General features: G+C 42.9%; 1 protein-coding gene, 1 long non-coding RNA gene and 1 other non-coding gene across 9 annotated transcripts; 2 read left to right on the forward strand and 1 right to left on the reverse strand.

Annotated features, from left to right (window-relative positions):
- The first annotated feature begins 34921 nt into the window (after positions 1-34921).
- LOC123726804 (U7 small nuclear RNA) lies at positions 34922-34974 on the forward strand. The gene has a single exon (XR_006758952.1). It is a non-coding gene; the product is annotated as a U7 small nuclear RNA (small nuclear RNA).
- Positions 34975-61478: 26504 nt separating this feature from the next.
- LOC123724448 (uncharacterized) lies at positions 61479-64396 on the reverse strand. The gene is made up of 2 exons (XR_006756998.2): positions 64136-64396; positions 61479-63108 (listed from the first exon to the last, which is right to left on the reverse strand). It is a non-coding gene; the product is annotated as an uncharacterized LOC123724448 (long non-coding RNA).
- A 20446-nt stretch (positions 64397-84842) lies between these two features.
- LOC106561224 (CBP80/20-dependent translation initiation factor) lies at positions 84843-243489 on the forward strand. Of its 7 annotated transcripts, none has more exons than XM_014124945.3 (14): positions 84843-84977; positions 104368-104594; positions 107229-107300; positions 112138-112266; positions 117858-117940; positions 120048-120152; positions 120299-120391; positions 120712-120787; positions 143812-143888; positions 188155-188659; positions 193471-193770; positions 209193-209348; positions 238397-238450; positions 239047-243489. In XM_014124945.3, exons 2-14 carry the CDS (start codon positions 104412-104414, stop codon positions 239263-239265), a joined length of 2052 nt encoding a protein of 683 aa, XP_013980420.1. In that variant the 5' UTR covers positions 84843-84977; positions 104368-104411; the 3' UTR covers positions 239266-243489. The 7 variants fall into 7 exon arrangements, with proteins under 7 accessions (XP_013980420.1, XP_013980426.1, XP_013980452.1 ...); XM_014124951.3 differs by having other exon boundaries at positions 117858-117931; XM_014124977.3 differs by lacking the exon at positions 120299-120391.
- Positions 243490-259267: the final 15778 nt, after the last annotated feature.

Here is a 259267-nt window from a genome sequence, read left to right on the forward strand (position 1 = left end):
GACTGTAACTAGCTGCTCATTCTGAAAATCCTGTTGTACCTATTAGCTGCCTGTCGGATGCCCATCCTGCCTGTGCAGGCACAGAGTAGACTAACATGCCAAACTCAACTCACCCACTCTCTCTCACACAATGACACACTTACATAATGGTATGTTGTGTTTGAGAATTATATTGAGATTCCTGGAAATAAGAACCCAACACACATTATGGACTACCTTCATGTTAATTTCCCTCCCCCCAAAATATGAATATTGAACCAAATTGTTTATGCATCCAGTCCATATCATTTCTAGTTAGGGGGGTATCTCCAAATGCCTATACACATCTATAACAGTGTATTCTGCATTGCAAATCATTTTGCAGGTAATGAAGCTTGTTGCATTGGGATGTCTGATTAACTATTCAACCCTGGCAGAGCGCAGAACACTCTGATTGGGCTCCCTCCAGGCTACACACACAGACCCTGTAAACACCTCATCAGCTGATGAGACCGACACACTGCTGCTCCTACCTGCCTCTCAAAGCATTACTAACATAGTAACACACACACGGACATATGCGGGCATGCGGACACATGCACACACACACTACAGACACACACACTACACACACACACACGCACACACACACACACACACACACACACACACACACACACACACACACACACACACACACACACACACACACACACACACACACACACACACACAAACACAAATGTGGCACAAACACAAATGGCTACAAGGCTTCCACGTAGGCAGAGTTCTAGCTTAACAGTTGGGGATGGAACTTTTGAAATATTGAGACATCTGCTGAGACAGAAAGCAGCAGAAGAGGAGAGAAGCACGCCACAGTGCACCTCTGTCACCAGTGGCCTGGCTGGAGACACAGTGAAGGAGGTGAAAATTAAACCATGCGGGCGATGTCTCTCACCTCCTCCTCTCTTGTACCCCCCTTGAGGGTGAGCTGAGGGGGTGGGTTGGTTTAACAGATGACGGCCATCCAAGGGGCGAGGACACACACGCAGGGCGCGGACACACACACACACACACACAGAGGCCCGCACACACACGCAAGAAAGGGTGTGTATACACACACGCTGGTAGAATGGAGATGATCGGCTGGCTCCACACACACCTGCATACACACTTTCATATTTAAGTCGCCTCACCACGGGGTGGAGGGGCTCAGGTCTGGGCGCAACGGTAAGAACTGTGGTTGGATGTAAAACCATTAGGACGAAACATGTTGGTTGGAGGGTGTGGTCTGTAACATTAAGCTCTGATGGATGTAAAAACAAGAGGTAAATAAATACACATGTTTAAGAACATAATAAAGAGAGCATGTTGTTACCCATAGAAAGCAACCTGCCAGTTAGTCAGGGGTCATTGATAGTAATTACAGAAAACACTGTGTGTATGTGTGTGTGTGTGTGTGTGTGTGTGTGTGTGGTGTGTGTGTGTGTGTGTGTGTGTGTGTGTGTGTGTGTGTGTGTGTGTGTGTGTGTGTGTGTGTGTGTGTGTGTGTGTTGCCGTTCGTGTGTGTGTGTGTTTGTGTGTGTGTTGCCGTTCGTGTGTGTGTGTGTGTGTGTGTGTACTTGTGTTTTGTGTGTGTGCATGCATGCATGTGCATGGGTGCCTGCATCTATGTGCGTGTGTGCATGTGTGTGCATGTGTGTGTTCAGCCTGTCAATATTCTGACATCCCTATGACTCAGAGTGGTCTCTGTGGTTGTATTATCGGGATGCCATGGCAAAGGAACCATAATCATCTTCAATTCCATCTCTCAACATTAAAGTTTAAACATTTAAAGTTTCAAAGTTTATTCGCCACATACAACGGTGTAAAACAGTATAGTGTAACTCTTACCTTGAGAGCTCTTTCCTAACAACGCAGTGACAATAATAATATAGATAATAGAAAATAGAATACAAATAAAAGTATGAATAAAAACTCCTCAAGAACTATGATAAGAGTTAAAGAAACACGAGAATGCAAGTACAGTATATACTGGTCAGTGTCAGTACCTTATTCAATGTGCAGGGATACTGATTGAGGTGGGTTTATACAATGCATTTGGGAAAGTATTTAGACCCCTTTCCTTTATCCACATTTATTTAACGTTACAGCCTTATTCTAAAATTGATCAAATCATTTTTTCCCCCTCAATCTACACACAATACCCCACTACGACAAGGCGAAAACAGGTTTTTAGAAATTTAGCAAATGTATTAAAAATATAAAACATAAATACCTTTTTTACATAAGTATTCAGGCCCTTTGCTATGAGACCCAAAATTGAGCTCAGGTGTATCCTGTTTCCATTGATCACCCTTGAGATGTTTCTACAACTTGATTGGAGTCCACCTGTGGTACATTTTATTGATTGGACATGATTTGGAAAGGCACACAGCTGTCTATATAAGATCCCACAGTTGATAATGCATGTCAGAGCAAAAACCATGCCATGAGGTCGAAGGAAATTTCTGTAGAGCTCCGAGACATTTTTGTGTTGAGGCACAGATCTGGGGAAGGGTACCAAAACATTTCTGCAGCATTGAAGGTCACCAAGAACAGTGGCCTCTATCATTCTTAAATGGGAGAAGTTTAAATCCACCAAGACTCTTCCTAGTGCTGGTCGACCGGCCAAACTGAGCAATCGGGGAGAAGGTCCTTGGTTAGGGAATAGACCAAGAACCCAATGGTCACTCTGACAGAACTCCAGAGTTCCTCTGGGGAGATGGGAGAACCTTCCAGAAGGACAACCATCTCTGCAACACTCCACCAATGAGGCATTTACGGTAGAGTGGCCAGACGGAAGCCACTCCTCAGAAAAAGGCATATGACAGCTAATAATCAAGGAGCGGGACACTAATCCGGACGCTTATAAGAAATCCCGCTATGCCCTCAGACGAACCATCAAACAGGCAAAGCGTCAATACAGGACGAACATTGAATCCTACTACACCAGCTCTGATGCACGTCAGATGTGGCAGGGCTTGAAAACTATTACGGACTACAAAGGAAAACCCAGCCGGGAGCTGCCCAGTGACGCGAGCCTACCAGACGAGCTAAATGCCTTTTATGCTCACTTTGAGGCAAGAAACACTGAAGAATGCATGAAAGCACCAGCTGTTCTGGACGACTATGTGATCACGCTCTCCGTAGCCGATGTGAGCAAGACCTTTAAACAAGTCAACATTCACAAAGCCACAGGGCCAGATGGATTACCAGGACATGTACTTTGCCAAAAGGCACCTAAAGGACTCTCAGATCATGAGAAACAAGATTCTCTGGTGTGATGAAACCAAGGTTGAACTCTTTGGGCTGAATGCCAAGCATCATTTCTGAAAGAAACCTGGCACCATCCCTACGGTGAAGCATGGTGGCTGCAGCATCATGCTGTGGGGATGTTTTTCAATGGACTGGGAGACTAGTCAGGATCAAGGGAAAGATGAACGGAGAAATGTACAGCGAGTTCCTTGATGAGACCTGCTCCAGAGTGCTCAGGACCTCAGACTGGGGCAAAGGTTCACCTTCCAACAGGACAACGACCCTAAGCACACAGCCAAGAAAATGCAGGAGTGGCTTCGGATAAGTCTCTGAATGTCCTTGAGTGGCCCAGCCAGATTCCAGACTTGAACCCGATCGAACATCTCTGGAGAGACCTGGAAATAGCTGTGCAGCAATGCTACCCATCCAACCTGACAGAGCTTGAGAGGATCTGCAGAGAAAAATACAGGTGTGCCTAGCTTGTAGCATCATATCCAAGAAGACTCGAGGCTGTAATCGCTGCCAAAGGTGCTTCAACAAAGTACTGAGTAAAGGGTCTAAAATACTTATGTAAATGTAATATTTCAGTTTTTATTTGTAATAAATTTGCCCCAAAAATATTTTACCTGTTTTTGCTTTGTCATTATGGGGTATTGTGTGTAGATTGATGAGGAAAAAATAACCATTGTAATACATTTTAGAATAAGGCTGTAACGTAACAAAACATTCAAAAAGTCAAGGGTTCTGAATACTTTCCAGTCACATAAGGCGGTGCACAATTGACCCAGCTTCGTCCGGGTTTGGCCGGGATAGGCTGTCATTGTAAATAAGAATTTACAAAGAGAAATAGTTAACTATAGATTACATTTTTAAAATGTAAAGGAATAATAATATTCATCACAGGAGGTTGGTGGAACCTTAATTGGGAAGGAAACGCTTGTGGTAATGGCTGGAGCAGAATCAGTGGAATGGTATAAAATAAATCAAACACATGGGTTCCATGTGTTTGATGCCATTCCATTCACTCCTTTGTTTAACATTTGTATGCTTACTACATGATTCCGTATGTGTTATTTCATGGTTTTCAGTGAACGGGAGTGAACGTTATTTACAATAAAAGTTACATAGAGAAAATCTGACCTCTCTGAAATGAAAATGGATGGCCCTCCCTTCAGCAAAATTAAACACTTTTTGAACGCTTGAAAAAAAGTGACCCTCCCCCATACCCCAAATAATGATTAAAACAAATCAGATAGCAGATAACATGTCTGCCATTTACCCTCACTTCTTGGACAGACCAGAGCCTTCGATATGCAGTTTTAGAAACTGTTCTTTGTCCTGTAAGCATTACATGGTAACGCAAGAATTTTGATAGTGCACAGGGCTGCGAGCCAGGAGGTTGTGTGTTCGCAGACCACCATTGACAAGAGTAGGGGTGGAAAGATCTCCTTTATAGTAAAATCTTTGCATGAATCTATCATCGTATTTTCAGGTCTTAGAAAAAAATGCCTTTTATAAACATTTCATGAAGTTCTACATAATTTTACCTATTAGCAGAATCTTTTTTAATACCACACAAATGATCTAAATGACAGGCTAAGAATGGACAGAGAGATAGGCCTATGTGTTCATCTTATCATATTTTTCCAATGCATAATCAGTGTGTCTTGTTTACAATGAAACTGTCCCTGTTTGCAAGTTAAATCTGAGACATCATAAGGAATCTGAGCATGGTAATTTCAAAAGTTAGGCCTACCTTTCCACCACAGGCAGAGTAGGCCTACAAACTCAGAAAAATGTAAGCTATAACTGCTGGCTACTCTTCTTCAGTAGGTTAACCCAACGAGAGAAAGTCACAAGTGTTTCCATAAAAGATGTCTGGGTTTAAACATCCTCTATTGTACAAAAAGTGAATAGCCTAAATCAATTGACAGTGACTAACACAATTACAGTGTAATTACAAAGTAATTGTTTTGTCTCCTCGGCTGTAGAAGGTTGTAGCTCAGCCTCTGAATGCCAAAGAAACTAAACAATGACATCCCCATATGCATATCGGAGTCACGTCTTTCACTGGTATTTTACAGCTTGTTTCTAGCATAAAGCATTGTGGACCAAAGCGCTGTTCTAGATCTCTTCATATAATCGGGTCATTTTTATTTTCTTCAAAATCTTAAGCTAACAATGAGCTAATTATGGTGTTTATTATAATTTCCCATCATAAAAATGTATCACCATTCTCCAGTCAAATACCTCAAATACCCCGATCAAATACCTTCGATACAACAACAACAAAAAATCTATCTTGCCTTGTGTAAAAATGTATTATGAAAGAAATGGTGTAATCTGTGCTCCACAAAATATGAAATGCGTTATGAAGAGAGTTGTGTAGGCCTACATGATTAAAGGGCCTTTCTGACAACAAGTGCACCACTATCCCAAAGTATTTAACTAGGCAAGTCAGTTAAGAACAAATTCTTATTGACAGTGACAGCCTAGGAACAGTGGGTTAACTGCCTTGTTCAGGGGCAGAACAACAGACTTTTACCTTGTCAGCTCAGGGATTTGATCTAGCAACCTTTCAGTTACTGGCCCAACACTCTATCCACTAGGGTACCTGCCGCACCAATAAGCAAAATTAAGCTAAATCAAGTATAGAAAACAGTATTGGCATTAATAAATAAAAAAACTATGTTATATCATAATTATATAACTATTTCGATGACAACCTGGTTGATGAACAATATTGGGTTGTTAAAACGTTTGTTTTTTATATATAAATAAATGTGGGACACTTAAAAAAGGTAGTGTAGAACACCATTGCCCATCATGCATTGCTCTAATAACTTTCAAAAGATTGTTCCGAAGTTTGCCCCCCACCAAATACATTTTCCTATGAATGAAGTCACCCAAAAATGTGTATTTTCCTACGAATTGAGTCACACAAATGTTTTGTATTTTCACACTAATTAAACCACACAAAAACTCACTAAATCTTTTTGTACATATTTGCATGAATTGCGTGTGAGATTGTGTTGAAAACAAAAGTGTCATGTTACGCTGATGATTCATATTTTATTTTATATCCACAATTTGGATCCCTCCATAGCCTAATAGACTCTAACGTCAAAAGGTTGGACATCGGAAAATTAATTTCTGACATACAAATGTTAAGAATTGTCCAGGGGGGTCTAAAGAACAATTATTTTGTGATGTCATTAATGATGGTATATCAAGGTAACGGTAACTCTGAAAGTGTACACGTCCTATGCATTAGGTTTACATCTAAAAGTTGTAAAAATTACATGATTAAATATGAGAATACTTTTGTGAAGATAGCAATGTGATTTTAGCCTTCTAAATTAGAATTGTTTTCGTATAAACTTGTGCCCAGTCAGTAGCCACACCCAAGTGAGCTCAGAGTTCGTGTCAGCATGACGAAATGCCCCTTTGGCCAGAGTGCTTAAAAGGACTCGCTAAGAATTAACATACAGGCCCATATGTTTGAAATTGTGAAACTCCAAATAAAGGTTCAATTAAAAAAAATAACTCTGAAACTCTCAATCTCTACAGAAGAAGATGTATTTATTTAACCTTTATTTAACTAGGCAAGTCGGTTAAGAACAAATTATTATTTACAATGATGGCCTACTAAAAGGCAAAAGGCCTCCTGCTGGGACGGGGTCTGGGATAAAAAAAAAAAAAGTAAATTAAATATAAGACAAAACACACATCACGACAATAGAGACAACACTACATAAAGAGAGACATAAAACAAATAAATAGCATGGCAGCAACACATGACAACAACATGTTAGCAACACAACATGGCAGCAGAACAGCATGGTAGCAGCACAAAACATGGTACAAACATTATTGGGCACAGACAACAGCACAAAGGGCAAGAAAGTAGAGACAGCAATACAAAATAACCTCACCTTGGAGACCAAGCAGACGGACGGTGTAAACCAGACAACACGAATGGTTAAAACTACAAGACCAAAAATATGTGAGGCCTTGGTCCACAAGTTGAAATGGTTAGAAACTTTGTACTGAGACCAGACAGCGTGGAGCGGTGGCTACATGGCTGAAAATGGTTTAAACTCTACAGACTAGCCGATATACAGTGGGGGGGGAAAGTATTTGATCCCATGCTGATTTTGTACGTTTGCCCACTTACAAAGAAATGATCAGTCTATAATTTTAATAGTAGGTTTATTTGAACAGTAAGAGAGAATAACAACAAAAAATCCAGAAAAACACATGTCAAAAATGTTATAAAATGATTTGCATTTTAATGAGGGAAATAAGTATTTGACCCCTCTGCAAAACATGACTTAGTACTTGGTGGCAAAACCCTTGTTGGCAATCACAGAGGTCAGACGTTTCTTGTAGTTGGCCACCAGGTTTGCACACATCTCAGGAGGGATTTTGTCCCACTCCTCTTTGCAGATCTTCTCCAAGTCATTAAGGTTTCGAGGCTGACGTTTGGCAACTCGAACCTTCAGCTCCCTCCACAGATTTTCTATGGGATTAAGGTCTGGAGACTGGCTAGGCCACTCCAGGACCTTAATGTGCTTCTTCTTGAGCCACTCCTTTGCTGCCTTGGCCGTGTGTTTTGGGTCATTGTCATGCTGGAATACCCATCCACGACCCATTTTCAATGCCCTGGCTGAGGGAAGGAGGTTCTCACCCAAGATTTGACGGTACATGGCCCCGTCCATCGTCCCTTTGATGCGGTGAAGTTGTCCTGTTCCCTTAGCAGAAAAACACCCCCAAAGCATAATGTTTCCACCTCCATGTTTGACGGTGGAGATGGTGTTCTTGGGGTCATAGGCAGCATTCCTCCTCCTCCAAACACGGCGAGTTGAGTTGATGTCAAAGAGCTCCATTTTGGTCTCATCTGACCACAACACTTTCACCAGTTGTCCTCTGAGTCATTTATATGTTCAATGGCAAACTTCAGACGGGCATGTATATGTATTCTTGAGCAGGGGGACCTTGCGGGCGCTGCAGGATTTCAGTCCTTCACGGCGTAGTGTGTTACCAATTGTTTTCTTGTTGACTATGGTCCCAGCTGCCTTGAGATCATTGACAAGATCCTCCCGTGTAGTTCTGGGCTGATTCCTCACCGTTCTCATGATCAATGCAACTCCACGAGGTGAGATCTTGCATGGAGCCCCAGGCCGAGGCATATTGACAGTTCTTTTGTTTTTCTTCCATTTGTGAATAATCGCACCAAATGTTGTCACCTTCTCACCAAGCTGCTTGGCGATGGTCTTGTAGCCCATTCCAGCCTTGTGTAGGTCTATAATCTTGTCCCTGACATCCTTGGAGAGCTCTTTGGTCTTGGCCATGGTGGAGAGCTTGGAATCTGATTGATTGATTGCTTCTACATTTACATTTACATTTAAGTCATTTAGCAGACGCTATTATCCAGAGCGACTTACAAATTGGTGGATTCACCTTATGATATCCAGTGGAACAACCACTTTACAATAGTGCATCTAAATATTTTAAGGGGGGGGGGGGGTTAGAAGGGTTAGAAGGATTACTTTATCCTATCCTAGGTATTTATCCTATCCTAGGCTTCTGTGGACAGGTGTCTTTTTTACAGGTAACAAGCTGCGGATAGCAGCACTCCCTTTAAGAGTGTGCTCCTAATCTCAGCTCGATACCTGTATAAAAGACACCTGGGAGCCAGAAATCTTTCTGATTGAGAGGGGGTCAAATACATATTTCCCTCATTAAAATGCAAATCAATTTATAACATTTCTGACATGTGTTTTTCTGGATATTTTTGTTGTTATTCTGTCTCACTGTTCAAATAAACCTACCATTAAAATTATAGACTGATCCTTTCTTTGTCAGTGGGCAAACGTACAAAATCAGCAGGGGGTCAAATAATTTTTTCCCCCACTGTGTATATATATATATATATATATATATATATATATATATATATATATATATATATATACAGTGGGGAAAAAAAATTATATTCATTTTGACCGTTCATAGCGGACCCTATTCCTTTGTTCCATGGGCTACCAAAACGATCAAGTGTAGTCCTGGTGAAATTGAGGCGAAGAGAAAACCGAACGGTGCACCCCTCTGTTCTATTGGCAAATGTCCAGTCACTTGAGAATAAGATGGAGGCGCTTCGTTCGAGTCTCCCATAAGAGAGACTTGAAAAGTTGCAATATTATATGTCAGTAACAACGACGCTGGGAGTCAGGAAACGGGTACATTTGGTGAGTTTAATAATAAAGAATATAGAGTAGTACAAAACAAGAGAAGCGTCTGGACATGAACACAGAACCAATACTGCCTGAAGCGTGATGCAAGGTGCTAGATAAATAGGGAGTAGTCAGAGTAGTAGAAGTCCAGGTGTGTCTAATGAGGGGGCACAGGTGTGCGTAATGATGGGTGGCCAGACTAGCTGGATCGCCAGCCGCAGGATGACGCCAGCCAGGAGGATGGACCCAATGACTAGGAGCAGGTCTTAGGCACTCTCCAGCCAGTGTCTCCACCCCTCTAATGCCAACATCACCGACAGGAGCTTCCGATCGCCAACGTCATAGTTCCTCTCTGCAGGAGACAGTTTCTTTTGAAGCGTCCACCTCCACCACGAAGGGTAACGTAGGATCTGGGTGTTTGAGCAACGGGGCGGAGGTGAAATATCCCTTCAGTAGGCAGAAGGTTTCATTGGCTGCAGGACTCCACCACAACCCTTGAGGAGAGAGGTGAGAGGAGAGGCGATAGAGACAAAGTTCTTGATGAAACAGAGGTAGAAGATGGCAAACCCCTGGCCATTACCTTACAGCATCGACCTTCTTACCATCCATCATCACTCCTTGCGGGCCGATCTGGTAACCCAGAAAGGAGACAGCTTCCTGATGGAATTGGTACTTCTCCGCTTTGACATAAAAGGTGGTTAGCCTGGAGGCGTTCCAGGACTAATGAGCGATGTGATCATCCAAGGTAACCAAGTAGACCAGGATGTTGTCGATATACACGACCACCTGGCGTCCTATCATGTTCTGGAACACCTCGTTAACAAATGCCTTGAATGCTGACGGAGCATTGGCTAATCCATAGGCATAACAAGTACTCGTAGTGACCGAGGACCGTGCTGAAAGCTGTCTTCCATTCATCCTCCTCCCGGATGGGGATCATTTTATTTAACCTTTATTTAAACAGGGATTTACATGGAGATGAAAAATATTTTTTACAAGAGAGCCCTGTACACATTACAATAAAAACTGAATATTAAAACAACATACATGTGTATAAAACAATATAATTCAGCACAATAAACAAAAATAAACATGTAATAAAAGCAATCACATTCAACTACATAGAGGTCCTCAATCAATAATTTCAACTGCCAGAGTGGCACTAGCACATCTAACTGCAGTGGAGACTGGAGGGATCTCTACTGTCATTCATTCCTGTGAACGGGTTTGGTAACTTATGATTCTTATGTTAATTAATGATGTTACATATAGAGGGAGTTTCTGTAAGATTGCTTTGTAACTAATTAAAAAAGAATGCAGCTCTCTTCTTACAGAGAGAGGTCCATCCCACATTTTTATACAGACTACAGTGATGTCCCCTGTGATAAAACAATTCTAAGGGTTTTAAAACAGAGGTTGCCGCATGCATGTAAACAACATCACCAAAGTCCAATACAGGGAGAAAGGCATGATTTATTTCAATACAAAAAAACTATCTTGGATCTTAGCTTTAGTCAGATTTTTTTTATATGCGTTACGAAGGACAACTTGTCATCAATCCAGACACCCAGGTACTTACATTGAGAAACATGCTCAATTTGGGCTCCATTTATAGCGTAAATATGTAGGTCCTCAGGGTCAACATTTTGTGACCTAGAGAACAGCATGAGCTTGGTTTTACTTGTATTTAACACTAATTTAAGTGATTTCTGAACTGAATCAAAGTCATGCTGAAGTTCACGAGGTGGCACAGGAATACAGAACTTAATGTTAAAACTATTAACAGTGTTTTCTATGTCATTAATATACAAAGTGAACAATAATGGACCCACAATCGAACCCTGAGGAACAACTTTTTGAATCTCAAGAAACTCAGATTTCATCTATCAAAATGGCCTGAGTTCTGTCACTAAGATAATTCTGAAACCATAAACAGGCTGTATATCCCAAGCCTATTCTTGATCATTTCTTCAGCAAAACATAATGCTCAACAGTGTCAAATGCCTTTGACAGGTCAATGAACAAGGCAACAGAGAAGAGGAGACACAACCTTTCAGTGATCTAACAGCTTTCCAACATTTTGCTGGGTTCCTTGTATTCAGATGGTGAATTAACTTAATAATCTGATTTAGCTTTTTTTTTAGCTAGTTTTACAGACAGATTTCTCAATCGCCTAAAAGACTGCCAGTCTGGGATGGAGTCTGTGAATCTAGCTTTGGCCCAGGCAGCATCTCTGTTGTGTATGACTTCAGATACCACTGGACTGAACCAAGGGCAAGCATGTGTATCTACAATACAACTGAAAACATTTGTGAGCCAACTCTGGGTAAGGTATAGATGCAATACAATCAAAGTCACCAAAATAAAAGCTCATTGAAATTTAAATAATTCCTCGTTGATAAAACGAGGTTTGGATTGAGGCATCCGTATATCCCTGACACATACAATGGGACAGTGGTCATTAATATCCAAAGCAAATACCCCACTCTCAGCATATTTCTCTGGAGTATTCGTAAATAGGAGGTCAATCAAAGTCGATTTCGTAGAGTCCTTTAAGTTTGGGCTTTGTAATCAACTGGGTCAAATTTAGATTAGTGCAAAAATCATTTAAACAGTCAGCATCCTGCAAGATTAAAATCTCTGGCAATCAACACCTCTGGGGTTGTAAAAATGGCAATTAAATCAGTGAGTTCGTTTAGTGCACCAAAATATATATTTTTTAATAAGATTGTAGGTACTCCGCAGGTTCAATTTGGTAAAGAACTGGGCCCCGCGGAGCTGTTCGATTGCTGCCAGCACCAACAGGAGAGGGTAACGGTATGCAGTGGTGATGGCATTTAGACCTCTGTAATGCACCGGCGTAAGTAACCCTCCATCCTTCTTTGCCACAAAGAATAAGCAGGGGAGGTGGACGTGCAGATGAAACCTTGTTTGAGCGCCTCATCCTCCATAGCCTTGGTTTCAGCCACCACCAGAAGGTAGATGCGGCTGTGCGGAGGAGCAGAGCTTGCAAGCAGGTCGATGGCACAATCTACCTCCAGATGTTGGGCTGAAGGGCAACCATAGGACTCTCAAACGACGTGGAATCACAGGGGAAGGGAAAGCAGGTCATCCGGTAACTGAACTAAATGACAATCAACCAGCAGCACTCATTTATGTCATATGAAGTGCTTTGAGAGACTAGTCAAGGATCATATCACCCCCACCTTACCTGTCACCCTAGACGCACTTCAATTTGCTTACTGCCCCAATAGGTCCACAGAAAATGCAATTGCCATCACACTGCACACTGCCCTATCCCATCTGGACAAGAGGAATACCTATGTAAGAATGCTGTTCATTGACTATAGCTCAGCATTCAACACCATAGTACCCTCCAAGCTCATCATTAAGCTTGGGGCCCTGGATCGGAACCCCACCCTGTGCAACTGGGTCCTGGACTTTCTGACAAGCCGTCCGCAGGTGGTGAAGGTAGGAAACAACATCTCCACTTCGCTGATCCTCAATACTGGGGCCCCACAAGGGTGCATGCTCAGGCTCCTCCTGTACTCTCTGTTCACCCATGACTGCATGGCCATGCACACCTCCAACTCAATCATCAAGTTTGCAGACAACACATCAGTAGTAGGCTTGATTACCAACAACGACGAGACAGCCTACAGGTAGGAGGTGAGGGCACTCGGAGTGTTGTGTCAGGAAAACAACCTCTTACTCAACATCAACAAAACAATAGGAGATGATCGTGGACTTCAGGAAACAGCAAAGGGAGCAACCCCGTATCCAAATAAATGGTACAGCAGTGGAGAAGGTGGAAAGTTTTAAGTTCCTCAGCATACACATCACGGACAAACTGAAATGGTCCACCCACACAGACAATGTGGTAAAGAATGCGCAATAGCCATAGCGCCTCTTCAACCTGAGGCTGAAGAAATGTGGTTTGTCACCTAAAACCCTCACAAACTTTTACAGATGCACAATTGAGAGCATCCTGTCGGTCTGTATCATCGCCTGGTACGGCAACTGCACCGCCCACAACTGCAAGGCTCTCCAGAGGATGGTGCGGTATGCACAAAGCGTCACCGGGGGCAAACTACCTGCCCTCCAGGACACCTAAAGCCACTTCCTATTCACCCCGCTACCATCCAGAAGGCGAGGTCAGTACAGGTGCATCAACGCTGGGACCGAGAGACTGAAAAACTATCTCAAGGCTATCAGAGTGTTAACTTCTCTAGGGTAGGGGGCAGTATTTTGACGTCCAGATGAAGAAGGTGCCCAAAGTAAACTGCCAGCTACTCAGTCCCAGAAGATATGCATATTATTAGTAGATTTGGATAGAAAACACTCTGAAGTTTCTAAAACTGTTTGAATGATGTCTGTGAGTATAACAGAACTCATATGGCAGGCAAAAAACTGAGAAGAAATCCAACCAGGAAGTGTGGAAATCTGAGGTTTGTAGTTTTTCAAGTGATTCCCTATCCAGTATACAATGTCAATGGGGTCATTTTGCACTTCCTAAGGCTTCCACTAGATGTCAACAGTCTTTAGAACGTTGTTTCATGCTACTACTGTGAATGGGGAGAGAATAAGAGCATATGGAGTCAGATGACTGAGAAAATGACATGAGCTCAGTGGCGCGCACTCACGTGAGAGTTAGCTGTGTTTTCTTTTTTGAAGACAAAGGAATCGTCCAGTTGGAATATTATGGAATATTTATGATTAAAACATCCTAAAGATTGATTCTATACATCGTTTGACATGTTTCACGAACTGTAATATAACTTTTTTGACTATTCGTCTGAACTAACTGCGCGAGCACAGTGGATTTGGATAACTCGACTGAACGCGCAAACAAAAAGGAGGTATTTGAACATAAATATGGACTTTATTCGAAACAAATGAACATTTATTGTGGAACTGGGATTCCTGGGAGTGCATTCCGATGAAGATCATCAAAGGTAAATTAATATTTATAATGCTATTTCTGAGTTTTGTTGACTCCACAAAATGGCGGCTTGGCTTTGTGACTGGGCGCCGTACTCAGATTATTTCAAAGTGTGCTGTCGCTGTAAAGCTTTTTTGAAATCTGACACAGCGGTTGCATTAAGGAGAAGTGTATCTATAATTCTTTGAATAACTGTTGAATATTTTATCAACGTTTATGATGAGTATTTCTGTAAATTGATGTGCTCATTCACCGGAAGTTTTGGGAGGCAAAACATTACACGCCAATGTAAAATGGGGTTTTTGGATATAAATATAAACTTTATCGAGCAAAACATACATGTATTGTGTAACATGAAGTCCTATGAGTGCCATCGCATGAAGATCATCAAAGGTTAGTGATTAATTTTAGCTGTATTTCTGGTTTTTGTGACGCCTCTCCTTGCTTGGAAAATGGCTGTGTGGTTTTTCTTGTCTCGGCGCTGTCCTAACATAATCTAATGTTATTCTTTCGCTGTAAAGCCTTTTTGAAATCGGACAATGTGGTTGGATTAATGAGAAGTGTATCTTTAAAATGGGATATAATAGTTGTATGTTTGAGAAATTTGAATTATGAGATTTTTGTTGTTTTGAATTTGGCGCCCTGCTATTTCACTGGCTGTTGAATGGTGTGTCCCGCAGGTGTGTCCCACATACCCCAGAGAGGTTAAACAGCCATCACTAACACAGAGAGGCTGCTGCCTACACACAGATGTGAAATCATTGGCCACTATTAACCTGTTAGGGCTAGGGGTCAGTATTGACACGGCCGGATAAAAAACGTACCCGATTTAATCTGGTTACTACTCCTGCCCAGTAACTAGAATATGCATATAATTATTGGCTTTGGATAGAAAACACCCTAAAGTTTCTAAAACTGTTTGAATGGTGTCTGTGAGTATAACAGAACTCAAATGGCAGGCCAAAACCTGAGAAGATTCCATGCAGGAAGTGGCCTGTCTGACAAGTTGTGTTTCATCTTGGCTCTTTTTATTGAAGACTGAGGATCTTTGCTCTAACGTGACACTTCCTACGGCTCCCATAGGCTCTCAGAGCCCGGGAAAAGCTGAACGATATCGAGGCAGCCTCTGGCTGAAAAACATTATCGCTTTTGGCAAGTGGCCGATCAGAGTACTATGGGCTTAGGCGTGTGCACGAGTCGACCGAATGCTTTATTTTCTTTCGTCTGTTTACCTAAACGCAGATTCCCGGTCGGAATATTATCGCTTTTTTATGAGAAAAATGGCATAAAAATTGATTTTAAACAGCGGTTGACATGCTTCGAAGTACGGTAATGGAATATTTAGAATTTTTTTGTCACGAATTGCGCCATGCTCGTCACCCTTATTTACCCTTTCAGATAGTGTCTTGAACGCACGAACAAAACGCCGCTGTTTGGATATAACTATGGATTATTTTGAACCAAACCAACATTTGTTATTGAAGTAGAAGTCCTGGGAGTGCATTCTGACGAAGACAGCAAAGGTAATAACATTTTTCTTATAGTAAATCTGACTTTGGTGAGTGCTAAACTTGCTGGGTGTCTAAATAGCTAGCCCTGTGATGCCGGGCTATCTACTGAGAATATTGCAAAATGTGCTTTCACCGAAAAGCTATTTTAAAATCGGACATATCGAGTGCATAGAGGAGTTCTGTATCTATAATTCTTAAAATAATTGTTATGCTTTTTGTGAACGTTTATCGTGAGTAATTTAGTAAATTCACCGGCAGTGTTCGGTGGGAATGCTAGTCACATGCTAGTCACATGCTAATGTAAAAAGCTGGTTTTTGATATAAATATGAACTTGATTGAACAAAACATGCATGTATTGTATAACATAATGTCCTAGGGTTGTCATCTGATGAAGATCATCAAAGGTTAGTGCTGCATTTAGCTGTGGTTTGGGTTTATGTGACATTATATGCTAGCTTGAAAAATGGGTGTCTGATTATTTCTGGCTGGGTACTCTGCTGACATAATCTAATGTTTTGCTTTCGTTGTAAAGCCTTTTTGAAATCGGACAGTGTGGTTAGATTAACGAGAGTCTTGTCTTTAAAATGGTGTAAAATAGTCATATGTTTGAAAAATTGAAGTTTTTGCATTTTTGAGGTTTTTGAATTACGCGCCACGGGATTACACTGGCTGTTACGTAGGTGGGACGATTTGGTGCCACCTACCCTAGAGAGGTTAATAAATGGATCACTAGTCACTTTAATAATGGCACTTTAATAATGCTTACATATATTGCATTACTCATCTCATATGTACATACTGTATATTATGCCATCTTGCCTATGCCGCTCTGTCATTGCTCATCCATATATTTATATGTATATATTCTTACTCCATTCCTTTACTTTGATTTGTGTGTATTAGGTAGTTGTTGGGGAATTGTCAGTTTACATGTTAGATATTGCTGCACTGTCGGAACTAGAAGCACAAGCATTTCGCTACACTCAAAATAACACCTGCTAACCATGTGTATGTGACCAGTAAAATTTGATTTGATTTAATTCCCAGTCCGTGATGATAAAGAAGGAAAGGCTTTCCTGATGTATGGACTCCACGGTGAGGGTGAGTGGTGGTGTTGTGATGTGTGTAATAGTCAGATCCCAGTGGTCGATTATCTAGCGCTTGTACTAGAAATGAAGAGGAGAGCGGGTATGACGTAATATTCAGGCAGGAGGCAAGGGCCTGGTCAATAAGCAAGCGTCCCACCCCTGGTACACCCTATCAACAGCAGGTGAAATATCAAGGGCGCCAAATTTGAAAACCATTAAATGTCATAATTCAAATTTCTCAAACATACAACTATCTTACACCCTTTGAAAGATAAACATCTCCTTAATCTAACCACGTTGTCCGATTTCAAAAAGGCTTTACGGCGAAAGCATAAAGTTAGATTATGTTAGGACAGTACTTTGAAAATAGCTGTGTAACCTTTGACAATCTTCATCAGATGACACTCCTAGGACATTATGTTAGACAATACATGCATTTTTTGTTCTATCAAGTTCATATTTATATCCAAAAACAGCATTTTACAATGGTGTTGATGTTGAGAAAATATTTTCCCTCCAATACCACCAGTCAATCAGCACAACAAATTAAATAATTACTATTCGAAACCATTGGTAAAATATTATATTGTCATTCAAAGAATTATAGATTAACATCTCGTGAACGCAACCGCATTGCCAGATTTAAAAATAACTTTACTGGGAAATCACACTTTGCAATAATCTGAGTACTGCGCTCAGAAAAATAGGCTTGGCGATACAGACTAGGCGCCATGTTGGAGAGATCTAAAATCAAAAATACTACGTAAATATTCCCTTACCTTTGATTATCTTCATCAGAAGGCACTTCCAGGAATCCCAGGTCCATAACAAATGTAGTTTTGTTCGAAAAAGCTCATAATTTATGTCCAAAAAGCTCCGTGTTGTTAGCGCGTCCTGTAGGCTACTTAAAAACATGAACGTCGCCCACCGGACTTGTCTTCACCAAAGAGGAAAAAATATATATTTACATTCGTTCAAACATGTCAAACCTTGTATAGCATAAATCATTAGGGCCTTTTTCAATCAGAACTTCAATAATATTCAAGGCCGTCGATTGCATTCTCTTTTAAAACGTATTGGAACGAGAGTACCCAAACATGCAGTCGCGCGCCAGAACAGTATAGGCCATCCACTTATGACCAACATTCCAAGCCTCTCGTTCGGTCAGTTTTCACAGTAGAAGACTCAAACCACTTTGTAAAGACTGTTGACATCTAGTGGATGGCGTAGGAAGTGCTCAATGATTAATAAGTCCCTGTGTGTTTCAATGGCATAGGCTTAAAAGTAATTCAACACATCAGATATCCACTTCCTGTTAGAATTTGTCTCAGGGTTTTGACTGATATATGAGTTCTGTTATACTTACAGACACCATTCAAACAGTTTTAGAAAATTCAGAGTGTTTTCTATCCAAATATGTTAATAATATGCATATCCTAGCTTTTTTTCAAAATTCTCAATACTGCCCCCTAGCCCCAAGCGGTTTTAAGACGGTGACGAATATGTGATTGTTGTTATAGTTTAAAGATAATGGTAATGTGATCCTGTGTCTTCTAAAGAAGAAGATGTATGTTGTTCCTTTGGAGATTCTCATTGACTGTGTTGGAGTGTTTGTATTGTCAGAAATCCCTCAATAGAGAACGGTGTTGAATCAAGAAAACCTACTCTGGACTCGTTTATTCCACCTTTCCACTTTAGAGTGACACCAAATGACTTGGTCCACTCACATTGGTGGAGAATGTGGGCACTAGGTGGACGAGTGACACAAGGATAAGTGAGTAAATCAAGATTCTTCCAGTAGACACAGAGTAACCATTCAAGAACGATGGACAACGCCCTACTACAACAGTTGATCACGGCACAGCAGACAACCATAGAACTCCTGCAACGACAGCTGAGTGAGCGAGAAGAACCTAGAGTGAAGCCTAGAGCGGCTGCTCACGCCATCTTACCTCGTCTCTCCAAGGAGGATGATATCGAGGCCTTCCTCATGACCTTCGAAAGGACGGCCACCTTGGAAGAGTGGCCGCCCACAGAATGGGCGAGCGCATTAGCCCCTCTTTTGACCGGGGTGGCCCAGGAAGCCTATTTTGACCTGGATTCCCGTGAAGCTGCGGACTATGGGCGACTAAAAACCGAGATCCTGTCCCGGTACCAGCTGACTGCCAGAGATAGAGATGTAAAGTTCCATCAGTGGACCTATATGGCTGACCAACCCATCCGTGCCCAGATCTTCGCTCTAATACGACTGATGAAACAGTGGCTGGAACCCGGAAAGGGAGTAGGACATGTAATTGAGACCCTCGTTGTGGACAAGATTTTGAGGGAATTACCCAGTGACCTCTCTGGGCTAGGCGGGACGAATTCGTCCCACCTACGTAACAGCCACTTTAAGCCTGTGGCGCGATTTTCAAAACCTTAAAAATCCTATTACTTCAATTTCTCAAACATATGACTATTTTACAGCTATTTAAAGACAAGACTCTCGTTAATCTAACCACACTGTCCGATTTCAAAAAGGCTTTACAACGAAAGCAAAACATTAGATTATGTCAGCAGAGTACCAAGCCAGAAATAATCAGACACCCATTTTTCAAGCCAGCATATAATGTCACCAAAACCCAGAAGACAGCTAAATGCAGCACTCACCTTTGATGATCTTCATCAGATGACAACCCTAGGACATTATGTTATACAATACATGCATGTTTTGTTCAATCAAGTTCATATTTATATCAAAAACCAGCTTTTTACATTAGCATGTGACGTTCAGAACTAGCATACCCCCCGCAAACTTCCGGGGAATTCGCTAACATTTTACTAAATTACTCACGATAAACGTTCACAAAAAGCATAACAATTATTTTAAGAATTATAGATACAGACCTCCTCTATGCACTCGATATGTCCGATTTTAAAATAGCTTTTTGGTGAAAGCACATTTTGCAATATTCTAAGTACATAGCCCAGGCATCACGGGCTAGCTATTTAGACACCCGGCAAGTTTAGCACTCACCATAATCATATTTACTATTATAAAAGTTTGATTACCTTTTGTTGTCTTCGTCAGAATGCACTCCCAGGACTGCTACTTCAATAACAAATGTTGGTTTGGTCCAAAATAATCCATCGTTATATCCGAATAGCGGCGTTTTGTTTGTGCGTTCCAGACACTATCCGAAATGGTAAAGAAAGGTCGCGCGCATGGCGCAATTCGTGACAAAAAAATTCTAAATATTCCATTACCGTACTTCGAAGCATGTCAACCGCTGTTTAAAATCAATTTTTACGACATTTTTCTCGTAGAAAAGCAATAATATTCTGACCGGGAATCTCCTTTTCGGCAAACAGAGGAAAAAATCACAAAGGCGGGGGCAGTCGGGTCATGCGCATAAGCCCAGAGTCCCTTGATCGGCCACTTGAGAAAGGCGATAATGTGTTTCAGCCTGGGGCTGGGATGACGACATTCTGTTTTTTTCCGGGCTCTGAGCGCCTATGGAAGACGTGGGAAGTGTCACGTTAGAGCAGAGATCCTTAGTAAAAGATAGAGATGGAAAAGAAGTTCAAGAAATGGTCAGACAGGCCACTTCCTGTAAAGGAATCTCTCAGGTTTTGACCTGCCATTTGAGTTCTGTTATACTCACAGACACCATTCAAACAGTTTTATAAACTTTAGGGTGTTTTCTATCCATATGTAATAAGTATATGCATATTCTAGTTACTGGGTAGGAGTGGTAACCAGATTAAATCGGGTATGTTTTTTATCCAGCCGTGTCAATACTGCCCCCTAGCCCTAACAGGTTAAAAAGGGTTGTGGGTCAAACCAACCCGTTGTCAGCCGACGACATAGCCCAGGCAGTGGAAACATACCGATCTACAGGGGAGTTGTTAAAAAGGGACAAGAAGGAACGGAAGGATTCTGCAAATCCCGTACCACGACTCACCCCGGCACGTCCGCCACCGAAACCTCCAAACCCCCTCCGGAGGTGGGAGAAGTCATTCCCCACACAGCAGGGTTGGTGTTATAAATGTCAGTCTCCAGACCATTATGCCTCACAATGTCCTAGCAATTACAAGTCCATGGTCACGGAGTCATCGCTGCCCATCCCCACGCATCCCGGTTCGAGAGGGCATGATCAACACTGTTGGTTAACAGAAATAGCCCCAGCACCAGAGATTCCGGTTCGAGTAGAAGGACAAGATGTGGTAGCCATTCTCGACTCGGGAAGTATGGTTACGTTTGTAGAGGAGCGGATGGTGACCTCAGCAACACTGCTACCAGACAAAGTAGCCGTGTCCTGTATCCATGGAGACACCCACTATTACCCCACCGTGAATCTGTCTATTCTCACTCCGAAAGGAAGGTGTATAGTCAGGGCAGGGAAAGTACCCCAGCTGAAGGTGCCTAGATCATACAGGGATACAGTCCTACAGTTAACCCATTCCCACATCCTAGGAGGACACCTGGCACGGGACAAGACTATCGACAGAATCATGCAGAGATTCTATTGGCCCCGTGTCACCCGGGATGTGGCCAGGTATTGTAGGACGTGGGATCAATGTCAGCGTACAGCTCCACGGCCACACCTACGTAACCCTTTGATTCCTCTCCCCATCATAGAGACTCCCTTTGAACGCATAGCTATGGACCTCGTGGGACCCCTCCCAAAATCTTCCAGAGGACACGAGTACATCCTAGTGGTCGTAGATTACGCTACCCAGTTCCCAGAGGCCATACCCCTGCGTAACATGTTGTCCAAGGGAATTGCCAAGGAATTGTTCATGATGTTCTCTCGGGTTGGCCTCCCCAAGACGATCCTAACCGATCAGGGAACCCCGTTCATGTCCCGGTTGATGAAGGACTTGTGTCGGTTATATCAGGTTCAACAGATACGTACAAGCATATTCCACCCTCAAACAGACGGGTTGTGCGAACGCTTGAACAAAACGATTAAAAGCATGTTGAGAAGAGTGGTGTCCAGAGACGGGAAAAACTGGGACATGCTTCTTCCACACTTAATGTTTGCCCTGCGAGAAGTACCCCAGGCGTCCACTGGATTCTCCCCGTTTGAATTCCTCTTCGGCAGACCCTTTCGAGGGATCCTCGACTTAGCCAAGGAGACCTGGGAGACCCAACCATGTCCCTTTCGATCCACAATAGAACATGTTACCCTGATGAGAGACCGCCTGTCGGCAGTGTGGCCCATAGTAAAGGAGCATATGGAGAAGGCGCAAAGGACCCAAGGCTGGGCCTACGATAAGTCCGCGACATCCTGTGAGTTCTCCGTGGGAGAGAAAGTGATGGTGCTCGTACCCACAGCTGAACACCGCTTGCTGGCGCAGTGGAGGGGGCCCTACGAGGTAATGAAAAGGGTCTCACCGGTCAATTACTTAATCAAACAACCCGACAGGAGGAAGAAGGTCCAACTCTATCACATAAACCTGTTGAAGAAGTACCATGGAAGAGAGGAGGAGGTGGCTTTGATGGCCATGGAGGGCCAAGGAAAAGAGGAGGTTCTACCACAGGTGCGCCATGGCCAAACTCTCTTGCCGGAACAGTCGAGACAGCTAGACAAGCTGATTATTCACTTCGGCCGGGTATTCTCTCCATTCCCAGGACAAACAGATGTCTTGTTCCACCACATCCATACTGAACCCGGCAAGAAGGTGCATATCCATCCTTACAGGATTCCTGAGGCCCGCCGAGTCATCACCAAGAACGAGGTAAGGGAGATGCTGAGGATGGGTGTGATCGAGCCATCGACGAGTGAGTGGTCCAATCCCATAGTCCTGGTCCCCAAACCCGATGGTAGTATGAGACTCTGCAATGACTTTAGGAGCGTGAATGCAATCTCTACATTCGACGCGTATCCCATGCCCCACGTGGATGAATTCTTGGAGCGCTTAGGAAAGGCCAAGTTCATCACCACCCTGGATTTGACGAAGGGATATTGGCAAGTGCCGGTGGCTCCAGAGGACCGCCCAAAGACCGCCTTCGCCACACTGGAGGGGCTTTTTCAGTATGTGAGGATGCTCTTCGGACTGCATGGTGCTGCTGCAACTTTCCAACGCCTCATGGATGCCATTCTACGGCCCCATCAAGAGTACGCAGCGGCGTACATAGACGATGTGGTCATCCACAGCGAGGAATGGGATAGTCACCTCCTACGACTATGGGCGGTGCTCATGAGTCTGGAAGCCAAAGGGTTGACGGGCAATCCAAAAAAATGCTGCCTGGGTCTGTCCGAAGCGGAATACCTGGGGTACACCGTGGGGAATGGGAAAATACGCCCACAGGCAGAGAAGACCAGGGCAATTCGGGACTGGCCTCGACCCCAGACCAAGCGGGACGTTCGGGCCTTCTTAGGGATAACGGGATATTATCGCTGTTTTATCCCTGGATATGCAACCATTGCCAACCCCCTCACAAACCTCATCAAGAAAAACTTGCCAAACCGGGTAGAGTGGAAAGATGAGGCGGAGGAGGCCTTTCAGTTGCTAAAAGAGGGCCTGTGTTCTGATCCCGTCCTACAGGCTCCGGACTTGCTAGTTCTGAACGTCACATGCTAATGTAAAAAGCTGTTTTTTAATATAAATATGAACTTGATTGAACAAAACATGCATGTATTGTATAACATAATGTCCTAGGTGTGTCATCTGATGAAGATCATCAAAGGTTAGTGCTGCATTTAGCTGTCTTCTGGGTTTTTGTGACATTATATGCTAGCTTGAAAAATGGGTGTCTGATTATTTCTGGCTGGGTACTCTGCTGACATAATCTAATGTTTTGCTTTCGCTGTAAAGCCTTTTTGAAATCGGACAGTGTGGTTAGATTAACGAGAGTCTTGTCTTTAAAATGCTGTGAAATAGTCATATGTTTGAAAAATGGAAGTTTTCGGATTTTAGAGGAATTTGTATTTCAAGCCACGCCCATCATTGGATATTGGAGCAGGTGTTCCGCTAGCGGAACGTCTAGATGTAAGAGGTTTTAAGCACAGCTGACGGTACTAATGATATATTCTCTTTCCCCTACAAGAGAGATGATTGAACCAGCAAGAAAGGGGGAAGATAAACTATCTTTGGAGAATGGCTACGTAGAGAGAGGTGCTATCCAAGAAGATCCATTAAGACGGTGACGAATATGTGATTGTTGTTATAGTTTGAAGATAATCGTAATGTGATCCTGTGTCATCTAAAGAAGAAGATGTATGTTGTTCCTTTGGAGATTCTCATTGACTGTGTTGGAGTGTTTGTATTGTCAGAAATCCCTCAATAGAGAACTGTGTTGAATCAAGAAAACCTACTCTGGACTCGTTTATTCCACCTTTCCACTTTAGAGTGACACCAAATAACTTGGTCCGCTCACATGACGCTATGCACGTAGCACTGAGTGGATTCTCCATGCAAAGGCAGGATCGTACAGTGACTTTGGAGAACTGGTGTGCTGCTTCAAGTATAAAGGAAATCTCTAGCTTTTTTTCACCTGATATAGAACACCTCATGGTAAGCAGCAGACCCTTTTATCTACATAGAGAGTTCTCATCCGTAATTATCACGGTTGTCTACATCCCTCCCCAAGCCAACACCCTCTGGCACTCAATGAACTGTAAACAAACAAGAAACCACTCACCCAGAGGGTGCCTTTCTGGTGGGCGGAGACTTTAATGCAAGAAGACTTAAAACTGTCCTACCTCACTTCTACCAACACTAGGGGTGCTAAAAACTCTAGATCCCTTTTATTCTACCCACAGAAACGCATACAAGGCCCTCCCTCTCACTCCCTTTGGCAAATCTGACCATGACTCTATTCTCCTGCTTCCTGTTTACCTACAAAAGCTTAAACAGTACCAGTGATGCGCTCAATATGGAAGTTGTTGAATGAAGCAGATTACATTTTACATTTACATTTAAGTCATTTAGCAGACACTCTTATCCAGAGCGACTTACAAATTGGTGCATTCACCTTATGATATCCAGTGGAACAACTACTTTACAATAGTGCATCTAAATCTTTTAGAGGGGGGGGGGTTAGAAGGGTTACTTTATCCTATCCTAGGTATTCCTTAAAGAGGTGGGGTTTCAGGTGTCTCCGGAAGGTGGTGATTGACTCCGCTGTCCTGGCGTCGTGAGGGAGCTTGTTCCACCATTGGGGTGCCAGAGCAGCGAACAGTTTTGACTGGTGCGAGGCTACAAGACTGTTTTGTTAGGACAGACTGGCATATGTTCTGGGATTCATCCAATAGCATTGAAGAGTTTATCACAACAGTCACAGGCTTCATCAATAACTGCATAGACGATGTGCTCCCCACAGTGACTATAAGAACGTATCCAAAACAAAAACCATGGATTAGAGGCAATATCCATGCTGGCTAAAGGCTGGAGCTACCGCTCACAAGGTACAGGACACAGACATGGATGCATGCAATGATGACTCCAGAGAGAATGGCTGCTGTTTTACTGTCTCCTAACCAATTGTGCTATTGTATGTGTTTTTTCCGTGTTACTTGTAACTTATTTTGTACATAATGTTTCTGCCACCATCTCTTATAACCAAAATGAGCTTCTAGAAATCAGGACAGCGATTACTCATCTCGTATTGAATGACAATTTTTCTTTAACATTTTAGGCAAGAGGGATTTACTCCAGACACCCGACAAGGCCCTCATCCCCGGAGATATCGGGGACGAAGGTCGGGGTGCCTTGTAAGGATCCGGCGACGAGTGGTTAATTTGCCTTTACCATCGGTCCAATTAGCAGACGTACAATCATTGGTATTGTGTGTAGATTGAGGGAAAACATGATTTAATCAATTTTAGAATAAGGCTGTGACCTAACAAAATGTGGAAAAAGTCCAGGGGTCTGAATACTTTTCGAAGGCACTGTACATACAGTACATAACTTGAGTTAGGTTAAGTAAGGCTATATTTGAACAGTACATAACGTGTACATTCTCATGAGTCCTTACACTACCTGACATCATGTAGGTCAGGTAAGGAGATTATTTGAACTGCTCATTCACGTGATTTATATCCTGCTTTAAAACCCAGAATCAGTATGGGTCCCAATTCAGTGAGGGTCCAGCATCAGAGCTAGTAGATGCAGAAATGGAGAAGTGGGAGGCCAAACTAGACCAGACGTGTAGGCTGACTGGGGGCCAGAGGTGGAGGCCGGGGCCCTCCTCCCCCCTCTTTGCTGGGCAGCCTGTGGAGGGAGAATGGTGGTGAGCGTTGAGTGTTAGGTGCCGTGGTGTTCAGGCAGTAGGCCTGGCTCACTCTGTGCTGTGGGGGAGAGAGAGAGAGAGAGAGAGAGAGAGAGTAAATCAGGCGGGGGAGGGAGGAGCAATCTGGCCTCAAGTAGAGGATGGGGAGCTAGCTAGCTGGCCTGACTGCGCACAATCGCTCTGTTTCCATGCAAACAACATGGGCCTGGTGGTTAGGTTATGGGGGAGGATGTTTAAAAGCAGGCAACACCCTTGTGTGAAGCTTTGTTGTGTGACACATACGCAGCCCACCCTATATTGGGCCCTGGATACAATTGCAGGTTTGAGAGTGACAAATCGTACTGGGTCAGGCTCAGCTGAGGACAAGGGCAGGGAGGGAATGAGATATACAGTATATATGTACTTTAGCATTATATACTGTAGGATAGAAGCCATTATTGCAGAAAGATGACTCCTTTACACTATGATTATTATAGATTCATATTATAAAATATTTGTATTTGATGTTAATAGTTACAGTAAATGGGAATGTGTATTATTGTGGGGGCAATAACACAATAGTATGGCATTCGTTGAAGCATCATATCTAAGCCAATATGACACCAATCGCGATGAACATTCACAAATCAACTTGATTTGAGATACACAACACACTCCCCGCATCTGGTCATGAGCCATCAGCCCTTTACCGAGAAACACATACCGAATTTTTTAAAAGGGTCATTAGCAATTGAGTTTTCAGAGTATTTTCTGTGCCTACCTAGCTCAAATTCCATAAAGTGAACATTGGACTTAAAACATGTAGGTGCAACAGTTTTTATTACATTCAGAATTTATCGCTCTCACGTGCCAATTTCTGTCCATTAAGAACCAACCATGTGCTACCTTTCTGTAGCATTTCTGACAATGATAACGTCTTTTTCAGCTGAATCTCAGAGTTCTATAACCGGGACCGGCAACTCGGTTGCTGTGCAACAGCAGCAACTAGCTAGTAGCAGGCTAGCAGCTGTAGCTAGCTAACACTAGTCGGATGATAAACAGGGCTAGACATTAGTGCACATCACCTGCGTGTCCGCTTGCCCGGTGCAAGTAAAAATAATTGTTGGACAAGCAGATTAGAGATTTAAGATATCTGAATGAACAAGTCAAACAAAATCACACAGAAATCACTATATAAAAAAATGTGGCTACTCTGATCAGAATAGGATCAGAATTGAATCAAAGTGTCCTTCGGATTTGCTCACTGTCCTCACCAATCTCTGAAGAGCGCATCTGAGTATAATTATTGTACGCCTGCATTGACAAGCACAAGCATTTTTTTAGATAAAAGTTTGCACATTTGTTGATAATAATTGCTAGTTAATAATAATTTGCCCAGTTATAGCACATTTTTGTCAGCAATCCTGGAAAGGTCATGGTGTGCGCATCACCTGCGTGTGCGCCAATAGGCCATTGCCAGAGAAAAGACAGAGAGAGACATTTGTGCTGCAGGTAAAATAATGAAATACAACAGACTAGATAGCCAATTCAAAACATATAGTGTCGTTTGGCTGGTTATCTCGCTAGTTAACTATTTAGCTATTAGCATGCATTAATGTCATTGTCATGTCCAATGAAGGTTATTTTGTGAAGTGGTTCATACAACACAATTTCTGTCACTTTAAATTTTTATATATATATTTACATTTTAAACCTTTTTCTCCACAAGTTCGTGGTATCCAATTGGTAGTTGCAGTCTTGTCTCATCGCTGCAACTCCCGTACGGACTCGGGAGAGGCGAAGGTCGAGAGCCGTGTGTCCTCCGAAACACAACCCAACCAAGCCGCACTGCTTCTTGACACAATGCCCACTTAACCCGGAAGCCAGCTGCACCAATGTGATGGAGGAAACACTATACACCTGGCAACCGTCAGTGTGCAATGCGCCCGGCCTGCCACAGTAGTCGCTAGTGCGCAATGGGACAAGGACATCGCTGCCGGCCAAACCCTCCCCTAAGCCGGATGTCGCTGGGCCATTGGTCTCCCGGTCGCGGCCGGCTGCGTTCAAGTCACCTTTTTGCCCCATGACCTTTTTTTGTGACTTGAGCTTTCGGACAAGTAAAAAAATAAAAAATCTGTCCTAGAAAGATTTACATGGTTATCGAATTAAAGGCAGCGCTGCTCTCGGATCAGCGTTCTCCATTCAAGTCTTGCCCTTACCATTAGAACACTGACGACGGATAGGCTCCTAGAAATAAAATGGCACATATGGCTGCAAATATTGAGGCTGCTTATTCTAATGCTTGGGCTATGCACTAAATTGAATATTCGGCACGTTAGATCTACACATCATTAAATTGAGCAAAAAATGTAAGATAGTAGCCTACAATTAGCAAAATAGAACTCAATTGATTGAACATGAAATTGATTTCAATATGATTGAAATATATAGGCCTATGTAGCCTACTGCATTTATCTTTTAATGCAGTCATCTCGGTTTCATTTGAAGCATCTTTTTACCCTTTGCTTGTTTATAACAATTGCAAAGACATTGGCAACTTTGCATTATAGTCAACTTCATTCTGAAGTTATTGTTGGTCACAGAGAGACAGATAAACATCTTGATTCTATATTTAGCGGAGATCTTCCGTGTATAAAGTGATGCGCAAGGGCAAAAAAAAATCTACTGACAGCTATTTTACGAGTGGTCTGAGGCAGGTGGTAAAATGCAAGTGTTTTCAAGTGCATCTTTAGTAACGATGGTTTTGAGAAACAGCTCTGAGATTTGACTATGTGCCTACTAAAGTTCTAATGATGAACTTAGCCTTAAGATGATTTTGGGAATCCGGGCGCTGGACAATAAATTACTGTGCATTCAGAAAGTTTTCAGACCCTTTGACTTTTTCCACATTTTGTTATGTTACAGCCTTATCCTTATCAATCTACACACAATACCTCATAATGATAAAGCAAAAACAGGTTTTTAGAAATTTTTGCAAATGTATTAAAATAAAAACTGTGCACCTTATTTACATAAGTAATCAGACCCTTGCTATGAGACTCAAAATTGAGCTCAAGTGCATCCTGTTTCCATTGATCATCCTTGAGATGTTTCTACAACTTCATTGGAGTCCACCTGTGGTAAATTCAATTGATTGGACATGATTTGGAAAGGTACAGACCTGTCTATATAAGGTCCCACAGTTGACAGTGCATGTCAGAGCAAAAACCAAGCCATGAGGTCAAAGGAATTTTCTGTAGAGCTCCGAGACAGGATTGTGTCGAGACACAGATCTGGGGAAGGGTACCAAAACATTTCTGCAGAATTGAAGGTCCCCAAGAACACAGTGGCCTCCATCATTCTTAAATGGAAGAAGCTTGGACCCAACAAGACTCTTCCTAGAGCTGGCCGCCCAGCAAACTGAGCAATCGGGGGAGAAGGGCCTTGGTCAGGGAGGTGACCAAGAACCCGATGGTCACTCTGACAGAGCTCCAGAATTCCTCTGTGGAGATGGGAGAACCTTCCAGAAGGACATCCATCTCTGCATCACTCCACCAATCAAGCCTTTATGGTTGAGTGTCCAGACGAAAGCCACTCCACAATAAAATGCACATGACAGCCCACTTGGAGTTTGATTCTCTGGTCTCATGAAACCAAGATTGAACTATTTGGCCTGAATGCCAGCGTCACATCCGGAGGAAACCTGGCACCATCCCTATGGTGAAGCATAGTGGTGGCAGCATCATGCTGTGGGGATGTTTTTCAGTGGCAGGGACTGGGAGACTAGTCAGGATCGAGGGAAATAACCTCTCACTCAATGTCAACAAAACAAAGGAGAAGGTGGAAAGCTTCAAGTTCCTCAGCGTATGCATCACTGACAAACTGAAATGATCCACCCATACAGACAGTGTGGTGAAGAAGATGCAACAACTCAAGAAATTTGGCTTGGCACCTAAAACCCTCACAAACTTTTACAGATGCACAATTGAGAGCATCCTGTCGGGCGGTATCACCCCCTGGTATGGCAACTGCACCGCCCGGAACCGCAGGGCTCTCCAGATGGTGGTGCGGTCTGCCCAACACATCACCGGGGGAAAACTACCTGCCCTCCATGACACCTATAGCACCCAATGTCACAGGAAGGCCAACAAAATCATCAAAACAACAACCACCCGAGCCACTGCCACTTCACCCCGCTATCATCTAGAAGGCGAGGTCAGTTCCTGGTGCATCAAAGCTGGGACCGAGATACTGAAAAACAGCTTCTATCTCAAGGCCATCAGACTGTTAAATAGCCATCACTGGCACATTAGTGGCTGCTGCCTATACACATAGATTTGAAATCACTGGCCACTTTAATAATTTTCACATATTTTGCATTACTCATGTCATATGTATATTCCGTATTCTATTTTACTCTTAGTCTATACCGCTCTGACATTGCTCGTCCATATATTTATATATTCTTAATTCCATTCCTTTACTTAGATTTGTGTGTATTGGGTGTATGCAATAAGGGGTGCTGCACACTTAAGCAGACCAGGCTCCAAATATTAGCCCTGGTGGATTTTCTTTTTGTCTAATGTTAACCAAGCATCCAGGACTTCTGACCAGCATTTTCAGTATCATTCAATAGATTTTCACCATCTACATCCAAACTACTCTTTCAAGAGCTGGCTTCCTCAGAAATTGCAGCCTAATAAAAATCATTGCATGCATATCATCACATTTGGGTAGTGGCATAGAGCAGTAGAGTAGGAGCACTTACAAAAGTTGCACACATGGGGAACATTTTTAGTAGCCTAGAGCCCGGGAAAACATTACCTTTTATAAATGTATTTCATGCAATTCTACCTCATTTTACACAACTGGAGACTTTGGCAGAATCTTTTTTAATACCACACAAATGATTGTCATGACAGGCTACTTTACATTTACATTACATTTTAGTCATTTAGCAGACGCTCTTATCCAGTGACTTACAGTAGTGAATGCATACATTTCATACATTTTTTTTCTCCGTACTGGTCCCCCGTGGGAATCGAACCCACAACCCTGGCGTTGCAAACACCATGCTCTACCAACTTTGACACTGATAAACTGAGATCAATAAAAACGACCTTGTCTTGAATCCATCTAGCCTTTGTTTGTATTTATTTTACCTTTATTTAACAAGGCAAGTCAGTTAACAACAAATTGTTATTTACAATGACGGCCTACCCCGGCCAAACCCTAACCCAGACAATGCTGGGCCAATTGTGCGCCACCCTATGGGACTCCCAATCACGGCCGGCTTGTGATACAGCCTGGAATCAAACCAGGGTCTGTAGTGACGCCTCTAGCACTGAGATGCAGTGCCTTAGACTGCTGCACCACTCGGGAGCAGCCTAGGCCTAGGTGTGTGGAGACATATCGAATGCTACAATATGAGGAGAAAATTATAGTCTTAGAAATGCTTTCCAGTTTCACTGACTCACCGAATGATCTGCAGCTCACTCCTTGATGATGGCCCAGGTGGAGCTCATGCCAAAAGCCTCTCTCTCTGTTGCTTTACTTTGTAAAACAATATTTAGAAGCTGATCAAATATTTTGTTAGCCTACAGCAGACAGATTAGTCTTCTCTTTTAATCAGGAGCCATTTGCCTTCCAACCTGTGTTTTCTCGCTATTGTATTTGAAATATTGCAAAAGCCCTGTTGTCTGCATGCTGTTGTTTACTGATAGATTTGCAGAGTGTTCCCGACTGTAGACTATGCCTGGTTATTGGGCTACATTCACAGCTAGGCTATTTAAAACAAATAAGCTATTGATCTTCTGTGGCTAATTATCTTCTTCGGAATTGGTGTCCCTTCCACTGCACGATTGAGCTAACGTAGCCTAATGCGATTAGCATGAGGTTGTAAGTAACAAGAACATTTCCCTGGGCATAGACATATCTGATATTGGCAGAAAGCTTAAATTCTTGTTAATCTAACTGCACTGTACAATTTACAGTAGCTATTACAGAGACCATTCCTCCATATAGAATCTTTTCTAGATCCTTTATCTTTTGTCTGCGCTTATGGACTGCGATCTTCAATTCAAACCACAGCTTTGCAAAATTGATTTTTCTTTTGGTATGGGGGTACTTTTCTACGTATCACATCTTTCTTTCGATCCCAAACCCACCACTGGTGTGCATGGCCAAAGAGCTCTATTTTGATGTCATCCAAAAAATGGAAACGCGTGGAGTTTGATAAACGTGCTGTGGTCAGATGACATGAAAATAGAGCTCTTTGGCCACACACACCAATGGTGGGTTTGGCATTGAAAGAAGGAAGTGACAAGCAGAAAATAACCCCATACCTACTTTAATATAGGGTGGTGGATCTTTGATGTTATGCGGCTATTTTTCTTCCGCTGGTCCTGGGGCCCTTGTTATGGTCAACGGCATCATGAACTTGACCAAGTAGCAGGATATTTTATCCAAAAACCTGGTTGGCCCTGCAGCAGGCTGAACATTTGCTGCAAGTGGATCTTCCAGCAGGACAATAACCCAAAGCACACATCAAATTCCACAAAGAAAGGGTTAATTGACCACAAAATCAACATTTTGTAATAGCCATCTCAGTTTCAGGACTTGAACCCCATTGAAAACCTGTGGTTTGAATTGAAGAGGGCAGTTCATAAGAGCAGACGAAAGATATCAAGGATCTGGAGAGATTCTGTATGGAGGAATGGTCTAAGATCCCTCCCACTGTGTTCTCCAATCTAATAAAACATTTTAGAAAAAGGCTCAATGCCGTTTTCCTCGCAAGGGAGGGTGTCGGAGTATTGAAAACTGGGGTGCCAATCATTTGTAAACCCGTCTTTAAAAAAAAATGCTCTACTAACTGAGCCACAAAGGATTCATCTTTATCAAGGGTGCCAATAATTTCAGTCATGACTGTATGTCTGCCTGTATCTCTATGGATGCATGTTCATTGAAAATAGAAATAGGATGTGTGTGTGTGTGTGTGTGTGTGTGTGTGTGTGTGTGTGTGTGTGTGTGTGTGTGTCTGTGTTGGATAATTACATAGCAGGACCCACTGGCAAAGCAACAGTATAATGATCTTGGGGTAAGTCCCAATTTTCTCTACATAGTGCACTACTACTGACCAGAGCCAATAGTAGTATGGGCCCTGGTCAAAAGTAGTGCACTACATAGGGAATAGGGTGCCATTTGGGACACCGATGTGTACTACCCTGCTGGCAGAGTTCCTCACCAAAACGAGATGTCTGAGGGAGGGAGGGAGAAACGGACAGGGAAACTGCCCCAAGTCAACTGCTGCCTTCTGGCCACACTGGCCACTAGCTCTGCCTTCCTTCTCTCACTGTTATTAAAAAGACCATCCCACAAAACCAATAAAAAACTCAACTTCTCTCTCTTTAGTACGTCATTCTCAATCCAAAAGCATTTCTGTCATTTTTATTTGATGCCCCCATCTCGTAAAGTAAATCTATATTATCTTCTTCTTCTCTTTGGCTTGGCACATGAACTCACTCAACTTCAGTTGTACACGTGAATGCGCGCACACACACACACACACACACACACACACACACACACACACACACACACACACACACACACACACACACACAAAGAAAGAAAGAAAACATGTTTTAAGTGAAAAGTATGCATTGGTAAAAGGTAAAGGGAAGAATCCTTATGAAACAAACTATCAATTAAGTAGAACAATATTAGACTGACACACAGTCCAGTAAATGTTTTTCCTCAGCCATCTGGTTGTCATCGTGAGAGGAGCCCCTTTCCCACCGTCCCACCCACACCCACTAAGCACCCACCCCAGCCCAACCCCACCTCAGGCGACCCTGTAGGGAGGCCCTGCTGGTCCAAACAGAGAGCTGTACTTCAGAACACACCCTAACCCTTCCTTCACCATAACCCCACTGGTGATGACATGGAGCTGTGGGGCAACCTCAGAAAGGCTGAGGGAGGGAGCCAGCCAGCCAGTCAGTCAGTCAGCCTTTCTTCACAATCCATCCAGCTCTCCGCCAGCCAGCCGCCAGCCAGCCCTACTCCTCAACTCACCCAGCCATCCCAACCCACACAGCCCTCCCCAACCAACCAATCAGCCAGCCAGTTAGTCAGCCCTCCCCAGCCAGACCTCCCCCAGTCAGACAGCAAGCCCTCCAGCCCCGACCCACCAAGCCCTCAACCCTCCCTGCATAAAAAAATATAGTTTACGATATAATACTACAGTACTTACTATAGAATTCTGTAGTAAACTGTAGTATACTGTGCAATACTATACTACACACTGTAGTATCCCTCGACCATGTGTAGTACTTAGTATAGAATGTTGTAGTATACTATCGAAAAATATAGTAAATACTACAGTATTATCCACAAAGAAACACTATAGTAAATACAACAGAAATGTCTGCAAAAACACTACAGTCTGCAAAAACACAACTTTTTGTTACTACAGTAAATACTACAGTATTTAGTTTGCATATACCCTGCCCCCGCATCCCCCATATCCCAGTGTGTGCCACTCGTAAGTGAGAAACCTACATGTCTACAAGTATCAACCATACATTGTGTCCCCTACAGGTTATTAAAAAGAACAGACGCTCTGAACTCTCTGTTCAGAACCTAGTCCTACCTACCTACAGGTTATGGAAAATGCGCTCTTTTAGTATTTCTCCAGTAGGTTTCCTCAAGAAGAAAGCCTACGCCTCTATATCAAAGATAATAAAACAAAAATACCACAGTAAATGCTACAGTATACTACGGTCTCCAAAAACACTACAGTAATTGCTATAATACAGTCAGTATATACATATATTTTTTAAATAGTACAGTATTTATACTATAGTAAGCTGTAAATACTACAGTGAGTAGTCTGCAAAAACACTACAGTTAATACTATAGTATTTCTACCATAGTATACACTAGGGCTCCCGAGTGGCGCAGCGGTCTAAGGCACTGCATCTCAGTGCAAGAGATGTCACTACAGTCTCTGGTTCGAATCCAGGCTATTTCACATCTGGCTGTGATTAGAAGTCCCATAGGGCAGTGGACAATTGGCCCAGGTTTGGCCGGGGTAGGCCGTCATTGTAAATAAGAATTTGTTCTTAACTGACTTGCCTAGTTAAATAAAAATACACTGTTAGTATTTTCTCATGGTGTTCCACCCCCAGGTGCACCCTGAGGCTCAGCTAAGGCTCTAACATTAACACAGGGTTGTCACCAGCTTAAAAACAACATGTTTTTACTGCAGCACCGCCACATTACACAACTAGTCGTTGAGTAAATGTGTACACATTTAAAATCTAATGAGACTCTCTTAGGTTGTAGAGCCCCTTGTTTTCTTGGACACTAATCGAAATGTATAAATACTTCTTCACTTTGCGAGCACTGAAAATACAGTATAGCTGTGAATATTCTTAATACCATGGCAACTTAAGTACATTCATGAATCCTACAGCCAGCTGTGATGATATGTGACAACATGAAACAATTATGGCAACAATAGACACAATCAACCATCCATGTCCGCAGACAGAAATACATACACACGCCTATAGCTAGCAGAGAAAAACATCTTAACATCTGTAATTACACAGAGAGGGTTTCAGTCCAAGCCTCAAGATGGGTATGATCAAATGGAATATGACTACACTGAGTCCATGAAACATATGAAGGGGGTTATGTTAGGGGAAGTTAGAATTTTTTGGTTCAACATTATCCTGCTAACCCAAGTGTCTCTCAGCTCTGTGTGGGCTGTCATTTGGCCGGAGATGAATCCAACACATCAGGAGACACAACTTTTATTTTTGCCTCTCAGACAAGTGGTGGGGCACACGTTTTAAAAACATTACATTGAGATTTAGAACACTTGTGTCAATGGAAATAAAGTCACTCAGATGTAGTTGGATTGGTTGTTTTAACACCCTAGGTCTGAGCCCCCACCTTCGCCCCCATCCCCTGGCTCAAAGCCTCCAACACTCAACCTGGTCTCAGACTCAGCACCACTCCCCTTACATGACTGGCCTGGACCACAGAAAACAGTACACACGGTCAGACAGCATGGGTCTACTCTATGAAGATCTAGTCACTGCAATGGTCTATATACAGGATCTTAAACAAAAATATATTTGTGTACATGTCAATATATACCTCACTTCAATTGTGTGTATTGATTGTATTGTTTACATTATTTTGTGTGGTATTTGTGTTAAAGTGACCTCTATTTTTGTCTCTTCTGAATAAATAAATAAACTATACTGAACAAAAATAAACATGTAAAGTGTTGGTCACATTTTTCATGAGCTGAAAAAAAAGATCCCATAAATTGCTGAGGAGTATTTATGTCTGTAATAAAGCCCTTCTATGGGGGGAAAAAAATCATATTCTTAATGGCTGGACCTGGCTCCCCAGTGGGTGGACCTGCCTCCCAAGGGAGTGGGCTTATGATTATTTGGGGGACTATGCCTTATTTACATACGTTTTCAGACCTTTGCTATGAGACTCGAAATTGAGCTCAGGTGCATCCTGTTTCCATTGATCATCCTTGAGATGTATCTACAGCTTGATTGGAGTCCACCTGTGGTAAATTCAATGGATTGGACATGATTTGGAAAGGTACACACCTGTCTATATCAGGTCCCACAGTTGACAGTGCATGTCAGTGCAAAAACCAAGCCATAAGGTCGAAGGAATTGTCCGTAGAGCTCCAAGACAGGATTTTGTCAAGGCACAGATCTGGGGAAGGGTACCAAAACATTTCTGCAGCATTGAAGGTCCCCAAGAACACAGTATCCTCCATCATTCTTAAATGGAAGAAGCTTGGAACCAACAAGACTCTTCCTAGAGCTGGCTGCTCAGCCAAACTGAGCAATTGGGGGAGAAGGGACTTGGTCAGGGAGGTAACCAAGAACCTGATGGTCACTCTGACAGAATTCCAGAATTCCACTGTGGAGATGGGAGAAACTTCCAGAAGGAGAACCATCTCTGCAGCACTCCACCAATCAGGCCTTTATGGTATAGTGGCCAGACGGAAGCCACTCCTCAGTAAAAGGCACATGACAGCCCTCTTGGAGTTTGCCAAAAGGCACCTAAATGGCTCTCAGACCATGAGAAACAAGATTCTTTGGTCTGATGAAACCAAGATGGAACTATTTGGCCTGAATGCCAAGCGTCACGTCAGGAGGAAACCTGGGCGATCCCTACGGTGAAGCAAGGTGGTGGCAGCATCATGCTGTGGGGATGTTTTTCAGTGGCAGGGAGACTAGTCACAATTGAGGGAAAGATGAACAGAGCAAAGTACAGAGAGATCCTTGATGAATACCTGAAAATAGCTGTGCAGCAAAACGTCCCATCCAACCTGACAGAATTTGAGAGAATCTGTAGAAACTCCCCAAATACAGGTGTGCCAAGCTTGTAGCGTCATACCCAAGAAGACTTGAGGTATGTAATTGCTGCCAAATGTGTTTCAACAAAGAATTGAGTAAAGGGTCTGAATACTTATGTAAATGTTTGTTATTTTCATACATTTGGGGAATTGTGTGTAGATTTATGAGGGGGAGGAAACTGTTTAATCCATTTAACAATAAGGCTGTAACGTAACAAAATGTGGAAAACGTCAAGGGGTCTGAATACTTTTCGAATGCACAGTATTTACAAAAAAGGGATTTCTCTTGTATTTCATGGGGGTTATTGTGTTCCCTTTTGTTGTCCTCTATGTAATCCCTAATACAGATGTGACAGTAACAGACAATGAGGTATGGAGTCATAGACCTAGTCTTGATGAAGTGTCCAGACAGCATAAGTGATGAATAACCTGTAAAGTTTGTATATCCTGCAAAGCTAGACGCTTAATAAACTAGTAACAAATGGGCATGTTTTATTGACAAAATGCACTGACATAAAGTGTCGCTTTTCAAGAAATGTGTCATCAACATCTGTCATGAACATTTTGAGTGAATAACAAAAAAATTACAAAATATGTAGTTTTACTCTCAGAATAATTTGTAAGAGGAATATGATACATTTGTTACAGAGCCATATTGAAAAGGTCTCACTTCCCTGTCCTTTTGTGCTCTCGAACATTGTGCTCTGGTGAGTAACATTTTCCAATATTTTTATTACATTCAATATGGCAAATAAACATAAAACTTGACCAGCCCTCCTTGCCCCTATAGTCCAGAGCACAACCCTGTATTTAACCTACATTAAGTGCTTTTCCAGACTGTTTTACAAAGAAATCCAGAATGAGTCTAGGGTGACTGTGACATGGAGGTGTTTGGATAAGAGGTATGAACCCTGGAAAGGCAACAAATCTTAGAAGTGGAGCTAAGGAGCTGACCCTTCTCCAGCCAGCCAGGTTCAGATGATATAACAACCCTTCAAGGTCAAACTATACCCCTCCCTCCATATCTCCCTCACTCCCCACCACCCTCTCTTCCCTTCTCCCCAGTACATGACACCCTGTCCCTTTCCTTCCCTTCCCACCCAAGCACCTGACACCCTTCCTACCCCCTCCCTCCCTTGTACCTTACACCCTGCCTCCCTCCATCCCTCCTTTGTACCTCTCTAACCCTCCCTCCACTCTTTCTGACACCCTGGCTGATTCCCAATTTTCCACCCTAATTCCGAAGTGTGCACCTGCACACTTTCGTGCACCAATTTAGCAATGGTGGAAACTCCCTCCTGCTAATCCTTACACTAAACCTTTTCTTTTAAATCTATGACAGGGAGTGTGCAAGTGCATACTTCACGAGAAGGGTGGAGAATTGGGACATAGCCCCTCTCTGTCCCTCCTGAACTTCCTTCTGCAGGCCATCTGCCCCCCTTGCCACCTCTCCCACTCCCGTCCAGCTCTCCCACCTACTCAACGGGTGCTCACACACACCCAGGCACGTACACACACACACTCCACACAGCTCAGCACTGTCAACGCACTCCACAGGGGTCCCACAGCAATACCACAGATCAACACCAGGGGGAGTCTCACCATCTCAGGCTGCACCTGGAACAGAACACAGAGGAGAAGTTAAAAGTGACATTTGAAACACTATGTAAATCTATGTAAATGACCATTCACGATACAGTGCCTAGTGAAAGTCTACACATCCCGTGCACACTGTCTTCACATTTTGCTGCCTTAAAATTACATCTAAAAAGGATCACAGATTTACACAACCTATTTCACATTTTCACAAGTGAAAGACATTTTCAAAATTCATAGAACAAAAAAACGAAGATTCATAACCAAATTTACTGAGCGTGAGCAATTTTGACAAAAACAATGGATATATGTTGCCCTTAGAGTTGTGCAAGGTTGGTAGAATCTTATTTAAAATTATTCACAGCTGTCGTGGCTGCCAAGGGTGCTTCCACCAGTGGCAGTTGGTGCCATTTAAGATGAGGGAGGCCACATTTTTTTCTTGGTATGTTTATTCCCGTTTCGTTCCGTTTGCTTCAGTTTAATAAAGTTTTTCAACAGGATCGGCGAAATTAATACACCCCTGATCACACGTAAACACAGTTCACATTCATAGCAACCACATACAAACAGCATGATCACTTTGATCATTGTAGCTATAATTCCTTCTCGCATCTACGCGCTCTCCTTCTTTCACCTTTTCCCTTCACTTGTGGACTTCAGTGCACAACACATCAGCTGTCTGTGACCAGGCGAAAAAAATCTTTCCAAGCCAAACCTTCATATCATAACTGCTAACTGCTACACACAGCCTACATCATTGTTACCATTATTAGCTAACATCATAAACAAGATATCTATTGCCATATCTATGAATCAAATCAAATAAAATAAAAATGTATTTGTCACATGTGACGAATACAACAGGTGTAGACCTTACAGTGAAATGCTTACTTACAAGCCCTTAACCAACAATACTTTAAGAAGTTAAGAAGATACATCTGTTAAGTAAAAAATAGATAAGAGATATAGGAAATAAAAGTAACAAATAATAAATGCAACAAATAATTAACCATGTGACAATAAGACATGGTGGTCTGTGATTAGAGTTTGATCCCCTGTTTCAGGTTAATATCTATGCACGGCAGCACCACAGAGGGATGTCACGACATACTGTTGCATTATTATAGTCAGAACAATGCTTTGATCTGTGTATTGCCCCCACCTGCTGGTAGGAAAGATATATTGTAATATTCCTCTTCCACCTGACTCGTGCATGTGTGACAGAAAACTACCTTGGCATGTTATAGAAGAGTCCATACAATTTTTCCATTATTTTTGATTAACTTACCCCAACCAGCGATTTACTTCCTCATTCTCTTTGTGCAGTATGGGGGCTCTGAATAAACATGAACAAATTTTCCAAAAACACATAAATACCTCATTTTTATTATTCCATTTTGTGTGATTCGAGCAGTTTCCCCATCCAGCTGTTTCATTTTCCGTGTATATAACATTGCGGATAAAATTCGTAATGACACAATTTCATGTGTACAGCATCTAAAGACCTGCATAACTATGCTTTTCAATTTCTAAAAGCACTTATTTGAGTGTTTTAGCAGAATTTGTTCATGTTTTTTCAGAGTCCTTGTACTGCACAATGAGGATGAGGAAGTGAATTGCTGTTTGGGGTAAGTGAAATCGCAAAAAAAGTATCTGGGCCCTTTTACATAAAAAATTTAGATTTGGTTGTAAAAAAGCTAAATTCCCCTTTGACATACCTATATCTACATATAGGTCACTAATTCACTAGTCTTTAAAAGCAGTCATAATGACAGCTTGGTAGTGAACGTTGTTTATGTTGCACCATTGCACATCAGGGCCGCAGGGTGGAAGGTCTGTGCTGTACTGTCTAATTCCATGTTTATGGTCTGCCTTTTATAACACAGAGAGAGAGAACAGATTGGGCTGGGGCTGCTGCTGCCCTGGCCACAGGCACACGGAAATATCATCATGCACCCTCCTCCCTCACTCCTAGTCCTAACCGTCCTCCCTCACTCCTGACCCTAACTCTCCTCACTCTGCTAATTAATGCCTTGTATACCATCCACTCATCTGGCAGCCCTATATTTCTGTACAGCTAGAGCGACATCACAATGTTGTTCTTATTTACTTTTATTGACTAATCAGCTGTAAAGCAAATTGCCCATTGACGATAATAAATATCCTCTACTCTACTGCCATAACACAGAAGGTTATAACTTAAACCCAAATCATGTGCTCCCAGCCATACTCACTCCTCCTGTTAATTGATGCTTTAGTACCAGCTACCCATCTGGCAATTCCTCAGTTCTGTTCAGCTAGGGCAACATCGGCACAGACCTACTCTAGAACTCCTTTACCTTAAAGGTGAATACAAGCTTAATGAATGTAGTTGTACGCATGTGCATGCGCTTGGGTGGAGTAAGATTTTTTTAAGTATATTGGCTAGTGCAGTTGTTCCCACATTTTTTCTAGTCCCATACCCCTTCAAACATTCAACCTCCAGCTGCGTACCCCCTCTAGCACCAGGGTCAGCGCATTCTCAAATGTTGTTTTTTGCCATCATTGTAAGCCTGCCACACACACACTATACGATACATTTATTAAACATAAGAATGAGTGTGAGTTTTTGTCACAACCCGGCTCGTGGGAAGTGACAAAGAGCTCTTATAGGACCAGGGCACAAATAATAATATAATAATCAATAATTTTGCTATTTATTTAGCCATCTTACGTATAAAACCTTATTTTAGTTCAAAAATTGTGAATAACTCACCACAGGTTAATGAGAAGGGTCTGCTTGAAAGGATGCACATAACTCTGCAATGTCGGGTGGAATTGGAGAGAGACTCAGTCTTAAATCATTTTCCACACACAGTCTGTTCCTGTATTTAGTTTTCATGCTAGTGAGGGCCGAGAATCCACTCTCACATAGGTACTAGTTGCAAAGGGCATCAGTGTCTTAAAAGCGCAATTTGCCAAGACAGGATACTCTGAGCGCAGCCCAATCCAGAAATCTGGCAGTGGCTTCTGATTAAATTACATTTTCACAAAAATGCTTGTTGCAATTTCGATGAGGCTCTCTTGTTTTGATATCGGTAAGTGGACTGGAGGCAGGGTATGAAATTGATAACGACTCCAGTTGTTTGTGTCGTCCGTTTTGGGAAAATATCTGCGTAATTGCGCACCCTGCTCACTCAGGGGCCTTGCTTTAACAAAGTTAACCATTTTTACTGTAGTGTCCAAAATGTCTTTCAAGCTGTCAGGCATTCCCTTGGCAGCAAGAGCTTCTCAGTGGATGCTGCAGTGTACCCAAGTGGCGTCGGGAGCAACTGCTTGCACGCGCGTTACCACTCCACTATGTCTCCCTGTCATGGCTTTTGTGCCATCAGTACAGATACCAACACATCTTGACCACCAAAGTCCATTTGATGTCACAAAGCTGTCCTGTTGTCCTGGTTTCCAGTGGTTTGCAGAAGAGGGTGTCTTCCTTAATTGACCCCCCATAAACGTAACGGACATATACCAGGAGCTGTGCCAGGCCCGCCACGTCTGTTGACTCATCCAGCTGTAACACATAGAATTCACTGGCTTGTATGCGAAGCAGTAATTGTTTCAAAAAGCCTCCTGGTATGTCACTGATGCGTCGTGAAATAGTGTTGTTTGATGAAGACATTGTCTGAATAGTTTTTTGGGCCTTTTCCCCCAGCATTGTCCCAGCCATATCCGCGGCAGCGGGAAGAATTAAGTCCTCCACAATAGTATGGGGTTAGCCTGTCCTTGCCACTCGGTAGCTCAACATATAAGACACTTCTAGCCCCTCCTTATTAATGGTATCTGTTGCTTTTATACATGACTTACTACTCAAAGGTCGTCTTAATTATCGCTCAAAAAACTCCCATGGCTTATTTTTCAAATTGGCATGTTTCGTTTCTAAATGTCTGCGCAAGAGTGAAGGTTTCCCGTGGGAGAGTAACAGTTAATGTGATTGGATGTTAATTATTTGACTAGGCTACCTGTATTTGACATTGTGTTGTTATTTCGCTGAACACAAGATGGTTTAATTTAATTTTTGGCAGTGAAATAAGGCTACTCAGGTGAGAAAAAAATATCACCCAAATGTATAGCCATGTTGGAAAATTTAAGTGGACCGTTTGAAAATGTGAATCACATTTTTATTTGGCGTACACCCGACGGCATTACGCGTTCCTCAGTTTGGGAACAGCCGGGCTAGTGGCTACATACTGGTAAGTAACTCTTCACCCAATATTTTAAAACTTTTATTGACTGCCAGATGTAATGCAAAGTGACGCTCTGAGATAACAAATATAATCTATTCTACTCTATCAAACTTTTAGTGTAAACAAAAATAACCTTCTTAGCGCCATAACACAGATGGTTATAACGTTAACCCAAATCCAGTACTGCACAACTAGACATTACACTGTGCAATTTATTCAACATGCCTCAAACGTAAACAGTAGCACATACTCACACCAGCTACTACACTTACTTTTTCGAATGACTCACAAAATTCCAAAACCTTGATGGTACATTGAAGATAATACACTGAATGTAATACAGTTACAAATCTGTGTTGTAATTGCACAATTTCAGGTAGTACCCAGTTCAAAGTGTTTTCTCTCCCTACAAATTTTTGATGGAGGTTCTAGTTCAGGGGAAATGTGTGTAGCCTGGTGCAAGGGCTGCTGCTGGTGGGTGCTGGGAGGCAGGGAAGGAGGGAAGGTAGGAGGCAGGGAAGGAGGGACTGTGGGAGGCAGGGAGGGAGGGAAAGTGTTACGCAGGGATGGGTGGGTTGCAGAGAGAATAAGAGGGCAGGTGGTGGGTGGCTACTGGTGGGTGCTGCATGCAGCCTGCTGGAGTAGGGTGGGAGGCTACTGGTGGGCGAGCATGGATCACACCAAGAAGATTAATTAGCCTCTGACAGTGAGAGCTAACATGGCAGGGCCATCTGGAGTGTGTGGAACTTTAGGAGACTCTAGAATCGTGCTGTGTTCTTATTGATGAAACACTGTCCCCCAGACACCATGCAAACGACAGACTGGAGGGCAGTGGAGCAGGACATATATCAACACAGGGTGCGACCTTATTATAATCAGAGAAAGGTCATGCAGTGGTCATTTACAGAGTATCACATTGAACGTCGGATGTTTTTGTAACTGTGAAAATAGACCTTTCTTTGTTTGCAAAAATTGCCGCATGAGGGCGGTGCGCACAATTTGGTTGCAGAATCAAATCAAATTTATTTATATAGCCCTTCTTACATCAGCTGATATCTCAAAGTGCTGTACAGAAACCCAGCCTAAAACCCCAAACAGCAAGCAATGCAGGTGTAGAAGCACGGTGGCTAGGAAAATCTCCCTAGAAAGGCCAAAACCTAGGAAGAAACCTAGAGAGGAACCAGGCTATGAGGGGTGGCCAGTCCTCTTCTGGCTGTGCCGGGTGGAGATTATAACAGCACATGGCCTAGATGTTCAAATGTTCATAAATGACCAGCATGGTCAAATAATAATAATCATAGTAGTTCTCGAGGGTGCAACAAGTCAGTAACACAAGAGTAAGTGTCAGTTGGCTTTTTCATAGCCGATCTTTGAGAGTATCTCTACCGCTCCTGCTGTCTCTAGAGAGTTGAAAACAGCAGGTCTGGGACAGGTAGCAAGTCCGGTGAATAGGTCAGGGTTCCAGCAGGTGTGGGACAGCAGGTCTGGGACAGGTAGCACGTCCGGTGAACAGGTCAGGGTTCCATAGCTGCGGGCAGAACAGTTGGAACTGGAGAAGCAGCACGGCCAGGTGAACTGGGGACAGCAAGGAGTCATCAAGCCAGGTAGTCCTGAGGCATGGTCTTAGGGGTCAGGTCCTCCGAGAGAGAGAAAGAAAGAAAGAGAGAATTAGAGAGAGCATATTTAACCTCTCTAGGGAAGGTGGGACGAAATCGTCCCACCTACGTAACAGCCAGTGGAATCCTGTGGCGCGTTATTCAAATACCTTAGAAATGCTATTACTTCAATTTCTCAAACATATGACTATTTTACACCATTTTAAAGACAAGACTCTCGCTAATCTAACCACACTGTCCGATTTCAAAAAGGCTTTACAACGAAAGCAAAACATTACATTATGTCAGCAGAGTACCCAGCCAGAAATAATCAGACACCCATTTTTCAAGCTAGCATATAATGTCACATAAACCCAAACCACAGCTAAATGCAGCACTAACCTTTGATGATCTTCATCAGATGACAACCCTAGGACATTATGTTATACAATACATGCATGTTTTGTTCAATCAAGTTCATATTTATATCAAAAACCAGCTTTTTACATTAGCATGTGACGTTCAGAACTAGCATACTTCCGGTGAATTTACTAAATTACTCACGATAAACGTTCACAAAAAACATAACAATTATTTTAAGAATTATAGATACAGAACTCCTCTATGCACTCGCTATGTCCGATTTTAAAATAGCTTTTCGGTGAAAACACATTTTGCAATATTCTGAGTAGATAGCCCGGCATCACAGGGCTAGCTATTTAGACACCCAGCAAGTTTAGCCCTCACCAAAGTCAGATTTACTATAAGAAAAATGTTATTACATTTGCTGTTCTTCGTCAGAATGCACTCCCAGGACTTCTACTTCAATAACAAATGTTGGTTTGGTTCAAAATAATCCATAGTTATGTTCAAATATCCTCTGTTTTGTTTGTGCGTTCAAGACACTATCCGAAGGGTAAAGAAGGGTGACGCGCCCGACGCGTTTCGTGACAAAAAAATTCTAAATATTCCATTACCGTACTTCGAAGCATGTCAACCGCTGTTTAACCTGTTAGGGCTAGGGGGCAGTATTGACACGGCCGGATAAAAAACGTACCCGATTTAATCTGGTTATTACTACTTCCCAGAAACTAGAATATGCATATAATTATTGGCTTTGGATAGAAAACACCCTAAAGTTTCTAAAACTGTTTGAATGGTGACTGTGAGTATAACAGAACTCATATGGCAGGCAAAAACCTGAGAAGATTCTGTACAGGAAGTGCCCTCTCTGACCATTCCTTGGGCTTCTTGACTCTTTTTATTGAAAACTTAGGATCTTTGCTGTAACGTGACACTTCCTACAGCTCCCATAGGCTCTCAGAACCCGGGAAAAAGCTGAATGATGTCGAGGCAGCCCCTGACCCCCCGACACATAAACTACAGCAGCATAAATACTGGAGGCTGAGACAGGAGGGGTCAGGAGACACTGTGGCCCCATCCGATGAAACCCCCGGACAGGGCCAAACAGGTAGGATATAACCCCACCCACTTTGCCAAAGCACAGCCTCCACACCACTGGAGGGATATCTCCAACCACCAACATACCACCCCGGGACAAGGCCGAGTATAGCCCACAAAGATCTCCGCCACGGCACAGCCCAAGGGGGGGGCGCCAACCCAAACAGGAAGACCACGTCAGTGACTCAACCCACTCAAGTGATGCACCCCTCCCAGGGACGGCATGGATGGACACCAGCAAGCCAGTGACTCAGCCCCCATAATAGGTAAAGGCAGAGAATCCCAGTGGAAAGAGGGGAAACCGGCCAGGCAGAGACAGCAAGGGCGGTTCATTGCTCCAGCCTTTCCGTTCACCTTCACACCCCTGGGCCAGACTACACTTAATCATAGGACCCACTGAAGAGATATGTCTTCAGTAAAGACTTAAAGGTTGAGACTGAGTCTGCGTCTCTCACATGGGTAGGCAGACTATTCCATAAAAATTGAGTTCTATAGGAGAAAGCCCTGCCTCCAGCTGTTTGCTTAGAAATTCTAGGAACAATTAGGATGCCTGCGTCTTGTGACCGTAGCGTACGTGTAGGTATGTACGGCAGGACCAAATTGGAAAGATAGGTAGGAGCAAGCCCATGTAATGCTTTGTAGGTTAGCAGTAAAACCTTGAAATCAGCCCTTGCCTTAACAGGAAGCCAGTGTAGGGAGGCTAGCACTGGAGTAATATGATCAAATTTTGGGGTTCTAGTCAGGATCCTAGCAGCCGTATTTAGCACTAACTGAAGTTTATTTAGTGCTTTATCCGGGTAGCCGGAAAGTAGAGCATTGCAGTAGTCCAACCTAGAAGTAACAAAGGCATGGATTAATTTTTCTGCGTCATTTTTGGACAGAAAGTTTCTGATTTTTGCAATGCTACGTAGATGGAAAAAAGCTGTCCTTGAAACAGTCTTGATATGTTCTTCAAAAGAGAGATCAGGGTCCAGAGTAACGCCGAGGTCCTTCACAGTTTTATTTGAGACGACTGTACAACCATCCAGATTAATTGTCAGATTCAACAGAAGATCTCTTTGTTTCTTGGGACCTAGAACAAGCATCTCTGTTTTGTCTGAGTTTAAGAGTAGAAAGTTTGCAGCCATCCACTTCCTTATGTCTGAGACACAGGCTTCTAGTGAGGGCAATTTTGGGGCTTCACCATGTTTCATTGAAATGTACAGCTGTGTGTCATCCGCATAGCAGTGAAATTTAACATTATGTTTTCGAATGACATCCCCAAGAGGTAAAATATATAGTGAAAACAATAGTGGTCCTAAAACGGAACCTTGAGGAACACCGAAATTTACAGTTGATTTGTCAGAGGACAAACCATTCACAGAGACAAACTGATATCTTTCCCGACAGACAAGACCTAAACCAGGCCAGAACTTGTCCATGTAGACCAATTTGGGTTTCCAATCTCTCCAAAAGAATGTGGTGACCGATGGTATCAAAAGCAGCACTAAGATCTAGGAGCACGAGGACAGACGCAGAGCCTCGGTCTGACGTCATTAAAAGGTCATTTACCACCTTCACAAGTGCAGTCTCAGTGCTATGATGGGGTCTAAAACCAGACTGAAGCATTTCGTATACATTGTTTGTCTTCAGGAAGACAGTGAGTTGCTGCGCAACAACTTTTTCAAAATTTTTTGAGAGGAATGGAAGATTCGATATAGGCCGATAGTTTTTTATAATTTCTGGGTCAAGATTTGGCTTTTTCAAGAGAGGCTTTATTACAGACACTTTTAGTGAGTTTGGTACACATCCAGTGGATAGAGAGCCGTTTATTATGTTCAACATAGGAGGGCCAAGCACAGAAAGCAGCTCTTTCAGTAGTTTAGTTGGAATAGGGTTCAGTATGCAGCTTGAAGGTTTAGAGACCATGATTATTTTCATCATTGTGTCAAGAGATATAGTACTAAAACACTTTAGTGTCTCCCTTGATCCTAGGTCCTGGCAGGGTTGTGCAGACTCAGGACAACGGAGCTTTGGAGGAATACGTAGATTTAAAGAGGAGTCCGTAATTTGCTTTCTAATGATCATGATCTTTTCTTCAAAGAAGTTCATGAATTCATTACTGCTGAAGTGAGAGCCATCCTCTCTTGGGGAATGCTGCTTTTTAGTTAACTTTGCGACAGTATCAAAAATAAATTTCGGATTGTTCTTATTTTCCTCAATTAAGTTGGAAAAATAGGATGATCGAGCAGCAGTGAGGGCTCTTCGATACTGCACGGTACTGTCTTTCCAAGCTAGTCGGAAGACTTCCAGTTTGGTGTGGTGCTATTTCCGTTCCAATTTTCTGGAAGCTTGCTTCAGACCTCGTGTATTTTCTGTATACCAGGGAGGTAGTTTCTTATGACAAATGTTTTTAGTTTTTAGGGGTGCAACTGCATCTAGGGTTTTGCGCAAGGTTAAATTGAGTTCCTCGGTTAGGTGGTTAACTGATTTTTGTCCTCTGATGTCCTTGGGTAGGCAGAGGGAGTCTGGAAGGGCATCAAGGAATCTTTGGGTTGTCTGAGAATTTATAGCCCGACTTTTAATGCTTCTTGGTTGGGGTCTGAGCAGATTATTTGTTGCGATTGCAAACGTAATAAAATGGTGGTCCGATAGTCCAGGATTATGAGGAAAAACATTAAGATCCACAACATTTATTCCATGTGACAAAACTAGGTCCAGAGTCTGTGGACTTTTCCATGTGAATATTAAAGTCACCAAAAATTTGAATATTATCTGCGATGACTACAAGGTCCGATAGGAATTCAGGGAACTCAGTGAGGAACGCTGCATATGGCCCAGAAGGCCTGTAACAGTAGCTATAAAAAGTGATTGAGTATGCTGCATAGATTTCATGACTAGAAGCTCAAAAGACGAAAACGTCATTGTTTTTTTTTTGTTGGTAAATTTAAATTTGCTATCATAAATGTTAGCAACACCTCCGCCTTTGCAGGATGCGCGGGGGATATGGTCACTAGTGTAACCAGGGGGTGAGGCCTCATTTAACACAGTAAATTCATCAGGCTTAAGCCATGTTTCAGTCAGGCCAATCACATCAAGATTATGATCAGTGATTAGTTCATTGACTATAACGGCCTTTGAAGTGAGGGATCTAACATTAAGTAGTCCTATTTTGAGATGTGAGGTATCACAATCTCTTTCAATAATGGCAGGGATGGAGGACGTCTTTATACTAGTGAGATTGCTAAAGCGAACACCGCCATCTTTAATTTTGCCCAAACTAGGTCGAGGCACAGACACGGTCTCAATGGGGATAGCTGAGCTGACTACACTGACTGTGCTAGTGGCAGACTCCACTAAGCTGGCAGGCTGGCTAACAGCCTGCTGCCTGGCCTGCACCCTATTTCATTGTGGAGCTAGAGGAGTTAGAGCCCTGTCTATGTTAGTAGATAAGATGAGAGCACCCCTCCAGCTAGGATGGAGTCCGTCACTCCTCAACAGGCCAGGCTTGGTCCTGTTTGTGGGTGAGTCCCAGAAAGTGGGCCAATTATCTACAAATTATATCTTTTGGGAGGGGCAGAAAACAGTTTTCAACCAGCGATTGAGTTGTGAGACTCTGCTGTAGAGCTCATCACTCCCCCTAACTGGGAGGGGGCCAGAGACAATTAGTCGATGCCGACACATCTTTCTAGCTGATTTACACGCTGAAGCTATGTTGCGCTTGGTGACCTCTGTTTCATCCTAACATCGTTGGTGCCGACGTGGATAACAATATCTCTATACTCTCTACACTCGCCAGTTTTAGCTTTAGCCAGCACCGTCTTTAGATTAGCCTTAATGTCGGTAGCCCTGCCCCCTGGTAAACAGTGTATGATCGCTGGATGATTCGTTTTTAGTCTAATACTGTGGGTAATGGAGTCGCCAATGACTAGGGTTTTCAATTTGTCAGAGCTAATGGTGGGAGGCTTCGGCGTCTCAGACCCCATAATGGGAGGAGCAGAGACCAGAGAAGTCTCGGCCTCTGACTCCGACTCGCTTAATGGGGAGAACCGGTTGAAAGTTTCTGTCGGCTGAATAAGCGACACCGGTTGAGCATTCCTACAGCGTTTCCCTCCAGAAGCCATGAGAAAGTTGTCCGGCTGCGGGGACCGTGCGAGGGGGTTTATACTAACGTTACTATCTGTACTTACTGGTGGCACAGACGCTGTTTCATCCTTTCCTACACTGAAATTTCCCTTGCCTAACGATTGCGTCTGAAGCTGGGCTTGCAGCACAGCTATCCTCGCCGTAAGGCGATCGTTCTCCTGTATATTATAAGTACAACGACTGCAATTAGAAGGCATCATGTTAATGTTACTTAGCTTCGGCTGTTTGAAGTCCTGACGAACCATGTCCAGATAAAACCTCCGGGGTGAAAAAGTTGAACGAAAAAAGTTGAGTGAGGGAAAAACTAAAAATATACGGTAATGAAAAAGTAAAAACCGTGAAGTAGTCAGGTAGCAAAGTAAGATTGGCAACAAAACGCACAGCAGCATGTAAACAAGTCTGCAAGTTGTGACCGGAAACAGGAAATTAGCAAATGTTGGGTTAAACCATTCGCTCAACACAAACACATGTGGTATCTGAACACGGGAGAGTGAGTCCTTGCTGGCGTCCTCATAGAACGCCAGCAAAAAAAAGTTTCCATTTACATGTTGCTAATGAGTGCATTTCACAATACTTTTAGATGATAATTGGATTTTAAGAATCGTATGAAAGGCCTGATATAAGGTCCTGATATAATGTTTGAGTCATCATAACAAATCAACTGCATTATACTTAAAAAACAATAACTTCAACCAGTAAAATGGCTTTTGGCTAGCTTTGTAATCCAGCCTATGTCAATGAGCGTTAGCATTCTAATTAACTGCTGCACCCAAAATAGGTATTTTGCAAAGATCACAACCAAATCTAATCTTAGCGACTGTTTAAACAATAATCAAAACAACATTGTAAGTGTATGAGAACCCAAAAAGATTTTGGGGTTTAGAAGTTTAAAAAAAAGTTTTTTTACAGTCAAAAGACTACAATAGCCACAAGGCTGTTCACAACCTAATCAACCATTACTGCAGTTGATTAAATATAGCAGTCATCCTATTTCCTGTCATCTCAAAATGATTAAACGTTTTGTTTCATGTAATAACGTTTATTTTAAATGTCTACTTCAAATGGAGTACACTTTGTTAATAAAATGTATTAAAGCATATGAAATAATGTCATTAAAATAAGCTGACTCACCCACATACGTAAAATTCCTGGATGCCCACGTGTTCATTTTGAAGCATGGGCCGTGTTTGACAGCATCAAAACCATGATGCATCATGGGTAAATTGTGACCTACTGACTGATCTACAAATAATATTGAATCGTTATTTATGATTCAAAGTGATTTGTAGATTAGTCAGTCTTGCCTTTAAAGTCGGCTGCAATGTTGAACACACCCATTGTTTAATTTAGTTGTGTTTTTCTGGTCGGCAAGACGACGCAACAACCAATGGGTGAATTCCTGTCGGGTTCACGCTTGGTTCACCCACATGAAAATAATACTATAGTGTATAATATGGTAGGAATACTATATACAGTGGGGGAAAAAAGTATTTGATCCCCTGCTGATTTTGTACGCTTGCCCACCGATAAAGAAAGGATCAGTCTATAATTTTAATGGTAGGTTTATTTGAACAATGAGAGACAGAATAACAACAAAAATATCCAGAAAAACGCATATAAAAAATGTTATGAAATGATTTGCATTTTAATGAGGGAAATAAGTATTTGACCCCCTCTCAATCAGAAAGATTTCTGGCTCCCAGGTGTCTTTTATACAGGTAACGAGCTGAGATTAGGAGCACACTCTTAAAGGGAGTGCTCCTAACCGCAGCTTGTTACCTGTAAAAAAGACACCTGTCCACAGAAGCAATCAATCAATCAGATTCCAAACTCTCCACCATGGCCAAGACCAAAGAGCTCTCCAATGATGTCAGGGACAAGATTGTAGACCTACACAAGGCTGGAATGGGCTACAAGACCATCGCCAAGCAGCTTGGTGAGAAAGTGACAACATTTGGTGCGATTATTCGCAAATGGAAGAAACACAAAAGAACTGTCAATATGCCTCAGCCTGGGGCTCCATGCAAGATCTCACCTCGTGGAGTTGCAATGATCATGAGAACGGTGAGTAATCAGTCCAGAACTACACGGGAGGATCTTGTCAATGATCTCAAGGCAGCTGGGACCATAGTCACTAAGAAAACAATTGGTAACACACTACGCCGTGAAGGACTGAAATCCTGCAGCGCCCGCAAGGTCCCCCTGCTCAAGAATACATATACATGCCCGTCTGAAGTTTGCCAATGAACATCTGAATGACTCAGAGGACAACTGGTGAAAGTGTTGTGGTCAGATGAGACCAAAATGGAGCTCTTTGACATCAACTCAACTCGCCGTGTTTGGAGGAGGAGGAATGCTGCCTATGACCCCAAGAACACCATCTCCACCGTCAAACATGGAGGTGGAAACATTATGCTTTGGGGGTGTTTTTCTGCTAAGGGGACAGGACAACTTCACCGCATCAAAGGGACGATGGACGGGGCCATGTACCGTCAAATCTTGGGTGACAACCTCCTTCCCTCAGCCAGGGCATTGAAAATGGGTCGTGGATGGGTATTCCAGCATGACAATGACCCAAAACACAAGGCCAAGGCAACAAAGGAGTGGCTCAAGACGAAGCACATTAAGGTCATGGAGTGGCCTAGCCAGTCTCCAGACCTTAATCCCATAGAAAATCTGTAGAGGGAGTTGAAGGTTCGAGTTGCCAAACGTCAGCCTCGAAACCTTAATGACTTGGAGAAGATTTGCAAAGAGGAGTGGGACAAAATCCCTCCTGAGATGTGTGCAAACCTGGTGGCCAACTACAAGAAACGTCTGACCTCTGTGATTGCCAACAAGGGTTTTGCCACCAAGTACTAAGTCATGTTTTGCAGAGGGGTCAAATACTTATTTCCCTCATTAAAATGCAAATCACTTTATAACATTTTTGACATGCGTTTTTCTGGATTTTTTTGTTGTTATACTGTCTCTCACTGTTCAAATAAACCTACTATTAAAATTATAGACGTTTGCCCACTGTAAGTGGGCAAACGTACAAAATCAGCAGGGGTTCAAATACTTTTTTCCCCCCACTGTAATTCACTGTAGTATATTTGCAGACTTTACTGTAGTATTCCCCCGTAGCGGTGCATGGATAAAATGCAGTAGAGGTGCGTAGGTAAAATGACTGAGGAAGCAAAGCCATTAAAAAAAATCCATATAACAACCTGTTGTGATAATTGCGTTGTTTGCTCTATAGTCAATTTGTTTATACGTCACCAATATCTACAATAAGGCCTTGACAACAGTCACACAGTGGCATAATAAATTCAACTACACATACAGTTGAAGTCGGAAGTTTACATACATCTTAGCCAAATACATTTAAACTCAGTTTTACACAATTCCTGCCATTTAATCCAAGTAAAAATTCCCTGTTTTAGGTCAGTTAGGATCAACACTTTATTTTTAGAATGTGAAATGTCAGAATAATAGTAGAGAGAATGATTTAATTCAGCTTTAATTTCTTTCATCACAATCCCAGTGGGTCTGAAGTTTCATACACAATTAGTATTTGGTAGCATTGCCTTTAAATTGTTTAACTTGTGTCAAACATTTCAGGTTTCGGGTAAATAAAATCCATTCTTACTTTATCAAATGCCTTTTCAAAATCCACTATAAATACCACGCCTGGCTTCTTAGATGTGTCATGATGTTCTATTATTTCTAGTAGTTGTCAAATATTATCTCCAATGTATCGTCCATGTAAAAAACCTGTCTGATCAGGATGAACAATACCTGGTAAAACCCTTTTAATTCTGAGTGCTATGCATTTCACTAGTATTTTTGCATCACAACTGTAACGGGTGTCGTCGTTATGAGACCAAGGTGCAGCGGAGGATGTGTGTTCATCTTAGAAATTTTATTGAAAAAAAGAGAACACTTTACAAAAATAAACCAAAGACGACAGCAAAAACAGTCCTGTCAGGAAAAACAGAAAACAATCACCCACAAACCCCAAAGGAAAAACAGGCTGCCTATGTATGACTCCCAATCAGCAACAACGAACTACAGCAACAACGAACTACTGATTGGGAGCCACACACGGCCAACCAAAGAAACAAACCAACATAGAAAAATAAACATAGAACGCCCACCCATGTAACACCCTGGCCTAACCAAAATAGATAACAAAAAAAAAAACTCTATGGCCAGGGCGTTATAACAACATTGAAGTGCAAGGGGCCTCCGGTTTTTTAGACAGACTGGGTCTTTATATTTTCCATCTGGGTCTTGTTTTATTAATAGAGAAATCAGACCTTCTAGCTGAGTACCTGACAGACGACCATTTCTATAGGAGTAGTAAAAACAATCTACCAATGGAGCTTTTAGTATATCAAAAAAGGCTTGATATACCTCTACCGGTATGCCATCAAGCCCTGGGGTTTTCCAGACTGAAAGGATTTAATAGCCTCAAAAAGTTCTTCCACTGTAATTTGGCCTTCGCACTGATCTTTCTGAAAATTTGTTAATTTTCAATATTTTATATTATTTGGAAAAGAATCCTTACTGTAATCTTCATTCAGTGGGAGAGGATGAGACAGAAAAGAGAACATCTGCCTAAAATAATTAGCTTCCTCTTTTAAAATATCATTCGGGGAATCATAGATGACTCCGTCTTCAGTAACGAGTTTCTTTTTGTTAGCATTCCTGTATTGGAGATTCAGGAAGAATTTTGTGCATTTTTCTCCATATTCCATTCAGCTTGCTTTATTTTTTGTAATAGATTACATTAAAACGTTCTTGAATAAGTTCCTCAAGTTCTTTTTGTTTTTCGTCTAACTTATTTTGTATCTCTGTAGTATCATTTTTATTGCTATCTACCTGTACTATTAGTTCATGGATTTCCCTTATTAGTCTTGTCTCTTTAGCCAGAAACTGCTTTTTTATTCTTGATGAATATTGAATGACCCCTGAAGGTACATTTAAAGGTATCCCAAACAATGAGGGTATTTGCAGAACCTATATTATATTGGAAAAATTCTGTTATAAATTCTTTTGTCTTTATTAAAAATAAGTTGTCCTCCAGTAAATTTCCAATATCCCTGTCCACGTGGAAAATCTATAAGAGTTATGTGAATGCCAATTAGATGATGATCCCATCGCATTCTGTCTCCTATTAAAACTTTTAAAGAGACAAGAAAGTAATCAAGACGACTAGCTTGATTAAGTCTCCTCCATGTATATCTCACTAGGTTGGGATTTTTTAGGTCTCCAAATATCCACTATTTCTAATATGTCCATAATATTTGTGATTCCTTAAGGGCACGGTGATGATAGTTTGTAGAGTGATTACCTTTACAGTCCATTGAGTTACTTAACACTGTGTTATAGTCTCCTACCATAATGATTAGATCATTTGTTGCCTGTTAGTTCAATAAATTGGTATAAATGTTTTCGCAGAAGTGTGGATCATCCTGATTTGGACCATATAGATTAACGAGCCAAATCTCTTTTTCGTCCACTTTCATATTCAAAAGGATCCACCTTCCTTGCGAATCATTCCTGGCTATTTGCACATTCAGATGGACATTTTTGTTCATTAATATCATCACACCCTTTGAGTTCCTTTGTCCATGACAGAAAATTATTTCACCACCCCATTCCCTTTTCCATGCAACTTCATCTAAAGATGTAGAGCGAGTTTCTTGTAAACAGTATATGTTATATTCCTTTTCATTTAGCCATGTAAAGACTGATATTCTTTTTTTATAATCTGCTAAACCATTACAATTATAACAGGCTATACTTATTTCACCCCTTACCATAACTAGATACTATTCTCAGTCTAAATGGACCATAATTAGTGCTTGTAAAGTTACTGCCATCAGAGGTATTATATGAAGGTCAAAACTAGAGATTGCAAATGTCTGATATTTAGAATTCAAGAAATAGGTTCTAGCAATATTTGTTTTGTTCCCTTGTCTGTTTGCCTGTGAGCCAGTGCCACAGATGTTACAAAATTGAGACAAGATATTATGTGTGTAGCAAATCTGAGTAGGTTGATGTGTATGATATTGGATGTGATATAGTGAGTGTGTACGATGTCTGTATAAGAGTAAGACTATAATGTGTGATTTCCAAATAAATAATAACTCTTCCAATTTGCATTGTTGAGTGTCTATGTGTGTAACATGTAGTGCGTATAGCCTTAATATTCATGATGATAATTGTAATCCATATTGTATCACTATTATAGTTGCATCATAATTACCTTTAACATAATTGAAAAACACATCCCAGCATTTCCATAGCAATTGACGTTTCACATGATCATGAAAGAGACCTTGCATTACTCTAGAGACGGCTGCACTACAGTACAAACGTATTCCGTACAATATGTTATTATTCCCCAATGCCCCTATTCTGATATCTTCTCCTTGCTTGTTGTAAACATATATAAACTTGTAGACAAATACATAAAAAAAGATAGACAAACACATGAAATTATAAAACAGTTTGGCAATAGAGAGAGAGAAGAAAAGAGGAGAAAGAGAGAGAGAGAAGAGCGCGAGATCAGGTGTGTGTGTGTATGTATAAGTCCGTATGTGTAAGCAAGCATGTAATTGAGTACGTGTGTTCATATCCACTTCATAATGTTCAGATACTTTTACAGTTCCCATACCTTCTTTTTTTTGTAACCTGAAGTCCCTGTCGAATTTAGTACTGCCACGGTGTTATGGAGCTGTCTTGGAATAGCTGTCCATCTATAAAGAGTTTGTCCACAATGATAAAGGCACGCTTACCGTTCTCCCTTTGTTGTCTTTGTGCCTGATACAGTCTCTTACGACGTTCATTTATCTCCCTTGGAAATTGGTCATTGAGACTGAATTTGGTCCCTTTAAGCTCCCTTACCCTGTTTTTGATCAGCTCCTTTTGTTGGTAGTTTTCAAATTTTGCGATGATCGGTCGGGGACCCTTGGTCTTGACGCTCCGAGCTCCAAGTCTGTGTACTTGATGGAAAGCCACCTTGTTTACAGTCTCTATAGGAAGTTTCAAGGCGGATTCCATGAATTTTCTGATTGCGCCCTCTGGATTATTGGATGCGTCCTCAGGAATCCCAGAAAAAAAAAACATTTTCACGTATGCTACGACTTTGTATGTCTAGTAGCGACTCCTTCATCACCCTGTTTTCCCTGAGTAGACAATCCATGTTGGAATCAAGGATTTTTACATTGGCTGTGAGTGTATTGTTTTCTCTTTGGAGCGTGAGAATTTCACTCTGGCTGAACTCCAAACTCCCCCTCAGCCCTGCTACCTCTTCACACAACTTTTCCAGTGCTGCATGGATTCCAGCCAGAGCACTAGCATCTACCTCAATGGTAAGTAAATTGTCCGTGTCTTTAGATGAATCTGTTTTCTTTTTTTTGTTGGGTTAAAGTTATTTTGTGAGATGGTCGGATCTTTCCATGATGGAGTATGTTGTTCCTCCATAGCGTAAAACTGTTGGTACTCGTCGATTTCCCTCAGGATCGCCTTGGTATCCAGATTGGCTCTTTACTGCAACCAGTTGTTTTACAAAAAGATAACAATGAGTCCCACGACGACTACAGGTGTCTGTAGTACAGCCAGCTAGCACTCACAGAATCCACGCAACAAAAGGAACACAAACTTGCAGTCCCAGATGTAAAGGCTAACCACCGTGGAACCCTTAGCAACAAAACTTTAGTTCGGATTAAAATCGATTAAATGAAAATGTTTTAATATAAACAACAAATCGAGTGTAGACAGTACAATGTTCTGTTGCACGCTCTAATGACGTATCTGATGACGTATATCTAGTCCTCATCCCCATGTTTGGCAGTGAGTGGAAATACCAAACTGATGTTTCACTTTTATACATCCGAGGAAATATCTGGCTCATTGTTTTAAACAGTTGAAGTCGGAAGTTTACATACACCTTAGCCAAATACATTTAAACTCAGTTTTTCACAATTCCTGACATTTAATCAGAGTAAAAATTCCCTGTCTTAGGTCAGTTAGGATCACCACTTTATTTTAAGAAGTTGGGTCAGAAATGTACATACACTCAATTAGTATTTGATAGCATTGCCTTTAAGTTGTTTTACTTGGGTCAAACGTTTCGGGTAGCCTTCCACAAGCTTCCCACAATAAGTTGGGTGATTTTTGGCCCATTCCTCCTGACAGAGCTGGTGTAACTGAGTCAGGTTTGTAGGCCTCCTTGCTCGCACATGCTTTTTCAGTTCTGCCCACATATCTTCTATGGGATTGAGGTCAGGGCTTTGTGATGGCCACTCCAATACCTTGACTGTTGTCCTTCAGCCATTTTGCCACAGGTTTGGAAGTATGCTTGGGGTCATTGTCCATTTGGAAGACCCATTTGCAAACAAGCTTTAACTTCCTGACTGATGTCTTGAGATGTTGCTTCAATATATCCACAACATTTTCTTTCCTCATGGTGCCATCTATTTTGTGAAGTGCACCAGTCCCTCCTGCAGCAAAGCACACCCACAACATGATGCTGCCACCCCCGTGCTTCACGGTTTGGATGGTGTTCTTCGGCTTGCAAGCCTCCCCCTTTTTCTAACAAACACAACGATGGTCATTATGGCCAAACAGTTCTATTTTTGTTTCATCAGACAAGAGGACATTTCTTCAAAAAGTACGATCTTTGTCCCCATGTGCAGTTGCAAAGTGTAGTCTGACTTTTTATGGCGGTTTTGGAGCAGTGGCTTCTTCCTTGCTGAGCGAACATTCAGGTTATGTCGATACAGGACTCATTTTACTTTGGATATAGATATTGATACCCGTTTCCTCCAGCATCTTCACAAGGTCCTTTGCTGTTGTTCTGGGATTGATTTGCACTTTTCACACAAAAGTACATTCATATCTAGGAGACAGAACGCATCTCCTTCCTGAGCGGTATGCGTGGTCCCATGGTGGTCCCATGGTGTTTATACTTCCATACTATTGTTTGTACAGATGAACGTGGTACCTTCAGGCATTTGGAAATTGCACCCAATGATGAACCAGACTTGTGGAAGTCTACAATTTATTTTTGAGGTCTTGGCTGATTTATTTTGATTTTCCCATGATGTCAAGCAAAAGGCACTGAGTTTGAAGGTAGGCCTTGAAATATATCCACAGGTAAACCTCCAATTGACTGAAATGATTTCAATTAGCCCATCAGAAGCTTCTAAAGCCATGACATAATTTTCTGGAATTTTACAAGCTGTTTCAAGGCACAGTCAACTTAGTGTATGTAAACTTCTGACCCACTGGAATTGTGATACAATTAATTATAAGTGAAATAATATGTCTGTAAACAATTGTTGAAAAAATGACTTCTGTCATGCACAAAGTAGATGTCCTAACCGACTTGCCAAAACTATAGTTTGTTAACAAGAAATTTGTGGAGTGGTTGAAAAACTAGTTTTAATGACTCCAACCTAAGTGTATGTAAACTTCTGACTTCAACTGTATGTAGTGCTTATGAAGGATTTATGAAGTCTTTTTAAACTGAATGTAATTTAAAGCGGGACCAGTTCTTTAGAAATGTCTAAATAAAAAATGTTGTACCCCCATATCATACACTCACAAACTGAAAACAAAACATGTGTACAATTAATTGGTTGGAAAGTTGTCTCAAACATCACTTTCATTTGTATCCCCTGTAGCTTTAAAATCATAGCAAAGTTGATTCCTATTTCAGTCACGTCTTTGGCCACATTCACATGGGTCAAACATAAACAACCTAATGATTGGTTGACAAATATTGGCTCCACAATGCAGGTGATGGCTGCATTTTGCAGTTCGTGAGAAGCAACTGCATTGACTTGAAGGCGACTTAATCAAAAACTGCATGATCTTTGATCACAAGATTATTTTTAAAGTTCATGCAGTCGACATGTAGTCGCAAGTCGGACAATTTTTATACCCAAAATGCAACAAACGTTGAAAGTTTGATGGTCACCAACTTGACAAAAGTGATCACCTCGAACGCGCCCACTCTTTTGACTGCCCCTAAAAAGCTACTAATTCCTTTGAAAAATGGCCTGTGGCATCGATATACTAAACGTCACAACTACTAAACGAAGGTTGGGTTTCAACTACAATTATGTCAAGAAATCATGCCCCCTCCACGTGCAATTCGCCTCTCCACCCACTTCACTACCCTTCATTGAATGGGGTCCGTTGTTTCATCGCGTTAAAGGGACAACTGGCCTTATACAGGTTGACAATGCCTCACAGCGAAAGTTCTATGGTTTGCATGCCCTGCAAAAGGACCCTAGTATGCGGAATAGGTCCTTGGAGTTTGTCGGTCACCAAATCTGCACCAGTAAAGCTAGCTGATTAACGTTATACTCAGCACCGGTAACGGCATCACCGGCCTGAATCTAATCTAATCTGGAGCTAAAGTCAGTAAACTAGCTAGCTACATCTGTAAAGTGCAGAATTAGGGTTTACACTAGTTACTACAGCCACAAAGTAAAAATTGTCTATATCGTAAAAATATGATTTTTTTTGTCTTAATTTAAGGTTAGGCATAACGTTAGCAGTGTGGTTAGGTTTAAAAATCACATTTTTAAAAGAGAAATTTAAGAAATAGGTGGGCTTTTTGACTTTGTGGCTGTGGTAACTAGTGACCCGTGTTACTGCCCTGATGACACAGACGGGCTTCATCAACAACAGTAATGTGTGTTATGTGATTTCCGCCTAAATAGACATACCCAAAAGTAACTGCTATTCATGTGTAATTAAATGATTCTTACATGCAAAAACTTGGTATATTTGGAAAGACGACATCTGGAAAATTATGAGGAAATTATCAGAAAAAGTCTTATTTTATTGACAAGCTATTAGTGAATTATTGATGACTAGAGCTGGGAACACATCAAATGCCTTTCTACAACATGTGAATATCAGAAAAAAACAGGATTGATATACCTAACAACTATAAATGGGAAGATGTTTTAGTAAGTGGTGTCAGGTGAGGTCACAGGAGTTTCCAAGTGTCCATAAACCTCTCTAAAGTGGCATGTCTGTAAATTAGATAATTCCAGTGCTATTACATATTTGCAATCCCTAAAATGCTATTTGTTCAGTATAAAAACACAATTTCTACCATATCAACCTCACTCAAACATTGTGGTGGTGTTATGGTGTATCGAGGGTACATTCAAGTGTCCTTTCAACCTCTCCAAAGTGTCAGAATGTGGTAATTGGACTGTTTTTGTAAACTGGATATGCCTAAAAGTTATTGTTGACTATAAAACAACATTTCTACGACACTAACCTCTCTCAAACATTGTGGTGGTGTCAGGGGACAAGTGTTTTTTCAACCTCTCCAAAGTGCCTGAATGTTTAGGCTAGGCATATCCAATGTATTGGTCCCACATACAAATTAACTGTTTACAAAAGCAATATAAAAGCAACAGAGATAAATAAAAAATATATATAAAAGTGTCTTATCAAACACAAACTTGGTTACACACGTGTCTTTCACTAAAAAAGGCGCAAAAATAGAAATAAGCTGAGCTATTTACAAATGCCATTTGTGTTCATTTTACATCCAAGGTGTAGATTATTCGATTTCACCACAGCTTGTGCATGTCGTGATAGTCTTTGAAGCAGTACCTCTCTGCCAAGAAACAAAAAGTGTGGTATTTCACCCTTTTCACCCCTGTGTTTTGTGCAATGCATGCAGTTCCTCCTTTTGTTTTTTGGCATGTGTGTTGGATAGTGGCTCTCACCTTGAGTGGGGGGTCTTGTGATGGTTGTAAAGTTCCTTTGGGCCCCCATTTTAGCCATTTCCAACACCAGCTGCTCTTGGAAGGCCAACTGGGAGAGAGGGGTATGAACTTTTGCTTTGGCCATCTGCTTGTGGAGAATTAAATAATTAAAGTAATGTCCACTCCCTCTGCCTCTCCCTCTTTGTTGAGGCCTAGATCTCCTCCCTGCCCCACACCTCCAGATTAACTTGCAGAGAGGGCCTGCAGTGGGGGTGGTTGAAGAGGAGTGGGGTCTTTGTCGAATGGTGTATTTTTTTAATTTAAACTTTATTTACAACTAATTCTTATTTACAATAACCGGCCAAACCCGGACGACATTGGGACAATTGTGCGCCGCCCTATGGGACTCCCAATCATGGCCGGTTGTGATACAGCCTGGATTCAAACCAGGGTGTCTGTAGTGATGCCTCTAGCACTGAGATGCAGTTCCTTAGACCGCTGCGCCACTCGGGAGCCCTGATGGATGTAGAACCATCAGACGGGGTGATTGAAACTGCAGTGGGGGTGGTTGAAGAGTAGTGGGGCCTTTGTCAAGTGGTGGATGTAGAGTCATCAGATGGGATGATTGACATAGCAGTGGGGAGTGAAGACTTTGACCAGCGGGGCGCTTGCTGTGGAGGGGTGGCTCTTGAACGTCATCATCAAAATCCTCTGCATCCTCCACTCTGTGGTGAATAAAATAAAGGGATATATTGTTGTAAGACACACAGAATTACAGTTGTAAAGTAAAAACACCAAGCCTAAACTTTATCTGTACAGTGACTCACATAGAAAGTGTGAAACACACACACAATGCAAACAGTAACACTTTGGAGACAGGCAGAGGTAAGAACAACAAGTAAACAATGGCCATGAGAGTTTAGTGGCCTCTCCAAAGTTACAAGTATGAAACTTAGAACAGAAAACAGTTAACTAATATGAAACATAGACAATAACTACTTTGGAATTATATAACATTGAAATGACTTGTTACATAGGCCTATGTAAACTAAATCCAAAGCACAAAAATCAGACGACTTATAAAAGCTAAATACATTTAGTAAATTAGCTATATAAAGTCATGAAAATTATTTACTTACAGATCTAAAAGTAGATCCAATCCTTCTAGAAATAAATCTTTGTCGGCCGAGTCGAAATCCTTGTTGTCCAATTCGCTCCCCTGATCAGAGTCCGACTACAGTATTTTATTCAAAGCTTCTATGTCCGTATACTTATTCATAGCTGCCTTCTTTTTTAGCTTACTGTTCAACATTCCGTTTTTACCTTTTTTTCCACCCTTAAGAAGCCATCTTTTATGCTAAAGCGATTAAATCTGTTTACAATGTAATGTAGCATGCTCGGTGCTTCTTGTCTCTGAGCCAGATAGCAATAGTTCGCATTATACATAAAAGATTCTAGGCCTTTCTTTGTCAACCCAGGTCAACTGCATATCCCTGGAAAGCTTATCTCATTGGGTTCAAGACTGCCAATGTGCCATAGTAGCCAATCCCCTGTGTAATGGATGCCTACAGCGCGTAAGCAGGCAACATCATATTTGTGATGCACAAATATAGTAACTTGGTGGACATTCAATGTTGCCATTAAGTCATACTTCAGCAGATAACATTGGCAATATGCTAGATTTGTTCCTAACGATTCATTTCATACCCCCCATGTAGCTATAGCTCAAACACAGACCAAATTGAAGCTTACCTTGTAAGATTTTTGCTGTTTGGTGAAAACATTGTGTAAAATAAACAGTTTGACTCTCGGGGCAGGTGATCAATAATGGTAGGTAACAGGCAGACAAATAAGATATCCTCATGATCTGTGGAGTCCCGGCTTTCGGTGTGTATCAATGTATTCCGTGTTTATTTAATTTATGATTTTTTAAAAATGTTTTTATTGTATTTATTTCATTTATGCTTCACAACGCTAACCCGGAATGTAGGTAGCAGCCATCTTGAAATGAGGTCATCTGCGTGGCCTGCCCTTATAAATTTGTGTACCCATATAGGGTAGTAAGTCACACCAAAGATTTGAAGGCACCGATCAATAGCCAAGATACTCAGATTTCCGCAGACTAAATTAAATAAAACAAATTAAATAGGGTCCCCAAATATGGGGACTTTACATTTAAGATGAAAAAATACCCAGTTTGATAAACTAGTAGATTAATTACCCAGCCAAGCCAAGCAGATACAAGTAGTAGAATAATTTTGGTTGTGAAGTGCATTATGAGTTTATTGTGAGTTTATTTTATTTTTACAGAGACAGTGCACATTAATCAACGTTTCAGTAAAAGTGCCGGTTTTAGCCAGCCGGCTAATTTTCAACCGCAGTCTAGGGGCAGGTTATTATCAAAAAGCTTTGTCCTAACAAAATGCAATTTACAACTTGGCTGTCTATTGTATCACCCTGTCACAGGCCCTACCAGTCAACACCACCTCATCAGATGAGGAAGTACATTATTTATCAGGATTGCCTGCTGCAGTTGTTCGAGAGATGTCCAGTTTGCAGCCAAATATGCAACATAGAGAAGACCAGCAAGGTCGCCCTCAGCATCACGCAGACATGCCCTCGCTGTTTTGACCTTTGATCTGGTCAAAGGTCAAACTGTTTCGAGTTTTGTCCCAATCCACCTTCATAACCTAGCCTGGTGGAACAAGCCTGATCGCTGCGTTTTCCATTCTATTTTACTTCACATATTATGTGCAATCAGGTTGGTTCCACCATGCTAATCATAACCACCATTGATAATGTAATTAGTGCTTTGTGTGTGTGTGTGTGTTTGTGTGTGACCAACCAGTATCTTTGATGAGGGGCCAGGAGCTGATCTACGCTGCCATGCATCAATGGGGCACTGACAAAGACCTTACCTCCAGCCTCGTCTCTTGCCTGCTCACCAACGGTCATTGATGGGGAGACCAGAATTAGGTAGGTTCAGTCTAACCTGTTGAAATTTCAACATAGTATGTTTGTTTATCAGATATCACCTATCCTAACTGCCATTGGTATTACAACAAATCAACATGTATTTGTCACATGCGCCGAATACAACTGGTGTAGACTTTACCGTGAAATGCTTGCTTACGAGCCCTTCCCAACAATGCAGCTATATACAGGGAGTACCAGTACCAGATCAATGTGACTAGGCATCAGGATAGATAATACAAGTAAAAACAAAAGAACAGAGCAACAGCAGCAAATGATGAGTGCAAAAGTGTGTGTGTGTAATGTGTATGTACAGTGTGTGTGTGTGTGTGTGTGTGTGTGTGTGTGTGTGTGTGTGTGTGTGTGTGTGTGTGTGTGTGTGTGTGTGTGTGTGTGTGTGTGCGCGCACGTGTGTGCATATGTAGTGTATGTCAATGTGTTTGGGTTTTGTGTGGGAGTGTCAATGTAGTGTGTGATTGAGTGTTATATGGCTTGTATATATAGTCTAGTGAGTGTGCGTATAGTGACTGTGTATGTGTTCACAGATGCATCTATTGAGCCAGCACTTGGAGACTTGCAAGATGATGTTATGGAGTCAGAGGAATGCCCTAAAAATGGTAAAAGACACCAGCCACCCAAGTCATAGACTGTTCTCTCTGCTACCGCACAGCAAGTGGTACCGATGCACCAAGGCTGGAACCAATAGGACCCTGAACAGCTTCTACCCCCAAGCCATAAGACTGCTGAATAGTTAGTTAACCAAATAGTTACCCGGACTATCTGCATTGACCTCTTTTTTGACTCATCATATACGCTGCTGCTACTGTTTACTATCTGTCACTTTATTCCTACATATCTACCTCAATTACTTCATACCCCTGCACATCGACTCGGTACTGATATCCGTTGTATAAAGCCAAGTTATTGTTACTCATTGTGTATCTATTATTAATTGTATTATTAGGTGTTTTACTTTTCTATTATTTCTCAAATTTATCTCTGCATTGTTGGGAAGGGCCCGTAAGTAAGCATTTCACTATTAGTCCACACCTATTGTTTACGAAGCATGTGACTAATAAGATTTGATTTGACCGACAGATAGGCTTGATACTGACGTCTCTGAATGGAGAGAGACCTAGCACTCAACACATCCACAATGTGGGACTGAAGGAGATTACTTGTAAATAATACAGCACGTCACATCATCCATTACAAAATGGCGCCGACAGAGATGGTCGCCTCGCTTTGAGTTCTTAGGAAACTATGCAGTATTTTGTTTTTTTTATGTATTATTTCTTACATTGTTACCCCAGGAAATCTTAAGTCTTATTACCTACAGCCGGGAAGAACTATTGGATATAAGAGCAATGTCAACTTACCAACATTACGACCAGGAATACAACTTTCCCGAAGCAGATCCTCTGTTCAGACCACCACCTAAGACAATGGATCTAATCTCAGTAGCCACCCAAAGCAACGGAGCCGCAGAAGGGGCAGACGGAGCGGCCTCCTGGTCAGGCTCCGTAGACGTGCACATCGCTCACCGCTCCCGAGTATACTACTCGTCAATGTCCAGTACCTTGACAATAAGGTAGACGAGATTCGAGCAAGGGTTGCCTTCCAGAGAAACATCAGATATTGTAACATTCTCTGTTTCACAGAAACATGGCTCTCTCGGAATATATTGTCGGAATCGGTTCAGCCACCGGGCTGCTCCATGCCGACAGAGATAAACACCTCTCTGGGAAGAGGAAGGGCAGGGGTGTATGCTTTATGATTAACGACTCATGGTGTAATCATAACAACATACAGGATCTCAAGTCCTTCTGCTCACCCGACCTAGAATTCCTTACAATCAAATCCCGGCCATTTTACCTACCAAGAGAATTCTTGTCAGTTATAGTCACAGCTGTGTACATTCCCCCTCAAGCGAACACCAAGATGGCCCTCAAGGAACTTCACTGGACTCCATGTAAACTGGAAACTATATATCCGGAGGCTGCATTTATTGTAGCTGGGGATTTTAACAAAGGAAATTTGAGAACAAGGCTACCTAAATTCTATCAGCATATTGATTGCACGACACGCAGGGCTAATACTCTCCACCACTGCTACTCTAACTTCCACGATAGATATAAAGCCCTCCCACAACCTCCCTTCAGCAAATCCGACCACGACGCCATCTTGCTTGTACCGTCTTATAGGCAGGAACTCATACAGGATGTACCAGTGACGAGAACCATTCAACGCTGGTCTGACCAATCGGAAGCCACGCTTCAAGATTGTTTTGATCACACGGACTGGAATATGTTCCGGTCAGCCTCAGAGAACAACATTGACCGATACGCTGACTCGGTGAGTGCCTTTATAAATAAGTGCATTGGAAATGTTGTACCGTCTTTGACTATTAAAACCTACCCTAACCAGAAACCGTGGATGGTGGCGGCATTCGTGCAAAACTGAAAGCCCGATCCACTGCATTTAACCACGGAAAGAGGTCTGGAAATATGTCTGAATATAAACCAGTGTAGTTATTCCCTCCACAAGGCAATCAAACAAGCAAAATACCGGTACTGGGACAAGGTGGAGTTGCAATTCAACGGCTCAGACACGAGACGTAGGTGGCAGGGTCTACAGGAAGTCACGAACTACAAAAACAAACAACAGCCACGTTACGGACACCGGTGTCACGCTTCCAAACAAACTCAACACCTTCTTTGCCCGCTTTGAGGATAATACAGTGCAATACTATTGTTCCTGTACCCAAGAAGACAAAGATAACTGAACTAAATGACTACCGCCCTGTAGCACTCACTTCTGTCATCATGAAGTACTTTGAGAGGCTAGTCAAGGATCATATCACCACCACCTTACCAGCCACCCTAGAGCCACTTTAGTTTGCATACCGCCCCAACAGGTCCACAGATGACGCAATCGCCATCACACTGCACACTGCCCTATCCCATCTGGGCAAAAATAATACCTATGTAAGAATTCTGTTCATTGACTATAGCTCACCATTCAAAACCATACTCATCATCAAGCTGGAGGCCCTGGGTCTCAACCCTGTGTAACTGGGTCCTGGACTTTCTGATGGGCCGCCCCCAGGTGGCCCTCAACACTGGGGCCCCACAAGGGTGTGTGCTCAGCCCTCTCCTGTTCTCCCTGTTCACCCACGACTGCATGGCCATGCACGCCTCCAACTCAATCATCAAGTTTGCAGACGACACAACAGCAGTGGGTTTGATCATCAACAATGATGAGACAGCCTACAGGGACTCCTCCCTATAGGCACTTGGAGTGTGGTGTCAGGAAGACAACCTCTCACTCAACGTCAACAAAACAAAGGAGATGATCGTGGACTTCAGGAAAACACAGAGGGAGCACCCCCCTATCCACACCGAAGGGACAGCAGTGGAGAAGATGGAAAGTTTTAAGTTCCTCAGCGTACACATCACAGACAAACTGAAATGGTCCACCGACACAGACAGTGGGGGGAAGGCGCAACAGCGCCTCTTCAACCTCAGGAGACTGAAGAAATTTGGCTTGTCACCCAAAACCCTGACAAACTTTTACAGATACACAATCGAGAGCATCCTGTCGGGCTGTATCACAGCCTGGTACGGCAACTGCACCGCCCTCAACCGCAAGGGTCTCCAGAGTGTGGTGCGGTCTGTACGACGCATCACCGGCAAACTACCTGCCCTCCATGACACCTACAGCACCCAATGACACAGGAATGCCAAAAAGATCATCAAGGACAACAACCATCCAAACCACTGCCTGTTCACACCGCTATCATCCAGAAGGCGAGGGCAGTACAGATGCATCAAAGCTGTGACAGAGAGATTGAAAAACAGCTTCTATCTCAAGGCCATCAGACTGCTAAACAGCCATCACTAACTCGGAGAGGCTGCTGCCTACATTGAGACCACTTTAATAATGTTTACATATCTTACATTACTCACATGTATATACTGTATTTTATACCATCTATTGCACCTTGCCTATGTCGCTCGGCCGTCACTCATCCATGTACTTATATGTACATATTCTCATTCACCCCTTTAGATTTGTGTGTATTAGGTAGTTGATGGGGAATTGTTAGATTACTTTTTAGATATTACTGCACTGTCGGAACTAGAAGCACAAGCATTTCGCTACACTCGCATTAACATCTGCTAACCATGTGTATGTGACCAATAACATTTTATTTTATTTTATCTTGCAAGTCTTGCATGGAGATGAGGTGATGAAGTCCAGACTTACAGATGGGCTTGATAGTGATGCCTCTAAAGTGGAGAGAGACCTGGTACTCTGCATTAATTTTACTAGACACAACTTTTACTTGTATTGTCTTTTTTTATTATGGAATTGAATGATATCAGTCAATATGGGGAGGGAGAAACCCTGTGTATTCTACAGCAGGATCATGGAACTCCTGTTGTATATGGGACACCACAATGGAATGTATGACCACTCTGGCATGTTTGCCAAGGTAGCCCCATTACCTCCAGACAAAAAGATGATAGGCACAGCATCTGTATCAGCTGGGAATGACAATGAAAGGTAACAGTGCACATTGTTATATTATGCATCTATTGTGTTATGTAAAGGGTTGTTTATTCTACATGGACCTTTTACTACATTGGAAAGTTATCATAACACTTAGTTTAGAATATCTACATAAATTCAGCGATTGCATTCTTCTCATATTACTCTGTGGGCTACTGACCTATTCAAAGCTTATTCCGGCATCTCATCATACATCTGCCGGTAGTTATTGAACTCAACCTGCAGGAAGTTTGTTTATTGTGATTGAGTGGGGGGGGGGGGAAATAGCTGCGGGTAAGGTTCTTGATGGTGGCAAGGACACACCCAAGAAACACCCACATAAAACCACGCCCCCAAGCCAACTCATGTTTGGCTTATGTCATGGCTGCCAGCATTTCTTGAGGAGCGAGCCAGAAAACGAGGCCAAATCAGCGGGTGCAGTTCCTCTTTAAAATGGCAGGCAATGATATGGAATAATTTACTCTTTATTGCATTGATATGACATTGACATTCTCTACGGAATCCTTTGTATGTGTTTAAATAAATGTTTCTTTGTATTTTAAGCAGTAGCTTTTCGTTTTATTATTGTAGCTGTTTGTATTATTGTTATTGTAGAATGGAAGCAATGAATAATATCATAGGCTAATTTAAGAAATAATTTGTTAAACCATAAAGTGTTCAAAAGAACCATAATCTGACAATTTCACAAATGGCCGTGGGCACACAAATTGGTTCAAACAGGTACGCTCATTTACAAAATGAGTTATAGCCTACAATTTAAGAGTGATTGTTGTAATCTAATTGTTATATACAGGCAATTCTGTTTTAGATGCTTCCCAATCTGGATAGGCCCCGTTTTCTCCATTTCCTGCCTGAATGACGTGCCCAAAGTAAACTGCCTGTAGCTCAGGCCCAGAAGCCAAGATATGCATATAATTGGTACCATTGGAAAGAAAACACTTTGAAGTTTGTATAAATGTTAAAATAATGTAGGAGAATAAAACACAATATATATGGTAGGAGAAAATCCAAAGAAAAACCAACTGGAAATATTTTTTTTGTTGAGAGACCATGCTCTTAGAAATGCAAGAGAAAGGTCATATTGTAAATTAGCAGGATGTTGTCTCTGGTTTTGATCCTGAATTTCTAGAACTGAATAAAAAAACTGAATCTCAATGCATCTGAGAAGTTGAAAAAATGAAACTTTGGTAAACTTTAAATTATAGTTTGTAAACATGATACACAGACAATGAATGCAATATCAACCATATTGAAGCTGAATATATAAATATTTAATTAGAAAATTTAATTACATTGAAATTGAATCTTAAAACTGAATATTCCTTCAATTCCGTTTCAATTCATGAATTTAATTAGTCAATTTACAGTATGCATTACAAATAAACAGATATACAAATTCAAAACTACAGTTGAAGTTGGAAGTTTACATAGACTTAGGTTGTAGTCATTAAAACTAGTTTTTCAACCACTCCACAAATTTCTTGTTAACAAACTATAGTTTTGGCAAGTCGATTAGGACATCTACTTTGTGCATGACAGAAGTAATTTTTTCAACAATTGTTTACAGACATATTAATTCACTTATAATTCATTGTATCACAATTCCAGTGGGTCAGAGGTTTACATACACTAAGTTGACTGTGCCTTTAAACAGCTTGTAAAATTCCCAAAAATTATGTCATGGCTTTAGAAGCTTCTGATGGGCTAATTGACATCATTTCAGTCAATTGGAGGTGTAACGGTGGATGTATTTCAAGGCCTACCTTCAAACTCAGTGCCTCTTTGCTTGACATCATGGGAAAATCAAAAGAAATCAGCCAAGACCTCAGAAAAAAAATTGTAGACCTCCACAAGTCTGGTTCATCCTTGGGAGCAATTTCCAAATGCCTGAAGGCACTACGTTCATCTGTACAAACAATAGTATGCAAGTATAAACACCATGGGACCACGCTGCTGTCATACCACTCAGGAAGGAGACACGTTCCGTCTCCTAGAGATGAACGTACTTTGGTGCGAAAAGTACAAATCAATCCCAGAACAACAGCAAAGTACCTTGTGAAGATGCTGGAGGAAACAGGTACAATAGTGTGTATATCCACAGTAAAACAAGTCCTATATCGACATAACCTGAAAGGCCGCTCAGCAAGGAAGAAGCCACTGCTCCAAAACAGCCATAAAAAGCCAGACTACGGTTTGCAACTGCACATGGGGACAAAGATCGTACTTTTTCGAGAAATGTCCTCTGGTCTGATAGAACTGTTTGGCCATAATGACCATCGTTATGTTTTGAGGAAAAAGGGGGAGGCTTGCAAGCCGAAGAACATCATCCCAACCGTGAAGCACGAGGGTGGCAGCATCATGTTGTGGGGGCGCTTAGCTGCAGGAGGGACTGGTGCACTTCACAAAATAGATGGCATCATGAGAAAGGAAAATGATGTGGATATATTGAAGCAACATCTCAAGACATCAGTTAAAGCTTGGTCGCAAATGGGTCTTCCATATGGACAATGACCCCAAGCATACTTCCAAAGTTGTGGCAAAATGGCTTAAGGACAACAAAGTCAAGGTATTGGAGTTGCCATCACAAAGCCCTGACCTCAATCCCATAGAACATTTGTGGGCAGAACTGAAAAAAAACGTGTACGAGCAAGGAGGCTTACAAACCTGACTCAGTTACACCAGCTCTGTCAGGAGGAATGGGCCAAAAATTCACCCAACTTATTGTGAGAAGCTTGTGGAAGGCTACCCTAAATGTTTGACCCAAGTTAAACAATTTAAAGGCAATGCTACCAAATACTAATTGAGTGTATGTAAACTTCTGACCCTCTGGGAATGTGATGAAAGAAGTAAAAGCTGAAATAAATCATTTTCTCTACTATTATTCGGACATTTCACGTTCTTAAAATAAAGTGGTGATCCAAAACTGACCTAAGATAGGGAATTTTTACTCTGATTAAATATCAGGAATTGCGAAAAACTGAGTTTAAATATATTTGGCTATGGTGTATGTAAACTTCCGACATCAACTCTATATATTGACAAGATATTGGACTGTCTGCTCTAACACTGGGAGTGTTTGAGTGGTAAGGCGAAAGCAACCTACTGTAGACGAAAGTCGAGGAGTGAAATCGGGGAGGTGAATCTCCAACAGCCGAAAGTCTTCGGACAATAATGTGGTTTACCTGCAGAAAGGCTCCGATCAACATGGCAGTGTTGCTATTATTTACAAAAGTTTTTCTTTATGATGTCGAAATAAACATGGCTCCAACCCCCATATCACACACAAACTGTGTAGGCCTACAGTGTACAATCAACCACTGAGAGAGAGAGTAAAATATCTCATGAATGTCCAGTGTATACATGAATAGCGGCAAAGTTGGTTCCTGTTTCAGTCATGTCTTTGGTCATGTTCGCGTGGTGAAACAAAAACACCCTCCTGAAGGAGGGAAATGAGATACAACATCACTATGGGGAGTTTGGGCTCTCACGACTTCGAGTGAAGAACTACATTCACGTCTGACAAAGCCACTGAAAAACTGCACCTCGCTGGAAGCCCTGCCTTCCACAGGGGCTAAGACTGAGACTCAGATTCATTCCCTCAATTCTTTACTGCTCTTCACCAAGCCCACTAATGGGCGTTGTGTGGCCAAACAAGGGTTCTACCTCATTTCCTTCCTTCAGGGAACATTAGTTCTAGTCATTTGGAAATTTTATTAGGATTTTTAAAATATTTTTTATTTCACCTTTTATTTAAACACGTAGGCTAGTTGAGAACAAGTTCTCATTTAGAACTGCGACCTGGCCAAGGATCCTCATTAGCGGTTGCAAAAGCAGAAGCTACTCTTCCTGGGGTCCACACAAAACATGAAACATAATACAGAATGACATAATACAGAACATCAATAGACAAGGACAGTTCAAGGACAGAACTACATACATTTAAAAAAAGGCACATGTAGCCTACATATCAATGCATACACACAAACTATCTAGGTCAAATAGGGGAGAGGCGTTGTGCCACAAGGTGTTGCTCTATCTGTTTTTTAAAACCAATTTTGCTGTTTATTTGAGCAATGTGAGATGGAAGGAAGTTCCATGCAATACGATGATTTGAAGTAATGATTTGTACCAAATATAATGCTCTTAGTTTTAGAGGTGTTCAGGACAAGTTTATTACTGGCCACCCATTCCAAAACAGACTGCAACACTTTATTGAGGGTTTCAGTGAATTTGTTAGCTGTGGTTGCTGATGCATATATAGTTGAATCATCAGCATACATGGACACACATGCTTTGTTTAATGCCAGTGGCAGGTCATTGGTAAAAATAAAAAAGAGTAGAGGGCCTAGAGAGCTGCCCTGCGGTGCACCACACTTTACATGTTTAACATTAGCGAAGCTTCCATTAAAGAAAACACTTTGAGTTCTATTAGATAGATAGCGCTGAATCCACATTATGACAGAGGTTGAAAAGCCATAGCACATAAGTTTTCTCAACAACAGATTATGGTCAATAATATCAAACGCTGCACTGAAATCTATCAATACAGCTCCCACAATCTTATTATTATTGATTTCTTTCAACCAATCAGTAATTTGTGTCAGTGAAGTATATTATTGAGTGCCCTTCACCATAAGCATGCTGAAAGTCTGTTGTTAGTTTGTTTACAGAGAAATAGCATTGTATTTGGTCAAACACTATTTTTTTCCAACAGTTTGCTAAGAGCTGGCAGCAAGCTTATAGGTCTGCTGTTAGAACCAGTAAAGGCTGCTTTACCACTCTTGGGTAGCGGAATTACTTTGGCTTCCCTCCAGGCCTGAAGACAAAGACTTTCCTCTAGGCTCAGATTAAAAATATGACAGATAGGAGTGGCAATAGAGTCAGCTATCATCCTCAGTAGCTTTCCATCTAAGTTGGCAATGCCAGGAGGTTTGTCATTATTGACCGATAACAATTTTTCCACCTCTCCCACACTAACTTTACAAAATTCAAACTTGCAATGCTTTTCTTTCATTATTTGTTTTTTTATGCATGAATACAATTGCTCACTGTTCGTTGTTGGCATTTCATGCCTAAGTTTGCCCACTTTGCCAATTTGCCCACCCCAATAATTGTCCACCCCAATTTGCCCACCCCAATAATTGGCAACATCAAATGGTATTGTGATGAATAAGCCATCTGATTCAATGAAAGTTGTCTTTCTGCCCATAATTTCATTTATTAAAGTACTCCAAAGTTTTTTTCCATAATTCTTTGTCATTGATCTTGGCTTCATAATAAAGTTTCTTATTTTTGTTGAGTTTAGTCACATAATTTCTCAATTTACAGTAAGTAAGCCAGTCAGATGTGCAGCCAGACTTATTATCCACTCCTTTTGCCCCATCTCTTTCAACCATACAGTTTTTCAATTCCTCATCAATCCATGGAGCCTTAACAGTTCTAACAGTCAATTTCTTAACAGGTGCATGTTTATCAATAATTGGAAGAAGCAATTTCATAAATTCATCAAGTGCAGTGTCTGGATGCTCACATTAATCACATCAGACCAACAAATATTTTTAACATCATCCAAATAAGAGTCACAGCAAAATATTTTGTATGATCTCTTATACACTAAGATGTTGGAACTTTGGCTTTCCTGGATATAGACACTATAATGTGATCACTGCATTCAATGGGTACGGATACAGCTTTAGAACAAAGTTCTACAGCATTAGTAAAAAGGTGATCGATACCTGTGGATGATCTTGTTCCTGTAGTGTTTGTAAACACCCTGGTAGGTTGATTAATAACCTGAACCAGATTACAGGTCCTGATTACAGTAAGAAGCTTCCTCTTGAGCTTGATGAAAACAGGTCAATATTCAGGTCCGCAAGAAAGTTAACCTCTCTGTTTACATCCCATACACTATCAACCATTTCACACATATTATTTAGATACTGACTGTTAGCACTTGGTGGCCTGTAGCAACACCCCAAAATGAAATGCTTTAGATGTGCCAAGTGAACCTGCAACCACAACACTTCAATAACACTTGACATAAGATCTTCTCTAAGCATTACAGGGATATGGCTCTGAATATATACAGCAACACCTCCCCCATAAGCATTTCTGTCTCTTCTATAGATGTCACATCCTTGTATTGCTACCGATGTATCATCAAATTCATTATTTAAGTGAGTCTCGGAAATGGCTAATATATGAATGTTATCTGATGTTAGCAAGTTATTGATTTCATGAACCTTATTTCTACGGCTACATTTATTAATATGGGCTATTTTCATCCCTTTCCTGGGTAGCTTATCAGAGATAGACATAAAAGAGCAAACAAAACAAGATAAAAAAAAGACATTCAACAGTCCATTAAATCAAATGGCGTGTGTCACTACCTGTCCCTCAGAGTCAGGACAGGGTCAGAACCAGGAGGACAAGAAAAAGCGAGACTGGGCCAAAACAGACGCTCAGAGAAAACCGCTGGTTGACTTGGCATACAAGACAAACTGGCACAGACAGACAGAAAACACAGGTATAAATACAAAAGGGATAATGGGGAAGATGAGCGACACCTCGAGGGAGGTGGAGACAAGCACAAGGACAGGTGAAACAGATCAGGGTGTGACACTCCAGGCTTCTGGGAGGGAGGGTGGACAATGAGAGGAATATAAAGTCATAACTTTACATTCCCTTTCAGTCGGTACTCTCGGTACAACATCCATAAGGGACAAGGTTTTTTTAAAGGAAATATTGTTCCACTGCTTGTCCTCAAGTCAAATAATGCATATGTGATGAAGTAGATCAATATAACAATGCATATACAATGATGTAGGCCAAGGTGTACACATCCATGCAATATATATAACATAATATGATTATTAGGCTCTAGGAGTGTCTTTGTGAACAAGGCTGAAGAAATACATGTTTCCTTATGAAATTCATTCTTAATCTTAATTTTCAAGGTGATGTCTACTCTTTTCTTCTCAACATAATACCACAATGAATGTCCACATTTCACAGAAAAAAATGTATTTGATTATCAGAACATGCCAGAGGACTTCTGGTAAGGATGCTTTATTGAACAAGTGTTAGGATCAGGTCCAACAACATGGAAGATTTAAATTGGCTGAGTGAACGGATATAATTATCTGCTCAGCTGGTTGGCCCCAGCATCATGGCTAATTTTGCCAGTTGGCCTATGAGAACAGCTAGCAGCTAGCCTTCTAAGACCAATCGTTTACTGCTACACAGTAGCTGACCAGCAGAGCTCCGGACCTCACGCTCCAGACTGGACACTGAGGGCCTGGTATGCCCCCCATGTGACTGGGGTATACGGGGCACATGAAAGTAAGTACTCAGTGTTTCGTGAGCGTTATGAATTTGTAGACTCTGAGGTGCCTGTTTAGGGCATGCACTGTTCACATCATAGAGGGCGCCATTGGTCGGAGCAGGCTGTGAGTGTTCCATATAATGCCATCTGAAGTGGCATGATGGGCTCTCATACTGGGAGAGATTGGTTATTTTTCCATATATATATATTTTTTTACTCTCGACAACCGTATGAATGTGGAGGAGGGACACAACACTATTGAAACCCATGAACACTGTTGTACTTGAGGTTGAAACAATGTGTTTAAGTGCAAATGTTTGCCTGAAGCCCAGTCCACTCTGGGTTCGGGGGTTTTGGCTGTCACTTGGGGGTACTGTTGTCACAACAATCGTTTGTGGAGTTGGGCAAGGGGAGGCTAGGTGTGCGGAGACTGCCTCCTTCCCTTCGCCGGGCCGGGACCAGCCCTCACTTCTCCTTTGGTTGTGACGCAGCGCCTGTGCCAGGCAGACTGGCATTGTCCCTGGGAAGCCGGGCGGGGCTGACCTGGAGCCAGGCCCGGTCCCTGGGGAAGCCCACTTTGACCGCGGGTCTCCACCGGCAGGTCTTCAGGAAGGTGCTTTGCCGTCAGCCCCGAAGTGCCTACGAGGGAGAAAAGCGTCCAGAGCATTTTCCTGCTTCTTTTTTGCCTCAAAAACGAGCCTGCATGCCCTCCAAGGCCAAGCTGAACAAGCTTGTAGGAGAAATCAGCTCATCGAGGTACATCTGCCGGTCCCTCTCAGGCACCTGCGAGAGCGTCATCCAAAGGTGATGCTGTGCCACCACAGTAGCTCCCATGCTTTTCCCGAGCGCCAGCATGGTACACCGGGACACGTGCAAGATGAAATCCGCCATAGCCCAAATCTCATCCAGGAGCTCTGTGTGGGGCTCCCCAGCAGCCATGCTCAGCTCAGCCAGCAGCTCAGTCTGATAGACCTGCAGCATAGTGACTGATGGCAGCCACACCCTCCGGACAATACACCTTATCCAGCTGAGCGGTTGAAGGCCCCGGTCGGACTTTAACTTGAGTTACTCAATGAGAGGGAGCAGCACTGAGCTAGCCTGCCACATCACTTCCTGGAGCAGCTCAAACTGCGCATGTTATGTATCCATGAGATGCCATCTTAACCTGATGAGGTGTAGGGGGCAGTATTTTCACGGCCGGATGAAAAACGTACCCAAATTAAACTGGTTACTACTCTGGCCCAGAAACTAGAATATGCATAACATTAGTAGATTTGAATAGAAAACACGCTGAAGTTTCTAAAACTGTTTGAATGGTGTCTGTGAGTATAACAGAACTCATATGGCAGGCAAAAACCTGAGAAAAATCCAACCAGGAAGTGGAAAGTCTGTGAATTGTAGATCTTCTTTTGATTCTCGATCGAAACTACAGTTTCTGTGGGGTCACGTTGCACTTCCTAAGGCTTCCATTGGCTGTCAACAGCCTTCAGAAAGTTTTTTCAGCATTCTCCGGTCACCCGGCAGATAATAGGAGCTCAGTCACTGAGTGGACTGCCTGGAGACAAAGGGATTGGATATGCGCAATCCCGCGAGCGCGCCGTTCCTTCTTTTTCTTCTTGAATGAATATGCTATTGTCCGGTTGGAATATTATCGCAATTTTACGTTAAAAATACCATAAAGATTGATTTTAAACAGCGTTTGACATGCTTCTAAGTACGGTAGAGGGACCAACAAGGAGAGGGACCAAATTCGGCGGAAGTCGTGACAGCTGTCCCACACTAGTATGTCGAAAACCCCCAATCGACAATGGAAAGATGTTGTATCTTGTTGGGTTTCTACTCGAACGATACAAAAAAGGAACCTATTCCCACCGAAAGTATGATGGTCATGTCCCGAGATGACTCCCACATACCATGACTGGATGAAGTGCCAGCTCTAGGCTGTCTCCAAGACCGATATTGGGAAGATGAGAGGTGCCACTCTGGGGAAAGTTGTCACAAAGAATAATCATAGACCATATAAAGCTCAGTGCCCTCATAGCAAAGAAGCAGAAAAGGGTATTATTCCCATCCATCAGGCCCTGGTTGAAAATGGGGCTTTGATCCCATGCCCACATTTTCCCTGTAACACCCATATTTGACCTGTTAGGAAGCCATCTGGTGAATATCGTTTTGTACAAGATCTTAGAATAGTTAATGATGCTGTTTACGCAAGAGCACCCCTGTTGCCGAACACAGTTACTAGTCTTTCCCAAGTTTCCCCATGGAGATGTTGTTTTTTGGTTATTGATTTGGCTAATGCATTTTTCAGCATCCCTGTTGACCCCGGGTCACAGGATTGGTTCTCTTTTACGTTTCTTGGGAAAAATGGACTTGGACGGTGATGCAATAAGGCTACGTTGAATCAACTGTAATTTTTCCCAGGAAATGGCGAGGAACCTGGAAGGTTTGGTTCCCCCTGGAGGTAGCACTGTGGTTCAATACTTTGATGACCTGTTGGTCTGTTCCTTGTCGGAGGAGATCTGTCACGAAGATACTAAGGCATTGTTGATTTTCTTAGTTGATTTCTTAGTTGATTTTCATAGTAAATGGTCAGAAAGTTTCCCCCTCTAAGATGCAGTTGTCTAGAAGTACAGTAAAAAATGTGGGTCATGACATTACTTCTGAGGGTCACCCCCTCTCTAAAGAGAGTCCCTGCCTAAACCTGTTACTAGGCAGCACATGATGTGACTGTTGGGAGTGGCTAGCTACTGTCGCCCATGGTTGAAAGACTATTCAGAGTCAATACAGCCTCAGCAGGATTGTATTTATGGCAGAAAGATGGAAGTGTCTGAAGTGGTGGAATGGACACCTGAGGCTGAATTAGCCTTGATTAAGTTAAAGCAGGCTCTAATGTCAACCCCCTGTTTGGGTTTGCCTGACCATACCAAACCATTCCATATTTTTGTCTCAGAGAATCATGGGTTTATGGCTGCTGTGTTGACACAGTACCACAGAGATGGCTATAGGCCTGTTGGGGTACTACTCTAAGCATGTAGACACTTATCTGAGGCATGGTTTCCTGCCTCTGCTCTGTTGCTGTAGCAACTGCTGCGGTTTTAGCATGTTCTGATATTGTAGCAATGACTGTGCTGATGGTGCATGATCCCCATGCGGTTCATGCCATTACTACACAGGCTAAAACTGCCCATCTTACACCTGTCATATTGCTGGATTATCAGAACATTCTGTTGATATTGTCTCACGTTAACCTGAAAAGATGTACTGTGCTTAACCCATCTACTTTCCTTCCTACAGCTGATGACGGTGAAGAACATAACTGTGAATTGACCATTGAGATTGACTATGGCCATAGGCTTGACCTAAAAGATGTTCCTCTTTTGAATTCGGACTATGAGTTTTTTTGTGGGTGGCTCTGCTCAGCGAATCGACAAGGGTGAACCTTTAGTAGGCTATGCTGTTGTCAACGCTGTTTAAACAGTGGAAAGTGCTAGACTTACTCCTCACAAGTTATTTGGTTTAAACAGAGCATGTATTTTGGGTAAGGATTGCTCTGTTAATATCTACACTGATAGTAGATATGCATTTGGTGCTGTGCATGATTTTGGCACATTGTGGAAGAAGAGAGGATTTTTAACTTTGTCTGGAAAAACTATTGCTCACAGTGATCTTGTCTCCTCTTTGCTGATGGCCTTTCAGCTCCCCTCATCTATTGCAGTGGTCAAATGCCAAGCACAAACTTCTGCAAAGGACAGTGTTTCTCAACGGAATGCTAAAGCTGATTTTGCGGCCAAGCTGGCTGCTTACTCTTCTGTTTCCCCCCTTCTACAGATGACAGCAGTTCCTGTTCCCACTAACCCCTTTTCTCCTAATGATGTTGTTTTGCAGGCAGCAGCTGATGCGACTGAGAAAAGGAGGTGGGCTGAACACTGTCACAAGGACACCTCGGGTGTATGGTTTGAGGATTCTAATAGACCTGCCATGCCCCATTGTAATTTCCAGTACCTTGCTAAGTTGTCACATGGTCAAGACCATGTGTTAAAAAGAGGGATGGTGGATCTTGTAAATAAATATTGGAGTACAGTAGGATTTACTGTGTTTGCTGAATATTTTTGTAAAAAGTGTGTGATCTGTATGATTAATAATGTTGGACGCGGTATTTCAGTATCCCCCGTGTCCCATCGTAGGCAAGAGGGCCTCTTTGAGCACTTGATGATGGACTTCATTGAGTTGACCCCTTGTGAGGGGAACAAGTATTGTTTGGTGATTGTTGACATATTTTCCAAATGGATTGAAGCTTTTCCTTGAAGGAGAGCTACAGCAGAGAGATCAGAGAGATCACACCAAGGTGGGGTCTGCCGTAAAAAGTCTCATGGTCGACATTTTATGAATGAGACTGTTCAGTCCGTGTCAGAGGCTTTACAGATTTAGTTGAGAACCCATTGTGCCTATCATCCTCAATCTGGGGGTGCAGTAGAACTCGGCAAACCAAACCCTAAAAAATGTATTGATTAAGCTGATTGGCAAAACAAGTCTTACATGGGTGAAGGTGCTTCAATTGGTAATAATGAGCATGCAAGGCAGATCCCACACAGTGACTGGTCTCTCCCCCCATGAGGTGCTGCAAGGACGACCCATGAGAATGACTAACATGCTATTTCTTCAAAACAGGTTGACATTGCAGGGAATGGAAGAAGACATGGTAGAATACTGTGTCTCACTTAACAATGTTAAGATTGTCTTTTCACAGGTGAAGGCTTCTCTGCCAACCTATCAGGAGGAACTGAGCATTGTCTGCGCACTGGAGACTTCATGGTGGTAAAAGACTACAGAAGGAAGAGCTGGAAGGAACCTCATTGGAGAGGACCATATCAGGTTTTATTGACCACCCGACTGAGGTAAAGGTAGCTGAGAGGGACACCTGGATTCAGGTCTCACACTGCAGACGAATTCCTGTCCCTGAGGAGGATGGCGGGAGTCCCATCCCTTAGGCTGTGTGGCCTTACTGTCTGGATCTGCACCATTGTGTTGATTGGAACAGTTGGTTGCCCTCCAGTGGGTGACCATTCAGGTGAAGATGAAAGTCCTGAGCCAAAGGAACCACCACACACCCAGAGTAGTGGTCCAGAAGGAGAAGTCAGCCGAAGGAAATGAGAAGTAAAAATTCAAGATGAGGGAGGGAATCTGTTTCTCTCTCAAGCTGAAATGGTGGGAAATGTCACCTCATATAAGACTTATTGTTGGGTATGTGGGTTGGGTCCTGTGGGAGTAGGATAGGCTCTCCCATATGTAGGGGTTCCCTTGGGGATGAACTTAACTATTCAATTGTCCTCAATATTATCATTGGCCAATTTCCCCCCAAAGAATCCCGACCCCATTACTTATTTTGCGATGTACAATGCTGTTGACCACTTACAAACTCTGCTCCTATACTTTGCCCAGAGACAGCAGACACCCCATTCCACTTTCTGGCGGCTTTAGAGAGCCAATGGAAGCCTTAGAAAGTGTCACGTAACAGCTCAGATGCTTGGGGCTCTCAGATAGCTCAGTGGGTGATATCTGGAATATTTTGTTTAATGTGTTAAAACATTTTGCTTTGTTGTTGTAAGGCCATTTGTGCTTCCCTGGCAGCTCAAGTCTCAGCAACTATCACGTTCAGTGCTACTAAAGAAGGTGATACTGATAACTTACTGTCTCTCCAGAAACTCCCCTTTCCCCCTATAATGGATGATAATATGCAATAATGAGTTAGTATCCATGCTTGATTATGTACCTGAAGGTTTTAAGTTAGGTTGTTAAACAACAGCAACCTTCTAATGTAAAGGTTAATGGAAAAAGGATAAAATATGAAGATTAATTTTTGTCTATTGTTATGCCTATTGCATGTAAGAATCAGTATTTACTAAATGCACTGATGATGATGATAGACTGAATGTATGTTAAGAAGTCAAAGAAAAATGTGTTATCGCATATAAACACAGCCCTTATTTTAAGTGTTTCTAAAATCCCCTATGGGATTTCAATGGTGGAAAAACGGTTGGAACCATTTCCCTGTTTGACCACTAGGTTTTATGGGTATTATGACACCTCCACTGTGGGGTTCAATAGACCTAAACCTAATAGCTGTAGTTCTCTCTAAAAGTGTTTGATAGACAGATTTATATATAGCTTTTGTATTTTTTTTCTGGATCCATTTGTATATTAAAATCGACTACTGACCACTGAACACCTTGCTGTAAATTAAACACCTGACTTCCCCGTAAAGACAGTTGTCCAGCAGCACCTTCCACCATCTCCCTTGGCTATAAGACATGTTACTTGTATATTTTTTTACACAAATTGTCTTCCTCTCATCTGGAAGCATAAGGTGCTGTCTACACACTAAATATGGTAATGTCCCAAATTCAAAGGTTCATGAAAATATGTGATGACCAGTCAACCTGTCAATTTAATCTGTTTCAGTTTTCTATAAAAGCAGTTGGGTTGAATGATTACAGAAGCTACATTGCAGCGGGACATATAGGTAATTGCCAAAATAAAGGAAAAGCCAACATAACATTTCTAAATAGGGCATTGGGCCACCACGAGCAGCCAGAACAGCTTCAATGAACCTTGCCATAGATTTTACAAGTGTCTGGAATTCTATTGGAGGGATACAACACCATTCTTCCACGAGAAATGTAATTATTTGGTGATTTGTTGATGGTGGTGGAACACGTTGTCTCAGGCACCACTCCAGAATCTCTCCTAAGTGATCAATTGGGTTGAGATCTAGTGACTGAGGCACCCACTCACTCGCACACCCTACACACACACACTTTAAACCCCCTATGCTCCTTTGAGACCCCTTCTAGCCATGGTAAGTCACTGAGATCTCTTCTTCAAGCCATGGTATCCAAATGGGCCTGGTTAAAATGTCATTGCACAATCATGATTGCAAAAGTTGTATGTCATCCAGTACCCACAAGGGGTCACTTGTGGACTTAAGTAAAAATACAATACAGGCCATCAGCTACATACACCACAAAGAGATCTTCTCTGCTTGAGTTACTTCGTTGGACACACAGATAATAACGCATCACTGCGCTCAAATCAATTAACACCATAACAAAGCAAAAACTCCTTGTCTTAAAACATGATCGTTGTTTGATTTTATTTATAGATAACAATAAATGGTACAGTCTATTGTATAACAATGCAGGCTGTTGCATGAGAAGGTCCGTACCTTCGAATCTATTTAAACACAAAAATATAAATTGTATGAAATAAAATTTAAATAAAAAATTCGAACAGTGGATCATTTGTACCGTAATAGCATTAGAATAGGCCTAGATAAAACACAGCACAGGGACAATAAAAAACATCAATAAACTGAAATTGACTTCAGAAATAATTAAACACATCAAATGTCCCCCAATAACATCATAGATCCTTCTAAAATGTCTATATAAGTATGTATCATTACAAGATATATACATTTCAACTACACTGCGATGTCTCACTAGAACTCCAGCTCCCAGAATCCAAGCCTCCACGTACACACGTCCTGCGAGCAAACCGGACTAAACGTCACATTCATGCGTTTCCCCCTGCTTGTGTGTCGGGGAACGTAATCTTTTCCTTCCGAATACGTTTCTCTCCCGAGAAATATACCCATGACACAGTGGGTTTAATATCAGGAGGTGATCCCGGATTTCCCAGCCGTCCGAATCCAATATTTGGGTGAGGATATTGTTTTCTGTAAATGGTTTAGCTTCGCTATCTAGCTGGAATAATGTTTGCCAGTTGAGTGTTGATCTAACGCTAGCTACGGTGTGTGACCAGATCCAATGTTGTGCATGTTTTCGCTGCCTGAGACCTGGTGTGCCTAAATGATGATGATGAAAGACATTTCAACTGATTGTGGCTCGACAGAAAGCTGTGACTGGCTTGTAACTTTATAGATATGACAGTAGGCAACGTTGGGATTTGAGTTTGAGTATGAATTAAACTAACGTAGGTACCGTTAACTAGCGTGACAGCGCCCGAGGCCGGACAGATGTGTGGTCATTCTTTTTTTATGATAGTCAACATGTTTTTCAGGCACGCGCCTGGTAAAATAAAACGCACTGAAAAAGATTCCATATCTAAAATACGTTTTTTGTTCTTGTTATTATTAGCTAGCGAGCATGTGTTACTCTCAAACCATCCGCTAAGTGTTGTCCCAGCTGAGACGTTAGTAGTTGCTAACTAGCTAGCTACACAGCTAGTCGATTCTTATGGTCGCTGCAGTATGAACTTTTTGGTTCAACCCGAGCAAATTCACGTATAAATGTAGTTCTAGATCTGTGTCATTGAAAGCAAGTCTAAGATCTGTTGTGTGCGCCATTTTCGACACTTCTCCTTCTTAAGTTTAGTTGTTGCTTTTGATGTTGTACACCAGCTTCGAACAGATGAAAATACTATATTTTTGGTTATTGATAATATATTTCAGTGGTTTAGATTGTACACTGATTATCTACACTGCTTGTTTTGTCACAAACTGAAAATAGGCTTAGAATTTTAGCTATTTAGCTAAATATAAAAAAAGGAAAAAAAGATTGCTCAATATTTATTTGGCCTTACTGGTATTAGCCCATACAAACGCGCTGAATAACAGATTCACTACATGGAACAACAGGTAGCCCCCCAAAAAATCTAAAGGAAGTTTGTTCTGAAGTGTCTGTCCTATGTATGTATGTATGTATGTATGTATGTATGTATGTATGTATGTATGTATGTATTATTATTTTTTTTACATGTTCCCTTAACAGTCTTATGCAAATTCGATTTCCACTGAGGTGTGGACATCGACCTTAGTGGTTTGCACACTAGGACAATAAACTGAAAATTAACCTACTGACATTGCCCTCCTCTTACCGAAGTATTTTGCTTAGCTAATAATTTTCGGTGATTTTGTTTTGTTTGTTCGAAAACCATTATTTGGTCAACAGTAATAACCTATGCATTATGATTCCTGCTATAAAATTATCTTTCGATCCCTGTTTTACTGTCGGCTGCTGTGTGTGCAAGCCACTCTTCACTCCCTCTCCCCACTGTGCATACAGAGGAGGGATAGATATGTTATAAGCAAAAGCATATGACAATTGTTCAAAATGCAATTGTGGAAAAATAACGTTTTGAAAGCAACTACTGTTCTAGTTACGGACAGAATTCACAGCTTTCTGTGAGTATTTAATATATATTGGGTTCATGGCACCACTTTACAACCAGAGTAGGCTATGTAGTATGGTTTTGAAGTGCCCACCATTTGCACTTAATAGGCCTACATCAAGTAGCCTAGACCTAGCACTGTAAAGTTCTGTAGGGTATTACATTTACTGATAGCCATGTAGACTAATTGATGAATCTATCTAGTAACAATATCATATTTAGTTGGCATACCTGCTAAGTGTTTTGAGTTCACACTTCCTCAGGTGGTGAATAGGCTAATAATATAGCCTAGGCCTATGCACAAAGATGTCGGCAAATCCATCTCTGAAGAGCCCAAAATAAATCTGAACATTCTGGATTCTATAGGTTGCACATCAAAATATCGATCTTGAATTACCTGCATATGTTAGATTAAATAACTTTTTTAATCATAGGCAATGCCATCTCAGTTGTACTTGGCACAAAAAAAATCTACCTTTAATGGAAAGTAAGCCTAACTGTCCATAAATGTTTATCGTTGTATTTATCGTTATCGAGCAAAATAGTTCGATTTATTGTCATGTCTTTTTTGTCTATATCGCCCAGCTCTAACATAACAACCCTAGTCACATACTAGTAGTGTTGTACGGTATACCAAAACTTCAGTACTTTTTCAATACTAAAACATTAAAAACTGATAGGTACTAGAATTTGTGTTACCTTTGGTACGTCTGTCAAATGTGTGTCATGAATCAAGCCTGTCTATCAGCACAGCCCACCCCTTGTTATAGTGCACACTAGAGGTCGACCGATTAATTAAGGCCGATTTTAACGTTTTCATAACAATTGGTAATCTGCCTTTTTGGACGTCAATTATGGCCGATTACATTGCAATCCACGAGGAAACTGCGTGGCAGGCTGACCACCTGTTATGCGAGTGCAGCGTCAAAAGGACCTTGTGGCTGCAATGAGCCAAGGTAAGTTGCTAGCTAGCGTTAAACTTATCTTATAAAAAACAATCAATCTTCACATAATCACTAGTTAACTACACATGGTTGATGATATTACTAGGTTAACTAGCTTGTCCTGCGTTGCATATAATCAATGCGGTGCCTGTTAATTTATCATCGAATCACAGCCTAATTCAACTTTGCCGAACGGGTGATGATTTAACAAAAGTGCTTTCGCGAAAAAAGCACTTTCGTTGCACAAATGTACCTAACCATAAACATGGCCTTTCTTAAAAGGGTATATGTAACAGTTTGGGCTGCCTGGCTCGTTGTGAACTGTGTTTCTTCCTAACAAAGACCGTAATTAATTAGCCAGAATTGTACATAATTATGACAACATTGAAGGTTGTGCAATGTAACAGCAATATTTAGACTTATGGATGCCACCCGTTAGACAAAATACGTAATGGTTCCGTATTTCACTGAAAGAATAAACGTTTTGTTTTCAAAATGATAGTTTCTGGATTTGACCATATTAATGGACCAAAGGCTCGTAATTCTGTGTGTTTATTATAATTAAGTCTATGATTTGATATTTGATAGAGCGGTCTGACTGAGTGGTGGTAGGCATCAGCAGGCTCGTAAGCATTCATTCAAATAGCACTTTACTGCATTTGCGAGCAGCTCTTAGCCATGAATGATGCTCAGCGCTGTTTATGACTTCAAGCCTATCAACTCCAGAGATTAGCCTGGCAATACTAAAGTGCCTATAAGAAGTTCCAACAGTCAAAGGTATATGAAATACAAATGGTATAGAGAGATAGTTGACACGTCATAATTCCGATAATAACTACAACCTAAAACTTCTTAACTGGGAATATTGAAGAACTGGGAATATTGAACCACCAGCTTTCATTTGTTCTCATGTTCTGAGCAAGGAACTTAAACGTTAGCACTTTTACATGGCACATATTGCGCTGTCTTCTCCAACACTGTGTTTTTGCATTATTTAAACCAAATTGAACATGTTTCATTATTTATTTAAGACTAAATAGATTTTATTTATGTATTATATTAATTTAAAATAAAAGGTTTTTTGTTCACTCAGTATTGTTGTAATTGTCATTATCACAAATATACATAAACATCGGCCGATTTAATCGGCATCAGCTTTTTTTGGTCCTCCAATAATCGGTATCAGCGTTGAAAAATCATAGTCGGTCAACCTCTAGTGCACACCATGCCTGCTCCCCTTACTCATTGCTAGCCTGCACTGGACTCCCCACTAATGCTGCACAGAAGTTAATACACTTGAATAATGCGACATGCCATGTAGAATTTTTAAAACTGTTTTGCAAACAGTAATTTACAATGTCCGTAGAGGCTAGAGCACTTTACAATGCAAAAGGTAACGGTAGCTTCCAGCTTTGTAGGCTAACATTCCTTGTTAGCTGACAGCTAAAGCTAACATAAATTCACTAACCTAGTACTTCGTTTGTTATAATATACAAACCATAATGCAAAAATATTGCTGATTTCATAGCTGATTGCCACCAAACACTTTATTAATTCACTTTGTCTCCCCCGCCTCACATCTCTCCCAGTCAAGATAATCTTTGCACAGCCTTGAAATGCGTGTGTGAACGACATCATGGGTCCTAGATACAGCGTGCGCACTTTTATAAAAGAGATTACTTCGGCCTCCCGAGTAGTGCAGCAGTCTAAGGCACAGCATCGCAGTGCTTGATTCATCAGTACAGACCCAGGTTCGATCCCAGGCTGTGTCACAACCGGCTGTGACCGGGAGTCCCATAGGGCGGCGCACAATTGGCCCAGCATCGTTTGGCCGGGGGGGCTTTACTTGGCTCATCGCACTTTAGCGATTACTTGTGGTGGGCCGGGCGCCTGCAGGCTGACTTCGGTCCAACTGACGGTGTTTCCTCTGACACATTGGTGCAGCTGGCTTCCGGGTTAAGCAGGCAGGTGTTAAGAAGCGCGGTTTGGTGGGTCATGTTTCAGGGGACGCATGACTCGACCTTCGCCTCTCCCGAGCCCGTTGGGTAGTTGCAGCGATGAGACAATATCGTAATTGGATTGCAACTGGATGTCATGAAATTGATGAGAAAAAGGGGGTAAAAAAAGAAGCAATTACTTCTATACAAATGTTGATCAGTACAATAAAATAAGTCCCAAATGGAAAAGAAACAGATTGTTTTTCATCTGAAGCCCCATGAAATCAGCTCAATAACTCAATGCATGCACACACTCCTATTGAATATGCATGCACCTGTATTGTGACTTAGTGATGCACGCTATACTGAAACTTACTTCCCCCCCCAAAAAAACGTTTCTACTAGAATTTCTGTTGTTGTGTTCAGTACTTCAGTCAAATGTGTCTTGCGTGATTTGGAGGATCAAGTCTGTATCAGCACAGCCCCTTTATAGCTTACACTTACTAATTAATTGCTAGAGTTGTCTGTGCTGCATTGTTAGCGCCCCACTCATGCTGCACAGAAGTTAACGCACTTGAATAATGCAACACGGCATGTAGAAATGTTGAAACTGTTTGCACAAAAATGTCGATAGTTTAGAACACTTTTACAATGCAAGACGATACCAGTACTTTCCAGCTTTAATTGTAGGGCTAACTTTCCTTGCAAGCTTACAGCTGACTTCACTACCCCAGTACTTTTTTGGTGATAATATGAAAACCATAATGCAAAAAAAGTCCTATTTTCAAAGCTGACTGCCACAAAACACGTTATTAATTCACATCGTCTCCCTCACCAGCAAAAACAAATTCACTTCTTTGTCTCCACAGCCACATTCTGCCTCATGAATGACATTACTTTCTTAAAGATACAGCGCACTCTTTTATAAAAGAGATTGTTTCTTCAATGCAAATGTTGTTGATCAGTGCAATTTAACCTGTTGGGGCTTGGGGGCAGTATTTTCATGGCTGGATAAAAAACGTACCCGATTTAAACTGGTTACTACTCTTGCCCAGAAACGAGAATATGCATATAATTAGTAGATTTGGATAGAAATCACTCTAAAGTTTCTAAAACTGTTTGAATGGTGTCTGTGAGTATAACAGAACTCATATGGCAGGCCAAAACCTGAGAAGATTCCATACAGGAAGTGCCCTGTCTGACAATTTGTTGTCCTTCTGTTGCATCTCTATCGAAAATATAGCATCTGTGCTGTTACGTGACACTTTATAAGGCTTCTATTGGCTCTCTAAAGCCGCCAGAAAGTGGAATGGGGTGTCTGCTGTCTCTGGGCAAAGTACAACAGCAGAGTTTGTAAGTGGTCAGCCTGGGGACAGTGAGACTGAGATGCGCGTTCACGAGACTTCTCCATTTTTTTTCTTTCAGCCTTTGAATGAATACAACGTTTCTCGGTTGGAATATTATCGCTATTTTACGAGAAAAATTGCATAAAAATTGATTTTAAACAGCGTTTGACATGCTTCTAAGTACGGTAATGGAATATTTAGATTTTTTTTGTCACGAAATGCGCTCGCGCGTTACCCTTCGGATAGTGACCTGAACGCACAAGCAAAATGGAGGTATTTGGATATAACTATGGATTATTTGGAACCAAAACAACATTTGTTGTTGAAGTAGAAGTCCTGGGAGTGCATTCTGATGAAGAACAGCAAAGGTAATCCAATTTTTCTAATAGTAATTCTGAGTTTAGTGAGTACCAAACTTGGTGGGTGTCAAATTAGCTAGCCTGTGATGGCCTGGCTATGTACTCAGAATATTGCAAAATGTGCTTTCGCCGAAAAGCTATTTTAAAATCTGACACCGCGATTGCATAAAGGAGTTCTGTATCTATAATTCTTAAAATAATTATGTTTTTTGTGAACGTTTATCATGAGTAATTTAGTAAATTCACCGGAAGTTTTCGGTGGGTATGCTAGTTCTGAACATCACATGCTAATGTAAAAAGCTGGTTTTTGATATAAATATGAACTTGATTGAACAAAACATGTATGTATTGTATAACATAATGTCCTAGGAGTGTCATCTGATGATGATCATCAAAGGTTAGTGCTGCATTTAGCTGTGGTTTTGGTTTTTGTGACATATGCTTGCTTTGAAAATGGCTTTGTGATTATTTTTGGCAGGGTACTCTCCTGACATAATCTAATGTTTTGCTTTCGCTGTAAAGCCTTTTTGAAATCGGACAATGTGGTTAGATTAACGAGAGTCTTGTCTTTAAAATGGTGTAAAATAGTCATATGTTTGAGAAATTGAAGTTATAGCATTTTTGAAGTATTTGTATTCCGCGCCACGCGATTCCACTGGCTGTTGACTAGAGTGGGATGCAAACGTCCCACCTTGCCCATAGGAGAACATATACTTTAACTTCTAACAGTTGCCACAATAAACTAAGTCCTAAATGGAAGGGATTGTTTGTCATCTGTAGCCCCATGAAATCAGCTAAAACAAGCTCAGTAACTCAATGCACGCACACATTCCTATTGAATAATGTGCATTTACCTGTATTGTGAATAGATCTAGGCTACATATTGATTTACCCAGTTTATCAATAGAGATTTACCTTTCAAATAAATGACCATTATGTTGTTTTCTAGGTATGTTGTTTTTACCAAAGTCAAATTGATTCATTAATGCATACACGGCAGTCTCTAAAAAATGGACATACGCATTTCGTAATGTAATGATATTGAACAAAAAAATGCCCACCTATTGAACAGAGCAGAAGCTGATTTTATCTGTCTGGATCAAGCACCATTCTGAGACTTTGGGTAATATGCCTTCTTTGTTTTGTCGTAGTATCTTTTTGGTATCGAATATCGTAATGGTGCTAAATCTAGTATCGAAGTAGAAATTACTTAAAGAATAACACTTGACAACACTATGAGCTCCACTTAGTTTCTGCCATATTGCTCTCACATATCCAGTCATCTCAGATCTGTGAAGGGAAGTGATGGGAACATCTGCTCTGTGAGGTGCAGAGGGAAGGAAACATGTTGAGTGAGACACAGCCCAAGCTTCATTTATCAGGTCTTCAGCAGTGTTGTGTCAACCTAGGCTGCAGTGTTTTGTGTCGGGTCAGTTTAGGCTGCAGCACAGCAGCCAGGCAGTTCTCTAACCTAAGCGCTCTGCATTGATTTCTGTAGCCTACTAATGCAGTCCTGGGGGTCATAGCCTCTGGCCCTGTGTGTCTCTACAGTGATGAGATTATGATGACCTGGATGGAAATCATCATGAGTCCTCGAATGCGCTACTGTTACTGATGCACAAAACAAAGTAAAGCTAGGCTAATGTCATAGATGAAGGATGAGCCCTCACTTAAATGTTGTATAGAGACTTTTTGAGGCAATATTTTTGGTGTTATTGGATGTGGTGTGGGCAGCCATAGATGAGAGGATGTCTGAATGATTTGCTTAGTCTTTAAGGAGTTATAAATCACCCACATAGTTTTATTATAGTAAGCAGGGAACTGCGCTAGATATAATAGGCTTTTAGTGTATTAGAAGCAGTGAGTACATTCTTCTGCTCTGTATCTATCACCCAGCTTTACGGTTTAAAGCTGCCTGAGAATCCAAGGATTTAGTCCAGTATGGGAATATATTAAAGCTGGGTGATATAGACAAAAATACATTTTGCGATTAAATTGATGCGATAACGATACATAGAACGATACGTTTATAACATTAATGTCCACCACAGTTGGAACCGGTTCAGGGAACAGATCCAAAAAACAGAAAAGAGCAAAATTGTTCATGGAACAGAATCAGAACCGGGAACGAAAGTGATCTATACTGTGATCTATACTATACCGGCGCAGAACTGTTATAAAATTCATGGGAACCGGTTAATAACGCTATTTTACATTCCAGGCAGGTTCTTTCAGTCCCACAAAAAAATACAACAAAGCGCCAATGCAAAGCCCTCCCCTGTCAATCAGAAATCTCTCCAGTGTGTAGGCTACCTGCCCCTCCCCCTCTAAAGCTAAACTGTAGCTTACTGACGTGACAAGTGTGATTCAGATGATAGGGAGAGAGATTTTTTATTAGAGAGCAACGGATTAACTTTTTCGATGATAGTTAGAAATACTATAGTTATCATATTTCACATTGGATTGGATTAACTACAAAAAGGTAACACGTGTTTTTAATTCTAGTGCTGCTCTGCACACACAAGCTTGTTAGCTAGCTACCTATCTCTGGTCCAACGTTAAGCCAACTCTGACATTCAAAGTTCCTCCGTAGAAGCCGCTCCTCTGTAGGTATAATTCTGTGGGCCTAATTCAGATAATGTTTGTCATCACAAGATGCCCAGTTCTTCAAGCCAAGCCTCCTCCACCGTCTTTCTCTTTCTCTCTCCCCACCCTCAAAATTTCAGTTGCATCTTGTGTTTCCATTACGCATGTAAACAACTCACTGATCTATAGCTTGCCTGCTCCATAGCAAGCTGCTCTATCTGCACTGCATGATTGGTGTAACTTAATGGTGAGCTAAACGTACCAAAAAAAGGAACAGAAAATAACAAAATATTCCGGTACTTTTGACATTCGATCCGGTTCAGAACTTTATTTTGCTGGTCGGAACAGTGGAACTGAATTTTTTTTTTTCTGTTCAGAACGAAACGATTGGAAAATTATTTAGGTTCCAACCCCTGCTTTAAACTACTACTACTACTGGTTTAATGGTTGTAGCCATCAATTGTCTCATTAACAATCATCCATATTCGCAAACTTATTCCATTTTAAACTTCACATTTCTCTAGTATAGGCTGCTTACTGTAATGAACGATATCAGCAAAATGATCGGTATGGTCGGTGTCGTTAGTATTTGCTTTATCGTCCCAGCTCAAGAATATATATACGTTGGGCCCTTTTTGAGAGGAGAGGGGCGTTTGGTTTGAAACACGCCACCATGTGTGCACCGATATGTAACTCTGTGACACTGGCTGTGTCCGAAATCTGACTTGCCTACTACTTAATTAACGTGCTTACTGTGTACTAATTGTATCACATACTATTTAGAACATACTGTTTTAGTAAAAACGAACGCAGTAAGCAACAAATATCAGCATACTAGGCTCATCCTACTGAGAATGTGTCATGCGCAATTTCGTTAATTCATTTTGGTACAGAGCATCCCGTTTGATTATCAGCTGTCGTCAAACACACGTCTCAAGATGATTCTCTTTCTCAATAGTGTGCAGCGAATTCTATTAGATGAAAAGCTGAAATGAGTAGTCCTGGCATTTTAAAGCATACAACATTTTTGGTATTTCACATACTTTTTTTGCATTTGCAACATGCCTACTATTTAGAATGCAAGTATGATTTTTCGGACACGGCCACAGGCGCTCAGTTACCACACGTAGTTGATTCTGTTATTTGATCAGTATTTGCCTTGGAATATACACTACATGACCAAAAGTATGTGAACACCTGCTCGTCGAAAATCTCATTCCAAAATCATGGGCATTAATATGGAGGTGGTCCCCCCTTTGTTGCTATAACAGCCTCCACTCTTCTGGGAAGGCTTTCCACTAGATGTTGGAACATTGCTGCAGGGACTTGCTTCCATTCAGCTTCAAGATCGTTAGTGAGGTTGGGCACTGATGTTGGGCGACTAGGCCTGGCTTGCAGTTGGTGTTCCAATTCATCCCAAAGGTATTAGATCAAATCAAAGTTTATTTGTCACGTGCACCGAATACAACACCTTACAGTGAAATGCTTACTTACAGGCTCTAGCCAATAGTGCGAAAAAAAAGGTTGTGTGTGTGTGTTGTGGTGGCTAATTTCTGCATTACCAAATGAGGAGAGTTACAAACTTCACACACCAGTCAGAGTTATACTTAAAACTACATCTTTAATAATTAAGATGCTTTTGCAAAAGCATTTTACTTTCAATGATGCTCTATCTCTAATGAACCATTGAAAAAGTGATTACACAAAAGTACAAAGATCTTTTATACCCAAGATCCACCCCTCTCAACGTACATGACGAACAACAGATCTTAGGAACAGTTCACAAAGGTTAAGTTTTGTATGAAAGATATCTATAAAACATAGCAGACAGCAACTGCTGTATCAACAGTGTTCATCGTATAGACCAGTATCTGGTCCTCCTACCCCAAACTGGAACCGTCTCTCCCTGGTACGGTATAGAACAGAACCATTAGCTCATCCAATGGCACAAATCAATTGACAGCTCTAGATACTCCCATCTCAAGTAAACCCCCTCTTGACTCCACTCCTGGACAAGCTCATTGAGGGGAGTGACTTGCCCACAGACATTGTGGAGACAAATAATTGGTTCCCCATTAATCACGCCATCCCTTCACATGGTTTAACAGATACATTCACATAGAAGTATCTCACATAAGCATATTATGCAAATAAAACATCTTAATTATCTATGTTACCCAACTAATTCTGATTCATCCACCACAGTGTGTAGATAAGTAAAGAAATAAAACAACAGTAAAAATACATTTGAAAATAAGAGTAGCAAGGCTATATTCAGACACTGGTTAGTCAGGCTTATTGAGGTAGTATGTACATGTAGGTATGGTTAAAGTGACTATGCATATATGATGAACAGAGAGTAGCAGTAGCGTAAAAAGATGGGTTGGTGGGTGGTGGGACACAATGACAATAGCCCGGTTAGCTAATGTGCGGGAGTACTGGTTGGTCGGGCCAATTGAGGTATCATGTACATGAATGTATAGTTATAGTGACTATGCGTATAAGATCAACAGAGTAGCGGCAGTGTAAAAGAGGGGTGGGGGGGCACACAATGCAAATAGTCTGGGTTCAGGAGTCTTATGGCTTGGGAGTAAAAGCTGTTGAGAAGCCTTTTTGTCCTAGACTTGGCACTCCGGTACCGCTTGCCATGCGGTAGTAGAGAGAACAGTCTATGACTGGGGTGGCACACCAAGGAACTTGAAGCTCTCAACCTGCTCCACTACAGCTCCGTCTATGAGAATGGGGGCGTGCTCGGTGCTCCTTTTCCTGTAGCCCGAACCATGTTAAACTGCCCCAGACCATTATCCCTCCACCAAACTTTATAGTTGGCACCATGCAGTGGGTTAGGTAGCGTTCTCCTGGCATCCGCCAAACACAGATTTGTCCGTCGGACTGCCAGATGGTGAAGCATGATTAATCCCTCCAAAGAAAGCGTTTCCAATGCTCCAGAGTCCAATGGTGGCGAGCATTACACCACTCAAGCCGACGCTTGGCATTGCGCATGGACTTGTGCTTGTGTGCGGATGCTCAGCCATGGACACCCATTTCATGAAGCGCTCGACGAACAGTTCTTGTGCAGACGTTGCTTAGAGACGCAGTTTGGAACTCGGTAGTGAGTGCCTGTCCTCGGTTGCAACAATCTTTACGAGCTTAAACACTCCGTGGTCCCATTCTGAGAGCTTGTGTGGCCTACCGCTTCACGGCTGAGCCGTTGTTGCTCCTAGACGTTTCCACTTCACAATAATAGCACTTACAGTTGACCGGGGAAGCTCTAGCAGGGCATAAATTTGACTGACTTGTTGGAAAGGTGTTATCCTATGACGGTGCCACGTTGAAAGTCACTGAGCTCTTAAGGACATTCTCCTACCAATGTTTGTCTATGGAGATGCATGGCTATGTGCTCGGAATTATAAACCTGTCATCAACAGGTGTGGCTGAAATAGCCGAATCCACTAATTGGGGTGTCAACATACAGTACCAGTCAAAAGTTTGGACAGCTACTCATTCCAGGGTTTTTCTTTATTTTTACTATTTTCTACATTTATTTTCTACATTAATAGTGAACACATCAAACTATGGAATCATGTAGTAACCAAAAGTGTTAATAAACAAATCAAAATATATTTTAGATTCTTCAAAGTAGCCACCCTTTGCCTTAATGACAACTTTGAACACTCTTTGCGTTCTCTCAACCAGCTTCATGGGGAATGCTTTTCCAACAGTCTTGAAGGAGTTCCCACATATGCTGAGCACTTGTTGGCTGCTTTTACTTCACTCTGCGGTCCAACTCATCCCAAACCATCACAATTGGGTTGAGGTCGGGTGATTGTAGAGGCCAGGTCTTGTGATGAAGCACTCCATCACTCTCCTTGGTCAAATAGCCCTTACAAAGCCTGGAGCTGTGTTTTGGTTCATTGTCCTGTTGGGAAAACCAATGATAGTCCCACTAAGCGCAAACCAGATTGGATGGCGCATCGCTGCAGAATGCCGTGGTAGCCATGCTGGTTAAGTGTGCCTTGAAATCTAAATAAATCATTGACAGTGTCACCAGCAAAGCATCCCCACACCATCCCACCGCCACCTCCGTGTTTCACGGTGGGAGCCACACATGCGGAGTTCATCCGTTCACCTACTGTGTGTCTCACAAAGACACGATGGTTGGAACAAAAAATATAAAATTTGGACTCACCAGACCAAAGGACAGATTTCCACATGTCTAATGTCCATTGCTTGTGTTTCTTAGCCCAAGCAAGTCTTATTGGTGGCCTTTTAGTAGTGGTTTCTTTACAGCAATTCAACCATGAAGGCCTGATTCACGCAGTCTCCTCTGAACTGTTGCTGTTGAGATGTGTCTGTTACTTGAACTCTGAAGCATTTATTTGGGCTGCAATCAGCTGCAGTTAACTCTATTGAACTTATCCTCTGCAGCAGAGTTAACTCTGGGTCTTCCTTTCCTGTGGCGATTTCATTATAACGCTTGATAGTTTTTGTGACTGCACTTGAAGAAACTTTCAAAGTTCTTGAAATGTTCCACATTGACTGACCTTCGTGTCTTAACCTCTATGGGCTAGGTGGGACGCTAGCGTCCCCCCCGTGGTGCACTCCATCAACAGCAGGTGCATTTCAAGAGCGGCAAATTTGAAACCAAATAAATGTCAAAATTCACATTTTTCAAACATACAACTATCTTACACCCTTTGAAAGATAAACATCTCCTTAATCTAACCACGTTGTCCGATTTCAAAAAGGTTTTACGGCGAAAGCATAAAGTTAGATTATGTTAGGAGAGTACATTGACAATAGCTGTGTGTAATGTTTTGTCAATTCAAAGACAGGGTCACCAAAACCATAAAACCAGCTAAAATGATGCACTAACCTTTTACAATCTCCATCAGATGACACTCCTAGGACATTATGTTAGACAATGCATGCATTTTTAGTTCTATCAAGTTCATATTTATATCCAAAAACAGCGTTTTACTATGGCATTGATGTTGAGGAAATCGTTTCCCTCCAATAACCGGCAGTCAAGTCAGCATCACAAATTAAATAATTAAAATTAGAAAACATTGGTAAAATATTATATTGTCATTTAAAGAATTATAGATTTACATCTCTTGAACGCAATCAACTTGCCAGATTTAAAAATAACCTTACTGGGAAATCACACTTTGCAATAATCTGAGCACTGCGCCCAGAAAAATACGCGTTGCGATACAGACTAGCCACCATGTTGGGGAGATCTAAAATCGAAAATACTATGTAAATAACAATTACCTTTGATTCTCTTCATCAGATGTCACTTCCAGGTATCACAGGTCCATAACGAATGTAGTTTTGTTCAAAAAAGCTCATCATTTATGTCCAAAAATCTCCGTCTTGTTAACACATGATCTAAGCCCGCCGGACTTCACTTCATGAACGAGGGGAAAAAATATATTTACGTTCGTTCAAACATGTCAAACGTTGTATAGCATAAATCATTAGGGCCTTTTTTAACCAGAACATGAATAATATTCAAGGTGGACGAATGCATTCTCTTTTATAACGTATTGGAACGAGGGTACTCAACATGAACTCGCGCGCCAGAGTCTAATCGGCCATCACCGTTCCATGGCTCTTGTTCGGTCAGATCTCACAGTAAAAGACTCAAAACACTTTGTAAAGGCTGGTGACATCTAGTGGAAGCAATAGGAAGTGCCAAAATATTCCTCAGCCCCTGTGTTTTTCAATGGCATAGGTTTAAAGGTAATACAACACATCAGATATCCACTTCCTGTCAGAATCTGTCTCAGGGTTTTGCCTGCCAAATGAGTTCTGTTATACTCACAGACACCATTCAAACAGTTTTAGAAACTTTAGGGTGTTTTCTATCCGTATATAATAAGTATATGCATATTCTAGTTACTGGGTAGGATTAGTAACCAGATTAAATCGGGTACGTTTTTTTATCCAGCCGTGAAAATACTGCCCCCTAGCCCCAACAGGTTAAAGTAAGGATGGACTGTCGCTTCTCTTTGATTATTTGAACTGTTCTTGCCATAATATGGGCTTGGTCTTTTACTAAATAGGGCTATCTTCTATTTACCACCCCTACCTTGTCACAACACAACTGACTAGCTCAAACGCATTAAGATGGAAAGAAATTACACATCAACTTTTAACAAAGCACACCTGTTAATTTAAATGCATTCCATTTGACTACCTCATGAAGCTGGTTTAGAGAATGCCAAGAGTGTGCAAATCTGTCAAGGCAAAGGGTGGCTACTTTGAAGAATCTCAAATATAAAATATATTTAAACATAAGTATAGAACTCTTTTTTTGTTACTACATAATTCCATATGTTTTATTTCATTAGTTTTTCTACAATGTAGAAAATAGTAACCATTAGGAAAAACCCTTGAATGAGTCGGTGTGTCCAAACTTTTGACTGGTAGTGTACTTTCATATACATCGTGTATCTTTCAGCAGCTTTGTGTGGTTTTAATTAGCCTAATAGCTGCTCCCTGGCTTAAAAGTAATGGTTACACTAATTCCACCAAAGACCTTTGTTTATTCCTCCTTTGCTCCCTGACCACTGTGGCTAGGCTGGGATAGCCTACTACCTAGGACCTTCCTGTGTCAAAGTTTGTGATCTCATCCTCCTTTGTTGACATATAGCTTAAGCTAGCTTTTAAAAAAAAAATGTTTTAACCTTTATTTAACTAGGCAAGTCAGTTAACCTCTCTGGGCCAGTGGGACGTTAGCGTCCCACTCTATTCAACAGCCAGTGGAATTGCATGGCGCGAAATACAAAATGTGTGTGTGTGTGTGTGTGTGTGTGTATACATATATACATACACGTGTGTGTGTATGTATGTATGTATTGGATTTCGACTCATTGTTTCCACATATGTGGGAAGCAAATTCACTCACATTATGGGACATACAAATTCATGCTCTCTTCCTGCGTGTAGAGAAATTTGACTGCAACAACCGCACACACAACACACACACACACACACCCAGGTACCGAGAGGCGGGACCTACAGCGCGCTGTCAAACCAGCAGTCTTTCCCTGTCATCGCTCACTTTGTGACTGACACGCGCCTGTCCTATCAATAGATCACTAGAAGATGCATAACGTTCATTCTAGCGGGAGGAGGCTTGGCAGACTTTTTTCTGGCTAGTGAATTGAAAATTAGCCTAGTTAATTTAAGTGGGAAAGTGCCTGGCTGAAAATGAGTCTGTAATCGGATGTATAGCCGACAGCCGGCGCTAGTTGAAAACAAGAATTATAATTTCATCCTACCTGCAGCAGCAGGGTGTGTGTGCATGTCTGAATAGAGTGCTTCTAGGAAGCATTCATAAATGTGATTTATCGATCTGTCATTCTTATTGAAAGCAAGTCTAAGAAGTGGTAGATCTGTTTATAAACTCAGCAAAAAAACAAACGTGCTCTCACTGACAACTGCGTTTATTTTCAGCAAACTTAACATGTGTAAATACTTGTATGAACATAACAAGATTCAACAACTGAGACATAAACTGAACAAGTTCCACAGACATGTGACTAACAGAAATGGAATAATGTGCCCCTGAACAAAGGGGTGGTCAAAATCAAAAGTAACAGTCAGTATCTGTTGTGGCCACCAGCTGCATTAAGTACTGCAGTGCATCTCCTCCTTGTGGACTGCATCAGATTTGCCAGTTCTTGCTGTGAGATGTTACCCCACTCTTCCACCAAGGCACCTGCAAGTTCCCAGACATTTCTGGGGGGAATGTCCCTAGCCCTATCCCTCACCCTCCGATCCAGCAGGTCCCAGAGGTGCTCAATGGGATTGAGATCTGGGCTCTTGCTGGTCATGGCAGAACACTGACATTCCTGTCTTGCAGGAAATCACGCACAGAACAAGCAGTATAGCTGGTGGCATTGTCATGCTGGAGGGTCATATCAGGATGAGCCTGTAGGAAGGGTACCACATGAGGGAGCCGACCGCATTATCTACCAAGAGAATTCTCTTCGATTATAATCACAGCGGTGTATATCCCCCCCAAGCAGACACCTCGACGTCCCTGAAAGAACTTCATTGGACTCTATGTAAACTGAAAACCACATATCCTGAGGCTGCATTTATTGTAGCTGGGGATTTTAACAAAGCTAATCTGAAAACAAGGCTCCCTAAATTTTATCAGCATATCACGTGGACTGGCCAATATCCAGCAACTTTGCACAGCTATTGAAGAGGAGTGGGACAACATTCCACAGGCTGCAATCAACAGCCTGATCGACTTTATGCGAAGATGTGTCGCGCTGCATGAGGCAAATTGTGGTCACACCACTGACTCATGCCCTTACTTTTTTTAAGGTATCTGTGACCAACAGATTTATGTATTCCCATTCATTTGAAATCCATAGATTAGGGCCTAATGAATTTATTTATATTGACTGATTTCCTTATGTAACTCTAAAATCTTTGCATGTTGCATTTTTATATTTGTAAGTGTAATTAGGGTCACCGGGAAACACTGACCAACACTTTGATCCTAATTAGGGCTGGGAATTGCTGGGGATCTCACGATACGATATCATCACGATACTTCGGTGCCGATATGATATGTATTGCGGTTCTTAAGATTCTATATCCCCCTCAAACTCAACTCGGGACCTCGAAGCCAGTTCCACTGCTTTTTTTTCTTCATTTTTTCTTAAACGGGCACTTTTTAGACCTGTGTCACCAGGTGAGTGTAATTAATTCAGGTATAACAGAAAACCAGCAGGCTCTGGACCACGTAGGGCAAGAGTTGAATGCCTCTGCTATATGCATTGCAATTCGATACTGTGATTTTGAGATTCGATGTTCCAAAAAAACATTGCTCACCATTTTTCTGCTGCAGATGGACAAGACAGAGCCATGACAAAACATGTTTTGATCAGTCATGGAAATAAAAGTGCTGAAAAATAAATGGGCTCCCTATTTACAAAGATGGAGTACAAACTATGGAGGAAAAATACTGTTGCATGTACAGCTGTCTAGCGGCAAAATTATTTTGCGATATTGTCAATACAATAAGATATTTCATCCAAAATAATATCCCTATATTTAACTATACACCCCCTTCCCATCACTTGCGAATACTGCGCTAACGGACTCCTGTTCAGACCAGTGTGTCACAGCTCTCCCTCGCTGTGGACCACGTGAGTCGCTTCAGCCAGGCTACTTTTAATGTGGTCAACTGGTGAATGTGTAGCCATCAGTGAAGTTAGCATTAGCCTCATTAGCTAGGCTAATCAGGCCTCCGATTAGTGGATCATATCTACACAGTGAGATTAAAACCTAAAGGTATAGCAGCAATAAAATGAGGATCAGAGCATTAGTACGTACATTTACAGGAACAAGAAGCGTTAATCAGTCTGCGTAGTGGACTAATGTCCTTTGTAAAGAAGAAAATTTGTCTGCATTTACCCCCCCCCCATTAATTGGTTGAGAGTAGCCTACATACAACTGCCTCAGGCAGGCTTCATCACAGGCCTACTACTATACCACTATTCAGGCTGCTCTGCTCCCATAGTAAATCCTCTTGCATGGCATGGCCAGTGCTCAGGCAGGGCAGTGGTGTAAAGAAGCTTAGCAGCAGGCCTTAGTCATGTGACCACCAACATAGGCACTTCACTGTCAGATAAAACACAGGGAAGGAGAGGTAGAGTTGGGAAGAGGGAGAGAAAGAAAGTGAAGGAAAGATGGATTTTTTTTTTATATATAATTGTATTTATTTTTTTTTTTTTTACCTTTTATTTAACTAGGCAAGTCAGTTAATAATAAATTATTATTTATAATGACGATAATACCAAAAGGCAAAAGACTTCCTACGGGGGCTGGGATAAAAAATAAATAACATTTAAATATAGGACAAAACACGCATCACGACAAGAGAGACAACACAAGCAGGGTGCATAGATCTCGCCATCTTATAGTCCTAAAAAACTGAAATGAGTTACCTTTGGTTCGTTCAGCCATTCCTATGAGGGAAATGAATAGGGAAAATAAGGTCTGAGGCTTATAGGAGATCTTTAAACGTGTTGTTCTATGAGATAATATCAGTGTGTATGAATATGAAGCCTTTATGTGCTTGTTTGGATTACATAAATGCTTCCAAATTCACAAAAAGGGATGTTAGCTGAAGATTTTCATAGAACAAAACGTGTAAGATCTGCTAAGCCTGTGTTTACTACATACCTTATTTGGGCGTTTGATATCCCCATAGGCTTCGGCCAACGAGCCATGGCTGAGTTAGTGCCTAGTAAAACCCCTGCAGAGAGACAAAGCTGTCCTGTTTCATAACTGACTGTGTCTGGCTCTGGTCTGGGGACAAGGTTAGGAGGTGAGACAGACCGGCTGTGACTAGACTGTTGTTCTGCTGGGCATGGGCGTAGCAGTAGGACTGAAAGCCAACTCTGTCTGGGACGTAAACACACTATGCCTCCCCTGCGGCTGGAGTAGTGTTATTACTGCTCTTCCCTGAATGGGGGGGTGGTTTGGATTTGGTGTTCAGTCTTCTGAGAAGTCTGACAGTGTCTATTTGACATTTTCTTAATGGATGTTTTTGAATGAACTTTAGTTGAATGAAAATGATTGAAATATCCGTCTGAATGACACACTTATAGCTTCTTGACTCAATCAACATGGTTGTTTTAAGTGGATATGCTGCAGTCATGTTTTTGTTTTGATCTCTATTAACCAGCCATTTCTCCCACACCTCTCTGCAGGTCCTCTCCTCCCTCCCCTGCCGGCGGGCAGGCAGCAGGTTGCCATGGAAAACTCGTCGGTGGCGTCCGCATCCTCAGAGGCTGGCAGCACGCGCTCGCAGGAGATTGAGGAGCTGGAGCGCTTCATCGACAGCTACGTGCTGGAGTACCAGGTGCAAGGCCTTCTGGGAGACAAAAACGAGACGTACCTGGACGGAGACAACAAGCCCCAGTCCCACAATTCACAGGTTAGCTAAGGCTAATGCTAAACGGGACCAGAATGGCTACATTGATGCTGATACAAGTAGTCTAGGCTTGTCACGATACCAACATTTTAACAAACGATACGATATCAGACGAAGTATCATGATACCAAATAGTATCACGATACCATGGTGGGAAAAAATCAGTGGCCGAGCATCCTGTTCGCTCCGTCCCCCGTTCTCCAAAAACCTGTCACTGAAATTCACACTTCTACTTAATACAACACATTACATTTAACTTCACACTGTTCAGTGTATAGTAGAATACTGCATAGAACGGCTGATTTGCTCATATTGGTTGGAGGAATGGTAGAAAGGAATATGCATCAGTGTAGGCTGCTGAAGGGAGGACGGCTCATAATGGAGCAAATGGAATCAAACGCATAGAAACCATGTGTTTGATACCATTCCGCTACAGCCATTACCACGAGCCAGTCCTCCCTAATTAAGGTGCCACGACCTCCTGTGATATACATGTCATGATACACATGTCATGATATTCACTACACTACACACACACCCACACACTCCCTTCCTCACTCTCTCTCCCTCCCTCGCTCACTCTCATAAACACACACCACTCTCTCGCTCTCCCACAAACACACCCACTGCTCCCAACTTTTAAAACGTTAGGCACCAAACAATTTAAGAAGCACCAGAAATAGATTTTTGATATAGTTTAGGTTTGCATTAGGCCTATATAAATTCTACCATTTGAAGCACATCTCATGAGTATCAGACCCTTTTCCTTTCTTCCTGTGCCTAAACCTACTGTCAAGTTAACAGGTTGTTAGCTAGCTAGGTAACATGACTGAACATCGTTGTTTGTTATTAAACCAATAATTAGCGACCTGGGATTAGTTTAAAATAATTGATTCAATTGTTTTTATTCCCCCTAATCAATCTACACAAAATACACCATAATGACAAAGCAAAAACATGTTTTTTGAAATTTTGCACATTTATAAAAAAAAAAAAAAAGGAAATATCACATTTACGTAAGTATTCAGACCCTTTACTCAGTACTTAGTTGAAGCACCTTTGGCAGCGATTACAGCTTTGAGTCTTCTTGGGTATGACGCTACAAGCTTGGCACACCTGTATTTGGGGAGTTTCTGCCCATTCCTCTCTGTAGATCCTCTCGAGCTCTGTCAGGTTGGATGGTGAGCGTTGCTGCACAGCTATTTTCAGGTCTCTCCAGAGATGTTAGATCGTGTTCAAGTCCGGGCTCGGGCTGGGCTGCTCAAGGACATTCAAAGACTTGTCCCGAAGCCAATCTTGCGTTGTCTTGGCTGTGTGCTAAGGCTCATTGTCCTGTTGGAAGGTTAACATTCGCCCCAGTCTGAGGACCTAAGTGCTCTGGAGCAGGTTTTCATCAAGGATCTCTCTGTACTTTGCTCCGTTCATCTTTGCCTTGAGCGGAGCAAAATAACTGTGATGCTGCCACCACCATGCTTCACCGTAGTGATGATGCCAGGTTTCCTCCAGACGTGACACTTGGCATTCAGGCCTGAGAGTTCACTCTTGGTTTCATCAGACCAGAGAATCTTATTTCACATAGTCTGTGGGTCTTTAGGTGCCTTTTGGCAACTCCAAGCGGGCTGTCATGTGCCTTTTACTGAGGAGTGTCTTCCGTCTGGCCACTCTACCCTAAAGGCCTGATTTGGTGGAGTGCTGCAGAGATGGTTGTCCTTCTGGAAGGTTCTCCACTGTCCACAGAGGAACTCAAGAGCTCTGTCAGAGTGACCATCGGGTTCTTGGTCACCTCCCTGACCAAGTTCCTTCTCCCCGATTGCTGAGTTTGGCCAGGCGGCCAGATCTAGGAAGAGTCTTGGTGGTTCCAAACTACTTCCATTTTAAGAATGATGAAGGCCAATGTGTTCTTGGGGACCTTCAATTCTGCAGAAATGTTTTTGTACCCTTCCCCAGATCTGTGCCTCGACACAATCATGTCTTTGAGCTCTACGGACAATTCCTTTGACCTCACGGCTTGGTTTTTGCTCTGACATGCACTTTCAACTGTGGGACTTTAGATGTGTGTGTCTTTCCAAATCATGTCCAATCAATTGAATTTACCACAGTTGGACTCCAATCAAATTGTAGAAACATCTCAAGGATGATCAATGGAAAACAGGATGCACCTGAGCTCAATTTTGAGTCTCATAGCAAAGGGCCTGAACACTTATGTAAATAAGATATTTCTGTTTTTTTATTTTTAATACATTTGGAAAAATATCTAAACCTGTTTTTGCTTTGTCATTATTGGGTATTGTGTGTAGATTGCTTTATTTTGGAATTAAGTTCGAATAAGGCTGTAACGTGACTGTGGAAAAAGTCAAAGGGTGTGAATACTTCCCGAAAGCACTAACTCTAAAACCCAAACCTGGTGGCTCTCGTATGTGCACAGAAAACATGCTAGTTTACCTCATGGGATGCATTGCCAGCTGAGCAGCATTCACAAAATAGCCAAGCAAAAATTAGGGGACAACATTGACCAGCTGGCAGAGAGTAGAGAAGGAGAGATTTGTAAACTTCTTTCTTTCCACCATCATCACAAAATAGTGATGAGTAATTGTCATTTCAATGAATTTTCCCCCTCTCTCTCTCCCTCTGACCTAGTGGACAGAGGACTGCAATGACAAGAAAGACGGGAGTTGGTCACCCTCGTGGGGGAGGGGCTCCACCAAACCAGTGAGTGTTTGGACTGTGTATGATGTGTCTGAATTCTGGAGGAAATGCTGGCTGGCTGAAGGTCTACACACAACACACAGCTGTGCTGAACCTCTATGTACGATCATTGATTAGAGGGAAACGAGATCTCAATGACAGCCAAGATTACTAACATTTGGCTCCAGTCAGACATGCATAGATACAGCACATTACTGCTGTTTCATTGGGTTACTATTTTGGTCACATAGAAATGCCCTTAGGACACAACCGTCATTAGCAAGCTCCATGCTAAAAGAGACCAGATGCATTTTGAATTCAATTTATTTAATCTCTGATGATGGCAGCTTTGCTTACGATGTATATCAGTTTGAGGCTCTGCTGAAGTGTAGGATGGATGAAGACAAGTGTTCATCACTTGCAAAATGTAGGCATAAGTAAGTTTCTACCGGGCATGCTGGCAGCTGGGCTGATAACATATCCAGACTGGCTGGTCATAAATTGAGACCTCTCTCACTAATCCTCCTCCAATTTGCATGGGCTTTATGGTGCTAGTGTGTTTGCATAGCTAACTACCCTGTGATATCATGGTACAGTAGGTGTTGTTCTGTCAGTGGTGGAATATAGGGGGTTGTAGCCGTGTTCAGTTATGTTTCTGAATGCTGACGTCATAGTCCGGTGGATGGGGGTTCCCCCATGTGCCGCCTCCGGCTTTGTGTTTGTCTGTGCCTGTTGGCAACGACGACGTGGCAGAGTGCGTTTGCCCGTGTCTGCTAGCACAGGGTGCAGGGAGACACACACATGTCTCTGGCTCTCTCTGTCTCCTCCTGTTTCAACCAATGATGTGTGGTAGAGGTCTACCGATTATGATTTTTCAACGCCGATTCCGATTAATCGGCCGATTTTAAATAAATAAAGTAAAAATGTTTTAAATATTTTTTTATATATATTTGTAATAATGACAATTACAACAATACTGAATGATCAATTAACACTTTTATTTTAACTTAATATAATACATCAATAAAATCAATTTAGTCTCAAATAAATAATGAAACATGTTCAATTTGGTTTAAATAATGCAATAACAGTGTTGGAGAAGAAAGTAAAAGTGCAATATGTGCCATGTTAAAAAGCTAACGTTTAAGTTCCTTGCTCAGAACATGAGAACATATGAAAGCTGGTGGTACCTTTTAACATGAGTCTTCAATATTCCCAGGTAAGAAGTTTTAGGTTGTAGTTATTATAGGACTATTTCTCTCTATACCATTTGTATTTCATATACCTTTGACTATTGGATGTTCTAATAGGTACTTTAGTATTGCCAGCCAAATCTCGGGAGTTGATAGGCTTGAAGTCATAAACAGCGCAATGCTTGAAGCACAGCGAAGGGCTGCTGGCAAATGCAGGAAAGTGCTGTTTGAATGAATGCTTACGAGCCTGCTGCTGCCTACCACCACTCAGTCAGACTGCTCTATCAATTCATAGACTTAATTATAATAACACACAGAAATACGAGCCTTAGGTCATTAATATGGTCAAATCCGGAAACTATCATTTTGAAAACAAAACGTTTATTCTTTCAGTGAAATACGGAACCGTTCCATATTTTATCTAACGGGTGGCATCTATAAGTCTAAATATTGCTGTTACATTGCACAACCTTCAATGTTATGTCATAATTATGTGAAATTCTGGCAAATTAGTTCGCAACGAGCCAGGTGGCCCAAACTGTGGCATATACCCTGACTCTGCGTGCAATGAACGCAAGAGAAGTGACACAATTTCCCTAATTAATATTGCCTGCTAACATGAATTTCTTTGAACTAAATATGCAGGTGTAAGAAAATATACTTCTGTGTATTGATTTTAAGAAAGGCATTGATGTTTATGGTTAGGTACATTTGTGCAACGATTGTGCTTTTTTCGCAAATGCGCTTTTGTTAAATCATCCCTCGTTTGGCGAAGTTGGCTGTCTTTGTTAGGAAGAAATGGTCTTCACACAGTTCGCAACGAGCCAGGTGGCCCAAACTGCTGCCTATACCCTAACTCTGTAGCACAGAACGCAAGAGAAGTGACACAATTTCCCTAGTTAAAAGAAATTCATGTTAGCAGGCAATATTAACTAAATATGCAGGTTTAAAAATATATACTTGTGTATTGATTTTAAGAAAGGTGTTGATGTTTATGGTTAGGTACACATTGGTGCAACGACAGTGCTTTTTTCGCGAATGCGCTTGTTAAATCACCCGTTTGGCGAAGTAGGCTATGATTCAATGATAAATTAACAGGCGGCACCGCATCGATTATATGCAGCGCAGGACAAGCTATATCAACTAGTAATATCATCAACCATGTGTAGTTAACTAGTGATTATGTTAAGATTGATTGTTTTTTATAAGATAAGTTTAATGCTAGCCAGCACCTTACCTTGGCTCCTTGCTGCACTTGCATAACAGGTAGTCAGCCTGCCACGCAGTGTCCTCGTGGAGTGCAATGTAATCAGCCATAATCGGTGTCCAAAAATGCCGATTACCAATTGTTATGAAAACTTGAAATCGTCCCTAATTAATCGGTCGACCTCTAATGTGTGGTAGTGTTCCATTGTTAGTGTCGGTTTGATTGTGTTGGACCGACCACGGCTTGCCCAGGGTGAGCCCTCTTGGGGGGTGAGCCCTCTTGAGGAGGCTCGCCCTAGAGCATTTTATGGGGCCATTTTATGGGGCCTGCTATGCCAAATACTGTTTATTAACCACTATTTTACTGGGTATATTGACAGAAACACATTTCTTTTACACCAAGAGCCCGGGGACACATTGCAGGGTAGAGGAGAAGATTGTGCTTATTTCTTTATTTAAAAGTAGCTCTCATGCTAGAAAAGGTTGGAGACCCTTGCCTTAGGGGCTCCCCATAACCAGGAATGCTGTTTCAGCTACATACAAGCTACCTCAAGCTCTGATACTTACATAAACTGCAATGGCTTTGAGTAAGGTAAGGTTTTGATTTTGCTCCAGTCGATGACCTGACATGGTTAGTATGTGCATGTAAAAATTATTCTATAGTTCGGCCTATAGGTTGTGTATGGTAACAATACATTGATACTGTATGGTGAGGTGACCTGAGGTTGAAAGAAAGATTTATTTTTGGGTCCGTATTAATAGTTTGTACCTTAGGTCATAAAGGCATAGGTAGATAGTATGGTCAGGTATGTTAGGTGTTTGTGTTGCTGGAGAGAGAGTGACGCAGGGCTGCTGCTGCAGCCTGCCCTCTGGTCTTCTGGGCACTGATTCAGTCATCTGCCACCTGCTTCTTTGCTTCACTTTCATTTGAACTAAGCAGTTGGAGCCCTTTCTAAGCCCTTCTTTGCACACAGAGTGACTTGAGGCTGTCTTGTGGACAGTTGGGTTGGTTGTAGTCAGGTAAAGACTGAGGGTTAGAGGTTAGTGTCTGGGGTGTGTCGGTTTCTGACGAAGAGATTTGAGGACAGCAGTTTCAGGATAGCAGTGTAACTGAATCTCTTGACTTCTCTGGGATCACAGAGGACCTAGTTTTCACTTTCATCTCAATCTGCACAGTCATGACTCATGTTGCTCCCATATCGATCCCAGAAACAGAGAGCTATTCAGATGCTGATCAGGCCCTTGTGAGGATGTATTGATTTTAGCCTAGGCTGCAGCCCAAATGCTACCCTAATCGCTATAAATGCACTACTTTTGACCAGGGCCGATAGAGAGATGCAGCTTTAGTCTTTCTCCCTTTCAGCTGTTACTGTGGGCTAAGGAAAAGAAAATAGAGAGAGAGGAAAAGGGGAGACATATTATTCTTTGTATCATCGCCTGATATATTTTTTTCCTTTCCCAAGCACTAGGCTGTTATCTGGTGGGATAAGGCGGCTGCGTTACGTCTGACAAATGACTTTGTGAGAGGCACTGATGAAATAATCAAATTACATGAAATTGAATTAACAGAGAACATGACCTTCTGGCTTGGCCTATTGAGTCTCTCTGTGTGGTATCTGCGTACAGTGTTGTGGGTCTGGGTTGTGTGCATTAGAAAACGTTACATTTTTTTTGGGTGAAACTGGGAGGTACCTGAACTTGTCTCAAACTGCTCTGAGGAATGTAAACACATGGACAGAAACCACTAGGGTCACCAGGGGTTAGCGGAATACCCCAGCCAGTCAGGCAGGCAGTCTGTAGTAGGGTTAAGAGGTGTGTGTGTGTGTGTCCGTCCGTCCACTGAACCAAGGCACTGACTGGCTGCTCTATTTGTCAACCTGTATGCATGCAGCCAGCCTGTACTAGGGTATGGGGCCAGACTGACAATTGGGACAAAACAGTCACTGGCTGCTGCAACCTTTATTCAGCCAGCAGCAGTCAGTTGTGCTTAGCAGCACCGAGTCAGAATGGCCATGGGGAGCTGTGGTTGCTCGGGGTTACCAGCCCTGTCAGCATTCTGGTTCTCCCTTGGTACCCAACATGACCATCGCCCCTCCCTCCACCCACACCTCTCTCTCCCTCGCTTTTATCCTCCCTTCCTCCCTCCCTCAGTGCTCATGGTAACATTCATCATGTAAATGGTCTTCAGACTCAGCAGCAGACACAGACCTGCCTGATAGACAATTACAGACATATCTCAATTTATTACCCCACACCGCTGCTATCCACGAACTGTGGATGGGAACATATTGGATCCTTACTCTCCTCCCTCATAGATAATACAAATGTGTCTTATTGATAATACAATCAGCATTGCATATCACATTTCTGCAAAGGAGGATTTGATATGGTATTGATCTTAATCCCTCTCTTCCTCCCACTGTCTATCTCTGTCTGTCTGTCTCTAACCCCCCCCCACGCAGGATGAGTGGGACCACAGTAGTAATGGCAGTACAGGGTCCAGGCCCAGCTCTGGCTCTAGACCTGGTTCAGGCTCCAGGTCTGGTAGCAGAGGGAGGAACAACCAATTCAGAGGGCCAGCCAAGGTACAGGTAACTAACCATACTACTGCTTTAACATTAGACCACCACGTCCCCGGACATTTAGCTCGATCATCAGTTACAGCAAAAAAAACTGCGTGCCTTTCATGATCAGGAAAGATCAATTCCTGTATTTTCAGATACTTGAGGGAGGGTGGCCTATCTATTTGGCATGTAGCTAGCTAAGCAAACAACTTGTCATTTATCTTGCTTGTTGAGAGACTAGGCTTTTTTGGAAAGAGCTTGACATTTGCAAGTATTTGCATTTAACTCGTCCTGGTAAAGTTATGTTACCAAATCAAGCAATATTTGGAAATAACTTTCTAGTTTATCCCCTGACAGTTAGCTCGTTAACTAGCCAAATTGATGTGCTCTGTCATTAGCTACTGTAACTAGCTAGCCAATTTGCCGTGGTCCATCAATTCATCTTGTAGCCCAAGGGTCTCCTACAGGTCCATTGTGAGCTACCAGTAGCTCAGAGCCCACCTATGAGTAGCTCGCCAAACAATTCTGAATGTATTTTTCACGTTTTCCACTGCAAACTGTCATGAACAAATCTCACAAGTATCAGACACCTCAAGCTCCCGACTACTATCCAATCCACGTTGACATTATCCCACCCCTAGTTTATCACAATTGGCTTAAAAAGCCAAAGGTAAGACAATATCTACCAATTCATTTCCAGCAATATTGCCTGTGAGGATCTGCCTTTTTACTGAAGTTGCTGGGAAATGACTAACAACACAGCTCTTAGCTCCCTCTGTAGATGCCTACTGGACAACTTATTTGTATTGCTCTTAAATCTTTTTAATGAATTTTAATCTTATTAACACTTTGTTTTAGCTAGCTATTTGTGTAGGTAGCTATCAAGTAAACACAATGATATGTTTGTCTATCATTTACTTTATGTAGCCAGTTAGCGATGATGATGATGATAACTGTCTTCTGGGTAGACAAACTTTCCCCCAAAACTTATCAATTTAATGTTAACTGCAAAGTAAATGTGGGAAAAAACACATTTGTATAAAAAAAAAAGTCCCTCATAGCTGTTGTGATGGGATGATCGTCTTTCCACTGAATGGTGCATTTAAAGGATGTATATGAAACAAGGGGTCATGGAGAAGGAAACACTTCACCAATCACCGTAGTATTATTTGTCATTCTATATACAGTGCATTTGGAATGTATTCAGACCCCTTTACCTTTTCCACATTTTGTTACGTTAGTCTTATTCTAAAATTGATTAAATTGTTTTTTCCCCCTCATCAATCTACACACAATACTCCTTAATTACAAAGCAAAAACAGATTATTAGAAAATGTTGCTAAAAATATATATAAATAAATCACTATCACATTTACACAAGTATTCACATCTTTTACTCAGTACTTTGTTGAAGCACCTTTAGCAGCGATTACAGCCTTGAGTCTTGGGTATGACGCTAAAAGCTTGGCACACCTGTATCTGGGGAGTTTCTCCCATTCCGCTCTGTCGGGTTGGATGGGGAGCATCGCTGCACAGCTATTTTCAGGTCTCTCCAGAGATGTTAGATCGGGTTCAAGCCCGGGCTCTGGCTGGGCCACTCAATGACATTCAGAGACTCCTGCGTTGTCTTGGCTCTGCTTAGGGTTGTTGTCCTATTGGACGGTGAACCTTTGCCCCAGTCTGAGGTCCTGAGCGCTCTGGAGCAGGTTTTCATAAAGGATCTCTCTGTACTTTGCTCCGTTCATCTTTCCCTCAATCCTGACTAGTCTCCCAGTCCCTGCCGCTGAAAAAAAAAAACATTCCCACAGCATGATGCTGCCACCACCATGCTTCACCTTAGGGATGGTGCCAGGATTCCTCCAGACGTGACACTTGGCATTCAGGCCAAAGAGTTCAATCTTGGTTTCATCAGACCAGAGAATCTTGTTTTTCATGGTCTGATAATCTTTAGGTGCCTTTTGGCAAACTCCAAGTGGGCTGTCGTGCCTTTTTCTGAGGAATGGCTTCCGTCTGGCCACTCTAACATAAAAGCCTGATTGGTGGTGCTGCAGAGATGGTTGTCTTTCTGGAAGGTTCTCCTATCTCCACAGAGGAGCTCTGTCAGAGTGACCATTGGGTTCTTGGTCACCTCCCTGAGCAAGGCTTTTCTCCCCCAATTGCTCAGTTTGGCCAGGCGGCCAGCTTTAGGAAGAGTCTTGGCGGTTCCAAACTTCTTCCATTTAAGAATGATCGAGGCCAATGTGTTCTTGGGGACCTTCAATGCTGCAGAAATGTTTTGGTACTCTTCCCCAGATCAGTGCCTCGACACAATCCTGTCTCGGAGCTCTACGGACAATTTCTCTACAGACCTCATGGCTTGGTTTTGCTCTGACATGCACTGTCAACTGTGGGACCTTTTATAAAGACAGGTGTGTGCCTCTCCAAATCATGTCCAATCAATTGAATTTACCACAAGTGGGCTCCAATCAAGTTGTAGAAACATCTCGGATGATCAATTAAAACAGTATGCACCTGAGCTCAATTTCGAGTCTCATAGCAAAGGGTCTGAATACTTATGCAAATAAGGTATTTCTGTTTTCTATTTTTAATAAATCTGCCCCAAAATGTAAAAACCTGTTTTTTGCTTTGTCGTTGTGGGGTATTGTGTGTAGATTGAGAAATACTACTTTAAAAAAAATCAATTTTAGAATAACGCTGTAAAGTAACAAATAATGTGGAAAATCAAGGGGTCTGAATACTTTCCCGACTGCACTGTACACTGAACAAAAATATAAACATAACATGCAACAATTTCAGAGATTTTTTTGAGTTACTGTTCGTAGAAGGAAATCATTCAATCAAAATAAATTCAGTAGGCCCTAATCTGTGGATTTCACATGACTGGCCAGGGGCTGGGGAGCCAGGCCCAGGCCCAGCCAATCAGAATTAGTTTTTCCCCCACAATGGGGCTTTATTACAGACAGATATACTCCTCAGCACTCGACAACCCCCTGCAGGTGAAGAAGTCGGATGTGGAGGTCCTGAGCTGGCGTGGTTACACGTGGTCTGCCTTTGTGAGGCATGTTGGACGTACTGCCAAATTCTCTAAAACGACGTTGGAGACATGAACATTAAATTCTCTGGTAGTCAGCATGCCAATTGCACACTCCCTCAACTTGACATTTGTGGCATTGTGTTGAGTGACAAAACTGCACATTTTAGTGGTGTTATTGTCCCCAGCACAAGGTGCACCTGTGTAATGAGCATGCTGTTTAAACAGCTTCTTGATTTGCCACACCTGTCAGGTGGATAGGGTTATCTTAGCAAAGGAGAAATGCTCACTTACAGAGATGTAAACAAATGTTTGCCCAAAATTTGAGACATAAGGTTTTTTGTGCGTATGGAACATTTCTGGGATCTTTTATTTCAGCTCATGAAACATGGGACCAACACTTTGCTTGTTGCATTTTATATTTTTGTTGAGTATATTAACATTTCATCCCTAAAAAATAAACAATATGAAATTTAAACCAACAGTTTGCAAAATACTTTTGAACGTTCTGAAATAATGGACTTTAACATCACTCAAGGAACTAATTTTCAACCCAGGGACTGCGGTTGAAAATTAGCTGGCTGGCTAAAACCGGCACTTTTACTGAAACGTTGATTAATGTGCACTGTCCCTGTAAAAAATAAAATAAACTCAAACTCAAACCAGTCAATCAACTGCAGCATATTACTATAGCAGTGGCCATGGATGTAACCTGGAAAAGGATGAATATTTTTGTTGAAATCGATAGGCCATTGCCTAATACCAGAATTAAGATGGACCTGCCTATTCATTCATATAGATATCTGATTTTATAAATATAAATACATCTATTTTGAGCATCCAGATATGTGACAAGCCTATATGATCAATGGCTTGCGCTTCACATTTGCAACATGGATCATGCAATGCAGGCATGCACAGTCAGGATCTAATTTTGTGGCCATAACCTTAACTACTTTGTTGGATAATTATCACTGTTAAAAAATTCATCAGACTCATTTTGGCTTACTGGAACATGACAGCCAGCCAAAGGTAGCCTACCTCTTTTTGAACCACTTTATAGATTTATTCAAATGACTAGCATTTCTGTTGTCAATACTTCAACCTCAATAGAGTAGCCTAGTAGCTTAGTAATAGTTGAAAGTTGGCTGTGGCGCTGTAATGTGGAGACAAGTTTATTACAAGTGGCGCCTGGCCCATCAATGATGAGAATGGCGTATTTGATTTACATATCCACCAGCTTTGCACAGTTTCTGTAATCAATATATCTGCATCTAGCTACTCATAAAAGTAGCTAGACTAGTGAGTGCAATGTTAACTTTATTAGAAGTAGCCTACGTTTTGAAATGTGCCCACCTATAGTCCCGGTGCCCAGTGGTCCTGCGGGCTGCCAACTCTCTGTCCTGTCTGTCCTGTCTGTCTGTCTGTCTGTCTGTCTGTCTGTCTGTCTGTCTGTCTGTCCTCGTCGAATAGTGGAGTTTTCTAGGCAGATACCATGGTGTGTTTTCTAGGCAGATACCATGGTGTGTTTTCTAGGCAGATATCATGGTGTGTTTTCTAGGCAGATACCATGGTGTGTTTTCTAGGCAGATACCATGGTGTGTTTTCTAGGCAGATACCATGGTGTGTTTTCTAGGCAGATACCATGGTGTGTTTTTTAGGCAGATACCATGGTGTGTTTTCTAGGCAGATACCATGGTGTGTTTTCTAGGCAGATACCATGGTGTGTTTTCTAGGCAGATACCATGGTGTGTTTTCTAAGATGAGACCGTGGCAGCTAACATTCAGACCTAATGACTACACTCCCAGTCAGTAGCCTTTTGGACGTGTGTGTAGACTACTCCCCTTGATAGGCATTGAGTTGGACAGTTAACGGGTTGTTTGTTTAATGAAAATTCCTTTGATCCCTGCGTCTCATATTTTACATTACAAAATGACTGTGTTATTATGATGATATTACAGATGTTATGATCGGCACATTGCAGTGATGAATAGGCCTATCTATACCTTGCAAATCGCCTTGTCATCTATTTATCGCTCGATCAACATGGACTTCTGTAAATTATCCAAAACCTTGCGACATGTAGTTTGACTACTGGGCTATTGTCAGAACATTTTGTTGCAAAATAATTTCATAGAATAGCTATATGATGTGAAATGCTGAACACGTGCACAATGTTTGCAGTGCCACGCATTGATTCCTATGCCACCAGTTTAGTGAGTGGTTCCCCCAGTGATGTCACAAAGCAATTGACAACTGTTTTTCAGAATCTCTGCAAATGCACATGAAGTAGTTCTCTTTTATTTTTTTTAAATTAGGTTATTATTGGTTGTGAATAGGCTACTGGGTGGTTGTTGGGTTGATTTGTAACAGTTGTTTACCCTGTTCAAATTTTTCATTATACACCCTTTAACTAGTGTCACTACATCAATGACTGTTAGTATTCAAGTTAAGTATTAGTTTAATGAAGCACTGTGACAATGGACACCAAGATGCCCCTTTTTGATTAATATTAAGCTGTAGTAGTAGATGTGTTCTGTAAAGTGATATATAGATAATACACTGTTGTAACATGTTGTCTTTCAGAATGGGAACAGGGAAGGATCCTTTGACATCCTGGGTACTGACATCTGGGCTGCTAACACCATGGACTCTCATGGGTATGTCATGTATGTACTATTTACTCATTCATTACTCACCACCCCACAGCTCCCCATCACCACACACTCCACATTAACACCATGGACTCATGGGTATGTCATGTATTGACCAACACATTCCCTACCCATCAATGGGTAGGAAAAATATGCAGTATTACAAGCTTCTACAGATGTATAGCTTGTAGTCTGTTTACATTCATAGGCTTCATTGTCTTTATGGGTGGTTGGATGGGTAGTCCAGGTTAGCCTGACTACACATCCACATCACTCCTGCCAAACACCACACTCACTGAGTGTGGATTTGCATTCCTCCCTGACGTCTTGTAGAATGCAAACACGTTCTGATTGGTCCCAGAAACTGATGGGTTGAGCAAGAGCAGGCCTACACTAATCAAGTCATTGGCTTTGATACTCTGATTGGTTGGAGACTATCCAAATCGCTGAATAATTTGTTTTATAACCCCCTCATTTTGACATCGGCACAAATGACTTCTAGGATGGCAGTTTCAGAATGAATGTATAGACTGATCGATAGAGCAGCGGAATTAACTTCAGGATGAGTCGTCAGGCAGTGGGTTGGTGTCTTCAGCTTTTGAAACTGTACAGTCTCTTGTCCTCATATAGTGGTGGCTACCCTCTCCAGACCATACAAGCTGATGCTAGGAAAACATTACCTGCTTTGGTGTTGTCAGACTGGAGAGCCACAGGGGCCCGACTGTGCTAACAAAATAACTACATTAGCAACGGCTTAGCCTCAGGCTAAATTAAATACATTTACAGCCACACCTTCTTTCAGCATCAGCAAGCTGTTTTTTAATTGCTGATGATTTCTGCCCCCTAACAGCTTAAACAAGGGAAAATGTGGTTTGTTCTGATTAACAATTCATATCAGCATTTGTTTTATGAATCCCAGAGTTTTTTTTTAAATTATTATTATTTTTTTGCTACAAGCTTAATTAGCCCGAGTTTCTCTATTTATTGGAGTCATGACGACAATGTCACCTTTCTGAGTATGCACCCAAAATGGAACCCTATTATCTATACTGTGCACTTCTTTTGACCAGAGCCCTATTGGCCCTGGTCAAAAGTTTGGCTCTATGTAGGCAATATGGTACCATTTGGGATGTAGCCTAAGATTCAGCTCTGGGCCTGTTTGTGATGCCTTCTAGAGGGGTAGACTCACTCTGTAATCACAAATACGTGCTTCAAAGATGAACACCTATACAAAACAAACTCTTCTGGGATGAGATGACCAGCTGCCACGCACACACGATGGAAGCCCACCCTGTTACTACGACAAAGCTGTAATTGGATTAGTCAGAAACCCAACCCCCCTTTTCTGTGACCAGGGGCTGTATTTGCTTACCAACAAGCTGTTATATTCTGTATCAGATTCATGATAGATTCATGTAATGGCTGGATTAAAACTGCCACTCTTTCAATTTTGTGATTTACGTTTTAATCGGCACACTGAAACATATGGTAACATCATTTGACTGAGAGTTTTAAAGGAGCTATTAGCTGGGCATCATCAGGGGGTCATTTAAAGTAGTTAGGATGACCAGGCATCTTCAAGGGGTGTTCCTAAAGTAGCTAGGCTGCCTATAGGCATCATTAAGGGGCAGCTAGGCATCAGGGGTGTTTTGGGTGATTAAATTGATGATCACATGTCTTGTTTTGGTGGCTTAGAGAAGTGGGCAGATGGAGTTGGTGATGGACTTCACAGTTTATGCTCTGAGTGGATGCTCTAAGAACAATGGGTGTCTTTCCTGCTATTAACAGACCTCGTCCTGTCCTGTTTTGTAGTTGGGCATCCAGCCTGAGTGTATTAACTGTCATGTCATTGTAACAGTGTAGGTTCCGTCCCTCTCTTCGCCCCAACCCGGGCTCGAACCAGGGACCCTTGCACACATCAACAACTGACACCCACGAAGCAACGTTACCCATCGCGCCACAAAAGCCGCGGCCCTTGCAACGCAAGGGGAAACCCTACTTCAAGTCTCAGAGCGAGTGACGTCACTGATCGAAACGCTATTAGCGCGCACCACCGCTAACTAACTAGCCATTTCACATCGGTTACATCATCTTCCTCACCTATGTTGTGTTGTTTTTGTAGGGGGGCAACGTGGGACCTCCAGCCTGAAAAGCTGGACTTCAGCCAGTTCCACAGGAAACCCTTCCGGGGAACACCAAAGCACCTTCCACACATCGACAGAGAGGGGTCAGTGCATCTTCAGCCTCAATTAAATAAAAAAAAGGCTCCTGTCCAAAGGCTCCTTGACTTGAACATAGAGGAACATGGTCACTCCTAATTCACTCGCTACCATTTTCCCTTGGCCCTAACCCTTCAATGTTTCCTCTTTGCAGATCTGAAAGCCCATACATCCCTCCCATTGATCCTCTTCCATGGGATAAACATGACAATGATGATGCTGGTCCATTCCATTACTACTTAGAACTGTAGGTGTCTGTAGCCTCTGCTAGACTCTTCCTGCCCCAGTTCTCTCAGCCTCAGTACTGGGTTATCATATAGGCTCAATCTCAATTAGTCTTTCCACGATTCCTCACAACCTGTCCTCACATCGTTCTCAACCATATTGGAGAAGGTCCATGGTCCCGCCCCTCAAACCACCTTCTCCAATGAGTTTTGAGAAGGAGGTGAGGAAAGAGGATGTGAGGAATTGAGAATGAGCCACAGCCCACTGTATAAGGAAGTCCCTATCAGAGCCCAATCTACTACACCTGTTCATCCTGTCTCCATCTCTGTTTCTGTCTTTCAGGATGATGAAAGGCAAGTTTGAATATGATGATGGGATCAACTTGAACGACATGGAGCAGTTCCTGCCAGGCCTTACCGTAAGTTACCGATCTTCTATCTCTGTCCTCTTCTGTAGATCAAGTCTTCTATCTTTATCTCTATCCTCTATAGGGGCGGCAGGTAGCCTAGTGGTTAGAGCGTTGGGCCAGTAACCGAAAGGTTGCTGGATCGAATCCCCGAGCTGACAAAGTAAAAATCTGTCGTTCTGCCCCTGAACAAGGCAGTTAACCCACTGTTCCCCAGTAGGCCGTCACTGACTTGCCTAGTTAAATAAAGGTTAAAAAAATAAATAAATAAAAATCCTCTTTCTGCTTTCTATCAAGACCATAAACCTACTTGTTGGCAGGGAGCTCCACCTGATGGCTAGAAGATAGAACAACGGTACTTTAGTGAAAGAAAGGTATTGAGTATTCTTGTGTGAGTGTTGTCCTTTTACTGCCACCCTGTGGTAGTTTCAAGGTAAGTTCCATCCATCCTCATCATAAAGCACTGTAGTGCTGATGAGACTTAACCTTTGCTGGATCTCTGTATCTATCTTGAAAACCCTAAATGGAACACATCCCTACGACCAACTTTCTTTAGCTCTGTAGCCAAGATAACTGTAAAACAATGCAATTCAGTAAACTTTAATCATCCCAAGGGGTAATTATTGCTGTCAGGAATAAGATACAGATACAACTAGGTTGGGTCTTGCATGTCTACAGTACTGCGTCACTGTGTGCCAGTCGGGTTTGTCTGCTCTGCAGTGGTCTGCTGACGGGCAGGATGTTGGCACAGGGGCACTGGAGGGTCATGAGGACAGGGCAGGACACACACACACACACCCCCCCCCACCCCTGCCCACATCACAGCCATGACGCCATCCCACGCCAGGCCAAGCCAGTCTCCAGGCTATTGTTATCGTTTCATTGTGACCACCGTCTCCTTTGCCTGACTGCATTCTAAAATACACAGACGCCCCACAACAACGTAAGGAAGGAACTGTGACTGCAAGGATACAGATGACCCTGAAAGTAAAACTCAAATCATAGCCAAAAAAGTAGAAAATAGACCAAAGACAGTAACTCCTCAAGATGACTGAATATTAGTGTTTATGATCATGCTTCCTCTACTCTGCAGTGCCTGATACTATTTATCATGAGACCTGGCAATGCCAGTCCTGTTTCCCTCAGTGTTTGTCAATAGTGACATTCAGTGGGTCTGATGCCAATTGCCCTCTGTTGGTCTTAGTAACTCAGCCACATAGAGCTCTCTATTGTCCCCTGCTACGATCCTGTGACCAGGACCAGCCAGTCAGTCCCTGGGTTTACCTCACTGATAACCTGACTAAATATAGCAGCAGACCACGCCAGGCCGCTAAGCCTCTGTGATTGACTGGAGCTCTGTGTGTACAATGCCTTGAAAAGATATTTCTACCTTTCTGTTTTTCTCTGCATATTTTTGTTCAATCAAAACCTAATATTAGATGAAGGGAACCTGAGTGAACAAATAACATTTAGATAATTATTTTATTAACTAAGTTATGCAACATCAAATGCCCCTGTGTGAACAAGTAATTGCCCCCTTACACTCAATAACTGGTTGTGCCACCTTTAGCTGTAATGCCTGCAACCGAACACTTCCTGTATGGAAGAATTTTGGCCCACTCTTCCATGCAGAACTGCTTTAACTATGTGACATTTGTGGGGTTTTGAGCATGAACTGCTCATTTCAGGTCCTGTCACATCTCAATCGGGTTTAGGTCTGGACATTGACTAGGCCATTCCAAAACTGTAAATGTGCTTCTTTTCAGTCATTCGGATGTACTTTCATGTGTGTTTTGGATCGTTGTCTTGCTGCATGACCCAGCTGCGCTTCAGCTTATGGACGGATGGCCTGACATTCTCCTTTTAGAATGATCTCATGCAGAGCAGAATTCATGGTTTCTTTGATGATGGCAAGTCGTCCAGGCAGCAAAGCTTCCCCAAACCCTCACAATACCACCACCATGCTTGACTGTTGGTATGACGTTCTAAATGTGGAATGTAGTGTTTGGTTTTCGGCAGGAATAATGGGACCCATGTCGTCCAAAAAGTTCCACTTTTGACTTGCATGTCCATAGAACATTCTTCCTGGAGTCTTGACGATCATCCAGGTGCTAGTTTTGGCAAACTAGAGTTTACTTTTTGGACAATATGGGTGCTGTTATTTCTGGCAAAAACCAAACACTGCATTCCACAGTAAGAACCTCATACCAACGGTCAAGCATGGTGGTGGTAGCTGAAGCGCAGCTGGGTCATGCAGTAAGACAATGATCCAAAACACACAAGTCTAAATCAGAATGGCTGGAAAGCAACAAATCTATTGTCTTGGAATGAGACTGACGTGCTGCTGCCGTGGGAAGGAAGCTTACTGTATGTTTGTTCCACTCTGTCTCCCTGATGGTGAAGGGTAGTCGGTGTCATGTTTGTGTGTGTGGCTAGAAATTGTGTACATCCTGCGAATCAGAATCATGAATAGGAGTAGGGCTATTCATATGTGCAGCTTTGGGCAGTCTTCAGTAGGGATAAACTGTTAAATGTTTTGGAACAGTGAGGTACTACCTGAAATCATCCAATAACAACACAGATTTTGGTCTGTTGCGAAACGTTTTTGCTACAGTGTGCCCTACTGAACACAGCCCTGATGTAGGCATAATGTCTGAAACTGGCCCTGAGTGCAATGCAATGGGGAACAGGGACACAATGTGCAGACAGAACTCTCTGTGTTAATGTAACACTGACTAGACCAGTTAGTCAACAGTGACCTGCCACTTCCACAGTCTTCACCCTTTAGACTCTAGGGGGGTAGTCTGGGCCAAGAGACTACGTAACCTACAACCCCCCCCCCCCTCCTCCACCACTTCCTCAGTCACTTCCGAGAGAGGGGCAAGAGGGAGAACATCTCTGCAAAACATGTCCCTCGGGAGCCCTGCTAGCTTCCCTGGAATGCAGCTGATTGCACCACATACACACCCCTCCCGACCCTAGCGCCTGTGTTACGATGACATTGTAGACAGGTTAGATTCTTGCAGGATGAATCCCTGGTGCTGGAGTGAGACGTGCTTCATTAAAGATGAGTCAAGCCCTTCCCGCTCCTCATTCCCACTCCTGACATAGTTTACACTGGGAGTGGGTGTGTGTCATGTGGTCCCACCCACCCTTACCCTAGCAGAGATGGTTTACATCAGGTCAGCTTTAAGAGCAGGGCATGGCAGGGACCCCTCATGTTCCCATAGTTTATAGTGGCAGACAGACGGACAGCTCAGTCATTGGGCAGATGATGTCAACAGAAGACGTGCTGTTGTGACATACACAACTATGTGTGCATTTGGCGGCTGATGTCAACAGGAGATGTGTTATTGTGACAGGCCTATACATCTGTGTGTTCTGGGGCATTCTGAGCATGCATGTCCACAAACAACCCATCCACACAACTGAATTTGGTGTGATGTGTTGTCATGCATGGGTCTGTCTGTGAAATGAAACCATGTCTGTGTGTGTGTGTGGTACTGGGTAGGACAGATGATTGTGTCTGTAAATATGTACTTTTTTTAGTACCCTAACAACATCTAGTTGCCCTGTTCAGGGTTCGTAAGGTCATAAATCCTGGAAAAATCATGGCAATTTGGAAATTGTGTATTCCAGGCCTCGAAAAATAATACAATCAGAAAAGTCATGGAAATATGTTTTAAAATTGGTTCATGTAATTCATTTAGGCAAACTTTTTAAATAGTGTGTCTATCATGTAAAAATCTACATATCAGCCATGATCAGAATGACCCTTCAGAGCATGCCTCTGTGTGTACTGTATGTGCATCACCTGCATATAGTATGTGTGCCAATGCGAATGGGCAGTTGGTGACGGAGAGCAAGGGAGACATTGCAGTAGCAGGTAGTCTATAAAATAATTATAGACAACAGACTCTAACTAGATAACTAGCCAGGATACAAGCTATTTCGCTCTCCGACTATTTAGCTATTATTAGCATGTGTTAATGTCATCGCTATGTCCTGAAAACTTTCCGCTGGCACTCGTTAATAACCTCAAATGGCCGACGTGCAGAAGATGAACGGGACAGGTGCTACATATTTCGGGTGTAAAACAATGTCTCAAGCACTGAATATTAGGAGATGAGAAGTACAAAGCTGGGGTTCCCCTCTATTCAACAGTAGCCATGTTATTCTGACAACGTTAAATAAATATTTTTAGAATTGCCTAATTGACAAACTCCCATGCTGTCAATTCATTGAAAGAGGGAATTATTTTAAAAAGACAATATTTTATATAAGGGTGGCCTACCATCCCCCAGGAGAGCGACTGGATGTGCAGGCTTTTGTTCCATCCATGCGATAACACAACACATTCTAAAAATCATCTGCTCAGCAGGACCTTGATAAGCTGACTCGGGTGTGTTTGAGCAGGGCTGGATCAAAAGCCTGCACTGCACACCAATTAACTTTCCAGATGGAGTGTTGTTCAACTTTGTGGGTCCTTAAGTGACTTGCTGAAGGGAGCAACGCCAGGAGATGATACGTGGGATCAGAGACCACATTTATGCTTACTTTTTCATGTATGCATAGACGCAACAAATTATTGGTCATGGAAATTTGGTTAAAAGTCATGGAAATTTGTCAAAGTGTATGAACCCTGCTTGTTTGTGCGACTGCGACTTGTGTGCAGAAGTCCTCTGGCACCATTTTTATTTCAATGGGTATTACTCGCATTTGATCATATTCTCTCTTTTCCTATGGCTTAAAGGGCTCTGTTTTTGCATTGACATTAGAGCCGGCTTGTCTGTTTCCGTGTACTTGCGTGGAAGCGTGCTTGTGCTTATGTCCTGTGTGCGCTCATGTCCGTCGCTCCATTTGTTCTCATTCATTAACTCTCAATGGTCTTGACCCCTGATGAGGACTAAACTAATGTTGGTCAACATCAGGGTGATTTTTATTTAACCTTTATTTAACTAGGCAAGTCATTTTAAGAACACATTCTTATTTACAATGACGGCCTACCCCGGCCAAACCTGGACGACGCTGGACCAATTGTGCGCCGCCCTATGGGACTCCCAATCACGGCCGGATGTGATGCAGCCTGGATTCGACCAGGGACTACAGTGACGCCTCTTGCACTGAGATGCAGTGGGAGCTTATAGTAGATTATAATAGATTAACTGTAGTTTTCCTCCCCTGTCTTCTGCCTCTGTCTCAGTGGGGCTGGTTGTTTTCCCAGGAAGGAGGAAGGCTGATAGCCTTGTCCCAGATGATTTTTTTTCTGTTTTGCCACTTCCTATCGTCATTGTCATGTCAATGACCATAGGAGTTGACAAAACCACACAAACTAATCTGGCACCAGGCTGAGGTTTACCCTCCTGTACATTCTTCTCTTTCTGGTGGTGCTTTGGTACTGAGCCAGTCAGTATGGGCCTGGCGGGCTGACCGGTGGTGGCCGAGCCGGGACCACAGAGTTACTGAGGACACATCCGCTCCGTCCGCTCTGGTTCCTTCCTGCTGAACAAAGCGACCAGAGGGCCAGACCAAAGACGTCTCCTCAGACTGGCTGGCCCCCCCCGGTCTACGTGCACCGGAGCAGGAGTCTTCGGTGCAGCCAGCTAGCCCTCATGACTCTAACTGGGGACAGTATGTAACACAGGCCTGCCTGGGTCTGCTCCCTCCTCCATTCTTGTCCTCCTCCTTCTCCCTCCTTCACGTCCACAGTAGAACAATGTGGAGGTCAGTGCGGCGAGCAGCCCCGTCCTACTCCCTTTTCCTGCCATTGTCAGTCAGAGAGGAGAGCAGAGAGCCTCCGCTCTGCTCCCAGTGACCGACCACAGAAGAACACACACAATGTATTTGGCACTCAAACTCAATCACTGTTGTTTTCCCCGCTGCCATTTTTGCGTGTGAATGGATTCATTTATTAGTTCTTTATTTATTATGTCTTTATACTCCAAACCTCAATATTATATACATCAAAATTCTTTGACATTTAACAACACATCCAAGTTCATGAATGAATGTAAGACATCTGGGACTTTGAGTATCAACACTTTCCACTCCATAATCATCACTTCTGGTGGTCTGATCCTGAGCATCTTATTGGTTGGCCAGACCGAGGACGATTGCATCATAATAGTCAGTGGCTGTTGGAGGTACCTCCCCTATGGGAGTGGGAGCTAGGCCTGGGCTGTGTCCCAAAGGGCACCCTATTCCCTTTTTACTGCACTACATTTGACCAGAGCCCTATGGAGCCTGGTCAGAAGTAGTGCACTAAAGGGAATAGTTTGCCATTTGGGACGCATCACTGGATATCCTGCACGCCATGGCTCCCCGATCCCCATTTTGGGTCATCCTCCTTCCCCTGTATTTATGAGACTGGAAACCAGACAAACCACACTGGCCTGATTTGAGATGGGAGAGAGAGAGAAAGAGATGGGAGGAATGGAGAGAGACGAGAGGTGCTGCGTGGATGGGATGGGACACGGAGGGGAAAGAAGGAGAGAAGGACTTGACGGGTGGATGGTAGAGGTAAACATAGTGTCTGTGTGGGCCACACCCGCCCGCCCGCTATAGAGGCCCCTCTCTGTGCCCCTGCCAAACCAGACGAGCAGACTATACTGTGTGTCTCTGTGATTATATGCCAGTCAGATATGGGCCCATTAGGCAGTGTCTTGTTCTCTCTCTCTCCCTCCCAGGCTGATCAATAAGATATCCAACAACACAATACAATTTAATCAATCATTAAACATCATCCATTAATAGAATTCAAGTGTATTAGTTATAACCATTAGTTATGGGGCCTCCCTAGTGGCGCAGTGGTCTAAGGCACTGCATCGCAGTTGCTAGCTGTGCCACTAGAGATCCTGGTTCGAGTCCAAGCTCTGTCTCGGCCGGTTGCGACCGGGAGTCCCATGGGGCACAATTGGCCCAGCGTCGTCCAGGTTACGGGAGGGTTTGGCCGGCGAGATGTCCTTGTCCCATCGCGCTCTAGCGACTCCGGCGGCGGGCCTAGCGCATGCACGCTGACACGGTCGCCAGTTCTACGGTATTTCCTCCGACTCATTGGTGTGGCTGGCTTCCGAGTTAAACGGGCATTGTGTCAAGAAGCAGTGTTTGGGTCGTGTTTCGTAGGACGCATGGCTCTCGACCTTCGCCTCTCCCGAGTCCGTACGGGAGTTGCAGTGATGGGACAAGACAGCCTGATCCCGGCCTGACTGACTGAACTGAAGAACAGCAAAACAAAGCACTGCTCGACTCCCTCTTCAAAAGTATCAATCCTCCAGCAGTCTCTCTCCCCATTGTCTTTAATCGAAGGATCGCTGCCTGAGTCCTGACACTAAACTGGCTGCTCCACTCATAATGGCTTCTTATGCATCCAGTGACCATTGGCCAGAGAACAAAATAGAGAACTGCCTGTGAATAATAAGCCATTTGACTAAACTAGATCCTGAATAATAAGCCATTAGACTACTAGACTAGATCCTGAACATTCAAGCCTGGGAATAATAAGCCATTACATTTACATTTTACATTTTAGTAATTTAGCAGACGCTCTTATCCAGAGCGACTTACAGTAGTGAATGCATACATTTTCATACATTTCATACTTTTTTTTTTTTTCTCGTACTGGTCCCCCATTAGACTACAACCTGAGAATAATAAGCCATTAGACTAGAGCCTGAGAATAATAAGCTATTAGATTTTTCTCAGTCCTGACTCCAGAGTTGAGTTTTTATAACAGACCTTTTGGAAAGGAATCAAGACAGACAACGTTATGTATAGAAATGTAATATCCCTCTAGGAGAGATGAGGCAGTGGAGTTTTAGATTTCACATTTTTATGTTATCCTTATTTCTGACTCATCCATCCAGCAGGCCTATCTGATGGGACAGACTAGTGCTGATTGGAGAGGTGATTGGCTGGCTGTGTTGCAGGGCTTTGGATCCATGCTTTTAGAATATAATGACTCTTACTGGTGTGTTGTAATGCTTGATTATTCCACCAGTTCTAAGCATGCCTCATCTTCTCACCCATCTCAAGTTCTGTGGTCAGTTGTTATTTGCGGGATCCTGAGTAAAAGTAGAACTTAGCTGGTGTTGCTAGGTGGTGGCTGTTTTGCAAAACTGTCATATTTTTGGGGGTCTTTGAGGTGGCCAGAGTGTGGCGTTTATAGCTGAGGCATTGTAATCCCTTCACTGCCCACACACAATCACGCACGCAATGAGGTTGTACGGGTGTGATGTTTGTGTGTTTGCATCCCTGTGTGTCTGTGCATCCCTATGTGTCCACCCGCTCCCCCAGTTGATCCAGGGTTTGGATTGAGACACAGAGAGCGGGTAGCCTATTGGAGGACTTGCCTGGCCTGTGGTGGAAAGACATTCCACAGCGCTTCCTGTTTGGTTTGAGCAACGACGCTTCTCTTTCCCTTGTACGCCTCCATTCGCCTGCCTGCCTTCTCAGCTCCGGAATACCTCACTTAATGAAATAATGTGAGCTGTGAGGTCAGAGAGGAAACTTGGACCGATGTCTGTACTCGGAGAAGGAACGTCCGTAGAGTACAGGACCCTGTGTAGTTCTGTGCTGCCTGTGTGGAGGACGCCAGTTGGCTAGCACCAGTTGGATAACATGGGCCATTCACTTTAGTGATGTGTCAAGTTACAGTGCTAGTTCCACATGCATTACACATGAAAGACTAGAGCGGGTTTGAAATGGGCAAGACAAGCAAAAAGGTATCTGTAATAGTGTAGTGTACACTTCATGTGACAGAAGAAATTAAAGGATCTGTGACCTATTTTTAGCCAATATGAATGACTTCTTGGCAGTTTTGCATTTCAAGACTTTGGCCTTACAATGGCTTGGGAAAGATGAGGGGGGGGGGAATGTCTAAGACTTGGGCCTGGCCTGGGTAGAGAGGAGAGATATGTAAACAAGCGATGCCCTCAGAGCTGAGGAACTCACCGTGGCAGGCAGTGATGAAAAGTAGTTCTGTTTGCGTCAGCACTGTGGTTACAAGCAACATGGTCCAACTGTACACATGCCATGTGTAGAGTCAGGACCAGGGAGGGGGTAATGGTGAGGCAGTGAGATGAGAGTCATAGTATAACATTACCAAACTGGGAGAGAGGTCACCCTATTCCCTATATAGTGCACTACTTTTGGCCAGAGCCCAGGTCAAATCTCAAAACGCCTAATCTCAAAACGCATAAAAAAGAAATAGTCACAGTGCTGTAGTAACAAAGCTTGTTTGGCTCTATGCCTTTGTAGCCCAAAGCCCTGAAGAAAGAGTTAAAGAACTGGTTCATTTCTTTCACTTTCCCTTTTGTGTTGACAACCCCTATGCATATTTTCATTACATGTGTCTTTCATTTAAACAATAATTTATTTACACTACTGGTCAAAACGTTTTTAGAAAACCTACTCATTCAAGGGTTTTTCTGTATTTTGACTATTTTCTACATTGTAGAATAATAGCGACGACATCAAAACTATAAAATAACACATATGGAATCATGCAGTAACCAGTGTTAAACAAATCAAAATATATTTTATATTTGAGATTCTTCAAAGTAGCCACCCTTTGCTTTGATGACAGCTTTGCACACTCTTGGCATTCTCTCAACCAGCTTCATGAGGTAGTCACCTCGATTTTGTTTCAATTAACAGGTGTGCCTTTTAAAAGTTAATTTGTGGAATTTCTTTCCTTCTTAATGCGTTTGAGCCAATCAGTTGTGTTCTGACAAGGTAGGGGGTATACAGAATACCCTATTTGGTAAAAGACCAAGTCCATATTATGGCAAGAACAGCTCAAATAATCAGAAATGACAGTCCATCATGACTTTAAGACATGAAGGTCTTAAAGTCATGAACATTTTTGCAGTCGCAAAAACCATCAACCGCTATGATGAAACTGGCTCTCATGAGGACCGCCACAGGAATGGAAGACCGAGAGTTACCTCTGCTGCAAAGGATAAGTTCATTAGTTACCAGCCATGCTTCACAGAGTTCAAGTAACAGACACATCTCAACGTCAACTGTTCAAAGGAGACTGCCTGAATCAGGCCTTCATGGTTGAATTGCTGCAAAGAAACCACTACTAAAGGACATCAATAAGAAGAAGAGACTTGCTTGGGCCAAGAAACACGAGCAATGGACAATAGACCGGTGGAAATTTGTCTTTTTTGTTCTGGAGTGTAATTGGAGATTTTTGGTTCCAACTGCTGGGTCTTTGTGAGACATGGAGGAGGAGGAGCATGGAGGTGTTATGGTGTGGGGGTGCTTTGCTGGTGACACGATCTGTGATTTATTTAGAATTCAATTCACACTTAACCAGCATGGCTACCACAGCATTCTGCAGTGATACGCCATCCCATCTGGTTTGCGCTTAGTGGTACTATCATTTGTTTTTCAACAGAACAATGTCCCAACACATTTCCGGGCTATTTTATCAAGCAGGAGAGTGATGGAGTGCTGCATCAGATGACAACCCCCCGACCTCAACCCAATTTTAGATGGCTTGGGATGAGTCGAACCGCAGAGTGATGGAAAAGTAGCTAACAAGTCCTCAGCATATGTGGGAACTCCTTCAACACTGTTGGAAGAGCATTCCAGGTGAAGCTGGTTGAAAGAATGCCAAGAGTGTGCAAAGCTGTCAAGGCAAAATATATTTGGATTTGTTTAACACTTTTTTGGTTACTAAGTGATTCCATATGTGTTATTTCATATACTCAGCAAAAAAATAAACGTCCCCTTTTCAGGACCCTGTCTTTCAAAGATAATTTGTAAAAATCAAAATAACTTCACAGATCTTAATTGTAAAGGGTTTAAACACTGTTTCCCATGCTTGTTCAATGACCCATAAACAATTAATGAACATGCACCTGTGGAACGGTCGTTAAGACACTAACAGCTTACAGACAGTAGGCAATTAAGGTCACAATTATGAAAACTTAAGACACTAAAGAGGACTTTCTACTGACTCTCTGAAAAACACCAAAAGAAAGATGCCCAGGGTCCCTGCTCATCTGCGTGAATGTGCCTTAGGCATGCTGCAAGGAGGCATGAGGACTGCAGATGTGGCCAGGGCCTAAGGGAGACAGGACGGACAGCTGGCAGACCACGTGTAACAACACCTGCACAGGATCGGTACATCCGAACATCACACCTGCGGGACAGGTACAGGATGGCAACAACTGCCCGAGTTACACCAGGAACGCACAATCCCTCCATAAGTGCTCAGACTGTCCGCAATAGGCTGAGAGAGGCTGGACTGAGGGCTTGTAGGCCTGTTGTAAGGCAGGTCCTCACCAGACATTACCGGCAACAACGTCGCCTATGGGCACAAACCCACCGTTGCTGGACCCACAGGACTGGCAAAAAGTGCTCTTCACTGACAAGTCGCGGTTTTGTCTCACCAGGGGTGATGGTCAAATTCACGTTCGTCATATGGAGTGAGTGTTACACCGAGGCTTGTACTCTGGAGCGGGATCGATTTGGAGGTGGAGGGTCCATCATGGTCTGGGGCGGTGTGTCACAGCTTCATCGGACTGAGCTTGTCATTGCAGGCAATCTCAACGCTATGCGTTACAGGGAAGACATCCTCCTCCCTCATGTGGTACCCTTCCTGCAGGCTCATCCTGACATGACCCTCCAGCATGACAATGCCACCAGCCGTACTGCTCGTTCTGTGCGTGATTTCCTTGCAAGACAGGAATGTCAGTGTTCTACCATGGCCAGCGAAGAGCCCGGCTCTCAATCCCATTGAGTACCTCTTGGACCTGTTGGATCGGAGGGTGAGGGCTTGGGCCATTCCCCCCAGAAATGTTCAGGAACTTGCAGGTGCCTTGGTGGAAGAGTGGGGTAACATCTCACAGCAAGAACTGTGCAATTCTGGTGCAGTCCATGAGGAGGAGATGCACTGCAGTACTTAATGCAGCTGGTGGCCACACCAGATACTGACTGTTACTTTTGATTTTGACCCCCCCCCCCCCCCCCCCCCTTCAGGGACACATTCAATTTCTGTTAGTCACATGTCTGTGGACCTTGTTCAGTTTGTCTCAGTTGAATCTTGTTATGTTCATACGTATATTAAGTTTGCTGAAAATAAACGCAGTTGACAGTGAGGACGCTTCTTTTTTTGCTGAGTTTAGTTTTGATGTCTTCACTATTATTCTATAATGTAGAAAATAGTAAAAAATAAAGAAAAACCCTTGAATGTGTTCTAAAACTTTTGACCAGTAGTGTATGACTTCATACTTGTTAGCATATCATGCATTGTATTTGCGGTGTTGGAATATGTCATTGTTTCTCATTGAACAACAGTAATTTAATGCAGACATAAAGGACAGGGCAGTAATTGCAAGATAATGTTTTCTAATTCACATATTCCCCTCAGTCCCCTTTGTAATTGATTATAGGTCCCCTGAAGAGGAAAGTCTGCAAAGATAGATTACAAAATGGCTGCCGCCTGAGGTACAAGATGCAGCAGTAAATGGAATATAGCTGCTTGGCTGGCTGCTGCGACACTCTCTCACACACACAGTAAAAACATTTTTTTCAGAAGGTCTGTTATCAGACGGCCCTGACTCTGCTCCCCTTCCTTCCTCCCTCCCAGTAGCAGCTCTCTTTCCAGTGGCTGTGGCTAAGAATCTCTCTCGCTCTGTCAATCTCTCGCTCTCTCTTTCCCCCTCTTTTCGCTCTCTTCTTTTCTCCCTCTCTCCCTCCTCGCTCTCTGCACTCTATGGACAAATTCCCGTGTGTCAGACATGGTCGTCAATCAGTTCCAGTTGTCCCCAATAACAATTGAAGACACTGTTTGTGCTGAGGAAAACATGGCCTATCGCGGATCTCAGCTTTAAGAAGCAACATGTTTTTTATTTTATTTTATTTTTAAAAAATGTACTGTTTTCCTTCCTGTCCAGAGAGGAAGGCATATCCGTATCACATTTTTCACCGCGAGGCGGCAGAAAGAAAGTTAATTTGTATAGCCCATAGTCTAGAAATAATACATGCTGTAATGACATTGAGTCATTTTTTTTCTCCTTAATTTATTGCTTTTGTAGGGAGGCCAAACAAGCATAAATAAGCAGAGATTGAACAATGGAGTGTAGGCTTTGTGAATGAAGCTTAATCTAACAGGGTAATTACACAGTAAGGGGTTAGAGGAAGTCACCTCAACCAGACTGACTTCCATTCCATCAACTATGTTATAACAGACTTTCTTGCTCTCGGTGGCATATGACTTGTTATGGCTTCTCTTCCACAACAGTCGTCATGGATAATCATGAGGTTATACATTCAATGTTCTGAAGGTTTGTTACTGTCTGAGGTTGGAGCCCCCCTCTTGACCCCTGAACCCCAGCCCCTGGAATGTGGTGCTGTACGTGCGCTACCTGGTGATGTTTCCATACTACACACACACAAGCCCATGGCCCGTCGTCACGTCCACAGAGCCCTCCAAGGCTCCTTCTCCATGTCTGCTGCTAGGTCAAAGGTCATACTGCCTGGCTGGGGAAGGGGATGTGCTGAGCACACACCTCCTCTTTGATCAATCTGGTCCTTTGTCTGCACTGATGAAAGACACCCAAATGCAATCGGCATAGTCTAAAAGACGCTTAAGGAGTACAGACAGGACACGGTCTGAAGACAATAGTCTTGACGTCCATGTCTGAGTTTGCATATTTCAAATGGGCTTTTTATTTGTTTACAGCACTTACAAATCTAAGTTATGATGGAATGAGTCACAGCAGATTCCCATGCAAACCCCAAATCTCCCTTGCTAACATTTCTCTAAATATTAGCATTTTTTCTTCAGCTTTGATGACTGCGTAAGTGTACTGGAGTTGAGATAGTCATCTGGTAACCATTTGGAAGCAGGATTACAGCTAATGATATCCTACAGGAAAACAACAGTAGCTAAACATGCAACTCTGCCTCTCTCCCTCCCACTTTTTCTCCTAGGCCTTTCCCCATCTTTTATCTGTCTCCCTGGCTCAGAGCGTTCTCTGAAGTTAACCAGTTAAATGCTGAATGAAGCAGACTTATTATGAATTAATATTATTGGCGCTAATCAGTGTTTATTTTCCGTAGAAGGATAACTACACTGGTATCTCCTCTGCTTACCCACCAGAATGTACTTGTGTACACCTCTAACTGACCTGGGATCAGGGATACTCCATCATTTATTTTAAACTAGATGGTTGTGTTGGCTGTCTGATAGTGTTGTCATACCGGTGCTGTGTAGACCCAGGAGTGTGGGCTAGCAAGACTCTCTCTTTGTGTGTCCCTTCATCTTGACCACCCCAGTGTGGTGGCGCTCTTTCCTTCTGAATCCCCTCTCCTCCTGCCTTACTCCCCGGGGCAAGACTCTCTGGCCGGGGCTAGCTGCTTGGGGCTGGGCCTCTGTTCCTGTGGTTCTCTGCTGCGTGTCTCAGGCTCGTATTACCACCATGCCACACTACAAAGGCCTTCCCCTGCCTCCAGCCTCCGCACACATCTGTATCCAATCAGCCTCCAATCAGAGCCCAGCACCACCACAGCAGCTTAGTTAGACAGAGGAAGAAAACTGGATAGAGGGAGAGGAAAGAAAAGTACATTCGAAAGAACAGCAACATTAATTTCTTTGGTTAACTTCTCCCAGACTATGTCTGAAATGTGTAACCTAAAGTCGAGTTATGAAGGTGTTGCAGTGTAAGTGAATGGCTCAGTGCTGTGTGCGTGTCTTTGTTAAGCCAGGTATGATCCTCTTATTGCTCTGGGGTTTCATACTGCTGGCCTGGCTTGGGGACTCTGGGTAGGAGACTGACTGGGAAGGAACCCCACCCTCCTGCGGTCTGGGCTCTGGAAAGTTTCACTTCTTCTGAATGAGCTACATCTGAACAGACCAGGGTTCAAATACTATTTGAAATAATTTCAGACAATTTAACTGGGCTTGATCGAGCTTGCCTGGTGCAATGGAACCAATAGAATGGTCTCAGAATAGTATGAAATCCTGGCCCATCAGGCACTTCAGGCAGGCTGAAGCAAACACTAATAATATTTGAACATAGACTACCGTTCAAAAGTTTGGGTTCACTAAGAAATGTCTTTGTTTTTGATAGAAAAGCAATTTTTTTTAACATTAAAATAACATAAAATTGATCAGAAATAGTGTAGACGTTGTTTATGTTGTAAATGACTATTGTAGCAAGACACGGCAGATTTTTTTTTTTTTAACCTCTATGGGCTAGGTGGGACGCTTGCGTCCCACCTACACAACAGCCAGTGGAATCCCGTGGCGCGATATTCAAATACCTTAGAAATGCTATTACTTCAATTTCTCAAACATATGACTATTTTACACCATTTTAAAGACAAGACTCTCGTTAATCTAACCACACTGTCCGATTTCAAAAAGGCTTTACAACGAAAGCAAAACATTAGATTATGTCAGCAGAGTACCCAGCCAGAAATAATCAGACACCCATTTTTCAAGCTAGCATATAATGTCACATAAACCCAAACCACAGCTAAATGCAGCACTAACCTTTGATGATCTTCATCAGATGACACCCCTAGGACATTATGTTATACAATACATGCATGTTTTGTTCAATCAAGTTCATATTTATATCAAAAAACAGCTTTTTACATTAGCATGTGACTAGCATGTGACTAGCATTCCCACCGAACACTGCCGGTGAATTTACTAAATTACTCACGATAAACGTTCACAAAAAACACAATTATTTTAAGAATTATAGATACAGAACTCCTTTATGCAATCGCGGTGTCCGATTTCAAAATAGCTTTTCGGTGAAAGCACATTTTGCAATATTCTGAGTAGATAGCCCGGCCATCACAGGCTAGCTATTTTGACACCCACCAAGTGTGGTACTCACCAAACTCAGATTTACTATAAGAAAAATTGGATTACCTTTGCTGTTCTTCGTCAGAATGCACTCCCAGGACTTCTACTTCAGTAACAAATGTTGGTTTGGTTCCAAATAATCCATAGTTATATCCAAATAGCGGCGTTTTGTTCGTGCGTTCAAGACACTATCCGAAGGGTAAAGAAGGGTGACGCGCCCGGCGCGTTTCGTGACAAAAAAATTCAAAATATTCCATTACCGTGCTTCGAGCCCCCAGTCTCATTGTTCTCAGATCGACCACTATCCAAATGCGCTACTGTTTTTCAGCCATGGCCTGCAAAGTCATCATTCAACGTTCTGGCGCCTTCTGAGAGCCTATGGGAGCGTTAGAAAATGTCACGTTATGCCAGAGATCCCCTGTTTTGGATAGAGATGATCAAGAAGGCCAAGAAATAGTCAGAGAGGGCACTTCCTGTTTGGAATCTTCTCAGGTTTTGGCCTGCCAAATGAGTTCTGTTATACTCACAGACACCATTCAAACAGTTTTAGAAACTTTAGGGTGTTTTCTATCCAAATCAAACAATTATATGCATATTCTAGTTACTGGGCAGGAGTAGTAACCAGATTAAATCGGGTACGTTTTTTATCCGGCCGTGCAAATACTGCCCCCTATCCCCAACAGGTTAATGGAATATCTACATAGGCGTACAGAGGCACATGATCAGCAACTATCACTCCTGTGTTCCAACGGCACGTTGTGTTAGCTAATCCAAGTTGATCATTTGAAAGGCTAATTGATCATTAGAAACCCCTTTTGCAATTATGTTAGCACAGCTGAAAACTGTTGTCCTGGGTAGTGGCTGGCGTTTGGGTAGTGGCTGGTTACAGTACTGTGAGACTCAGGCTCGTGCCCGCGTCGACCGAAAGCTTTGTTTTCTTTCCTCTGTTTACCTAAACGGAGATTCCCGGTCGGAATATTATCGCTTTTTACGAGAAAAAATGCATAAAAATTGATTTTAAACAGCGGTTGACATGCTTCGAAGTACGGTAATGGAATATTTAGATTTTTTTTGTCACGAATTGCGCCATGCTCGTAACCCTGATTTACCATTTCGGATAATGTCTGGAACGCACGAACAAAACGCCGCTATTTGGATATAACGATGGATTATTTTGGACCAAACCAACATTTGTTATTGAAGTAGCAGTCCTGGGAGTGCATTCTGACGAAGACAACAAAGGTAATCAAACTTTTGTAATAGTAAATCTGACTTTGGTCAGGGCTAAACTTGGTCGGTGTCTAAATGGCTAGCCGTGATGGCTGGGCTATCTACTGAGAATATTGCAAAATGTGCTTTCACCGAAAAGCTATTTTAAAATCGGACACCTCGATTGCACAAAGGAGTTCTGTATCTATAATTCTTAAAATAATTGTTATGTTTTTTGTGAACGTTTATCGTGAGTAATTTAGTAAATTGTTAGTAAATTCCCCGGAAGTTTGCGGGGGGTATGCTAGTTCTGAACGTCACATGCTAATGTAAAAAGCTGGTTTTTGATATAAATATGAACTTGATTGAACAAAACATGCATGTATTGTATAACATAATGTCCTAGGATTGTCATCTGATGAAGATCATCAAAGGTTAGTGCTGCATTTAGCTGTGGTTTGGGTTTATGTGACATTATATGCTAGCTTGAAAAATGGGTGTATGATTATTTCTGGCTGGGTACTCTGCTGACATAATCTAATGTTTTGCTTTCGTTGTAAAGCCTTTTTGAAATCGGACAGTGTGGTTAGATTAACGAGAGTCTTGTCTTTAAAATGCTGTAAAATAGTCATATGTTTGAGAAATTGAAGTAATAGCATTTCTAAGGTATTTGAAAATCGCGCCACGGGATTCAACTGGCTGTTGCGTAGGTGGGACGAATTCGTCCCGCCTAGCCCAGAGAGGCTAAGGCACTGCATCTCAGTGCTAGAGGCATCACTACAGACCCTGGTTCTATTCCAGGCTGTATCACAACCGGCCGTGTTTGGGAGTCCCATTGGCCCAGCATTGTTAGGGTTTGGCCGGGGTAGTCCGTCATTGTAAATAAGAATTTGTTCTTAACTGACTTGCCTAGTTAAATAAAAACCAGAGGGGAAAAAAACTCTACACACATACAAAGCTCTCCCTCGCCCTCCATTTGGCAAACCTGACCATAATTCTATCCTCCTGATTTCTGCTTACAAGCAAAAACTAAAGCAGGAAATACCAGTGATTCGCTCAATACGGAAGTGGTCAGATGATGTGGATAATACGCTACAGGACTGTTTTGCTAGCACAGACTGGAATATGTTCCGGGATTCATTCAATGACATTGAGGAGTATACCACCTCAGTCACCGGCTTCATCAATAAGTGCATCGACGACGTCGTCCCCACAGTGACCGTACGTACATATCCCAACCAGAAGCCATGGATTACAGGCAACATCCGCCTCAACCTACGGCTAGCGCTGCCGCTTTCAACGAGCGGGACATCCGGACACTTATAAGAAATCCCGCTACGCCCTCAGATGAACCATCAAACAGGCAAAGCGTCAATGCTGGATTAACCTCTCTGGGCAAGTGGGACGTCACCGTCCCACTCTATTCAACAGCCAGTGGAACAGCGTGGCGCGAAATACAAAAACCTCAAATGCAATAATTTCAATTTTTCAAACATATGACTATTTTACACCATTTTACAGATAAGACTCTCGTTAATCTATCCACATTGTCCAATTTCAAGAAGGCTTTACAGCAAAAGCAAAACATTAGATTATGTTAGAGTACACAGCCAAAAATAATCACACAGCCATTTTCCAAGCAAGCATATGTCACAAAAACCCAAAACACAGCTAAATGAATCATTAAACTTTGATGACCTTCATCAGATGACACTCCTAGGACATTATGTTATACAATACATACATGTTTTGTTCAATCAAGTTCATATTTGTATCCAAAAACAGCTTTTTACATTGGTGTGTTATGTTCAGAACATGTATTCCCACCAAAAACTTCCGGTGAATTTACTAAATTACTCATCATAAACGTTGACAAAATACATAACAATTATTTTAAGAATTATAGATGCAGAACTCCTTTATGCAATCGCTGTGTCAGATTTTAAAATAGCTTTTCGGAGAAAGCACATTTTGTAATATTCTGAGTACATAGCTCAGCCATCACGGCTAGCTAATTTGACACCCGCCAAGTTCGGGCAACACTAAACTCAGAATTAGTATTAGAAAGATTGTATTTCCTTTGCTGTTCTTCGTCAGAATGCACTCCCAGGACTGCTACTTCCACAAGAAATGTTGTTTTTGTTCCAAATAATCCATAGTTATGTCCAAATACCTCCATTTTGTTTGTGCGTTCAGGTCACTATCCAAAGGGTAACGCGCGAGCGCATATCGAGACAAAACAATTCTAAATGTTCCTTTACCGTACTTAGAAGCATGTCAAACGCTGTTTAAGCGGGTCGAGAGTTTCAAGTTCCTTGGTGTCCACATCACCAATGAACTATCATGGTCCAAACACATCAAGACAGTCGTGAAGAGGGCACGACAACACCTTTTCCCTCTCAGGAGACTGAAAAGATTTGGCTTGGGTCCCCAGATCCTCAAAAGGTTCTACGGCTGCACCATCGAGAGCATCCTGACCGGTTGCATCACCGCCTGGTATGGCATCTTCTCGGCATCTGACTGTAAGGCGCTACAGAGGGTAGTGCGTACATCCCAGTACATCACCGGGGCCAAGCTTCCTGCCATCCAGGACCTATATACTAGGTGTGTCAGAGGAAAGTCCAAAGAATTGCCAGACTCCAGTCACCCAAGTCATGGACTGTTTTCTCTGCTACCGCACGGCAAGCGGTACCGGAGCGCAAAGTCTAGGACCAAAAGGCTCGTTAACATCTTCTACCCCCAAGCCATAAGACTGCTGATCGGCTATTTACGTTGACCCTCCCCCCATTTTTTTATTATTTTATTTTGCTCCTTTGCACCCCATTATCTCTATTTATACTTTGCACTTTCTTCTACTACAAATCTACCATTCCAGTGTTTTACTTGCTATATTGTATTTACTTTTCCACCATGGACTTTTTTGCCTTTTCCTCCCTTATCTCACCTCATTTGCTCACATTTTATATAGACTTATTTTTCCACTGTACTATTGACTGTATATTTGTTTTACTCCATGTGTAACTCTGTGTTGTTGTATGTTGTCGAACTGCTTTGCTTTATCTTGGCCAGGTCGCAATTGTAAATGAGAACTTGTTCTCAACTTGCCTACCTGGTTAAATAAAGGTGAAATAAAAATAAATAAATAAATAAAATAAAATGATGTTTTTACACTGCTACTACTCACTGTTTATTATCTATGCATAGTCACTTTACCCCTACCTACATGAACAAATTACCTCGACTAACCCCACATTGACTCGGTACCAGTACCCCCTGTATATAGCCTTGTTATTGCTACACACGATAGCCCATGATGACAAAGCAAAAACAGGTTTTTAGATTTTTGGGGGGCAAAAATAATTACAACTAAAATATTACATTTACTCAAGGACATTGAGACTTGTCCCGAACCCACTCCTGCGATGTCTTGGCTGTGTGTTTAGGGTTGTTGTCCTGTTGGAAAGTGAACCTTCGCCCCAGTCTGAGGTCCTAACCTGCTCCAGAGCGCTTTTCATCAAGGATGTCTCTGTACTTTGTTTCATCTTTGCTTCGATCCAGACTAGTCTCCCAGTCCCTGCCACTGAAAAACATCCCCACAGCATGGTGCTTCCACCACCATGCTTCACTTTAGGGATGGTGCAAGATTTCCTCCAGACATGACGCTTGGCATTCAGGCCAAAGAGTACAATCTTGGTTTCATTAAACCAGAGAATCTTGTGTCTCATGGTCTGAGAGTCTTTAGGTGCCTATTGGCAAAATTCAAGCAGGCTTTCATGTGCCTTCTACTGAGGAGTGGCTTCCGTCTAGCCACTCTACCATAAAGACCTAATTGGTGGAGTGCTTTAAAGATGGTTGTCCTTCTGGAAGGTTCTGCCATCTCCACAGAGGAGCTCTGTCAGACTGACCATCGGGTTCTTGGCCCCCTCCCTGACCAAGGCCCTTCTCCCCCAATTGCTCAGTTTGGCCGGGCGGCCAGCTCTAGGAAGAGTCTTAGTGGTTCCAAACTTCTTCCATTTAAGAATGATGGAGACCACATTGTTCGTGGGGACCTTCAATGCTGCATACTTGTTTTGGGTACCTTTCCCCAGATTTGTGCCTCGGCACAATCCTGTTTCGGAGCTCTACGGACAATTCCTTCGACCTCATGGCTTGGTTTTTGCTTTGACATGCACTGTCAACTGTGGACCTTTTATAAACATCTCAAGCATCATCAATGGAAACAGGATGCACTTGAGCTCAATTTCGAGTCTCATAGCAAGATATTTCTGTTATATATATTTTTATATATATATATATAAATTTACCCTAAAAATCTAAAAATATGTTTTCACTTTGTCATTATGGGGTATTGTGTGTAGATTTAAGAGGGGAAAAACATGATTTTATCCATTTTAGAATTAGGCTATAACTTAACAGAATGTGGAAAAAGTCAAAGGGTCTGATAATCGTACAATATGTGCAGCTAGCTACATAGCCTATTGGATATGGTTTCTTATGAGATTAAGGGTTGAGGATGGGTTAGTGTTAGGAGGGTTGGAGGTAAGGGTTGTGCCTGGCTCTTCCCTACCCTGGCTTGCTCTGCGGCACGCCTGATTTCTGTTGACTGAAGTGCAATTAAAGTGCGGGGGTTTAGAGTGAGGGTGTCTGCCCAAAAGTGGGTGTTTCCACTGCTTCCTGTGCAGACACTGCTGATGGGGAGATAACAGGGTTGGAACCTGGGCTGGAGCCACACACTGCCATACCACATCACCGCAGAGGGGCAGAATGGAGAGAAGCTGTAAACACACACACTACATGTCAAGCAGAAAATACGAACCCACCCCAGAAATTTACAACAGATCTTGTTAGAGACATTACGCACATAAACTGTGCACAAACATTATCAGCACTTTAACACGCACACACTGACACATGTTTGAACACCCTTCCCCCAGTCATCCTCCTCCTCAAACTTGTAGTTGACCATCTGTAACCATGACAACACCAGACACTGGTTCCATCCCAGACAAACCAGTTTTGACTGAAAACAACCAAACCACTATGTTTAAGTGATGAAGTTGTTCCTTTAGAGCGCGCACACACAGGGGTGGCATGTAACCAGGCGGTTAGTGTTGGGCCAGTGACTGAAAGGTCGCTAGTTCGAATCCCCAAGCGACAAAGTGAAAATCTGTCTGTGCCCTTAAGCAAAGTGCTTAACCCTGATTGCGCCACGGTCACTGTTGATCATGGCTGACCCCTGCTGTGACCCCACTCCCCGAGGGTGACTCGGGGAGAGTTGGGATATGCAAAAAAATTAAAATATATATATATTAAAAAAAACACATTACCAATTCCAAATTGTACAAATAGGCCAAACATAAGCACCCACCAAATTATTATTATTATTGCACACACACTCCAACACACACATCCACCGACACACACAACATATGGAATATAGCTGTCTTGACTTGGAGCCGGTTCCCCGCTGCTTCTAAGTGCTCCCCCCCCCACCTTCTCCCCTCTTTCAGAGCTTGTCTGGGGAAATTGTAGGCTGCCAACATTCCTGTGAGAAGTTAAGGGTCTGAAAAGAGAAGAGAGGAGCTCTGCATTGGCTGTGTGGCTCTGCCTTCCTTCCTTCCTTAATGGAGGTTGTGAGGTGGACCTATAATTTGTAGTGGGTTCCATGCGTCGCTCAATGCCTGCATGGGCGTAGACTGAACTGTTGGAGGGGCAGGGAAGGCGGTAACTAGACATGGGGGAGGGGGGTGCTGGATTCCTCTCTGTCTTGGGAGAAAAGACACCAAAATTACGACGATTTGTGCGTCACTTCCATCCGTAGCTGTAATACCATCTAACGATAACCCTTTATGTACAGTATCCATGTTAGCTAAAGAAAAGATCACTCAGAAATTCAGTTTGTGCATACAATGACCATACAATCTCTGCACACACTGTAACTCGCTTTGGATGAAAGTGTTTGCTAAGTCTCTCCCTCTCTCTCGCTCTGCAGGGTTTCCCGCCCCTGCCTAACGAAGCTGAGATCGCACAAACCAAAAAGCTTTTCCGTCGCAGGAGAAACGACCGACGGTAAGCACACAAACACACACACTTTCTCCCCTCCTGGAACGTTGTTGCAACGCTGATGAAACACTAGGCCAGGCCAGAACGTTTTAACTCTTCTCTCCAGTCAAAGCAGGAATGCTCCTGGCCCCAGACTCACTTACACACAGACAGAAAAGGCAGATTGTTTTTTACAAATCTTACTGAAGTCTATTTCTTCATGTATCTGGTCTGTGTAATGATACTGGCTGTGTCCTAAATGGCATCCTATTGCCTTTCTATAGGGCACTACTTTTGACCAGAGCCCTATAGGCCCGCTATAGGGTGCCATTTGGGATGCAGACACTGTCATCTCCAATCACACTTGACTGTAGATATGAACCTCTGTCTCTCAGTTCTTTTGCTCACTGCAGCGTTCAACGTTCCTTAACTCAATGAAATTAGTTTAATCGCAGTTTAATCTTCTGAAAATGTTTCCGCATGACGTCATTGGAAAGTTCTCCCCGGTTGCTAAGAAACAACTGAGAAAGAAAATATTTGCCTCTCTGACTGAAAGGAGGAAAGTTGAGCCAGAGAGTGAAATGTTAACTTATTTTATATTCTCTTCTATTTATTCCTCTCTTTCTTTATACTATTTTAAAACCAGTGTTAGATAATTGATTCACAGTGATTGTGTGGTTAAATAGCTGTGGTTAGATTATAATATTGCTGATGCCAGATCACAGTATACTAGTATAGACTACAGAGAAACTGGCTGGAAGATATCACAGGTAATGGCTTTGACTTGGGGCCCTGCCTGCCTGCCTGGCTGGCTGCCGGGCTGGCTGTGTTTTTGTATTGTTAATATTTACTGAGAGAAAATAATGTTGCCTCTGGCTACAGGAGGAAGGATCAGTTTCTTGTGTGGTTTGCCTTTTATGTCAGTAAGGTACTGCAATTGCATGGTTGTATGGGTTGGAGTATGACAACCAAAGGCTATGATTACATTTAGAAGTTTCAGAGAGTAAATAATAAAAAATCAAGCAGTTCTATTGCTCTATGCTGGACCATATGTGCATACTGGACCTTACTTTCTGCAGTGCTGTGGCTTTCAGAGCAGGACTGTAATTACCCTCAGCCAGCTCCAGCCCCGACCACAGAGCAGCACAGAGCCAGGAGTGAATGGAGGTTCAGCCAAGGGGTGGGCCCCATCGCCCCAACCAAGCATTTCCACACACTTGTGTTCATGCACACACGAAAACACACACACTCAGGCCTGCACTGCCCCAACACTTCTATACACACACACACATCCAACGCCTGGCCCAGTTCTCTCTACCGCTCTCCTTATTTCCTCCCTTTTTCCTTTCTTTTCTCTCACTCACTTCTTTTTCTGGAATGATACAGTCCCTCTACATTTTCAGCTATTACATTCTTCCTTCTGCCTGCTGTCTCTAGAAACACACCCACAATGCATCTCCCTCAGGGCGGGGCCAGAGACACTTTCTCCCCTCACAGAGCTCGTCGTCAGGTCCAGCTAACGTGCGGTAATAGCGGTGTGTGTGTGTGACAGTGAATCATATTGTGAAAAATGCATCAGTCCCACGCCAGTCCTGCTATTAAAGTAATGCTCTACCATTCATTCCATAAATTAACACATCTATTTCTTGCATTGCTTTCCACCCCCGGGATAGGTAGAGGGAGCGGTACACGCCATATAGGAAGAAAAAAGAGAAAGAAGACTAAAGTGTCATATCCTTATTAACCCTTGTGAGTGGGAGCAGTGCAATAAGCTCAGAGGCAAGCAGAGCGAGAGGGAGGCGGAGAGGGAGACTGGGTATAGGTACTAGTGACTGAACATAGAGGTATCATCATTTAATCATTCCAGTCATTTTCTGTTGTCCTCTCCTCCCTCTCTGTGGGGAGCCTGACCTTTTGTAAGAGACGGAATGAGAAACGGCAGGAGAGAGAAGCAAAGAGTGGGACAGAAAGAGCGTAAGGGATACAGAGGAAAAGGGAGTCTCCTGTACCTAGAAAAGATTACTGTATAGATTTTGGACATGCCTGTTGTGGTGGCGCTAGCTGACTTACTGACTTTTCCCTGGGGTGGCGCTCTTTATTTACTCACTCTACCTCTTTTCTCCTTTTGTCTGTGGCCCTTCTCCTTCCTTCACCCTCTCTCTGACCCTGACTCCCCCTCATCACTTCTCTCCCCTCACTTTCATCTCTTTCTCACTTGCTCTTCTCTCCCTCTCCCTCACTCTCTTGCTCTCCCTCTCTCCCGCCTCTGTCTCTCTCCCCCTCTCTCGCTGTGATGGATGTGTACTCAGCGTTCTGTACACGGTCTGACAGAACCCACTGGGCACACAATGTAATTTCAACATGGATAATTGGGCAATATTTGGTTGAGACGTTGCTCAATGAGATTACAACCTATATTCACCCACTCAGCCAAAAGTTAGTTGAATTTCCAATGTGTTATCACTATACTTTCTAAAATCACAACCAAATTCCAAGGTCAAATACGATATTTTGTTTATTTACTGTATACAACAGATTAATCTAATAGCAGAACAAAATCACCTGGATTGTAGTTGAGATTACATTAAAAGTACATGGTGCAAGTGATCAATGCCGTTCAAGATTCTGCGCAGGTGATTGCAGTAATTGTGAAGATATCAATTGCTGCAGGTCTGTACCCTCAAAATCCGTGAATCTTGCTTCCATTCAGCCACGAGCATTAGTGAGGTCAGGCACTGATGTTGGGCGATTAGGCCCGCAGTTGGCGTTCCAATTCATCCCAAAGGTGTTCGATGGGGTTGAGGTCAGGGCTCTGTGCAGGCCAGTCAAGTTCTTCCATACCGATCTCGGCAAACCATTTCTGTATGGACTTTGCTTTGCGAGGAGGCATTGTCATGCTGAAACAGGAAAGGGCCATTCACAAACTGTTGCCACAAAGTTGGAAGCACAGAATCGTCTAGAATGTCATTGTATGCTGTAGAGATAATATTTCCCTTCCCTGGAACTAAGGTGCCTTGCCGGAACCATGAAAAACAGCCCCAGACCATTATTCCTCTTCCACCAAACTTTTCAGTTGGCACTATGCATTTGGGCAAGTAGCGTTCTTCTGGCATCCGCCAAACCCAGATTCGTCTGACGGACTGCCAGATAGTGAAGCATGATTAATCACTCCAGAGAACGCGTTTCCACTGCTCCAGAGTCCAATGGCGTCAGGCTTTACATCATTCCAGCCGAAGCTTGACGTTGCGCATGGTGATCTTAGGCTTGTGTGTGGCTGCTCGGCCATGGAAACCCATTTCATGAAGCTCCCTACGAACAGTTATTGTGCTGACGTTGCTTCCAGAGGCAGTTTGGAACTGGTAGTGAGTGTTGCAACCGAGGACAGACAATTTTTTTATTTATTTATTCTTTTTTTTTTTTATATATACGCGCTAGGCACTTAAGCACTCTGTGGTCCCATTCTGTGAGCTTGTGTGGCCTACCACTTTGCGGCTGAGCCGTTGCTACTCCTAGTCGTTTCCACTTCACAATAAGAGCACGTACAATTGACCGGGGCAGTTCTAGGGCCGAAATTTTACAAACTGATTTGTTGGAAAGGTGGCAACCTATGACAGTGCCATGTTGAAAGTCACTGAGCTCTTCAGTAAGGACATTATACTGCCAATGTGTGTCTATGGAGATTGCATGGCTGTGTGCTCGATGTCTTACACCTGTCAGCAACGGGTGTGGCTGAAATAGCTGAATCCACTAATTTGAAGTGGTGTCCACATACTTTTCCGTGTGTATAGGCCTATATAGCATCATTGATACAGTATATGATTGATATAGTATGGTCACATTTAATTTGCTCTGTAAAACCTACCCTTTGGAATGACTGATAGCGATAGTGTTTTTTGTTGTTTATACTGAACAAATTTGTTTACATCCCTATTAGTGAGCATTTCTCCTTTGCCAAGTTAACCCATCCACCTGACAGGTGTGGCATATCAAGAAGCTGCTTAAACAGCACGATCATTACACAGGTTCACCTTGTGCTGGGTACAATAAAAGGCCACTCTAAAATGTGCAGTTTTCTTATACACAATGCCACAGATGTCTCAAGTTTTTATGGAGTGTGCAATTGGCATGTTGACTGCAGGACAAATTAGCTAGCAAGTGCAAGCTAGCTATAAAATTGCTATACATGTTTAATGCTTTTCGACCTGTCCCCAAATTAATATAATTGGTTCAGAGTTTGTTTTGATATTTTAACCTGTGTGTTGTGATTGCGTTTGGTGTGGGGGGACAAAATACATTTATGCACGATGGCGCACGCACGCACGCACGCATCCAGTTTGGGTTCTGTGTAAGCCAAAGGGTAGCCCTAGATCAGTTGTTCCCAAACTTTTTATAGTCCCGTACCCCTTCAAACATTCAACCTCCAGCTGTACCCCCTCTAGCACCAGGGTCAGCGCACACTCAAATGTTGTTTTTTTGCCATAATTGTAAGCCTGCCACACACACACTATACGATACATTTATTAAACATAAGAATGAATGTGAGTTTTTGTCACAACCCGGCTCCTGGGAAGTGACAAAGAACTCTTATAGGACCAGGGCACAAATAATAATATAATAATCAATCATTTTTCTCTTTATTTAGCCATGTTACATATAAAACCTTATTTGTTAACTTCTATGGGCTAGCGTCCCACCTACTCAACAGCCAGTGTAATCCCATGGCGCGATATTCAAATACCTCAAAAATGCAAAAACTTCAATTTTTCAAACATATGACTATTTTACACCATTTTAAAGACAAGACTCTCGTTAATCTAACCACACTGTCCGATTTCAAAAAGGCTTTACAACGAAAGCAAAACATTAGATTATGTCAGCAGAGTACCCAGCCAGAAATAATCAGACACCCATTTTTCAAGCTAGCATATAATGTCACATAAACCCAAACCACAGCTAAATGCAGCACTAACCTTTGATGATCTTCATCAGATGACAACCCTAGGACATTATGTTATACAATACATGCATGTTTTGTTCAATCAAGTTCATATTTATATCAAAAACCAGCTTTTTACATTAGCATGTGACTAGCATGTGACTAGCATTCCCACCGAACACTGCCGGTGAATTTACTAAATTACTCACGATAAACGTTCACAAAAAACATAACAATTATTTTAAGAATTATAGATACAGAACTCCTCTATGCACTCTATGTCCGATTTTAAAATAGCTTTTCGGTGAAAGCACATTTTGCAATATTCTCAGTAGATAGCCCGGCATCACAGGGCTAGCTATTTAGACACCCAGCAAGTTTAGCACTCACCAAAGTCAGATTTACTATAAGAAAAATGTTATTACCTTTGCTGTTCTTCGTCAGAATGCACTCCCAGGACTTCTACTTCAATAACAAATGTTGGTTTGGTCCCAAATAATCCATTGTTATATCCAAATAGCGGTGTTTTGTTCGTGCGTTCAAGACACTATCCGAAAGGGTAAATAAGGGTGACGAGCATGGCGCATTTCGTGACAAAACATTTCTAAATATTCCATTACCGTACTTCGAAGCATGTCAACCGCTGTTTAAAATCAATTTTTATGCCATTTTTCTCGTAAAAAAGCGATAATATTCCGACCGGGAAAGCCTGTATACGTACAAAGAGAGAGAAAATAAATACATCTCGTGCCCTCGTGCACGAGCGTGAGTCTCAGAGTACCCTGACCAGCCACTATCCAAACGCGATAATGTGTTTCAGCCAGAGGCTGCCTCGATATCATTCAGCTTTTTCCCGTGTTCTGAGAGCCTATGGGAGCCGTTGGAAGTGTCACGTTACGGCAAAGATCCTCAGTCTTCAATAAAAAGAGCCAAGATGAACAACAACTTGTCAGAGAGGGCGCTTCCTGTTTGGAATCTTCTCAGGTTTTTGCCTGCCATATGAGTTCTGTTATACTCACAGACACTATTCAAACAGTTTTAGAAACTTTAGGGTGTTTTCTATCCAAAGCCAATAATTATATGCATATTCTAGTTACTGGGCAGGAGTAGTAACCAGATTAAATCGGGTACGTTTTTTATCCGGCCGTGTCAATACTGCCCCCTAGCCCTAACAGGTTAATGAGAAAGGTGTGCTTGAAAGGATGCACATAACTCTGCAATGTTGGGTTGTATTGGAGAGAGTCTCAGTCTTAAATCATTTTCCACACAGTCTGTGCCTGTATTTCGTTTTCATGCTAGTGAGGGCCGAGAATCCACTCTCACATAGGTACGTGGTTGCAAAGGGCATCAGTGTCTTAACAGCGCGATTTGCCAAGGCAGGATACTCTGAGCGCAGCCCAATCCAGAAATCTGGCAGTGGCTTCTGATTAAATGTAATTTTCACAGCACAGCTTGTTGCAATTTCGATGAGCCTCTCTTTTTCAAATATCGCTAAGTGGACTGGAGGCAGGGCATGAAAGGGATAATGAATCCAGTTTGTCATCCGTTTCGGGAAAGTACCTGCATAATTGCGCACCCAACTCTTCGCTATATCACATTTGACATTGTCCGTAAGCTTGAGTTCATTTGCTCACAAAAAAGCATACAATGATGGAAAGGCCTGTGTGTTGTCCTTGTTAATGCAGACAGAGAAGAGCTCCAACTTCTTAGCCTCAATTTTGTCCCACACATTGAATATAGTTGCGGAGAGTCCCTGTAATCCTAGATTCAGATCATTCAGGGGAGAAAAAACATCACCCAGATAGGTTAGTCGTGTGAGAAACTCGTCATCATGCAAGCAGTCAGACAAGTGAAAATTATGGTAAGTAAAGAGTACTTTAAGCTTCTCTCAAAAAATAAAAATAAAAAACGCGTCAATACTTTGCCCCTTGATAACCACCGCACTCTGTATGTTGTAAAAGCGTTACATGGTCATTGCCAATATCATTGCATAGTGCAGAAAATACACGAGAGTTCAGGGGCCTTGCTTTAACAAAGTTACCATTTTCACTGTAGTGTCCAAAACGTCTTTCAAGCTGTCAGGCATTCCCTTGGCAGCAAGAGCCTCTCGGTGGATGCTGCAGTGTACCCAAGTGGCGTTGGGAGCAACTGCTTGCACGCGCGTTACCACTCCACTGTCTCCCTGTCATGGCTTTTGCACCATCAGTACAAATACCTACACATCTTGACCACCAAAGTCCATTTGATGTCACAAAGCTGTCCTGGTTTCCAGTGGTTTGCAGAAGAGGGTGTCTTCCTTAATTGACCCCTCTTAAAATTAACGGACATATACCAGGAGCTGTGCCAGGCCCGCCACGTCTGTTGACTCATATCAAATCAATTTATTTATATAGCCCTTCTTACATCAGCTGATATCTCAAAGTGCTGTACAGAAACCCAGCCTAAAACCCCAAACAGCAAGCAATGCAGGTGTAGAAGCACGGTGGCTAGGAAAAACTCCCTAGAAAGGCCAAAACCTAAGAAGAAACCTAGAGAGGAGCCAGGCTATGAGGGGTGGCCAGTCCTCTTCTGGCTGTGCCGGGTGGAGATTATAACAGCACATGGCCAAGATGTTCAAATGTTCATAAATGACCAGCATGGTCAAATAATAATATTCACAGTTGTCGAGGGTGCAACAAGTCAGCACCTCAAGAGTAAATTTCAGTTGGCTTTTCATAGCCAATCATTGAGAGTATCTCGACCGCTCCTGCTGTCTCTAGAGAGTTGAAAACAGCAGGTCTGGGACAGGTAGCACGTCCGGTGAACAGGTCAGGGTTCCATAGCGCAGGCAGAACAGTTGAAAATGGAGCAGCAGCACAGCCAGGTGGACTGGGGACAGCAAGGAGTCATCATGCCAGGTAGTCCTGAGGCATGGTCCTAGGGCTCAGGTCCTCAGAGAAAGACAGATAAGATCTAAACCAGGCCAGAACTTGTCCGTGTAGACCAATTTGGGTTTCCAATCTCTCCAAAAGAATGTGGTGATAGATGGTATCAAAAGCAGCACTAAGATCTAGGAGCACGAGGACAGATGCAGAGCCTCGGTCTGACATCATTAAAAGGTCATTTACCACCTTGACAAGTGCAGTCTCAGTGCTATGATGGGGTCTAAAACTAGACTGAAGCATTTCGTATACATTGTTTGTCTTCAGGAAGGCAGTGAGTTGCTGCGCAACAACTTTTTCTGAAATTTTTGAGGGGAATCGAAGATTCGATATAGGCCGATTTTAGTTTTTTATATTTTCTGGGTCAAGGTTTGGCTTTTTCAAGAGAGGCTTTATTACTGCCACTTTTAGTGAGTTTGGTACACATCCGGTGGATAGAGAGCCGTTTATTATGTTCAACATAGGAGGGCCCACCACAGGAAGCAGCTTTTTCAGTAGTTTAGTTGGAATAGGGTCCAGTATGCAGCTTGAAGGTTTAGAGGCCATGATTATTTTCATCATTGTGTCAAGAGATATAGTACTAAAACACTTGAGTGTCTCCCTAGGTCCTGGCAGAGTTGTGCAGACTCAGGACAACGGAGCTTTGGAGGAATACGCAGATTTAAAGAGGAGTCCGTAATTTGCTTTCTAATGATCATGATCTTTTCCTCAAAGAAGTTCATGAATTTATTACTGCTGAAGTGAAAGCCATCCTCTCTTGGGGAATGCTGCTTTTTAGTTAGCTTTGCGACAGTATCAAAAATAAATTTCGGATTGTTCTTATTTTCCTCAATTTAGTTGGAAAAATAGGATGATCGAGCAGCAGTGAGGGCTCTTCGATACTGCACAGTACTGTCTTTCCAAGCTAATCGGAAGACTTCCAGTTTGGTGTGGCGCCATTTCCGTTCCAATTTTCTGGAAGCTTGCTTCAGAGCTCGTGTATTTTCTGTATACCAGGGAGCTAGTTTCTTATGACAAATGTTTTTAGGGGTGCAACTGCATCTAGGGTATTGCGCGAAGTTAAATTGAGTTCATCAGTTAGGTGGTTAACTGATTTTTGTCCTCTGATGTCCTTGGGTAGGCAGAGGGAGTCTGGAAGGGCATCAAGGAATCTTTGGGTTGTCTGAGAATTTATAGCACGACTTTTGATGCTCCTTGGTTGGGGTCTGAGCAGATTATTTGTTGCGATTGCAAACGTAATAAAATGGTGGTCCGATAGTCCAGGATTATGAGGAAAAACATTAAGATCCACAACATTTATTCCACGGGACAAAACTAGATCCAGAGTATGGCTGTGGCAGTGAGTAGGTCCAGAGATGTGGACAAAACCCACTGAGTCTGATGGCTCCGAAAGCCTTTTGGAGTGGGTCTGTGGTCTTTTCCATGTGAATATTAAAGTCACCAAAAATTAGAATATTATCTGCTGTGACTACAATGTCCGATAGGAATTCGGGGAACTCAGTGAGGAACGCTGTATATAGCCCAGGAGGCCTGTAAACAGTAGCTATAAAAAGTGATTGAGTAGGCTGCATAGATTTCATGACTAGAAGCTCAAAAGACGAAAACGTTGTTTTTTGGGGGGGTAAATTGAAATTTGCTATCGTAAATGTTAGCAACACCTACACCTTTGCGGGATGCACAGGTGATATGGTCACTAGTGTAAACAGGAAGTGAGGCCTCATTTAACACAGTAAATTCATCAGGCTTAAGCCATGTTTTAGTCAAGCCAATCACATCAAGATTATGATCAGTGATTAGTTCATTGACTATAACTGCCTTTGAAGTGAGGGATCTAACATTAAGTAGCCCTATTTTGAGATGTGAGATATAACGATCTCTTTCAATAATGGCAGGAATGGAGGAGGTCTTTATTCTAGTGAGATTGCTAAGGCGAACACCGCCATGTTTAGTTTTGCCCAACCTAGGTCGAGGCACAGACATGGTCTCAATGGGGATAGCTGAGCTGACTACACTGACTGTGCTAGTGGCAGACTTCACTAAGCTGGCAGGCTGGCTAACAGCCTGCTGCCTGGCCTGCACCCTATTTCATTGTGGAGCTAGAGGAGTTAGAGCCCTGTCTATGTTCGTAGATAAGATGAGAGCACCCCTCCAGCTAGGATGGAGTCCGTCACTCCTCAACAGGCCAGGCTTGGTGCTGTTTGTGGGTGAGTCCCAGAAAGAGGGCCAATTATCTACAAATTCTATCTTTTGGGAGGGGCAGAAAACAGTTTTCAACCAGCGATTGAGTTGTGAGACTCTGCTGTAGAGCTCATCACTCCCCCTAACTGGGAGGGGGCCAGAGACAATTAATTGATGCCGACACATCTTTCTAGCTGATTTACAAGCTGAAGCTATGTTGCGCTTGGTGACCTCTGACTGTTTCATCCTAACATCGTTGGTGCCTACGTGGATAACAATATCTCTATACTCTCTACACTCGCCAGTTTTAGCTTTAGCCAGCACCATCTTCAGATTAGCCTTAACGTCGGTAGCCCTGCCCCCTGGTCAACAGTGTATGATCGCTGGATGATTCGTTTTAAGTCTAATACTGTGGGTAATGGAGTCAGCAATGACTAGGGTTTTCAATTTGTCAGAGCTAACGGTGGGAAGCTTTGGCATCTCAGACCCCGGAACGGGAGGAGTAGAGACCAGAGAAGGCTCGGCCTCTGACTCCGACTCGCTGCTTAATGGGGAGAACCGGTTGAAAGTTTCTGTCGGCTGAATGAGCGACACCGGTTGAGCATTCCTACAGCATTTCCCTCCAGAAGCCATGAGAAAGTTGTCCGGCTGCGGGGACCGTGCGAGGGGATTTATACTGTCTGTACTTACTGGTGGCACAGACACTGTTTCATCCTTTCCTACACTGAAATTACCCTTGCCTAACGATTGCGTCTGAAGCTGGGCTTGCAACACAGCTATCCTTTCCGTAAGGCGATCGTTCTCCTGTATATTATGAGTACAACGACTGCAATTAGTAGGCATCATGTTAATGTTACTTAGCTTCGGCTGTTGGAGGTCCTGACGAACCATGTCAAGATAAAACGTCCGGAGTGAAAAAGTTGAAATGCATAGAATTCACTGGCTTGTATGCGAAGCAGTAATTGTTTCAAAACATCTCCTGCCATGTCACTGATGTGTCGTGAAACAGTGTTGTTTGATGAAGACATTGTCTGTGTAGTTATTTGGGCCTTTTCCCCCAGTGTTGTCCCAGCCATATCTGCGGCAGCAGGAATAATTAAGTATTCCACAATAGGATGAGGCTCACTTGTCCTAGCCAATCAGTAGCTCACCATATAAGATGCTTCTAGCCCCTTCTTATTAATGGTATCTGTTGCATTTATACATGTCTTCCTACTTGAAAGTCATCTTAATTCTAAATCAAACTCCCGTGGCTTATTTTTCAAATTGGCATGTTTTGTTTCTAAATGTCTGCAGAGAGTGAAGGTTTCATCGAGTTGTGCGATATTAATTTTGCACATACACTACCGTTCAAAAGTTTGGTGTCACTTAGAAATGTCCTTGTTTTTGAAAGAAAAGCACATCCCGGAGTCGACTCTTCACTGTTGACGTTGAGACTGGTGTTTTGCGGGTACTATTTAATGAAGCTGCCAGTTGAGGACTTGTGAGGCGTCTGTTTCTCAAACTAGGCACTCTAATGTACATGTCCTCATGCTCAGTTGTGCACCGGGGTCTCCCACGCCTCTGTCTATTCTGGTTAATGCCAGTTTGCACTGTTCTGTGATGGAAGTAGTGCACAGCGTATGAGATCTTCAGTTTCTTGGCAATTTCTCGCATGGAATAGCCTTCATTTCTCAGAACAAGAATAGACGGACGAGTTTCAGAAGAAAGTCCTTTTTCTGGCCATTTTGAGCCTGTAATCGAACCCACAAATGCTGATGCTCCAGATACTCAACTAGTCTAAAGGTGGACAGTTTTATTGCTTCTTTAATCAGCTGTGCTAACATACTTGCCAACGGGTTTTCTAATGATCAATTAGCCTTTTAAAATGATACATCTTGGATTAGCTAACACAACGTGCCATTGGAACACAGGAGTGATGGTTGCTCATAATGGGCCTCTGTACGCCTATGTAGATATTCCATAAATAAATCTGCCGTTTCAAGCTACAATAGTCATTTACCACATTACCAATGTCAACACTGTATTTCTGATAAAATGTTGTTATTTTAATGGACAAAAAATTAGCTTTTCTTTCAAAAACTGTGACCCCAAACTTTTGAACGGTAGTGTATAACACGCTGTGGCTGAAAGGCACAACTTCCGATATTAGTGAATGACAAATCAATGTTGTTCTCATCATATTTGCGCCTCTTTGATGGTCCAACATCGCTGTCTGTTCGGTGCTTTCCCGGGTTAGGGGGCAGTAGCGCATCGGCTGCATCAGATTCACAACTGTCAGTGTCCGTGCTAGCTGGGCTAACAACAAATGTAGAATTACGGATGTTAGCATTGGATGTACTCATGGAAGCAGAACAACTTGTGTCGTCCACAGGTGCAGGTGTAGTACTGCTGGTAGTAGAAGTACTACCAGTAGAGCTGGTATGTGTCTCTCTGGATGTGGGCCTTACTTTTTTAACCATTTATCCATTTTCGAGCAAATGGAATGAGCAGCAGCTACGTTTGGCTACATACGGACTGTTAGTGGATTTTCCGCGAGAGAGTTGTGTTGTTATTTCGCTGAACACTAGATGGTTTAATTTTATTTTTGGCAGTAAAACGAGGCTACTTAGGCGTGGGAAAAAAACTCACCCAAATGTACAGCCCCGTTGGACAATAGTAATGGACTGTTTGAAAATGTGAAGAAATATTATATATTTTTTTTTAAATGTGAATCATGTTTTTATTTGGCGTACCCCCGACGGCATTGCACGTACTTGGGAATACCAGCTCTAGATACAGTTGATGTCGGAAGTTTACATACACTTAGGTTGGAGTAATTAAAACTTGTTTTTCAACCACTCCACAAATTTCTTGTTAACCTCTTACATCTAGACGTTCCGCTAGCGGAACACCTGCTCCAATATCCAATGATGGGCGTGGCGCGAAATACAAACTCCTCTAAAATCCGAAAACGTAAATTTTTCAAACATATGACTATTTTACAGCATTTTAAAGACAAGACTCTCGTTAATCTAACCACACTGTCCGATTTCAAAAAGGCTTTACAGCGAAAACAAAACATTAGATTATGTCAGCAGAGTACCCAGCCAGAAATAATCAGACACCCATTTTTCAAGCTAGCATATAATGTCACAAAAAACAAAACCACAGCTAAATGCAGCACTAACCTTTGATGATCTTCATCAGATGACAACACTAGGACATTACGTTATACAATACATGCATGTTTTGTTCAATCAAGTTCATATTTATATCAAAAACCAGCTTTTTTACATTAGTATGTGACGTTCAGAACTAGCATACCCCCCGCAAACATCCGGTGAATTTACTAAATTACTCACGATAAACGTTCACAAAAAACATAACAATTATTTTAAGAATTATAGATACAGAACTCCTCTATGCACTCGATATGTCCGATTTTAAAATAGCTTTTCGGTGAAAGCACATTTTGCAATATTCTCAGTAGATAGCCCAGCCATCACGGCTAGCCATTTAGACACCGACCAAGTTTAGCCCTGACCAAACTCCGATTTACTATTACAAAAGTTTGATTACCTTTGTTGTCTTCGTCAGAATGCACTCCCAGGACTGCTACTTCAATAACAAATGTTGGTTTGGTCCAAAATAATCCATCGTTATATCCAAATAGCGGCGTTTTGTTCGTGCGTTCAAGACACTATCCGAAGTGTAAATAAGGGTCACGAGCATGGCGCAATTCGTGACAAAAGATTTCTAAATATTCCATTACCGTACTTCGAAGCATGTCAACCGCTGTTTAAAATCAATATTTATGCCATTTTTCTCGTAAAAAGCGATAATATTCCGACCGGGAATCTGCGTTTAGGTAAACAGACGAAAGAAAACAAAGCATTCTGTCGACGCGGGCACGAGCCTGAGTCTCACAGTACTGTAACCAGCCACTACCCAAACGCGCTACTTTTTTTCAGCCAGAGCCTGCAAAGCCACGATTCAGCTTTTTGCCGCCTTCTGAGAGACTATGGGAGCCGTAGGAAGTGTCACGTAACAACAGAGATCCTCTGTAATGGACAGAGATAATCAAGAAGGGCAAGAAATTGTCAGACAGGCCACTTCCTGCATGGAATCTTCTCAGGTTTTGGCCTGCCAAATGAGTTCTGTTATACTCACAGACACCATTCAAACAGTTTTAGAAACTTTGGAGTGTTTTCTATCCAAAGCTAATAATTATATGCATATTCTAGTTTCTGGGCAGGAGTAATAATCAGATTAAATCGGGTACGTTTTTTATCCGGCTGTGAAAATACTGCCCCCTAGCCATAACAGGTTAACAAGCTATAGTTTTGGCAAGTCGGTTAGGACATCTACTGTTTGCATGACACAAGTCATTTTTCCAACAATTGTTTGGAGCCACTGCTCCAAAACCACCATAAAAAGCCAGACTACGGTTTGCAACTGCACATGGGGACAAAGATCGTACATTTTGGAGTAATGTCCTCTGGTCTGATGAAAAAAATAGAACTATTTGGCCATAATGACCATCATTATGTTTGGAGGAAAAAGGGGGAGGCTTGCAAGCCGAAGAACACCATCCCAAGCACGGGGGTGGCAGCATAATGTTTTGGGGGTGCTTTGCCTCAGGAGGGACTGCTGCACTTCACAAAATAGATGGCATCATGAGGGAGGAAAATTATGTGTATATCTCAAGACATCAGTCAGGAAGTTTAAGCTTGATCGCAAATGGGTCTTCCAAATGGACAATGACTCCAAGCATACTTCCAATGTTGTGGCAAAATGGCTTAAGGACAACAAAGTCAAGATATTGGAGTGGCCATCACAAAGCCCTGACCTCGATCCTATTGAACATTTGTGGGCAGAACTGAAAAAGCGTATGCGAGCAAGGAGGCCTATAAACCTGACTCAGTTCCACCAGCTCTGTCAGGAGGAATGGGCCAAAATTCACCCAACTTATTGTGGGAAGCTTTTGGAAGGCTACCCGAAACGTTTGACCCAAGTTAAACAATTTAAAGGCAATGCTACCAAATACTAATTGAGTGTATGTAAACTTCTGACCCACTGGGAATGTGATGAAAGAAATAAAAGCTGAAATAAATCATTCTCTCTACTATTATTCTGACATTTCACATTCTTAAAATAAAGTAGTGATCCTAACTGACCTAACACAGGGAATTTTTACTAGGATTAAATGTCAGGAATTGTGAAAAACTGAGTTTAAATGTATTTTGCTAAGGTGTATGTAAACGTCCTACTTCAACTGTAGATCAATTTTCCAGTAGGATGTACTGCCCAGCTTATTGTTCTTTTTTCTGATAGTGGATATAACGTTGAACATCTGCAGTTGTTTTAAAGGTACAAATTCAACATATTTTATACAAGGTTTGTCTATGTTGAAATTTGCTTACCATGATAACATAACTTGTGGTTGAAATTTCAACCTCAAAACAAAAGTTTAGTACTTTTTTCAAATCCAATGTATTTTCCAGAGATTCCACATCACAATACTTTAACAAATGACATTAAAACAATGTTGATTCAACCAGTTTGTGCCCAGTGGGAAAGAGCTCTGCTCTGTTTTCTCTGCACTGCTGTGTGTTTGTGTGTGTGACCGCGCGCGCCTGCGCTGCTGGCACGGAGGACACTGCGGTCTTGTTTGTCAGAGTTTTCTGGCTTAAGGACAAATCTTTCCCCTGGCAGGAACACCTTGCTGCAGAATCACATGAGGCAATACTCCAGCTAGAGTTACACACACCGCATACACACCACACACACACACACACACACACACACACACACACACACACACACACACACACACACACATCTCCTGTATAAATACTGTATAGGTGATCACAGCCAATAAGGGAAACATAAATCATTACAAATCTGGGAATATACCAGCCTGAGAAATGGCCATAATTGGCCATTAAACCAATAGATCAGTGTTTATATCAGTAGTCTATTTCCCCCGCAGCATCTCTCTGTATTTGTCCCAAATAGCTCCCTATTTGATGCACTACCATAGAGCTCTGGTATAGGGAATAGGGTAGCGTTTGTCACATGCGCCGAATTCAACGGGTGTAGACCTTACAGTGAAATGCTTACTTAACCAACAATGCAGTTTTAAAAAATATACAAAAAAAAAAGATGAATAAGAAATAAAAGTAACAAATAATTAAAGAGCAGCAGTAAAATAACGATAGCGAGGCTATATACAGGGGGTACCGGTACAGAGTCAATGGTTAGTCGAGGTAATTGAGGTAATATGTACATGTAGGTAGAGTTATTTAAAGTGACTATGCATGGATAATAACAGAGAGTAGCAGCAGGACAAAAGACAGGGAGGGGCAATGCAAATAGTCTAGGTGGCCATTTGATTAGATGTTCAGGAGTTTTATGGCTTGGGGGTAGAAGGTGTTTAGAAGCCTCTTGGACCTAGACTTGGCGCTACGGTACTGCTTGCCGTGTGGTAGCAAAGAGAACAGTCCATGACTAGGGTGGCTGGAGTATTTGACCATTTTTAGGGCCTTCCTCTGACACCGCCTGGTATAGAGGTCCTGGATGGCAGTGATGCAACCAGTCAAGATGCTCTCGATGGTGCAGCTGTGGAACCTTTTGAGGATCTGGGGACCCATGCCAAATGTTTTCAATCTCCTGAGGGGGATCGGTTTTGTTGTGCCCTCTTCACGATTGTCTTGGTGTGCTTGGACCATGTTTGTTTGTTTGTTTGTTTGTTTGTTTGTTGGTGATGTGGACGCCAAAGAACTTGAAGCTGTCAACCTGCTCCACTACAGCCCCGTCAATGAGAATAGGGGTGTGCTTGGTCTTCCTTTTCCTGTAGTCCACAATCATTTCCTTTGTCTTGATCACGTTGAGGGAGAGGTTGTTGTCCTGTCACCACACAGCCTGGTCTCTGACCACCTCCCTATAGGTTGTCTCGTCGTTGTCGGTGATCAGGCCTACCACTGTTGTGTCATCTGCAAACGTAATGATGGTGTTGGAGTCGTGCCTGGCTGTGCAGTCATGAGTGAACAGGGAGTAATGTAGGTGGACTGAGCACGCACCCGTGTTGAGGATCAGCGTGGCGGATGTGTTATCTACCCTTACCACCTTGGGGTGTCCCGTCAGGAAGCCCAGGATCCATTTGCCAAAGGAGGTGTTTAGACCCAGGGTCCTTAGCTTAGTGAAGAGCTTTGAGGGCACTATGGTTTTGAAAGCGGAGCTGTAGTCAATGAATAGCATTCTCACAAAGGTGTTCCTTTTGTCCAGGTGGGAAATGGCAGTGTGGAGTGCAATAGAGATTGCAACATCTGTGGATCTGTTGGGGCGGTATGCAAATTGGAGTGGGTCTAGGGTTTCTGGGATAATGGTGTTGATGTGAGCCAAGACCAGCCTTTCAAAGCACTCCATGGCTATAGACGTGAGTGCTACGGGTCGGTAGTCATTTAAGCTGGTTACCTTAGTGTTCTTGGGCACAGTGTTACTTGCCTCGAAGCGAGCATAGAAGTAATTTAGCTCGTCTAGTAGGCTCGTGTCACTGGGCAGCTCTCGGCTGTGCTTCCGTTTGTAGTCTGTAATAGTTTGCAAGCCCTGCCACATCCGACGCACGTCGGAGCCGGTGTCGTACGATTCAATCTTATTCCTGTATTGACGCTTTGCCTGTTTGATGGCTCGTCGGAGGGCATAGCAGGATTTCTTATAAGCTTCCGGGTTAGAGTCCTGTTCCTTGAAAGCGGCAGCTCTACCCTTTAGCTCAGTGCGGATGTTGCCTGTAATCCATGGCTTCTGGTTGGGGTATGTATGTACAGTCACTGTGGGTACGATGTCATCAATGCACTTATTGATGAAGCCAGTGACTGATGTGGTGTACTCCTCATTGCCATCGGAAGAATCCCGGAACATATTCCAGTCTGTATTAGCAAAACAGTCCTGTTGCTTAGCATCTGCTTCATCTGACTACTTTTTATTGACTGAGTCACTGGTGCTTCCTGCTTAAATGTTTTTATTGTAAGCAGGAATCAGGAGGATAGAATTATGGTCAGATTTGCAAAATGGAGGGTGAGGGAGAGCTTTGTACGCGTCTCTGTGTGTGGAGTAAAGGTGGTCTAGAGTTATTATATATATATATATTAATTTTTTTCCTCCTCTGGTTGCACATTTAACATGCTTGTATAAATTTGGTTAAATGGATTAAAGTTTTCCTGCATTGAAGTCCCCGGCCACTAGGAGCGCCGCCTCTGGATGAGTTTTTTCCTGTTTGCTTATGATGCGGTCTTAGTGCCAGCATTGGTCTGTGGTGGTATGTAGACAGCTATGAAAAATACAGATAAACTCTCTAGGTGTGGTCTACAGCTTATCATGAGATACTCTACTTCAGGCAAGCAAAACCTTGAGACTTCCTTAGATATCTTGCACCAGCTGTTTACAAATATACATAGACCGGCACCGCTTGTCTTACCAGAGGCTGCTGTTCTATCCTGCCAATACAGTGTAAAACCCAGCAGCTATATGTTATTCATGTCTTCGTTCAGCCACGACGCCGTGAAATATAAGATATTACAGTTTTTAATGTCCCGTTTAATCTTAATCTTGCTCGTAGGTCATCGATTTTATTTTCATGTGACACCATTCTTTCCTATGAGAAGCTCAATAGCGCATTAAAACTAAATTAAGTCTGTTCAGATGCCGTCTCATGGAGACATAACGTGCAGTTTTGGCTACTCCAGGAAGTGACGTTGCAGGCTTGCTCGGTGCTGCCTCCTCTCATTGAGTAACTCAAGTTGAAGGTCAACCAGGGTATTGTAGGCTGCCATTAGCAACCAAATTATCCTTATAACTTCTTATGAGTGTGAATTTTTTTATAATCGGTTCAAGGACATACGTCTGGTGTATTAGAAGCAGTTATTGGTACCACCAAACATTTTATTTATTTACATGAAGATTGACCACAAAGACCGCCAGTTTTCCGTTCAATATAATGGGGATCCTGTTTTCTGCTAACAATGCCTGGAGTACCGCGTTCAGCCTTGAACTTCAGCGGCTTCAATGAGAGCGGGCAGTGGTTCTCCCCTGTATCAAACACGCTAATCCTCATCACTACACATAAACGTGTATGTAGTGTGTACTATCCATGATTGTATCCACCCCAATGTGATAAGGTATATTCATCTCCCATTCAGGATGGCTTATGTCTCAAGTCAAGGGTGGTTATGTTATGTTAAGTGGTTAAGGGTGGTGGGAATGCAGATTATTTATTTTAATTTATAGGATTTGTTGTTGTGCTTTTGAAGGAGAAAGGAGTGCCAATCTTCTCTCTCACACACGCACAGATACACACTGCCTGTCTACTCTATTTTTAATGTCTCTGCTATAGCTTCTGTCACCTCTCAGACATGTCAAGTTATTTGGCTCTGAAACATTCAGTGTGCAGTCCTAGGCCTAGCTAGTTAGACATCCATCACTTAACCATACCCTCCAGATGAGGAACATGCACACAATCCATTTACTCAAATGCTTATAACGAGAGATCTCATTGCTAATTCACACTATTAAGAAGTGGATTTTATAGACGGCATAAAACAATCATTGTCTATTTGCACACAGCAAACAGTAAACACACAGACATGCATCTGTATTGAACAAAAATATAAACGCAACATGCAAAAGGCAACAATTTTCAATGATTTTACTGAGTTACAGTTCATATAAAGAAAATCAGTTAATTGAAATAAATAAATTAAGCCCTAATCTATGGATTTCACATGACTGGGCAGGGGTGCAGCCATTGGTGGGCCTGGGAGTGCATCGGCCCACCTATTTGGGAGTCAGGCCCACCCACTGGGGAGCCAGGACCTTCTCCCCACAAAAGGGCTTTATTACAGACTGATTTCAGGGCTAGTCTCAGACAATCCCGCCAGTTTGACGTGCTTCCAAATTCTCTAAAACAACGTTGGAGGCGACTTAACATTAAATTCTCTGGCAACAGCTATGTTAGAAATTCCTGCATTCAGCATGCAAATTGCACGCTCCCTCAAAACTTGAGACATCTGTGGCATTGTGTTGTGTGAGAAAACGGCACATTTTGGTGTGGCCTTTTATTGTCCCCAGCACAAGGTGAACCTTTGTAGTGATCGTGCTGTTTAATCAACTTCTTGATATGCCACACCTGTCAGGTGGATGGATTATCTTAGCAAAAGAGAAATGCTCACTAACGGATGTGAACAGGTTTGTGCACAACATTTGAGAAAAATAAGCTTTTTGTGCATATGGGACATTTCTGTTATCTTTTATTTCAATTCATGAAACATGGAAACGATACTTTACATGTTGTGTTTATATTTTTGTTCAGTATAGATATACAGATGTAATTTGTACCTGATTTGTTGCAAGAACGAAACAACTCATGCGTACATGAACACACTACTGTATATTTCAATATGAATCACATGTAACAGGACATTAACATGGAAACATGCAAGCTCACACACACCCTGTTCTTAACAATGGCTCTGCAGAAAAGCTTTATTTTCTTGCTTGTTGTCAGTGGAAGGAAGCTGCCATGGATTGCAGGGGGGGGGGGGCTACTAAGGCTGCTAAGGCTGCTGTCTGAAAGGAGGGAGAAACACACACACGTTTTGAATTTAGCCAACACGGCAACTGGGTAGAAATTAGACCTGATTTACAGGAATGTGCTTCTTACTGCCTCGATTCAGGGAACATGTTTAATCTTTCCCCCTGGAACGTTTCAGAATGGTTCAGAGAGCCAATACTCCTGAGGGCTTCTGCCTAACCTCTCACTGACTACAGGGAAGGCCTTTCTATATGGACTGATTACTTGGGATGGGTTAGCTGGAAGGTGATATTCTCTTGACAATCTAAGTCATATAGTAGATTGAGAAAAACAGCAAGGCTGGCTTTGGAGTGTAGTCATTTTTTCTCAAATTAGCAATTTGCCAAGCAAGCACACTTCTTATAAACCCCGGCCTGCCTTTGCCCAAGACACAAACCAAGTCTTTGACTGCTGTGGTGGCTTTCTTGATAGCACCAATCTGCCAACTGTAAGCTCATATCCACACACCAAAGCCACTATCAGCCACTTGCTTACTTTGTAGAGTGGGGAAACACTACTGTGTTACTATGTAGTTTTATGGGCTTAAGATGAAGGAATCCCACTTTTGACATCCTCTACGTCTAAATGTGTTGAACATAGAATCTGTGTGCGCTCAAGTTGTCAATGAGTAGAGCTGGCTACCACATGCCAGTCTTGTCTCGCCACCTGGTTTGAATCTTCTGCCTTTCCTCAACTACCAACCAACCGGAATGACCTGAAATGTTTTCTATATAGACACAGATGAGGGCAGATGAACGCACGCAGACGCACACACACAGATAAATAGACATGCTTGCTGTATTCTGTCTGGAGCCTATGGTCTTTCTAAAAACTAGTGTACCAGTAAGGATTTCCTTCGCTGGACAACTGGTTACAGCTGTTGATAAGTCATTGATAAATATCTGCAAATGTTTTTTCACATCATTACATTAAGATAGCTACAGTACCAGTCAAAAGTTTGGACACACCTAATTGTTCAATGGTTTTTCTTTATTTTTACTATTTTCTACATTGTAGAATAATAGTGAAGACATCAAAACTATGAAATAGCACATATGGAATCATGTAGTAACCAAAAAAGTGTTAAACAAATCTAAATATTTTATATTTGAGATTCTTCAAAGTAGCCACCCTTTGCCTTGATGACAGCTTTGCACACTCTTGGCATTCTCTCAACCATGCATTTCAATGAATAGGTGTGCCTTGTTAAAAGTTAATTTGTGGAATTTCTTTCACTCTTAATGTGTTTGAGCCAATCAGTTGTGCTGTGACAAGCTAGGGGTGGTCTACAGATGATAGCCCTATTTGGTAAGACCAAGTCCAGATTATGGCAAGAACAGCTCAAATAAGCAAAGAGAAACAACAGACATCATTACTTTGCGGTCCAACTCATCCCAAACCATCTCAATTGGGTTGAGGTCGGGTGATTGTGGAGGCCAGGTCATCTGATGCAGCAATCCATCACTCTCCTTGGTCAAATAGCCCTTACACAGCCTGGAGGTGTGTTGGGTCATTGTCCTGTTTAAAAACAAATGATGGTCCCACTAAGCGCAAACCAGATGGGATGGCGTATCGCTGCAGAATTTTGTGGTTACAATGCTGGTTAATTGTGCCTTGAATTCTAAATAAATCACTGACAGTGTCACCAGGAAAGCACCCCAACACCATCACATCACCTCCTCCATGCTTCACGGTGGGAACCACACATGCGGAGATCATCCGTTCACCTACTCTGCGTCTCTCAAAGACACGGCGGTTGGAACCAATAACTCAAATATGGACTCATCAGACCAAAGAACAGATTTCCACCAGTCTAATGTCCATTGCTCATGTTTCTTGTCCCAAGCAAGTCTCTTCTTATTGGTGTCCATTTGATGTGGTTTCTTTGCAGGAATTTGACCATGAAGGTCTCCTCTGAACAGTTGATGTTGAGATGTGTCTGTTACTTGAACTCTGAAGCATTTATTTGGGCTGGAATCTGAGGTGAAGTTAACTCTAATGAACTTATCCTCAGCAGCAGATGTAACTCTGGGTCTTCCTTTCCTGTGGCGGTCCTCATGAGTGCCAGTTTCATCATAGCGCTTGATGGTATTTGTGACTACACTTGAAATGTTCCGCATTGACTGACCATGTCTTAAAGTAATTGTGGACTGTTGTTTCTCTTTGCTTACTTGAGCTGTTCTTGCCATAATATGGACTTAGCCCTATTTGATGTAAGACTATCTTTTGTATACCACCCCTACCTTGTCACAACACAACTGATTGGCCTAAATGCATTAAGAAGGAAATAAATTCCACAAATTAACTTTTAACAAGGCACACCTGTTAATTGAAATGCATTCCAGGTGACTACCTCATGAAGCTGGTTGAGCTGTCATCAAGGCAAAGGGTGGTTACTTTGAAGAATCTCAAATATAAAATATATTTTTGATTTGCTTAACACTTTTTTGGGGGGGGGTTACTACACGATTCCATATGTTATTTCATCGTTTTGATGTCTTTGCTATTATTCTACAATGTAAAAATAAAGAAAAAAATTACAATTAAATGTTTCAAATACAGTAGTCCCTTGAAGTCCTTGAATTTGACATGTTAATGTCTGTATGAACCCTGCTTAAATTATGTATAGTCGTAACCCTATGTTGTATAGATATTTACACTGAGTAAACAAACATTAAGAGCACCTTCCTAATATTGAGTTGCACCCCGTTGGAGCATGGACTTTACAAGGTGTCGAAATCATTTAAAAAAATGTTTAAATGTAACCTTTATTTAACTAGGCAAGACAGTTAAGAACAAATTCTTATTTACAATGACGGCCTAACCCGGCCAAACCCTAACCTGGATGACGCTGGGCCAATTGTGCGCGGCCCTATGGGACTCCCAATCACGGCCCGTTGTGATACAGCCTGGAACCAAACCAGGGTCTGTAGTGACGCCTCTAGCACTGAGATGCAGTGCCTTAGACTACTGCACCACTCAGGAGCACTTAAACCTTTTGTTTTGCCCATTCACCCTCTGAATGGTGCACACACAATCCATGTCTCAATTGTCTCAAGGCTTGCAAATATTTGTTTTGGCTGTCTCCTAACCTTCATAACCACTGATTTGAAGTGGATTTAACAAGTGACTTCAATAAGGGAGCATAGCTATCACCTGGATTCACCTGGGCAGTCTGTCATGAAAAGAGCAGGTGTTCTTAATGTGTTGTACACTCAGTATATATTCCTTGAAGTACACATGTGGAGCTGCATTTTTTATTTATTTTTTCAAACCATATTGAAATGTTGATCCTAATGTCACACATTGGCACCAGTTATTTATAGAAAGACCCCTATACACCCTGGGTCGTAGTACTGAACCAGGAATAGGTAAGACTTCTGTGCTGCTACTGCTAATTCAATCTAGTGATGCCTCACAACACTTGATAAAGAATCTGTCTGGAACATAATGAAATATTTGAACCTTGGAAGTGCTTATATTGAGTGTTTCCTCTCAGCTGTCTGGCTGGCTGGCTGGATCGATGTGCTGGTCTGGGTCAGAGAAGGCTACCTGCAAAATGGCAAGCCACTACTTTTGCTCTTGTCAAAGGTAGTGGACTACGTCAGGAAGAGGGTGCCATTTGGGGCACATCTGAAGTGTTTCTAAATCAAAGGTTCTCAAATCAAATCACATTTTTTTGTGACACGCTTCTAAAACCACAGGTGTAGACAAACAGTGAATAACAATAATGAGTAAAAATAACATGGCTAAATATAGGGGGTACCAGTACCAAGTTGATGTATAGGGGTGTGAGGTAATTGGGGTAGCTACTGTATGTACATATAAGTAGGGTTAAAGTCAGTAGGCAACAGGATAAATAATAGACATTAGCAGCAGCAGGTAGCCATTTGATTAGCTATTTAGCAGTCTTGTTTAGAAATTTTATGGCTTGGGGTAGAAGCTGTTCAGGATCCTGTTGGTTCCAGACTTAGTGCACTGGGACTGTTTGCCATGCTGTAGCATAGAGAACATTCTATGGCTTGGGTGGCTGGATGCTGACAATTTGTTGTGCCTTCCTCTGACACCGCTTGGTATAGATGTTCTGGATGGCAGGGACATCGGCCCCAGTGGGCCATACACCACCCTTAGTAGCGCCTTCCGGTCGGGTGCCTTGCAGTTGCCATACCAAGCAGTGACGCAGCCAGTCAAGATGCTCTCAATGGTGCAGCTGTAGAACTTTGTTAGGATCTGAGGGCCCATGCGAAATCTTTTCAGCCTCTTGCGGGAGAAGACTCTGACATGAAACATGACATACATAATACAGGACATTCACAACAAGACATCAATAGACAAGAACAACTCAAGGACAGAACTACATAAACGTTCGTCGCACATAGCTAGCATTTCAGTACATACACACATCTACACTGAGTGTACAAAACATTAGGAACAAAACATTATTTCCATGACATACCAGGTGAAAGCTATAATCCCTTATTGATGTTACTTGTTAAATCCACTTCAATCAGGGTAGATGAAGTGTAGGAGACTGTTTTTTAAGCCTAGAGACAAATAAGACATGGATTGTGTATGTGTGCCATTCAGAGGGTGAATGGGCAAGACAAAAGATTTAAGTGCCTTTGAACAGGGTATGGTAGTAGGTGCCAGGCGCACCGGTTTGAGTGTGTCAAGAACTGCAGCTGTTGGGTTTTTCACTCTCAACAGTTTCCCTTGTGAATCAAGAGTGGTCCACCACCCAAAGCCCATCCAGCATTGACACAACTGTGGGGAAGCATTGGAGTCAACATGGGCCAGCATCCCTGTGGAACGCTTTCGACAGCTTGTAGTCCATGCCCCGACAAATTCAGGCTGTTCAGGGGGAAAAGGGGGTGCAGCTCAATATTAGGATGGTGTTCCTAATGTTTTGTACACTCGGTGTACGTCTCAACCAAAAATGTAAGTTAAACAATAGGACTAAATCAAATCAAACATTTATTTAAAATGCATTTAAGGTTTGATTTGATTTAATCCTATTCTTTAAATATGACTGACCGGTTAGATGTAGCAAAATTTGAAATTGTGTTTTTTATATTGGATAAAAGTAGAGTACACTACAGTTGAGGAACAATGGGACAGTCTGCTTTGAAAGTTAATAAACTTGTAACCCCACTTTTGAGAAAATAGCGCTTGAATGTTTTGGTACACCTACTGGAGAGCTCTTCTTTGCCTAAACCCATTCAGCTTTGTTCACACCCTCTTAAGCCTTAGCCCCACCCATCTCTTTAAGGATTCACAGGCCATGTGCTAAACAGAGTGAGTACAGTAGTGTACTAAACAACCAAAGATTTCAAGACTAAAGGCTGGTTTATACTACGTCTTATCGACATGTCTGTAGACCAGGGGTGGGCAATTCCAGTCCTCGAGGGCCTGATTGGTGTCACAGTTCTACCCCAGCTAACACACCTGACTCCAGTAAGCACCTAATCAGCTGTGTTTGCTAGGGATGGAGAAAAAGTGTGACACCAATCAGGACCTCGAAGGACTGGAGTTGCCCACCCCTGCTGTAGACAGTTGTCGCAATGACATCATGAACATTCTATTGTCGTCCAACATCAAACTTGTCGTTATGAAACAGTATAAACACAAAAACGACAAGCTGTAAGACATCAGCAGCCCGGTGGTCCAAAATAGCATATCTGGTGTATTATAACACCAATAAACCGATCTGTTAAAAAATTAATTTAGTATATGTCAATCTAGAAAACCATACAACTTTCTAAACAATGTTTTGGTTCATTTCTAGCTTGTTAGCTATCTAACATTAAGTTAGCTGGCTAGCCAATTCAAATAATGACCATATCATATAGCTGACAACATCTTAACTTTAGCTAATTTGTATTCATTATTACAGGAAAATAAACTCACGACAAGATCATTATTTACAAGTAAATGAGCTAATTACAGAAAATAGCTTGCGACTGTGTGAATAAAAGCAGGGCATTCTACCGGAGAATTTTAGAACTTGGACACTGTCTCGTTGGCCTAACCTTATATAAAACCTAATGGACTTTGGTGCAGGTCATGTTGTTCTTCACATTACCGTCTCTGGTAAACACACATTATGTCAAATAAAATCGAAGTTTATTTGTCACATGTACAGAAGGTGTAAACGGTACAGTAAAATGGTTACTTGCATAGTGGAGTCTTTTGTTTAGACGTAGTTAGCTAGCTAGCTAAACCATTAACCATAATCCCAACTCAACATTACTACCTTGGTTCAATGTTAGCTAGCTAGTTAACAGCTAATATTAGGCTACAACTAGTAATGCAAATGTCTCTGTGGTACGAATAATATTACTACACAGATCATACATGTAATGTTAGCTAGCAAGCCAGCCAGCTAATGTTAGCTAACAGTACACTTTAACTTGCAATGAAAACAACTTGATGACAAATTTAGAAAAAGTATAATATCTGAAAATGTAGCTAGCTAGACTCTTACCTGAATACATAGAACAACGCTACTCCCTCTCTGTCACGATGCCATGGTTGCCCTTAATTTGAAGATGCAATCTGGAGACAGGTGTTTTATACAACAGCCTTTTTTTTGTGTTCTCTTTTCGACTCCCACCGCATATGTGTAATCAAACGTTAATCTCCTTAGCTATCATACTCTGCTTCCACTGGACATTCCACTGATTTCAAAACTAGGTCCTCCAGAAAGTGGAGAGCATTTGCAACACATTTGCAATTCTTTGTAATATCTTTCAAAAAATCTGCATAAGAAAGGATTACCTACACATACTGAGCAGCTCATGTTACAGACAGAAGCGTTCCACATGGCAGACCAATCCGAACTCATCTCTCGGCATGTCCAGCCCATCCATTTTCTCAGCCAATCATGGCTAGTAGGAACATCATCTAGGACCACATCATCCAGGACCATTGTGCTGCTGGCGCCCAGTGGGAAACGACAAGTCAGTGTCAGGTAAAGTAGTGCCTAGGGTTGCACGTTTTGGGGAATTTTCAGAGGTGGAAACTTTCCGTGGGAATTAACAGGAATATATTGGAATTACGGGGAATATATGGGAATTAACGGAAATATATGCAAATTAATATTAATATGATTTAAATGTAGATTTTTTTTTGCATTGGCTATATTTACCATATCATATGGAGACAGAAACATAAACCTTTTACCTTATCATAAATAGACATAATTGCAAATGATTAAATCCTTCCAATGGAAATTAAAAAAAGCTATTTAATTATTATGGCATTGTCTCCCTCAATCTGTGCAATGGCTACTACTATAGGTTTCAGGCTGCTTACCACTCTCTCCCAAAATACATCATCTAGGAGGATCCTCTTGATGGGGCTGTCCATATCGGCAGACTGTAAAATGGCCATTTCTTGGAGAGACTCCTTTCCCTCCAGGAGACTGTCAAACATGATGACAACACCACCCCAACGGGTGTTGCTGGGCAGCTTCAATGTAGTGCTCTTATTCTTCTCACTTTGCTTGGTGAGGTAGATTACTGCTGTAATTTGATGACCCTTCTCATACCTAACCATTTCCTTGGCTCTCTTGTTGAGTGTATCCATTGTTTTCTGTGCCATGATGTTCTTGAGGAGCAGATTCAATGCATGAGCAGCACAGCCAATGGGTGTGATGTGCATTGTCTGTCACCAGTGCAAATACCTTCTGTCGTCCAAGGTCATTGGTGACTGCCTTCAGCTCATCTGTAATGTAGAGATCGGTGTGCCTGTTGTCCCTTGTGTCTTTGCTGTTGTAGAATACTGGTTGAGGGGTGGCGATGATGTAGTTAATTATTCTTTGCCCACGAACATTCGACCACCCATCAGAGATGATTGCAATACAGTCTGCTTTCTCTATGATTTGCTTGACCTTCACTTGAACTCTGTTGAACTCTGCATCCAGCAAATGAGTATATAAAGCATGGCATTTGAAGATATTTCTGAATGTTCTTCGACCAGCACACACCCCTGTATGCTGGGCAAAGAACATTCAGAAATCTCTTCCAATGCACATTGCCTGTGAGCATCAGAGGTGAACCAGTTTCATACACAGTTTGAGCAAGACATTCATCAGAATTTCTCTGACTACATTCCTCCATTAAGTAAAAAAAACATCTGATTCCAGGAGGACCATGAGCTGTTGCTATCAATAAGGTGTCTGATTCATCATTTTCTCATCGAGTAGAGGGAGTTTTGTCAGAGGTTGCTTGTTGTGATCGCTGAGGTTACTTTATGCACTTTGCCAGATGATTCTGCATCTTTGTTGCATTCTTCACATATGATTTGGCATAGTATTTGCAAATGTACACAGCTTTTTTACAAATGTACACATCAGATAGTGCCCGTGGCATTTTCCTGTGAAGATTAGACAAAAATTAGTAAAAAAACAAATACAATTCTATGTGCAGATAAATGGTTAAGCAGTTAGATTAAACATCTCCTTTGTAAGATAAATGTTTTAAAATGTAACATGTATGGAAACAGGTGAATTAACACTCTACAGTTAGCAGGCTCAAGCAAGCTAAAACCCACATGGTAGCAAAACTAACTAGCAGAAATTGCAAGTTAGAAATTATTTAAATACACTTTCCTGTAGGCTACTATTTACTAGTTAACAAAAAATCATGTATGTCATATAAAATATACTGCTCAAAAAAATAAAGGGAACACTTAAACAACACATCCTAGATCTGAATGAAAGAAATAATCTTATTAAATACTTTTTTCTTTACATAGTTGAATGTGCTGACAACAAAATCACACAAAAATAATCAATGGAAATCCAATTTATCAACCCATGGAGGTCTGGATTTGGAGTCACACTCAAAATTAAAGTGGAAAACCACACTACAGGCTGATCCAACTTTGATGTAATGTCCTTAAAACAAGTCAAAATGAGGCTCAGTAGTGTGTGTGGCCTCCACTCCCTACAACGCCTGGGCATGCTCCTGATGAGGTGGCGGATGGTCTCCTGAGGGATCGCCTCCTAGACCTGGACTAGAGCATCCGCCAACTCCTGGACAGTCTGTGGTGCAACGTGGCGTTGGTGGATGGAGTGAGACATGATGTCCCAGATGTGCTCAATTGGATTCAGGTCTGGGGAACGGGCGGGCCAGTCCATAGCATCAATGCCTTCCTCTTGCAGGAACTGCTGACACACTCCAGCCACATGAGGTCTAGCATTGTCTTGCATTAGGAGGAACCCAGGGCCAACCGCACCAGCATATGGTCTCACAAGGGGTCTGAGGATCTCATCTCGGTACCTAATGGCAGTCAGGCTACCTCTGGCGAGCACATGGAGGGCTGTGCGGCCCCCCAAAGAAATGCCACCCCACACCATGACTGACCCACCGCCAAACCCGTCATGCTGGAGGATGTTGCAGGCAGCAGAACGTTCTCCACGGCGTCTCCAGACTCTGTCACGTCTGTCACGTGCTCAGTGTGAACCTGCTTTCATCTGTGAAGAGCACAGGGCGCCAGTGGCGAATTTGCCAATCTTGGTGTTCTCTGGCAAATGCCAAACGTCCTGCACGGTGTTGGGCTGTAAGCACAACCCCCACCTGTGGATGTCGGGCCCTCATACCACCCTCATGGAGTTTGTTTCTGACTGTTTGAGCAGACACATGCACATTTGTGGCCTGCTGGAGGTCATTTTGCAGGGCTCTGGCAGTGCTTCTCCTGCTCCTCCTTGCACAAAGGCGGAGGTAGCGGTCCTGCTGCTGGGTTGTTGCCCTCCTACGGCCTCCTCCACGTCTCCTGATGTACTGGCCTGTCTCCTGGTAGTGCCTCCATGCTCTGGACACTACGCTGCTAATTGCCTATAATTTCCACCTGTTGTCTATTCCATTTGCACAACAGCATGTGAAATTTATTGTCAATCAGTGTTGCTTCCTAAGTGGACAGTTTGATTTCACAGAAGTGTGATTGACTTGGAGTTACATTGTGTTGTTTAAGTGTTCCCTTTATTTTTTTGAGCAGTGTATATTCACCCCACCCAGTATTGTAATCAAAACTTAACAGAAAGCATGTAGTCCTTGGCTCAGACAGTGTAGTAGTGTGGGCTCGATAGCATCTCATTAGTGCGTAAGATCTTGAGAGTCAGCTGTACATGTGATGGAAGAATGCACTGTGCATGCAAAGGGTTGCAATTCCATTGAATTGGGGATAGTTTAACCAAAATATGCCATAAGACCTAGAATTGCCTTATGTTTATCCTATAAAAAAGGTTCACTGTTATGAACAATTTCTTTTTTAATTTAAGCAAAATTCCCCAAATTCCAGGGCTCAACTTCCCTTTGAAATGTCTGGAAAAATTTGAAAAATATAGGAGCACAATGGAAAATATTGCAAGTAACAAGCCATTTTCTTTATAGTAATGGTGCTCAGTGTATTCCCCATGGCACTCGGGCTGCGGTACAGTGAAGTAATCATTGCAACAATTATCATCTGGGTGATTTTTTTTCTAGGTGCTCTGGTGCTCCTAAATCTTAATTCCAGGTCGCACAGCAAAATATTTAGGCGCATATGCAAGTAAGAAGGTTGCACTGTAGAGTCCTGGTGTGGTACATGTTCAGAATGTGCAGGATCAAATAACACCTCCATTCAGATAAATAATTAGCAGCCTATCTGTTGATTATTAGTCATTGTGGCATATCCTTCTCATTTAGGGACCCCTTGGGGATAGAATCCTACTGACGGGATTGCTAGCATGGCGGGAAATTCAAAACAGCAAAAATCTAAATCAAAGACTGTTGACATCTAGTGGAAGCCATAGGAAGTGCAAAATGAATCCTTTGTCACTGTGTGTTTTATTGGCAATGACTTGAAAATAGTACAGCCACAAGATTTTCATTTCCTGCTTGTATTTTTTCTCAGGTTTCTGCCTGCCATATGAGTTCTGTTATACTTAGAGACACCATTCAAACAGTTTTAGAAACTTCAGAGTGTTTTCTATCCAAATCTTCTATTATTCTATTTTCTGGGCCAGAGTAGTAACCTGTTTAAATTGGGTACGTTTTTCATCCGGCCGTGAAAATACTGCCCCCTAGCCCCTAGAGGTTAACAATTTTATTTCCACTTTCCATTTATTTTGATAATCTCCTAACTTGCTTTGGTGCACACGGAGGCTCTATGACTAGTTGATGACTTGTGATTGGCCGACAAAAATAAGTTACATGCGCCACTCTGCATAGGCTATTTAATCTAATTGAGCAGTGGCGACATACAGTTAACGTTTCACCCACAACTCTCTGTCCATTGCTGTAAAGCCAAAAATGTTACCACCAGACGCCTCACAAGTCCTCAACTGGCAGCTTCATTAAAAAGTACCCGCAAAACACCAGTCTCAATGTCAACAGCAAAGAGGTGACTCCGGGATGCTGGCCTTCCTCTGTCCAGTGTCTGTGTTCTTTTGCCCATCTTAATCTTTTCTTTTTATTGGCCAGTCTTTATTGGCCAGTATGGCTTTTTTTTAACAACTCTGCCCAGAAGGCCAGCATCCCGGAGTCGCATCTTCACTGTTGACGTTGAGACTGGTGTTTTGCGGGTACTATTTAATGAAGCTGCCAGTTGAGGACTTGTAAGGCGTCTGTTTCTCAAACTAGACACTAATGTACTTGTCCTCTTTCTCAGTTGTTCACCGGGGCCTCCCACTTCTCTTCCTATTCTGGTTAGAGCCAGTTTGCACTGTTCTGTGAAGGGAGCAGTGCACAGCGTTGTACGCGATCTTCAGTTTCTTGGCAATTTCTCACATGGAATAGCCTTCATTTCTCAGAACAAGAATAGACTGACGAGTTTCAGAAGAAAGTTCTTTGTTTCTGGACATTTTGAGCCTGTAATCGAACCCACAAATGCTGATGCTCCAGATACTCAACTAGCCTAAAGAAAGCCAGTTTTATTGTTTCTTTAATCAACAGTTTTCAGCTGTGCTAACATAATTGCAAACGGGTTTTCTAATGATCAATTAGCCTTTTAAAATGATCAACTTGGATTAGCTAACACAATGTGCCATTGGAACACAGGAGTGATGGTTGCTGATAATGAGCCTCTGTACGCCTATGTATAATTTCCATTAAAGAAATCTGCTGTTTCCAGCTATTTAAACATTAACAATGTCTGCACTGCATTTCTGATCTATTTGATGTAATTTTAATGGACAAAAAGTGTTTTTCTTTCAAAAACTTGGACTTTTCTAAGTGACCACAAACTTTTGAACGGTAGTGTATATGCACACAGTACCAGTCAAAAGTTTGGATACACCTACTCATTCAAGTTTTAAAAAAAACTAAAAATTTCAATATTTTTTTAAAACTATTTTCTACATTGTAGGACAATAGTGAACACATCAAAACTATGAAATAACATATATGGAATCATGTAGTAACCAAAAAAGTGTGAACAAATCAAAATATATTTTAGATTCTTCAAAGTAGCCACCCTTTGCCTTGATGACAGCTTTGCACACTCTTGGCATTCTCTCAACCAGTTTATGAGGAATGCTTTTCAAACAGTCTTGAAGGAGTTCCCACATGCTGAGCACTTGTTGGCTGCTTTTCCTTCACTCTGCGGTCCAACTCATCCCAAACCATCTCAATTAGGTTGAGGTCTGGTGATTGTGGAGACCAGGGCACCTGATGCAGCACTCAATCACTCTCCTTTTTGGTCAAATACCCCTTACACAGCCTGGAGGTGTGTTTTGGGTCATTGTCCTTGTCCATGATAGTCCCACTAAGCGCAAACCAAATAGGATGGGGCATCGCTTCAGAATGCTGTGGTAGCCATTCTGGTTTAGTGTGCCTTGAATTCTAAAAAAATCACTGACCATGTCACCAGCAAAGCACCCCCACACCATCACACCACCTCCATGCTTTCTGGTGGGAACCACACGTGCAGAGATAATCTGTTCACATTTGGACAGATTTCCACCGGTCTAATGTCCATTGCTCCTGTTTCTTGGCCCAAGTAAGTCTCTTCTTCTTATTGGTGTCCTTTAGTAGTGGTTTCTTTGCAGTAATTCGACCACACCGTCACCTCTGAACAGTTGATGTTGAGATGTGTCTGTTACTTGATCTCTGAAGCATTTATTCAGGCTGCAATCTGAGGTGCAGTTAACTCTAATGAACTTATCCCTCTGCAGCAGAGGTATCTCTGGGTCTTCCTTTCCTGTGGCGGTCCTCATGAGAGCCAGTTTCATCATAGCGCTTGATGGTTTTTGCGACTGGACTTGAAGAAACGTTCAGTTCTTGAAATTTTCCACATTGACTGACCTTCATGTCTTAAAGTATTGATGGACTGTCGTTTCTCTTTGCTTATTTCAGCTGTTCTTGCCATAATATGGACTTGGTCTTTTACCAAATAGGGCCATCTTCTGTATACCACCCCTACCTTGTCACAACACAACTGATTGGCTCAAGAAGGAATGAAATTCAACAAATTATCTTTTAACAAATGCACACCTGTTATTTGAAATGTATTCCAGGGTCCTCATTTATCAATGTTGCATACGAACAGAAATGTTCGTAAACCATGCGTGCGATCATTTATAAGCAAAGTGTGGGATTTATCAATTTGTACTTCTACTTGAGAATGTGCGTAAATGTAAGCACACCTCTGACCCTGCGTACACACAGCACCTTGTGGTAGAAAAGTCAAACTGCTAATGAAATACCATCCACCAAATGGAGAAAGGACTGACATACAGTACTGGACCAAATCATAAACTATGATGAAAAAAGATAATACATGAATAGTTTATTCATGCGTTTTCTTTTATAGACACTTAAGCTACTCATAGTTTTCTCAGAGTGCTATCGAATTCATAAACATGAAACCATTTAAGCCTAATTGAATAATAAAGTAAATTAGAGAGTGGAATGTAAGGTTGGAGGCAATTTAGTTAAACCAGTTAAAGGATAAAGGCAACACTGAGGTATTGTGACTTGTCCAAAATGGCAAATCTTGCATTGCTGGAGGATCTTGTTTTGCTTCCACTTCGGTGATCAAAAGTTATATTTCTGCGTCCAAAACGTTTTTTTCTTTGTCTTTCATTTCTCCATGTTGGCGGACAGAAATTAGAGACATTTCTTGCAGCTTTAAAGGGAAGGTTTGTGACCATAAATGGTCATATAGGGCAGTTCTTTATGTAAATGAGACTTCACCTGCACAGTGTTTTAGAACGTGTCTGATTTATCAAGGCAAAATACTTACTGGTGTGTGTACATCAAGCGTACGAGCAATTGATAAATACAAACTTTTTTTTACTTGCGAAAATTCTACAGTTTCTTCATGCGAGTTAATTTAGAAGCTTTTCTATGCAACATTGATAAAAGAGGGCCCAGGTGACTACCTCATGAAGCTGGTTGAGAGAATTCCAAGTGTGCAAAGATGTCATCAAGGCAAAGGGTGGCTGTTTGAAGAATCTCATATTTTGATTTGTTTAACACTTTTTTGGTTACGTCATGATTCCATGTGTAATTTCATAGTTTTGATGTCTTCACTATTATTCTTCAGTGTAAAAAATTAAGAAAAACCCTTGAATTAGTCGGTGTGTCCAAACTGTGTGTGTGAGAGGGAGAACGGTTCGGTACAAATACGTGTACCGTTACACCCCTGAATAGATCATTGGCTCCATGTCATTTTCTGCTGATCAATTATGCATGGTTCTATGCTTTCCTTCTTTTAACTAGACCAGCCCAGAACAAAACAGGTCCCTGCTGAGTTTTTTTTTCCATGACAGGGTCTTTGACCATGGCTGGTAAAATAAGGGTTAAATAAAAATGAATACATTTGACAAAGAACCTGGCTGCTAATAGTAAAGAAAGAAAGGAGTGAATTTCAGTATCCTAATTGGTATGTGTAAGCTACTTTTAGTAGCTAAGTGGGAGAGAGAAGTGTCTGCTCGTCCTAGTAGAGAGGGGAAGGAGTGAGGATTAGTATCCTGATTAGTATTGTACTGTAGTAGGTAGAAGTTGAGGAGAAAACCATGAGGGAGATTGTGATGTCTGCTCTGCTTAGTATTGTTTAGTAGGTAGGGACTAGTAGAAAGCCATGTGGGAGATGTGACGTTTGCTCGTCCTATTAAAAAGAGAAGTAAGGAGAAGCATCCTGAATAATAAGTGTATTATAGGTAGGAGATGTGAAGTCGGCTCGTATTAGTATTGTATTAGCTAAGTAGGAGAACCATGAGGGAGATGTGTGGAGTCTGTTCCTCTTAGATTGAGGATTTGTTGTATAGTAAGTGTATAGTATGAATTTAAGTAGGAAGAGAAACCCATGAGGGAGATTTGTGGAGTCTGCTATTATTAGGTTGAGATAGCGTTGATCTCATTCAGGTTGAGTGGTACTATAGTCTAACTCGGGTCTTCCACCTGTTCTTGCCTAGGGACCCCCGCCAAGGCAAACCGGGAACCCAGGAACGTCCATCATATGTTAAAAAAAAATGGCCCACTTGTCTTATCATCGGGTGAAGGATAATCGCAAGAAGTAAACAACAATTTAAAATGAATAGATTTGTTAGATACACTACATGACTAAAAGAATTTGGACATCTGCTCGTCCAGCGTCTCATTCCAATATCATGGGTATTAATATGGAGTTGGTCCCACCTTTGTTGCCGTAACAGCCTCCACTTTTCTGGGAAGGCTTTTCTCTACATGTTGGAACATTTCTGCTGGAACTTGCTTCCGTTCAGCCACAAGGGCATTAGCGATGTCGGGCACTGATGTTGGTCGATTAGGCCTGACTCGCAGTTGGCGTTCCAATTCATCCCAAAGGTGTTCGATGGGGTTGAGGTCAGGGCTCTGTGCAGGCCAGTCAAGTTCTTCCACACCGATCTCAACAAGCCATTTCTGTATTGACTTCGCTTTGTGAACGGGGGCATTGTCATGCTGAAACAGGAAAGGGCCTTCCCCAAACTGTTGCCACAAAGTTGGAAGCATAGAATCATCTAGAATGTCATTGTATGCTGTAACGTTAAGATTTCCCTTCACTAGAACTAAGGGGCCTAGCCCGAACCATGAAGAATATCCCCAGACCATTATTCCTCCTCCACCAAACTTTACAGTGCTAGATGGTAAAGCGTGATTCATCACTTCAGAGAACGCATTTCCACTGCTCCAGAGTCCAATGATGGCGAGATTTACACCACTCCAGCTGATGCTTGGTATTGCACATGGTGATCTTTGGCTTGTGTGCAGCTGCTCGGCTAATAGAAGCTGTTTAGCTGGTTAAACAAAGGTATTTGTATTTATTATGGATCTCCATTAGCTGCTGCCAAAGCAGCAGCTACTCTTCCTGGGGTCCAGCAAAATGAAGGCAGTTTATACAATTTTAAAACATTACAATACATTCACAGATTTCACAACACACTGTGTGCCCTCAGGCCCCTACACTACCACATAGCTACAGTACTAAATCCGTGTGTGTGTGTGTGTGTGCGCATGGCGTTAGCCATGTGTTGGAAAAAATGTATGTCCAAGCCAAGAAAGCTTGCCTCGTCTGTGGTCCCCTTTAGCTCAGTTGGTAGACCATGGCAGTTGCAACACCAGGATAATGGTTTCGATTCCCGGGACCACCCATATGTAAAAAAAAATAATAATTATGCAAGCATGACTGAAAGTCGCTTTGGATAAAAGCGTCTGGTGAATGGCCTAAGTTACTGGTACTCGGGTGCTTTTTCAAAGCCTATGTCAGATGCACCAGTGAGTGTAATTATCTGCAATAAGTGTAATTTGCTTGAGAGAGAAATAAAGTTGACATTAGGAAGAAGATATTCTCATCTTTTCTGCTGTAGGTATGTAATTACAAATCTGTTCATTATTTTGTTGCTAGCAATATTCATAAAAACATGGAAATATTTTTTTTTTTCTCCCACTTTTGAAAAATATTATCGTAGATCCCCTCCTGTACTCTGGTCTAACTCTAACAGGTCTTTATGGGGATGGTGTGGAGTCATGTAGAGGACATGGCAGTGTGAGAGATCTGGTGTGATGGCGTGGAGGTAGGGAAGGCCGACAGACACTGAAATGACCCCCTACCTCCCTGAGAGAGGGGACCAGGGAGGCCAAGCAGAGAGGCTGATGGGTAGACAAGACACACACACCCCCCACAAACAGCCAGCTAGAGTGCAAGACGGGGTCACAGGCGTCTTCTTACAACACTTCACTATGCCCATCCGTATCCACCCGAGGTTCAAACTACATTATTTCCAGCCCCACCTCCCTTAAGAGAGTACCACCCAGATTGCAGAGAGTGCTTTCTCCTCTCCAGTCACCTTGACTTCTATCTCCTGCACTCTTCTGTCTCAGCATGCTTAGTGCCTCATGGTGCACAGAGAACCATGTACACACACAACCACAAAGTTCAAATATACATAGCATAGTCAACATCCGGGTACCTGTAGGCCTATTGTTACTATATTATGTATTCAAAGTTTACTTTTATTTATAATGTTTTGTAAATGCTGCTGCATTTCAGCCCAATTAATTTTCAACAAAATTATTTAGCATTTTATTTGATCTCTTGCTAGATAGATAATTACTTTTCAGACAGCCATAAACTACACGTCAAAGTGATGCTGTTTTATTCCGCTTGGGATAACATATTCAAGGTCTATTATGAAAATCTCACTTGGCTTAAGTAAGTAAGGTATAAAATGTTTTTATATATATAAATATATATAGTGGTAATGGTGGGCGACAAAAATGCCAGGCTAAGCCGTTCTTTTTTTGTTCCCTCTGTTTTATTATTTAATTCCCTCAATTTTATTATCCTTGGAATCGGCAAGATTTTCTATTCGTTGAGTCTTCTGCACCCCAAAGGCCTTACCCAGAAACGTGTGTGTGTGTGTGTGTGGACGTGTTTAACTATACTTGTGGGGACCAGAAGTCCCCACAAAAATAGTAAATTAACAAAATGTGACCAACTGGGGACATTGTGTTTGTCCCCACAAGGTCAAATACTATTTCTAGGGGGTTAAGGGTAGAATTAGGGTTGGTTTTAGGGTTAGGAGCTAGGGTTAGGGAAAATAGGATTGGATGTTAGCCAACAGTCAGGCTAGGATAGGTAGCTAGCTAGCTAGAGTATGCCTGGAATTCTTGCCTTGTGTACGGATGAGAACATTTCATTGCACTTGTTAACACCAAAGCCTCCTGGAAATGATAAATAATAAATTAGCATTCCTTTCTGCTGCTGAGTCACATACACAATTGTAAACCAATCATAAACGCATTCAGGCGCTTGGCTGGTGCCATGATTTACTGGACGTGAGCTATGGCCTTAATCTTGTTCCCAAACACTTTTGTGCTCAATAGCCTGGGGACGAGGTTAGCTATAGCCCTGTGCATGTGGGGTAAAACACTGGGTCATGGCGAAGAGGCGCACAAAATGGACTGTCCATGTGGCATGAATCAGAGTTTGCACGAAGTGTATAGGCCTACTTATATTTAACAAGAATGCATGACAAACAAAGCACACTAGACGAAATGGCGAAATGAGGAAGTAGTTTACATAAGAAGTCCTAGCAATGGAGAGCTGAGACCATGGTCGACATTCAGTGGCGCTTTGATCGATCTGCGCGGGAGATCCGAGGGAACAAATAAATACATTGAGCAAATTAATGAATACATTGAAGGAACAAATGTTTTATATTGAGGGAACTAATTTGAGGGAGGGAAGTTGGGAACAAATAACAAAAAACTAAGGGAACAGATAAGCCTGGCTGTTTTTTTTTTTCATTCTCTCCACCATGACATCTATGGGACTCCATAGATATAGCCAGACAATTTTCTTTTAGAAGGTAAGAACTTTTGTTCAGGAAAATGTCTGTAAAAGCTGACTTGGTTGATCTCCTATTATGAATTTTAAAAGCGTTACTAAACATAAATGTCTGAGGTCAGACAGAGGCTTTTGTAGGAAAGTTGAAACCAACACTGCAGCAGCACCTGCACTTCTCTTTTCTACTGTTCTGAATGGCTAACATTTCATTTTCTAAAATGTTTTACATTTGGACACACAGGCAGCCTTCTTTTTCTTCACATTGTGAATCCCTCTATTCAACCCTCCCATACTCATTATGCATGCACCATTACACAATATTGTCCATTAATCCAACACTGCTCTCACCTCAACTCACTGCTTTCCATCTTTATTAAATACTTATATGAATATTGCACTCTGTTCTGTTTCTCTCCTCTGCTCCTGATCATTCTACTGAAATCTGAAACACTTTACTTCTTAGTTTTCTGCCCCGAAATTCTATAGATTTAAGTCAGGAGGACTGAGACTAGACACTCAAACACTCAACACCTCTTGGAAAGCCATTCAGGTGTGTCTTTGTCTTTACAAGTTGGGCTATTGTTCCACTGAAAAATTCAACTCTGTGTTAGACTGTGCTGTTTCTCTCTCCTCTCCTGAGTATTCTACCATGAAACACACAGGAGCTCTGCTGAGGCTTCTAGGCATCTGCCCCCAAGATGTTTCAGTGTTGGGGAGGGGTGGGGGTCGGGGATAAGGCCGAGGTTAACACTCATAAAGTCATAGAATGCCACGGTCGGAACCTGGGGCCCTCGACTTGGAACATCTTTATTTTGAGCCTGTCAGGCCGACTCCCAGCCTCTCCTCCATTGGTCTGGCCGTGGCTGCGTTTACGCTCGAGGCTCGCACTAAGGCTTCGGGGAAAATGTTGATATTATTCCGGGTGGTGGGGGCCTGTTTTTATGAGCAGGGAGGGCTGCGTGCAAGAGACTACCGAGGTTAAGTTTTGTTGGCTGTGAGCAGGAAAGGGGGGAGGGTGTGGTTTCACTTAAAAGGGGAAATTATGTGAGGTTCCCTCCTCACTATGTAAAGCGCTATAAGCGTCTGGACAAAACGTTGCGTAAATTCAGTCAATTATTATGATCCTTACAGGGGGTTTTCTGGATAAAAAAGGGGCTTAGGTGGTGAGAGTGGCAGGGGGCGTGGCAGGGGATGCGGTCGACCCTGTTGGAGAGGCTGAAACATTTTAAAGGTCCCCGTCTTGGCGGTGGCAAGTAATTATTCCATTTTTAAGCCAATTTCGTGCAATTCTACAAATGTCTTGATGAGGCTGATATTATTTATTTTTTTCAGTTTAAAGAACATTTCCTGCAATTCTACACATTTTGCCATGCAGCTGAGAGAAAATGTTGCCGTTTAAAGCTAATTTCCTGCAATTCCATGCATTTTGCCATGGCTAATGCTGTGTTCTTTTGCGCAAACATAATAACAATCTATACTGCTAAATGCATTGTTTTTGGAATTTTCAATTCTCCCAGTCTAACCAGGTTTCCATCCAACCTTTTTATGCAAGTAAAGTACATGTCCGATTAAAAAAAATGTCACGACAGGCCTGATGAAAACATGCGAGAAATGGCGGTTGAAACACCTTTTATGTGCAGATATTGATATAATAACCATTATATCGAAGTAAACTTGAAGTCACGCGATGATGTGTTGTGTAGTCCTCCTACTACGACTCGGGAAAGCATGCAGTTTATTAGGCTACAGATGAAATAAATTAGGATGAACTTTACAAGGTTGTGAAAGTGCATGGTGATAAGCTTGATGCTCCTTTCCAAAAAATATCGAGGGTCTTATTCTGGTGACATGATGATCGATGCTTGGCTGCTGTGTGACAAATAATTATAATCTCATCATGTAGGCTATACCTGCACTGTATCTGTGAGCTGTTGGCTAGAGCGCACGTGCCAAGACCAGAGTGGGCACATTCGCTATAGTCTATAACACTTTATTTTTTTCACAAAACCATCAGTAGAGATAAATGCCATGGAAGCCTATTTCATTTAACTGCAAAAGTAATTTTTATGTGCACTACGTCATCACGCACAGCCTTTTATCCCCAACAAGTACATTTGATGAAAACACATCTGGTGGGAAAATGCACATCTATTTATACGGATTTCAGAATATTCGCATGAAAAATCTCACCAATTGGATGGAAACCTAGCACTGTGTAGGTTTTATTTGAGTGATATCTCAAATATTATATTATTTAAAACTATATAGGTCCATTATCTTTTCGACATACTTTATATCCTTTAAGTCAACACTGAAAGCCTTTTTCCATCCCGCAAATGTATAATAAAAAAATGACACTGTTTGGATTTAAGCGACCAGAAAAAGCGCTTTGGGTGCCCGCCCAAGGATTTCAATGGCAGAAAAATCCCTGCATTATTAAGTTGGGGGGTAAAGTGAGATCTGTGTGTGTGCATGTCTGCTGCAGTTTGTGTCTCTGATTTTCTGTCTGAGGCAGCCAGGCGTGATGCTCAGGGAACTTGTCCCAGGGAACTTGTCAGAAAACATCTGACAGCAGATCAGTGTGACAGACAGTCATTGCTTTAGGCTCTTCTTCTAGACTAGGACCCACCACATCCCCAACTAGTCTTTGACTCAATTTACTGCTCTATATCTGAGTTGTAATAAGATGTGGAAATTCAGTGATTGTCTGTTATTGCTTTGACATATTGCAAAACAATGTGAGTGACTCTGTCATTGTGTGTGTTAAGCTATAGGACATCTATTTTTGGAAACATCTGTATGTTTGGACTGTGGTGGTGTTTTTGTTGTGTTTTGTTGCTTGCATGTCCTAGCCGGGCAGCATGTCTCTATATAGTTTTATATAAACATAGTGGGGAGGGAGGAATCATTCTGTGCTGCTGGTCCCAGGGGGTTCAGGAAGCTAGCTACGGTTGCACACAGGGCACCATGACTCTCCTGTTCCCTGTGACCCTCTCTCGTATCTACTGTCACATATCAGTTTAATAACCACCACACACACACACACACAATACAATCACACACACAACCCTCCCCTCTATGCTAGGCTAACATACTGTAGCTCAGGGTGATAGTACTGCATGCGCCCTAGCCCCATAACACTATAAATAGCCCAGTGAAATATAACATGGGAAAGGAACAGAGAGCAGAGCAGAGCACTGAACACCTATAGTCTTATAATTAAAAGCTGTGGAGCCAGTGAGCCAGCCGTGTAGGATCCAGCTCTTCTAGAGAATGTAATGTAGGTCACAGAGGTTTGGCAGGCAGTGGCACTGCAGTACTGGGAAACACTGTCTGGCTGGCTGGCTGGCTGGCTGGCTGACTGACTATATATCACTGCAGCACTGGAAACAGGCTGGCTAGCTGACTGGCTGGCTGGCTGGCTGGCTGGCTATATGTCACTGCAGCACATGGCACTGGCTGGCTCTTGCTCTCTGGCTAGCCTTATCATGGAGACCGGCTACTGACTGGCCTGCTCTGGCTGGCTGGCTGACTGATTGACTGGCTATATAGCATTGCTGTAGCTGGCCCTGTTTGGCTGGCTGGCTAACTTATTACAAATCACTGCAGCGCTGGAAACACAAAATACAGCCTGGCTGACTGAATGGCTGGCCACATATCTCTGCTCTGCATGGCCTGGGTCTATGCCTGCCTGGCTGGCCAATCTTTAAAGAGAGAAAATTGATGAATGGTGGCGCTATTGGATTTTATGAGTGTTGGCCTGCTTCATGTTTTCCATACCTCTGTAGCGTGGGCGTGGTGTTGAATTTGAACACAAGCAGTGGAAAAATCTGCTGGAAATATCTTGGATAGTGTTGTTTAGGATGTGATGGGGCTTTTGTTGAAGGGTTAGAATGTTGGTTGAGGACAGTTTCATATGAATTGCTTGCTTTAGGTTCTTGTGTTTTTATGATGGTTTGATAGGAAAGGGGATACCTATTCAGTTGCACAACTGAATGCATTCAACCGAAATGTGTCTAAATCAGAGAGATGGGGGGGGGGGGGGCTACCTTGACCGACGTCCACGTCGTTGGCGCCCGGGGGAGCAGTTGTTCTTAGGAGTTAACTGCCTTGCTCAAGGCCAGAACGGCATTTTTTTTTTCCAACCTTGCCGGCTTTGGGATTTGAACCAACGACCTTTTGGTTACTGGCCCAACGCTCTTAACCGCTAGGCTACCTGCCCCTTATAGTTGAAAGGAAGGCATGTTCAAAAAGTCACTTTTCTTAATTGAACATCTCATTGTAATCAGATTTTAGTCCAGGGTTGTTACCTGAAAGAATATTAGTTGTTATACCCCCTCCTTACACAGACACGTAAGCGCCTGTTGATCTGAAGCTAAGGGCGACAGTAGAACAAATGTGCTTAATGCTGTTGCATCAGTCAGCTCCTTGTGAAGCAGAGACCCACACCACATGGGGAAGCACCTATTATTTATAAGAACTCACAGGCCTTATGGTAGCAGGCGGCCATAGCTGTTAGCTGAAGATAGATCTGTGGTGTTTTAGTATTTGACTGAAAGAAGTAGACAGACTCTGGTAGATGAGCTATGTCTGTGCCAGGGGAGACAGTGTGTTAGAAGGTAGAGACATAGTGGGACTGTGTTACAATAGATGATCAAGTGAGAGCAGGCAGACCGAGAGGGAGTGACTGAGTCGCAGCTGAACAGATGGACATGGAGTCGGCCGTGGCCCTGTGACAGGGTGCTTGAGGTCGCTGGCTTGGTTCAGGCTGGCCAGACAGAGTAGCCTGGGCATCACCGCGTCACGCTTTGCCACGTGGTTAACAGAAGCCTTACCTGCCTGCTCCTCTCATTACAGGAGACAGCAGCAGAGACCACCGGGGGGAGGAGGAGGAGACAGGAAGACCCAGCAGCAGCAGTCGCCACAACAACAACAACAAACAGTCAATCAACACCCTCGTGACCAGCAGCAGCACAGAGGACAGTGTGGGGGTAGCCATGGGCAGCAGTTCCAGGGCCACGGCGGGCAGCGCCAGGGGCCCCCCCACCATGGCTACAGCCAGAACCGCCGCTGGCACCACAACCAGCAGGGGCAGGGAGGAGAACAGGGACCGCAGGGTGGCCCGGCAATGGACAGAGACAGGGGGGCAACCCCAACGGGAGACAGAGACAAGGGGGCACCACCCAGAAAAAACGAAGAGACTGATGATGTAAAGGCAGAGGAGGCCAGCGCTAGGCTAGAGCCAGAGAGCTCAAGGGGCCCCAATGACGGGCCTCCCAGCCAGCCTGGGAGCCAGGGTGGCCCTAAAGTCAGTCTTCTGCCGTCGTCCAAAGAGAGGCTGAGGAGGAGGCTAAAAGACAAGGTAAACGAAAGCTCTTTACTGTCTTATCTGTCTGTCAATCACCATCACATGCCATGGCCACACCCTCCCCTTTCTACACACACATGCACACATGCACATTACACCACATGCGCATTGCGTACACACACATAAACCCACAGTAACTAATGCACCTTTTTAGATGCATACAAAGTCATTCTCACACACAGGTTTCTCAGTAAGGTTTCAGTCTGGATTAACAGTGGTGGCTTGTCTGTAGATTTTGCTGTCGTGGGTAAACTTCTCTTCTCGTTGGGAGGAGGATAAGTAGCTGGCGCAACAGCCTTTAATGTTTTCTGCTGTGTGCTAGGCTTTTGTATTGCTGGTCTCAGCTCCAGCGTCCCCACAACCAGCCCAGCCTTAGCTCAGGACTACTTTCTCCTCCCTCCATCTAAGCCTGCATCCTAAATGGCACCCTTTTCCCTATATAGTTCCCTACTTTTGACGAGTCCATAGGGCTCTGGTCAAAAGTAGTTCACTATGTAAGGAATAGGGTGTCATTTGGGACATAACCTAACTAATTTCTAACGCTGTGTGTTTGTTTAGTTTGCAAGTATCTAAGACATGGAGGCTCCTAACCCCCTTACAGCCTCCGACAACAAGACTGAGATTAACTGACAGCTTCAAACACGCCGATATGGAGGGAAAACACAGGCTGTGTCTCAGATGGCACCCTATTCCCTATATAGTGTGTTATATTTGACCACAGCCCATAGGGGTATAGTCAAAAGTAATGCACTATATAGGTGAATAAGGTGCTATTTGGGACGCAGACACAGAGGAATTTTGCTAAATGGGAGGAAACATGGGATATTATCCTCAGCCTGGTCTCTGTCTGCGTTTGAGTCCAGGGTTGTATTCATTGAGGCATACCGTAGCAAAACAGTTTGAAATGGAAAACTAAAACTGCGCTTCTAATTGAATAAATCTACGTAGTACCTCTTTCAGTCCACTTTCTTCCGTTCGCTGCCTAGTGAATAAGACCCAGTTTTACTCATTAAGGCTAGTTCTATGTGCTGTGTTGTATGGTGAGAATACCCTGACCAGCCCTGTTGACTAACTTATATGGGGTTAAGGCAGCACATTATGTCATATCGTATTGATCTATTGTCAAACCATATTTCCTCTCATGAGCTTTTTTACTCCCTGGGTAGTTCCACTTCAAAAAGCACAGAAAATAGGATTTCGACACCCACTATCGCAGATTGTGCTGAAATCATTTCTGTAGTTATAAAGCAAGATTAGCATTCCTGAAACATTATTTTGTTTTAAATACAATTTGATCTCTGAAAAAATTTAATTGTAGAATTGCATGAAATGTGTTTGGAAATTGCAACATTTTCTCTCTGTCTCATGGCAAAATGTGTAGAATTACAGGAAATATACTTTAAAACAACAACAAAAAATTATCCGCCGTCAATACGGGGCCCAGTAAAATGTTTTGCCCATAAGGTGGGGGCAACCAAATCTCTCTTAGGGCCCCCAAAAGGCTGGCCCTGGCTACTGGTATAATTCATATAGTTAAGTAGTTTAACTGCACAAATGGATTGTTTGCACAAATCAGTTGACTGCATGTGTGGGTATGAGTGTGTGGTACGAAGACCCGCGAGCCACTGCGGCCCCTCATAATGAGTTCAAATTTTTTGTGGCCCCCACCCCCATCAAAGTTGCCCATCCCTGAGAGAGACCATTTCTGGTGAACAAGCAAACCATTAGGTTACAACAGTTCTACTGGTTTTAATGGTAAAAGTCCTAAACGCACACTGTATAGTCTTTTGCAATGGTATTGGGTTGGGTTGTGTTAAATGGTAAATGTCAGTAATCACACTACATACAGTATAGAGCTGTTTTGTAATAATTTTATTGAAAAACATACTAGACATAGACTGCCATGCAATGATTTATAATGGTATTATTTTATTAGGTTTGTCACAACATTTTAGTCACCAGCCCATTTCTACTGTAAATCAATGTTTTGGACTAAAAGTCTTCATAGGAGAATTGCACCATACAGATAGCCCTCTCAGAGAGCTGCCATTTGTTGGACTATTCAAGGAGAGTTAGATTGAAGCATTAGGTTGCTAAGAGAACTACAAACCGAATTGCTTTCATGGAGGACTGGCTTGACTTGATTTATGTTCATCATGAGCAAAAGCTATTGGTTTTCAACCAAAGTTGCAAAGAAAATGTGATCCATTTAATAACCACAAGAGACCAGCTAAATTGATAAAAGAGTATGGCAGTAGCTGGAACAGCAGGATCTATTGGACAAAACCTGGTACTTTCACACTAATTTATGGTGAATTATGCAAGCGACTTAAATGGCAAATTTCTCTGAACAGGGGGGGAAAAAAGTCACCAGATTCACAGGGAATACATTACATACAATGCCTTCACAAAGTGTTCATACCCCTTGACTTATTCCATATTTTGTAGTATTACAATTCAAAATTGATTGAATAAAAAACAATCTCACCCACCTATGCACAATACCCCATAATGGCAAAGTGAAAACATGTTTTTAGTATTTTTTTGCAAATTTATTGAAAATGAAGTAAGTATTCAAACCCCTGAGTCAATACATGTTAGAATCATCTTTGTCAGTGATTACAGCTGTGTCTTTCTGGGTAAGTCTCTAAGAGCTTTTTGCACCTGGACAATATTTGCACAAAATTCTCTAAGCTCTGTCAAGTTGGTAGTTAATCATTGTTAGACATCATTTTCAATTCTTGCCATAGTTTTTTAAGCTATTTAAGTCAACTGTGACTAGGCCACTCAGGAACATTCAATGTCGTCTTGGTAAGCAACTCCAATGTGTATTTGCCCTTGTGTTTTTTTACGTTATTGTCCTGCTGAAAGGTGAATTTGTCTCGCAATGTTTGGTGGAAAGCAGACTGAACCAGGGTTTCCTCTAGGATTTTGCCTGTGCTTAGCTCTATTGGGGTGGCAGGTAGCCTCGTGGTTAGAGCGTTGGGCCAGTAACCGAAAGGTTGCTGGATCGAATCCCCGAGCTGACAAGGTAAAAATCTGTTGTTCTGCACCTGAGCAAGGCACTGTTCCCCGGGTGCCGTGGATGTTGATTAAGGTAGCCCCCCTCACCTCTCTGATTCAGAGGGGTTGGGTTAAATGCAGAAGACACATTTCAGTTGAAGGCATTCAGTTGATCCCCTTTCCCCTATTCCATTTATTTTTATCCTAAAAAACGACCTAGTCCTTGCCGATAACATGATGCAGCCACCACTATGCTTGAGAATATGAAGAGTGTCACTGATGTTGTTGGATTTGCCCCAAACATAACATATAAAGTTAATTTCTTTGCCAAATTCTTTGCAGTTTTATTTTAGTGCTATATTGCAAACAGGATGCATTTAAAAATAATAATAATCTGTACAGGCTTCCTTCTTTTCACTCTGTCATTTAAGTTAGTATTGTGGAGTAACTACAATGTTGTTGATCCATCCTCAGTTTTCTCCTATCACAGCCATTAAACTCTAACTGTTTTAAATTGGCCTCATGATGAAATCCTAGAGGGGTTTCCTTCCTCTCCAGCAACTGAATAAGGAAGGACGTCTGTATCTTTGTAGTGACTGGGTGTATTGATACATCATCCAAAATGTAATTATAATTTCATCACGCTCAAAGGGCTATTCAATGTCTGCTTTTTTTATTTTACCCATTTACCAATGGGTGCCCTTCTTTGCAAGGCATTTGAAAACATCCCTGTTTTTTTGGGATGAATATGTGTTTGAAATTAAAAACCTTACAGATATTTATATGTGTGCGGTACAAAAATGAGGTAGTCGTTCAAAAATCATGTTAAACACTATTATTGCACACAGTGAGTCCAAGCAACTCATTAAGCAGATTTTTACTCCTTAACGTATTTAGGCTTGCCATAACAAATGGGGTTGAATATTTGACTTAAAAGACATTTCAGCTTTTGATTTTTAACTAATTTGTGAACATTCTAAAAACATCATTCCACTTTGACATTATGGGGTGTTTTGTGTAGGCCAGTGACACAAAATCTCAATTTAATCCATTTTAAATTCAGGCTCTAACACAACAAAATGTAGAAAAAGTGGTGCGTGCTTACTATCTGAAGGCACTGGAGGATGGAGAACCAATACTTCGAGCTGCAGCTCCATACTACTTGGCAGACATAGAGAACTGATACTGTTGTTGGGGTGGGGTTGGCGTGGGTTGTGGGGGGTCCGTGGGTGGCTTTTGACCATTTTATTGGATTCCTTATGTCTTACTAAATGGTAGGAATAAGTTTGGTCCAAATCGAACGTTGAGTACTATTATTTATTGAATATGTGAATCCTATAAATTAAAAGGGCCAATTTGGGTGCAATTTCACAAGCGATTTAATAACATTTCAGCAAAATAATGTTGCAGGAAAGCTAATCTTATCTGTTTCTAACTATAAAAACTATTTCAGAAGCCAGTCTAAACAACTTCCATACAGACATGGCTTACTGAAATGACATGGAACAACTCCCCTGTGTAAATTGTTTGGTTAAACATCTATTTGGTAGAGAAAGCTAGCATGTTGTCAGCTTGAATACTGTTAGTGCAGTAAGGACACAGAGGTACAGTATCAAGACCACATGCTTTCTATAGTAACACTATTCATTGTTTAAAGTCCACGGACATGGAGTTGACAATGACATGTTGTTGATGGCCTGATAGTTTGTTGAGCGTCAATAGCTGGACTATCCAAATAAAGTGTTACCTACTACATACGTAAGTCGTTCTTTAACCACCATCCTTCATCGGGTGTCTTCCAGGAGGAGGCGGTTGTGTCCCCAGCGGGCCCCCAGCGGAGCCGCATGGACCGCTTGCTGGAGATCCTGAACAGCATGAGGAACAACAGTGTCGGGGTGGACGGCCAGCTCAGCTCCTTCATGGAGGAGGCCCAGACCTCGACCCAGTCAGAAGAGAGCTTAGCCCAGATCGTCTCTACTATCTATGGCAAGGCCCTCAGCGACAGAAGCTTCGCCGCTACTGCTGCCAGACTCTGTGACAAGATGGCCCTGTTCATGGTGGAGGGGACCAAGTTTAGATCATTACTACTCAATATGTTACAGGTGAGATGGATGGAGGGAGTGGGGTTGTGTGGGTGGGTACATGTCTTTCTGTCCACCCGTCCATCTGTCTTTCAGTGCGTGTGTGTGAGTGGTGTCTATCTCAGTGGGTGTGGATGGTCCTAATTGGTGTCATTGGCCCTGTGGGCTGTGTGTGACGTAGGGAAAATGTCAGTAGGCACAGAGCTAATGAGCAGCATGGGAGGCCATAGCCTGAGGGGGGGGGACGTCTGCCTAGCCTCACCCAAGATAAGGTTTCTCCCCACCCACGTCTGCCCTGCCCGCACTACGGCTCAGTGCCTCCCTGGGTGTCACGACTTCCCTCCCTCCTTTGGGAGCCAGACAGACGCTCCATTGCAGACACAGTCTGGGCGCTAACTCTCTCTCTCCCCTCTGCTCTCTCTTTCCTTTTCTCTCTCCACCCGCCAGCTCTCTGTGGCTGACATGCCAGGCGAAATGTTAACCCACCTGCTGCGTCACCGTACTCCCTCTCCCCTCCTCCTCTTCCTCTTCTCTGTTTGTCTGCCTTCATTTGTGGGAAAGAGGGAATGGACGCATATCGAATGTTATAAACAGCAGTATGTGGCCTGTTCAAAAGATTGTTACTAGTGGATGTGATGCCACATCTCCACTCTTTCAACCTGAGAATAATTAGTTGATTATTCCACATAATTATTATACAGCTGGCTGGCTAGTCCCTGGTTTCTGTTACCTTTCTTTAATTAAACAGGCCTGTTACTAAAGAATCATCCGGGCTCAATTAACACAATAGAACATTTAGATAATTTATCACATGGTGTTTAGCATAATGCATTAATTCAACATTTCTATTACTATTTCTCATTAGTAAAGAATAAAGGACTATCGAACAAAAACAGTATGTTTGTTAAAAGATAAATTAATGAGGATAAATGCAACTTGCTTTATTAGTCTCCCATTTATTTATATAATAAAAAAATACCATACAAATGATGTTTGAAAAAAATGCATAAATGATGAACTCTTTATCGACAGTTTCTTTGGTAGTGAGTTGATATTTTTGTTAAACTCTCATCTGAACATTCCCTTCTCCCCCCTTTCTACCCTCTTTTACCTCTCTCTCCACCTTTCTGACCTGTGTGTGTGTGTGTGTGTGTGTGTGTGTGTGTGTGTGTGTGTGTGTGTGTGTGTGTGTGTGTGTGTGTGTGTGTGTGTGTGTGTGTGTGTGTGTGTGTGTGTGTGTGTGTGTGTGTGTGTGTGTGTGTGTGTGTGTGTGTGTGTGTGTAGCTGGCTATGGTTTGGGTTGTCTGCTGGGTGCTAAGTGCTGTAGCTGTCTTTTAGAAAGTGAGTGCTAGGCTTGTTTCTCACCCTGGTGTCACGTTGTAACCCGTCCCCTCTTCTCACCCTGGTGTCACATTGTAACCCATCCCCCTTCCTCCCCTATGGCACAGTCATAGACAACTTCCTGTCCTGTCTGGCATAGCTCGCCGACCACCGAGTGTGTGTGCCTGCGCGCACCATATAACTATCTGTTCATGTGTGTTTGCCGTACAAAGAGCATACAGAGTTACACTGAGACTTCACCCACTCAAATTCTGTCATCTGCTTTTATTTCTACCATCTTATGTCATCTCTATACGTGCACAATGAGCATTAACCTTCATTAACCATAGTTATTTTTATTTCACTCAAACAGGTTGTTTCATTCTCTTAGATTGAATGAATTGTTCCCAGCAACTTTCCCAGCATGTTTTTATGCCCAACTTTCTCATTATCAAGTTGATGTAAAAGTATAGGCATTAGCCAAGTTAACATGCATTAAGTTAACATCCACAATGGTTAGTATTTTTATTTGTGGGTTTTGCCCACTACAAAATAAACATTAAATCGATGTATAAAGCTTTACCACTTTTGTGGTTTCAAATACTGCTTCTTTCACGTATCTTATTCCCTCCTACATTTGACTATTTCACCAGGAGCACACAATCATAACTAGGGTTGCACATTTTGGGGAATATTCAGAGGTGGAAACTTTCCGTGGGAATATATGGAAATTAACGGAAATATATGCTAATTAATATTAATACTATTTAAATGTAGATGTTTTTTGCATTGGATATATTTCCCATATCATATGGAGACAGAAACATAAACCTTTTACCTTATCATAAATAGACATAATTGCAAATGATTAAATCCTAAAGCTATTTAGTTACGAATTGAACTTTAATTAAATGAGTTGACTATTCTCATGGGAGGATTTGTATGTATGTAAACTTCCGACTTCAACTGTATGTCATATAAAATACGTTCACCCCACCCAGTATTGTAATCAAAACTTACCAGAAAGCATGTAGTCCTTGGCTCAGACAGTGTAGTACAGGCTGACTACACCGCTCTTGTCGCAAAATAAATGTATAAATCTATATTATTCTATTCACTGAAATTTCCAACACCTAACTATAACATATTCCGACAAGATAGAACTGCCAAAGGGGGCGGAGTTGCAATCTACTGCAGGGATAGCCTGTAGAGTTCTGTCTTACTATCCAGGTCTGTGCCCAAACAATTTGAGCTTCTACTTTTAAAAATCCACCTCTCCAGAAACAAGTCTCTTACCGTTGCCGCTTGCTATAGACCACCTTCTGCCCCCAGCTGTGCCCTGGACACAATATGCGATATGGCCCCCATCTATCTTCAGCGCTCGTGCTGCTAGGTGACCTAAACTGGGACATGCTTAACACCCCAGCCATCCTACAATCTAAACTTGATGCTCTCAATCTCACACAAATGATCAATGAACCCACCAGGTACAACCCCAAATCTGTAAACACGGGCACCCTCATAGATATCATCCTAACCAACCTGCCCTCCAAATACACCTCTGCTGTCTTCAACCAGGATCTCAGCGATCACTGCCTCATTGCCTGCGTCTGTAATGGGTCTGCGGTTAAATGACCACCCCTCATCACTGTTAAACACTCCCTAAAACACTTCAGCGAGCAGGCCTTTCTAATCGACCTGGCCCGTGTATCCTGGAAGGATATTGACCTCATTCCGTCAGTAGAGGACGCCTGGTTGTTCTTTAAAAGTGCTTTTCTCACCTTCTTAAATAAGCATGCCCCATTCAAAAAAAAATGTAGAACCAGGAACAGATATAGCCCTTGGTTCACGCCAGACCTGACTGCCCTTGACCAGCACAAAAACATCCTGTGGCGTACTGCATTAGCATCAAATAGCCCCCGCGATATGCAACTTTCAGGGAAGTTAGGAACCAATATACACAGGCAGCTAGGAAAGCAAAGGCTATCTTTTTCAAACAGAAATTTGCATCCAGTAACGCTAACTCCAAAAAGTTCTGGGACACTGTAAAGTCCATGAAGAATAAGAGCACCTCCTCCCAGCTGCCCACTGCACTGAGGCTAGGAATCACTGTCACCACTGATAAATCCACTATAATTGAGAATTTCAATAAGCATTTTTCTACAGCTGGCCTAGCTTTCCACCTGGCTACCCCGACCCCGGTCAACAGCCCTGCACCCCTCACTGCAACTTGCCCAAGCCTCCCCCATTTCTTCTTCACCCAAATCCAGATAGTTGATGTTCTGAAAGAGCTGCAAACTTTGGACCCCTACAAATTAGCTGGGCTAGACAATCTGGACCCTCTCTGGACCCTCTCTAACTAAAATTATTTGCCGAATTGTTGCAACCCCTATTACTATCTAGTTCAACCTCTCTTTCGTATCGTCTGAGATCCCCAAAGATTGGAAAGCTGCCGCGGTCATCCCCCCCCCCCTTCAAAGGGGGAGACACTCTAGACCCAAACTGCTACAGACCTATATCTATCCTACCCTGCCTTTCTAAGGTCTTCGAAACCCAAGTTAACAAACCACCATTTTCGAATCCCACTGTACCTTCTCCGCTATGCAATTTGGTTTCCGAGCTGGTCACGGGTGCACCTCAGCCACGCTCAAGGTACTAAACGATATCATAACCGCCATCAAAAAGAGACGATACTGTGCAGCTGTATTCCTCGACCTGGCCAAGGCTTTCGACTCTGTCAATCACCATATTCTTATCGGCAGACTCAACTGCTTTGGTTTCTCAAATGACTGCCTAACCTGGTTCACCAACTACTTCTCTGACAGAGTTCAGTGTGTCAAATTGGAGGGCCTGTTGTCCGGACCTCTGGCAGTCTCTATGGGGGTGCCACAGGGTTCAATCCTCAGGCCGACTCTTTTCTCTGTATATATATCAATGATGTCGCTCTTGCTGCTGGTGATTCTCTGATCCACCTCTACGCAGACGACACCACCGTATACTTCTGGCCCTTCTTTGGACACTGTGTTAACTAACCTCTAGACGAGCTTCAATGCCATACAACTCTCCCTCCGTGGCCTCCAACTGCTCTTAAATGCAAGCAAAACTAAATTCATGCTTTTCAACCGATCGCTGCCCACACCTACCCACCCGTCCAGCATCACTACTCTGGACGGCTCTGACTTAGAATATGTGGACAACTACAAATACCTCGGTGTCTGGTTAGACTGTAAACTCTCCTTCCAGACTCACATTAAGCATCTCCAATCCAAAATTAAATCTAGAATCGGCTTCCTGTTTCGCAACAAGGTATCCTTCACTCGTGCTGCCAAACATACCCTAGTAAAACTGACTATCCTACCGATCCTTGATTTCGGCGATGTCATTTACAAAATAGCCTCCAACACTCTACTCAGAAAATTGGATGCAGTCTATCACAGTGCCATCCGTTTTGTCACCAAAGCCCCATATACTACCCACCACTGTGACCTGTATGCTCGTGTTGGCTGGCCCTCGCTTCATATCCGTCACCAAACCCACTGGCTCCAGGTCATCTATAAATCGTTGCTATGTGAAGCCCCGCCTTATCTCAGCTCACTGGTCACCATAGCAGCACCCACCTGTAGCACGCGCTCCAGCAGCTATATTTCACTGGTCACCCCCAAAGCCAATTCCTCCTTTGTCCGCCCTTCCTTCCAGTTCTCTGCTGCCAATGACTGGAATCAACTGCAAAAATCACTAAAGCTGGATACTCATATCTCCCTCACTAGCTTTAAGCACCAGCTGTCAGAGCAGCTCACAGATCACTGCACCTGTACATAGCCCATCTGTAAATAGCCCACCCAACTAACTCATCACCATATTATTTATTTTATTTATTTTGCTCCTTTGCACCCCAGTACCGCTACTTGCACACTCATCTTCTGCACATCTATCACCCCAGTGTTTAATTTGCCATACTGGAATAATTTTGCCACTATGGCCTATTTATTGCCTCACCCCCCTTATCCTACCTCATTTGCACACACTTTATATAGACTTTCTCTATTGTATTATTGGCTGTATTGTTTGTTTATTCCATGTGTAACTCTGTTGTTGTTAGTGTCGCACTGCTTTGCTTTATCTTGGCCAGGTCGCAGTTGTAAATGAGAACTTGTTCTCAACTAGCCTACCTGGTTAAATAAAGGTGAATAAAACAAATTTTAAAAAGTATAAGTTAAATTTAAAACATGTATTGCGCCCACACTGCTTGCACGCCAAGGAGCGTCTGCGTTGCCAAGGGCTAAAATAGAATTTGTGACGCAGTTCGCACTGCAAGTCCTGCCTCTCCCATCTCCTCGTTGGTTTATAGAAGCCGGTACCCACGTGCCATCTCCTCATTGGTTATACCCACGTGGGTGACTGAAGACGAACGAGGTCAGTGGCGGTAATGCACCTAATTTATGAAAGTTGCCAATCGCAATATAAAGTCAAGAGAAGAAAAAGCCTAGGAGGAGAGATGACTAGAAGCGATTCGGTTCAACGTTTTATGTTTGGATTAATTGTCGGAGTAGAGGACCTTGTGCATTTCAGGTAAAGTAGCAACTCAATGTTTATATCCCAGGACAAATTAGCTAGCAACAGCAAGCTAGCTAAATAGGACAAATTAGCTAGCAAGTGCAAGCTAGCTAGATAAATTGCCATAAATGTTTAATGCTTTTCGACCTGTCCCCAAATTAATGTAATTGGTTCCGAGTTTTTGATATTTTAACCTGCGTGTCGTGATCGCGTTTGTTGTGGGGGCATAAATCTATGCACGATGGCGGTTTGGGTTCCGTGTTAGTGTGTAAGATCTTGAATCAGCTGTACATGTGATGGAAGAGTGCACTCCACATGTGATGGAAGAATGCACTGTGCATGCAGAGGGTTGCAATTCCATTGAATTTGGGATAGTTTAACCAAAATATGCCACAAGACCGAGAATTGCCTTGTGTATCCCACAAAAAAAGGTTCACTGTTATAAGATAACTTTTTTTAAATGAATTTAAGCAAAATTCCCCAAATTCCAGGGCTTAACTTCCCATAGAAAATGTCCGGAAAAATGCTGGACATTAACTGGAAAGTAACAGACCCTTTGCAACCCTAGTCATAACCTATTATCTCCTCTTACGCGTTGAAAAATAGAATATAGCTTGGAGCAGCAGAGTTTTTGTGTTCCACTCTTCCGTTAGGGTGTTGTCAAGGATTCCCCCTATAACCCAACCAGACATTATTCTCTGGCTGTATGGAAGTTGTTTAGACTGGCTTCTCCAGACTACCCATATATACGTTTGTCATTGATAAGCGCCTAAATTGGAATGCAGTGGCTTACGTTAACATGCTATACATTAAGTCAGAGCTCAGGTTTTCCGCTTCACAGCGCTGTATGGGTTTTGATTGACAGCAGTAATAAACTTGAGCACTGTGCGTGACAAGATGATGCCGCCGTCCCTTCCACTAAATGGGCTACTTATGCACATTTGTTGTCTGAGTGAGGGAAATGCTGTAACTCGAGAGGAGTCGATGTGTTCTGAAAGATGAGATGTTGAGGATTATAATAAATACCGCTTTGATGTCGTACAAGCAAACTACACACCCATGAGTCCAAATGTGCGCATCACATTTCCAAATCATAAAACTCATGTCATTAACAGTATCAACATTTATGATCGCTGTGTTTGATCCACAGTTACAAGGACGACATTAGGCTTGAGCAGTATACCATTCACCAAGGTATTTGGAGAAGCCACAGGGTGGTTTTTCAATAAAGTCAAAACTATTTCATTGATATTTTGCAATAAATTTGAACATTTGTAGCTACTTTTTAAGCTAATATCTACAGTCAACTTGTGCAATACATTGGGAGATAAAAAGTTTCTTCATGCTTTCTTCATTTCACATGTCACGTTATTTTACATTTGAAGCTTACTGTACCTCCCCAGAACAGTTGGGCAAATCACGCGTTTGTTTGTAAATAGCACAACGGGAGAAACCAGAAGCTGGTGTGTCCATAGCGTTCTATATCTATCTGCGAGTCTCTGTTGTGCGGCACACATGAAGTGATGAAATTACACTTCTATACAATTCACTACTAAGTGTTTGCCATCAGATATCTTATAATGACTTTCTGACAGAAGTCAAAGAGCTCTAGATGAGTTATCTTTACAGTTGCAATTTTTCCCCATTTTTTTTTCACTTGTTAGCATTTAACTAACAGTGTCTGTGATTTTTGCTATTAGTTTGTGCTAATTTTGTTAGCATTCTGTTAATAGCGACCCAATGAGCTGTTCTTGTGATTTTAGCGCCCCTTTGTGTGTTATGCGGGAATACCGCAAATCCCAGGATGAGAGAAGGACGATATGAAAATCTGGATACCGCCCAAGCCTAGATGACCCTGGGTTGTCTTAAACAGGTGTGTCGTATTGTGAAGAAAATAAACTGCGGAACACGTACTTGAATGCACTCACAACTCCATTCTAAGCACACCAAAATTACAATTGGTTTGTCTAAAGTGCCTTTTGAAAGCCTAACACTGTAAGATCATATTTTATAACTTAGCTAGCCATGTTGGCAACAGAACAAGCTTTACAATGCAGTGGCATATATTCAAACAAAATTTAACCCACTTTTTTTTTCAACATAAATGATTTAATCTTTTTTCTCTGTTTCATAATTCTCCTTAAATTCGCAAGAGGCTGAATGTATCTCACAGGAGAAAGCATCTACGCGAGCGAAACAGCGCCCTTCTGTCGCTCTTTGTGTAGGCCATCTACAGTGCATTCGGAAAGTATTCAGACCCCTTCACTTTTTCCAGATTTTGTTACATTACAGCCTTATTCTAAAAATGATTAGGTAAAACATTTCCTCATCAATCTACACACAATACCCCATAATGACAAAGTGAAAACAGGTTTTTAGACATTTTTGCAAATTTAGTAAACCTTGTTTACGTAAGTATTCAGACACTTTGCTATGACTCGAAATTGAGCTCAGGTGCATAGCAAAAAGCGAGCCGTGAGGTTGAAGGAATTGTCCGTAGAGCTCCGAGACAGGATTGTGTTGAAGCAGAGATCTGGGGAAGGGTACCAAAAAGTGTCTGCAGCATTGAAGGTCCCCAAGAACGGAGCTTTCGGGGGAGAAAGACCTTAGTCAGGGAGGTGACCAAGAACTGGAGGACACCAAGCACTGCTCATCACCTGGCCAATACCATCCCTACGGTTAAGCATGTTGGTGGCAGCATCATACTGTGGGGATGTTTTTCAGCAGCAGGGACTGGGAGATTAGTCAGGATCGAGGGAAAGATAAACGGAGCAAAGTACAGAGATCCTTGATGAATACCTGCTGCAGATCGCTCAGGACCTCAGACTGGGGCGAAGGTTCACCTTCCAACAGGACAACGACTCTAAGGACACATTCAATACAACGCAGGAGTGGCCTCGGGACAAGTTTCTGAATGTCCTCGAGTGGACCAGCCAGAGCCCGGACTTGAACCCGATCGAACATCTCTGGAGAGACCTGAAAATGGCTGTGCAGCAACGCTCCCCATCCAACCTGACAGAGCTTGAGAGGATCTGCAGAGAAGAATGGGAGAAACTCCCCAAATACAGGTGTGCCAAGCTTGTAATCACTGCCAAAGGGATTTCAACAAAGTACTGAGTAAAGGGTAAATTTGCTCAAAATTTGTCATTATGGGGTATTGTGTCTAGATTGATGAGGGGGGAAAATGATTTAATTCATTTTAGAATAAGGCTGTAACTTAAGAAAATGCAGATAAGTGAAAGGGTCTGAATACTTTCCAAATGTACTGTATCTGATGCTGTCTGGTCCAAACGAGTATGACATTGTTGCCGCCCGTAGCATTGAAGGCAAGGGAAGCCAGCGAGCATCTGGCCTCCCTTGACAAAAAAAAGTATAAGAAATTAGCGAATCAGCGTTGAGCTAAACTGATCAAACTCAACTGCGAATGGTCCTGGCGCGGCAAAAAAAAGTGTCAAGGGCTTGGCTTCCCCAGTGATATTACCCACGCACTGCTACTGTTCAAATGATGCCCACCTGAACCAGATTGCGATTTATAATGGAACTTATTTGGATTGTGTACCAAAAAACAAGTGTGCTTGCTTCACTTCGTCAATGGCAAAGCTAGGAGAGCTAAGAACACCTTTATAATTGAATGCTCTTTCCTTGAGTCATAAAAGTGCATTGAAATTACTTAGAAACTGTGCACACTTTGGAGAGGTGTGTGGCCACTTGGAGACACCAGTTAGACCTCTCACTCAAACCCTTGTTATACTTTTTTCTTATCTTGCACCTACTCCAACATTTCAATGAATATTCTTACTGAATCTATCCAGAGTGTTTTCAGATTTTGTTATCAACAAATGCTGTGAAAAGTGCAATAAATGTCAAATGCACACAACATCAACTGTCTGTTTTCATTTAGTCTTGTATCAGGTGAACTGTTGTGTCCTCACCTTTGCTTTGAAAACTTCCCCATAATCTCCCAAGTGCTCTCTTTCAATTTCCACCATTGGAAGTTATTCTGTTAGAAACATTGAAATTTGACCCTGTCCATATAGGCCAATTTCCATGAGTGTAAATTAAGATAGGCACTGAGACATCAGTCTCCTTTCTATGGATGAATCATAGATTATTCTTTCCCTCCCCCATCCCCTGGTTGCACAATAAGTGTGTGTGTGTGTGTGTGTGTGTGTGTGAGAGTGAGAGCGCACGCACAGTAAAGTGCAGTGCTGTGGGGTTAATAAGGGACCTTCTGAAAGCGGCTCTGATCACATTGGATCTGCATCACTTTTCGGTCTCAACCCCTGGTGATCTTCTGAGTTTATAGTGAGTTTCAGTATATATCTCCTCTCTACCCTAGAAGGACTTATGAGAGTCACAGTATATCTCCTCTCTCTAGCTGCTACAGAAGGATATCTTGAGGCATACCCTGTGCCCTAGTTTGGTTTTGAGGTGTCTCTGTGCTTTCTGTCCCCTACATATGGACTGACTTATAATTGTGTTAACATGTTCAATGCTAATGGTGACCTTCCGGATGTCTATATGGCTATGCCCGAATTTGATAATTTTTCATGACAAGAGTAATGCTTCATAGTGCCAGAAAGATAGAAATATTGCTGAGATGAACTCACTTTTGACGACCCAAGCTCAAGGACATACTGTAGTACAAGTACGATATACAATTATGAAATATCAATATATGATTAAGTTCCCATTCATGAAAAATGGTTGAATAGGGCCTGAAATATTTTATTTGAGAATCGCATCTATATATATTTACAATCAAATTCACAAATGTCATCCAATACCATGTCAGTTGCATTATTACTGTAACAATTCATCATATAGCTAGTGGGTAGGGAAAAGTAGCATTATTTTTGTGTCACAGCTTTGTGATTCTTGCATCCCTCCCCTCCTGAACATTTTTTGTTTATTTGGATCCCTGTTTTTAGTATTTGCAAAACTAACAGCTACTCTTACTAGGGTCCACAAAAGTACAAAACATAAGAAACAAAACACAGAGACTACTGATTTTAATACGATCTCAGATTTCATCTCCTATAAAAGTTGTCCGTCTAGAATGAACATAGTGGTTTTGTTTCACATCTACAAATACATTTTTTTAACTAAATTTGATATAAAACCATTTGTGTTTGTCGTACAACGATGGGACTAGTTGCTATCAATGCAGAAGGTTCATCGTTTTCCAGCGCTATCCGGAATATGAAGGTGCGACGTGTCCTTCCGCTATAAATTGACAGTCTGATCAGCGAATGAAAGTTAAGGCGTGTCTTCCCAGCTTCCAATGGCTGTGGATATGCAACCTGATACCTCAGTCTTGTAAGGCGCACTCAAATTCAAGCTGGGAAGTGTGGCTATCAGCCAAACTGTTGTGAAGCGAATTTGCTTAACTTCTATGGGCTAGGTGGGATGCTAGCGTTCACCTGCGGGACACAGCCAGTGAAATATCAGGGCAGCAAATTCAAAAACAACAAAATGTCATAATTCAGCTTTCTCAAACATACACATTTACATTTAAGTCATTTAGCAGACGCTCTTATCCAGAGCGACTTACAAATTGGTGCATTCACCTTATGATATCCAGTGGAACAACCACTTTACAATAGTGCATCTAAATCTTTTAAGGGGGGGGGGGATTAGAAGGATTACTTTATCCTATCCTAGGTATTCCTTAAAGAGGTGGGGTTTCAGGTGTCTCCGGAAGGTGGTGATTGACTCCGCTGTCCTGGCGTCGTGAGGGAGCTTGTTCCACCATTGGGGTGTCAGAGCAGCAAACAGTTTTGACTGGGCTGAGCGGGAACTGTGCTTCCTCAGAGGTAGGGGGGCCAGCAGGCCAGAGGTGGATGAACGCAGTGCCCTTGTTTGGGTGTAGGGCCTGATCAGAGCCTGAAGGTATGGAGGTGCCGTTCCCTTCACAGCTCCGAAGGCAATCACCATGGTCTTGTAGCGGATGCGAACTTCAACTGGAAGCCAGTGGAGAGAGCGGAGGAGCGGGGTGACGTGAGAGAACTTGGGAAGGTTGAACACCAGACGGGCTGCGGCGTTCTGGATGAGTTGTAGGGGTTTAATGGCACAGGCAGGGAGCCCAGCCAACAGCGAGTTGCAGTAATCCAGACGGGAGATGACAAGTGCCTGGATTAGGACCTGCGCCGCTTCCTGTGTGAGGCAGGGTCGTACTCTGCGAATGTTGTAGAGCATGAACCTACAGGATCGGGTCACCGCCTTGATGTTCGTGGAGAACGACAGGGTGTTGTCCAGGATCACGCCAAGGTTCTTAGCACTCTGGGAGGAGGACACAAGGGAGTTGTCAACCGTGATGGCGAGATCATGGAACGGGCAGTCCTTCCCCGGGAGGAAGAGCAGCTCCGTCTTGCCGAGGTTCAGCTTGAGGTGGTGATCCGTCATCCACACTGATATGTCTGACAGACATGCAGAGATGCGATTCGCCGCCTGGTTATCAGAAGGGGGAAAGGAGAAGATTAATTGTGTGTCGTCTGCATAGCAATGATAGGAGAGACCATGTGAGGATATGACAGAGCCAAGTGACTTGGTGTATAGCGAGAATAGGAGAGGGCCTAGAACAGAGCCCTGGGGGACACCAGTGGTGAGAGCGCATGGTGCGGAGACAGATTCTCGCCACGCCACCTGGTAGAAGCGACCTGTCAGGTAGGACGCAATCCAAGCGTGGGCCGCGCCGGAGATGCCCAACTCGGAGAGGGTGGAGAGGAGGATCTGATGGTTCACAGTATCAAAGGCAGCAGATAGGTCTAGAAGGATGAGAGCAGAGGAGAGTTAGTTAGCTTTAGCAGTGCGGAGAGCCTCCGTGACACAGAGAAGAGCAGTCTCAGTTGAATGCCCAGTCTTGAAACCTGACTGATTAGGATCAAGAAGGTCATTCTGAGAGAGATAGCAGGAGAGCTGGCCAAGGACGGCACGTTCAAGAGTTTTGGAGAGAAAAGAAAGAAGGGATACTGGTCTGTAGTTGTTGACATCGGAGGGATCGAGTGTAGGTTTTTTCAGAAGGGGTGCAACTCTCGCTCTCTTGAAGACGGAAGGGACGTAGCCAGCGGTCAAGGATGAGTTGATGAGCGAGGTGAGGTAGGGGAGAAGGTCTCCGGAAATGGTCTGGAGAAGAGAGGAGGGGATAGGGTCAAGTGGGCAGGTTGTTGGGCGGCCGGCCGTCACAAGACGCGAGATTTCATCTGGAGAGAGAGGGGAGAAAGAGGTCAAAGCACAGGGTAGGGCAGTGTGAGCAGGACCAGCGGTGTCGTTTGACTTAGCAAACGAGGATCGGATATCGTCAACCTTCTTTTCAAAATGGTTGACGAAGTCATCCGCAGAGAGGGAGGGGGGGGGGGGGGAGCAAAGAGCTTCCTAGGGTTAGAGACAGATGCTTGGAATTTAGAGTGGTAGAAAGTGGCTTTAGCAGCAGAGACCGAAGAGGAGAATGTAGAGAGGAGGGAGTGAAAGGATGCCAGGTCCGCAGGGAGGCGAGTTTTCCTCCATTTCCGCTCGGCTGCCCGGAGCCCTGTTCTGTGAGCTCGTAGTGAGTCGTCGAGCCACGGAGCAGGAGGGGAGGACCGAGCCGGCCTGGAGGATAGGGGACAGAGAAAATCAAAGGATGCAGAAAGGGAGGAGAGGAGGGTTGAGGAGGCAGAATCAGGAGATAGGTTGGAGAAGGTTTGAGCAGAGGGAAGAGATGATAAGATGGAAGAGGAGAGAGTAGCGGGAGAGAGAGAGCAAAGGTTGGGACGGCGCAATACCATCCGAGTAGGGGCAGAGTGAGAAGTGTTGGATGAGAGCAAGAGGGAAAAGGATACAAGGTAGTGGTCGGAGATTTGGAGGGGAGTTGCAATGAGATTAGTGGAAGAACAGCATCTAGTAAAGATGAGGTCAAGCGTATTGCCTGCCTTGTGAGTAGGGGGGGAAGGTGAGAGGGTGAGGTCAAAAGAGGAGAGGAGTGGAAAGAAGGAGGCAGAGAGGAATGAGTCAAAGGTAGACGTGGGGAGGTTAAAGTCACCCAGAACTGTGAGAGGTGAGCCATCTTCAGGAAAGGAACTTATCAAGGCGTCAAGCTCAGCAATACACCATTTTAAAGATACACATCTCCTTGATGTAACCACATTGTCCGATTTCAAAAAGGCTTTACAGCAAAAGCAAAACATTACATTATGTTAGAGTACATAGACAAAAATAATCACACAGCCATTTTCCAAGCAAGGACATGTGTCAATAAAACCCAAAACACAGCTAAATGAAGCACTAACCTTTGACGATCTTCATCAGATGACACTCCTAGGACATTATGTTACACAATACATGTATGTTTTGTTCGGTAAAGTTCATATTTATATCCAAAAACAGCATTTTACATTGGCGCGTGATGTTCAGAAAATGTATTCCCACCAAAACGTCCGGTGAATGTGCACATCAATTTACAAAAATACTCATCATAAACGTTGACAAAATGTATAACAATTATTTAAAGAATTCTAGATAGACTACTCCTGGATGCAACCGCTGTGTCAGATTTGAAAATAGCTTTACGGAGAAAGCACATTTTTCAATATTCTGAGTACATAGCTAGCCATCACGGTGAGCTATACAGACACCCACCAAGTTCGGGGCAACCTAAACTCAGAATTAGTATTAGAAATATTCTCTTACCTTTGCTGATCTTTGTCAGAATGCACTCCCAGTACTGCTACTTCCACAAGAAATGTTGTTTTTGTTCCAAATAATCCATATTTATGTCCAAATACCTCCGTTTTGTTCGTGCGTACAGATCACTTATCCAAAGGCATAACACGCGAGCGCGGAACCAGAGACAAAAAGTCAAAATGTTCCATTACCGTACTTAGAAGCATGTCAAACGCTGTTTAAAATCAATCTTTATGGTATTTTTAACGTAAAATTGCGATAATATTCCTACCGGACAATAGCGTATTCATTCAAGGAGAAAAAGAAGGAACAGCGTGCTCACGTGTCCGCGCATATCCAATCCCTTTGTTGCCAGGCAGTCCACTCAGAAACTGAGCTCCTATTATCTGCCCCGTGACAGGAGAATGCTCAAACCACTTTCTGAAGGCTTTAGACAGCCAATGGAAGCCTTAGGAAGTGCAACGTAACCCCATGGGTACAATTCTCAGATCCTCCACTTCCTGGCTGACTTTTCTCAGGTTTTTGCCTGCCATATGAGTTCTGTTATACTCACAGACACCATTCAAACAGTTTTAGAAACTTCAGTGTTTTCTATCCAAATCTACTAATAATATGCATATTCTAGTTTCTGTGCCAGAGTAGTAACCTGTTTAAATTGGGTACGTTTTTCATCCGGCCGTAAAAATACTGTCCCCTAGCCCAGACAGGTTAACAGAGGCTGATTTTATAAGTGAAATACCTTGATAAAACAATTTAAATATGACACAATTATGCTTAACCTGGTTAACATTGTATTCACCCCTCTCTCTGTCCCCTACCGAAGGACTTTTCTCTGCTGTGTTATGTTGTTTTTACAGTATCATGTCTCTGCTCCCTAACATTAAATCTCTCCTCTCTGTCCTCTACAGAAGGACTTCTCTCGTCGGGAGGAGCTGCAGGCATCTGACGTGGAGCGCTGGTTGGGGTTCATCACCTTCCTGTGTGAGATGTTTGGAACAATGAGGTCCAGTGCCGGAGAGCCCTTCAGAGTCCTGGTCTGTCCCATATACACCTGTCTCAGAGAGGTTAGTACACACCTACCTCCATACCACCATAAACACACATCTTCCTCTATACACTGACATGCCTACTAACACACCTCCACCTGAGAGCCCTTCAGAGTCGCCCCCATGTCGCAGAGAGGATAGTACACTCTCACACACGGACATTCCACCTCTACTCATCTTTGCCCAACTATAAAGCAATGTAACCTACATACAGTACTATAACGTTGGCTATCTTCCAATATCTACACTAGCATACCACTGCAGGGACATTATTTCTGGATGGATATTGGAACAGACACAACATGTCATTCGCTACGATCACAACGCTTCCTCATTCAGAGGGCTGTTCCATCTACCCATCCCACAGCACAGCACTTTTAGTAATTGGGGAAAAAAACTAAAGGGGGAAGATGATTCCGGTAACACCTGCCTTGCCTCAAAGGTTCCAATTCCCATCAGCAGAAGTGGTCTGTCACAATGGCTCTGACCATTTCCATGAAAACCAGAGACCGCAGACAGACGCGGTAGCAATCTGGGGCTTTACCACTGAAGAATAAGCAGAAGTGGTCGAGACACAGACATGCGAGACAGACAGTGAGATGGGGAGGATGGAGGGTTTAGATGAACAGTTTAAAGTGAAATCAAATACTAGGAAAACCACCAGACAATCGAGCATTTAGCCTATCATAGCCTGGTCCCAGATTTGTTTGTGCTGTATAGCCAACTCCTAGTTGTTTTCTTTTCAAATGACCACGAGTTGTCAAGACAGCACAAACAGATCTAGGACAAGGTTAGCAATTAGCCTTCATTTTCTTACCTCTCTTAGCTTGAGAATCAAATGTAATTCCTCACATGCTTCAGAGACAGGTGTGGACTAACAGTGAAATGCTTACTTACTTACAAGAAAAATAACAAGTAAAACTAACATGGCTATATATAGGAAGTAGATAATAACATGGCTATATACAGGGAGTACCAGTACTGAGTGCAGGGGTACGAGGTAATGTGTGTATGTAATGTACATAGAGGTAGGGGTAAAGTGACTAGCAGCTGTGTGTGGGGGGTGGTAAGAGTCCAGTGTACAGTAAGTATGTGTGGGTTAGCTATTTAGCATTCTTGTTTAGAAGTTTTATGGCTTGGGGGTAGAAGCTGTTCAGGGTCCTGTTGGTTCCAGACGCAGAGTGCAGAGAGAACGGGCTGGAGTCTTAGAAACATTTTCGACACCGCCTGTTATAGAGGTCCTGGATGGCAGGGAGCTCGGCCCTGGTGATGTACTGGGCCGTACTCACTCTGCAGCACCTTGCGGTCAAATGCCAAGCAGTTGTCATAGCAAGCGGTGATGCAGCCAGTCAAGATGCTCTCGATGGTGCAGCTGTAGAACTTTTTGAGGATCTGAGGGCCCATGCCAAACCTTTTCAGCCTCCTGAGGAGGAAGAGGCGTTGTCGTGCCTTCTTCACAACTGTGTTAGTGTGTTTGGACCATAGTGATGTGGACACCGAGGAACTTGAAGCTCTCGACCCGTTCCACTACAGCGCCGTTGATGGGAATCGGGTTGTGCTTGGCCCTCCGTTTCCTGTAGTCCCCGATCATCTCCTTTGTCTTAATAACGTTGTGGGAGAGGTTGTTGTTGGCCTGGCACCATATTGCCAGGTTTCTGACCTCCCTATAGGCTGTCTCATCGTTGTCTGTGATCAGGCCTACCACCGTTGTGTCGTCGGTGAACTTAATGATGGTGTGACGTGCCATGCCGTGGTGGGGGGGCTAGCGTAAGGAGAAAGCGCGAGAGATCTGCCACCATGCTTGCCTGCCGGAGGGTCCAGTTGTCGGAGCCCACCTCTTCAGAATCCCAGTGATGCAAGATGTTTATGTCTGGTTTTCATGGTGACATCCTATATCCAGCCACCCATGTACACACACAGACTTGTGGGTTCCAGTGTGTGGTCCATGCCTGGGCTGGCTGGAATAGTGAATAAGCTCCAAGAATGTCACTGGCACTTTTACAACCGCTGCTTTGAAGTGGCCCGGCACACACAGACACGCACATACTGTTCTCTACAAATACACACATACCACAATCAATCATTCTGCATTGTTGGACTAAAGGCTGGGGTCTCCTGTCTGTGACATGCTAGCATTGTTTGTCTTAGCTGTTGGGATGCTCCGAGAGCCAGGGAGGGATTGCGTGTGTGTGTTATAAGTATGTTAGAGCCTGACCCCACACTCTCCATAACTGCATGATGTAGAATTGTCATTATTTTATTCCACTTGCGATACACATTTACTATTGTTGCACCGAAATAGTTTATTTCTTTGCAGTGTACGCCTGCACCTCACTTTCATGCGCGAATACACACACACACCAGACGTCTCTCTCACTGCAGTTACTCAGGAAGCTCTGTGGTGTCGGCAGCACTAGCCGCAGTCTTCCTCTAGAGTCTCTGTCAGGCTCCTCTCTTCTCTGCATAGGAGTGAAATCACAGTGACGCTCGCCCACTCACAAACACTCCTGCCAGAGAGAGAGAGAGCGAGAAAGAAAGTGGGGGTGTGGGGGGTAAGAGCAATAAAAGGATAGAGAGATGAGCGAAGGTGTATGCAGCACCCCCCCATTGCTACTGTTCACCCCAGCCTCCACACACCACTGACAGGTGCCAGACATGCCTTGCACACACTGGCACTGGCACTCCCAGGCGGCGACAATCTAACACCTCCACAGACGCTATACGGCTGTAAAATTGTAACATGTAGGAGGGTGGGGGGACACCTCACATTCCTATACCCTGTATTAAAACCATAATGCTGGGTTTACAGTTATTGAAGGACATATAGGGTATAGAGTGCACTGTGAGCAGGCAGAAGGACATGGGTACACATAGGAGGGCGCTGTCTGGGAGCATTCTCCTGGATATTTTACTCAAAGCTCAGAAACACCTAGTCTCTGTACCCCACACATTCAAAGTCCCTCAGTTGAGCAGGAATTTCAAACACAGATTCAACAACAAAGACCAGGGAGATTTTTGAATGCCTCAGGAAGGGCACCATTTGGTAGATGGATAAAAATAAAGAAAATTAGACGTTGAATATCTCTTTGAACATGGCGAAATTATTAATTATCCTTTGGATGGTGTATCAATACACTACAAAGATATAGTTGCTGGAGAGGAAGGAAACCGCTCAGGGATTTCACCATGAGGCCAATGGTGACTTTAAAACAGTTAGATTTTAATGGCTGTGATGGGAGAGAACTAATTGAGAGTGAAAAGATGGAAGACTGTACAGAATAAAAAGATTCCAAAACATGCGTTCTGTTTGTAACAAAGCACTAAAGTAATACTGCAAAAAATGTGGCAACGCTATTAACTTTTTACATTACTGAGTACCACTCTCCATATTTTCAAGCATACTGGTGGCTGCATCATATTATGGGTATGCTTGTAATTGTTAAGGACTGGGGAGGTTTTCGGGATAAAAAAGAAACTGAATGGAGCTAAGCACAGGCAAAATCCTAGAGGAAAGCCTGGTTCAGTCTGCTTTCCATCAGACACTGGGAGATTAATTCATCTTTCAGCAGGACAAGAACCACAAACACAAGGCCAAGGTAGCCTAGTGGTTAGAGCGTTGGGCCAGTAACCGAAAGGTTGCTGGATCAAATCCCCGGGCTGACAAAGTAAAAATCAATCGTTCTGCCCCTGAACAAGGCAGTTATCCCACTGTTCCCCGGTAAGCCATCATTGTAAATAAGAATTTGTTCTTAACTGACTTGCCTAGTTAAATAAAATAGAGTTGCTTACCAAGATGACATTGAATGTTCCAGAGTGGCCTAGTTAGTTTTCACTTAAATCGGCTTGAGAATCTATGGCAAGACTTGAAAATGGCTGTATAGCAATGATCAACAACTAACTTGACAGAGCTTGAACAATTTTAGAAAGAATTATATGAAAATATTGTATAATCCAGGTGTGGAAAGCTCTTAGAGACTTACCCAAAGACTCACAGCTGTAATCGCTGCCAAAGGTGATTCTAACATGCATTGACTTAGGGGTGTGAATACTTATGTAAATTAAATATTTCTAATTCATTTTCTGTAAATGTGTAAACATTTCTAAAAACATGTTTTACTTTGTCGTTATGGAGTATTGTGTGTTGATGGGTGAGAAAAAAATCTATTTAATCCATTTTGAATTCTATCAATACTTTCTGGCACCCCCAACTCCCTCTGTATGGCAGGCTCACACATATTCTAGCTGTAATTCTCTGGGGTTATCAACTCATATTTTTCCTAATCAAATGCAGACGGAAACGAACAGGATGTTTACGTTATGTACAGTCGAAGTCGGGAGTTTACATACCTTAGCCAAATACATTTAAACTCACTTTTTCACAATTCCTGACATTTAATCCAAGTAAAAGATTCCCTGTTTTAGGTCAGTTAGGATCACCACTTTATTTTAAGAATGTGAAATGTCAGAATAATAGTAGAGAGAATGATTTCAGCTTTTATTTCTTTCATCACATTCCCAGTGGGTCAGAAGTTTACATACACTCGATTAGTATTTGGTAGCATTGCCTTTAAATTGTTTAACTTGGGTCAAACATTTCAAGTAGCCTTCCACAAGCTTCCCACAATAAGTTAGGTGAATTTTGGCCCGTTCCTCCTGACAGAGCTGGTGTAACTGAGTCAGGTTTATAGGCCTCCTTACTCGCACACTATTTTTCAGTTCTGCCCACAAATGTTCTATAGGATTGAGGCCAGGGCTTTGTGATGGCCACTCAATACCTTGACTTTGTTGTCCTTAAGCCATTTTTCCACAACTTTGGAAGAATGCTTGGGGTCATTGTCCATTTGGAAGACCCATTTGCGACCAAGCTTTAACTTCCTGACTGAGGTCTTGAGATGTTGCGTCAATATATCCACATAATTTCCCTTCCTCATAATGCCATCTATTTTGTGAAGTGCAACAGTCCCTCCTGCAGCTAAGCGCCCCCACAACATGATGCTGCCACCCTCGTCCTTCACGGTTGGGATGGTGTTCTTCGGCTTGCAAGCCTCCCTCTTTTTCCTCCAAACATAACAATGGTCATTATGGCCGAACAGTATTATTTTTGTTTCATCAGACCAGAGGACATTTCTCCAAAATGTATGATCTTTGTCCCCATGTGCATTTGCAAACCATAGTCTGGCTTTTTTATGGCGGTTTTGGAGCAGTGGCTTCTTCCTTGCTGAGCGGCCTTTCAGGTTATGTCAATATATGACTTGTTTTACTGTGGGTATAGATACTTTTGTACCTGTTTCCTCCAGCATCTTCACAAGGTCCTTTGCTGTTGTTCTTGGGATTGATTTGCACTTTTCGCACCAAAGTATGTTCATCTCTAGGAGACGGAACGCGTCTCCTTCCTGAGCGGTAGGACAGCTGCGTGGTCCCATGGTGTTTATACTTGCATACTATTGTTTGTACAGATGAACGCGGTAGCTTCAGGTGTTTGGAAATTGCTCCCAAGGATGAACCAGACTTGTGGAGGTCTACAAAATAAATTCTGAGTTCTTGGCTGATTTTCTTTTGAGTTTCCCATGATATCAAGCAAAGAGGCAATGAGTTTGAAGGTAGGCCTTGAAATACATCCACAGGTACACCTCCAATTGACTCAAATGATGTCAATTAGCCTATCAGAAGCTTCTAAAGCCATGACGGAATTTTCCAAGCTGTTTAAAGGCACAGTCAACTTAGTGTATGTAAACTTCTGACCCACTGGAATTGTGATACAGTGAATTATAAGTGAAATAATCTGTAAACAATTGTTGTAAAAATGACTTGTGACATGCACAAAGTAGATGTCCTAACCGACTTACCAAAACTCTCGATTGTTAACAAGAAATTTGTGGAGTGGTTGAAAAATGAGTTTTAATGACTCCAACATAAGTGTATGCAAACTTCCGACTTCAACTGTATATTGTGTACTGTATACTACTGTGTCTACATTGTCTGCGAATCCACAGAATACACAGAGCAATCATCCTCTCAGATCATGTAAATGACTAACTGAGACATGGCAGTTAACACTAAAGCAGTCAGCAAAAATCCTTATCTCAGGGTTAGGTATTTCATCAATCGCTGAGATGCTACTTCTAGAGCAAGAGCTCAGTATCGGAGATATAGGTGAGAGGTCACAATGGCTGGCATGGGCCCTGTTTAAAAGGACTGCACTATATAGGGAATAGGGTGCCATTTAGGACACAGCCGTGGAGAGTACCCAATTAGGTCTGGGCTCCATGTCCCAACATGCTTCCGAATGCTTCAGGTTTGGCTGCCGAACCAAACAACTGTGCTTGCATACACCCTTAACCCCCTAAAGTCGATGTCCGCGAACTTGCGAAAATCTAGTTGGTTTAACCTCTATGGGCTAGGTGGGACCCGTGGTGCGCGCTAGCGTCCCACCCGTGGTGCACTCCATCAACAGCAGGTGCATTTCAAGAGCGGCAAATTTGAATCCAAATAAATGTCAAAATTCAAATTTTTCAAACATACAACTATTTTACACCCTTTGAAAGATAAACATCTCCTTAATCTAACCACGTTTTACGATTTCAAAAAGGTTTTACGGCGAAAGCATAAATTTAGAGTATGTTAGGACAGTACATTTACAAGAGTTGTGTGTAATGTTTTGTCAATTCAAAGACAGGGTCACCAAAACCATAAAACCAGCTAAAATGATGCACTAACCTTTTACAATCTCCATCAGATGACACTCCTAGGACATTATGTTAGACAATGCATGCATTTTTAGTTCTATCAAGTTCATATTTATATCCAAAAACAGCGTTTTACTATGGCATTGATGTTGAGGAAATCGTTTCCCTCCAATAACCGGCAGTCAAGTCAACACCACAAATTAAATAATTAAAATTAGAAAACATTGGTAAAATATTATATTGTCATTTAAAGAATTATAGATTTACATCTCTTGAACGCAATCAATTTGCCAGATTTAAAAATAACCTTACTGGGAAATCACACTTTGCAATAATCTGAGCACTGCGCCCAGAAAAATACGCGTTGCGATACAGACTAGACGTCATGTTGGGGAGATCTAAAATCGAAAATACTATGTAAATAATCCATTACCTTTGATTCTCTTCATCAGATGTCACTTCCAGGTATCACAGGTCCATAACGAATGTAGTTTTGTTCAAAAAAGCTCATCATTTATGTCCAAAAATCTCCGTCTTGTTAGCACATGATCTAAGCCAGCCGGACTTCTCGTCATGAACGAGGGGAAAAAATATATTTACGTTCGTTCAAACATGTCAAACGTTGTATAGCATAAATCATTAGGGCCTTTTTTAACCAGAACATGAATAATATTCAAGGTGGACGAATGCATACTCTTTTATAACGTGTTGGAACGAGGGTACCCAACATGAACTCGCGCGCCAGGTGTCTAATGGGCCATCATCGTTCCATGGCTCTTGTTCGGTCAGATCTCCCTCCAGAAGACTCAAAACACTTTGTAAAGGCTGGTGACATCTAGTGGAAGCAATAGGAAGTGCCAAAATATTCCTCAGCCCCTGTGTTTTTCAATGGGATAGGTTTAAAGGTAATACAACACATCAGGTATCCACTTCCTGTCAGAAAATGTCTCAGGGTTTTGCCTGCCAAATGAGTTCTGTTATACTCACAGACACCATTCAAACAGTTTTAGAAACTTTAGAGTGTTTTCTATCCATATATAATAAGTATATGCATATTCTAGTTACTGGGTAGGATTAGTAACCAGATTAAATCGGGTACATTTTTTTTATCCAGCCGTGCAAATACTGCCCCCTAGCCCTAACAGGTTAATACAAAAATCCTAATTTAAAAATCTGTCAGTTTAAACTTGAGATACAGTATCTGTTTTTTTGCGTTGGATGCATCTCAATCTACTGCGTCCTCCAAGGGGTGGCAGGCAGTCTAGTGGTTAGAGTGTTGGGCCAGTAACCGATAGGTTGCTAGATCGAATCCCCGAACTGACAAGGTAAAAATCTGTCATTCTGCCCCTCAACAAGGCAGTTAACCCACTGTTCCTAGCCCGTCATTGTAAATAAGAATGTGCTCTTAACTGACTTGCCTAGTTAAATAAAGGTACAAAAAATAAGTTGTTACATATGACCTGTCAACTTCTGTCTGTATTATCCAAACAGTTTGGGCTACACACTTATATGACCCCTCTGTGGCAAGTGACTTTCTGTTTTGTTCTAGGACGCCCACAAGACTCATCTGAAGGTCCCCCAGTACCAGTTAAATTTTTTTTTTTTTTTATAAAAGTATATATGGACACTTTAGTTCCCACAATAATGGGTTAAATACATGTAAAAAGTATATATATATTATAAATACTTCCTGATATTTCTTACATTTCTCAGATATAGGACAGACACTTCAGAACAATTTTTTTTGCGGGGGGACTATCTGTTGTTCCATGTAGTGAATATGTTATTCAACGCATTTGTATGGGCTAATAGCAGTAAGGCCCAAAGTAAATAATTTTTCATCAAATAATTGGAGAACAAAAAAAAGATACTTCAAGGGGTCTTAATTCAAAATCAAATCGCTAAATGATCCTTGGTATGACCTTCATAAAACAATTCCATATAGCATAGTAGAACCCCCTCCCCCGGCTTAGACTTATGGGTTAAAAGACCTTCGCTTGAAAAATTTGAAAAAGCGGCAATAGTACGGTTTGTCCATCTTGAGACACTATAGCCAGTATACACTTCCTCAAAATAGTCAGAATTAATTTTACATCTAATATGTTTGGTGCAGTATTTTGCAAGTGAAAAATGTGCATGAAACGAGTCATCTGTCCTTGAATGACAACAAACACTTCATTGAAGAATCCCTACAGGTGACCAATCACCAAAGGGGCGAAGACTTCGGCTTCCAAACTTAGGCTTGCCTCGAACATTTAGTGTGCACGGACAGCCCAAAAATACCTTGCCAAAGGCCAAAATAACAAAAACTTCACAAAATGTTATCATAATATATGCACAAACTTTTCCGAACTGTTTCGGATGGGAAGCATGCGGACGCCTTTAGAGCACCACTTCAGGCTGCAGCTGTAGACACTGGTAGCTTACGGCAGTCAGATATTAGACAGTATTTACATGGCTTTCATCGGCTAGGCTCCCTCCACACGCCAGCCAAGTGTGATGTAGCCTACATGTTCTCTGCTGTCTGGTAGAACAGGTTTAGATAATTACAGGTGTGTTGAATGTGTATCTGGATGGACTGTAGTTACATGACAGGTGTATAGGTAGGTACTAGACTGTATTGGCACCCTTGATAAAAATGAGCAAAAAAGACGAATAAATAGTACAAATACTGGGTATGTATTGTATGCCCCAATAATTTTTTTTACAATTATATTATTTTATTACTAATACAATTGTTCAGAGAAAGAGATTTTGTTTAACAAGTAAAACAATAAATCTAAAAAAGATGGGGGGGTCAAAATTATTGGCACCCCTGTTTTCAATACTGCAGCACCCTCCCCTTGCTAGGATAACGACACTGAGCCTTTTTCTAAAATGTGCCCAGCCAGCTGTATCTGGGCTTTTTACATTTTATAAAAGTACAGACTCAGAGCTTCAAAATTGTATATCATACATTGTAGTTGGGGAAAGTTATGCTGCTTTAAAAGTTGATAAACTTGTAACCCCACTTGTGAGAAAAGGCTCCTGAAAACGCCCCTGGGGTTCTAACACCAGTTCGAGAGCTCTTCTTTGTGAATGCCTATTGAGCATTGTTCACGCCCTCTTAGGTCTTCGCACCACCCATCTCTTTAGGATTTCACATGTGAACTGGTCTCTTTGTGAATTGGGTCTCTCTTTTTTTTCTCCTTTGTTTAGCTAGCTAAACAAGGCCATGAGCACCAGCTAAATTCAGGGCAGAAATGTTGTTGAGAGCTGTAGCAACACTTTTGCAGTTGTCCATAGCTATATCATCCCAAAAATATGAGATGGCAAACATTATGTACAGTGCATTCGGAAAGTATACACACCACTTCACTTTTTCCACATTTTGTTACCTTACAGCCTTACCCCATAATGACAAAGCGAAAACAGGTTTTTAGACATTTTTTAAATTTATGAAAATAAAAAGATACCTTATTTACGTAAGTATTCAGATTATTTGCTATGAGACTCGAAATTTAGCTCGTGCATCCTGTTTCCATTAATCATCCTTGAGATGTTTCTACAACTTGATTGGAGTCCACCTGTGGTAAATTCAATTGATTTGGACATTATTTGGAAAGGCACACACCTGTCTATATAAGGTCCCACAGTTGACAGTGCATGTCATAGCAAAAACCAATCCATGAGGTCGAAGGAATTGTCCGTAGAGCTCAGAGACAGGATTGTGTCGAGACACAGATCTGGGGAAGGGTACCAAAAACATTCTGTAGCATTGAAGGTCCCTAAGAACACAGTGGACTCCATCATTCTTAAATGGAAGAAATTTGGAACCACCAAGGCTCTTCCGAGAACTGGCCGCCCTGCCAAACTGAGCAATCGGGGGAGAAGGGAGGTGACCAAGAACCTGATGGTCACTCTGACAGAGCCCCAGACTTCCTCTGTGGAGATGGCAGAACCTTCCAGAAGGACAACCATCTCTGCAGCACTCCACCAAATCAGGCCTTTATGGTAGAGTGGGAAGATGGAAGCCAGTCCTCAGTAAAAGGCACATGACATCCCGCTTGGAGTTTGCCAAAAGGCATCTAAAGGACTCTGACCATGAGCATGGTGGTGGCAGCATCATGCTGTGGGGATGGTTTTCAGCGGCAGGGACTTCGACACTAGTCAGGATCGAGGGAAAGATTAACGGAGCAAAGTACAGAGAGATCCTTGACAAAAACCTGTTCCAAAGTGCTCAGGACCTCAGACTGGGGCGAAGGTTCACCTTCCAACAGGACAACGACCCTAAGCACACAGCCAAGACAACGCAGTAGTGGCTTCAGGACAAGTCTCAATGTCCTTGAGTAGCCCAGCCCAAGCCCAGACTTGAACCTGATCGACTTGAAAGTAGCTGTGCAGCGACTCTCCCCTTCCAACCTGACAGAGCTTGAGAAGATCTGCAGAGAAGAATGGGAGAAACTTCCCAAATACAGGTGTGCCAAGCTTGTAGTGTCATACCCAAGAAGACTTGAGACTGTAATCGCTGCCAAAGGTGCTTCAACAAAGTACTGAGTAAAGGATCTGAATACTTAGTTTGTAAATGTGATATTATTATAATCTTTTATATATATACATTTGCATACATTTCTAAAAACCTGTTTTTGCGGGGTGTTGTGTGTAGATTGATGAAGGGAAAAAACGATTTTAATACATTTTATAATAAGGCTTTAACGTAACAGAATGTGAAAAAGTTCATTGGGTCTAAATTCTATCCGAATGCATTGACCAGGGAAGGTCCCAGTCTGTTATAGACAGAAACCTGTGACATGACAGACCAATCAGGACTCACTTCTCGGCATGTCCAGCTCCTGCATTATCTCAGCCAATAGAGCTCACCAGCTTATAGTCCTAAAAAAAAAATGAAATTAGTTAACATTTTCTACCTCTCGTTCGTTGACTGTTCCTACGGGGGACAGAATGAGGTTTTGGGATATACGCCGAAAATAAGTCCTGACTTAGGAGTTCTTTTGTTTTGTTCTATGATATATCAGTCAGTTAACATTACTCTTATAAATTATGAAGCCTTAATGTGCTTTATGTGCTTGTGTTGATGACATAAATGCTTCAAAATTCACAAAAAAGTTAGCTGAAGATTATCTCATAGAACAAAACGTATAAGATCTCCTAAGCCTGTGTTTACCACAGACTTTATTTTCGCTGTTTATGGGGATAAAAAAGAACATTAATTTCCCAATAGGATTTGGCCAACGAGCCATGGCGTAGATAGCCTCCGTTAGTGCCGACAAAACGGCGCCATAACTATTACTCTTTATCAGGGCAAGCCAGGAAGGATCCTGTCCTATTCTCTATATAGTGGAGTGCTTTCTCCTTGGCTCAACTAGGCTTGTAATTTAAGATCACATACCAGTTTTTTATTAAGGCACATGAAAGTTCACATGTTCAAGAAGGCATTTCTGGACAAAGAAATAATATATTTTTTTAAATTCAAGCGGCCTTACTGTGAAGTAGGAACTAGCTTCAAACGCCCACTTTCTTGAATCCGGTCACAAATGTTTTATGAGATTGGAGAACGCATTGGGAGGGATCTTAGACCATTCCTCCATACAGATTCTTTCCAGATCCTTGATATCCTTAGTCTTCCCTCATTGGCTGCCGCCTTCAATTCAAACCACAGGTTTTCAATGGGGTTAACATCTGGAGACAGATGGCCATTGAAAATGTTTTATTTTTTGGTAAATGTACAATTTCTTTGTAGATTTGTGTGTGTGCTTGGAGTTATTGTCTTGCTAGAAGATCCACTTGCAGCCCAATTTTAGCCTCCTGGCAGAGGCAAACAGGTTTTTGGCTAAAATGTCCTGGTACTTGGTAAAGTTTAGGATGCCGTTGACCTTAACAAGGGCCCCAGGACCAGTGGAAGCAAAATAGCCCTATAACATAGAGAGCTCATATTAATAATATGCATGTCAATCTCTCCTGACTGGAAGTGGTGGAGAGATTGACTTCATCACTACTTTTATTTATGAGAGGTATTGACATGTTGAATGCACCAAGCAAGTCTGTCTAAACTACTGGCACACAGCTCGGACACCCATGCATACCCCACAAGACATGCCACTAGAGGCCGACCGATTATGATTTTTTTTTTTTTTTACACCGATACCAATTGGAGGACCCCCCCAAAAAAAGCTGCCGATTTAATCGGCCGATTTGTTTATTTATTTGTAATAATGACAATTACAACAATACTGAATGAACACTTATTTTAACTTAATATAATACATCAATAAAATCTATTTAGCCTCAAATAAATAATGAAACATGTTCAATTTGGTTTAAATAATGCAAAAACAAAGTGTTGGAGAAGAAAGTAAAAGTGCAATATGTGCCATGTAAAAAAAGCTAACGTTTAATTTCCTTACTCAGAACATGAGAACATATGAAAGCTGGTGGTTCCTTTTAACATGAGTCTTCAATATTCCCAGTTAAGACGTTTTAGGTTGTAGTTATTATAGGAATTATAAGACTATTTCTCTCTATAGGATTTGTATTTCATATACCTTTGACTATTGGATGTTCTTATAGGCACTTTAGTATTGCCAGTGTAGCAGTATAGCTTCCGTCCCTGTCCTCGCTCCTACCTGGGCTTGAACCAGGAACACATCGACAACAGCCACCCTCGAAGCAGCGTTACCCATGTAGAGGAAGGGAAACAACTACTCCAAGTCTCAGAGCGAGTGACGTTTGAAACGCTCTTAGTGCGCACCCGGCTAACTAGCTAGCCATTTCACATCGGTTACACCAGCCTCATCTTGGGAGTTGATAGGCTTGAAGTCATAAACAGCGCAATGCATTGCGAAGGGCTGCTGGCAAAACGCACAAAAGTTCTGTTTTGAATGAATGCTTACGAGTCTGCTGGTGCCTACCACCGCTCAGTCAGAGTGCTCTATCAAATCATAGACTTAATTATAACATAATAATACACAGAAATACGAGCCTTAGGTCATTAATATGGTCGAATCCGGAAACTATCATCTCAAAAACAAAATGTTTTTCCTGTCAGTGAAATACGAAACCGTTCCGTATTTTATCTAACGGGTGGCAAGTCTAAATATTCCTGTTACATTGCCCAACCTTGAATGTATTGTCATAATTACGTAAAATTCTGGCAAATTAGTTCGCAACGAGCCAGGCGGCCCAAACTGTTGCATGTACGCTGACTCTGCATGCAATGAACGCTAGAGATGTGACACAATTTCATGTTAGCAGGCAATATTAACTAAATATGCAGGTTTAAAAATATATACTTGTTTATTGATTTTAAAGAAAGGCATTGATGTTTATGGTTAGGTACATTGGTGCAACGACAGTGCTTTTTTCGCAAATGCGCTTGTTAAATCAACACCCGTTTGGCGAAGTAGGCTATGATTCAATGATAAATTAACAGGCACCGCATCGATTATATGCAACGCAGGACATGTTAGATAAACTAGTAATATCATCAACCATGTGTAGTTAACTAATGATTATGTTAAGATTGATAGTTTTTTATAAGATAAGTTTAATGCTAGCTAGCAACTTACCTTGGCTTCTTGCTTCCCTCGCATACCAGGTAGTCAGCCTGCCATGCAGGCTCCTCGTGGAGTGCAATGTAAGGCAGGTGGTTAGAGCGTTGGACTAGTAACCGGAAGGTTGCAAAAACGAATCCCCCCTGAACAAGGCAGTTAACCCCCGTTCCTAGGCCATCATTGAAAATAAGAATGTGTTCTTAATCTGACTTGCCTAGTTAAATAAAGGTGTTAAAAAAAAAAGTTAATCGGTGGCCAAAAATACCGATTACCGATTGTTATGAAAACTTGAAATCGGCCCTAATTAATCGGCCATTGCGATTAATCGGTCGACCTCTAGTCTCTTTACAGTCCCCAAGTCCAGGATAGACTATGGGAGGCACACAGTGCTACGTAGAGCCATGACTACATTCCACATCAAGTAACTGACGCAAGCAGTAAAATTTGATTTAAAAAACAGATAAAAAACACCTTATGGAACAGCGGGGACTGTGAAGCAACACAAACATTGGCACACACACACAGACATACAATAACATACGCACTATACATACACATGGATTTAGTACTGTAGATATGTGGTAGTGGTGGAGTAGGGGCCTGAGGGCACACAGTGTGTTGTGAAATCTGTGAATGTATTTTAATGTTTTTAAAATTGTATAAACTGCCTTAATTTTGCTGGACTCCAGGAAGAGTAGCTGCTGCTTTGGCAGCAGCTAATGGGGATCCATAATAAATACAAATACAAAAAGATCCACCACCATATTTTACCGTCAGTATGAGGTACTGCATATACTTCCGTTTTATGAAGCTAAACCTGCCACTGGTGTGTGTGGCAAAGAGCTCTATTTTCATGTAATCTGACCATAGCATTGCCAGTGGTTTGCTAAATGGCATTGGCACTTGGATTGGAACCAGTGCTATGGTCAGATGACATGAAAATAGAGCTCTTTGGCCACGCACACCGGTGTAGTTGTATTAGTATAAAAGCATACAATATACTGTAGCTCAGGATTTGTATTTATTTTATACAGTCTTTGCTCATCTTTATCAAGGGTGCCAGTCATTTTGGAGCTGTGTGTATGTTAATCCTGGGATGAATGACAGATTGAGAGTGAATGGCCTTCGAGAATGACTAAGGTGGAACTGCCTCACCAACCGCAATTTATAAAGTTCTGAAAATGTTTAGCCTTGCTTCTTTTGACTGATGTGTTTGAAACCACAGAGCTAAGGAACACCACCAATGAGAATAGAGGTCACAGGTCAGTGAGTGACAATACCTTAAAAGATGTCACACAGGAGTCCCGAGCAGAATGTCTATGGACGTCTGGGAGTTTTCAGTATTCATAGGAAAGGAAGTGGGAATGGGAGAATGTGGAAAGGAGTGGTTGGGGGTTCTGGTGATAACCTGCACATGTGGTGCTAAATGCAGTGTAAGTAATGTTAGAGCTTGGCAACCGTCAGTCTACCAGGTCTTCAGGTATGTCATTATGGGCATGTCTCAGCTTATATCCCCAGTCCGAATGCTCAGTCTAGGAATTATTTCCTAGTCCCAGTCCTACTGCTGAGACTACTCTGATGTTTTCAGTAATTACCACAGATCACCAGTAATTCTTCCTAGCAGCCATCTTGCACACGAACATAGTGAACACACACACTTCAGCAGGTGACATCTGCTGACAGATAGACAACTGGAATGGCATATAACCATTGTAGTGCAGTTACTCGGTTACTTTAGAATCTAAAATTAATACATCTTTTGATTATAGCTTAGTGTTGTTTTCCCACAGCATTCTAAGAAACCTGTTAGCACCGCTTCATTTAGTAACGTTAATCCACAAATACTCGTTACTATTTGATTTATGTTCACTTTTCTGACTACTATTAGTAACTGTAGTGGAAACTATAGCCTTTGTTACGTACAGTATGTAGGCCCCAGCCAGGCATTCTAAGTTGAGCTGGTGGTGGGTTCTAAATAGCTAGCCTCATCAGTGGGCTTAGTAGTGTAGCTGTGTACTCCTAGGCCTGCTCTCCTGCCCTGCCTGCTCATTGTCCTTTTAATTGGTGTGAGTGTGAGAGAGACCAGTGTTAAAGCTCTATCTCCCCCTTAACCTCCTAGATGGAAATGTACAACTCCATCAGTAACTCCCACAGTGGAACGACTGTATTCAGAATAATGTCAGTCCTAACAGAATATACAGTAGGGAAAGGCTTTAGTTAGAGACAATGAGAAGATACAATGTTTTATGGACCTCTAGCCCTATTACAACATGTAGAAAAATGGGCAACGGAAGAGCTCTTGTTCAAATTGCACCATTTATTATATTTCTATCCCCGCTATTTGGTCCAAAATATATTAATTAAACCCCACAACCTCTCAACATTTTAGTCCTTTTGAGTGTGTCGCCCCCACCTCTGTTTTACCCAGTGTATGAAATAATAATCGAGTTGAAAGTCAAAGCTCTATGCTGGTGTCAGGCTGGTGTCGTTGGTTGGTTTCCTGGGTAGGGATATGTCTTGCAGTTCGTTTAACCAGAGCCCAATGGGCCCTGCTCAAAAGTTATACACTATAAAAGGAATAGGGTACCATTTCGGAGGCAGCCCAAGTTTAGTTTCACATGGCTGGGGTAGGGTAATTATTGTGGCTTGTCAGCCATTTTAACTCCCAGCCAGACCCAGACAGTGTCCAGGGCCTTCCCTGGTCTCTTTGATCATCCCTCTCTCTCTGGAAGGCCCCCTCCTCACAAAGAGCTGCTTGTCTCACTGTCGGCCCCGCTCACACACAAACATGCGCTCGCATGCAGACACACACACACACACACACACACACAGACAAACATAGTCACACAGGCTCTAGTCTGCTAGTCCTCTCATTAGATACCCCCAGACAGAGCAAGGTTGGGTTCATAAGGCACCAAACGGAAGACAACGGACTGAAATAGGGACTTGTCCAATAAGAAATGTGAATTTTAAAATTTTCCGTTGCAAAGGTTTTTGCTACAGTGTGCCCTAATGGATACGACCTAGAGGAGACCAGATGCACACAGCCAGAATGTCCCCTGAGTCGGGAACAAGCTATTTTTGTGATGTCATGGCACAGGCAAACAACTCTGCTTTTCTTGGTAGAGGAGGGTGGAAGGAGATGAAGTTGCAAATTATGAATTGGTTGAGTTGGTAAATGGTATTCAGCTAGTTCATGTATTTATGTTGTACAAGTCTAGAGAATAATGTTTTAATATGTGGAAAAATGGATTTGCGAATATGATTTGTTACACTTGTTGAATTGAAGTTGGTATAGGCTACAGGTAGTAAAGGTATTTATTTGCAGTTACAGTCAAAAGATTGGACACCTACTATTTGTTTTATATATTTTTACTCTTTTCTACATTGTAGAATAGTAGTGAAGACATCAAAACTATGAAATAACACATGGAATCATGTAGTAACCAAAAAAGTGTTAAACAAATCAAAATATATTTTATGAGATTCTTCAAAGTAGCCACCATTTGCCTTGATAACAGCTTTGCACACTCTTGGCATTCTCTCAACCAGCTTCATGAGTTAGTCACCTGGAATGCATTTCAATTTACAATTGTGCCTTATTAAAAGTTAATTTGTTGAATTTCTTTCCTTAATACGTTTGAGCCAATCAGTTGTGTTTTGACAAGGTAGGGATGGTATATAGAAGATAGCCCTATTTGGTAAAAAGACCAAGTCCATATTATGGCAAGAACAGCTCAAAAAAGCAAAGAGATACGACTGTCCATCATTACTTTAAGGAACTTTGAACGTTTCTTCAAGTGCAGTCGCAAAAACCATCAAGCGCTATGATAAAACTGGCTCTCATGAGGACCACCACAGGAATGGAAAACCCAGAGATACCTCTGCTGCGGAGGATAAGTTCATTAGAGTTACCAGCCTCAGAAATTGCATCCCAAATAAATGCTTCAGAGTTCAAGTAGCAGACTGTTCTGATTAGACTGTGTGAATCAGGCCTTCATGGTTGATTTTGCTGCAAAGAAACCACTACTAAAGGACACCAATAAGAAGAAGAGACTTGTTTGGGCCAAGAAACATGAGCAATGGACGTTAGACCAGTGGAAATCTGTCCTTTGGTCTGGAGTCCAAGTTTGAGATTTTTGGTTCCAACTGCCGTGTCTTTGTGAGACGCAGAGTAGGTGAACGGATGATCTCCGCATCTGTGGTTCCCACAGTGAAGCATGGAGGAGGAGGTGTGGTGGTGCTTTGCTGGTGTCACTGTCAGTGATTTATTTAGAATTCAAGGCACACTTAACCAGCATGGCTAGCACAGCATTCGTCAGCAATACATCATCCCATCTGGTTTGCGCTTAGTGGGACTATCATTTGTTTTTCAACAGGACAATGACCCAACGCACCTCCAGGCTGTGTAAGAGCTATTTTACCAAGAAGGAGATTGATGGAGTGTTGCATCAGATGACCTGGCCTCCACAATCACCTGACCTTAACCTAATTGGGATGAGTTGGACCGCAGAGTGAAGGAAAAGCAACCAAGTGCTCAGCATATGTGGGAACTCCTTCAAGTCTGTTGGAAAAGCATTCCAGGTGAAGCTGGTTGAGAGAATGCCGAGTGTGCAATGCTGTCATCAAGGCAAAGGGTGGCTACTTTGAAGAATCTCAAATAGAAAATATATTTGGATTTGTTTAACCTTTGTTTGGTTACTACATGATTCCATATGTTTTATTTCATAGTTTTGATGTCTTCACTATTATTCAATGTAGAAAATAGTAAAAATAAAGAAAAACCCTTGAATGAGTAGGTGTGTCCAAATTTCTGACTGGTACTGTATGTTCTTCACAGTTAGAGAGAGTAATGTTTGTTTTTGTGCGCAATACATCATTATGCTCTGTAGATGTTCACCTATCGCAGTGTCCTTTACTGTGACCGAACTATTCATCTTTCCTATATAAAAAAGAACATTGGCCTTGCTTTTCAAAGCTTTGATGTTTGTACTACTGTATAGGATCGTCTGTGTGTCATTATTCAGGCTAGATATGAGACCGTTCACACACAACACAGTCACACACTTATTCAGGCTAACGGGGACACACACACACACACTGTTGCGCATAATGACACCCATCAGGCTGCTCTGCCCTCCTATGAACAGTGTTTATGGTGCCATTGGTGTGAAGATGAAAACAGCCTCTCTCCCCCCCGCTGTACTGTAGCATAGTGTGTTTACTGAACAGCAGGGGTTAGCGTTTGATGCTCCTCTCTTTAGTCTGTCTGCTGCTGCCGCCGCATTCGGTTGTCTTGCCAGTTTAGCAAAAAAATATTTTATTTGCTTAACTCATGTTCTATGCACATGTCCACCCCAACCCCCCGTTTATGCTTTATCCCTCCCCATGTAAGAAAACAGAGGGAGAGAGAGAGACACCCAGACACACACACACACACACACACACACACAGCATACACGCACACAGACAAACTCCTTAGGGGAGCTGTATACACACAGACAGGCTGTAAACTAGGGACCTCATTATAATCTGTTTCAGTCTTCGTCAGACAGTGTTCATTCTGCCTGAACGATATTCTCTCAGTCAGTGCAAATATGTATCACTGAGAGAGACAGCCTACACAGACTGCCTATACCAGAGGGCTAACTCGCCTAGGGTTCTTATCCACGGTGGTCTTTCCATCATCCAGCCTTTTGTCCCAGTTACAGATACCATTCCATCTGTTCCTACAAAGACAACCAGCCCAGATAACTAGCTAGATAACGTCACAATTCCCCCTCCAGACTCCACTCCTCACAGCTTCATCTTGAGGGAAGTAGAAAGTAGCACATTGTGGTTATTTTTTCTCTCTCTGGCCTCTTTTCTGCATCCCCTCACCTCTGTGGGACCTGACCATACCCTCAGGAGACGTGATGTCCCCATACTCACCCCGCCCGGTGAGGTTGTGACCCCCTTCAGCAAGGCAGTGTGACTGGCTGCTCTGGGACAGTGTAGGGTTCTGGTCAAAAGTAGTGCACTAGAATGGGAATAGGGTGCCATTTGAGAAGCACCGGAGGACTCGTGCAGGAGCTCAGGGAGCGTTAGCTTAGCGGTCGCTGTGCTGTACTGTGCAGCAGTGTGAAGTGATGAGGCTCGGAGGACCATCTGGTAGCAGGCAGTCAGGTAATTCCCTCAGAGCCAAGCTAGGGGACACCGCTTTCACATAGCCACACTGCCCCCAGGGGGCAACCCTGAGAGACACACCAAAGTTAGCACCAAGCTACCTATCTACCGCCTCCACCGGAATCTCTACCAATAGTGCTTAATGTGTGTTTGTTATAATACATAGTTTGCACAAAGCTACTTTCTCCTGCCGACTTCAGTTTAGTAAGGCCCAGCTAGCTAGTGCAAGGCTTTGAGTATGGCTTAAGCATACCACCAAGTTACAGGAGTTAATTTGTAGGGCCATGGGCATAATTTCATGTATACATTTGGATGTGTTTACAAAATGGAAGTCCTTGGGACACAAAGTAGCTGCTCTGACCCAGTTTTTTCCATCACAGTTCCAAAATCCCTTCATCCTCCTTGGTGGTTTCCCCACCAGCCACCACCACAACATAGCACTTTTCTGCATGACACATGAAGGATGTTCCTTTTCCATGTGGAATATTTTGGTTTGTCTGAACTGGCATGGTTAGGAAAGCAGTTATCCCGGGACCCAGCTACCCCAGCTTCTCGGCTCCCACACACACAATTCCCCCAGAGGTGAAAGGTCAACGTCTCTGTGAGGGCTGGCCATAGATTGGAGTGGTTGGTGCATTAAGCTGTTAAACCACTCATAGTTGGTTCAGTGGTTGCATCCCAAATGGCACCCTGTTCCCTTTACAGTGCATTCGTAAAATATTGAGACCACTTGACTTTTTCCACATTTGTTACGTTACAGCCTTATTCTAAAATTGATTAAATAAATAAAAAATCTCTCGTCAAAGCGAAAACAGATTTTTGGTAATGTTTTCAAATGTATTAAATATTTAAAAAAACAGATTTTACATAAATATGCAGACCCTTTGCTATGAGACTCGAAATTGAACTTGGGTACATCCTGTTTCCATTGATCATCCTTGAGATGGAACTCTTTGGCCTGAATGCCAAGCGTCACGTCTGGAGGAAACCTGGCACCATCCCTACGGTGAAGTATGGTGGTGGCAGCATCATACTGTGGGGATGTTTTTCAGCTGCAGGGACTGGGAGACTAGTTAGGATCGAGGGAAAGATGGGCGGAGCAAAGTACAGCGAGATCCTTGATGAAAACCTGCTCCTGAGCGTTCAGGACCTCTGACTGGGCCGAAGGTTCACCTTCCAACAGGACAACGACCCTAAGCACACAGCCCAAGCAATGCAGGAGTGTCTTCCTGGACAAGTGTCTGAATGTACTTGAGTGGACCAGCCAGAGCCCGGGCTTGAACTTGATCGAACATCTCTGTAGAGGCCTGAAAATAGCCGTGCAGCGACGCTCCCCATCCAACCTGACAGAGCTTAAGAGGATCTGCAGAGAAGAATGGGAGAAACTCCCCAAATGCAGGTGTCCCAAGCTTGTAGTGTCATACCCAAGAAGACTCGAGGCTATAATCGCTGCCAAAGGTGCTTCAACAAGGTACTGAGTAAAGCATCTAAAGTACTTACAGTATGTAAATGTGATATTTGTTTTTTATTTTTAATAGATTTGCAAAAATGTCAATAAACCTGTTTTTGCTTTGTCATTGTGGGTAAATTGATGAAGAAAAAAAATTTTTTTAATTTGTTTTAGAGTAAAGCTGTAGCGTAACACAAAGTTAAGGGGTCTGAATACTTTCTGAAGTTGTGTACTGTTATGGGAATAGTGCCATTTGGGACACTCGGTGTGTGGGAAATAGCTCAGTATTTCAGGGTAGGAGTTTGCTTACTTCACTCACTTCTTCTTAAGCACTATAAGCACCACCATGCACCATTATTTCCCTGTGACGAAGCGGAACTAGCTCATGAGAAGTGTGTGTGTGTGTGTGTGTGTGTGTGTGTGTGTGTGTGTGTGTGTGCGTGCGCGCATACATGCCTACTTGTGTGTGCGCATACATGCCTACTTGTGTGTTCTGAAAGTATTTTTGGGCAGCAGAGTCACCAAATGTAATTTGTTCTCTGACAGTCTCAGAACAAAGGCGGACAGATCCTGCTCTGCTCTCCTCTCTCTGGTCCATATGATCTAATTGTTTGTAGTTACGCACCCAATAAAGACCTGCCAACACAATCGCACAGCCACACTGCCTCAGATAGCTCAGCAATAGATCCTTATGGTGTTTGGACCTGACTGAATTTACAGCTCTGTTCTGCTCTTCTATGTTCTGTTTGGACTGAGCTGGACATACACACACTGAGCTGGATGTTTAGTGAGCCGAGCTTTCTCATCTCTCTCTCTGGCTGTCTCTCGCTCTCTCTCTCTGGCTGTCTCGCGCTCTCTCTCTGGCTGTCTCTCGCGCTCTCTCTCTGGCTGTCTCTCGCGCTCTCTCTCTGGCTGTCTCTCGCGCTCTCTCTCTGGCTGTCTCTCGCGCTCTCTCTCTGGCTGTCTCTCGCGCTCTCTCTCTGGCTGTCTCTCGCTCTATCTCTCTGGCTGTCTCTCGCGCTCTTTCTCTGGCTGTCTCGCGCTCTTTCTCTGGCTGTCTCTCACGCTCTCTCTCTGGCTGTCTCTCGCGCTCTCTCTCTGGCTGTCCCTCGCGCTCTCTCTCTGGCTGTCACTCGCGCTCTCTCTCTGGCTGTCACTCGCGCTCTCTCTCTGGCTGGCTCTCGCGCTCTCTCTCTGGCTGGCTCTCGCGCTCTCTCTCTGGCTGGCTCTCGCGCTCTCTCTCTGGCTGGCTCTCGCGCTCTCTCTCTGGCTGGCTCTCGCGCTCTCTCTCTGGCTGGCTCTCGCGCTCTCTCTCTCTCTGGCTGGCTCTCGCGCTCTCTCTCTCTCTGGCTGGCTCTCGCGCTCTCTCTCTCTCTGGCTGGCTCTCGCGCTCTCTCTCTCTCTGGCTGGCTCTCGCGCTCTCTCTCTCTCTGGCTGGCTCTCGCGCTCTCTCTCTCTCTGGCTGGCTCTCGCGCTCTCTCTCTCTCTGGCTGGCTCTCGCGCTCTCTCTCTCTCTGGCTGGCTCTCGCGCTCTCTCTCTCTCTGGCTGGCTCTCGCGCTCTCTCTCTCTCTGGCTGGCTCTCGCGCTCTCTCTCTCTCTGGCTGGCTCTCGCGCTCTCTCTCTCTCTGGCTGGCTCTCGCGCTCTCTCTCTCTCTGGCTGGCTCTCGCGCTCTCTCTCTCTCTGGCTGGCTCTCGCGCTCTCTCTCTCTCTGGCTGGCTCTCGCGCTCTCTCTCTCTCTGGCTGGCTCTCGCGCTCTCTCTCTGGCTGGCTCTCGCGCTCTCTCTCTGGCTGTCTCTCGCGCTCTCTCTCTGGCTGGCTCTCGCGCTCTCTCTCTGGCTGTCTCTCGCGCTCTCTCTCTGGCTGTCTCTCGCTCTCTCTCTCTGGCTGGCTCTCGCTCTCTCTCTCTGGCTGGCTCTCGCTCTCTCTCTCTGGCTGGCTCTCGCTCTCTCTCTCTGGCTGGCTCTCGCTCTCTCTCTCTGGCTGGCTCTCGCTCTCTCTCTGGCTGGCTCTCTCGCTCTCTCTCTGGCTGGCTCTCGCGCTCTCTCTCTGGCTAGCTGGCTCGCGCTCTCTCTCTGGCTAGCTGGCTCGCGCTCTCTCTCTGGCTGGCTGGCTCGCGCTCTCTCTATGGCTGGCTGGCTCTCGCTCTCTCTCTATGGCTGGCTCTCGCTCTCTCTCTCTGGCTGGCTCTCGCTCGCTCGCTCTCTGGCTGGCTCTCGCTCGCTCGCTCTCTCTCTCTGGCTGGCTCTCGCTCGCTCTCTCTCTCTCTGGCTGGCTCTCGCTCGCTCTCTCTCTCTCTGGCTGGCTCTCGCTCGCTCTCTCGCTCGCTCGCTCTCTCTCTCTCTGGCTGGCTCGCTCGCTCGCTCGCTCTCTCTCTCTGGCTGGCTCTCGCTCGCTCGCTCTCTCTCTCTGGCTGGCTCTCGCTCGCTCGCTCTCTCTCTCTGGCTGGCTCTCGCTCGCTCGCTCTCTCTCTGGCTGGCTCTCGCTCGCTCTCTCACTGGCTGGCGCTCGCTCGCTCTCTCTCTGGCTGGCTCTCGCTCGCTCTCTCTCTGGCTGGCTCTCGCTCCCTCTCGCTCTCTCTCTGGCTGGCTCTCGCTCGCTCTCGCTCTCTCTCTGGCTGGCTCTCGCTCTCTCTCTGGCTGGCTCTCGCTCTCTCTCTGGCTGGCTCTCGCTCGCTCGCTCTCTCTCTCTCTCTGGCTGGCTCTCGCTCTCTCTCTCTCTGGCTGGCTCTCGCTCGCTCTCTCTCTCTCTGGCTGGCTCTCGCTCGCTCTCTCTCTCTCTGGCTGGCTCTCGCTCGCTCTCTCTCTCTCTCTCTCTGGCTGGCTCTCGCTCGCTCTCTCTCTCTCTCTCTGGCTGGCTCTCGCTCGCTCTCTCTCTCTCTCTCTGGCTGGCTCTCGCTCGCTCTCTCTCTCTCTCTCTGGCTGGCTCTCGCTCGCTCTCTCTCTCTCTCTCTGGCTGGCTCTCGCTCGCTCTCTCTCTCTCTCTCTGGCTGGCTCTCGCTCGCTCTCTCTCTCTCTCTCTGGCTGGCTCTCGCTCGCTCTCTCTCTCTCTCTCTGGCTGGCTCTCGCTCGCTCTCTCTCTCTCTCTGGCTGGCTCTCGCTCGCTCTCTCTCTCTCTCTCTGGCTGGCTCTCGCTCGCTCGCTCTCTCTCTCTCTCTGGCTGGCGCTCGCTCGCTCTCTCTCTCTCTGGCTGGCTCTCGCTCGCTCTCTCTCTCTCTGGCTGGCTCTCGCTCGCTCTCTCTCTCTCTGGCTGGCTCTCGCTCGCTCTCTCTCTCTCTGGCTGGCTCTCTCTCTCTGGCTGGCTCTCTCTCTCTGGCTGGCTCTCGCTCTCTGGCTGGCTCTCGCTCGCTCTCTGGCTGGCTCTCGCTCGCTCTCTCTCTCTCTCTGGCTGGCTCTCGCTCTCTGGCTGGCTCTCGCTCGCTCTCTGGCTGGCTCTCGCTCGCTCTCTCTCTCTCTCTGGCTGGCTCTCGCTCGCTCTCTCTCTCTGGCTGGCTCTCGCTCGCTCTCTCTCTCTGGCTGGCTCTCGCTCGCTCTCTCTCTCTCTGGCTGGCTCTCGCTCGCTCTCTCTCTCTCTGGCTGGCTCTCGCTCGCTCTCTCTCTCTCTGGCTGGCTCTCGCTCGCTCTCTCTCTCTCTCTGGCTGGCTCTCGCTCGCTCTCTCTCTCTCTCTCTCTGGCTGGCGCTCGCTCGCTCTCTCTCTCTCTCTCTGGCTGGCTCTCGCTCGCTCTCTCTCTCTCTCTCTGGCTGGCTCTCGCTCGCTCTCTCTCTCTCTCTCTCTCTGGCTGGCTCTCGCTCGCTCTCTCTCTCTCTCGCTCTCTCTCTCTGGCTGGCTCTCACTCGCTCTCTCTCTCTCTGGCTGGCTCTCGCTCGCTCTCTCTCTCTCTGGCTGGCTCTCGCTCGCTCTCTCTCTCTGGCTGGCTCTCGCTCGCTCTCTCTCTCTCTCTGGCTGGCTCTCGCTCGCTCTCTCTCTCTCTCTCTCTGGCTGGCGCTCGCTCGCTCTCTCTCTCTCTCTCTGGCTGGCTCTCGCTCGCTCTCTCTCTCTCTCTCTGGCTGGCTCTCGCTCGCTCTCTCTCTCTCTCTCTCTGGCTGGCTCTCGCTCGCTCTCTCTCTCTCTCTCTCTCTCTCTCTGGCTGGCTCTCGCTCGCTCTCTCCCTCTCTGGCTGGCTGGCTCTCGCTCGCTCTCTCCCTCTCTGGCTGGCTCTCGCTCGCTCTCTCCCTCTCTGGCTGGCTCTCGCTCGCTCTCTCTCTCTCTGGCTGGCTCTCGCTCGCTCGCTCTCTGGCTGGCTCTTGCTCGCTCTCTCTCTCTCTCTGGCTGGCGCTCGCTCTCTCTCTCTCTCTCTGGCTGGCTCTCGCTCGCTCGCTCTCTCTCTCTCTCTGGCTGGCTCTCGCTCGCTCTCTCTCTCTCTCTCTGGCTGGCTCTCGCTCGCTCTCTCTCTCTCTCTCTCTCTGGCTGGCTCTCGCTCGCTCTCTCTCTCTCTCTGGCTGGCTCTCGCTCGCTCTCTCTCTCTCTCTGGCTGGCTCTCGCTCGCTCTCTCTCTCTCTCTGGCTGGCTCTCGCTCGCTCTCTCTCTCTCTCTCTGGCTGGCTCTCGCTCGCTCTCTCTCTCTCTCTCTCTCTCTCTGGCTGGCTCTCGCTCGCTCTCTCTCTCTCTCTCTGGCTGGCTCTCGCTCGCTCTCTCTCTCTCTCTCTCTGGCTGGCTCTCGCTCGCTCTCTCTCTCTCTCTCTGGCTGGCTCTCGCTCGCTCTCTCTCTCTCTCTCTGGCTGGCTCTCGCTCGCTCTCTCTCTCTCTCTGGCTGGCTCTCGCTCGCTCGCTCGCTCGCTCTCTCTCTCTGGCTGGCGCTCGCTCGCTCTCTCTCTCTCTGGCTGGCTCTCGCTCGCTCTCTCTCTCTCTGGCTGGCTCTCGCTCGCTCTCTCTCTCTCTGGCTGGCTCTCGCTCGCTCTCTCTATCTCTGGCTGGCTCTCTCTCTCTGGCTGGCTCTCTCTCTCTGGCTGGCTCTCGCTCTCTGGCTGGCTCTCGCTCGCTCTCTGGCTGGCTCTCGCTCGCTCTCTCTCTCTCTCTGGCTGGCTCTCGCTCGCTCTCTCTCTCTCTCTGGCTGGCTCTCGCTCGCTCTCTCTCTCTCTCTGGCTGGCTCTCACTCGCTCTCTCTCTCTGGCTGGCTCTCGCTCGCTCTCTCTCTCTCTGGCTGGCTCTCGCTCGCTCTCTCTCTCTCTGGCTGGCTCTCGCTCGCTCTCTCTCTCTGGCTGGCTCTCGCTCGCTCTCTCTCTCTCTCTGGCTGGCTCTCGCTCGCTCTCTCTCTCTCTCTCTCTGGCTGGCGCTCGCTCGCTCTCTCTCTCTCTCTCTCTGGCTGGCTCTCGCTCGCTCTCTCTCTCTCTCTCTGGCTGGCTCTCGCTCGCTCTCTCTCTCTCTCTCTCTGGCTGGCTCTCGCTCGCTCTCTCTCTCTCTCTCTCTCTCTCTCTCTGGCTGGCTCTCGCTCGCTCTCTCCCTCTCTGGCTGGCTGGCTCTCGCTCGCTCTCTCCCTCTCTGGCTGGCTCTCGCTCGCTCTCTCTCTCTCTGGCTGGCTCTCGCTCGCTCTCTCTCTCTCTGGCTGGCTCTCGCTCGCTCTCTGGCTGGCTCTTGCTCGCTCTCTCTCTCTCTCTGGCTGGCGCTCGCTCTCTCTCTCTCTCTCTCTCTCTGGCTGGCTCTCGCTCGCTCTCTCTCTCTCTCTCTGGCTGGCTCTCGCTCGCTCTCTCTCTCTCTCTCTGGCTGGCTCTCGCTCGCTCTCTCTCTCTCTCTCTCTCTCTGGCTGGCTCTCGCTCGCTCTCTCTCTCTCTCTGGCTGGCTCTCGCTCGCTCTCTCTCTCTCTCTGGCTGGCTCTCGCTCGCTCTCTCTCTCTCTCTCTGGCTGGCTCTCGCTCGCTCTCTCTCTCTCTCTCTCTCTCTGGCTGGCTCTCGCTCGCTCTCTCCCTCTCTGGCTGGCTGGCTCTCGCTCGCTCTCTCCCTCTCTGGCTGGCTCTCGCTCGCTCTCTCTCTCTCTGGCTGGCTCTCGCTCGCTCGCTCTCTGGCTGGCTCTTGCTCGCTCTCTCTCTCTCTCTCTCTCTCTGGCTGGCTCTCGCTCGCTCTCTCTCTCTCTCTCTGGCTGGCTCTCGCTCGCTCTCTCTCTCTCTCTCTGGCTGGCTCTCGCTCGCTCTCTCTCTCTCTCTCTCTCTGGCTGGCTCTCGCTCGCTCTCTCTCTCTCTCTGGCTGGCTCTCGCTCGCTCTCTCTCTCTCTCTGGCTGGCTCTCGCTCGCTCTCTCCCTCTCTGGCTGGCTGGCTCTCGCTCGCTCTCTCTCTCTCTGGCTGGCTCTCGCTCGCTCTCTGGCTGGCTCTCGCTCGCTCTCTCTCTGGCTGGCTCTCGCTCGCTGGCTCTCTCTCGCTCTCTCTCTGGCTGTCTCTGTGTGTTTGTTTTTCCATCTCATTGTCAGTCAACCTTACAGACAGAGAGATAACCCCTCCTCGGTGTGCATAGTACATTTAGAGTACCATCTCTGCTCTGAGTATACACCCAGTGTACAAAACATTAAGGACATCTGCTCTTTCCATGACACAGACTGACCAGGTGAATTCCGGTAAAGCTATGATCCCTTATTGATGTCGCTTGTTAAATCCACTTCAATCAGTGTAGGTGAGGGGGAGGAGACTGGTTAAATAAGAATTTTTAAGCCTTGAGACAATTGAGACATGGATTGTGTATATGTGCCTTTCAGTGGGTGAATGGGCAAGGCAAAAGATTTAAGTGCCTTTGAACGGGGTATGGTAGTAGGTGCCAGGCGCACCGGTTTGTGTCAAGAACTGCAGCTGTTGGGTTTTTTTGTTTTACACTCAACCGTTTCCCGTGTGTATCAAGAATAGTCCACCACCCAAAGGACATCCAGCCAACTTCACACAACTTTATGAAGCATTGGCGTCAACATGGGCCAGCATCCCTGTGGAACACTTTCAAGACCTTGTATTGTCCATGCCCGACTAATTGAGGCTGTTCTGAGGGCAAAAGGGGGGGAATGCAACTCAATATTAGGAATGTGCTCCTAATGTTTGCTATACTCAATGTATGTCCGTCTGTCTCGCTCTCTGTGGAGCTGTGTTACTTTGAGCCAGCCATATATAGAAAATAATGAAGTCCATGAATAAAGTATCATCTCTATAGAGCCATCCTCTCATCTCTGTTCTCTTCTGTTCCTCTCTGTTCTGTCTGTCTCTTACAGCTGCTGGAGTCTCCAGAGGTGAAGGAGGATGCAGTCCTCTGTTATTCTATGGAGGTATGTACTTTACCTTACTACTGAATGTCAATACGGTCCTTCATATTTACTGATGCCTCCTACAGCTGCACACAGTCATTTATGAATAATGAATTGTTATGGTATGTGTGATAGATTTGTTTTTGAATGCACCTATAAGCCAAGCCATAGTAGGAGTGTGTCTGTAGTGAGGCCGTTTTCTCTGTCTGGATGTAGTGAAGGAATCTTCTGACATCATGAATTATAGAGTGACTGTGAGGTAGTGTAGAGGCTAAGAACAGAGTCTGAAACTCCGTGAGTCCCAGCCTGTAGACTGGAGCTGAGCTAGTCAGTAATTGCTAGAATTTTCACCTTGAATTGTATGGGAAATTGGGAATATCAGACAGACAGGCCAAGTTTCCTATAATGGGACTCCATCCTTCTGAGACAGACATCTGTTAATGAGCCTGCCCTCTGCATGCCACAACTCAGACCGACACCCCCACTCTTTAGTCAGCCAGCCACGACCCGTCTCTCAGACTAGCCTTCTTAATATTCAGACAGCTAGACATAACCCCCCGACTCCAACGCCAAGTCACCTCTCCTCTTTTCCTCTCCCTCTCATCCTCCTTCTCCAGCTGCAGTCCACTGGTCGTCTCCTGGAGGAGCAGCTTCCAGAGATGATGACAGAGCTCCTGGCTGCGGCCAGGGACAAGATGCTGTGTCCGGCCGAGTCCCAGCTAACTCGCTCCTTGCTCATGGAGGTCATAGAGCTGCACGCCAACCACTGGACCCCTCTGGAGGATCTCACCACACAGTACTACAACAGGACCATCCAGAAGCTCACCACCGCCTAGCCCCCCAGACCCAGGACCTGTCCCACAGGTCAGACACATGGAGGCCTGAGCTGGGTTGATGGCTGGGATGCATGGGGTTGGACTAGACATGGGACCGTACAGAGTCGCAGAACATAATTGGTTGGCCCCATACCAGACTGCAAATGCATTTAGGTATAAGGAGAAGGGACTGACAAGACATACAGACAGACCTGAAATCCATGCAAAAACAAGACAAACACTACACCACGCACACAGACATAAGAGACTGGCCACTGGCACACATTCGACTGTGGTGGCGTGCCTGGTCACTGAGATGGGTGGAGGACAAAGAGACGGCATGATGTGGGGGGGGGTTGGAACAGCAGCCGCCTGTCCTTGGTGAACAGTCTCTCCTCAGAGGTTAAAAAGAGAAGAAGCAGGGGGGTCCAGGGAGATCTCTTTCTCTCTCTTTTGTGTTCACGTGCCAACCACCCTTTCTCTGTCTTTCTCCTTTATCTATCTCCCCTCCTCCTCTTCTCTGTCCCAGAACCTTCCACCCCAGGGCCTATGTGGCTGACTGGGGGAGATGAGAGGGGAGGTAGGCAAGACTCTGTCTGGGTTGTCCCCTCCCCAGACCTCCCTCCAGTGGGCCAGGTCAAATGGCCAGACTGCAGGGCTAGGTTCCAGTAAGGCCTGCCTTTGTCGTCGTCGTCGTCCCCCCCACTCCCCAGAGGCGCTTTGTGTGGCTGAGACACTGGCTGGCGCACTCTGGATTGCTGGCTGGGTAGCAGATGGCTTCTGGCGCCTCAGTGGGCTGGCTGCAGACAACCTCCCAGTCCCACTTACACTCCAGCCAAGGCCAACCCATCCTCCAACCCAGGCTAACCCTAACCCAGCCAGGCCGCTGACAGAAGGGGGCAGTGGGTTTGTCCTGGGGGCCAGTGGGGCTGCCGTGGGGGGGCTAGGGATGGGGACTGGGGGGGTGGCGCAGCAGACAGAAGCATCAATCTGCTGCTTTAGTGGGGCTTTTGTTGTCATTATCATTTTCAGAGGGGTTTAATTTTCTCTGTCCATGCTTTTGTTACCTTTGTTATTAATTATATTATATTATTGTTACTATTATTGTTGTGTTATTTCTTTTAAATCATGTACTGTAAATATGTATGATAATGGAATATTTTAGGGTAGATGTATTGCACAGGTTTGATTTGTTTTGCACTGTTTTAAGGTGATTACTTGTTTTAAAAGTCAAAACGATAAAAGAAAACAATGCTTTTTAACGGTGGAATGGATAAATACTAGCATTAAAAAGACTCAATAGGTTTGAGGGGTTGGTTGATTAGAAAGGGAAGGTTTAGCCAGAAGGAAGAATCAAAGAAATTATGGATTTGAAGAAGTCAGTCAAACTAGTGGCCTTGTGAACTATAACTACATTTATAGAGTTGCGTCCTTGTTGTTTTGAAAGACAAGGCCAAGAGAGGTGGAGAGTGCTTGCCGAGTGACCGAATTTAGTGAGGTGATTATTTTTTATTTTTTTTCCTGCAAAAACAAAAGAAAAACGAGCCTGATACAAATCGCTTCTTCAAATGTTCTCCTGTTCAAGTAGCCATTTTGCAGTGTTGGACATTTTGCAACTCTTTATCTGTGTGACGATGAAGTATTTGCTTTTGAGAGCGAAAAAAATCTGTTTTATTCTACAGATTATAAATATATATATATATATATAGACAATGTAGTTAGCTAGTATGTGATTCGCATTTCTCTGGCTTCTGGAAATGTGTGTACAACAATATTGACCTATCAACCCAATCATAATTATGTAATCCAATTAAATGTAATCGAATATACAGAATATACCAGTATTTAAGACAACGAAGCGAGCACCTAGGAGGGCATGGTGCAAAGAGAGACAAGGGCTACGTCCCATTTATCAACCCTTCCAAAGTGTGCACTTGTTCACTTCCCTTTCCTGATTTGAAAGGAATGACTGGCATAAGATATGATATTCTAGCCATGATGATTAGCTATAGGGTTGTGGTTGTGTGGATAGGAAGTGGCTTTTCCATGTGTTCTTACTATGGCTTCAGCTCATGTTGAAGGAACTGCTCTTTCTGAGGCAGTCTGTCAGTCCTAGTACTACTAGTGTTACTAGCTTCTGATTTCCTATTGAACTGAATCTCTGGGCATTTAGGGGTTTTTTTGCATCAAGAATTCAAATCTTTTAAGGTAGGCACACATCCAAAACAATAGGGTATTTTAAAACAATTTAAATAATTTGGAGATACGGATAACTGCCAAAATAAAGGAAACGCCAACAATAGGGCTACCATGAGCCAGAACAGCTTCAATGTCCCTTGGCGTCGATTCTACAAGTGTCTGGAACTCAATTGGAGGGATGCAACACCATTCTTCCACTAGAAATTCAATCATTTGCTGTTTTGTTGGTGTTGGTAAACGCTCAGGGAATCTCCCTTAACCCTTAAGTGTTCAATTGGGTTTGAGATCTGGTGACAGAGACGGCCATGGCATATGGTTTACATTGGTATGATGAGCATGAAACATTCAGTGACCAGTCGTGCCCTGTGGATGGGGTTATTGTCGTCCTATGGGGGCATAGCTATGGTAGCCAAAATAATGGCCTGTGCAGCATTTTTATACATGACCCTAAGCATGATGGGATGTTAATTGCTTAATTAGCTTAATTAGCACCTGTGTGGAAAAACCTGCTTTCAATAAACATTGCATCTCTCATTTAGGGTTTCAATTATTTTGGCAATTATATGCACCTACCTATAAGGTGAATTTCATTTTAGTTTGATAAAATACAATGGGTTTTGATTTTCAGTGACTAAAATTGTGATTCCGATCACTTGCCTGGTATAATGTTAGATTGTAAATAATGCTATTGGGCGATTCCATATGCAAAGGAGTGACTCTCATCTGTGACGCTGGGCCTCCCGGCGCCCTCTGACCTTAGACCTTTAGGTTACGTGACTCGCCTTACTATTGAATGCGACGCAACCCCATTTGCATCTCATTGACATTGGGAGGTATATGGTATAGCATCATCACGGCGTTGTAACCCCAGCGAGGCGAGACTACCAGCCAGATGGTGCACAGATGATGAGCTGTTAGAGTTTGTGGAAGTTGTTGGTCATCAGTTTTATTTTTTATTAAGCAATTAAAAAAATTTGCTAACTGAAGAGGTGTAAAAAATGTGGGTGGTTTACTATGGTTTTTAGCTGCCTGAAATATTAGGTGCCTGTATTGACGCAGCCCCTAAACGTTCTCACTGTCTGGACAATTTTATTTTCCCATATCCTGAGAACATCTCCCGCTTCACTCCACCATTCAGCCACTAAAGCCTCTTTATTTTAAGAGAAACCATCTCGTATGTCTGGGGGATGTCTTATCTTGTGTTGCACTGCTTTGACACAAACACAATCTTCTTCAGAATAAGTAAGGATGTAATACCTGAGAAAAGCTCTGTTTCCTCTCGATATATGCTCTGCCACATGTCGCTATGCTCACAATGAGCTCTCATTCTTCAGACACAGAATATGTGTAACAATATTTATTTAACTAGGCAAGTTAGTTAAGAACAAAGTCTTATTTACAGTGACGGCCTACCGGGGAACAGTGGGTCAACTGCCTTGTTCGGGGGGCAGAACGACAGATTTTTACCTTGTTAGCTCGGGGATTCGATCCAGCAACCTTTCGGTTATTGGCCCAACGCTCTAACCACTAGGCTACATGCCGCCCCAGTACACACTGGGACTCTCCTATATGAATCATACTACATACTAATGTCATCTCTGTTAAAAGGTTTTGCATACTTTAAAAAATGGAGTATTACCTATAGCCATTATACTATATTCTGTGTCTGACTAGTTGTATGACTGGATGTCCTTGGCCCATTGTGTTGCCTTTGTTAGGCCCTGACCCAAGCCTGGGGCTAGCCTGCGGCGTCTACCCCCAGGAGGGCTCACTGAGCCCGGGTTCACTCCCCCAGGGGCCTGGGTCTCTGAGCTCGCCCCTGGAACACAGGCAGGTTGTCCTTCAGTGTCCGTCCACATCAATCACTGTCTGGGGATGTGAGGGAGGAGAGGAAAGGGTGGTGAGACGGGGGTAGTCTACTTCTGATATAGGGGAGAGGGCATCGAACATACTGGGAACATTAAGGGTATGTGAAATGTTACTGCTCATGTCTCCTCCATTTTCAAATGATTTATGGTAAATATGCATTAAAGATTTGTATCGCTATGTGTGCAAATTGTGATTTATTATAGACGGTTCATCTCAGCTCTTAGGGCGAGGAGTAACAAAATGCACACACTGATAATTAATCTCACAACATGTGTACTGTTCAATATATGAAGGTGTCTTCATGTAAAAATTCTTATCTTTAGAATAGTGTTTATTTACCTTTATTTGAACAGGAAAGTCATATTGAGCCTAAAGTATCTTGAAAAGGAGCCCTGCACATACAAAAACGAACATCAATAGGCAAGAATAGATAAATATACACATTAAGATACACAACACAAATTAAAACAAACACTTTCTTCATTACAAAAATCCTCTGTCAGCTGTCTGTATTGCCCTAGGGACACCAAAGCATCGAATTGAAATGTCTTTTGGAGATTATTCCAAACAGGGTGCAAGGAGGTTAAAGGCTGATATACTCAAGGCGTTATATCAGTATTCACTTTGTGTTCTCCTTTAACCATATCACCCAGTAAAAAGTTATAGTTGGTGGTTCTTTTTAATAATGTACACCATTTGATACATACAACCCTGAAATACTACATTATTTGGTTAGATTCTCTGGGCTTTACATTAAATGATGATGCTGTGAACAGACAGACACCCCATCTGCAACCATATTTGTCTCCAGTCTCAGTCTCTGTGTGTCTTATGATGTGGATGTTGGGTGAATGACGAGCATGGCTCTGTGCTCATGGTGTCATCAGGCCGAGGGGAGATGGATAAGCGGAGGATGGAGAGACTGCTCCCGCCATCCCTCCCTAGGCTGAATTAGAATCATGGCTAATTTTGCCGTGCGTCGGAGGATAAACAGAGATGACCATGCGGGCTGGAGACTCATCCAGCTAGCTACGTCTTCCAGTGAATTAGATCGCATTACCGAATCACAGTATGAGTTCATGTTGGCCAGCCAGTCTAGACTATCTGCAGCACAAAGAGATGTTTGGCCGGCCAGTCTGCTCAAAAAGAAAGGAAAGCTCTCCCATGGACTGACCGACCAAGACAAGGGGGATGGGGAGGACTTTTATGGTCCAGACATTCTATGACCTTTTCATGGTGGAGTTAGTGGGAGTCATCTTTGGTTGATTAATTAGCCTACATAGTATGACAACTATAAACTGGACTGAAACATTAGTATGGAAAAGACAGACAGCAAGTAAAGTTTTAGCTACTTAGATGTATTATTATCAGCAGTCACAATGGATGCTTTCCGGCCACCATTTCAAGCCTTCGTCAGCAACATTAGTTGAACTGTAATATGAATGGTTATGTGTTAGGCATTGTTTCTGGGAAGAGGATTTTGTCATGGTTGTCCAGACAGAGTCCTGTGTCTGGTCTTCCTGTCCCCTGGTCATCCTGGCTGTGAGGCTTTATTCTGGGGCTGTGTTGTCAGGACTGATGGATGAGCTGGGTGTGAGCTAGCTAGCTGAGTAACTGCTCAGCCTAGCCTGGGTCTATTGTGTAGGGCAGACAAAGGGAGGCTGTGACTCAGCTGTCCTTGATAACAAGGCACAAAGAGAGAGAGAGAGAGACACAACCCCCATGAACACACAAACTCTCAGCTGAGTAGTCCCAATCCCCTGATGATGCCATTCAGATGTCACCACTCCTATAGCTCTGCCACTGATGGGCAAGGGAAGATACAGTACCTGTAGTCACTGATTTTGTGTGAGCTTTTGAATGCGTGTGTGCTCATGCCACCTGCATTCACAGCTCATTTCTGACCCTTTTATATATATATATATATATATATATGAAAATGAATCGCATGCATTTGTGTGTGTGTGTGTGTGTGAGAGAGAGAGAATTCGCTCCAGTGAGCCAGACGTGTACTGCAGGGGTGGTCTTGCTGAGGGGAGCGGAAGAGAAAGGTGAAAGGACGTGTGAGGAAAACTGGAGCAGAGAACGAGAGAAGAAAAGTCCCTCTGATGCTTCAGTCAGTGTGTTACTGCTGTGATAGAGGAACCAATAGCTAGAGGCTACAGGAGGATTTTAGCTGGCTGGTTTGGCTTTGCAGTATAACGACTCATAGACCTCATCTTGTATGTGGTTAGGAAAGTGGGAATGTGAGAATAGATTTTGCAATCTGACTTTTCTTTCTTTAGTTTTTAAAGGCCCAGTGCAGACATAAACATGATTTACCTGTGTTTTATGTGTACAGTGCCTTCAGAAAGTATTCATAACCCTTGACTTATTCCACATTTTGTTGTTACAGCCTGAATTCAATATATTAAATAGATTGTTTTCTCACCCATCTACACACATTACCTCATAATGACAAAGTGAAAACATGTTTTTAGAAGTTTTTGCAAATTTATTGAAAATGAAATACAGAAATGTGCATAAGTATTCACACCCCTGAGTAAATACATGTTAGAATCACCTTTGGCTGTTATTACAGCTGGGAGACTTTCTGGGTAAGTCTCTAAGAGCTTTGCACACCTGGATTGTACAATATTTGCCCATTATTCTTTACAAAATTCTTCAAGCTCAGGCAAATTGGTTTTTGATCATTACTAGATAACAATTTTCAAGTCTTACCATAGTGTCATGACGTTGTCCTCTTTTGGTACAGGGAGGACAGTTGACCCCCTCCCTGTTGCACCACCACCCAACCTACCCCCCCCCCAATCGACCCTGTGTGTAAAGGGTCGTAAAAAAAACTCTAAAATTCCAGGAGAGTCTCTGGCCACATGGCCCATAGAGAGACAAAGGAAATTCTTCCAACTCATAGAATTGGAGAGCCAAGCGACATTTTGTGTTCTGGAGAAGGTATGGAAGATTGGTGAAGAATCCAGCTACGAACTGATCCGCTTGGCACAATTTTGTGATACTCAGAAGACACAATATAGCCATATTACCATAAAACTGTTTATATAATAGACTCAGCTTAAGACTTGCATCATATGGGTGTATGGAATGTATTAATAAGGATAAAGCTTTTGTAAGACATTGAGATGCTATTGTACTGATGTAATGTGATAGAATTGTAGTTCTGTAACCAAATCTAACTCAGTCATAGGCACGCCCCCAGGGACCCATACAGGACCAGGCGTCATTTGACAAGCTGTTCTATGGGCACTATAAAACACCCCCTGATTTACATTTCCCCAGACCAGGCCTACACTCCGTTGGCTAATAGGTTTTACCTTCCAATTCCTCTACTGAAAGTGAACCATACCACGTGGTTAACTTTTAGACTATTGATACTGACAGAATAAGAACAAGTCTTTGATATTAATTATTAGTCTGCAGCTAAGTAAATTATATCATTGAACACATTAATGAATGTCGCTCTGAAAGATCCATTCTAACCGAGAGAGAGAGAGAGAGAGAGAACGCGGACAAAACTTCCCAACAGAACCAAACTCTCCAACAAAGAACGACGACACACTGAGCGTAAATATATATTGATTGCAATTGTTCCCGAATGAGTGAGCCTTCAATTGTCAATTGTTAATATTAATGAACTCTGTGTAACTTCTGAGCCTGACCGTTTATGATCCATTGTTCAACAGGCCGACCTGCCTGTTTAGCCCACAAGGGCACATTCCGATACCAATCCTTTGTGATGATAATTACTGTTTGTATGTTTTTCTGTTAATTACTTAGTGTAGTAAATAAATGATTTTAAGACAATTGATGTATGGATGATTTTAGTAAAGACTGGGTTCGTGCAGATACAACAATTTACGACGTTTGGGATGAGACTGGACTAGAGGTAAAATACACCAATTAAACTAGAAGATAATCTGCCTATACTATAATAGAATATAATATTACAGTACAGGAAAGTTATATTAGGAAAATTATAGCTTTGTAATCTGAATATTCTTCTTGGTGCCCCGATCTCCTAGTTAATTACAATTAAAGATTAATCAGTTTAATCGCGTGATAATAATTACAGGGAGCTAATTGATAAACATATCTTCCGTTTAATGGTAACCCAAAGACACGACAATAGATTTCCAAGCAGATTTAATTCAAAACTGTAAATGGGCCACTCAGGAACATTCACTGACCACGTTTACATGCACACCAATATCACGCACCAGTATCCCGTTATTATTAGGGATACTCAAGTATCCCTTCTATTATGAATTTACTATCATTTAAATTAAGTTTCTGCTTATAATTTCCGACATTTGATAGGCCATTTGTTTGTCAACTATAGTTTGATACATGCAGCTTCTCTTCTGCCATAACTTGTTGCCCAGAAGACTAAATAAAGTTGTGCTCACCAGAATAATGTCTTACATCGATAGAATTAATGCATTAGTAATCTAGTTAAAATCGGTAAAGTTGTCTGTTTCGTTTAGGGACCGAGGAGAAAACGCAAGAACTCCAAAGCAGTGGAAAGATTGGTCTGGTGCAAAAAATCTAAATGTCATCAGTTTCACCGGTTTTAAGGAAATTAAAAACGGAGAAAACGACAAAACATGTTTCTGATAAGACTTCAGTTTGGCTTGGGTGCATATTTTATGTGGTTGAAGTACTGTCTGCATAACAGTGTCAAAGATAACACATTACATGCACATTCACATTTTCTCAAGAGATGCTGAAAAAAGAAATAAATATTTCTGTTCCCGAGACCAAATTAACATTTGTTGAATCATTTCACAGTATGAAATGCATAATTATGCAGGAGTTGCTTTGCCACGTTTTTTGCAGTGTTACTTTAGTGTCTTGTTGCAAACAGGATGCATGTTTTGGAATATTTTTATTCTGTACAGGCTTCCTTCTTTTCACTTTGTACATTAGGTTAGTATTGTGGATTAACTACAGTGGTGTTGTCTCTTATCACAGCCATTAAACTCTGTAACTTTTTTAAAGTCACCTTTGGCCTTATGGTGTAATCCCTAAGTGGTTTCCTTCCTCTCTGGCAACTGAGTTAAGAAGGACGCCTGTGTCTTTGTAGTGACTGTGTGTATTGATACACCATCCAAAGTATAATTAATAACTTCAACATGTTCAAAGGGATATTCAATGCTTGTTTTTTTTATCAACCAAAAGGAGCCCTTCTTTGGAAGAAAATGTTATGAATTTTATATTCCGGCTGTAACACAACAAAATGTGGAAAAAGTTAAGTGGTGTGTATACTTTCTGAAGGCACAGTACATGTATTTCCACACTATGAGGTTGGAATAATACTGTGACATTGTGAAAATTATAATAATGAACTTTTAGTGTAAGAACCATTTGAATAGACCACCTGAAATTTCAGCCTGTTTTAGTGGGATGTATTTTTGGCCTGCCTGGTAACATCACCAGGAAGTCATTTAGTTAATAGACCAATAAGAAAGAGAGTTCCAAACCAGTCGGCCAATAAAAGCTAGTTTTCAGTTTTCCCCTCCCAACTCAGACCACTCTAAACCAGTCCTAGCTAAATGATTGCTTAGAAGTTATTTTTCTTTCTTTTTGACCATTTTAATGGAAAACAATCACAGTAAGGTATTTTAAGAATTTGTTCTTAACTGACTTGCCTAGTAAAATAAAGGTCACATTTTTTTATAATTTAAAAGGTACTTAATTAATATGGTCATTTTCACATTTTCATAAATTCATACAATGTTTGGGAAGGACATATACTAAGGAATTTGTGAAAATTCTATAGCAATACAGTGAGAAAGCGGCTGTGTTTTTGGACAATTAATAGACACTGCAGTAAATACAACCTATTAAAAACATCTGCCTTGTCCAGGACCGGTATCTACACAGACCGGTGCTCTATAGCCAATCAGAGCTAAAATAGGCATTCAGTTGAAGTCGGAAGTTTACATACACTTAGGTTGGAGTCATTAAAACTCATTTTTCAACCACTCCACAAATTTCTTGTTAACAATCTAGAGTTTTGGCAAGTCGGTTAGGACATCTACTTTGTGCATGACACAAGTCATTTTTACAACAATTGTTTACAGACAGATTATTTCACTTATAATTCACTGTATCACAATTCCAGTGAGTCAGAAGTTTACATACATTAACTTGACTGTGCCTTTAAACAGCTTGGAAAATTCCAGAAAATTATGTCATGGCTTTAGAAGCTTCTGATAGGCTAATTGACATAATTTGAGTCAATTGGAGGGGTACCTGTGGATGTATTTCAAGGCCTACCTTCAAACTCAGTGCCTCTTTGCTTGACATCATGGGAAAATCAAAAGAAATCAGCCAAGACCTCAGAAAAAAAATTGTAGACCTCCACAAGTCTAGTTCATCCTTGGGAGCAATTTCCAAACGCCTGAAGGTACCACATTCATCTGTACAAACAATAGTACGCAAGTATAAACACCATGGGACCATGCAGCTGTCATACCACTCAGGAAGGAGACGCGTTCTGTCTCTTAGAGATGAACGTACTTTGGTGCGAAAAGTGCAAATCAATCCCAGAACAACAATGCTGGAGGAAACAGGTACAAAAGTATCTATATCCACAGTAAAATGAGTCATATATCGACATAACCTGAAAGGCCGCTCAGCAAGTAAGAAGCCACTGCTCCAAAACCGCCATAAAAAAGCCAGACTATGGTTTGCAACTGCACATGGGAACAACGATTGTACTTTTTGGAGAAATGTCCTCTGGTCTGATGAAACAAAAATAGAACTGTTTGGCCATAATGACCATTGTTATGTTTGGAGGAAAAAGGGGGGGGCTTGCAAGCCGGAGAACACCATCCCAACCGTGAAGCACGGGGGTGGCAGCATCATGTTGTGGGGGTGCTTTGCTGCAGGACGGGCTGGTGCACGTCACAAAATAGATGGCATCATCAGGCAGGAAAATGATGTGGATATATTGAAGCAACATCTCAAGACATCAGTCAGGAAGTTAAAGCTTGGTCGCAAATGGGTCTTCCAAATGGACAATGACCCCAAGCATAGTTCCAAAGTTGTGGCAAAATGGCTTAAGGACAACAAAGTCAAGGTATTGGCGCGGCCATCACAAAGCCCTGACCTCAATCCTATAGAAAATGTGTAGACAGAACTGAAAAAGCATGTGCGAGCATGGAGGCCTACAAACCTGACTCAGTTACACCAGCTCTGTCAGGAGGAATGGGACAAAAGTCACCCAACTTATTGTGGGAAGCTTGTGGAAGGCTACTTGAAACGTTTGACCCAAGTTAAACAATTTAAAGGCAATGCTACCAAATACTAATTGAGTGTATGTAAACTTCTGACCCACTGGGAATGTGATGAAAGAAATAAAAGCTGAAAAAAATCCTTCTCTCTACTATTATTCTGACATTTCACATTCTTAAAATAAATTGGTGATCCTAACTGACCTCAGACAGGGAATTTTTATTTGGGTTAAATGTCAGGAATTGTGAAAAACTGAGTTTAAATATATTTTGCTAAGGTGTATGTAAACTTCCGACTTCAACTGTATTTGCAAATAAACAATTTGTCACACGGGCCTGGCATCATTCACTTTGAACTGGACTCTGTGTTCACATGCAGTAGCATCAGCGTGACTTTAGATCATTACAACGCATTCGCCAAAAGCCACAAAATACACTTGAATGGATTTCTGCAAGTACAGTGTATGTAAATACCACTGGAGTCCTTTTACGTTTGGTAACTTCACAGTCCTATTGATCAAACAACCATGAAAAGGTAGACTCTCTCCCTCAGTTGGCTGTGCACATCAACAACAACTAATGCTAGCCAGAGTGAGATTAGCTAAAATCTAACGAGGAAACACTATCTACAGTAGATATACCCTCTCAAACTTTTTCACCTAGTTGGCCGTCGAAATTGCACTGATAAACGATGGGGAATAGTACCCTGCTCGTCCTTCTGCAGCTTGCCTGCCAATGCATGCTTTTCCCAACCTACATTTTGACAATTGAATGGGAAATTGCCTCCCTGCCAAATATACAGAACAAAAAGATAAAAGTAACATGCAACAATTTCAAAGATTTTACTGAGTTACAGTTCGTATAAGCAAATCAGTCAATTGAAATAATTTCGTTAGGCCCTAATCAATGCATTTCACATGACTGGGCAAGGGTGCCACCATGGGTGGGCCTGAGAGGGTCAATGCCCACCCACTTGGCAGCCAGGCCCACCCACCGGGGAGCGAGACCCAGCCAATCAGAATGAGTTTTTCCCCACAAAAGGGCTTTATTACAGACAGAAATACTCCTCAGCATCTGTGGCATTGTGTTTTGCGACAAAACTGCACATTTTAAAGTGGCCTTTCATTGCCCCCAGCACAAGGTGCACCTCTGTAATGATTATGCTGTTTAAACTGCTTCTTGATATGCCACACCTACCTGTCAGGTGGATGGATAATCTTGGCAAAGGAGAAATGGGATTTTTTATTTCAGCTCATGAAACATGACACCAACACATTACATTTTTTGTATTTTTGTTCAGTGTATATTTATCATGCATTGAACTGTATCAATCTATTCTTCCAACAATGCCTTGCTGTACGTCATGGAATTTTGAGGCAAATAGGTTCTATTTTTAAAACCTCTTATAAAGTTGGTTTTGAAACATAAACTGGGAATTTTATATTTTTTATTGATATCATGATTGTCTGTTTCATGTCTGCAAAGTAGCCAAAACCCAGTCAGTTCGACTTTAAGGATTGGTTTTGGATGCCCTATGTCCCTCACTCTGTAAACTAACTGTACAATGGACATTTTCATGTAAGAGAAGCCCTGATAGTCAACAGTGGTGGAACCAGTAACTCATATTGTTGCATCCTGGACTGGCAGCGAGGAAATTATGTCATGACCTGTTGGCTTCCTGAATGAACTGTTTAATGATTCCACTGCTTTAGGAACTTGCTGAGTAAGACTCAATCTAACTCTACAGTGGCTTGTAGTCAGGTACATAATTACTGGCATCCAAAATAATTGGGAATTTATGTTAATTTATACTACTACAATTGCTCAGAGATAAGAGATTTTTGTTAAAAAGTAATTAAAAAAATGTTTTTGGAGGTAGGGGTCAAAATACTCTAGCACCCTCTTTGTGAGGATCATGACACTGTGCCTTTTTCTAAAATGTTTTATGACATTTGAGAACATGTTGGGAGGGATCTTAGACCAATCCTCCATAAAGAATCTTTCCAGATCCTTGATATCCTTTGTCTGCTCTTATGGACTACCCTCTTCAATTCAAACCACAGGTTTTCAATGGGGTTCAAGTCTGGAGACTGAGATGGCCATTGCAACATATACATTTTGTGGTCAATCAACTTGGAGTTTGCCAAAGGGCACCTAAAGACCCTCTGACCACGAGAAACAAGATTCTCTGGCCTGAATGCCAAGCGTTACGTCTGGAGAAAATCTGGCACCATTCCTGCGGTGAAGCATGGTGGTGGAAGCATCATGATGTGGGGATGTTTTTCAGCGGCAGGGACTGGGAGACTAGTCAGGAGTGAGGCAAAGATGAACGGCGCAAAGATCCTTTATGAAAACCTGCTCCAGAGCGCTCAGGACCTCAGACTGGGGCGAAGGTTCACCCTCCAACAGGACAACGATCCTAAGCACACAGCCAAGACAACACAGGAGTGGCTTCGGGACAAATCTCTGATATGTCCTTGAGTGGCCCAGCCAGAGCCCGGACTTGAACCCAATCAAACATCTCTGGAGAGACCTGAAAATAGCAGTGCAGCAACGCTCCCCATCCAACCTGACAGAGCTTGAGAGGATCTGCAGAGAAGAATGGGAGGAACTCCCCAAATACAGGTGTGCCAAGCTTGTAGTGTCATACCTAAGAAGACTCGAGGCTGTAATCGCTGCCAAAGATGCTTCAATAAAGTACTGAGTAAAGGGTCTGAATACTTATGTAAATGTAATATTAGAGTTTTTATTTTTCATACATTTTCCAAAATGCTTTGCCGTTATGAGGTATTGTGTTTAGATTGATGAGGAAAAATGTGTTTTAATCAATGTTAGAATAAGGCTGTAACGTAACAAAATGTGGAAAAAGTCAAGGTGTCAAATACTTTCCGAATGCACTGTATATACACACGTACATCTGAAATATGCATGCACATAAACACACACACACATAGGCCTTCACACACACACACACACACACACACACACACACACACACGCACACACACACACACACACACACAATGTGGCACACATACACACTGCTACCTAGCCCTGTCCAGCACTGCTACCTAGCCCTCAGCAACCTCTGCCAGGACCCTCATTCAGCCAGCCAACATCAACAGTGGTGTTCTCAGGAGAGGTGTGGACACAAAAAATACTCCAGGATAAAAGCACCACAGTCAGTGAGTTTTGTGTCCCCATGGTGTATGGGTAGTTGGCATGGGTCATTTTTTGTTCATAATGTCAAACTTAGTTGAATTGGATAAAATTGTGACATATTACTAAAAGCTTTTTTTTTTTTTACTTTGATCATGAGTAAATTCATGCAGTGTATTATTTGTTTACTTACAATTGGTAAGTGGACAATTACAAACATGGTAATTGTCCACTGTTCCAGTTAAGTTTGTGGAACTTTGAACGTAAGTTTATTAATGAAAACATTAATACAATTCCCTATGTCTATGTCAAGAAACAGTAGTCCCCAAGTCCATTCATGATATTTCCAAAATGTTCTGATTGATTTTAGGGACCAAATTTAATCAATGTCCACATTGTGTGACACAATTCTGTGATTAACAACAAGCCAGCATTTGGGAACCATTTCACTGGGGAGGGTACTCTTGCAATGAGGAAGTGCACAAGACATTTCTGGAGCACATGGTCTGGACAGATTGTGAGCTTTATCAGAAATATTTATCATAATATTGCACTTTTCTGCTGTTGCCATAAAAGGGGTACATTTCTTAGGCCTTTGGTGTGACGCCTTTTGAATGTATTGAAAAAATTGAAGTTACATTTTTGTTGTGGTGAAATCAAATGGTAGACAACAAGGCCAAAAATTTACCATACAGCCTGAGATTTCCACTGGTGTGACAGCTTTTTTCTCTTGTTGTGACATGAAGATGGTGTCACTCCAGGGGACATTACACCTATAAATAAACCCCTATAATGACCTTTTTAAACTTATTTGTATTATACCTATTTGTATCCTGTTGCAATTTTGATCATTTTAAGTGATTCTGAGTGTAATATTTACATTTTCATTCTCCTACGCCTGGTTTCTCACACCCTGCATTTGACCATTTTACCCGCCAGCATCAGAGACACGTTGAGTTTTTCAAACCCATTGGCTCCATTGTGCGATATACGCCAAAAAACCCTCCAACAGAACCCCTCGTGAGTGGTGCCTCAGCTCCCACAGCTCCCACGGCTGTTGGTAGGTCAGGGCCTCCCACTGGGTGTGCATGGGTCTCCTCCTTCACTAGGGGACTGTGCCCTTGCGCCTCGCTGTGTGCCCAGGTACACCTCATTGTTGTCGGTGTCTACCTGAGTGATCCTGCCAGTCTTGTCTCAAAAATTAAGCCATGCCAGTCTTAGTACACTGCAGGTACAGTGAAACTGTAAAATGGCTCATTAAATTAGTTATGGTTCCTTTGATTGCAACGTTACTTTGATGACTGCAGAAATCATAGAGCTAATACTTGCCAACGAATGCTGACTTTCGATGACGCATGCATTTATTCACACCCAAAACCACGCGGGGTACTCTCGGCCACCACATACGCTTTTGGTGACTAGAACCTTGACTGGGGATGCACTGATGTCTAATTCGAATGTCTGCCTTATTAATGGTACTTTCTGTGCATACCATGGTGACCACGGGTAATTCGGAATCAGGGTTAGATGCCAGGGAGGGAGCCTAAGAAATAGCTAACTATCCAAAGAAGGCACCAGGCGCACAAGTTTCCCACTCCCAACTCAGGGAGGTAGTGATGAAAAATAACAATACAGGACTCTTCCGATGCCTTTCATTTGGAATGAGAACACTTTAAATCCATTAATGAGGATCCATGACTGATGTTTAGAGGTTGCATTTTACAGCGGTTAAAAACTTCTGAAAAGTGTCATTAATTATGTTTTAACCGTAATATTTGACTAACTGTTGTGTATTGTCCATCTTTTTGACTTAATGTCCTTACGGGCCGGGTGACACCAATAAATATAAGGAAATAAAGGTGTCTTGAACAAAATGTAAACATAATTGTTAAGCATAAGACCAAGAAACATCATCATAATACTAATTGCTTTTTATCTAGGTTTTTGTCAAATTACTGTGAATCTTACTCAAAATGTAATGGTGAGACATTTGGTTACTGGCATTATACAAGGAAATTGTGTGTATTTCAATTGAAATTCTAACATACGAATACTGATTTAGAAACAGAAGTAACTAATAATTTTTTCACTTTTGTTTTGGCCATATGGCAATTGGATATGTCATATATCGTAAGAAACATCATAAGAAACATATCATCACACATCAAACCCCTAGAAATTCAGCTAAAACATATTTATGAAATTAACTTTGTGAAACTCAGTTCCCATGCTGCTCAGTGGAATGCAAGGTTAGTACTGAGGCCTTTGAATCATTATATTAGGTTGATCTAGTGGTTCAAATGCAAATAGACCCACCACCATTATTAGGTTCCAGTCTACTTTGTGCTGTGGATGGAGCACAAAAAAGGTGTAGGCCAGAGTTGTCTACTTCCTCTCTATGTAATGGCATCGTTTCCTAACTCTAACCCTGTCCACATACACACACCATACACACTCCATTGACACACACACACCATTGTTTCCTAACCATGCTCCTGTCCACCACAGGGACTGGCTGCAGCTGCAGCGCTATAGCAGTGTGTTATTGTGCTCCTATTTGACCAGTCACCCACCCAGAAGTGTCTCTTTATAGCTCATGACGAGCCCCCGTGAGAACAGCTTCCGTTGTGTGGAGCAGAGTGGAGTAGACACACACACACACACACACACACACACACACACACACACACACACACACACACACACACACACACACACACACACACACACACACACACACACACACACACACACACACACACACACACACACACACACACACACACACAGAGAGAGAGAGAAAAACATGTAGAGCACACACACACACACACAGAAACATACCACCTCTCTCCCCTCTACAGGCCGTTAGGACATTAGTTGAGGTGTCTGCAGACGAGCAGTGAGAAGTAGCATCTGATGTCTTTGTTACTAGGGCCGGAGCTCCCCGTCTAGCGACAGTCACAGCGGCAGCACGCCAAGAGGGAGTGTGACCCTGTTGCTAGGCAACCAACTGTGAAGTTGTCAGTCGGTGACAGTCTGGAACTTCCACCAACAGCGGGGTGAACCCCCGTTAAGAGCTGTCTGCTGCTGCAGTGCTGCTGTGCTGCTTTCAGAGAGAGCTGTATGCCTGCTGTCAGCCAGGGCTGTGTTGATGTCTGTGTGGGGGATGTTGGAGTTTTATAATGTAGTTTACAAAAGTTCAATCAGGAAGGCTGGTCTGAATGCTCGTTTATCTTCATCCAGTAAGCATAACATAATGAACTTTGTTTCCTATTCTACAGGCATAGTGGGAATGAATACGAATGTATCATCATCAGCACAGTGTCCTGTTTCTTCTCCTCTTTCCTATTAGCCATGTGTGGAATGTCATTCACCTATTTACCTTATCGTCTATAAGCACGGCACAATAATGCACATTCCTCACAGTGCTGTTTAACCTATGAGCTCATTCTTGTAATTATCCCCCTCCTTACTCTCAACCAATGGGTGTAAATGTTGGGATATTATTCATTATATGTTAGACAGTTTTTACTACAGATGCTTCCCATCCGTGTACTTTTGGGTGATTTTCAGGATCAGCAGTCTGCAGTTTATTGACTTAAGGGTGTAAATGTGCATGTATTCATACCGAACCGTTCAGTACAGGGACTTCTGAATGAATACATTTAAAAAAACATTTACTCAATAAAAATACTAGGCCTATAGGCGATGCCTAAGCTGCCTTGTATTCCTGTGCCTCTTGAGTGTCACACCCTGATCTATTTCACCTGTCTTTGTGCTTGTCTCCAACCCCTTCAGGTGTTGCCCATCTTCCCTATTATCCCCAGTGTATTTATACCTGTGTTCTCTGTTTATCTGTTGCCAGTTCGTTTTATTCGTCAAGCCTACCAACATTTTCCCCCTTGCTCCTATCTTTTTCTAGTTCCTGTTTTCTAGTTTTCCCAGTTTTGACCATTCTGCCTGCCCTGACCCTGATCTTGCCTGCCGTTCTGTACCTTGTCACACCACCCTGGATTATTGACCTCTGCCTTCCCTGACCCCGAGACTGCCTGCCGTTCTGTACCTTTATGGACTCTGATCTGGATTACTGACCTCTGCCTGCCCTTGACCTGTCGTTTTGCCTGCCCCCTGTTCTAGTAATAAACTTTTGTTACTTCGACACTGTCTGCATCTGGGTCTTCTCCTGAAACGTGATAGTACGAACTGGCCACGACTGACCGAGCAGACTTGGACCAGCTCCACAACGCCATCTCCTCCCATTTCACCATTGGAAGGCACGAGGAGTTGCTTCGTGGCGACAGGTAGCCCAGTTTGTTAGCGCTTTGGGCCAGTAACCAAAAGGTTGCTAGATCAAATCCCAGAGCTGACAAGGTAAAAATCTGTAATTCTGCCCCTGAACAAGGCAGTTAACCCACTGTTCCTAGGCAGTCATTGTAAATAAGAATTTGTTCTTAACTGACTTGCCTAGTTAAATAAAGGTTAAATAAAAAAGACCTTGTCCAAACACCATGACCGAGCATTGAACACATTTCTGGAACAATTCCGAGGGTTGTCTGCTAGGTAACCCCCCAGCCCCTCAGTAGCCCGGCTGTTAGCAGCGCCACGTCGCCACACTATTCCTACCACCGGAGAAAGACGGAAACACCAAAAAAACAACAACAGAACTTCGTCTCCCCTTTGCAGCTGCTTCTGACCAGGCCAAATAAATTAGAAGAGCGATAAGTATGTTTATAGCCGCGGAAATGCCCCCATTCTCAGTGGTTGAGAAGAATAGGGGGTTTGAGCACATTATGAACGCGCTCGAGCGACGTTATCAACTTTGCCTTCGCACACCCATTTCAGCAAATTGGTAGTAGCCTCTCTATATGAGCAAGCTAAAGCCGAAGTTGTCAATGAATTGGCCAATGCAACCTGTGTTGTGCTTACTACAGATTGATGGACCTCCAGGACTACTTAATAATGACAGCCCATCACATTATCCCGGAGTGAGAAGTTAGAAGGGCCGTGCTACAGATGCGACCCCTTTATGAGAGTTCTCTTTGTAAGAAAACATTATAGCATAGGCCTATACAATGTCTGAGCCATGTTTACGTATTGACTTCACACACATATTGCACTTTATTTTGGTGTTGTTGATGAGTAATCGTGTGTTTTCATTTAATTGTTCTCTCATTAGGCATTATATGACTCTTGATCATATATGGAATCAGAAATACCAACGCTTCCTATTTTCTTAAATAAACTCAAATTAACTACAGTAACTGCTGGCATTTAGTTTCCCCACTGTACTGAAACAGAACAGAACAGAACCGAACCGTGAACCCAAAACTGCAATACGTACTGAACCGTGGGTTTGGTGAACCGTTACACCCCTATTGCCCTTACATTACAGATAAACTCTATAGTGGGCCTCAACTCATAGGCTTAGCGACAGCATGTCACACACTTGGTGAATCACATTAATTCAGGCAACTATTACGTCTTGTTGCTTTGCCTTGTACCATCTTTGCCCATTCATATTCAATTAGCTCGACTCTTCTTTA

Source organism: Salmo salar, chromosome 01 (assembly GCF_965601325.2).
Source record: "Salmo salar chromosome 01, fSalSal1, whole genome shotgun sequence".
Classification (NCBI taxonomy): domain Eukaryota; kingdom Metazoa; phylum Chordata; class Actinopteri; order Salmoniformes; family Salmonidae; genus Salmo; species Salmo salar.

Bases quoted from the DNA above. Each gene is read 5' to 3' on its own strand.
- LOC106561224 (XM_014124945.3), top strand. From the start codon at position 104,412: ATGGAAAACTCGTCGGTGGCGTCCGCATCCTCAGAGGCTGGCAGCACG. The intron at 120,153-120,298 runs GTCAGTGCATCT...TCCTCTTTGCAG, and splicing joins CCACACATCGACAGAGAGGG to ATCTGAAAGCCCATACATCC. The intron at 143,889-188,154 runs GTAAGCACACAA...CTCTCATTACAG, and splicing joins CGCAGGAGAAACGACCGACG to GAGACAGCAGCAGAGACCAC.